General features: G+C 47.2%; 8 protein-coding genes and 1 non-coding gene across 22 annotated transcripts; 4 read left to right on the top strand and 5 right to left on the bottom strand.

Annotated features, from left to right (window-relative positions):
• Positions 1-24594: 24594 nt before the first annotated feature.
• On the bottom strand, positions 24595-32027 carry CD70 (CD70 molecule). The gene is made up of 3 exons (XM_010966946.3): positions 30741-32027; positions 29808-29841; positions 24595-27575 (listed from the first exon to the last, which is right to left on the bottom strand). The coding sequence occupies exons 1-3, from the start codon at positions 30915-30917 to the stop codon at positions 27196-27198; spliced, it is 591 nt and encodes a 196-aa protein (XP_010965248.3). The 5' UTR covers positions 30918-32027; the 3' UTR covers positions 24595-27195.
• Positions 32028-68636: 36609 nt separating this feature from the next.
• TNFSF14 (TNF superfamily member 14) lies at positions 68637-72690 on the bottom strand. 3 transcript variants are annotated; one of them, XM_045504163.2, is made up of 4 exons: positions 72331-72690; positions 70998-71034; positions 70704-70892; positions 68637-70106 (listed from the first exon to the last, which is right to left on the bottom strand). In XM_045504163.2, the coding sequence occupies exons 1-4, from the start codon at positions 72547-72549 to the stop codon at positions 69679-69681; spliced, it is 873 nt and encodes a 290-aa protein (XP_045360119.2). In that variant the 5' UTR covers positions 72550-72690; the 3' UTR covers positions 68637-69678. The 3 variants fall into 3 exon arrangements, with proteins under 3 accessions (XP_045360119.2, XP_010965249.2, XP_045360118.2); XM_010966947.3 differs by having other exon boundaries at positions 70704-70745; XM_045504162.2 differs by having other exon boundaries at positions 70704-71034.
• A 4927-nt stretch (positions 72691-77617) lies between these two features.
• C3 (complement C3) lies at positions 77618-107959 on the bottom strand. Its single transcript, XM_010966781.3, has 41 exons — positions 107802-107959; positions 107033-107225; positions 106198-106357; positions 106031-106101; positions 104203-104297; positions 104017-104099; positions 103842-103932; positions 103563-103665; positions 103310-103448; positions 102929-103044; positions 102679-102825; positions 102122-102331; positions 101784-101990; positions 100488-100646; positions 100026-100155; positions 99689-99760; positions 99293-99490; positions 95919-96027; positions 95561-95646; positions 92416-92558; positions 92110-92322; positions 89745-89811; positions 89562-89648; positions 88635-88838; positions 88108-88183; positions 87671-87830; positions 86587-86685; positions 85193-85349; positions 84368-84531; positions 83273-83431; positions 83065-83124; positions 82866-82956; positions 82713-82764; positions 81118-81205; positions 80909-80998; positions 79087-79192; positions 78729-78818; positions 78500-78583; positions 78113-78196; positions 77884-78019; positions 77618-77802 (listed from the first exon to the last, which is right to left on the bottom strand). Exons 1-41 carry the CDS (start codon positions 107873-107875, stop codon positions 77661-77663), a joined length of 4995 nt encoding a protein of 1664 aa, XP_010965083.2. The 5' UTR covers positions 107876-107959; the 3' UTR covers positions 77618-77660.
• Positions 107960-113078: 5119 nt separating this feature from the next.
• On the bottom strand, positions 113079-119799 carry GPR108 (G protein-coupled receptor 108). Its single transcript, XM_074350951.1, has 18 exons — positions 119637-119799; positions 118787-118906; positions 117907-117957; positions 117613-117695; positions 116769-116893; positions 116603-116664; positions 116443-116511; positions 116242-116346; positions 115901-116034; positions 115735-115810; positions 115161-115234; positions 114963-115080; positions 114745-114875; positions 114615-114658; positions 114296-114345; positions 114000-114083; positions 113782-113906; positions 113079-113567 (listed from the first exon to the last, which is right to left on the bottom strand). Exons 1-18 carry the CDS (start codon positions 119754-119756, stop codon positions 113495-113497), a joined length of 1644 nt encoding a protein of 547 aa, XP_074207052.1. The 5' UTR covers positions 119757-119799; the 3' UTR covers positions 113079-113494.
• A 2068-nt stretch (positions 119800-121867) lies between these two features.
• TRIP10 (thyroid hormone receptor interactor 10) lies at positions 121868-130492 on the top strand. Of its 4 annotated transcripts, XM_074350948.1 has the most exons (15): positions 121868-122021; positions 123194-123309; positions 123394-123450; positions 124312-124459; positions 124535-124597; positions 124816-124920; positions 125007-125135; positions 125699-125845; positions 125958-126152; positions 127201-127368; positions 127631-127740; positions 129274-129406; positions 129628-129776; positions 129860-129981; positions 130082-130492. In XM_074350948.1, the coding sequence occupies exons 1-15, from the start codon at positions 121998-122000 to the stop codon at positions 130228-130230; spliced, it is 1815 nt and encodes a 604-aa protein (XP_074207049.1). In that variant the 5' UTR covers positions 121868-121997; the 3' UTR covers positions 130231-130492. The 4 variants fall into 4 exon arrangements, with proteins under 4 accessions (XP_074207049.1, XP_074207050.1, XP_074207051.1 ...); XM_074350949.1 differs by lacking the exon at positions 123394-123450; XM_074350950.1 differs by lacking the exon at positions 125699-125845.
• A 392-nt stretch (positions 130493-130884) lies between these two features.
• On the bottom strand, positions 130885-141587 carry SH2D3A (SH2 domain containing 3A). 5 transcript variants are annotated; one of them, XM_074350944.1, is made up of 10 exons: positions 141288-141306; positions 138007-138082; positions 136331-136680; positions 135885-135958; positions 133779-134266; positions 133532-133647; positions 133178-133352; positions 132973-133084; positions 132243-132428; positions 130885-131381 (listed from the first exon to the last, which is right to left on the bottom strand). In XM_074350944.1, exons 2-10 carry the CDS (start codon positions 138073-138075, stop codon positions 131221-131223), a joined length of 1731 nt encoding a protein of 576 aa, XP_074207045.1. In that variant the 5' UTR covers positions 138076-138082; positions 141288-141306; the 3' UTR covers positions 130885-131220. The 5 variants fall into 5 exon arrangements, 3 of the variants coding, with proteins under 3 accessions (XP_074207045.1, XP_074207048.1, XP_074207046.1); XR_012501663.1 differs by having other exon boundaries at positions 131243-131381; positions 132243-132516; positions 141288-141354; XR_012501664.1 differs by having other exon boundaries at positions 131243-131381; positions 132243-132474; positions 141288-141354.
• Positions 141588-143972: 2385 nt separating this feature from the next.
• On the top strand, positions 143973-191694 carry VAV1 (vav guanine nucleotide exchange factor 1). Its single transcript, XM_074350943.1, has 27 exons — positions 143973-144263; positions 168017-168133; positions 168616-168674; positions 168793-168861; positions 168984-169092; positions 169179-169274; positions 170222-170290; positions 170462-170565; positions 171144-171243; positions 171924-172019; positions 172247-172315; positions 172614-172700; positions 172806-172891; positions 173234-173366; positions 173670-173779; positions 174484-174585; positions 174827-174924; positions 175011-175033; positions 175200-175245; positions 177320-177456; positions 177800-177865; positions 180237-180268; positions 184409-184525; positions 186153-186240; positions 188159-188273; positions 189684-189835; positions 191393-191694. Exons 1-27 carry the CDS (start codon positions 144060-144062, stop codon positions 191444-191446), a joined length of 2538 nt encoding a protein of 845 aa, XP_074207044.1. The 5' UTR covers positions 143973-144059; the 3' UTR covers positions 191447-191694.
• A 3507-nt stretch (positions 191695-195201) lies between these two features.
• Positions 195202-195274, top strand: TRNAD-AUC (transfer RNA aspartic acid (anticodon AUC)). Its single transcript has one exon. It is a non-coding gene; the product is annotated as a tRNA-Asp (tRNA).
• A 9797-nt stretch (positions 195275-205071) lies between these two features.
• On the top strand, positions 205072-243550 carry ADGRE1 (adhesion G protein-coupled receptor E1). 5 transcript variants are annotated; one of them, XM_010966785.3, is made up of 20 exons: positions 205072-205220; positions 206298-206360; positions 211220-211366; positions 213166-213321; positions 214105-214251; positions 218972-219112; positions 219300-219446; positions 220581-220669; positions 221979-222062; positions 225276-225453; positions 226795-226914; positions 228315-228514; positions 228966-229136; positions 231316-231510; positions 232805-233040; positions 233548-233614; positions 235559-235650; positions 238280-238448; positions 238561-238665; positions 241263-243550. In XM_010966785.3, the coding sequence occupies exons 1-20, from the start codon at positions 205172-205174 to the stop codon at positions 241266-241268; spliced, it is 2562 nt and encodes an 853-aa protein (XP_010965087.1). In that variant the 5' UTR covers positions 205072-205171; the 3' UTR covers positions 241269-243550. The 5 variants fall into 5 exon arrangements, with proteins under 5 accessions (XP_010965087.1, XP_010965091.1, XP_010965090.1 ...); XM_074350942.1 differs by lacking the exon at positions 205072-205220 and adding an exon at positions 205347-205535; XM_010966789.3 differs by lacking the exon at positions 214105-214251.
• The last annotated feature ends 431 nt before the right edge of the window (positions 243551-243981 follow it).

The raw sequence follows: 243981 nt of genomic DNA, 5'->3' as shown, positions 1-243981 counted from the left end.
TATTCATCTAGTGTAATGGAAACTTCTTACCTGTTGAACAACAGCTCCACATTTCCCCCTCCCGCTAGCCTCTGGCAACCATCGCTGTACCTTCTGTTTCTAGGACTTTGACTTTTTAGATACCTCATCGAAGTGGGCTCGTGCAAGCTTTCTCTCTCTGTGTCTGGCTTATTTCACTGAGCATCGTGTCTTTCAGGTTCATCCGTGTTGTTGCAGATGGCAAAGGTTCCTTCCTTTTTAAGGCTGAATAATATTCCACTGTATGGATGGACTACAGTTTCTTTATCCATCTGTCGATGGACATTTAGGTTGTTTCCATATCTTGGCTATTATGAATAATGCTACAATGAACATGAGAGTGCAAATCTCTCTTTGGGATTCTGATTTCAGTTCTGTTGGCTATGTCCCCAGAAGTGGGATTGCGGGATCATACAGAATATGCATTTTAGTGTCATAGAGAGCTGAGTTCAAGCCCTGGTTCTGGCAGTGCTTGCTAAGCTGTGAATCCTTGGGCAGACGCCTTCACCTCTCTGGGCCTAGTATCTTCAATTGTCAAACTGGAAAAAGTTTTGTATTTCATGGGCGCTTGGGAGTGTTAAGTCAGCTGATGGGTTTAATAGCAAAGTGCCTGGAATTTACTTTAATATGTGGAAGCTGTTGTTATTATTACACCATTCAGGTCACAGAGAGATGGCATCTAAGGTTCATGGTAAATCGGGTTAGGTGAAGTGAGTTCCTGGTAGGGAGAGCAGCATGTATCAAGGGCCAGATGTAGGAGTGTGGCTAGATAGTGTGAGATAGGGCTGAGGGGTTCAGACCATGCAAGCTCGTGAATGACAGCCCAAAGCTTTATCCCAAGGACAAGGGAGTATCAAGAAGACAGAGGTCAGATGAGCTTGTTAGAACTAGATCCCTCTGGCAGGGGTGCAGAGTTGGATGGGAGACAGAGAAGGGAGGCCCATGGAATCACCTGGTGAGAGATAGTGGAGGGTTGGGATGGAGTGTTGGCTTTGACAATGGAGAAACAGTGAATGCATATGGGAGAGAGATGATAGGAGGGTTAGGAGTTGGCGAGACTCTGAACATCGGTGAGATGGAGGAGATGGAGGCGCCAAGACTTTTGGCCCATGCAACTGGATAGATGGTGGAGGCCTTTATGGATTTGGGGACCTGGATGACAACAGGTCACTCTGAGATATGGAATTTCCACATGCCTTTGAAGTGACCGAGTGAGAATGTTAAGTCAATTCTCATAAGTGGCTATGCTAACTCTTTGGCTGGGATGGAAATTCGAGAGTTGTTTGTATATTTCCATACTGGGCATTTTGGACAAAGATGAGATCCCTTAGAAAAACAGGTTAAGAAGTAGCAGGAAAGAAGGTCTTAGACCAAGAGCTGAGGAACCCCAATAAACAATGGTTCCGTGGGAGGCCAGGTTGCACGAAAGCCTGAAAAAGAGCAGCCAGACAGGAAAGAGGAAACTCAAGATTCCAAGGAATCTGTTTCAAGAAGGAAGTAGTCAATGGTGTTGGCCAGTGCTGACAGTCAGTTAAGATGAGAACCGAAAATATCTACCAGATTTTGAATCATCAGAATCATGAGTGGCTTTTATAAGGGTTATATTCAGGAGTATGAATTGATCTCAGTACATCAGAGTGACTTGAGAAGTTAGTAACAAGTATAAAATCTGAGATCACCTCTATAGATATTTTCTTTAAAAAAGTTAGTATTTCGAAATCATTCCAAATTTAGAGAAACATGTTACACAAATAACAAAAGTACAAAGAATGCCTCCATATCCTTTACCCAGATTCACCAAATTGTTAACATTTTGCCCCATTCACTTTATCATCTGCTCTGTCTCCTTTCTTCCCCTGTCATACTGTGACTATAAGTTGGAAGTATTCATTTGAGTCAGATGCGGTCAAATTTATTAAGAAATAAAACCAGAGGACATCACATACTCAGAGGTTGGGGCAGTTCTAGGAAATTCCTAAAGGTAGCATGAGTGAATTCAAGAAGTGGGAGGAAGTTTGGGGGCATTTGTCAAGGTGATTACACAGAAAGAAACATGGGGGCTAGCTGGCTCAGCTTTACCCTCTCTCTGGCCCACGTACTAAGCAGATCCAATGATGTAATTTGCCTTTTGGCTAATTCGTTGGATAAAATATGCACAAGTTACTAGCATTCCCTCTTCAGAGTCAAGTTACAGCAAATCGAACAGGCAGGGGAACAGGAATTTTCAAACAAAAAATGAGCAGACAAGTAAAAACCACCAGGTATGTGACTGAAATCACATGCCGTGGAAGAGACATTCCAAACTCCACAAAAGCAGAAAAAAATGAACACCTGAAGAAATGAAGCTAATAGAACAAATAAAAGACTACAGCATAAATTAAAATCACTTCCCTAGAAAAATTTTATTTCAGATTAAATGATATTTACATTCTCCAATAATAAAGTCTGTAAAGATACTCCTTCAAAGTTGAATCAAACTTTCAGAGAGATGAAAGTTTAGACATTAAATACTATTGCTCATTAAGGTTCAAAGACATTAAAGTGCAAAGGAGGTGAGTTACCAGAGTGAGATTAGAGAACACTTTTTCATTCACTCATTTATTTGTTCAACAAATATTTACTGGAAGTTTTGTTTTTTTTTCTTTTTAACATACCAGCAATTTTTCTAGGTGCTGGGGATTCAGAAGAAAGAAGAGAGACTTGATTTCTGCTCTCAGGCAGCTTATATTCTAGGTCAGGAGTCAGCAAAAACTATTAACTGCTTTTGTAAGTGAAGTGTTATTGAAACATGGCCACGATCAATTTTTATGTATTACCGATAGCTGTTGTCATGCTGCAGTGGCAGAGTTGAGTAGCTATGACAGAGAGTGCATGGCTCTTGAAGCCTAACATAGCTGGTACCTGGACCTTCACAGAAAACGTCGCTGATCTCTGTTCTAGATAACCCCAAATAGAATAATTTTACATTGTATGAATACTGTATTAGTCAGAGTTCTCTAGAGAAACAGAACCAATAGGATACGTATATACATACAAAGATTTATTTTAAGGAATTGGCTTATACAATTGTGGGATCTTGCAAATCTGACATCTTTAGGGCAAGTTAGCAGCCTGGAGACCCAGGGAAGAGTGGATGTTGCAGTCTCAGATCTAAAGGCAGTCTGGAGGCAGAATCACTTCATCCTTTGGGGGACATCAGTCTTTTTCTCTTAAGGCCTTCAACTGATTGAACAAGACACACCCACATTATGGCGGGCAATCTGCTTTATTCAAAGTCTACTGATTTAAATATTAATTGCTCCTAAAAATACTTTACAACAACATTTAGGTTGATGTTTGGCCAAATATCTGGTACTGTGGCCTAGTCAAGTTGATACATAAAATTAACCATCACAAATGTTATGAAAGAAACATACAGGGAGATGTCTTAGAGAATGAAGGAGGTCTACTTTCAAATGGTGGCCAGGGCTATTTTCTTTTAGAAGGCAACTGATGAGCTAGTATTGAAGTGATGACAAAAATCCAGCCGTGGGAGTACCTGGGAGGAAAACATTCCAGGTAGAAGGGACGAAAGCCCTGAGGTGGGAACAAGCCAAGTGTGTCTGAGGTCCAGAAAAACCAGTGTGGTTGGAGGGGAGTAGTGAGGTGGACAGTGGTACGGAATGATGTTAGCAACATTATGAGGGCCTCGTGTGTAGATTCAGGAATTTGAACATTTTTCTACTTTCAGTATAAAGCCAGTGGAGGGTTTTAAGCTAGGATTGTGGTGGAAAAGTTGGGAACAGGAACATGATTGGGAGGCTGGTGGAGACCCCTAGGGGGAAGACCTTGTTGGCTTGGGTGGTAGTTGTGGAACTAGATAGAAGTGGAGAAATGCGGGCTGTAGTAACTGGGATTCGGTGCTTTTTCAATGACCTTAAGCATGTTTCTTTTACCACTAGGGGAAAAAAAACCAGCTCTTCACTTCAGTACATAAAATCCTGCAGTTTCTTCCGTCACCTCCCTGACCTCATCTTCTCCCACTAGGCCCCTCACTCTGTTCCAGCCACAAGTGGCCTCCTAGCTCTTCCTGTACATGCCAGGTATAGTCCTATCTCAGGGTCTTTGCTCTGGCTGTTCTTTCTGCCTGGAAATCTCCTCTCCCAGATCTTCCCACATAGGTTCCTTTTCACCATTCAGTGCTCATCTCCAAAGCCATCTCCTTACTTGATACCTTATTTAAAACAGCCGCCTCCCATCAGTTCACTATTACTGGTCCTCTTTTATTTTCTTTGTAGCGTATCCCAGGTATTCAATGTTGAACACAAATCTCCCTATCTTAGTGGCACAAAACAACAACCATTTTCTTATGCTCATGGATTCAGTGGGTCATAAGTCAGGGCCGGGTTGAGTGGGAATGACTTATTTTCCTCTCCACAATGCCAAAGGCCCAGCTGGGAAGATTCAGACAGCTGGAGGTGGAGGTGACTTGAATAACTGGGAGCTGGAATCATCCGGAAGCTTATTTACTCACAGGTGTTTCACCTAAGCTGGATGGTGTGAAAGAGAAACTCAGCTGGGACTATCCAGTGATGTGCCTCCCCCTATCTTTTCTATGTTGCTTGGGCTTCCCACAGCATGGCAGGCTCACATGGCACCTGGGTCCCAAGGGCAGGACGCGGAGGCTTCCAGGACAGTTCAACACTATTCCTGAGGTCACCCGCTATTGGGCTAATCTTCCCGAGGGCCCATCTTGATCCAAGGAGATAGAGAAATTGACTCTGGAGGGGCAAGTTCCAATTGCAGGAAGGCTCACTGGGGTGGGAGATGTGACAGCAATCATCTTTGGAACACACCACCTGCCATACTACCTCGAGGGCTTGTTAGGAGGATTTAATGATATGATGATCTTAAGTAACTAGTGACAACTTCTTGTCCTAGAAGGGGTAGAGCCTAGTGTTTAGGATGAGATTCAGACCAGAGAGACCCACCTTTGACTTGCCAGATAGTAAGCTCCATGAGGGCAAGAGTTTCTGTTCACTGGAGTCCTTACTGATAAATCCCAGGCATCAAGAACAGCGCCTGCTACAGGGAGGTGGTCTGTAAATATGGGTGAGTAAGAAGAAAGCACACAAACTTGGGCATTTCAAGGCATCACACTAGGGAAAACAAATGACAAGCTCTCAGCACCCAGCCTAGCTTTGCAGGATTGAGAGAAGACATACAATCTTAAGAATTCCCCACAAGAGGAACAAGAAGTGTGGAGTGGATGTATCCATAGAAAAGGTCTAAGAAAGCTCAAAATCCCCATCTGGGCTCACTAGTGAAGGTGTATCTCTCCTGAAGCCAGTCAGAACTGATTGCTTCTTCACAAGACTGAAAGACTTCAAGGAATAAGAAGAATCAAGGCAACTAGACATCACTAAAGGAACAAAATAATTTTTCAGTAACTGATCCAAAGAAACGGAGAGCTACAGATTACCTGACAAATAATTCAAAATAATTGTTTTAAGAAAGCTCAGTGAGGTAGAAGAGCACACAGATAAAGAACTCAGTGGAATCAGGAGAATAGTACATAAACAAAAGGAGAAGTTCAACAGAGATAAAACTCATTAAAAAGAACCAAACAGAAATTCTGGAGCTGGAGAATATAATGAGTGAAATGAACAATGCAACAGAAAGCATCAACAACAGACTTGATCAAGCAAAAGAAAGAATCGTGACCTTGAAGACAGATCATTTGAAATTATCCAGTCAAAGGAGAAAAAGGGGAAAAAAAAGGAATAAAAAAGAGTGAAGAAAGCCTACATGAAGTACATCAAGCAAAACAATTTATGCATCCTGGCAGTCCCAGAAGGAGGAGAGAGGGAAAATGGGGCACAAAGGTTATTTTAAGAAATAAGGGCTGAAAACTCTCCAAATCTGGAGACAGATATGGATATCCAGGTACCTGAAGCTCAAGGATTCCCAAACAGATTCAATACAAAGAGGTCTTTATGAGACATATAATCAAACTCTTAAAAACCAAAGACAAAGAGAGAATTTTAAAAGGAGCAAGAGAAAAGGAGCTAATCACATACAAGGGAACCCCCCATAAGGCTATCAGCAGATTTTTCAGTAGAAACGTTGCAGGCCAGGAGACTATGGGATGATAAAGTCAAAGTACTGAAAGAAAAGATTTGCCAACTGGCAATGCTTCACCTGGCAGAACTGTCTTTCAGTAACGAAGGAGAGATAAAGACTTTCCCAGACAAGCAAAAGCTGAGAGTTCATCACAACTATACCTGCCTTCCAAGAAATGCTAAAAGGAGTTCTTCAAGCTGAAGTGAAAGGGTACTGATTAGTAACACGAAAGCACAAAAGTATAAAATGCACTGGTAAAGTATACAGTCAAAATTAGAACACAGGCATCCTCTGCTTTTTGAAAGTTCACTTTATGCCACTTGACTTTTCTGAAAGACCTACATGAGATCTGCTTTCTCTAACTGAAGGAAATTCAAAGAGGATTTCTGCTTTTACAAAAAAGGCAAAAAGTGAACATAGCATTCAGTGCTTGTTTTGCAGAGAGCCCTTACAGGGGCAGTGCACACTGAGTTGTGAGAATAGCACCACCACGGTCCTTCCCCGGGAACTACACTCAGTAACTCAGCATCAAGCCACCATAGCTTTGAACTATTTCCATGAGCATCTGAGCTTTATCTTGATTTATTTTGTGTATCTGTTAGCAAGATGTGTCCTAAGATAACTACTTCATTTCACACCATTTTGGCTTAGGGAAGATTTCATAGGAATGCTCTACTCTCAGACAGTGGGGGAAACCTGTATTCTAATCCTGTAATTATTGTATATAAATCACTTAACTTTAGTACAAAACTTAAAAGACAAAAGTATTAAAAATAACTAAAGCAATAATAATTTGTTAATGGATTATACAACATAAAAAGATACATATTTGACATCAAAACATAAATATGATGAGGGGGCAGTAAAAGGGTAGATTTTTTATGTGATTCAAGTTAAGTTGTAATCAGCTTAAAACAGACTGTTAGAACTATAAGATGTTTTATATAAGCCTCATGATAACCACAAAGGAAAATCAATAGTAGGCACACAAAAGATAAAGAGAAAAGGATCAAAGCATACCACTATGGAAAAATCATCAAATCTCACAGGAAGATGGTAAGACAGGAAGAGAGGAACAAAGGAACTATAAAACATGCAGAAACAATAACGTGACATTAGTAAATCCTTACCTATCAATAATTAAATGTAACTGGATTAAATTCTCCAGTCAAAAGACGTAGAGATAAAGTAAACAAGACTCAGTTATATGCTGCCTACAAGAGACATGCTTCAGCTTTGACACACAGTGATTCAAAGTGAAGGGATGGAAAAAGATATTCCATGCAAATGGAAACCAAAAGAGAGCAGGAGACAGCAGTCATGCTTATACCAGACAAAACAGATCTTAAGTCAAAAAACTGTAACAAGAGTCAAGAAGGTTATTGTATAATGATAAAGGAGTCAATTCATCAAGAAGTTATAACAATTATATGTACATATGCACCCAACATTGGAGCACCTAAATATATCATGCAAATATTAAAAAATCTGAAGGGAGAAATAGATGCAATACAAGGGGACTTTAAAATCCTACTTTCCATAATGGGTAGATTATCTAAACAGAAAATCAACAGGGAAACCCTGAACTTGAACTGTACTTTAGAACAAATGGACCTAAGAGACAGATTTGGGACATCTCATTTAGCAGCATAGACTACACATTCTTCTCACTTGCACATGGAACAATCTCCAGGGTAGATCATATGTTAGGTCACAAAACAAGTCTTAATAAAGTTAAGCAGACTGAAATCATATCAAGTAACTTTTTCAACCACAGTGATATGAAACTAGAAATCAATAACAAGAGGAAAACTGGAAAAGTTGCAAATATATAGACATTAATCAACACACTCCTTATCAATCAACAAATCAGAGAAGAAATAAAAAATAAGGCAACAAATACATAGAGCCAAATAAAAATGGAAATACACATACCAGACCTATGGCACCAACGCAGCTTTAAAAGGCAAGTTAATAGCAATAAATGCCTACATTAATAAACAAGAAAGATCTCAAATAAACAACCTAACTTTACATCTCAAGGAACTAGAAAAAGAGCAAACTAAGCCCAAAGTTAGCAGATGAGAGGAAATAACAAAGATAAGAGCAGAAATCAATGAAATAGGGACTAAGAAGACAATAAAAGATGAATACAACCAAGAGCTAGTTTCTTTCAAAAGATAAACAAAATGGACAAACGTTTACCTTGAATAAGAACAAAAGAGAGAGGACTCAAATAAGATCAGAAATGAAAGAGAAGGCATTACACCTGACACACAGAAATACAAAGGGTCATAAGAGATTACTGTAAACAACTGTGTGCTAACTAATTGGAAAACTTAGAAGAAACGGATAAATTCCTAGAAATACACAACCTACTGAGATTGAATTATGAAGAAATAGAAAATCTGAACGAAACAATTATTGGTAAGGAAATTTAATTAGTAATCCGAAGTCTCCCAACAAACAGAAGTCCAGGACCAGATGGTTTCACTGGTGAATTCTTCCATACATTCAAAGAAAAATTAACATCAATTCTTCTCTAACTCTTCCAACATAGCAAAGAGAAAGGAATGCTCCTTAATTCATTTCATGAGGCCAGTAGTACCCTGATACCAAAGCCAGACAACTCTCCAAGAAAGGAAATTCCAGAACCATATCCCTATGAATATACAAGCCAAATCCTCCATAAAACAATAGCAAAATGAATTCAACAACATATTAAAAGAATCACACACCATGATCAAGTGGGGTTTGTCCCTGGGATGCAAAGAAGTTTCAACATATAGCATTTATTTATTATTTCTCTCTCTTTGAACTCCCCATTCTGTTTCTCATAGCTTTGACTTCCAATCTGTTGGAAGAAAAATATTTTAACTGCTAGCAACTTGAGCAGATTGGCTAGAGCCTGTGAGATAAATTATGTTAATTACAAAACCCAGATCACAGGGTTTTGAAAATTAAGGTATAATTTACATAATTATAAGTACAGCTCAATGAGTATTGACAGATGCTTTTACCTGTGTAGCCCACATTCCTTTTGCTATTGAACTGGTCGTGGAGACCAGCACCAGGTCCTAGCCTAAACTCCTTTTCAGTCCTTGTGTGAATTTTTCTGGTTGTTGCCATGGCAATCATCAACTGTCATGGTCTGGTGGGTGTGCCATTTAGCAGCTAATGTACTACAATGAGCATGTAATGAAGCTCAAGGTCCACTGGAGGTCAAATCATGGGCTGGTTCTAACCAGTTCTTGTTTATTTCTTTGCACCTGCCTCCTGAAACTTATATAAGAGCAATTGTTTTCCATTTGAGGGAGGAGCAGGGGTATAATTCTCTGGCATTAGCCTTGGTAACACTTATACAATTTAGATCATTTGCATCACTCCAGAAATTCCATTACGTGTCCCTCCCAAGTCAATATCCCCAGTTATAACCAAGGTTCTGGCATCTATTACAATCCATAAACATTGCCTTTTCTTGAACTTCTGATATATAGAAGTATATAGTGTGTATTCTTTTCTGTCTGGCTTCTGTCACTCAAAATAGTGTTTCTGAGGTTCATTCATGAGAATATATTCATGTTCTGTATAGCAGTAGTTCATCTTTTTGTTTTTCATCGTTGAATAACATTTCATTGCATGAATGAAGCAGTTTGTTTATCCATTCTCAAGGTGATGGACATTTAGGGTATTTCCTATTTTTGCATATTATGAAGAAAGCTGTTACAAAAATTGTCGTGCAAGTGTCTTAACATATGTTCATTTCTTTCAGGGAAATACCTAGAAGTGGAATTATCAGCTATAAGGTTAGGACAAATGAATTTTAGGAGAAAAAATAGAAACAGAAACTTGAAACACATTTGCATGTCAGTTAAAAGAAAGTGGCACGCATATGCTACCACTTTTATGCAACCACATGATGATTTGTGACATCCCTTCTCATTAAAAAACAGTTTAATTCTGGTAAAATACACATAATAGTCACTGTCTTAACCATTTTGAAGTGTACAGCTCAGTGGTATTAAGTTTATTCATCTTGTTGTACAACAATTACCGTCACCCATCTCCAGAACTCTTTTCACCTCGTATCTTCCCATTTTACATTCACGTTTCCTCTTTCCCCTGAGTAGCTTGAACTTCCTGGGGTGACTCAGAAATCATGATAATCTAAAAATTACTTGCAACAACTGTTTTCCTTTTTGAGTATTTTTCTGCAACTCTCTTTTTTCCTTTTGAATATTTCTCCACAACTTTCTCTCTCTGACAACAAATTTTGCTCATTTGTTTCTTTTTCTCTTATTACCTCCAGCCCACCCTCTGATTCAGATCTTCTGCTAAAAATTGAACACGTGTTATAATTGTTTCAGGCTTAAGAGACACAGCCATGAAGAAGTTTCTATGCCTGGCTGTCTATGAGAACAATCTGGAGAGCTTTAAACAATTTAGAGACTTGGGGCCATTTGAGATGAACTGAGTTGGAATTTCTGGGTGTGAGGTCCAGAAACATGTGTTTTAATGACTTGCTGAATGTGGTAGGCAGAATTTTAAGACCATCTCTCATGACCCTGGCCTTTGTATAATTCCCTCTCTCGTGAATATGATGGGATATCACTCTCATGATATGTTACGTGGTAAAGGAGATTTTGCAGATTTTACTTAGCTGATTTGGAGTTAATCAAGAGGAGGTTGCCTGAGGAGGCATGAACTAATCACACAAGCTCTTTAAATCTGGATCAAGAAGTCAGAGATAGAGAAAGTCAGAAGTCAGAGAGATACAGTGAATGAGGATTCAACCTATCCTGGCTGATTTTGAAGAAAAAGGGGGTTATGTGGAAAAAACAAGAAGAGAACATCTTCAAGCTGACAGTGACACCTGGCCAACAATGAGCAAGAAGGGACTTCATTTCTAAAACCTCAAGGAACTTAATTGTGGCAACAGCAGGAGTGGAGTTGGACATGATTCCCAGTCAAGCCTCCGGATAAGAAAACAGCTTACATAAGAATCCAGCTGAACTTTGTTCATGAGCTAATAAAGATTGTTTTATACCACTAAGTTTGTGGCAATTTGTTACATAGCAATAGCTGACTAATACGCTTGGTTATTTCTGTGTGGTCAGCTTGTTGATTTGGATTGCTAGCCCTGTTTGCAAAGAAATTTCAGAACCATGGACAGTAGGATGTGTGTCAGGAAAGAGCTGATTGGCTGGATTAATCATCTTCTAGCAGGATGCGACTCGATTGGGCAGTCTTGGATGTGAGCCTTGATCCCTGGTCCAATCAGGTTTTGTGAAGGCTTGCAGATTTGACTTCTTTTTGCCAGCTATAAAAACACATCTCAGGGGTCCTACAAGGTCCAGAGTGAGCTAGTCTCTGCCTAGTTCTTCAGAAGAATCTTGTACCACCCTCTTTCTCATCTGCTTAAGCCTCTTTTTGGCTTCTTCCTGCTTCTTAGCTACAGTCCACTGCTGTTCCTGCAGTCAGGAACACCCTTCCTTTCTCCCCTTGAACCTCTCCTCTCTCCTCCTAGCCAACTCCAACTCCTGTTCATTCTTAGTGTTTACCTTCAGGGACTGTTTCCTTAATGTCAGGACCCAAATTAAGCAAGATCTCCCTGTTGTGTAATTTTGTAGCTTCTGGAACTCATGCTTTTGTAAATCTTATTACAGCTGTCTTTTAAAACTTTGCTTAATTTGTTTGCTGCCCACCCGGAGACTGGTTAGCAGTTCACCAAAAGTGTTCCCTTTTTTTCTTGGGCACACATAGCTCTTAGATTAAGTTTTCCAGCTCTTTGCTAAAGATTGGTTGAGTTTTAGCTAATGGACTGTTGGAGAAATTTCTGTGTTCCACTTCCATGCCTGGCCCATAAATAAAACTTCCACAAATGATCCTTTGACAACCTTCCTCTTTCGTGGATGAGCAGGTTGGTTTTCAGCCCTTGGGAGGGACTGGAAGGGGATGAAGGATAGGAGGTTACTGCAGGCTGGGCATTTATTCCCCTTAACTTCCTCTCTGCCAGGTCACCTTATGTTAAGAAAATTTTATGTAAAATTTAGCAAAAAGCAGGTGGATGGACAAATGCCCTTTCAGCATCTTTGCTTAACATATGTGTTAGTTAGGTTCTCTAGGAAGTGGATACTGAGACTGAGTCAGAAGCATAAGATCATTATTGAGAGAATGTATGTAAGTGGGAAGGAAGCAGGCTTGGGCAGAAAAAACTTCAGAGCAGATGTGACCAAGTTCCAGCCTAGCCAATGTGGAAATCGGAAGTGAGGATGACTCACTAAGGAATCCTGCATGGGTTAGAAGCCCTAGTGCCCTTGATGTGGCCATTTTGGCTGCTGGGTTGCAGAGGAAGCGAGAACTGGGAAGATCCTGAAGGCGTTGACAGCTGGAAGCTCTCAGGGAGATGCATTTATTCCAACTGAATGGAAGATTCTTTCTTTAGAGAGATCTCAGTGATACGTGACAACAGACTTATTCAACTTTGATTTGATCATCTAGAAAAACGCATCTTTTAAAAAAGTCATGGATTGAGCTTTAATTCAATCAGCAGTAAAATTCATCCTTTTTAGATGTACTTTTTTTTTTCAAAAAAATTAGACTTTATTTCTTAGAGCAATTTTAGATTCACAGCAAAACTGAGCAGAAAGTAGAGAGTTTCCATATATTTCCAGCCCCTGAACAGGCACAGCCTCCCACGCTAATGACATCCCCCACAACTGGACTCCAGTGTTGTACAAATGATGTATAATGACACATATGCCCTGTTACAGCATCATGCAGAATAGTTTCATTTCCCTAAAAATCCTCTGTACTTGACCTACGCATTCTTTCCTCTCCCACTGTATTCATTATATGCAAATATATAGTTGTGTAACTTCTACCACTGTCAACGTAAGCAACCTCTTGGTTCTAGACCCTTAGGCTTCTGCATTTCCAATGCCTTTGTCCTGCTTTGCTCAATATGTTGGCTCCTTTCTTAGATTAAGGGAAGGGATGCAGAAACAAAGGAGGAGCAGTCAAGAAATAATAGTGCAGAGTCCTAGGTCCTCCTCAAGGGATATACACAACAATATCTTTGAGTTCTTCTGCAGGAACTAAGGCTCCCACCCAGGCGGAAGATGATCACTTCAGGCTGAGCACAAGATTCCTGGAACACCATCCTGTTACCTCACCACAGACCAATCAGAAGAAAGTCTGCACACCGTGGAAGGAAACAGAGACTCTGACCCCCTCCCCAAATGATAACTATGATTAACTTCCCTTTTCTTCCTTTAAAAAAACTTTCATGACTGAGCAGAATCTTTAGAGTTGGTTCTTGGACATGAGTCTGCCTTCTCCCCAGGTTACCAGTCTCTTGAATAAAGTGACATTTCCTTTCCAACCAACACTTGTCTCTCGAATATTGGCTTTTGAGTGGCAAGCAGTTGAACCTGAGTTCAGCAGCATTAAGATACGGGATATTTCCACTAGCCCACCAAATTCCTTCATGTCTTTGTCTTAAGCCCCTCCTCCCACCCCTGCCCCTGCCCTAGCTACTGTCAGCCACTCGTCTGATTTCTGTCCTTTTGACTTTGCCTTTTTCATAAGCTCATTTAAGTAGTAAATGCAGCTGTGTTTGAATTAGCTGCTTCCTACTTTATTAGACTCCAGCCATTTTAAAGTTCCATGTGAACTTACAGATACTTTCCAGGGCAAAGACAAAGGTTACAGGATGGACTGCCTTTTTTGACCATCTAGGACATTATTAACCAGTTTCTTTTTTTGCGGGGTGGGGTTAGAGTTTGATTGGGATATAACTCACATGAACATCCAATTAAGATGTACAACTCAGTGTCTTTCAACATATCCACTGAGTGCTGCAACCATCACCACAATCAATTTTCCAACTTATCAGTCACTTCTCTGTAAAAAACCTGTGCCCTTTAGCTGTCATTTCCCCATTTTCTCTTCCTCCTAGTCTCTGGTAACCACAAATCTATTTTTTTGTCCATATACACTTACCTGTTTTGGATATTTCATAGTAATAGATTCATGCAATATGTAGTCTTTTGTGTCTGGCTTCTCTCACTGAGCATCTTGTGTTCAAGGTTCATCCATGTTGTAGCAAGTGTAGCACAATAAGATACACCATTTGAAGATGCTTGAAAGCCCCTTATCGATTCACTGCTGTGAGTTGGCAATGTTGAATTTTATCTGAAGGTTAAGAAATCCCCTTACCTTCTGTGCTACGGAAAACTGCCTGCTTCAAGGACCACCCCTCCTCATATGACTTCGATAAGACTCACAGATACCCACTTCCTGCTTATTTGTAACAAGGCATGTGTGGACCCTTCAAATCCCCATTCTTTGCCTCATACGTGATTGGCTGAATCAGAAGTCCCCACTGATAAACTGGAAAAAGCTGCTCTTTAACCAACCTTTGGTTAAGCTCCTTTTCTTCCTCCAGGCCCCTGAACTTTGGCCCCAACCTCACCTGAGGCAGCAGACAGCATCTCCTGAGGACAGGATGACCTCTGATCTGCCATCTCATTATACCAACTTTTCACTCCTCCAGTTCTAGAAATCTCTGTTCTTTCTAGTGTGTCTGTAAAAGAAAATCTTTTGGACTAACTCTTGAGACGCTTGAAGACTTTATGGTCAGACTGTTTTTCTACTGTGATAATCCCCCTGCCCTATTTCCATATCTTCCCCTTCCCCCTTGCAAAAATCCTTCTGAATATAATCTCTCCGTACTGAATCTGGATTTATTTTTTTATTTGACAGAGTAATGGTCTGTGTGCCTAGCCAGGCATATGTGGTGTAGGGGAGGAAAAACCTTTCTATCCCCTTTGGGATATTACTTCTAATAGTTGTAATTACATACATACATTAGAAATCTTTCCTCTTGGAAGCCTCAATTTCTGGTGAAAACTAGGAAGCCAGCAGTTATGAACTGTGACATACCAACATTCTATAGACTGACAAGTTGGTGAATATACTATAGCTGATTTCCAGAAGCACATGCTTCTTTCTGAGTGAAATTTTTCAGTGTAGCACAGGCATAAGTTTACAAAAAGACCTACAAAATCTTTAGTTCAAATAGGAAGCCCAGCACAGGGAATTGTATTCAATATCTTGTAGTAACTTTTGGTGAAAAAGAATATGAAAACAAATATATGTGTGTTCCTATATGACTGAAGTGTTGTTCTATACACCAGAAATTGACACAACATTGTAAACTGACTGTACTTCAATAAAAATATATATAAAAAAACACATAGGAAGCCCAAAGCAGGTAAACTTACACTTAATTAATTTATTTTCTTCTTATTTTTTTAATGGAGGTACTGAGGATTGAACTCAGGACCTTGTACATGCTAAGCATGCACTCTACCACTTAGCTGTACCCTCCCTAAACTTAGACTGAGAGTTGGCAATTAATTTTTCATTATCTTATCTTATTTGGAAAATGATCCAGATATTCAAATGTTGCCAGCCATTAGGTTCTTGTCTCCTGGCAGAAAGAATTCAGAGATGAGACAAGGAGGTCAAGAAAGTAAAGTAAGGATTTATTAATGGATGGAGAGTACGCTCTTAAGGGGAGAGCGGGCAGACTCAGGTGAGCAGTTGTACTGAGTTTCTTTGGCAAGTTGGTTACACAGGGTGTAAAAACGAATGGGTGGAATATTCATTGGGGAGAGAAGGGTTTGGGGTTGGTTTTATTCCCTGATTTTCATTCAAGCTCTGTCTTCCTGAGGGGAGGAGAGATTTTTGTCCTTATTTAGCCTGGATGGGAAGTGTCATGGTGTCAGCGCATGATGGGTACTTCTAATCTGCAAGGCTAATTTTATTGTAATGAAGGCATAATGAGCAAAAGGCTACATTTGGACACTTTTCCCACCTTCCTTTGCCTGCCTCCAGGACACTTGTCACCCCAAAATGTGTGGTCTTTTATCAGGCCAGAGGTCCCTGACGCTGTCTGCCTGCCCAAAGGCCCCCACTGTTCACAGAGTGTACGGTTTCCTGGCATTTGGCCTGTGTTCCCCTTTCTCTGCTCATTTCCAGCTACCTGCCTGGTCCAACACAATGAATATCTATTGCCTGACTTGATTTACCAAAAAAGATTTTGGAACCTGTTTTAAAGTAGACGTATTTTATAAAACATCATCAATGTTGAAAAGTTCATTTGTAAATTTTATCTCACATTTATGTAATTTGCTTGTTCTAAACAGCTATGTTTAGACTTGTCGACTGAAATAAATGCACAGCCTAAAAGTTGAGAGTTGTGTTTTATTTGGCAGACATTTCTGAGGACTTGAACCCCCTTCGAGCCTGGGATGACAGCCCCCCAGATCGCTCTGAGGGACCGCTCTGAAGAGGTAGGGGAGGAGCTAGGATATACAGGAGTTTTACAACAAAGACCAGGTAGTTTGAACATTAAAAGATTACTTGTTAACTAAAGAAAACCAGACATCTCAAGTTAAAGAATTTAGTGCTTTTCTATGGATGGGAGGGAGCGAACATTTGGGCTCACGGAATTCATTCTTTTGACAAGCATCTAGCTAGCTAAGGCCAGCATCCTGTCCTTTCTTTTTCTGAGTCCCCTCAGGGTGCACCACTGTGAGTGGCTGCAGCCTTGCTGCAGGCTTGTCTTTACTCGGAGGTGGCGACAGCCGCTGATGACTTGGTGGCTTCCGCATTCTTTGTTTACTGATATGGTTTGCAGTAGTTTTAGTTCACAGATTACACACAAAAATTTCATGAACTGTTAGATAAAGTCAGCCATCATCTTAAGTTATTTTTCTTGCTCACCAATTTTGTAAGGCAAACATCCAACACTGTATGGACTGGGCTGCCCCAGGGCCTTATAAACGCCTGCATGCATGTGAGGAGAGAGTGCAAGTTTCCTGTCTGGGTTTTAGTCTGTATTTGAAGCTGAGAGTCCAGATGGCACTTCAGTCTAAACAAAGCACAGGCATGTCTGAGCTTGTCTCCAGAGCTAGGCAGGCCCAACCTCTCTGGGCCAATTTGCATAACGATAATGAACTGTCCTTACAATACAGCGTTAATTGAGTGGGAGGCAAGGGGCAGGCAACTGTCTTGTGATAGTTGTGGTTAAGGGTCGGGAGAAGAGAGGAGTCTGTCCCAGGCATGCCAGCACGGAATTTTTTGCCTTCTCTGGGTCTTGTGTGACCCCCCAAGGGGAACAAATGGAATAGGAGGAAGAATTGATAAATCCATTTTACTAAGACTGAAACAGCCCTGCTGCCCTTTCTTAAAATACTGCATTGGGGGAAATCCCAATGTCCAATAGCTTTAAGCCTCACAGATTTAATTCTTCCAGGGCTGGACTTTGATGTGCTCACAGCCAAAGTGACAGTGCACCCCAAAGGTGCACCCCATATGTGGGTCAACCCCCGGATTCAGAGATGTGCAGAGCGTGAGGACTCTCTGGGGTCTTGCATCATACCAAGGGATGTGGTTGCCTCAACTGGGGAAATCTGAGTTATTTTTCTTCAGATGAGTTCCTTTGGTTCCCAGGTTTGGGGGGAAGTGCAGTTTATGTATGTATGCCAGCATGGTCTTTGAGTCAGTATACGGCAAATTTAAAAGAGATATCCGTTTTCTTCTTCAGCTTAATGTACCTTCAGGCTTTTATCACGGTCAAGAGAATGTGCAGAGATTATTAAAATCATGAAACACGGAGTCAGAGAATTTGGGTTCAAATGTGACACTGTCAGTTACTAGCTGGTGACTGTGGACAAGTTTTTAAACTTCTCTGAGCCTGTTTCCTTGTCTATAAAATGGGAAAAGAATGGCCTGAGAATAACTGAGCTGTTGTAAGGAGTGGGTTAAGAGGTGTGGAGCCAAACTGCCTGAGTTTGAATCCCAGCTCTGCCTCTTCTTAGCTGTGTAACTTCTGGCAAGTTACTTAACTTCTCTGTGCCACTTTTTGTTATCTGCAAAACGGCAGTGAAAATGCAAGTACATACCTCACTGGATTGCTGTAAGGATTAAAGAGGGTCGTGTACACAAAATGGCAAGCGCTGGCATAATGCTGTGTAAGTTTTGCTGTTATTATCATAACGTTCTTACACAGTAGTACTTGGGTAAATATTTGAGCCAGACGGAAGGGTGGGATGAAAAGGCAGGGTCTGAGAGAGAAAGGGAACTGGGGCAATGGTATCAGTTCAGGAAGAAGGGTGGGTGGTGGGGTGGTTTGTTCACGGGGTAGATTTCAGAAGCTGAGTTTCATGAGTGTTTCAGGCTGGGGACCGCGGCCCTCAGGGTCCTAGGTGCTGCGTCTCTCTCTTCTGCCCTTATTCCTAAAGCTCCATTCCTCTTGTGTGGGTTTGTCAGCTTAAAGGGAGATGCTAAACATAAGGGTCGTGAGTTTAAGGTTTATTCAAGGGTTTTACTGAAGACTATAGCCCAGGGACAGCTACTCAGTTAGCTCTGAGGCAGATGCTCTGAAGAGGCAGGGGAGAAGCCAGTTTACATGTGATTTTTGGCTAGGGAATACTAGTATACATCTTGGTAAAAGATTATTGCTAGTCACAAAAAACAAATGTCTCAAGTTAATGATTTTAGAGCTTTTCTATGTATAGGAAGATGCAAGAATCTGGGATCGCTAAAATTCTTCCTGAGATTTACCTCTAACTATCTAAGGGGTCTGCTTGTCCAAAGCACAGAGTGCCTCACCCTGTTTTCCATCCTGAATTGCCCTCAGGGTATGCGGTTTGTCAGCCAAGGCTGTGGGTTAACAGCTTAATCCTTGTAGAAACGGGTGGTAAGCAAACTCCTTATTCTTTGTTTACATACTTCTCCGCTTTAGTATCTTTCACTTCCTTCTGTCCCCTCTTTTATTTTTGTGACAGCTTTATTGAGCTGTAATTCACATACAAAACCAGAAAATCCACCCATTTAAAGTGTATGATTCAGTGTCTTTTAGTACATTCCCAGAATTGTGTATCTAGCACCATAATGTATTTTAGAACACATTCATCATCTCCAAAAGAAACCCTCTACCCATTTGCAGTTAATCCCCAGTTCCCCCGCCCTTGGCCCTAGACGAGTAACCACTATGATAGTAACTTTTATGTGTTAACTTGACTGGACCACAGGATCCACTGGATAGTTGGCCAAACATTATTGTGGGTGTGTCTGTGAGGGTGATTCTGGATGGTGTTGACATTTGAATCAGTAGACTGAGTAAAGCATATTGCCTTCCCTAGTACTGGTGGGCCTCATCCAATCAGTTGAAGGACAAAGTAGAACAAAAGGGCTAAGTAAGAGGACATGCCTCCTGCCTGACCGGCTTTGTGTTGGGATATTGGGTTTTTTTTCCCCCTGCTTTTATGTGCAAACTGAAATATTGGCTCATTCTATCTTCATACTCAACCTGAAACATCTCCTCCTCCCATTGGCTGGAGCCTTTGGGACTTTGGACTGAACAACACCGTCAGCTCTCCTGGGCCTTCAGCTTGCCAGCTGCCCATCTTGGGATCTGTTTAGCTCCATGATCGTGTAAGCCACTTTCTTATAATAAATCTCTTTCTATAGATCTTTGTGCATCCTGTTTTTTTTTTTTTACTGCACATATTTTTAAAAACTTACGTATTTGTACCATTCTTTGTTTCTGAGAACGTTCAGAGCCCTAGTCTTTTAAACTTACATAGCTACCAAAGGAACAAAGCCAACCACAAAGTAAGAATCAATTCAAAAAGACATACACCCTCCACTATTAACAGCAACATTATTTATAATTGCCAAGATACCGAAGCACTTCAATAGATGCACTTCAATAGATGAACGGATAAAGAAGATGCAGTGTACACATGCAACGGAACACAACTCACCCATAAGAAAGGATACTTTGCCATTTGTGGCCCTGCATTCACTTTTTTTCCCCTTTCACTTCAAAAACCAGAACTTTACAACCAGCATAAACATTTCCATTGCACCAAAAACAACAAAAGACCTAGAAATAAACTTAACCAAGGAGGCTACCCATACTCTGAAAACTATAAAACTTTGATGAAGGAAACTGAAGATGATACAAAGATGTGCATCCTATTGATTATCTGGAAAACCTCAGTACAACCACTGAGCCCCGTCCTGTCTCTGTGGATTTGCCTGTTAGGGACACTTCACATAAATGGAATTGTGTATCTGCCTTGTTTCACTCAGCATCACAGTTTCAAGACTCCTTAGTGCTGTAACATGTATCCGTACTCCATCCGTCCCACTGCTTGAGGCTATTCCATGGTATCGATGTATCACATTCTGTTTATCATCCATTGGCAGACACTTGGGTTGCTTCCATTTCGGGCTATTGAGAAGAGTATTGTGACGGACCTCTGGGCCCTGGCGTTTGTGTGGATGTAGGTTTTCGTTTCTCTTGGGTGGATACCTAGGAGGTGGAGTTGCTGGGTCACGTGGTTACTCTGCATTTAACTTTTGAGGCACAGCCGGACTGTTTCCCACAGACGCTACATCACTTTAGAATCCCACCAGCGATGTAGGAGGGTTCCTATATCAGTCAGGGTGCTGTCATGAAGCTCAGGATCCTGACAGTGACCTTTTGCTATCAAGTAGGGTGGCACAACTCATTTCTGGAACTGGATAATGGTCCTTTTGCTTAATATATTTTATATATATTTATTATTATATTGAATGGAGATACTGGGCATGGAACCCGGACCTCCTGCATGCTAAGCATGTGATCTAGCGATGAGCTGTATCCTTTCCCCAGTCCTTCTCTTTAAAAAAACCTCTTCATGGGTTCTGATATACACTCTTTGGTATGATTGTTGAGAAATGTGATGTTCCCTGGGCATCCATAAAGGCAGAACTTGGTGGTCTGTGTGATAAAGTCAGTAGAATTTTGAGAGCAGGGAGTCAGGTCTATGAAGAGAGAGGTGATGGGGGAGAGATCCAGGGGTTCGTGAGGAAATGGAACCCCAGCCACGACGGCAAAGAGGAGGGCACATATGAGTTCCTCGTGGCTGCTGTGAAAAATGACCACCAACTTTGTGCCTTAACACAACACAAGTTTATATTCCTATAGTTCTGAAGGTCCCAGTCTGAAATGGGTCTCAATGGGCTAAAACCAAGGAGTGTCTGGCACCAGGCTCCTTCTGGAGTTGCCAAGTTGAGAATCTATTTCCTTGCTGTTTCCAGCTTCAAGAAGCCACCACATTCCTTGGCTCATGGCTCCTTCCTCCATCTTCAAAGCCAGCAGCTCCCATCTCCCTCTGACTCCAACCTCTGCTTCTGTCACCCCCTACCTCCCTCTTATAAGAACTTGTGGTGACACTGGGCCCACCTGGACCATCTGGGCTCACTTCCCCATCTCAAGGCTTCCATGGTGGCTGCAAAGTCCCTTTTACTATATAAGGTAACATTTTCACAGGTTCCAGGGATAACCTCTGGGTTACCCCCAACTCAAATGCCACTTTCTTTTTTCTCTCTTTTTGTTTTTGTGTCTTTCAAACAACTCAGAGTAGAGTAGGGGTGGGGAGGGAACAGCTGCTTAAAAAGTCTATCGAGACACCACATGGCAAGTGGATTGTCCACTTCATGTTGGCAGGCGGCATGAAGATGCAGGATGTGCAACGTGGCTTTGTGGGGGATGCCTGACAGACCTGGGTTTCAATCCTGATGCCACCAGAGTGATGTGGTCTTAGGGAAATTGTGTAACCTCTCTGAATCTCAGTGAGTTAGCCTGAATCATTCCAACTTGTCAATACTTGACCTGTTTGCCACTTCATGTAGCTCGACCTCAAATTGTGCCGTTGGCAGAATGGCCAGCCTCAGTTTGCCGTCTCCTCTGGTTTGCCCTGGCGTTTGGCAATTTTCAGTTTGCAAAACTGCAATTTTCAACTTGCTATTCTGCATACCTCCACCAACAACCCACTTCATAGGTTTTTCTGTCATGTTTGTATAAAACAAAATCTGTAGTTGAGGGGAGGGTATAGCTCAGGGGTACGGTGTGTGTTTAGCACACACCAGGTCCTGGGTTCAATCCCCAGGACCTCCATATAAATAGGTAAATAAGTAAATGAAAACCTAATTACCTCCCACCCTCCAAAAAAATTAAAATGAGATTTGTTGAGTGGCCAACTGCTATGGGTTTAATTGCATCCCCCTCAAATTCACATGTGGAAGTTCTAACCCCCAGGATCTCAGAATGTGGTGATATTTGGAAGTGGGTTTGTTGCAGATGTAATTAGCTGAGATCATACAAGATGTAGGTGGATCCCTAATCTGATATGACTGTTTCCAGGAAAAAAGGGGGGGAAATTTGCACGCAGACACAGACGAGAATGCTATGTAAAGACGAAAGCAGATATCAGGGTGGGGGGCTTCTGCAAGCCAGGGACACTGAAAATTGCCAACAAACCACCAGAAGCTGGGAGAGGAACACGGAACTGACTCTCTCTCACAGCCCTCAAGAGGTGCCAGCCCTACTGATACCTTGATCTTGGACTTCTGGCCTTTAGGATTGGGAGACAATGAATTTCTGGTTTCTGAGTCACCCAGTTCATTGTTCCTTCGTTGCAGCAGCCCTAGCTGGCTGATAAACCAGCACGCAGAAAGCTCTCTACACAGAGCAGCCATTGTTTCAGTTGTTAGCAGATGGCTCTGCTGAGATATCTTTAAAATTATAATAAAACCCACATAATACAAAATTGACTGTTTTAACCCATTTGGGCATGCAAATGGGTTAAGTACATTCATGCTGTTGTGCAAACATCACCACCGTCCATCTCCAGGCATTTTTAATCTTCCCAAACTGAGACTATCTCCATTAAACACACACTCCTTTCCCAGCCCCTGGCACCTACCATCCTGCTTTCTGTCTCTGTGGATTTAACTCCTCCAGAGATTCTCATGAGTGGAATCATACAGTATCTGTCCTTCTGTGACTGGCTTCTTGCACTTCAGCATCATGTCCTCAAAGTCCATCCATACTGCAGCATGTTGTCAGAATTCCTTCCCTTTTTAAGCTTGAATAATATTCCATTTTATATGTGTCTCTGTACCCCATTTTGTTTACCTATTCACCAGTTAGTGGACGGTTGGGTTTCTTTCACCTCTTGGCTGTTGTGAGTAGTGCTGCCGTGAACGTGGTTGCACAAATCTCTCTCTGAGTTCCTGTTTTCAATACTTTTGAGTCTCTACCCACAAGTGGATAGCTGCATCTTATAATAGTTCTGTCTTTAATTTTTTTTGAGGGACCTCCATACTGTTCTCCATAGTGGCTGTACCAAATTATATTCCCACTAACAGTGCCCAGTGATTCCTTCTGCATCATGTCCTTGTCAATACTTGCTATCTCTTGTCCTTTTTTTTTTTTTTTTTAATTGAAGTCCAGTCAGTTACAATGTGTCAATTTCTGGTGTGCAGCACAGAGTCCCAGTCATGCATATACATACATATATTCATTTTCATATTCTTTTTCATTAAAGGTTATCACAAGATATTTAACATAGTTCCCTGTGCTATACAGAAGAAACTTTTTAAAAAATCTATTTTTATATACAGTGGCCAACATTTGTAAATCTCAAACTCCCAAATTTATCCCTTCCCACTCCCTTTCCCCGGTAACAGTAAGATTGTTTACCATGTCTGCGAGTCTGTTTCTGTTTTGTTCTCTTGTCTTTTTGATGACAGCCATTCTAACAAGTGTGAGGGACTATTTCACTGTGTTTTTTTCCCTCCAGTTTTATTGAGATGTATTTGATATACAGCATGTTAGAAGCTTAAGATGTAAGTGTAATTTGACTCACATCATGAAATGATGATCACAATAAATTTGTGAACATCCATCATCTTATTATAGGAACAAAAATCGATTTCTCTTTCTGCTCACCTCTGCACTCCCAGGGGACTCCTTTCTCATTCTGGTTTTAACTTGAGTCATTGGTAACGCTTCTCTTCCCCAGAATCCTCCCCATCTCCCCACCAGAGGCCAGAGAAATGACTGTTGTGGTGCTTGAGGAGTCTGCACATAGTCCCCAAACTGTGGTAGGGGCAGGAGCAGGGAGGGGGGCTCAAAGAACTAAGGATAGAGTGAGGGGAAGGGGTGAAGAGAAGAGGAAAAAAGCAGGAAAGCGAAAGAAGTGAAAGAATGAATAAAGGAGGGGAAGGAGACCATACGTAAGAATGAGATCAGCCATCACCCAGAGGATGGAAATTAAAACAGACTATGAAGTCAATAAAACCAGAGAGAAAGAAAGAAATTTAGACTTTTAAGTGATGGGCCTGCCCCATCCTCACCTTAGGGATTTGATGTTGTTTTAAAGCATGTTATAAAGGACCAGATATAATTTCCCCTGTATGTTTCTCCCCTTCCTGCCCCCTTCCCCCCACTTCCCTTCCCAATCATTCTTATTTTATGATCTTTATTGGTGATCCATTTCCACGGGCAAATCGTCTTTAGGAAACTGGTTCCATCAAAACCCAAAGGAAAACCAAAGTGGCAGTTTTAATAATTCAAGAGGATTAAATCTTGACTCATAACAGTCAAGATAAGGTCTGAGGATCAGATGTCCCTTGGTTAGACGGTTTCCATGATGATGGGAGGAGAGCAGAGAACTGACTGATACCTCCATTAAGTAACAAGATCTCTGTCCCTGCTGAGGAGGAGAAGTTCCTCTAATATCTTAGAGGACTTAGTGATCAGGAAAGTGGTGGGCATGATCTAGTGGCTTCTGGTTAGTTTCTGGTGTCCATAGCAGAGGAAATAAACAAGTGATTGTTTTGAAGGAAAGAGGAAGGAAGAAAACAAATATGTATATGGGAGGGAAGAGGTTTGGAGAAGTTTGGTAATATGTGAGAAGCCAGAGCTCTTAAGCTCAAGTCATTTTCACGTTACTTACTTAATTAATTAAAAATTTTTGGAGGGAGTTGGGGGGGGGGTGCCGTGATAGTGCCAGGATAGAGCTGAGGTCTCAGGGCGTGAGCTTCAAGCCAGGTTAAATTGAGAACGATTTTGAGCAGTGTGGACTTTGAGAGAGTGTTGGGTCAGGAAATCCATAAGCCATTAAAGAAGAAACAGGTATGTCCGAGGATGTACAAATAGAAAGAATGTCTGCACAGCAAGAAAAAAAATCTTAGGCAACGTCAAAAAGTGAAAGATAACCTGAGAAGATACTTGCAATGCAAGTTATAGATAAAAGGCTAACATACAGAAGCATACAGGAATTTTCCTTAACATACAGAAACCTTCGACCAAACAGTAAACTAAAGCTTGCTGGCTCAAATTTGCAAAAACTGGGCAAACATGTGTGCACTGCAAAACTATTTGGTGGTTTCTCAAAAAGTTAAACAGGATTACCAAAGGACCTGCAAATTCCATTCCTAGGTATATATTTTCATAGGAATTGACAACAGGATTCAAATAGATACATGTACACTGACGTTCATAGTGCAATTCACAGCAGCCAAAAGGTAGAGACAAACCAAACGTCTATCAACAGATGATGGATAAGCAAAATGAGGTCCATCCAGGCAATGGAATATTATTTGGCCAGAAAAAGTATGACAGTCCGATACACACTGCAATGGGGATGACCCTTGAAAACATTTATGCTAAATAAAAGAAGCCAGACACAGAAGAATAAAATGGTATGATTCCATTCCCATAAATATAGAAGAGGTAAATCTGTAAAGATAGCATGCAGATCAGTGGTTGCCAGGGACTGGAGTGGTGGGGGAGGACAGAGAGTAACTGTTAGTAGGAATGAGGTTTCCTCTTGGGTGATGGAAATGTTCTGGAACTAGATAAAAGTGGTGGTTGCACAGCAATTTTTTTTTTTTTTATTTTTGAATTTTAAAAATTGAAGTATAGTTGACTTACAATGTATTAATTTCTGGGGTACAGTAAAGTAATTCAGCTATTTACACATGTATAGACATATTCTTTTTCATATTCTTTTCCATTATGGCTTATTACAAGATGTTGAGTATAGTTATGCAAATGTACTAATAAATGCCATTGAATCGTCCCCTTTAAAAGGGTTAATTGTATGTTATGTGAATTGCACCTGAATTAAAAAAAGACACACATTATATAAAACAAATAAACAACAAGAACTTACTGTACAGCACAGGGAACTATACTCAATTTCTTGTAATAACATAATGGAAATGAATCTGAAAAGAAAAAAAAGTGAATCTGAAAAGAAAAAAATATATATGTCCAACTGAATCTCTTTGCTGAAACTAACATTGTAAGTCAACTACACTTCAATGAAAAATTAAAAAAATAAAAATAAAAATTTAAAAAGAGTGTATACACACGATTTTACAGAAAATACAAATGATTCAAGTAACTCTGAAGTCCATGGGGAGAAAAACAGGTTCCTCTTTTACTAGAAATAAAACAAATGAAAGGCTTCATTTTACATAGCATGAAGCAGCATGCTCACACACACCAGATTAAAAACCTAAATTAGTTCAACACCTGTGAAGGCCAATTTGTTAAACACGTATCAAAATTAGAAACACACCCTTTGGACCCAGACATTTCACTTCTGGGAATTTATTCTACAGATAGAGGCGTGAAATGACCTATGTACGTACAAGAATAAGAAATGGTATCAGACTTGGGTAAGCTCACTGGTGGAGCGCCTGTTCAGCATGCGCTAAGTCCTGGGTTCAATCCCCAGTACTTCCACCAAAAAAAAAAGAAAGAAAGAAAGAAAGAAAGAAAGAAAGAAAGAAAGAAAGAAAGAAAGAAAGAAAGAAAGAAAGAAAGAAAGAAAGAAAGAAAGAAAGAAAGAAAGAAAGAAAGAAAGAAAGAAAGAAAGAAAGAAAGACAAAAAAGGTCAATAGAAATTCTAAAAATAACACTGGAACTAGTAAACAGATTCACTAAAATAAAAACAAATTCACTAAAGTAAAGCAATAAATTCTACATAAAAAAAAAATCTCTTAACAGAGATTAAGAAAACAATCGCCTTTGCAATTGTATCAAAAAAAAATAAAATAAAATACAATAAAATACAATACAATAAAATAAAATACTATGGAAGAAAAGAAAAAAGACTAAAATCACTCCCAGCAAAGCTGGGTCAGGAATGGTCAGGGGTGTACCCACTGGACCCCAAAGAAGGTCTCATCAGCGTTCCCGGAGGGCAGCAGGGGCAGAGTCAGGTTGGTGCAGAGGACGTCCCCGCGGGCCAAGGGCGTCAAGCGCTGGGACGCAACGGAGCAACTGCGGTCGAAGTGGAGACGCAGCAGGCTGATGCTGTGGGCGGCGGGGGAGCAGATGCCCACTGTCAGGGTGGCGCTGTGCGGCCTGGCCGTCGAGGAGCAGTTGGTCAGCGTCACCTGGATGTGCAGCCTGTAGATTCCGCTGCGCTGCACACGCAGCTGCCCGTTGTCCAGTTCCGGCCCGTGCACGAAGGAGCGACCCAGGGCCGGGCCCCCCTGCCAGCGCAGCCTCGGGTCCTCCCGGGATCCTGGAGGCGGGGTTGGGGGGGGCAGTGGGGGGGAGGGGTGGAAGGATGGAGGTTTAGGGAAACTGAGTGCTGCCGGGGGAATGCCCCAAACTCCTATGTTGAAATCTAACCCCCTTAAATTATGAAGAAAAACTACCAAAATTATGAAGCCAAAGGGAAGACTGCGACCAAATGACTGACACGTTCTTGAATATTCGGGTTGAATATTCTGGGAATGTGTCAGCTTAATAAATATTTAACTGAGATTTTTCCATCCCACCCCACTCCACCGCCAAAAAGTAAAGCATTTCAAGTGTTCCTATATATAAAAAAGGAAACATATTTGGGAGTTTTAATTAGGTTGATATTAGACATCACTTGGTGCAACCTATATTGCAATACTAAATTCTTGCTTCTACTGAAGCAGTGGGTTCCTTCATTCAGGTATTCTGTTATTCCTTTTGGTACAATTTTAAAGTTTAGTTCATTTGGTTTACACATTCCTTAGATATTAATATATATTATTGATAAAATAATGTATATTATTGACAAAAAATTTTTTTCTTATTATTGTTTTAAAAAAACTAAACTCTAAGGGGCTGGTGTTGGAAGATGGGGCTGTGGGAAGTGATTAGATCACGAAGGTGAAGTTCATATCCACTGATGAATATGAATGGATAAAGAAGATGTGGTATATATATATATGTATATATATAATATATATAATGTATACAAATAATACATTATATATTATTTTTTATGGCTGAATATTATTCAGCCACAAAAAAGTAAAGAGTGAAATTCTGCCATTTGCAAGAACATAGATGGACCTGGAGGGCATTATGCAACGTGAAATAAGTCAGACAAAGACAAATGCCGGACGACCTCACTCATAGGTGGAATCTAAAACAAAATAAAACAAAGCAAAACCCAGACTCACAGATACAGATAAGGAGGACAGTTCAGTTGCTGGAGGTGGGGGATGGAGGGTGGGGGAAGTGGGTGAAGATGGTTGAAAAAGGTACAACCTTAATCAAAGAAGTTAGATGAAGCTGGGGATGTCTAACTGGAGTTCACGCTGCTGTGCTGTATATTTGAAAGTTGCTAGGAGAGATCTTAAGAATTCTCAGCAGCAGCAAAAACAAAACATCCTAACTGTACGGAGATGGGTGTTAAGGAGACATGGTGGTGATAGGTTTATAATATATGCAAATATCAAATCGCTATGTTGTACATCCACAACTAATACAGTGTTACATGTCAATTATATCTCAATACAAAAAAAAAAAAAAAAAAAAGAGCGAGCAAGAGAGAGAGAGAGAGATCTCAGAGAGCACTCTCCTTTCCACCATGTGAAGATACAACAAGAAGATGGCCGTCTCTGAACCAGGAGGAAGGCTCTCACCAGACACCGGAACTACCGATGCCTCGACCTTGACCTTCCCAGCCTCCAGGACCATGAGAAATGACTGTCTTGTTTATAAGCTACCTGGTCTGTGTTATTCTGCTATAACAGCCTGAACAGAAATTGCCCAAGAGGAAAAAAAAAAAGAGGACGAGTGGTTTCCTCCATTATAAAATGGCACGAACACACACCCAGATCTCTGGGGATGAGTGTGGGAGACCCAGAGAGGAAGACAGAGGGTTAGAGAGGGGCCGGGAGGGGCTGCCAAAGAGCGTTCTCTCTCACATTCCTTTACCTCTTTGCTCTAACACCCCCTCATCAGGGGCACCTTCCTCGAAGGCCCCATTTTCAAGGGCAAACCGAACCCGGCGTGCCCGGTGCCCCTCCCTTACTTATCAGGCCTCTCACATGCGCTACGTGTGTGTTTTGCTCTACTTGGCAGGCTACACGTTTTACTTGATCATTTAGTTATTATCCGATCCCCTTGGTAGAAGGGAAATACTGAGAGGGCAGGGATTCCAGACTCTTCTGTTAGCTATGGTGGCACCTGGAACGGTGGCCGCCTCACAGTAGCTGCCCGTTTCACGTTTATGGTATGAAGGGAGGCATGTGAGCGATTGCCGTGGGCGCTGGTTTGGTTGGTTTGGTCGCTCCTCTGGGAGAAAAATACAACGCTGAAGAAGGTGGCCTCACGCAGAAACAGACCGCCCCATCTCCCTGTCTTTCTCTCTTTCCTTCATCCTTTCTCTTTCAATTTCTCTTTCTCTTTCCCTCTCTCTCTCTGCCCCACCCACTTTCCTTCTCTCTCCTTTTCTCTTTCTCGAATACAGACGTGCACTTGGTGTTACCTGTGTGATTTAGCTGGAGCTCAGCTAAGTCCCACTGGAAGAAAAACAAAGAGAAAAGAGGGCTAGAATATAAGCACCAGAGGTCTTGACTGTCCCCCACCAACCCCCCAACACACAAACACACACACACACACACACACACACACACTCTCTCTCTCTCTCTCTCTCTCTCTCTCTCAAGTTCTCTTTTCTCTGCCCACCCTCCTATCCAGATCCCACCCGGCTGACTGTGACCTTTAAGAACTCAAAAGAGGAAGTAGGTTTGAACTAGCAGCGAACTTAAAGAAAAGACCTCCAAAGGAACGTCTTAGCACCCAGGACAGAACGCGAGCGCTGTGGACAACCTTCCCCTCTCCCCTGGAAACCCCCCAACGCAGCCCCCAAAGTCAGGTCCTGGGGTGGGTGTCCAGGCTTCCTCTGGTCCTCGTTTGCCCCAGAACCGCCCCCCTCCCTGGTTCGTGAAGCCCCCAGCAGCCTCTGAGTCAGCCTGCCGGGGGAACACCGAAGACGAGTCACTTTTCTTGCCCATATCGGATGCATCTCTCTCAGATACACCCCGCACCGCGGGATCTCCACCTGGGATTCACCTCTGGGGCAGAACTGACTCTCCAGACCCCGCGGGGCAGCCTCCTGCCTTAGCTCCCTGTTCTGGGCTCTCTCCTGTCCCATTCCTCCAGATCTTTCTCCCTGGCTGAGTTTTATCCGTTTCACTCTGATTATTTTTTTGGTTTTGGTTTTTGCTTTTCGGTTATTAGGTTGTTTGCGCTCTAGCTCACCACCCCTCTGCTCCGAGCCGATTCTCTTTCCTGTGGCTCAGCTCCCCTCTGCACCCCCTACCCCCAGGCCAGGCCCCCCCCCCCAGGAGGTCCCCAGGCTCCTGAGCGAGCAGGTGGCAGGTGTTCGTGGCTTTCCTGTCCTCCCTTCTCGACTTACCACAGCTGAATCTAGCTGCTGCTGCCCGGCGAAGCGCAGGCAGTGGAAGAAGGAGTACATCACCGTGCCAGTGAGTAGCAGCAGCAAGGCGACGCGCAGGACGGGCGTCCAGGGCCAGCCGGGCACCTGGCAGCGTGAGCGCTCCTCAGCTAGCATGGTCCTCCACGCCGGCCGCATCGGTTGTGCTGCAGGGCAGAGGGCGGGCACAGGGCAGCCAGCAAGGGGGAAGGAAGCCAGCCCTCACACAGCTACGGGGCCCTCTCTGCCTGCCTGAACCTGCCAGGGACCGACTGCGCCCCACCCTGGGAATGCCCGTCAGAGGGACTTGATTTGTTCTATGGTGCGGGGAAGTCCCCTCCAGCTTCTGCTGGTCCCCAGCCGACAGGAGAACAGGGTCAGGGTGCCCTCCAGTTTTTTGATTTGGCTATTCTCCCACTTTCCTGGAAGTAATTCATTTATTCAACAAACTTGCATTGAGCATTTACTATGAACCAGATGATGTGCTGGGCTCCAGAGGTACAGCCAGAACCCAGGGATGGAGGAGGGCTCCCCAAATATCTGTGTGTTCCCCTGCATCTTCCCAGCCTCCCTGGCTTGTGGTGGGACCAGCCCTGGGGGTCACGTGATTGATCTGCCCAACAGGAGAACAGACGCAGAAGAAGGGTCGCTTCCCTGGACTGATCTTGTAAACACACCCCACTGCCTCTCTGTCCTTCCCCTCGTGCTCTTGGAGGACATCTGTCCTTGATGACTGTAGTGGTTTGAATTTGTCACTCTCAAATTCATGTCTGCCCAGAATCTCAGTGCAGGACCTCGTGTAGCAATAGGGTCTTTGCAGATGTCATTAGGTCACACTGGACAAGATGGACCCTAAACCCCATGGTGACTTTATCGGAAAAGGAGAGACACGTGGAGCCGGGGCAGACATTGGAGCGATACGGCGACCCCCAAAGAACCCCAAGGATGGTCGGCAAACACCAGAAGCCAGGAAGAGGCCACAGAGGATTGTCCCTTAAAGCCCTTGGTGGGAGCAAAGTCCTTCGGACACCTTGATTTCAGACCCTTGGCCTCCAGAACTCTGCGCAAGTAAGTTTCTGTTGTTTTAAGCCAACTCGCTTATGGCAGTCCCTTCTGGGAGCCTCAGGAAACTAGCAGCCATGGACCAATAACTACAAGATGGAGAAGGACTACCTGGGCTCCATGGGGCTGGGACAGTTCTAGTTGGTATCAGTGAATCAGACCACTCGCCGTGGCACCATGGGCACCGGCTGCATCCGACACGGGCACATGGCTGTGTTCCTAGAGGCTCTGCCTGTAGACACTGATGTTTGAAACTTTTATTCCAGAGTGAGGAGTCGTAGTAACGTGACCTGCGAGGGCGGGGGGTGGGTGGGAAGCTGGGGACAGGAGAAGGAGAGGGACATGGAATAGATTTCAGAGCTGGAGCCTCCAGTCTCCATTGCTATAGGAGGGCAAGTGGAGGAAGGAGAGGAGTCCAAGGTGTCAGGAACCTTGGGAGTCAGATGCTCAGCATAAACTCCCCAACTAAAAAGGGAGTTCCCTTTCTGAAAGCCCTAGGATTCCAGGTCTGGGGGTTCAGCTAGTAGCATCCTTAAAGGGACCTCAAGCTCTCTTGGCACAGGGGCGTGATCCTAGGAATTGTCCCCAGCCTTCCTTCTTACTATGTGAAACCCTCGCTGTGTTCTAAAGTCCAGCTCCTCCAGTAACTCCATCTCCAGGACTGTCCAGTCCCCATCCTGTGGTGGTCCCCACTCTGAACCTTTGATGGTTTTTTGCAGCCCTTTATATATATATATATTATATATATATTTATTGAAGTATAGTCAGTTTACAGTGTTGTGTCAGTTTCTGGTGTACAGTGTAATGCTTCAATCATATGTGAGCATACATATGTTTGTTTTCATATATTGTAGCCCTTCTAATGTCCCTCTCCCACCTCCATCTAGCTAAAAGCCATTCATAGTAAAAAAAAAAAAAAAAAAAAAAAATTGCTCCAGAAAACGGTTAAGTATGCGGAATCCGGAGTCTCTCAGCACACCTGGATTCCACTCTTCAGACGGTCTTGTTAGCCTTTGGGAAACTCATACCCTCATCAGCTTTGAGTTTAATGTTTCCATCTATACAGTGGGCTGGGATGAGGTTTAAAGGAGAGACACACACAAGGCCCTTAGCATCGTGCGAGCATATGGCAAGTGCTCAATAAGGGCTGGCTCTCAGTTTTGTCATTCCCCCCCCTCCCCCCCCGCAAATGCTCATTAGAAGAGTGGACAAAGGGCACAGCTGACAATTCACAAAGAAAGAAGCTCAGGTGTCTTTTGAATACAGAAAAAAGGACGTCACAATAAAATGCACACAGTATCTCTTGTGGACAGAAAAGGTTAAAAGATGGCTAAACTGAAAGTAAATCCCAGTTGGATCCCAGAATTAAGGGTTAAAAAAAAAGGCCACGAAAGTGCTGAAAGTATGGTAAATTCATAAGAATTCATCTTGGTGCAGTGAAGACTTTTTAAGTAAGTTTTAAAAAAATGCTAATGTAAGTCAGACAGAGAAAGACAAAAATCACAGGGAATCACTTACATGTGGAATCTAAAAACATTGACACAGATTCTGTTTACAAACCAAAGACAGACCCATGGACACAGAAAACAAACTATGGTTACCCAACGGGAAAGGGCAGGGAGGGATAAATTAGGGGCTGAGGATTAACAGATACATGTTACTATATATATAAAATAGATAAACAAGGGCCTACTGTACAGCACAGGGGACTGTATTCAATTTCTTGTAATAGTATATGAAGGAAAAGAATCTGAAAGGAAAAAACATGTATGTATGTATAAGTAAAAGTGAATCACTTTGCTGTACACCTGAAACTAACATTGTGAATCAACTACACTTCAAAACAAAAATGCTAAGAAACTCTCCATTAAAAATCCCATTCAGGTTAGAGGTCACACACACACACACACACACACACACAAGCAGCAAGACAGAGGGGAAAAAAAGATAAGTTTGCAAGGCCGAAGGTAGACAAAACTGTTTTCCTTAAGCTGTAAAAAACTTAGAAGTTAAGCCGTTAAGAAGTGACTAACGCTCTCAAGAAAAGGAAATGGCCAAGAGCAGCCAGATTATAAAAATAAATACGATCCCACGTGAAACAGTCTTGAAATTCTCTCTGTTCCTAATAAGTGACTTAAAAATTAAAAGCACGTGGAATACATCTTTCCTTCAGCGCCTATCATAATTTGGCAAACGATCAGAGCATTCGATGAATTGGAGGATTCACCCAAGTGTGTGGGTGAGACACACCCCTGATACCCGGATGCTGGGATTTGAACCGGTTACAGCCTTTTGGGAGGACGGTTTGGCAAATCGATCAAGGCACCAAAAAGCACCTCCCATTACTGACTCTCAGGCCCGGCGATGTCACTTCAAGGATTCACTGCACAAGCGCACTCGCGCATGCCACAAGCGCCGGTGTACACACCTAAATTCAATACGTCACGTGTGAAAGCAACCCAGAGACCCACTCATTATCCAGGGCTTCGTCCCACGCTAAGAACGTGGCAGGTGTCACGTGTCTGAAGCTTCCCTAGAGCCCCAGGAAGTACACCACGCCGTGATCCCGTTTTCCGCCGGAGCAGGCTCAGGCAGGGAGCCCGGCGGCTGAATCCACGTGGCGAAGAGCTGAAGGCAGGTGCACCTGGGTCCCCGCGCACACTTGCGCCTCTTGCCTGGGTTTTCCCACTGCTCTGGACTACCGGCCTGGGGACTCTGGGAGGCTCCATCGATCAATAGCTCTCTGGGCTGTGCAGTTCTGCTTGGGGGCGGTGTGGGGTGTTTGAGGAAGTTCTCAAACCAGAGTTTCACACGAGAAGCGGCAGGGAGGGGAGCTGAAGAGCTCCTTGGCGCTTGGCAGCTACATCTCCACCTTCCTCACTACTTCTGAGAAGTCAGAGGAGTCCGAGCACAGTCCAGGGGAGGGAATGGAGGGCAGAGGCTCCGGGGTGTGTGGGGGGCGATCTGCATGTAGGAATTAAGATCGCGTTTCTCTTCCAGCAAGCCTCAAGCCCATCAGGTTGAGGTTTTTTTTTTTTTTTTTTTTTTTTTTTTGCACTCTTTTTTATTGAAGTATATCAGTTACTATGTTGTGCCAGTTTCCGGTGTCCAGCACAATAGTTCGGTCATATGTATACATGCGTATGTTCCCTTTCGTATTCTTTTTTGTTATAGGTTCCTACAAGGTGTTGAGTATAGTTCCCTGTGCTGTACAGCATAAAATTGTTGTTTATCTACCTTATATATAGTAGTTGGTATCTGTAAATCTGCAGCTCCCACACCAGGTTGATTTTTAACTGCCTTCTCCTTTTCCCAGAGGGCACTTGGAAACTCCCACCTCCCACCTGTGCCCCTGAGAACCCAGGGCAGCTTGAAGGTGCCAACTCAGATATCTTCTTTGTCCAAGCTGGCTGCCCATCTGCTATCCCTTTGCTGTGAATGTCCTCAAGTTGCCACAGGGCTCTGCCCCTTGGTGTCCTTGCTAGCAACCTAAGCAGGAAGGAAGCAGACTGAAGTCTCTCAGCTTATAGCTCCCTCTTACCTACGTATCAGGCCTCCCAATTCTGAGATTTCAGCTGGGAGAGACGGCTTCAGGACACATCTCTCTTAGCACCTGTTTCCCTGTCCCGTTCTCCATCCTGCGAGCCACAAAGACTGGGCGGGTTAGGATTGTCTGACTCAGAGGCTAAAAGCTCAGATTGTTAAGCCAGCTAGCCTAGCAGAGTGAGGTGAGTGAGGCAGGCACTCAGGTGCAAAATTTACCAGGGCACCCCCAAACCCAGTGATCAAGATAAATAATATTCTAGTGTAATATTTTTTAAAATAAAAAATGCAAAATTATACATTAATAAAATGTCAAATTTTTTGTTTTTTATCTTTTTTACAATTTTTTCTTGTGATTAGAACTTTTAAGATCTATTCTCAGCAACTTTCAAATAGACAATACAGTATTATTAGCTGTATTCACCAAGCTGTACATTATACCCCCATGTCTTATTTATTTTATAAATGGACATTTGTACTTTTTGACTACCTTAACTGAAAAAGTTTAAAATAAAGATTGCATCTGAGCCTGCATTAACATGACTCACCTTACTTTTCTTACCTTAGTTCTGAACCTGGAGCCTAAATTTGAATTTTGGCTTCATCACTTATTAGCTCTATGACCTTGGGCAAGTTACTTAACCTCTCTGTGCCTCATTTCCTTGGAGGTAACAATGCTGTCTATCTCACAGACTTGCTATAAAGATTAAAGGAGTTAATATTCATGGTAAGGACTTAGCACAAGGCTAGCTGTAGTAAAGAACTAGTGGCAGCTATTCTATTACTACTATTGTTATAATTATCATCATCATCATAATCTCAGGTCTATATCTGACATATAGTAACCTTGAGCATAAGTCTTTCATAATTGAATGTCAACACATAGAGTTTAAAGAATTTATAAAATCCTTTTTTTCCCTATTGCCAAACAGCTTTCCAGACTATTGCCTTGATAGAAGCTAAAAAATCTGATTTCATCATCAAAGTTAATATTTCCTCCTTCCCCTGAAGCTTGTGTGATGGTCAGTGTAGGCTAGGTTATGTTGTAATAACAAACAGCCCTTAGATGTCTTTACACAATTAAAGTTTATTTTCTGCTCATGCTCTGTGCAGGTCAGTAAGGGGTTCAGATCTGTACATGTTAGGCTGAAATGTTGCAATGTCATTACCATTCACTTTCCACTGGCCAGACCATGTCATGCTTCTCTGCCTAATTTCAGAGGTTCCAGGGAAACCTTTGCATTTCAGATGGGCACATGGCTGCTTAGAAGGAAGACTACATTTCCCAGGCTCCCTTGCACCTAGAGCAATCATGTGACTAAGTTCTGGCCAATGAGGTGTGAGTGGAATTGATTAGTGCAAACTACTGGGTCATGCCTTTGAAGGGAAGGGCAGTACCTTCCTTTCACTTTTCTCCTTCTTGCTGCCTGGAATGCAGCCACAGAGGGGTGACTTCTTGATCTACACAGGCAGGGGCATCATTCTTAACATGTCAGAGGAACAGGAGAGAAAGAATTTGGGATTCTGAAGACTTTGCAGAGAAGAGTTAACATACTAGCTTAGAGTTTCATGTAGCAGAAAATGGATTCTTGTTGCTTGCTTGTATATTATTCTTAAGGAATAGTCTAGAACTGTTGACTCAGCCCTGATAGCTTCTGCATTTATGTGACTGCTGCACAACAAACCACCATAAAAATTACTGGCTTTAGGAGGGAGGGCATAGCTCAAGTGGTAGAGCGCATGCTTAGCGTGCACAAGGCCCTGGGTTCAATGCCCAGCAGCTACTCTATTGGAAATAGAGTCTTTGCAGTTATAATCAGAATTAAAATATAAGATGAGGTCATTAGAATGGGCTCTCAGTCCAGTCAGGATGGTGTTCTCATAAGAAGAGAAGAGAAACAGATTGTGATATTGTGATTCATAAAAAAAAATATATATTTGGTCTTCATCCCCATTCCTGGCACAGAGCTCCTAAAAACCCTTGGAATTTCCTACCCGAGGATTGCATTGTAGGTGTCTTTATGTTGATGACATGACTTTTGGAAAGCCCCAAGGGAAGGTGACTGGTTGCCAGGGTTCCAACCACACAATTAAAGGGGCAGAACTTTCAGCCCCATCCCCTCATCTTCTTGGAGGGGAGAGGGACTGGAGGTTGAATCAGTCACCAATGGCCAGTGATTTAATCCCTCATGCCCAGGTAATGCAGCCCCCATAAAACCCAAAAGGTAGGGGTTCAAAGAGTTTGTAGGTTGGTGAACACATGGAGACTTGGGGAGAGTGGTGCTTGTAGAGGCAGAGAAGCTCACTGCTCTTTCCATATACCTTGCCCTGTGCATCCCTTTTTTCTGGCTGTTTCTGAGTCATATCCCTTCATAATAAACCGGTAATCTAGTAAGTGAAGTGTTTCTCTGAGTTCTGTGAGCCACTCTAGCAAATTAATCAAAACCAAGGAGGGGGTTGTTGGAACCTCTGATCCACCAGCAGACAGATCAGAAGCACAGGTGACAACTTGGACTTAAGATTGGCACCTGAAGTTGGGAGGTGCTAGTGGGACTGAGCCCTTAACCTGCAGGATCTGGTACTATTTCCAGGTAGACAGAGTCAGAATTGAGTTGAATTGTAGGACACCCAGCTGGTGCCTGAGGACCCCCACACGCCTGCTGTCAGAAGTGTTACAGGATGTGACAGTAGTGTCAGAGTAAAGGAGAAACACAGGAGGATGACTGAGTTTGCCCAACACACACACACACACACACACACACACACACACACACACACACACACACACACACAAAGTCAGAGATTGGAGGGGCGCATCTAACAGGGAAAAGAGAGCCAAGAATGGCCACCAGAAGCTAGAAGAAATGAGAAAACATCGTCTTCTACGGTCTATGCAGGGAGCCTAGCCCTGCCAACAAATTGATCTTGGACTTCTGGCTTCTAGAACTGTGAGAGGACAAATCTCTGCTGTTTCAGGCCACCTAATTTGTGGCTTAAAACAGGAAGCTTGCAGGCATTAGGGGATGGCAATGACTCTGACCACCTATCTCAATGATTAACTGAGGTTACTCTGTTTCCCTTTAAAACTGTCACAGTTGAACAGTAGGTTTGGAGATTTTTTTTTTTTTTTTTTTTGGTGGGGGATGGCCTGGGAAACGTCAATACTGTGAACCAGCTGAAGAGGCATATTACAGGCCCATCAGTATGCAGCTATAAATGTGTGAATTTCCATAACCGCTGGGCGGGTACAATGACATACTTAGTCTTTCCATAATCAGTAGAATTTCACGCTACTCGTCTCAAACTGAAAAGTTTCAAATGAGAAAGGAATCGTTACTATTTTACTCCGTTGGTGTAAATTCACGACCCATCTTTGGATCTTTAGTATCGATCGAACACCCCTTTGTTTTTCTGAATGAACACTGAGCCTCCCCTCCTCCCCTGAAAATGTACATTTCAATCTTTTTCAAATGTAATCACCATTTGAAGTTGATGTGTGTGTGTAAGTTCTCCTCTCCCTATGGGTGAAGTAAATCTAGAAAAGAATATTGAGGGAGTACTGAGCCTCTAGTTTTGGTTGTTAAGATACTGAGGTGTGGGGATGTTAGCAGAGAATGAGACTCTTAAATTAGGAAGCCCACCAAAATGATGCAGGGAAAACAGATGTGGGGTTTGAGGAGGGCCATGTCCCAGGCTTCGGTTGAGCCCCTGGGACGTGCCCCGCCAAGTGTGGGTTCTTGGCTTGTTACGGAAACGACAGGCCAGTCAAGAAACAAGGACCACTCGGAGGGTTGGAGCACTCAGATGTATTACGCCGGCGGGCTCAGAGGGGCTTCTGCTCCGAAGCTCTGAGCACCTCCAAGACGTGCGCATGAGGTTTTATAGGGTGAAGTACAAGCTTGGGTATTAGGCCAATAGGCATGGAACAGCTTTAGCAGCATTATCATCACAGAAGTGGAGGCGGGGAGGCAGCAAACCAACATTCCAAAGCCAGATATGTATCTTTGAAAATCCAGCTGGCTAGCAAAAAAACATAAACAGCAAACCAACACTAATTAACTTAGATTTACAAGTTAGTCCAGCAGAACTCAGATCAGTATTCCAATACTTAGACTTGTGAGTTATCTTGTTAGCCCAGCCCAGCCTCTGCTTCACATTCCTAGACTTGTGAGTTATCTTGTTAGACCAGCCCGGTTTTTCCTTCACAGACTTCGTGCAGGAAAGAATTCAAGAGCGAGCCACCGTTGAGTAAAGGTAGTTTATTTAGAGAGGTGCATCGAAAGGCAAGAGAAAGGCCATGAGGTGTGGGGGCTGGGTGCTCAGATTAGAGTAAAAGTAAGTACACACTCCACAGACAGAGAGCAGGCCGTCTCTGAAAGGGGACAGAAGGCGGGTGTTGCCAGATTTTACGGGCTCAGTGGCTTCATATGCTAATAAGTGGAAGGGCCAGGCTAACTAACCTTGGGAAGGGGCTGGGATTCCCAGGAAGTTGGCCACCTCCCACTCTTTGACCTTTTGTGGCCAGACTTGGGACAGTCATGGCACCTGTGGACGTGTTATTTACCATACTAATATATTGCAATGGGAGAATAATGAAGTTCAAGATCCGCTAGACGTCAAGTCTCCCACCATCCTGAGCCTCGAGGCCTCCTGGGGGTTGAATCTTCCACCATTTTGATGTTAATTGCTGTAGCATTCCTTGAATGGCTGTGCCCTGCCCTCTTCCTGTCTCATTCCCCCCTCAGAGATTTTACTCCCATATCTAATGGGGTTGCAGAAGGGCGATGGCCCGTCTTCTGAAACTGCCTATCAGGGAGTGAAAATCTCTGATTGTCTAATCTAGGGGCCCCAGGGGCAGGACAGCCTTTTGCTTTTGAGGGTTTCTTTGAGTGCTGAGGGTATGGACTAGAATCTTTGCACAGCCATCATCGGATGTGGGGCTGCTGGAACCCACTGTTTTCACTGACTTCTGATGAATTTTCTTAAAGATGAAGCCCCTTTGTAACAACAGTTTGATGGTCTGTAACTGCTAGAGCAGGCAGATAGCTAGATATGAGCAGATAAAGGGGGACACAGACCAGATGGCAGGAATTGGGCAGAAAGGAGGGGCACAAGCCAAATGCAGGAAACCGCACATCATGCAAGCACCAGGGGTCCCTGGGCAGAGAAAGAAAAGCAGGAACCTTTGGGCTCATAAGGAATCACAATTTTTGGGGTGATGAGTGGCCTGGAGGCCAACAAAGAAAGGTGAGAAAAGGCAGGAATTTCCAGTGTCTGAATGTAACCTTTTGCTCATTATGCCCCTATTTGAATAAAATTAGCCTTGCAGATCAGAAGTACCCAGCATGCACCGACGCCACGACACTTTCGATCCAGACTAAATAAGGACAAAAATCCCTCCTCCCTTTGGGAAGGTGGAGTTGGGGTGAAAGTCAAGGAATATGGCCCCAAGCCCTTCCCACCCCAATGAATATTCTGCCCATTCACTTTTATACCCTATGTTAGCAACTTGCCGAAGACACTCAGGGCAGCCGCTCCCCTGAGCCTGCCCGCTCCCCCCTGAGAGTGGACTACCCATCCTTTAATAAATCCTCACTTTACTTTTTTAAACCACTATGCCTTTTCTCTGACTTCTTTCTGGAACGAGACAAGAATCTGGAACACTGGTTGCATCCACCAGCAACATAACGACAAAAAACTTAAAAGGCATGGTTACACATCTGTAATTGATAAAGAGACTTATTTGTAATTACTAGAATCATGACTGATTATATTTAACTTAACATATTAAATAATCCTAGTTAACTTAATGTCTAAGATGTCTCAGGTTTTTTTTTTTTTTTAAGCATCTCAAAGCTGGCTGGAGCTACAAAGAACTTTTAGAATTTGTTAAATATTTAAAATCCTGATTATGCATGAAATTAAAAAAATTTTTTTTAACGAAACTCTTTTACTGAAAGCATGCATACTTGCCCACTGCATACGGAAATACTTGTTTTAGGAGCTTTAATTACATATTATAATTTTAACCCTTAAAAAGCTTAATTCCCTGGCAAAAACCAAGACGCAAGCAACTGAACTGGCTGTCATGTCACTGCTTCCCGATTGGAAACATGTTTTAGTTTTTTTCACCAAAGCAAAGGTAGATAAACCTGGACCTGCCCAGCGATTTGTGTTTTAATATTTTATACATAACACAGATAGTGACATTTTTAACTTAGTTTCAAGTTTTAAGTACCAAAATTTGAGGAGACAGTTTTAGATAGATATTTCAAAAATGAAACTATAGTTTACCCAAAATCTCTTATTTTGTTACTTTTTTGAAAGGTTTTCTTTTACATTGAGTTCCTTTTCTTGTTGACAAATTTGTAGCAGATATAATAGTCTTACTTGATCTCTAGTAAGCCTTACACAACAAAGTATTATACTTAACATTGATGTTTCTAAAGACATGTTTTTATTAATTAAACAAACAAGCTTAAGCTAGCTTCAATACCAACACCAGTGCTGAAGCCTTTTTATATTACATGAATCTGAAATTTATTTTGGCCAGTTTTCTCTATGTTTGAGTATTTATATAAGCACTTAATTTTCTCAATCCAATTAAAGAGCTCTTTTACCATTTAATTTTGGCAACACCATACACCTATGACATACAAGCCAGACACCTTATAGTTTTTATTTTAAAATTTTAGTCATGAATCAGATAGAACAAAGTAAAACCCACTGGCTACAAAAAAGGTTGGATTTCAACTGGGTTTTTGGCAGACAGAACAAATCAAAGTTGGCCATCTAGAAGGCTAAGCCTTTTTACTAATATCTATGAGAAAGAGACAAAAGTTTTACTTGCTCTTAGCAAATTAAGTTCCAAATTATTTATCCCCTACCCCTTTTTTTGAGATTTGTATTTTAAAAAGCTAGTGAGGTCAGAGTTCCTGAAGAAGACAAGGTGGAATATTTGTATCTCAAAGGCAGAGGAAGGCAAGTTTCTCCTACAAAGATTTTGCTTCTTTAAGGCCAGAAAAAAAACAAAAAATAAAAAACTCTTAAAAAATTACTTGTCTCAAGATAAATCCGTAGAGGAGGTTTTGGGAGCGGCAGAAGGGTCAGTGGGTTTTGCATCATTTTTGGAGCCACGCCCCTAGTCCTGTAAAGGCTAGATTTATAAAACAAAGGAAGTTTTGTTTTTCTCATTTAGCTTAAGGGAGGCTTCCCCCCCCCCACATTTTTTATCAGGCTCCGAATATCAGCTACAGTCAGCTTAGTCCAAACACTGGCCTCCCATTTGGCCATCAATTTCCTAACATTTTTGAGGAGCCTTCCTGGGTTTGAGAAGTTTTCTCATTAAGGCTCTTGGTTCGGCCTTTGATCTGAAGAGACTTGCCTGCAGCCACGCGTGGTCCCATTTCTAAAGATAACCTGACAATAGTAGCTGTCATGGACTCAGTTTCCCGGACAGCAGGGTTCACTCAAGAAACAATACGGGGTGGAAGGGAGACCTCTTCTGGCTTAGCCTTGAGGTGGGCCCCCAAGGCCAAGAGCAGGCGTTTCTCTTGGTGGGTGCCTTCTTCATGAGGGTCTCCAGGTTGCATTGCTGCGTGGAATTTAGGGGATGGGGCACTCAGGCATGAGCACAAACTGATGTGCAAAGGTAAAAATTTCTAGCAGGCAGCTAAGATGGGGGCTGTAAGTCGCTTGGTTTGGGGCTTTCCGTCGATCCCCGTTACTTCGCAGGATGGGGAGGACAAGGGTCCAGGGAAACCAGCCCGCACAGAGCAGGCGGCTCCCGCGTCTAGTAAGAAGACAGCTTTCCACCTGCCACATCAAGGGTTCCCCGAGTCTCCTCCGGAAAAACGACCCGGTGTCCTGTGGGAGCCAGGGAGGGTCCCGGGCCCCGTTAGTCTTCAGTCATCTGAGCCATCACAGATTTGGGAGTCCCGCTTCCAGTGGCCTTTTTGTTTGGACGTGGGGCAGGATCCCAATGGGGCATTCGTTTTTCCAGTGGCCCTCCTGGCTGCACTTAAAACAGGTCCCTTTTTGGTGAGACAGTGGCTTTGATCCAGGCATCCTGGATCCTGTCCTCGCCGTGGGTCTTTGCGGAGGGTAATCCTGAGGTGGTGCAGGGATTAAGGCTGCCGCTAAGAACTGTGCCTTTCGCTGTTGTCCCTGAATCCTTTCTGGCTCTTCAGCCCTCTCTCTATTGTTAAATACTTTAAACGCCAGATCCATGAGCTGACTCATGGGGGTCTGGGGTCCCCGGCTGCCCAGAAGGGGCCTTAGGGGTAGATGATTGGGAAGACTGTCCCCTCTCAGAGTCGAGGGAGGTAAAATTCCTGGCTGTGGCCCTCGGGGAGGTGGACCCATAAAGAGTCACCTAAAATATGGAGCTCCTGTTGGGGGAGACCCTTTGAAGGGCATGCAAGCCAGGCACACCTGGCAGGAGTTCCCTACAGCTGGGTTTTGGGATGGGGTCGGGAACACTTGGACATATGGGACTCCCCACCCCCCGTCTACCTCCTCTCTTACAAAACAGGTCTGGCTGTGAGATGGTATTGTAATTTAATGATCCGTTATTCGGTCAGACCTCTTGGTCCCCTAGTTTGTGTAGGGGCCATGCAATATTGCAAAGGAAAATTAACTCCTTTTCCCTCAAACTATCCTGTTTAAACTTTCCCCAGTTTATTAATCTGCATCCCAGTGGGGAGTCCTTTGGGTACCTGTGGGTGTCCCCGTCTTGGTTAGGATGTCCTGTCCATGAGCCTGAGGTGGCTCCTTTGGACTAGTTAAGGAAAGGAGCAAGGGCCAGCGGGAGAAAATGTGACTAGAGCCCCAGGGTCTAACTCTTTTAGAGGGAAGGAGGGGACCTAGGTCCCAAGTCAACTAAGCGATTACTTTTTGTGAAAGAAAGAATTGTGTCGAAAGGTGGAAATCTAGAATGAAAAGGGAATGTTACAGCCACAGTGCTTCCTAGACCAGAGATCCCTTAGCCCACTAAAGGGGTTCCTACCTGCAACTCCCACTCAGGGTTATAAGGAAACCGCGACCCCAGGAGGGGGGCAAAAATCTGCGACCCGTGAAGGGAGTGCCTGCCTGAGACTCCCATTCAGGGATACTAAAACCTGTGACCCCACCGAGGGGTGCTTAGACCTGCGACCCCACCAAGGGGTGCGAAAACCTGCGATCCCACCAAAGGGTGCGAAAACCTGCGACCTCACGGAGGGGTGCCAAAAACTGCGATCAGGAAGGGGAGTGCCTGCCCAGACTCCTGCCTGTGGATACAATGAGGCCGTGTGCCCCGAGGGCACTCAGGGAGGGCTGGGATGCAAAATTTTAAAGGGGAACCCCCCGAGTCCCCTAATTTGTGCCCCCTTTTTCAGTTCTGGCATCCTGGAACCAGACCAAGACCGTGCAGAGAAGAGGAGTTGGGCTCAAGGAACCACGGAGGGGAATCTCACCCGGTCAGGCTGCCATTTACTCTCCATGTGGGCTTAGTCTGGATGTCCAAATGGTCTCCTGGGTGGGTCTTCTTGAGTCCAAAGAGACAGAGCAATAGAGGAAAGAATGAGAAAAAATCAAGGGGCGAACAGCCTTGGGCTCAGTGGGCTCCTTCATGGCTTGAGGGCTGGTCTCTGCCAGATCGTGCAGGCAGCGTCCGGTGCCACCTAAGGGCTACTTGAATCTGCACAGGGTGGGGGAAATCCCCTGCCACCCTCTGAAGAGAGGGGAGCTGTAGCCCAGTAGACGGATTGAGATTGTGCCCTTTGAGCCCCGTTTCTTTATGTAAATGCCACATTGACAGCCAAAGACACGACTCAGGAAAAACGGATGTGGGGCGTGGGGAGGGCTGTGTCCCAGGCTTCAGTTGAGCCCCTGGGACATGCCCCACCAAGTGTGGGTCCTTGGCTTCGTGCAGGAAAGAATTCAAGAGCGAGCCACAGTTGAGTAAAGGTAGATTTATTTAGAGAGATGCATCAAAGGGCAAGAGAAAGGCCACAAGGTGTGGGGTTGGGTGCTCAGATTACAGTAAAAGTAGGTACATGCTCCATAGACAGAGTGCGGGCCGTCTTTGAAGGGGGAGAGGGAGAGAGAGAGCGTGGCCAAGAGGCGCCGCGATGCCAGTTTTTATGGGCTCAGTGGCTTCATATGCTAATAAGTGGAAGGACCAGTCTAATTAGCCTGGGGAAGGGGCTGGGATTCCCAGGAAGTTGGCCATTTCCCACTCTTTGACCTTTTATTGCTAGTTGGGACTGCCATGGAGCCTGTGGGCATGTTATTTACCATGGAAATATATTACAATGGGCGTATAATGAAGCTCAAGTTCTACTAGACATCAAATTTCCCATCATCTTGAGCCTCGAGGCCTCCTGGGGGTTGAATCTTCCACCATTTTGATGTTAATTGCTGTAGCATTCCTTGAATGGCTGTGCTCTGCCCTCTTCCTGTCTCAAAAGTGTGGGTCCTTGCCACTGACTGTGAAAGAATTTGCATGGGAGAGGCAGGGGGAGGGGGAGGGGGAGGGGATGAAGCAAACAGCCCCTTGCTCAGAAAGGGAAAAGGAAAGCAAGCACTTGAGCGGAGAGCCGTCAGCCATGATGGTCAGCGAGGCAGATCCGTTCCAGGGTGAGTCTTGTGGATTTTTATGAGAAGCTTCTGCCATCATGTCCTCTTTCCGGGTGTGATGAAACCTGTCAGTCCTTGTATGGGCTTTTCTGGTTATTGTCATGGCAACCGTCAACTGTCCTGGCGCTAGCGGGGGTGTCATTAGGGGCTAACGCATTACAGTGAGTGTATAAGGAGGCTCAAGGTCCACCGGAAGTCAAATCCTCCACCATATTGGGCTCCATTGGTTCTAACCAGTTCTTGTTTCTTCTCATTGCAACTGCCTCCTGAGACTTAGATGAGATTAATTGGTTTTTGGTCGAGGGAGGGGCAGGGGTATGATCCTGGGGGCGACAGCCTTGGTAACAAAAAGGAAAGTTGCTTTTAATCAGAATGCCTACAGTCTTGTGGACCTAGCATCTCCCGCACTCCCCTGAAAAAAAAAATCTTCAAACATACTGTTCAACAATGAAAGTTTTGAAGGGAAACGGGGAGTAATCTCAGTTAATCATTGAGATAGGTGGTCAGAGTCGTCGCCATCGCCCATTGCCTGCAAGCTTGTCTTAATCAACTGCTTAAGCCTGTTCTTCTGTGACTCAGGGAGGCCTGGAGACTTCAGCTTTTCTATAAATAACAGGCAGGGGTTGGGGGAGCCCACAAGGTCGTGCTCAGTGTCAGGGAGGCAGCCTCCTCCTTTCTTCCTATGGCTCTTTTAAATGGCACATTCTGGTTTCAAACTTCTGAGCCTGTTTCAAAGTTTTAAGTCTTTTTTTTCTTCTTCTTTCCCATAAGAGCACTTAGAAAATCTGGACAACATATGTAAAAGGGGAAGATGTAGAACCAGGATGCGGAGTGAAGTTCAGAGGTCTGCCACTGCTTTCCCTGCAGGGGCAATCAACAAGCTGCAAAGAACGACTCGGAGCCAAGGAACCAAGCAGAGTTTTCAACATATGCAGTGAGCTGGAGGGTCCCAGGGGAACACTCGAGACATTTGGTAGAGTGAGTAAAAACTGAAAATAGACTGGTTCCCACAGAGACTCATGTTTAAGGTCAGATCAATCTCTGAGTAAATTAGAGAGATCTGAGGGGGCTAGTGGCTCCAGCCCAGCGGCTGAGAAGAAAGAAAAGATGATCCTTTCTGGAGACGGACAATCAAATCTCCCAGGGCCTCACATTTTCTCTAATTTTTTTTTTATATGCAGTGTTTGGTGTTCAGTCAGATTCCAAGAAGGCAAAACAGCGACTGAAAAGCACAAGCCAGTCGGTAGCATCCAAGCAGTCGGAATGCGCTGGGGAGAGCTGAGCTGCCAGGTGTCGAAGGAGCCCATTAACATGGCTCAAAACGAAAGTTACCATCAAGTTCTGAATTACGTAATGTGATATAAAAACAGGTCAAGAAGCAGCCAACACTGACCTCCCCCGTTCTAATTTCCCCAGTGACCGTAAGATGGTTGAGAGTCATCTGGAATAGCACAGATGTGGGGGTCATCTCACAGCTGGGGAACCCTAAACAAAAGGTTTGTCCCTTTTATGGGCCCAGGATCTGGGGGAGGGAGAAGGGAAGGAACAGAAGTGGCGAAGTACAATTATTGAGCCAGAGCGGAGAAGTGTCTTCAAGATTTCCCCCACTCCCTGATACATGGATGACTCTCCATCCTTACCAGGAGTCATTGTCAAGCCTCGTTACAAGGAGGTCACCAATGAAGGTCCCTGGACTAGGAGTGCAGCCATGCATAAGAACGTGGCGATCCAAGAGTCTCTTGACTGCAACGCCCTTCAAAGCCTGCGATGCATTGGCTGTGCACCAGAGTCACTTCTACCCCCATACTTTTGTTCAGCTACGTTTCTTTGAAATCTGCCCACACTGGTGTGGGCAGTTCTGATTCCTCCTTCTGCTTGCTGTGTAGGTGTAGATCCCTTCACGTTCTTGTTGCTTTGGTTTCCTTCCAAGTTTCATGCGAACCAAGGATAACCGAATCACTGCATCTTGACTAGAGGCATGTGAACTCCCTGAATAGCTAGTCTGATAAAGAATCTTTGCATGCGAACAATCATTGGCTGCTTCCAAAACCAGTGTCCCAATGTAAGGAGGTGCCCAAAAGTATGTGAATTATATATCAATAAAACCATTAAGAAAGAGAGGGAGAAATCATTGCCAAATCCAATGCCAATATTTTCCTTTCTGTTTTCTTCTAAGAGTTTTGTAGTTTTAACTCTTAAGTTTAGGTCTGTGATCCTTTTTGAGTTAATTTTTGGATATGCTGTAAGTTAAGGGTCCAAATTCATTCTTTTGCACGTGGATACTCAGTTTCTTCAGTGCTGTTGGTTGAAATGGCTGTCCTTTCTCCATTGAATAGCACCTTTGCCTAAAATGATTGATCATGTATGTGGGGGTTCATTTCTTGGTCTATAGGTCTATTCTTCTGCCAGTACCACACTGCTTTACTTCCTGTAGCTTTGTGGTAAGTTTGGAAATCAGAACTTGTGACTCCTCCAACTTTGTTCTTTTTCAAGATAGTTTTGGCAACTTGGGGTCCCTTGAGATTCCATATGAACTCCAAGTTTCTATGTCTGCAAAAATCGCCACTGGGATTGTGATAGGCATTGCATTGAATACATAGATCTTTGGGTAGTATTGTCACCTTATCAATTTAAAATCTTCCACCCATGAACATGGGATGTCTTTCCATTTATTTAGGTTGTCTTTAATTTCTTTCAGCAGTGTTCTGTAATTTTCAGTTTTCTTCTCCTTGATTAGATTTATTCCTAAATATTTAATTCCTTTTTTTTATACTACTGTAAATGGAATTGATTTTTAAATTTCCTTTTTGGAGTGTACATTGCTAATGTGTAGAAATACAACCGATTTTTACATGTTGGCTTTATATCCTGCAATTTTGCTGAATTGATATATTAGCTCTAACATTTTGGGGGGTGGATTTTTAAGGTGTTTCTAAATATAAAATCATGTGTCCTGTAAATGGAGATAGTTTTACTTCCTTTTCAATTTGGATGGCTTTTACTTCATTTTCTTGCTTTATGGCTGTTGAATAGAATTGGCAAAGTAGGCATCCTTGTCTTATTCCTGATCTTACAGGAAAAGCTTTCAGTCTTTCATTAAGTATGATATTAGCTGTGAGTTTTTCATATATAGCCTTTATTATGTTAAGAATGTTCTCTTGTATTCCTTGTTTATTGAGTATTTTTGTCATGAAAGGGTGTTGGATATCGTCAAAAGATTTTTCTGCATCAATTGGGATTATAATATGTTTATTTCCCTTTATTTTATTAATGTGGTGTGTTACACTGGTTGATATCTGTATGTTGCACCATCCTTCCATTCTGGAAATAAATCCCTCTTGGTCATAGCGTATAATCCTTTTAATATACTGCTAAATTTGGTTTGCTTGTATTTTGTTTCAGATTTTTGCATCTCTATTCCATAATAGATATTGGTCTGTAGTTTTCTTTTCTTAGGGTGCTGTTGTCTGCTTTTGGTGGCAAGGTAAGGCTGTCTTCAGAATGAGTTAGGAAGTGTTTCCTCTTATTCAATTCTTTTGTGGAAGAGTTTGGGAGAGATTGGTGTTAATTCTTCATTAGATGTTTGGTAGAATTCATCATTGAAACCATTTTGTCCTTGGCTTTTCTTTGTTGGGAAGATTTATTAGTGGTTAAATCACCTTACTCACTATAGGTCTATTCAGATTTCTATTTCATCTTGAGTCAGTTTTGGTAGATTATGTATTTCTAAGCATCTGTCCATTTCATCTAGGTTATCTAACTTGTTGGCATAAAACTCTTCATAGTATTCGCTCATAATCTTTTTTATTTTTGTAAAATCAATAGTAGTATCCCCAAATAGTTTCTTATTTTGGTAACTTGAGTTCTCTTCTTGCTATACTGAGTTTACCAATATATAATGCTCTTCTCTGTGTCTTGCAATTTTTTGATTTAAAGTCTATTTTGTTTGAAGATAATATAGCCCCCCTAGTTCTCCTTTGGTACTATTTGGATAAAGTATCTTTTTCATTCCTTTTACTTTCAACCTCTGTGTGTTTTTGTAGCTAAAGCGAGTCTCTTGTAGACAGAAGGTCCATGTTTTTTATCCAATATCCCAACCTCTGCCTTTTAGGATAGTTTGATCTATTTACTTTAAAAAAAGTGGTTGTATAGTCAGTTTACAATGTTGTGTCAATTTCTGGTGGATAGCATAGTGTTTCAGTCATACACATACGTACATATATTCATTTTCATAATAGGTTACTACAAGATATTGACTATATAGAGAAGAAACTTGTTGCTTATCTATTTTATGCACTGTAGTAGTATCTGCAAATCCCAGACTTCCAATTTATCCCTTCCCACCCCCTTTCCCCCAGTAACTGTAAGTTTGTTTTCTTTGTCTGTGAGTCTGTTTCTGTTTTGTAAATAAGTTCATTTGTGACTTTTTAAAAAATCCATTTACTTTTAAAGCAATTATTGATACAGAAAAATTTCCTTCTGCAATTTGGCTATTTGTTTTCTGTAGGTTTATATGTTTTATTCCTTGAGTTCTTCATTACTGTCTATTTCATTGACTTTTTGTAGTGTATCATTTTGATTGCCCTTTCCCTCTTTCTTTCTTTCCTTTTCTTAAAAAAAAAAACTATCTTAGTTGTTATCCTGGGAGTTAAAATTAATATCTAAACATAAAAACCTAGTTCTGATGATACTAACTTGTTTTCAATAGTATACAAATATGTTGCTCCTCTACATCTCTGTCATCCCCCTTTCTATTGTATTGTGACAAGCTGCATTTATACACATTGTATTCCGTCTACTGTAGATTTATGATTATTATTTTGTGTATTTGTCTTTTAAATAAAATAGCAAAAAGGAGGAGTTGCAAACCAAAATTATAACACTGGCTTTTACATTTACCTACGTAGTTGCCCTTACTGGTGATTACTTCTTATGGCTTCCAGTTCCTGTCTAGTGTCCTTTCCTTCAGCCTGAAGAACTTCTTATAGCATTTCTCTTAGGGCAGGTCTTCTGGTAGTGAATTCTCTCAGCTGCTGATTATCTGGAAATATCTTAATTTCTCCTTCCTCTCTGAAGGCTAGTTTTGCTGGGTAAAGAATTCTTAGTTGGAAGATTTTTTTTCTTTCAGCTGTTAATCTTTTTGAGGCTGCCTTGTACATGATAAATTGCTTCTCTCTTGCTGTTTTCAAAAGTCTGTCTTTGTTTTTAAGCAATTTGACTATAATGTGTCTCAGTGCGGCTCTCTTTGAATCTTTCTTGCTTGGAGTTTGTTGAACTTCTTGGTACTGTGTATTCATGTATTTAATCAGATTTGGGACATTTTTGGCCATTATTTCCCCCAATTGTTTTTAAAGCTCCCTTCTCTCTTCTTGTGGGACTATGTGCATGATGTGTATGTTGCTATGCTTTATGCTTAGACCTGCTAATTTCAGTTGCCTTGTCTTCGAGATTGCTGCTCCTTTCTTCCACCTGTCCAAATCTGTTGTTGAGCCCTTCTGCTAAAATGTTCATTTCAATTTGTACTTTTCAGTTTCAGTTTTTCTTGGTTCATTTTTGTAATTTCTATCATTTTATTGATATTCTTATTTTGTTTATATATCATTTTCCTGATTTCCTTTAGTTCTCTGTTTTCCTTTAGCTCACTAAGGATGTCTGAGACAGTTGATTTCTTGTCTCTGACCAGTAACTCCAGTGTGTGGGCTTCCATACGGAGACTTCTATTAATATGTTTTCTTCCTGTGAATAAACCATAGTTTCCTTCTTCTTTGTTTAATTTGATTGCCTATAAAATTTGAAATTAAAAAATACATTACTTAATTACCCCCAAAATAAATCACAGTGGAAATCTGTCATTATTTTAACTGAATGATACTGGAATTGTAATATATCAGCAAATCTGTGTATAGATTCTTTTAGTTTTCTACATACACAATAATGTAATATGCAGATAATGACTTTTATTTCTTTCTTTTCAATCCTTTTGCTTTATTCTTTTGCCTTATTGTACTGGCTAGGACCTTCAGTGCAATATTGATAAGAATTAATGATAGCAATCCCAGAAGGGAGGGCATAGCTCACTGGTACAATGCATACTTACCATGCATGAGGCCCTGGCTTCAATCCCCAGTACCTCCACTAAAGTAAAATAAATAATAAACTTAATTTAATATATAAATTTATATATCAAATTCTCTGGGTATAAAGTCAAAACACAAAAATCAAGAGTGCTTCTATGTATCAACAACAATTCTAGAAAAAGACATTTGCAAAGTATGCTGTTTGCAATAGCATCAAAAAACATCAACTATCTGTGATTAAATCTCATGAAAGCAATGCAAGAATTCTACATGGAATAAACATAAATACAAATAAATATAAAAAAATTATTGAGAAGATTAAATAAAGTCTTAATAAATAGAAGGATATACTATGGTCATGGATCAGAAGACTTAAAATTGTGAAAACATTAATTCTTCTTCAACATCTATTGATCTACATCTATAGATTCAGTGTAATCCCAATCAATAACTTAGTAGGGTGTGCATGTGTGTGTGTGTGTGTGTGTGTTTGTGCATGTGTGTATGTTGGTGGGAATACAAAACGTTGCAGCTCCTGTGGAGAACAGCATAGAAGTTCTTCAAAAAGCTAAAATAGAACTACTTTATCATCCGGAATCCTACTTCTGAATATAAACTTAAAATAGTTGAAGTCAGGATCTCAAAGAGAGAGCCTGCATTTCTATCTTCATTGAAGCATTATTTACAATAGCAAAGATATGGAAAAAACTTAAGTGTCCATCGATGAGTGAATGAATAAAGGAAATGTGACATTTACCTACAAGGGAATATTGTTCAGCATGAAAGAAGAAGCAGATTCTTCCATTTGCTATAACATGGATGAACTTAGAGGTCACCATGCTACTTGAAATAAGCCAGACACAAAAGGGCATATATGATATGATTCCACTTATAGGAGGGGTTTAGTAGTCAAATTTATAGAGACAGGACATGGAAGGATGGGTGCCAGGAGCTGGAGGAGGGGGATGGGCAGCTATTGTTTAATAAATAGAGAGTTTCAGTTACACAAGATGAATAATTCCTAAGATATGCCATACAGAATAATGCGTATAGTTAAAAATACTGTAATGTATACTTAAACAATTTTTCAGTGGGTAGAGCTTATGTTAAATGTTCTTATCACAAGAAAATAAGAAGGAGGAAACTTTTAGAGGTGGTGGCTACGTTTATAACATTGGGGGATGGTTTTAAGGGTGTTCACTGATCTTCAAACTCACGCAGATGTATACATTAAATATATACAGCTTTTTGCATGTCAATCATATCTCAATTAAAAAATAAGTGTAGACTGTTTAGACAACTTTTGAAAAAGTGAATTTACAATCCTTTGTTACTGTTTGCTTCTTTGTAATACTTGAGTTGGTTTTTGTTCATTTTGATTAGTAAGTTTTATTTTTGAAACAGTATAAAAAGTAATTACTTTTTGGTTATACAGATGTCTTTATGTGAGATTATGCATGATTTTGCATTTTTTACACATTAAAAAATATTTTACCAAAAATCTCACTTTGCTGTGTGGAGAATGTCCTGTAGGGGGCGAGAGTGGATACAGCAGACCATCTCTGAGGCTCGTAGGGATGAAAAAGACTGAATAGCATGAGACTTTGATAGATTACATTTACAAATTAAAATGTCTAAGGAAATGTCCAAAAGAACAGGAATAGAATGTATAATTTCTGAGCTGAGTGGAAGAAAAACCACAATGAGAAAAATCCAAAACAAGGGAAGGAAGGAGAGAAAAAGAAATATAGAGAAGGAGGGATAATCAGAAAGCATGTAATAAATCCAAGTATATTATTAATTGAATTTAATTATTAACTGAAATTAATTATTAATTGAAATTAATGTAGTTGTTCTAAATCTACACTATTTGGCACAGTAGACACAAGACATATCTCACAACTGAGCACTTGAAATGTGGATGGTCTGAATTGACATGTGCTGTTCGTGTGAAATGCACCCCAGAACCTGGAGACTTAGAATAAAAAGAATGAAAAATATTTTGGGTGGAAGGTATAGCTCAGTGGTAGAGCTTAACATGCACAAGGTCCTGGGTTCAATTCCCAGTACCTCCATTAAAAATAAATAAACCTAATTACCTCTCCTCTAAACAAAATGAAACAAAACAAAAAGACTGAAAAATATCTTATTAATAATTTTATATTGATTCTGTTTTGAAATGATAGCATTTTGGATATATTTTTTGCCCTTTTTTTTAAAAAACATTTTTTGTTGAGTTATAGTCATTTTACAATGTTGTGTCAAATTCCAGTGTAGAGCACAATTTTTCAGTTATACACGAACATACATATATTCATTGTCACATTTTTTTTCACTGTGAGCTACCATGAGATCTTGTATATATTTCCCTGTGCTATGCAGTATAACATCCTTATATTTAACATTTTGAAATCCCAGTCTGTCCTTTCTCACCTGCCAACCCCCTTGTCAACCACAAGTTTATATTCTGTCTATGAATCTGTTTCTGTTTTGTATTTATGTTCTTTTTTTTTTAGATTCCACATATGAGCAATTTCATATGGTATTTTTCTTTCTCTTTCTGGCTTACTTCACTTAGAATGACAATCTCCAGGAAAATCCATGTTGCTGCAAATGGTGTTATGTTGTCGGTTTTTATGGCTGAATAATATTCCATTGTATAGATATACCACATCTTCTTTATCCAGTCATCTGTTGATGGACATTTAGGCTGTTTCCATGTTTTGGCTATTGTAAATAGTGCTGCTATGAACATTGGGGTGCAGGTGTCTTTTTGAAGTAGAGTTCCTTCTGGATATATGCCCAGGAGCTGGATTCCTGGGTCATATGGTAAATCTATTCCTAGTCTTTTGAGGAATCTCCATACTGTTTTCCACAGTGGCTGCACCAAACTGCATTCCCACCAGCAGTGTAGGAGAGCTCGCTTTTCTCCACAGCCTCTCCAGCATTTGTCATTTGTGGACTTTTGAATGATGGCCATTCTGACTGGTGTGAGGTGATACCTCATTGTAGTTTTGATTTGCATTTCTCTGATACTTAGTGATATTGAGCATTTTTTCATGTGCCTATTGATCATTTGTATGTCTTCCTTGGAGAATTGCTTGTTTAGGTCTTCTGCCCATTTTTGGATGGGTTTTTTTTTTTTTTCTTATTAAGTCATATGAGTTGCTTATATATTCTGGAGAACAAACCTCTGTCGGTTTCATTTGCAGACATTTTCTCCCATTCCGTAGGTTGTTGCTTTGTTTTACTTATGGTTTCCTTTCCTGTGCAGAAGCTTGTAAATGTCATTAGGTCCCATTTGGTTATTCTTGCTTTTATTTCTATTGCTTGGGTAGACTGCCCTTGGAGAGCATTTTTGAGATGTATGTCAGATAATGTTTTGCCTATATTTTCTTCTAGGAGGTTTATTGTATCTTATCTTATGTTTAAGTCTTTGATACATTTTGAGTTTATTTTTGTGTATGGTGTAAGGGAGTGTTCTAGCTTCATTGATTTACATGCTGCTGTCCAGTTTTCCTAACACCATTTGCTGAAGAGACTGTCTTTATTCCATTGTAAATTCTTGCCTCCTTTGTCAAAGATTAGTTGATCAAAAGTATGTGGGTTCATTTCTGGGCTCTCTATTCTGTTCCATTGGTCTATATGTCTGTTTTTGTACCAATACCATGCTGTTTTGATTACCGTGGCTCTATAGAATTGTCTGAAGTCTGGGAGAGTTATTCCTCCAGCCTCTTTCTTTTTCTTCAGTAATGTTTTGGCAACTCTAGGTCTTTTGTGGTTCCATATAAATTTTATTATGGTTTGTTCTAGTTCTGTGAAATATGTCCTGGGTAATTTGATAGGGATTGCGTTAAAATCTGTAGATTGCCTTGGGCAGTATGATCATTTTAACAATATTGATTCTTCCAATCCAGGAGCATGGGATATCTTTCCATTTTTTTAAGTCTTCTTTAATTTCCTTAATTAGTGTTTTATAGTTTTCCGTGTATAAGTCTTTCACCTTCTTGGTTAGATTTATTCCTAGGTACTTTATTACTTTGGGTGTTATTTAAAGGGGATTGTTTCTTTACTTTCTTTTTCTGTTGATTCATCATCAGTGTAAAGAAATGTAACTGATTTTTGAATGTTAATCTTGTAACCTGCTACCTTGCTGAATTCTTTGATATTTCTAGTAGTTTTTATGTGGATGGATATGTTTGTAAATGAAATATCTTATTAAAATAAATGTCACCATTTTGTTCATCTTTTGATCATGGCCATAAGTAAATTTTGAATTTCAGAAATAGCAGTGTTTACATTGCTATTGGACATGTTAGTTTAATACTCGAATTAGATTCAGCTTCAAGATAGTGGAATAGAAAGACATGGAGCTCACCCTGTCCCATGAATACATCAAAAATACATCTACATCTGGAACAATTTTTACAGAATACCCACTGAACTTTGGCAGAAGATCTTATACAATTGGAAACACAAGGAAAATCTTCATGAAAACAGATAAACAACAAGGTCTTACTGTATAACACAGGGAACTATATTCAAAATCTTGTAATAGCTTATAATGAAAAAGAATATGAAAAGAATATATATATGCATATAATTATATATATGTGATATGAAATGGAATATAGATAAATATATATATACATGTAACTGAATCACTATGCTATATACTAGAAATTAACACAACATTGTAAACCTACTGTACTTCAATACAAATAATAAAAATAAAATAAAAAATAAAAAAAGCAAAGCGTATTTTAAAAAATAATACTTGAATTAGAAGACAAATATTGTCATGCTGGATAAGAAAAATTAAAATCCAGTAACACATTGTTTGCTTTTCAACTTAAAAGACACAACAAGTTGCCAGTTAAAAAATGTAAATAGCCAGAAAGAAAGTTGATTTAACCCTGTTATTACTGGACAGCATAGACTTTAATGTAGGAAGCCTAACTAGAGATAGCTAAGTCCCTGTCATGAAAATATAACAATTCTAAATGTGTATGTGCTTAATAACACAGTCTCATAATAAATAAAGCAAGAATTGTCAGAACGACTCAAACATGTAGATGATATGAGTTGAGATCTGCTATTGATATAAGATGCTCTGCAGATTTTGAAGACTTGAAATAGGGGATGGGGAAGGATCTAAAATATCTTATGCTGGATAAGTACACCACCAAAGTGGGAGATTATTAAGGCACCACTCTTAGCGGTTGATAGCTCATGCAGGCAATAAATAAGGATACAGATTTGAACCATACAATGAACAAGCTTGATGTCATTCATGCACAGAGTCACTGAAAAATACACACGAAATGTTTGGGGAGCTGGTTGAAATGTAATATGGTGCAGCCCCAACAGAAAACTGTATGGTGATTCCTCAAAAAATTGAAAAGACCAAGGTTTAGTCCTTTGAAAAGAAGAAAAAAGATAAACTTTGGGTGACACTGATCAGGAAAAACAAAGAAAACATGCAGGTTAGAAATATTATCAGTGAGAAAGAGGATATAATTAAAGAGGCTGCAGAGGTGGAAGAGGCACTAAGAAGATGTGAAGAATGGTTTTATTCACCAATATGGTATCTCTTCACCCATCATTGTGAAAGTGTAGGTAAAATATCCACATTTCTAGAAAAATGTAACTGGAAAAACCCCAATCAAGAAGAAATACATGGCATATATCCAGAGAAAACTCTAATTTGAAAAGATACATGCACCTCAATGTTCATAGCAGCCCTATTTACAATAGTCAAGCTACAGAAGCAACATAAATGTTCATTGACAGATGACTGGATAAAGAAGATGTGGTATATATATATACAACAGAATACTACTCAGCCATAAAAGAGAATGAAATAATGCCATTTGCAGCAACATGGCTGGACCTAGAGATTATCATACTAAGTGACATGTCAGACAAAGACAAATGTTAAATGATATGACTTATATGTGGAATCTGAAAAAGTGACACAAATGAACTGATTTACAAAACAGAAACAGTCTCACAGACATAGAAAACAAACTAATGGTTACCAAAGGGGAAAGGGATAGGAGGGATAAATTAGGAATTTGGGACTAGCAGATACAAACTGCTATATACAAAGTAGACAACCAATAAGGTCCTACTGTATAGCATGGGGAACTATATTCAATATCTGGTAATAACCTGTAATAGGAAAGAATCTAAAAAGAATAGACTTATGTATATATGTATAACTGAATCATTTGGCTGTACACCTGAAACTAGCATTGCATTGTAAATCAACTATACTTCAACAAAAAAGAAGTCCATAAAAAAGGAGAAATACAAAGTCTGATGAATTCAAAACTCATTAAAACAATTGAAAAATAACTTTAAAACTTTCCTATATACACACCTATACACAAATCTTTTCCACAAATAAGGCACCAGATCCAGAGCTTTTACACATGAGTTTGACTAAATATCTGTCTAGCTAATAATTGTAATCATATACAAGAATTTGGAAAAAAAATATATACAGTTTCTTTTTTAAAAAATTTAAGTATAGTTGATTTACAGTGTTGTGTTAGTTTCTGCTGTACAGCACAGTGATTCATTTATACATATATATGTTCATGTTCAGATTCTTTTCTTTATAGGCTCTTATAAGATATTGAATATAGTCCCCCAAGCTATACAGTAGGACCTTGTTGGTTATCTAGTTCCTATATAGTAGTTTGTATCTGCTAGTCCCAATTCCTAATTTATCCCTCCTACCCCTTTCCCCTTTGGTAACCATAAGTTTGTTTTCTATGTCTGTGAGTCTGTTTCTGTTTTGTAAATAAGTTCATTTATATCATTTTTTTTAGATTCCACATATAAGCAGTATAATATGACATCTGTCTATCTCTGACTCACTTCACTTAGCATGATAATCTCTAGGTACATCCATGTTGCTACAAATAGCATTAATTCATTCTTTTTTATGGCTGAGTAATATTCCACTGTATATGTATACTACATCTTCTTTATCCAGTCATCTGTTGATGAATATTTAGGTTTCTTCCATGTCTTGGTTATTGTAAATAGTGCTGCTATGAACATTGGGGTGCATGTATCTTTTTGAATTAGACTTTACTCCATTATATACCCAAGAGTAGAATTGTTGGATCTTATGATAACTCTTATTTTTAGTTTTTAAAGGAATCTCCGTACTGTTTTCCATAGTGGCTGCATCAGATTACATTCCTACCAACAGTGTAGGAGAGTTCCCTTTTCTCCACACTCTCTCCAGCATTTATTGTTTCTGGACTTTTCAATGATTGCTACTCTAACTGGTGTGAGGTGATACCTCATTGTAGTTTTTTTAAAGTTTTTTTTTAAGTTGAAACATAATCAATTTACAATGTTGTGTTAATTTCTGGTATACAGCATAGTAATTCATTTATACACACATATATATTCCTTTTCATATTCTTTTTCATTATAGGTCATTACAAGGTATTGAATATAGTTTCCTGTGCTGTACAGTAGGACCTTGTTGTTTATCTATTTTATATATAGTAGTTAGTATTTATAAATCCTGAACTCCTGATTTATCCCTCCCCACCCCCTTCCCCTCAGGTAACCACAAGTTTATTTTCTATGTTTGTGAGTCTGTCTCTGTTTTGTATATATGTTTCTTCTTCTCCTTCTTCTTCTTCCCATCCCCTTCCCCTTCTTCTTCTCCTGATTCCACATATAAATGATACCATGTGGTATTTGTGTTTCACTTTCTGGCTTACTTCACTTAGTATGACGATCTCCAGGTCCATCCATGTTGCTGCAAATGGCATGATTTCATTCTTTTTTATGGCTGAGTAGTATTCCATTATATATATACACCTCATCTTCTTTATCCATTCATCTGTTGATGGACATTTAGGTTGCTTCCCTGTCTTGGCTGTTGTAAATAGTGCTGCTATGAACGTTGGGGTGCATGTATCTTTTTCTTTTTTGTGTGTGTCATTTTATTTTATTTTTTCCTCTTTTTTATTCTTATTTTTTATTGAAGTGTAGTCAATTTACAATGTTAGTTTCAGGTGCACAGCAAAGTGGTTCATTTATGCACATACATACATGTATATATTTCCAGTTTCTTTCCCATTATGGCTCATTGTAAGAAACTGAATATAGTTCCCTGTGCTATACGGCAGGACTCTTTATTTATCTGTTTTATATACAGTATATGTAGTTTTGATTTGCATTTCTCACAGCCAATTTCTTTCATGAGGCCAGTTTTGCCTTCACACCAAACCCTGATAGGGTTAAGATGAGTCAGAAAAACCACAGACCATCTCTCTTTTGAAACAGATGCAAAAATCCTCCATAAAATATCAGTGCATTGAATCCAGTAATGCATTAGAAATATATCACCATCAAGCCAGATTTTTTCCAGGAATAAAAGGTTGGATTAACACTAGAATGTTGGTGAACATGATTCATCACATTGTCAGTCTGAAGGGGAAAAAGTCATATGATAATGTGAGAGATGCAGAGAAAATAGTTAATAAAATTCAACATTTATTCATGATTAAAACAAATCTCTTAGCAAATTAGGGCTAGAAGGGGACTTCCTTAATCTGATAAGGTAGCCACCTAAAAAACCCTGCAGCAGGCTCTTCGTTTCATTGATGGTGGAACATTAAAAGCGACCACTTGACGATCGGAAACAAGACGAGGATGTCCATTTTAGGGACTTTTTTCAATCTTCTTGTGATGACCACAAATATCTATTGCATTGTGTATGCCAGCAACAGATGTTAGAAAATATAAAATTAAAAAAAAAAAAAGAGATGACATGTACTATGGCACCAACAAATGTAAAGCATTTAGAAATAAATCAGAAAATGACGCAAAGTATTAATGGAGAAAATCATGAAACATTATTCAGAAGTGTTAAAGAAGGCTTTTGATACAAGGAGAGTTTCTGCGTTCATTGACTGGATAACTCCATGTTATAAAGACATCTCCAATTTGATCTGCAGGTTCAATGCAGTTCTATTAAAAATCTCAGCTGGGTTTTTCACGGAACTTGACAAGCAGAGTAAAGGATCATATATAACCAAGATAATCCTGACGATGAAGAAGAAGAAGGACCCTGTCCTCCCTTCCAGACAGCAGGACTTACTATATTCATTATATTAATGAGGGCAGTGTGGTACTGGTCCAGGTCCAGGCGCATCTGCCAACAGCACAGAGTTCATCATCTGCCTGGCTTCCTCTTGGGAAATGAAAGATGCTCTCAGAGGACTTGCTTTTACCATCAGGATGACGGGCCCACGACAACTTGTTGCTTCCTCTAGGCTGCATGTAAATCTGGAATACATATTAGCCCTGTTTTGTTTTACTTCTCAGTTGCACAGATTTTCATCCAAGATTGGGGTACATCCTACAATGGATGCCTACATGATGTGAGTGTTTATTTATTTGATGCTGAAATAGGCTGTTACTAAGTTTAGAATTTGATTTGGAATATATGTGTGTATCCATCCATCCATTGTCCATTCTTTTTTTTTGTACATCCATCCATCCACTTGACCATCCACTTACCATCCATCCATCCATCCACCCACCCGTCCACACTGTCACTCATTTACCCACTCATTGATCCATCCCCCTGTCCATTTATCTGTCCGTCCAAATACCTCTCTATTTATTCACCTATTTGTCTCTCTGCCCTTCTGCCTATCTATCAGGATGGTTATAGAAGAGGGCTTGCAAGGTCTATTAGTTACCTACCGATGCGTAACAAGGCACCCAAAACTTAGCGGCGTAAAGTAACGTGTTTTATCTGCTTGTGATTCTGTGAGTTGGCCCCACAGGGCTTGGTGGGCCTGGTTAGATCAGCTCTCCGGACAAGGGCAGTTCATCTGGGGTGATGGAACTGTAAAGGCTTTACTCTCACATCATTCGTTCTCCAGGGCCACTCCGTCCACCCGTCCTTCTCACTGGACAGCTGTACTTCCTCTCATGGCCACCGGGGGCTCCGAGAAGGCAAATGTGGAAACTGCTTGGCCTCGGGCGGCCCAGATTCTACACTTCCTCAGTGTCACTTCCATGTAAATTCTACTCATCAAAGTAAGTCACAATCAATTTATTCAGCCAGTATTGTTTGAGATCCTGTCGTGTGTAGGCACTGCTCCGGTAATAAGAGATGGACAAAAGAGACACATTCCCTGCCCACACGGAGCTCGCCTTCTGGTTCCTACGCTTTCTGTAGAGACTCCATATACACTCACACTGAAGCAGGTCGTAGGTCTCCATCCTTCGTGGGTGACTTTTCTCCCCACCCATAATCAGTAGCGTTTTTCTAGACCCCCTTGATCAGATCGGACTACTTTTCCAGGTTTCTGGTTCTGGGCAGGGACCCCAGTTCCCTTTCCTGGGCATCCCACAGACACATTGCTGTCCCTGGGGGCTACCAGACCCCCATTTCTTTGCACTCTAGAGTCTACTTTTGGGACCCCTCCCCTCCATTGCAGCAACAGCTCACCATTGTCACTCTAGTTTTAATCTCTCTCTTCCAAAAAAGCATCTAAGGATTTTTTTCTTTCTTCCTTTCAAGATCATCTACAGGTTATATTTTACTTTATTCAGCATGTCTCTGAGTTTTGAGTAGGAGCAGGGCCTGTCTCTGTCAGCTTTCTCTCTCGAAAGATTGGGTTTCCACGAAAACAGAATCTGCAAGGGAGATTTGCATGCTGGAGGTTAATTGCAAAATGCTGTCAGGTTCAGCACCTGTGAGGGGGTGAGGGCAGCGAGGCCAGGCAGAGGGAGGAGCTGGTTGCGATGCAGTCACACCAGGGGCTTCAGTGGGCGTCACAGGGAGATCTGAAGCTGGGACGGCTCTTTAGAATTATCGCTTCACAGCCCCCAAATGTTGGCCAAACTCTAAAGCTCTTCATTACTTCATGCTTTTGGAGATGGAGGCCAGGAGGAGACTCCTGGGTTATTCCTGCTTACCACCATCTCCCTAGCGAAGGATGGGAGGGATAAATAATAATAACATCGACAACAGTGGCCAAGATTGTTTTAATAGGAAAGACTCATTTTAAAAAAATTATCAAATACCTGATAAAAGCAACACAAAACAGAGGACATTATTTTGGTAAGACACAAGGTCTTTGCTCTCTAGGCAGATTGTTTTAAAGGTAAAGAAAACCTTTTACAGTCTCTTACCAGGAGCAGACCAGTAGTCCAATCAAACTTTGTCCTTTTAGCAGGTGAAAGAAAATACTCAGTTTTACGTAAGTACAGTATTGATAGTAAAGTTTGTTTTTAAAACTCTTATACAAATTAATTAAATCTGATCCAGCTTGATCATGTAAAGTTACATTTCATAAAGCCACACAGACCCGCGGAAGTGCCAGCTGAGGGGGAAGGGAGTTTAGAATGGATAGTGGGGGAGAGGGGTTGCTGAGCACCAGCTGAGGTGGCTAGATTTTTACTTCCATTTTTACTCCCATTTTCTGGTTGGAATAGAGATCAGCCAGACTCCTGCAGTAGCTCTTCCCAACTGCAGCGTGAGCCTCTTTATGAAGCACGCGGATGCGGGTGGGCTGAGAGGCAGACGGTCAGGGGTGCCGCGGGGCACCCCTCTGACCCCCGCTGGCTGACCTTGCTGGTGCTCCTTTAACTAATCACAGCTGACCCTTGAACAACATGGGTTTGAACTCCACAAGTCTGTGTATACGTGGATTTTTTTCAATAAATAGAGTACCTGTATTTTCATGTTACAAATCTTTACATTAACTAAGTAGAGGGGAAAGTTTGTGTTTGAGTAGAGATCACAACGCCTGGAATCAAGAGAACTAGGGTTTGAGTCCTGATTCTGTCCATCCCTGAGTGCATTTCAGCTTCCTGCCCTTGGGTGAGTCATTCGTCAATCCCTTTGTTTTTGAGGCAGAGGTAGGAGTACGTGGATTTTTGACTGGACAGGGGTCAGCTTCCCTAAGCTTTGCGTTGTTCAGGGGTCCACTGTATGGCCAACTTAAAGGCTTAAAACAAGACAAATCTATTATCTTACAGTCTTGGAGGTCAGAATCCAAAATCAGTTTTACTGGGCTAAATTCACGGTGTCAGCTGGGCTGCATTCTTTCTGGAAGTTCTAGGCACCAATCTGTTTCCTTGCCTTTTCCAACTTCTCGAGGTCACCAGCATGCCTTGGCTTGTGGCACCCTTTCCAGTAATCACATTACTCCCACCTCTGCTTCTATTGTGACATCTTCTTCTCTGCCTCTACCTCCTTCATTTGTAAGCCTCCCACCTCCAGTGCCTCTCGCCACCCTCCCAGCTGAGAACAAGGTTACCCAGGGCTGGTGAGAGGGGGAGAGCCGGTGTAAGAATCTGCCTGGGCTGCCTTGGCCAAGGACCACAGACAGGGTGACTTAAACAGAAATGTATTCCCTCACAGCGCTGGAGACTACAAGTCCAAGATCAAAGTGTCGGCAGGGCTGGTTCCTCTGGGAGCCTCTCCCCTTGGCTTGCAGACAGCTGTCTCTCCCTGTGTCCTCACATGGTCTCCCCTCTGTGTGTGTTTGGGTCTGACCTCTTCTTCTAAGGCCGGCAGTCACATCGGGTTAGGGCCAACTCTAATCGCCTTAATCTTCCTCTGTAAAGGTGCTATCTCCCAATGTAGTCACATCCTGGCGCACTGAGGGTTAGTGCTTTATATTTTGATATAAATTTTGGGAGGGACACAATTCAGCACCCATATTCTTGTGCACTGCTTTTTTGGAAAAAAAGAACGCTGGAAACATGGAAACTTCCCCAGAAGCGATCTAGGGGGGCCGAACACTAGAAGAGCCTTGAGTCTTGTTCTTCATTGCAGAGAGACTGCAGGTCCTCCGAAAGGAAATGACTCAAAGATGTCTCTGGGCAGTTGAAGCCACAGACAACCTCAAAGAATTTCCTGTGCCCAAACCTGGCTAAAAATCGGCCTCACGAGCAAGGCTCGGGAATAGCAGAGAACGCACCACTCTTAGGTCACAAGCACAAAAGTGGCGGGCTGGTGGATCCGCAGTGGGCTGGGCGCACCTGTGGGTGAATCAACACGAAACAGATGGATCCTTTCCTCACCCTTAATGCCTTGGCATTTCCTAAGCTCCCTCGAATTTTGACGGTCTTGGGAAAGGAGCATGTGGGGAAGGATGTCTCCCAACGGGCTGATATCAAGGTCTCAGCATCCTGGTACAAAGGCATCTTTGCATCAGTGAAACTGCATTATGAGTTAAAAGGAAGGTGAGTTATTTTCATTCCTGGTAAGTGGAGATTCACGTTTGCTGCACACATGTCTCAGTTTGGGCTCCCTCAGAGGCAGAGCCTGAGAAAAGGATGTGGGGACAGACCCTTTCTCCAGAAGGAACACAGCCCTGCCAACACCTTGATTTTAGTCCTACAAGTCTCATTTCTGACTTCTGACTTCTAGAACCATAAGATGATACAACTAGTATTGTTTTAAGCAGCAATAGGAGACTAAAACAAATATGAATTCTTGTTCTTCTTGAAATTCATGGTCATCTCAGGCTGTCACATATTTTCTCACCTTTGATGGAGAAGTGGCAACCTCTCTATGCCTAATTTCTCCATTATAACAGTACCCCCTACAGGGTCACTGTGAGAATTAAATGAGTTACTGCGAATTAATGCACTTAGCACAGTGCCTGGCATGCAGTGAGGACCTTGGAAGTGTGACCTGTAATTAATGGTCATTGTTACTTTAAGAAAAACAACAATACAGACATGATGATGAAAGGCAACTGACACTGAGACCACGAGGGGTGGTGGACACTGGGGTGAGCTGGTGCGTGCACGCCCCACCCAAAGGAGGAAGCCCCTTCCCGATCTGGGTGGTTGCCACAGCCTCCAACTTTGCAAGAAAATCCACAAATATGGATTTGTCCACGTGCAAAGTTTTGTAATGTTTAAATATTGGCTACAAATTCCCATTTTAAAAACACACGCAGTGACTAGATGCGGTCTCTGGATGTAAGGCCACCTTGCTGTAACGACTGAAAGTGCACGTGATTACAACTACGCTCGCAGAAAGAACGCCCGCGGATTCATCTAAGGACTCAAGAGCTCACTGTGGGCCAAACTCTGGGAAAATGATCAAAGGCTCAAATCGTTTCATTTCACAAGAACCAGGGTAGGGTAGAAGCCACTGTTCATCCTGTTTTACACATAAGGAAACCCAGGGAAGCCAAGGACAGATCTCAAGATCCCCCCGCTGGGACACGGCGGCGGCGCAGGGGTTTGAACCCGGGTGCTGCGGCTCCAGTGCGAGCCCCGTTCTGCTTCTCGGCGCGGACGCGTCCCGGCGTTTGAACGCAGCCGTCTGCAGCGGGGAGGGCCACGGTGTCACCACAGGAAATTAAGAAACAATTTAATCACCATCATTTTTCCTTCTATTACCCCTGCATCTTGGCAAGAGAGGAAGAGAAGGGGGAGAGTTTCCTGCCCGGCGCGGGGGGGAGGGTGAGGAGAGCCGGCTCTGAGTCTCGAAAGAGTTGACCTGGGGGGAGGGGAGGGGGAAATCTGAAAAGACAGCTGAGCGCGGGAGGCGAAAGCGGAAATCAAGTAGATAGACTTCTAAGAAGTTGTAAACTAGGTCAGTGGCCGGGCTGGGGACCAGGGCCCTTGCCGCGCCAGCCTCCGCCTGCCGGGCTCTCTGCCGCCTTCCTCGTGTCCCTGCGCCGTCTTTCCCTCCCTCCCTCTCTTTCCGTCTCCCTCCGACCCTTCTGCATCTCTGCCCACCTCAAGGCTGGGAGGCCCCTCCTGGGAAGGGTCTTCCGACACTGAAACTTAGCGAGAGGTTCCATCCCCTGGCAGATATTAGTGGCTGCTGGTGGCTTTGATAAATTCTCCACACCTTGGTCTGCTCATCAAAGCCACGGAAACAGAAAGACCATGATGAGAATAGAGGAAACTCCAGCGTGGGCTGGGGCGGGCGTGGGGGTCTGTCTCACCTCCCGCCAGCCCAGCCGAGGCAGAGAGGCATGAAACCGCGTGCCCTCAGTGGGGGCGGAGGGGAGGTGCCACCCCTGCCTCAGCCTCCACATCTGGAATATGGGGGCAACAACAGCTCCTGCCCCTGGATGGAGCTGAGGACGTGACTCACACGAGATGCCTGGCATAGGGAAAGTGCCTGGCAAGTGCTCTTCTTAATATTTCTAAATGGCTTAAGGCACTCACACACAGAAGGGGCTCTCACTGTATGCCAGCACCATATCAAATGGTGCCTCATCAGGTTTCCTCATCTGATTTAATCTTTACAATAAACCCAGGAGGTGAGGACTGTGGCCACCTCCCACTTATAGATGAGGAAACTGAGGCACTTGCTCCAGGGCACACAGCCAGGAAGTGGCAGAGTAGAATTGGAACCCAGGGCCATCTGATTGCCAAGCCATTTCCCTTCACCCCAGTACCAGGCAACAATGTCAACAATAACAATAATAATTTATCCACCTCTGGAGTCTGAGCCTTCATCCCAGGTTCCAGGGAAGTCTTACTTCGTGGGTTCATGCTCATTTGCATAAACCATCTGGTTTGTATGCTTATCATCAGCTGCCCCTCCCCACACTCCTTCATGCTCTGAGTTACTCCAAGCTGGGTAGCTTGCCGGTCTGTGCTGGATGACTGCTGCAAGTGTTCTTGAAAGTACGTGGCCTCTATTTCCTCAGAAATTGTGGATTTGAGGGGAAGGCAGACCTGCATGAGCTCTCTGGCTTCCCCCCTAAGCTTCCTGTATGGAGCTGGGCCAGCTGGCTTTGGTTTCTCATCTGTAAAGTGACCTCTGCTGGTCATTCCATCTATCCCTGTTGCCTCTATGAGCCACCCTTCCCCTGAGAACCCCGTGGCCAAGGGGCCCAGGGACACAGACCAAGTCTGGTCCTCACCCCAGGATGTGTTCATCTTGGCTGGGAGGAACTTCAGGCTGTGTGTATGTGTGTGTGTGTTTGTCATTGTGATGCTGTGTGTGTGTGTAATGGGACTGACCATGCTGTAGCAGGGGGAAGACTGATTCTTTTCTTTTTTTTAAACTTTTTTAAAGAGTGGAGGTACTGGGGATGGAACCCAGGACCTCATGCATGCTAAGCATTCGCTGTACCACTGAGCTATGACTCTCCCCCACCCAAAGTCTGGTGTGACAAGCATTGCATCCATGTGTCACATGGTGTGGCTGTGTGGGCCGTGTGGGTGACTAAGGTTGTGATGATGATTTGTGTGTGGTTGTGTCATAATTGGTTGTAACGCGGTGTTTGTGCCAGAGGGTTTGCGACGCTGTCTGTGACTTGTGTGAGGTTGTGTGAGAATGTGATGCTTTGTGTGTATGTGTCTGTGGTTGTGAAGGAGTGACTGAGCTCGTGGAGATGTGATTCTCCGTGATGCTGGAGCTGTGATGAAGGTTTCTTTCTTTTTTTTTTTTTTTCCAAGCAATCATTGTTTTATCATAATAGCCAAAAACTGGACACAGATCTGAATGTCCTTCAGTGAGTGAATGTTTAAACAAACTGTGGTATGTGTGCACTAGGAAAGACTGTTCAGCAATTAATAGGAAATAAAGTATTTTAAAAAGACAGCTTTACTAAGATATAAATTCACATATGTGATGGAGGTGGTTTCTTTCTTTTTCTTTGTTTCTCTTTCTTTTCTCTCTCTCTTCCTTCCTCCCTCCCTCCTTTCTCTCTCTCTCTCTTTCTTTCTTTCTATATTTCTGTCTTTCTTTCTTTCCTCCCTCACCTTCCCTCCCTCCTTCCTTCCTTTTTTCTCTTTTTCTTTCTGCAGACATTTTCCAAGTGCCTGATGCCAGGATCTGGCTTGGGTGCCGAAATAGCCACGGTGTCCTGGAGGAATCTGAGCGCTTCGCAGTGCCAGCACACAGCCAGCCGGGTGACGATTTACACAGTAGCCAGAAACCAGCCTCCGTGGGACTGTTTGCCTCCTGGATACAGGCAAACACTACAGAACGTCTCCACTCTCGCAAGAGCCAGTCGCATCACCCCATCAGCCAGCACATCGCGGTGACTGTGTCTCTGAGTGGACCTTCGTGGCCAGGTGGAGACGCGGCCACAGCGCGTGGCTGGGGCTGGGGTATGTGACTGTGACCGTGGGCGGGGCGGGGCGGGGCGGGGCTCCCCACGTGGGTGAGTCTTGATGATAAATCTCCCTCCCGGCACCACCCCGCCCACACTGAGAGAGTGGGGAGGATGCTGTTTCCTGCCCACTGCCAAGTCCCTGGGCCCCCAAGTCCCGCTGTCCTCTGAGTCGGAAGTATAAATACCCACCCCTCACCCCTTCTTCCTGAATATCAGGCAGATGAGCTTCACCCCTGCCTGGGGGCCAGCAGTCCCCTAAGTCTCCGGGTCGGGGTCTGCAGTGCTGAGCATGGTGGGGTCTGCAGTTTCCTTTGGTTCTCCGGACGTGCCGGCTGGGTCTTTAACTTCTTAGGTGGCCGGGTTCTTGCCCCCGGTGGTCCCCACTGAGCGCTGCACCTGCTGAGTTTGGGGTTCCCATGGGCACGCTGCAAAATCTCCGCTTGTTGGGTTGCCGGTCTCCCGAGGCACCCTCTGAGGTCTCCCCCGTTCCAGTCACCACCGCGCCTTCCTTCACACCATGAACGCCCCGAAATAGGAGCGCGTGCCGTCGCGGAGCCGGACCAGGCGCTCGTCCGGCAGGCGCACCACCACCTCCTCGCCGGCGTCCAGGTGGACCACTCCGCCCAGGAAGCTGCTGTCCCACCAGACCCGGGAGCTGCTGACCCGCCCGCAGGGGGACCGCCGGCTGACCAGCAGCTCCAGCTCCTCGGGGTAGCGCGCCGTGCGCTTGTAGAGGCCGTGGGTGATGGGCAGGCCGCCGGTCAGGCCCTGCGGGCAGCCCACGCCGCCCAGCTGCACCTTGGAGTAGATGTAATAGTAGCCCGTCTGGGCGATCACCAGGGCGCCGTCCCTGTAGGTGAGGCCCCTCAAGAAGGCCAGACCCAGCTCCGTCTCCCACAGCAGCGGGCCCCCGCTGCCCGTCAGGCTGGAGTTGGCCCCTGCGGAGGGGGACGAAGGCTTGCTGTGTGACCCTGAGCCCGCCGCCACGCCTCTCTGAGACCCATTCCCTCTGTGCTAGGCTGTGTGAGAGCTTTAGACGGACGACCTCACTGTAGCCTCACTTTACAGGTGGGGAGACTGGCAAAATAACTTGCTGATCATGCATCTTATTTTGTTTTTCCTCCCCTTCCAGCAGTCGGGGAAACTGAGGCATGGAGCAATTAAATGACTTGCCCAGAGCGTCAAAACAGGGGCAGAACTGAGGGGTTGAGGCAGAACACGTTCTGGTTTGGCAGCCTCATAACCTCTATGTGCCTCAGTCTCCCTTTCTGTAAAATGGAGAGAACAGTCCCCGCTAAGGATCTAATGAATTAATAACGTATAAAGCACATCACCGTGCGCGACAGGGCAGCGCAGTATAAGGGTTTATTCAATAAATAAAATTAGAAATTAATGGACCTAGGGGGTGCCTGTGTGCTGAGCAACTCTGCATAATCACTGAGTGAAAGAAGGGGTCCTCTGACATGGGGTGTCTGTCTCATGTCCCCAAAACATGCTGACCCCCGCCCCGTGGCAGGGCTCGGGACCCCCCTCACCTGTGAGGTGTGCTGCGGGGTTGGCTTGCTGGGTCCTCCGCTCTGGGGAGAGAGGGTCGGAGGTCAGAGGCGAAGGCAGTGGTGGGGGCAAGGGCCAGCACCCAGAGAGGTCAGCAAGTCCATCTCCCGGTGTCAGCCCTGCCCTTTCCGGAGCGCCCCAAACTTCTGCTTCTCCGCCATCTGTGGGGCCTGGGCCGGTTGTGCAAATCACATTGGGCAATGGGCTGAGGGTGTGGGGGCGGCAGTGTGGGAACCAGCCCGACCCCTTCCCCAGGCACCAGGACCCTGACCCACCTTGCACCAGCTGCTCCCAGGATCCCGCACGTCTGTCCTAAAAATGCAGAGCAGCCCCTGGTGAGGACCTGCGGGCCCCGTGCCCTGGCATCACTCAGACTGGTGGCCGAGAGACACACGCAGGCCGTGGGCACAGACACCACCCTCAGACGTATCCAAGGCCATGTGCACACTGCCCCCTCACCCTGGTTCCTGCCCCACAGCAGACTCATAACCACCCAGTGCCTCAGCTTTCCCCTCCATAAATGGACATGAATAGTGCCTGCTTAGGATTCAGCAAATCTACACGGGAAAAGCATATTACACTGCCTGGCGCGTAGCAAGCACTATGTAAGGGTTTACTAAATCAGTGATATCAGAGACACTCGAACACCCTAATGGCTGGATGCTTGGATGTAAATGCTAACACGTGGGTATGGACACATGACTCAGGGCACAGACCCAGATGCTTACGTGACACACTGACAAGACACACGTGGATGCAGACATGTGGATACACAGTTTGGGGATCCACGTGGGTCCATGCACACAGAGACCCAGACACAAGGACATGCCAACAGTTAACACACGGGCTGTAGCTGGGCAAGGAGGTGGACACGCAGGTACACATATGCAGACTGCAGCAGGGGTCCGCGTGGGCCTGTGGCCATCACATCCAGCCTGGAAGAGGAGGAGAACAGACCTGGAAACAAAAAAGGCCAAGACCACGTGGGCATGGTGTGGGCCAAACAGTCCCACAGGTGTGGCAGACAGACAGAGACGTCCGCAGCCAACAGGGAACTGACACAGATTCTCACAGTAGGTAATGGCGATCAGGGTGTGGCTGATAATAATCTGCAAAGTCAGAATGTGGGTTCTGGGGGTTCCAGACAGCACAACTGTATTAGAAACATTCAGCTTCCTAAGAGACTAGATTTTATTTGTTCCCATCACTCGAGGAAATAACGATGTGACACCAGAGAGGTGTTAGCTAACGCTACGCTGGCAACCCTACTGCAATATAAATGTATCAGATCAACACGTTGTACACCTTAAGCTCACACAACGTTCTATGTCAATTATATCTCAATAATTAAAAACAGAATGTTGGTCCCCACTGGTTGAACGCTTGCCGTGATCCAGCCGGGCACCACCTGGGCTACATCATATTTTGTTCCCTACAGTGTCACTCGTTATCACACCCATTTCACAGATGAGGAACCTGAGGGTCAGAGAGGTGAATTAATTTGCCCTGGGCTGCTCTTAGTCTGTCATCCATTCTGCACATACACACACAGAGACGCACTGTGACACAGGAGACCCACGGGCTTTGAGCACCCCCAGCGCCACTTACCTGCAGAGGGATGATCACCGCCTCCAGGCGCCAGTGCAGCTGCAGGAGGAACCAGCCCTGCACCGCCAGGCCGGCCGCCAGCAGCAGCAGCAGGAGGCCCAGGCCCAGCCGGGCAGCACTGCAGGGCTGCTTTCGGCGGCTGCGCCCCAGCCTCGTGAACGGGATGTCTGTCTGTCCATCCACCACGAACACCGAGGGCCGCACGGCTGTCTCCTCCATGCCTGAGTGGACGAGGCCCCACGACGCCCCGGGCTGGGCTGGCACGCCTGGCTCCTGCGGGGCCCGGAGGAAACCACAATTGCCCCACCCTCCCGGGCTTTGCACGCTGCAGACAGGCGCCCCTGGGTCCCCGGGCTGCCTTTAGAGCTGGGGCTCAGCCCCTCCCCTTTCCCCACTCGCTCTCCTCTTCTTCCTGTCCGCCCACCCTCGGCCCGGCCCGGCCCATCTTACTCTCACTCATCTGATCTCTCACACTTTCCAGAGGCTTCTGAAGATGTGACTCACGTGAGGATGGGAGAGGGAAGGGCCCAGCTTTCCTTTTTGGCCTCGTCGTTCACCAGATTGCCAAATATTTATTGAGCACCTCCTGTGTGCCAGGCACTGTTCTAGGTTTGGGGGTGCAGCCATGAGCAAGAGAGACAGAAGTCTCGATCTTGTGGCTCCCTGATTCTAGTGGGCTGAGAAAGACAATGAGCCTAATAAATGAGAAAACACTATACAGTGTTGGAGATGGTGATAAAAGCAGTGCAAAACACTAGAGTGGCTTGTGTGTGTGCTGTTTATATATATAGTGTGGGCATGCAGGTGTGCACAGGTGCCAGCATGCATGTATGTGTGCAGGTGCACACACAGTGTGGGCATGCAGGTGTCTGCACGTGTGTACATGTGCTTGCATGGCTGTATGCACATGTGTGTGCATGCATGCAAGTTTTCATCAGAACTCACAGTCGAACGGTGGAGCCACTGTCCACTCAGTTAACTAAACCCAAGGCCTGGGAATCATCCTGGACCCCTCCCTTCGTCCTGTCACTACATCTCACCCCCAGCAAGCCCTGTCGGTTCAACCTCCAAAACAGACCTGAATCCAGCCACCTGTTTCCATCCGCACACTGGTTAAGTCCTATGGACTGAACGATTGTGTCCTCTCTCCCCCTAAATTGGTATGTTGATGCCCTAACCCCCAGTGTGATGGGCTTTGATGGTGGAGACTTTGGGAGGTGCTAGGGCAGAAGGGTGGGGCCCTCCTGAATTGCATTAGTGCCCTTATAAGATGAGACATGAGGGATATGCTCTCACTCCCTCTCTGCCGTGGGAGGACACAGAGAAGGAGGCCATGTACAAGCCAGGAAGAGGGCTCTCAGTGGAACCCAACCCCACAGGCACCCTGATCTCAAATTTCTAGCCTCTAGACCTGCAAGAAATAAATGTCTGTTGTTCAAGCCACTCAGTCTAGGGTATCTAAGACACTGAGGCATCCATCATTTTTTGCCTGGACTGTTACAGTAGCTTCCCACCCGGACCTCCTGCTATACCACTTGTCATCTTATAATTCATTCTCTATCCTTGAATTAGGGTGACCTTGCTCATTTATTTCCGATTTTATTTTATTGGGGTAAATTCACATAACATAAAACAAACCATTTGGAAGAAGCAACTCAGTGTCATTTAGCACATTTACAATGTTGTGCAACTCTTATTTCGTTCCCAAGAATTTCAGTGCCTCAAAAGTTAACCTGATAACCATTAAGCAGTCATTTCCCATCCCCAATTCTCCCCCAAAACCTGGCAACCGCTAGTCTGCTTTCCTACTCTATGCATTTACCTGTTTCAGACACTCAAAAAAAAAAAAAAAAAAAAAAAGGAAATACACCGTATGTGGTCTTTTGTGTCTCGCTCCTTTCACCAGATATAATGCTTGCAAGGTCCATTTACATTGTAGCATGTGTCAGTGCTTCACTCCTTTTTAAGGCTGAGTAATACTCCAGTATATGGATGAACCACATTTTACTTATCCATTCAACCATTAATGGACATTTAAGTCATTTCTGCCTTTTGGCTCCTGTGAAAATCACTGCTATGAGGAAGTGTGTGCGTGTATTTGTCTGAGTACCAGGTCTCGATTCTTTTGGGAATACACGTAAGATTGGAATTGCTGACATCAGCTTTTTAAACACCTAAGTCAGTTCTCATCTCTTCCCTGTTTAAAATCTTCCAATGGCTTCCCATTGAGCTTACAGGGGTTAGCAAATTACAGCTTGTGGGTCAAATCCAGCCAAGCTCCTGTTCTGTCCAGGCATAGAAGCTGCTCTTGGGAGCTGGCACTTTAGTGTGCTCTGGAGTCCCAGATGGGGCATCCCCCCCGCCCCCTCTTCCTGAGTTTGCTCCCAATACCAGCCTCCCTGGCCAGCGGCCGAAGCTCGCTGCCGCCCATGCCTTGTGCTGGTCTCATTGGCTTCCACTGACATGTTGGAGTGTCCTCTGTTGACAACCGTTGGGCACCGAATGGATGCATCTCATTCTGGGGGTTTGTGACGCAGTCTGTTGCCTCACCTCTGGACAGCAAATCCAGATGAGACAGGTGGGCCTTGGGAAGGAGAGGTTGGCTGGGATCTGGGTATCACTGGAGCAGAGAGAAAAACTGGCCTCAGTGGTCACCCCTCACCTTCTCCACTTGCCTGGACCTCCAAGCAGTGGGTCCACCACCCTTCATCTAGAGAGTATCTCCAGCAGCCAGGTACAAATCCTGGCCACCATCTTGGATGGCCCATCCCAAGCAAACAGGGCATGTGGCAGGATGGAAACTTCCTCTTGTTTCATAAGTACCTTCGTAATATCCTCTATTTTATCTCTTGGTCCTCAAAGGCTAAAATATTTAGTATATGGGCCTTTATAGGAAAAGGGCTATCTCTTGAGCTAAGAATAGACAGTAAGTGGTTTTCACCGTCTTGAAGTCCTTGCAGTCTGGTTACTCTGTCCAAGGCACCCGGGCCTTTTGCATTGCTCTTCCCTCTGTGTGGAGCAGTCTTTTCCAGATCCTCATGGCTGGCCCCACCTTGTCATTTATTTCTTGACTCTTCACAGAAGCCTTCCTTGACCACTTGTATTATGCAAGGTTTGTCAGAGAAACAGAACTGATAGTATATCTCTGTCTCTAATCTCTGTCTCTAATTGCTATCTATCTATTATCTATCCATCTACTATTTACCTATCTATTTTTATAGAGAAAGAGAGAGAGAGAGAGGTTTAAGGAAATAATTCATGAGATTTTGCTGCTTGGCAAATCTGAAATCTGTAGGACAAGCCAGCAGGTTGGAGATTCAGTTAAGAGTTGATGTTGTGGTCTTGAGTCTGAAGATGAGAAACTCAGGTAGAATTTCTATGCCACCATCTGGAATTTTTTCCTCCTCAGGAAACCTATATTTTCTATTCAGCCCTTCAACTGATTGCATAAGGCCCACACACATTATCAAGGGTAATCTGCTTTTAAAGTCAACTGACTGTACGTGTGAATCACATCCTAAAAAATACCTTCATAGCAACATTTAGGCTGGTGTTTGACCGAGCAGCTGGTCACCACAGCCTAGCCAAAGTGACACGTGAAATGAACCATCCCTCAAGCTAAATGACCACTGGTGGCTTCCCCATGTCACTCTGTTCTCGTTTCCTTTTTGGACGCCCCCACTGTATGAAATCAACTCTATGCTGTCTTTAGAATGTAAGTTTCATAAGACCCTGTCTGTGCTGTTCACAGCCTGGAACCACAGGTGCTCAAACAACACCACGCCGTGCGTTAAAGAAATGAAGAAAGTGAATTCCAGGGCAGAAGAAAGGGGACATGAACAAGAAAAGAAGTGAGAAATCAGTCACAAAGGAGGACGGGGCCCAGCAGATGTCAGCTGGGACACCACGTGGGTGATGAGGATCTCCGAGTCTCCCTTTGACAGGGGTCTCTGGCAGTAGGGGGCTGGAGGGAGAGGTGGGCTGTGAACCGATTTCCCTCATATTCCTGGAGTTGGGAGGTTGAGGATTCCAGGACCTCGGGTCTTAGGGGAAGGGGTCTATGCTGGGATGACTTCCAGGTCCAGGGTTTTTTCTGTAATAACCTGACCCAGAGGCCTAGCCTGGATCTCACCCTCAACGGTCCTCAAGAACCACACGAGGAGTTAGAATAGGCATTTGGGGGTCCCTTGGCAGCCAGGGGTCTCAGTTGCTTGTGGCTGGCACCCCACCATTTGTTTCTGGTGAGTCTGTGACCAGAACAGCCCCCGCACTCCTTCCTCAACTGCTGATTCGCCTCTTCTCCCGGCTTGGTGGCTCCCTCAGGGCTCCAGCCAGAGCTGTCGCCCTGCGTGCCCCTTACTGCCCCCTCCTGGCACAGCCGCCTCACACACTCCTACCGGTCTGTTCAGGCCCATCTAGAAACTGGTGACCGGGAGGGTAGGGTGAACAACGTAGAGGACAGCAGATGGAATGCAGCGGAGACAGGAAATGGAGTGAGAGAGCTGTGAGTGAAGGCAAGTGGGGCGCAGATGAGAACAGGTGAGGATGGCAGGCAAGGATGCAGGTGAGCATGGAGGTGGGGAGGCAGAGGGAGACCGCAGGGCTATGATGCTGGCGGGGATGCAGGTCAAGACGCAGGGGGAGGTGCAGGTGGGAAGGCAGGCAGCTACGTAGGTAAGGATGCTGGTAAGAACATAGGAAGAGATCCAGAGAAGGATGTAGGTAAAGATGCAGGTCCTCACCCAGATGAGTATGCAGAGAAAATACAGGTGAGGACGCCAGCGGAAAGACAGGTGAGATTATAGGGAAGAACGTTGGTAAAGATACAGGTAAGTTTATAAAGATATAGGTAGGGGAAGAGGGTGAAGATGCAAAAAATGCAGGTGGATACAGCTGAGCGTGTAGGGGAGAGAGCAGGTAAAGACCCGGATGAGAATATTGGTAAGTGTTCAGGTGAGGACGCAACAGGAGGTAGGTAAGCAAGGGGGTGAGAGCTCAGGTGGAGGGGCAGTGAGCTGCTGGTGAGGATCAAGGTGAGAATTCAGGTGAGGATGGAGCTGAGGTGCGGTGAGATGCGGAGGAAGGTGCAGGCGCGTGTCCAGCTAGGTGCCGACGGCAGGCCCCGTGCTTTAGGCGAGGAAGCCCCGGAGCTCGCAGGTGGCCCGCAGGAGGGATAGGGTGGGACGCAGGCAAGGTCTCAGTAGGATGCAGCAGGGCTGCACATGCAGCCGCTGGGGGTCGCAGCTGCCCTTTTCCCCTCTCAAAGACGTCCAGGCTTTGGGAGATGTGAAATATAACTGAGCTTTATTGGGTGGACAATGGCGGTGGAGTCAGTTGGGGCAGCCGAAGACGACCATGTTCTCAGTGAAGTTGGCCAGGTCCTGGCACAGTTTCTGGTTCTCCTCATCCTGGCATTCGTCATCCTCAGGCCACAGCTCCACCCAGGTGTCCTTCCCAATGATGTAGCTGATGCTGGGGGAAGGGAAACAGGTCAGGAGGCGGAGGGGAGGGAGGGAGGCGGCGGCCACGTGGAGGTACAGGGCGAGCACTCACTTGGGTTTCTCTCCCCACAGGTCGGAGGAGACGCCCCACACGAGGTACTGCTTCCCCTCCTGCAGTCTGAGGGCTTCTCTGCACTTGATGTGGCTGATGAACTTGCGCCTCTGTTTCTCCTTCACCTCATCCGAGCCTGGAGGGGAGGGAGAGGGAAGCCGAGCTGGGGGGAGGGAGGGGCAGGGGGGAGGGGGAGGCAGAGAGACAGGAGACAGGGCACAGGGCTGACCTGATTTGATGATCTGATCAATGACCATGGTGTACTCGTCAAAGTCATCGGACAGCTCCTTCTGGAGAAGCGTGGTCTTGTACACTGTCGGGGGAAAGGAGGACAGTGAGGGTGGTCTGTGGGGCACCCCCACCTGCAGGCGCCCCTGGGCATACGGCTCCTCCAAGCAGGTCCTTGCAGGGGTCACAGTCCGGCACGCTGCAGCCTCTGCCACGGCCCCCAGGAGCGGACACCGTCACAGACGGTCGCAGATCCCCCACCTCACCCAGAGTCACGCTCACAGCCAAGCACACGGTTACAGCCGCCCGCGACGACAGTCAGATGCCTGACACCTGCCGTCACGCGGCCTCACGCACACCGCCACAGCCCGCGCCCCGCCCCACGCACCGTAGTCCACCCCCGGCTCGCAGGCCTTGTCCAGCCGCTCCTCCAGGGTGATCTCCTCCTCCACGTGGTGCATGAAGCAGTTCTCTGCGGGGTGGGGCGACATGGTCTAAGTCCTGCACTCCTTGGTCGGGGCCCACCGCCCATGGGTGTGGCCAGCCCCGGGCACATCCCGCCATAAGAGTAGGCGGTCCAGTGGGCGTGGCCACCCTCCTGACTCCTATGCACCCACCCTCTGCGCAGCGGCACATTTCTTTGTGGCAGAGTTTGCTCAGCATCCCATCCTCCTTCTCCGGGTGGTAGAACCGGGTGCAGGTCTCATCTGCGGGCAGAGGGGATGGGGCGGGATCAGAGGGCTGGGGCTTCCACCCCAGAGAGCACACCTGGGGCCTCAGAGTCCCAGCTCCAGTCCCATGCACCCATCGTGCCGATGTCAGGTCTCCAACCCTGGGGCCCCCAGACCCCTCACTCACAGACCCCTGGGGCCCCAGACCCCTCACTCACAGACCTCTGGGACCTTGGGACCCCCAGACTCCTAACTCCCAGGCCCCTGGGACCCTGAGACCCCAGGCTGTAGGATGGCGGCTCACCCAGGTTGTAGTAGGAGTACACCTTGACCGACCCAGGCTGTATAAGCCCCACGTTGAAGTACTGGTGAACTTTGAAGGATAGACAGTCCTCCTGGGTGTGTGAGATCTGGGAAGAAGGAGGAGGTTGGTCAGGGGGTGACATGGAGGAAGTCCAGCACGGGGTTCTGGGGGTGGAGCAGTGGTGGGGAAATTGAGGGATCAGGATGAATACTGGTGGGGAAGATAGAGAAGATGGGTGGGGGCAGGAATCTTCGCCAAAAGATGAACGAGTAATTCAACAAATCCATGTTTTTTTTCTTCAAGGCTCACAGCTAGATCATTCTTCTCCGCCTCTTTGACTTCCACGTGGCCGAGTGATTGAGTTTTGGCCAATGATTGCTATCGATGGCCTTAAAAACATCCCACTGTTAACAGGATTGCACTGGATATTTGAAAGCTGCTGAAAGGGTAAATCTTAGAAGTTCTCACCACACACACACACACACACAAGTTATAACTATGTGAGGTGATGGATATGTTAACTGCCTTAGTGTGGTAATTACTTCTCAACATATACACATACCAAATCATTACATTGTACAGCTTGAACATGCACAATGTCGTATGTCAATTAAATCTCAATAAACCTGGAAAAAATAAAGAGAAAGGAAGGAAAGAAGAACGAAAGAAAGAAGAAAACAGATATGTGTGTGTGTGTGTCTATATATATATAGACACACACACATACATATGTGACAGATGCATACATTTGGAGGAAAATACTAACAATTAGTCAATTTGGGTATATGGTATATGGAACTTCTTTATGCTGCTCTGAAATTTGTAAGGTTGAAATTACATAAAAATATAAAAGTACAAAAATTAAAATGTAAAAAGACATTAAAAAAAAAAACCCTTCCCATGCACAATCATCTCTTCTAGAGAGAATGGATCCAGCAGAGGACTCCAAAATCCCAGGACTGTAGAACCACAAGATGGAAGGTCCTTGAATCCCTGAGCAACCACACTGAGAAGGGTCCCTCCTTATCTCTCATGCCATCTGGACTTTAGCAGGGTGAAAAATACAAGTCTCTGGTGTTGAGACCCCCATAATCTTAGGGGTTTTATCACAGTAGCTGGTGTTCCTTATGCTGACTAATGTGGAGTGAGGGTCCCAGGGGGCACCGGGAGTTAGCAGGGAAGATATGAGGATAGCAGAATGGGAAGGAATAAGCAGGAAAGAGGAGGAAGCCCAAATCACATGAGAGATAATGAGAGCCGGATGGAGAGAAAATAAGAGAAGAGAGAAATGCTAGGGGGTGGGGAGCAAAAGAAGTCCTTTCTCTTCACTGAGCACTTTTTTCTTCTTTTCTTTAAACAAAGTGTTTTTTTTTCCCCAATGGTTGTTTAAGACCCTGATGAGAAGTAGTTGGAGGGAGCAAGTGAAAAATGAGGTTGGAACATCAGTGGTCAGAAGGCATAGAAGGTGGGTTGACCACCTTGTTGACCTGGGTTGACCACCCTGTTGACCTGGGTTGACCACCCTATTGACCTGGGTTTACCATCCTGTTGACCTGGGTTGACCACCTTGTTGACCTGGGTTGACTGCCCTATTGACCTGGGTTGACCACCTTGTTGACCTGGGTTGACCACCCTGTTGACCTGGGTTGACCACCCTGTTGACCTGGGTTGACCATCTTGGTTTACACATCCCTTCTTCCAACACCCAGCAGCACAGACCCTGTCTCCCCTAGCCTGGGGCTGGCCTGACCCAGAGACAAAGGCCAGTGGAGAAGGAAAGGCCAGAGCCAGGTAGGGGCCAAGATCCCAATGAAAGCCTTACCTTGTCCAGGTAGATGATGAGGGTGTTCTTATTGGAGAAGGCTTTGTCCATCTCATACTTAGAGATGTATCTGTCGACGCCAGAGCTCAGCTGGGGAAGGATGGGACTTGTGAAAACCCTTCCTGGGTCCCTTTACCCCCGCTCCAGCCTCTTCCAGACCCTGGGCTCCTTCTCACGGATCCTAGCCCCCAAGCCCAAGACCTTCGTACCAGGTTGAGGTCATCAGTATCAGGAGAGAAGCCAGTCATCATGGCTATGTCCAGAATTGACATGGTGGCGTCCTGGTCTCCCAGGTACCTGGACAGGGCAGGGGAAAAGATGCTGGGCCTCAGAGTGGGGTCAGTGCCTGGACGATGGTGTCATATCAGGGACTGAGGCTTCTAGTTCCCACGTAGCATCAGAGAGGGATGCTAGATTTTAGGAAACATTCCCCCAAGGGCAATAAAGAAAGGGAAGCATCGTGGTCAAGAGGACTAATGGCTCAGGTTCTGGAGCACAACTGCCTGGCTTCAAATCCCAGCTCTCTGTAACATCTGATGAGTTTCTTGACCTCTCCATGCCTCAGTTCTCCCAGAAAATGAAGATAAGAATACAGGTAGGTCTCACTTTGTGTGATTCTGTTACCACAGCCTAGTACAATGGTGCCAGTCCCACAGCACCATGGTTCAGACTTCAGTGCCGCGGTATATTAATCGTAACTGCCTAAGGTACCAGTCTGGTCACCAGCTCTTCACTCCACCAATCACTATGGAGACAACAGATTTGCATCACAGCCAATGACCAATCACATCACTCCTTTCAAAGCCTGTCAGTGCCGGCTGCCTGAGCCCCGGCTGTTCAGCTCACACGCAGACAGCGAAGTGTGTCCTTGTGCTGCTCCTTTACTTCGCAGTGAAAAACCCACGTGAAATTTTACAAAAATGGGTAATTGACAGAGGGAATTGGCCAACAAAAATGAAAGCAAAGCCATGAAATGAAGAGTGATAACACTGGAGGCAAAATTTGAATAGGATACAAATGGCATTAGAGAAAAAACAGCAGAGCACGGGAATGCTGACCCTGCCGCCATTTGCAAGACTAGTGACATGGCCAGAGGAACTTAGTGAGGCAAACTCAGCGACGTAAATGAGGAAAGCGGCTGTGACCAAAAGAATGTAGGTGTCCCAGAGGAAGTGACACTGGCAAAGAGCGTCACACTAAAGGGACACTTGGCTATCTCATGTCGCTGAAAGCTCGAAGGATGAAATGTTGGAAGTTAGCCCAAACTTAGAGGGGAACATGACAACTCACTAGGGCATGGAAAGATGTTTGCTTTACATCATAAATTACACAAAGAGAATAAAGGAGACGCTGTCCCAACGACAGTGCTTTGGATAAAGGTTTTCCGAAGGGGAAAAAGAAAACCAATTGTTTTCTCAATATTCTAATGTTTTGAATTATGGTGTACTTAACAGATACCCATCTTATTATACTTTCATTTCTCTGTACTTTTATAACTGGCAGGATGATAGTTTGTGATGTTGTGATTAAAGATTTTGAAGGTCATGGAACAATAGGGATTTCACGCATGATTAAGATCAGTTTGCAGACTTGGCTCACGCGGTCACGGTCACTGCTAGTCTCACACTGCTATGCGAAGCGAGGACTGCCTGAGCTGTCCGCCTCCTTGTGGCTGCTTAGCACAGGCCCAGCTGGCAAGACACTCTCAGGAAGCACTAAGTACGACAGTTATTATTTGTAAGAAGTCTTGCTAGAGACAGAGGGATGGCCAAGATGAACCCCAGGGAATAACCCCGTCTCTTACCTGGCACAGATGCTAAGGACCATGGAGCTCTGGGCATCCTGAGGCTTCTTAACTACAAACACAGAAGACAAGGAGGATAGGAGGAGGGTCCCTGGGCTCTGATCCGGGAGTGGGAGGGGAGACAGTGACAGATAGGGTCTGAATTCCTTTTACCTGGTTCAGGGGCTGGTGTTAAGGAAACAGTGAGGTCAAATTTTTTGCAGCTGACTTTGCCTTTGACTTTGGCGTGGTACACAGTCACCACCTGGCAAGATGGGAGGGGAGACAAGGTTTCAACCCACTTGACCTGGGAAGCAGAGGGCGAGCCTAGAGAGGATGGTGGGTCAAGTAGGTGTGGGTCCCCGTTCCTTACCGACAAGGTGCCTTGTCCTTTCCCTTTGGCTGTTAATGTGAAATCCTCATTTTGCTTGGTCTGCAGGGAGCAGGGAGAGAGAAGAGAGGGTGCTGGGAATGCAGCCTTCCGCTGGCTGCAGTGGTCATGCACCCTCCCTCCTGTCTTCCGCCAAACCCTGGCTGGCATGGAGGATGAAAGGCGTGAGGGTTTGGCCAGGTGGCTATACCTCTTCTGACCGCAGGAGGCTAGCAGATTCCCAGACGATGCGATGCTTGACCAGAGAGCTGCGGCTGGGCAGGTGGATGGACACGTCCAGATTCAGTTCTTTGTGATCAGGGACATCCTTCTGGTACTGGGCCAAGGCTTGGAACACCATGAAAGTGGCCTATTACCCAGGACAGAGAAAGGGGGTGAATCTGGGTGACAGAGAGAGCAGTTAGAACCCACTGAGGGATGAAGAGACTCAGATCAGAACCGGGGCGCCGAGGCTGTGACCTGGAGCCCGCCAGAGGGTGAGAATAACACTGGGGTTGTTGGATACTGAGGACATTATGTAGAGCTCTCTGAAGGAGAGAGGGTCAGAGCAGAGCTTGCAGACACTGAGAACATGCTTAGAATCCACCAGAAAGTGCAGGCGTAAGACAGAAAGTCTAGCCACACTGAGAATGTGGTGCAGCTCCATCCAGAGGAGCGAGTCTAACACAAGAGTTTGGTGGCACTGAGAATGTGTCTAGAACCCACTCATGGAAAAAGAATAAAGTTGGAGTCTGGGAACACTGAGCATCTGATTAAGAACCCAAAGGTGACACTGAGGATGTGGTTGAGAGCTCACCAGGAAGAAAGGAGATTAAACTGGAGCCTGTGGTTGCTGGAGTTTGCGGTTAGAGAACCCATGGTCTAGAGCCCATCAGAGAGAGACAGAGGCTCGGGTGATGCCCTAGAATAACTGAGAACCTGGTCTAGAACTCATAGTAAGGCATGGCAACAGTGGGAGCCTCATGGAACTGAGAACATGGTCCAGAACCACCGCCCCCGGGGGGAGAGAGAGGCTCACATCTAAACCTGAGCCTTGAGAACATGATCTAGACACCAGGACGGAAAGGGTGGCTCAGAGCACAGTTTGGAGCATCCAGAATGTAGTCTAGAATCCATAGATGGGTTTGCAACTTAAAAAAAAAAGATTCCTCAGTTTTTCCCAATCATCCTGGCTCATGGGAGAGAACTGCCTCTCTTGGTCACAGTGTCTTCTCCAGAAGGCGAACGGGAAGCCAGAGGCAGTTGGGACGCAGGTGCCTGGGGTGGGGGTGGGGGGGGCACTTGCCTGGGTGGAGCCGTAACCACCGCCGTAGTATCTCTGCTCGTTGAGCCAGCGCACCACAGGGGGCACAGTGTCAAAGTCTTTGAGCACAAGCAGAGCCAAGAGGGCATAGGATGTGGCTTCCACATTGTAGAGCTTCTGGCCAGGCTCCTCCCAGCGGGTCCTTTCTGCAAGGAGAACCCCCGCCCCCAAGGCTTACTGCTTTGTCCAGCCTGGAAATAGCTCAGAGAAAGCTCAGAAAAATGACTCACACTAGACCTCTTGGTGTTCAGGTGTCCTGGCCCACATTCAAGGCCCTCGATCTGCTGGCTTCTGCTTCATTCTCTTCCCTCATCAACTTTCCCTCCTCCATTTGAATTCTGAATTGCAGCCCCACTGATCTGCAGGAAATCCCCTAAGCTTGCCATGCTCATTCTTACCTCTGAGCCTTTGCATATTCTGTTCCCTCTACTCGGAGCACCTTTTCTCCATCTACTTCTGGTTAATTCTTACCCACCCTGCATAATCCAGCTTCAGTGGCACCCCAAAACTGAATGAGGCCCTTCTTCCTCCTGTCTCTCAAGGCATCCTGGGCTTTTCCCATGCCAGCACTATGATGCTTCACTGTCAAAGCAAGTACTTAATGCACAACGTGCAACCCTGTCAAATGAACTATGCACCAAACCTTCTTACGTGGCTTACAATGAAGACTTTTCACACGGTAGAGCCGTCCACCCCAGCTCAAGTTGGAGCTGCCCAGTGCCACTGAGGGCCACACATCCCAGCTCTAGAGGGACCCTCGAACCCCAAACATGCATCACTGTTTACCCCTTTGGGAGTGCTCCTCACCTGTGGCTGTGTTCAGGAATTTGTTGAGGAGGGCACCTTCCAGCTTGTCCAGCTGAGCCAGGGCATAGCCAGTGATGGCCACGGTATACGGTCTTCTCACGTCTAGGTAGTGGTCTGCGAGAAAGTCCCCTGCCTTGTTGATGCTGCGCCCCAGGCTCTGTGAGAGAGAGCATTGGGTCCTTGGGTCAGGTGGGCACTGATGCCACAGAGAACCAGTGAGGGTCACAGAAGCCAGGATGGGAACCAGGCTGGTTTCTGTCTCTGTCTCGGGCCAGCCCATTTTTGAGAGTTTCCTACTGTAGCCGCCTTGTTGCTGAGCGCCTGCTGTGGTCACTTTCATCTTCGCGCCTGATAAATTCTTGGATCTCTAAAATAAATGCCCCATCTATTTTTGCATCATCTAGGTCACATGTGTGACAACTAGGACAACTCAGAGAGTCCTAAAAAATACAACGATTATTATACCCATTTTACAGATGCATACACTGAAGCCAGCAAGGGGAAATGCCCGTGATCGGGATTTGAAGTCAGATCTATCTGACCCCACAGTCCTAGCGCTGTCTCTTTTCTACCATAATTTCTCTTAAATCTTCAAGACTGGAGCCAGGAAGGCCTGGGTACCTCCTGGGCGTAAAGGGTAACAGCCTCCTCCCCTCCATCTCTTTTCTGGGGCCCCGATGAGGGAGGAACAACTGGCTGAAGGTCAGACCCTGAGGTTCCCCAGCAGGGAAACTAAAAGTCAAAGAACCCACTCTCAACACCCAGGGCAAAGCAGGTGGAGCAATTACAGGCTCTCAGGGGCCCATCTTTCTAAGCTTCTCTGCTTCAGAACCAAAACCAGAAGAAAAGGGGACAGCGATGAGCCAAGATTTTTAATCCTTTCCCTTTTGGGGTCATGGACCCCTTTTAAAACCTCCCGAAAGATCCGCCAGACTAAGAAAATAGTCCTGAGGGATTTTTATCTCTGTGCCTTGAGTTGTCTTCAGTATATTTAGGATATAAACGTGTCAGTTGTGTAGGAGTGCTGTGGCAAGCAAGCTGGAGGGGCTTCTGCTGAAATTGGCTACAACGCTCTGAAAACGGTAAAGCAGGCAGAAAGGGTCCAATCTTTGATCTCTTTGTGTCTCAGTTTTCTCTTCTGTAAACTAGGAATAATAAGAGTAGGCTATCTCTTGGGCTGTTACAAGGATTACAGGCTGTAAAAATGGGATGTTCTTAGATGAGCATCTTAGTTAATGGCTCGATGAATGTTGAGTATTATTATGGCTGCTGTGGTGGTTGTATCGCACTGGGAAGACTGGAAATGACCCAAAAGCAGCACCTCACCTTCCAAAGTGGCTGTGTCCTGGAGAGGGGAGGGGAGAGGAGGGAGGGAGTGGGCAGGGGACACTTACATTGACCTGTCCCTCACAAATGTCTTTAGCCTCCTGCAGCGCAATGACAACAAAAGCCGTGAGGGACATATCTTTCTCCTCTGGATTCTTGAAGCCACCCTGGGGGAGAAGGAAGCAGGAAGCAAGAATAGCGTCACCAGTGTGTCCCCACATGCCAATCAACCCACTTGTATGATCAGTGGGTCAAGACAGGGCTGGGTCTCTCCCCAGTGTCTCCCCAGCAGGGCCATGCTCTTTAGTATTCATTCATTCATTTATTCATTTATTCATTCATTCATTCTGCAACTATTGCTGGGGTGAATGAAAACCAGACATGGGCCTCAGCCCTCATGGAGCTCCTTGTCTAGTTGGGGAGACAGACATGAACCAACCAACTCATCCATAGATACATAATTATAAACTGATGAGTGCTGTGCAGGAGAAGTGGATGTGGCAGTGAGACAGCGGGAGTGTGACTCAGTCAAGGAAGTCGGGAAAAGTGCCCCTGAGGGATAAGATGGAACCACAATATGAACAGTGAGTAGGAGTCAATGCTCACAGGAACAGTATGTGCAAAGGCCCTGTGGCTGGTTAGAGCAAGGCTCCTAGCAGTGCAGATGGAGCTTGGAGAGAAGGGGTTAGCTGTGAGGCTGGGAAGCCTGAAAGGTTCCAATTCCTAAGGCAGCAATTCTCCAACTTAAGCACATCTGGTGGTGGTGGGGGGGGGGGCCGGGGGGTTGTTAAAACTCCGATTCTTAGGTGTTGCCCCTAAAGTTTTGATTTAGTGCACCTGGAGTCCAGCCTGAGAACGTGTATTGCTAACAAGTGTGCAGATGGTGCTGATGCTGCTGGCCTGGGACCACACTTTGAGGACCACAGCTCCAGGGAGTTCTGTGTTTATTTTTAGAGACAGGAGGGAGTCAGGGGGCTTTCATTTTGCACCAGATCCTGCGGGTCTAGTGTTTTTGCAGCGGAAGGGTGACACTCTGAGCTCCCTTATATCTCTTTCCCAGCGTGCAGTGAATTGGGCGGTGGGTGGATGGTGGAGTCTTTTTCAGTCCAGGTGCCCCTCTCCCCCAGCCTGCCCTGAATCCCTGCCTCTTACAATCATTTCTTGGTGTATCACAGGCCCATCCTCCTGGAAGACTCCATCAGGCTTCTGCTTCTCCAAGATCAGCCATTTGACAGCCCCGCAGAGGACCTGAGAGTCGATGGCGATGAGGTTGGCTGCCAGCGCAAAGACCTTGACCACAAAGGCTGTCAGCCTGGGGGTGGACACAGAGCATGAGCCAATTGGCTCTGGGATCCAGAGACTACCATCCCAGATAACCAATGAGCAGAGAGGGGCGGGCCTGTCCTCATCAGCCTAGCTTCCCTTCCCAAAGCTCAGGACCCAGCGTTGCATAAGGGTCACTCAGCTGGCTGGTGCCTTGAATGCGAGTGAAGGGGTCCCGTCTCACAGGGCTGTGAGGGTGAAGCCCGCCTAGGGCGCTCCAGGCTGGGATCCAGGGAGGAGCAAGGCTGAGGTTGGGCAAGACTCACCAGGTGCTGGCTGGCCGGGCTATGAAGGCCGCATATGCCATGTTGGGTTTTTTGAAGGCCAGCTGCTGGGTGTACCCTGCAGGGAAGGGAGAAATGTCACCAGAGGCTGAGCGGACGGGGTGGCTGGTGTGCGTATGTGAGGAAGGGGCTTAGAAAGGGGATAAGGATGCTGTGAGGGGTGGGACAGGGGTCCACAGAGGCAAGGGGGGCTCTGGGCAGGATGGGGTGTCTGCAGGGGAGAGGAGCTTAAAGGCGGAAGGGACTCAGAGAAGGTGGGAGGAGCAGAGAGAGGAAGGGTAAGGAGTTCTCAGAGAAGAGGGGATTCAGAGACAGGAGGGTGCTCAAAGGGGGGTCTCAGGGGCAAGCAGCCCCCAGTGGGGGAGGGAGCTCAGAGAAGGGCCTCAGAGAGGAGAGAGGGGGCAGTCTCAGAAGGGGGCGGGGCCTCCAGAGGGGCGGGGCCCCAGAGGGGCGGGGTCTCAGGGAGGAGCGGGCTCCGAGGGGCGGGGATGGGGGCCTGGGGCACACACCCTTCTTGATGAGCTCTAAGGCCTCCTGCCGCTTCTCCAGGCCGAACTTCTCCCACTGCTCGGTGTGGTCCAGGTAGTGCACAGCGATGACCGTGGGCGTCATGCCGATCATGTTCTGCTCCCCACAGCCCGACGGGGTCACGATGAGGTGCTTCAGCCGCTCCCCGTCAATGGCGTCTTCTGCCATCTGGGCCACTGGGGTCCCTGCAGCCGGGCAGGAGGATGACACTCAAGTCCGGGGCCAGCCAGGGCCAAAGGGGTCAGGGACAGCTGGGGGCGCGTGAATGACGGAGGAGCTGCACGCCTGGGTGGCTGGAGGGGGCTCTGCGTTTTTAGGGGGTGAAGGTGGCCTTGCGCTTCATGGGGAAACACAGGACCCTGGGTCTTCTTGTTACACCAGTAGTAAACTAATTCCAGTAACAACAGCCATGAATACTGATGTCGGTGCTTAATGCTATTTGCCAGGCTTTGTTCTAAGAGAACACCACATAGTACCTCATTTAACCCTCCAACAACCCTCAGACATTGGCACTATTACTCGCCCCCATCACAGATGAGGAAACCAAGGGTCTCCTCCCCAAACCTTACACCTCTCAGGTTGCGAGCTGCCTTTTCAGCTCCTTCTTGCGTCCCTTCTTGCCCCAGTCATTCTCCTTCCGGGGCAATTAGTTCCAGAATTTCTGCTCTTAAACTATATTGTTTCTCATTTAAACACCTTTATCAGCAAAGGCTATTTGCTGTACTAAATACTGCCTGGAACCTTCTATAAGTCAGATCAAGGTGGGGGTTGTTTTGGCTGAAGAGGACGAGGGAGGCACAGTGGTTATATTTCCCCCAGAGTTAGATGGAACTGGGGTCCCTTCTCACGGATCATGCCCCTCCCGCCCCGTTCTGGGTCCCATGGGGCTGGGGCCAGGGGCATCTCACCTTGCAGGAGGATCCTGGTCTCCGATTCCGTGTCTGGGACTTGGTCACTGAGGTCTGCAGCTTTGATCTCCTCTCGCTGGACTCCATCTGCCAGGCAAATAGGAGACACCGATGGCACCAGCCCCCTCCCACCCACCCTGCGCCACCACCCAGGCCTCGCCCCCTCTCCTGCAGCTGACTCACTTTGGCCCTTTTCTTCTGGATTCAGTGTGCGGACAGCCACAGTTTTGTTCACTCTCCTTCCTTCTGGCTGGACAGCGTTGAGGGGCAGGGGGAGTCATGTGAATGAAAGGACAGAGAGCCGGTCAGCAGGGCACTGTTCTGGGAATCACTGTGGCATATGTGTGATGCCGTCCACCTGGTCTTAGCTGTGTGACTGGAAGTCAGTTACTCACCCTGTCTGTGCCTCAGCATCCTTCCTGATAGGGAGGTAATGTAAACATCTACCTTATAACCATTGTTGTGCAAATGAATAATAAAATTATAAGTTAATAATGAAATAACAAGACCTTCAGAAATTTTCTTATGTGCCTAGGACCTTTCTTTACTGGGGTTAGTTCATTTAATCTTCACAATAACCCAATGGGGTGGGTACTACGATTAACACTCCCATTTTAAAGATGGAGGAACTGGGGAACAGAGAAGTGAAGCAACTTGCCCGAGGTCACACAGCTAGTAGGACAGAACTAGGGTTTGAATCTGGTAGTCTGGCTCCAGAGTCTGTTTTTAACCCAGTGACCTTCAATGGATTAAATAAGAGAAAAATAAAAATTTTAAAATAAAACAAATGATTTAACTTAAAAGTAAAACAAAAGTATAAAATAAGTAAATAAGAATAGGTAATAAAGAAAAACTAAATGAAAGAATGTGCGTAAGTACTCAACACTGCCTGGCACATAGTAAATGCTCAATTAAAATAGGGGTTATTTTAATTAGGATCAAAGCCCAACTCAAGTGGGGAGGGTATAGCTCAGTCGTAGAGTATGTGCTTAGTGTTCGCAAGATTCTGGGTTCCATCCCCAGTACCTCCATTAAAAATTAAATAAAATAAATAAATAAACCTAATTACTACCCCCAACCAAAACAATCAAACAAAACCAAAAAAAAAAAAAAACCCCGAAAACACAAAAAACCCAACTCGAGCTCTCATGTGTTTACAAATAAACCTCCGTAGTGGACAGTGTCTGTGTTTGCCTTCTTAAAATCCAGTCGCCTTTCACCTGGTAGTAATTCCCAGATTTTCCTTTGCAGACTGAGTTTCCCCCAATGGTGCGTTGGCAAATGTGTAACATCCAGCTTTCAAGGAAGATAAGCTCCTGAGCCGCAGTGCTGTCAGTTGCCTTGGTGTAAATATCCCCGCCATGCTGGATTTCAAGCCAAGAGCGGCAGCGAGGACGGAATTTGGAGGTGGCGGGCATGCGGGTTCCTGGGAGCTGGGCAATGCAGCCTCCAGCACACTGCTGGTTTTCTTTCCGCCAGTGCCCAAGCTCAGCCATACTGAAACCCAATGCAGGAGAAAAATGTGTGCCCCTAAATATATACTTTTTTGTAATTCTTTAATGGTTAATTTTTGTTCCAGAACATTAAGGTAGTTGAAAAACATATGAGTTTGCTTCCATTAAAGCCAGAAAAGAAAAATTATAATAAATTTCGGTTTGGGTATAAATGAAAGATTTCAATGTAAAATCACTGTCAGTTCTAATACATTTGGTTTTCAATATTTCCATGATTTTTCAACTACTGTAACATTTTGGGAGAAAATTAACTATTAAAAAATGCACACAGACCCATCTACAGGGCAACTCATTTTTCTTTTGCTTCAGGCTCCAGTGTGGCTTGGACTGACACTGGCAGGTCCTGTCTCTAAAATTTTGATATTTTGTTCATTGTGGTGGTTTTGGCATTAATTTTGATTTCTTAAAATACTGTCTTAAAATATTTTATCTTGTTTGCGATCTCACATTTTGCTTTAAAATATTAATAAAAGATGATGAAATAGTCTTGTTTTTATGGATGATTTTATCTCTGATTATATTGGAAAATGTTCAATAGAAACAGAACTGTTAATGTATATTTCGAGGGTAAGACTCGTAGGTAAAAACAGAAAAGTTTCCCATGTTCCTGCATTGTATATTATTGCTTTATAACATTTGTTCTGTGAAATGTTTTCCCAAGATCTTTAAAGTCAAAAGAAAACTCCTACTGAAATGTATTGCAAAATGTCATATTTGAGATAAAAAACAAGGTCCTACTATATAGCACAGGGAACTAAAAAAAGTCATACTTGACATTAAAATATATTTTAATGAAAAAGTATTATTGATCTTTGTTACTGAGCTTTTGGGTGCCTCCTAAAATTCCATGCCCAAGGAGAAAGCTTCACTTGTCTCACCCAAATCCCAGACCTGCTTCCAAATTTCTAGGACCCTCAAATTTCCTAAGGTGTGTGCTGTGTTCTCAGCCTGGGTCTCCAACCTGGGCTGATAGCACAGGGAGAACAGGGGCCTTCCCCGAAGGACAAGGGGCAGCAGGTACCCTGAGGACTCACCACGACCTTCAGAGTCTTCTTGACACCATCACTGATGAAGCGGTTGTACACGGCGGCCTTGACCTCCACCTCCTGGAGGCCGATCTTCAGGGGCACAATGACATAAGGCACGGCCACCGAGGATTTGGCTGGGATGACTAGAGTCTGCTGGTGGCGCTTCTTGGCGGTGGCCAGGCTGCAGAAGGCTGGATTGTAGAGCAATTCCACCCTCACCTGCCGGGCAGAGAGAGTATCAGGTGAGGGGAATGTGCCACGGCTCCTCCCCTGCAAGCCCCTCTTCATGCCTCTGTTGCACCAGGGACCCACCTTGAGATCTTCGGCCTCCCGGTAGTTGTAGAGGACTGCCCGGATCTCCACCTGCTCGTTGCGCACGACAGAGTAGGGCAGGCGCAGGTCGATGAAGAAATCCTGCATCACTGTAACCTCATAGGGCTCAGCCACGCAGATCCCTGCCCGGGTGGAAACAGAACACGGAGTATGAGGGGTAGAGCGTGGGCAGAGAGGACTGGATCCAAGTTCAGGTCCAGGTTCCTGTCCCTGCCAATGTCTCGGTGCTTATCCCTGACCACGGGAGGCATCCCAAGCCCAGCCTGTCTTTGCAGAAGCCTGTAGACGAAACATCATTAATGGTGATAACTTACAGATGGTGGTGGTGGCAGGATGCTGCCACGATTTAGTGATTCCTATTTTCTTTGTAATTTTACTCATAGATAGATGCACAGGAGGAAAGAAGGCGAGCATGACTGAAGGGTCTGTATCTGCGCCCTCCAAAATGGTAGCCCCAAGTGGTCACTGGGCACTTGAAATGTGGCTAGCTCGAGTGAGAACTGGATTCCTGCTTTTAGTTCATTTTATTAACTCAGATTGAAACTTTAAAAATTGTGAATATACTAAAAACCACTGAATTGTACACCTCAAAGGGTGGCTTGCATGATATGTGAATTATATCTCAATTTAAAAAAGGATGCTTGATTCAGTGATTAGGAAACTTCTTAAAGTACGTTTAGAACAACTTGGTGGGCCAGTCTACCTTCTCAACTGTAAATTTTATGAGTCCTAAAATACAGATCAAAAGTGAAAATCTAGCATCCTAGATGAACAACAGTGTCCTAGTGTAGCACAGAGAGCTATACTTAATTGAAGAAAAAAAAGCTAGCATCCTAATTGAGACGTGCTGTAAGTATAAAATATGTGGCAGATTTTGAAGGCTTAGTACAAATAAAAACAAAATATGTCATTCAAAATTTTGAGACACTGATAGGTTATCCTTAAATATGAATAGATTTATTATTGTAACATTGTTATGTGGTAGTGGTTTTGCAAAATTTTATAAAATTGAAATAATATTTTGGATATATTTGGATTAAATGAAATGGGTTATTAAAATCGACGTCATCTACTCCTTTGTTATGGGGCTATCAGAAAATTTTAAATGACATACACAGATGGCATTATATTTCCAATCAACAGCACTGATCTACTTGTAAAAATTAATAAAAGAAAATCTCAAATAAAACTGGCTTAGGGAAGGCCTGTAGAGGGAGTGCTGATGCCCTACCACCTGTCAATTACCTGCGAACAGGAAGCTGTCAATTACAGATCTTAACAGGAAGAGGCATCAGTTACAGACCCCAACCAGAGGAGATGCACCTTGCACTCCCCATCAGGAAATGCAACTGATTTAGGAGGAAGGAAATTTTTCTTTCTGCCCAGCAACAAGCCCAGCCAATGGAAACACTGCAGCTCAACCAATGAGAAACTATCTCACCCGAACTGCTGCTTTCCTCCAATGAGGAGATTTTTCTCTTGCTGTTGACTTGTTTGTCCCACCTTTCTTTCTATAAAAACCTTCCATTTTTTACAGTTTCTCTTTCTGGTTTTTTTTTTTTTTTTAAGCAGCATTGGACTATCACATTCATAATAATGTTGCACTAAGAAATCTATTAAGATTTGATCATTTTTCTTTCTTATTCTTCAATGGCAAAAAAATAATCAGAGACTTGAACAAAATCCTTATTTCTCATCACCCTCGGGGTGTCTGCTGTGGTCACTGGTACTATCAAAAACAAGACAAGCAAAGAAGCAGATTTTGAGAATCTTGAAGCCAGGAAAGTAAAATTATAATAAAGTATAATTTATGATAAATTATAACTAAACAAAATTATAGTATATTAAATTCTGGGTTTGGTGTAAATAAAACACACTTAATGTGAGTTTTAATACACCTACCTTTTAATGTTTCAGTATTTTTTCAACTACCTTAATGCTCTGGGAAGAAAAATTAATCTTTGAAAACAGGCATGTGGGACACACATTTTTCCTCTTGCCTCAAATGCCAATATGGCTTGGCACGGCGCTGGTGTCTATTTAAAATTTGGTTATTTTAGCAGATACAAGCTATTATATACAGAAGAGATAAACAACAAAGTCCTACTATATAGTACAGGGAACTATATTCAATACCTTGTAAAAACCTGTAATGAAAAACAATAAATATATGTATAGCTGAATCACTATGCTGTACACCCAAAATGAACACATTGTAAATCAACTATACCTCAATAAAAAATAAATAAAATAAAACAAAATTTGGATATTTTGTAAATCACAAATTTCTCTTGCATTCATTTTAATTTAAAAAACTAATGCATGAAAATATGAATTATCTTGATGACTGAGTCTTTTGGCACCTACTTAATTTTGCACTCAAAGTCAGTGCCTCGCTCTCTTTACTCACCCCCAGCCCTGCTGCAAACCATCCGTCTTTGGCTACGGCTCCTTCTCCTCAGGGTTTCACACCCAGCCCTTGGTGGGGGCAGTGGTGGTGGAGGGAGATGGGGGGGCAATGTGGGTAGGGACATACACACCTTTTTTGTCATGTTTCACAATCTAACCACCTATGTTTCAATCACTCCTTTCATCCCGCTTCCTCTTTTTTTTTCTTCATTGCTTTCCCCACTATCATGGCGACATCACCCCCTGAAAAGTTTTTGTTGTTGCCAATTTTTCTGTATGATGCTTGGACGATGGGTATATGTCATTATACATTTGTTCAGACCCACAACATGTACAACACCCAGGAGTGAAGCCTAAGGCCAGCTATGAACTTGCAGTGATAACAATGTATCCATGTAGGTTCATCGATTGTAACAAATGCACTCTGTGGGTGCAGGATGTTGATAGCGAGGGAGGCTGTGTGTGTGGTGGGGAAGGGGGTATATGGGAAATCTCTGCACCTTCCTCTCAATTCTGCTCTGAAATGAAAACTGCACTACAAATAAAATCTGTTTACAAAGAGCACCGTGTTAATCACATTCTAGACTCTAATGCCTCTCCACGGGGAAGAGTGGGAGCCACCAAGAAATAGAGGGTCTGTTGGGATGGAATGAGTAAATGCCCAAGGGGTCTGGGGTCCCGGCCTCCTGAGGATGGGGTTGCCATCTTCTCTTACCTTTCTTGTCTGATAGGCTCACAGCCAGAATCTCCCAAGTGGTGATGGAGTCTTTTAAAAACACGTACATGAGCTTCGTGGAGATTCTGGATGGGGGAGGAGGGGGAGCGGGGCATTAGGAGAAGACATCTAGCAGGGTGGAGGGGGAGAGCTGTCATGGAGGGGTCCTAAAAGAAGGGTTGGAAGGGGCTGGGATGGGCACGTGTAGGTAGCCCAACTCTCGATTTACTGGGCTGGGTTGTGGGGTTCCACCGTGATTCCAGAAGAGGAGGGATGGAAGTGCATGCAAACTAAAGGCCCACCCTGGGGTGATGACAGGAGCTGAGGGTGGGGTGGAGCAGGGGCATCCCAGCCTTACCCATTTTTCTCCTGTTCTTTAAGCTCCTCAATGGTCCACAGCCAGCTCTCGGGGAACTGGCTTCGGGAAATGATGTCCTCCTCTGGGATTATTTCATCTTCCAGGTCACCTGCAAGGGGGCGGGGGGACAGTCCCAGTTTAGAACAGACCCACGTTCCCCGCTATTCCCTTTTAGAGGTTTATCTCTGCAATCCCCTGGAAGGATTCCTAGCAGCAGCACGCCCGTGGCCACAGCAGCGCTTTGGGGGATCCCAGGTCTGTTTGCCCCTGAGGTGTGTGTGTGTGGGGGGTTCTTTCCTCCATAAAAAATATTAACAATCCTATTTTACAGCTGTGTTGGTATAAAGGTGAAAATAATCCAGGCTGTATTATATTCATGTTTCCCTTCTCTGATTTTTCAAGGGAGTGAAAGCAATTTGCATGAGCCTCTGAAACATCGCGGTCTCCAAGCACTGCGCCCACTGAGCCTGATGGTTGAGTACACCCTGAAAGCAATGGGGTGAGTTCAGAGATGCCACAGACTTGATGGAAATTGCGAAGAGGTGGTGGCCTTTACAAGCCACCTTGACACTGTCAGCAAGTACGTGAAGTTGGGTTGGAGTAGGGTCCAACCCTGGCTGGATTTCCCTGAAAAAATGATGAACAGATTATAATTTGACTCTGGGTCTGCCTAACAACAAAGCAGATGGAATTCCACAGTTGCCCAAATCCACACATATTCTGGAATAATCCATCAAAGTGCCTTTGGGGTACTAACTTTTAATCAGCTCTCTGTCTCACTTCCTGTTGGCTAAAGAAATGACACAATGCTAAAAAAAAAAAAAAAAAAAAAAAACTATGTGTCAACCATTTCCCCAGTAAATCAGAAGTTTTGTCTAAATTTCCTCTTTGCAAAATAAAGTCTTGGGCGCCTGGAGCAGAGAGCAGCACGTGTAGTTATAATTTGCCAAAAGACTGAGGGTAGACTGTTTTGCTCACACGTGTTGGGAATCTTGAGTCTTTGGGCGGCTGGAGGGATTGCTAGCTTTCTAGCTAAAGGAATTTAGAAAGATTTGACCACATTGGCAATGGCTGCCTTTGAGATGTGGTTGTAAGCAAAGAAAAAAAAAAGAAAGAAAACAAAAGAAAAGAAAAAAAAATACAGTTGTGTACAAAAATCATGTGTTACCATATAAAGAGTCCATACCTGTTTTCTTAAAGGTTAAGTGAATGTTGATTTTGGGGAAAATCTCTCTTGACTTAAATTTTGCTATGATTGGATAGTTACAAAGTTAAAGAAAAACAAAACTAGAAAGCAATAAAGAGGAAATTTACAATGGAGAAATCTGGCAGACACTGCCTTAATCAAGTGATCAGGGTTTTCACAACACCACTAATGGATCAAATCAGTACCACGTGGCTCCTGAGACAAAGGACAGAGAAGGACATGGTATCTCTTCAGTGATGGTCCTGCCAAAAGCTCAAAACTTGAATAGGATCATGAAGAAGCATCAGGCAGACCCAGAGAGTGGGACAATCTACAAAATATCTGGCCTGTGTACTTCAGAGACGTCGAGGGTGTGAAAGTCACAGAAAGAACAGCTGATAGGGGTCGGAAAGATCCAAAGGATGCTGAAGGGACCCAACCAGAAATGCAGCATGAGAGTCCGGACAGGGTCCCTTTTCCTATAAAGCGCCAGAAACAAAAAGAAAACCCAGCAAAACCAAGAAAAAACAAACAAACAAAAACCTGGTGAAGTTTGAATGGTGTTGGAGGACTTGGTGGTGATGAATCAGTGTTAGTGTCCTAATTCTGATGGCTGCACTGAGGTTTTGTGGGAGAATACAGGCGTGCTTCGGTTGAGCTTTGCAGATACTGCGATTTTTTTTTTTTCAATCAAAGTTTTATGTCAACCCTGCATTGTAAGATGATGGTTAACACTTTTTTTTTTTTTTTAGCAATAAAGTATTTTAGAATAAGGTATGTACATTTTTAAGACATCACACAATTGCACACTTAACAGACTATAGCATAGTGTAAATATGACTTTTCTATGCAGTGGGAAACCAAAAAGTTCATATGACTCACAGTGTTGCCATGGTCTGAACAGAACCCACAATATCTCTGAGGTCTCCCTGTATCTTTGTTTCTAGAAAATCCCCACCAAACTATCTAGGGGTGTTGGGGCAAATGGTTCAGGAGGAAAAAAGTTTTTTAGATTTCATTTCCAGTTTTTCTGTAAAGTTTAAGACTATTTAAAGAAAAAAAAAATGAGGATTTTTTTTTGCTTTGCTCTGCCAGCCTGCCACTGAGGAAGTGTCCCCGTCTTCTGTGGCTTTTAAGCAAGAGTATTTTCATCACTTTTTATCTTGTAATTGATAATGTAATTTCCATCAGTTTCAAGTGTCAAGTCACTGACACTTGACTCTGCCCTTGGAACCCAATTTGATCCACGCAAGTCCCAATCCCCTGTGAAAATGACAGGACACACGAAAGAAACGTTCCAATGGCTTATAGAACCATCCCCAGAGACATGACAGCTCACCATAAAAATCATTAAAAAGAGAAATTTGGACGGGTTAAAATGGACTGGGGTTTTGCCAAGGTGATCCTCGCAAAAGATACCGAGCTGCCTGGGGTGCAACATCCAAATGTTGTTTCAACAAAGCCCCTCCTGTGAGAAGTCTTTCCCTAATTAGGACGGATTAAAAGATGCTTCAGAAAAGGAGGGATCAGGCCACCCAGGGCTTCTCTGCCTTTCAGAAGATGACAGTGAGGGCCCTTGTCAGTTTTATAAGTGGAGGCGTAGTTATAAGTTGCAATCATATGGAGACAATTTTGGTTTTGCTTTAGTTGGGCTTCTGATAAGAGAAATTTCTCTTGGCTTTGCTTCAAACTTAACTTGGTCTGAGATGGAAAGTTTCAAGTGTGTGAATGTTTCTGGAACACAATGAATGAATGAATGAGTGAGTGAATCTTGTTGGTAGGCAGAAGTTGGACACCTCTCTTTGGAAGGCAACATGAATTTGTTTCTTTGGTAAAGGCATGCTTAGGAACACATGCCAGTCTTGCCACTGGCAACTTGTGCGGCCTGCCCCGTCATCTGGAATGTCACCCCCCTCAGACCACGGATGTCCTGGGCGCTGGCGTTGTCAAACTTCAGAGTGATGGGAATGGGCCAGGGTGATCCTCCCAGGCAGGCAAGGAATCTTCTTCCCCATTAGACTAATTCCTTCTCCTTCCCTCAGACCTGAACCACCTCGCTCTCTATCTGAGGGCTTTCTTACCCCTCCGACAGGGGCTTCATCCTCCCTGCTTCCCCCTCAGACAGGCCCTCCTTCCCCCTTGGGCAGGCACCTCGGCCGGGGGCCGCCTCCTCCCGGGTGAGACTTACTCCGGGCCAGCCCCAGGGGCTGGTCGCGCCTGAGCTTCTGCCGCAGCTGGGTGATGTACTCGCAGCAGTCCAGGAAGGCCTTCACGCAGGCGGCGCCTTGCAGGATGAACTGGGCCCGGCGCCGGCACGGGAACCTCATGGGGTTGTCCCGCATGCCGTCTACACAGCACTTGCGCAGCTCCCTGGGGTACTGACCCGCTGTGGGAGGACAGAGCCCCCCCCCGCCGCCCCCCGCATGCCCTCAGTCCTGGCCTCGAAGCAGGAGGAACTCAGGACAGACCCCAGGGAGAGCTTCCCCACCGCCAGGATCTCCTCCCCCCCGCCTTTGGCTGGGGTCCCATCTGGGCGGGTTCTGGGGTGTGGGGAGGTGGGCAAAGGCCCGCGGAGGGTGCCCACCTTTGTCCGCCCTCTTCTCCATGAGCTGCACGGAACGGCGGCGGCGGGTGGCCGGTTTCGGGCACTCAAGATCTGAGAAGGGGGACCAGGAACGAGATGGGTTAGGCACCTCCTCTGTGTCCTTGGTTTCCTCACTGTAGCCCGTGAGGTTGGAGTGTTATTGCTCCCACTTGACAGATGGAGAAACTGAGGCTCAGAAAGAAGTGATTTGCTAGATGGTGGTGGAGGCAGGACTTGAATATTCCCGATCCCAGACCCCTGCTCTTAACCTGCTATCAGCATCCAGTAGGTGGAGGCCCACCCCGCTCCCCGAACCTACCACTGGCTGCATCCTCACCTGCCCTTTCAGGGGTCTGGAGGCCTTTGTCGGTTTTGAGGGCCAGCCCTGCATCTGTGAAGACGCCAGCATAGTCCTTTCCACTGCCTGGCGTGCAGCCAATGTCTGCCTTCTCCACTGTGTCCCAGATCTGTGCAGTGGAACGGGGAGTCCGGTCTCAGGGTGGGGTGAGGCCAGGCCAGCAGTGCCTCCACCAGCGTGCCAACACATCCATCCAACCCCACCTCCATCGTCATCCTGGTCCCCAGGCCGTCCACGGTGGACCATCCGGAGGTGGACCCAGAGCTATGTCCATTCACATCACCATCCCCAGCTTGGACCCTTGTCCACATTCTCATCGTCAACTCAACTTCAACCCATCCCAGTGTCTACATCCACTCCGACTTCTACGTTCAACTCTTGCTTAAACCCATTTGCTCTCCCCAGCCCCATTCCCACCTCAACCCAATGCCATCTCCGTACCTTCCTCTGGGTCAGTTTGTTCTTCTTATTCAGCACGAACACACCCTTGTCCACGGCCACCAGCCCCACTCGGGCCCCCCGGTTGCCCTCTATCTTGAGGGTCATCTGTTGTCCAGGTCGATGCTGCTTCTCCTCCTTATCACCACCTTTCACCACCAGCTGCGGGGAGGTCGGAAGGGTGGGAGGGAGAAGTCAGCCCCGCGAGGAGGCCCCGCCCTCGGGCAGCAGAGGACAGAGGAGGCCCCGGACTGGACAGGGAGGGGAGATGCAGGCAGAACCCGCATCAGGCAGAGAGTCAAGAAAAGAGAGAAAACCAGGAGCAAAAAAGATACTGCGTATAAAGATTCCAGTTACAAAATAAATGAGTCGCGGGGATGCGGTGCACAACGTGGGGAACACAGGCAACAGCTGCCCAGTACCTGCATGCATGGTGACACGTGGTGACACGTGGTGACTGACTTACCCTGGTGAACACTTAGACGTGAGGGATTTTGTTTTGTTTTCTAACGTCTTTTTAGGGGGGAGTTAATTAGGTTTATTGATCTATCTTTAGAGGAGGCACTGGGGGTTGAACCCAGGACGTCACGCACGCTAGGCATGCGCTCTGCCACTTGAGCTACACCCTGCCCCTGGTGAACATTTTGAAACATATGGAAATACTAGTCGCCATGTTGTGTATCAGAGGCTAACATAGTGCTGTGGGTCGATTATACTTCCAAACAGGCTCATAGAAACAGAGATCAGATTTGTGGTTACCAGAGATTTGGAGGGGGGGGGGGACTGAAGGAAGGTGGTCCAAAGGCACAGACTTCCGGCTGTAAGGTACGTAAGCACCAGGGATGCGTGTACAACATAACAAGCATAGTTAACACTGCTGCGTGTTAGATATGAAAGTCCCTTGAGTAAATCCTCTGTTCTCACTGCAAAGAAAAATTTTTTTTCTAATTCTTTAATTTTGTATCTCTTTAAGATTAGGGTTGTTCACTAGACTTGTGGTGATCATTTCATGATGTATGCAAGTCAAATCATTATGCTGTATACCTTAAACGTACACACAGCACTGCATGTCCGTTACACCTCCATAAAACCGGAAGGGAAAAAAAGAGCCGCTGAGACTGAAAAGAGAGGGAAGAAAGAACAAGATGGAAAAGGAGGAGGAGGTGGGCACCCTGCAAACAGGGGAGAGGAATGGAGCCAGAAAGTTCTAGAGAGGCAGAGCCAGAGACGCAAGACGGGGAAAGCGATGGCCAGGCGGAGAGTCCCCACATGGGCACAGAGAGATGCAGGGGAGCTTACCGTGCCCACACACGTGTCCTTGACATCCACCCACACGGAATCGGCCACCACCTCCCTCTGGCCACTGGTGGTGATCAGCGTGTAATAGGCCACCAGGCGGAAGGAAGGGATGAAGTCCTCAGTGATGGTCAGGGGCATTACCACCAGGTCCTGGCCAGGCTCTCGCACTTGGCGCCCCACCTTCAACAACTTCCCCTTGTTCATTATCTGAAAGGACAGGTCGGCATAAGGGTCGGGAAGGTGAGAGGAAAGATGGAGGGGATCCAGGATGGGGGAAGGCTCCTGGAGGTGGCGCCAAAGTGAGGAAGAGGGACTCGGGGTTCCAGGAAGCCACAGACCAGGTAGGTGTAATAGCGGATTTTGGCTTGCTCTTTGGGGTCCGTTCGCAGGTGGAAGTTGACATTGAGTGTCTCTCCCGGCTTTAGCTCCACACGGGGCACAGAGAGGTGCAGGTAGTTGTTGGAGTTGCCCTGGGTGCTGTAGGGAAGGGCCTGCATGGTCCTGGTCGCCTGTCGCGCCTCTGGGATACCCTCCTTCTTAGTGCGTACCTGGGCAGGGAAAGATGGATGCATGCTGGCCCCCCAAGTCCACATCCCTGGGAACTGGGAATATGGTGTTTAACGTGGCAAGAGGGACTTAGCAGATGGGGTTAGGTTAAGGATCCCGAGGGGATGCGGAGGAGACAGGATGACCCAGGTGAGTCCAGGGCCGTCACAAGGTCCTTAGAGGACATCTGAGTGGAGGGAGGGCCCGGCTGTGTGGAGGACAGCCCTTCGGTGCAAATGCACACATCCCTCTCTGGATGGCAAATCCCTTTATACAAATAAAAGGAGCCCTCTACAATATAAAGCCCCCCGTCCCCCGGCGTGGGGCCCCGAGGCTGGCCCAGACGCACGGTGATGGTCAGGGGCTGCCGGCTGTTCTGTGTGTTGATGCTCAGTTTGGCGACACCGTCATCCTGGGTCAAGGACTGCACGTTGGAGCCCTGGGTCACCACTGGGATGTGGCGGGCCGGGGAGCCGTCGGGGTTTGTCACGAACACCTGCGGGTGCAGGGGCAGGTGGAGGGGGTTCAGGTGGACCCAGAGGCGGGGTGGGGCTCAGGAGCGGCTCGGGGGAGGGGCGCAGCCCCGCCCTGGGTCTCACCATGAGGTCAAAGGGCATGGCGGGCTTGAAGAACTTGGGTGTCTTGGTGAAGTGGATCTGGTAGGGGGAGGTCACGATGGGGATCCCGGTGCGCTCCGCCTCCACCATGTCACTGCCTGAGGGGGCCCAGCCGTGAGGGCAGGCTCCTGGGCCACCACTCAGGACCAGGCTTCCCCGCTCAGATTGGACCGCGCCTGCACACTGGATCTCTCTCCTCAGACTGGGTCTCCCCCATAAGTCGGATCCCGCTTTCATTCTAAATGTCCTCCCTCAGATTGAGGCTCCCCCCTCAGACTGGGTTTTGTGCCCCAGACTGGACCTCCCCTGTCAGACTGGACCCCCTCTTCAAGCTGGGCCCCCTCCCTCAGTCCGGGGCCTCACCCGAGTGCAGGATGACCGTGACGGACACGTATATGGACTTCCCCACCAGGATGTTGGCAACGGCGTCGGCTCGGGGGGCCTGTACCCCGTCCAGCAAGACCTTTTGACTCAGTGTGGCCTCCCCAGTACCATCCTCGATCTGGGGGAGAAAACGAGGGCTCAGAGAGGAGGAGGGCTCAGATGGGGGTGCTCCATGGGGGAGAGGAAGGGTGTTCAGGGTGGAGGAGACTCAGTGGGGTCCTCTGGTAGGTACCAAAATACGGGTAAGGGACTTGGCCAATGAAATCCTCTGTTCACCATCCTGGATCCCAAAGATGACGAAAGCTGTTCCATCCACATTCTTCCCATACAAGAACCTGTGAGGTGGGGAGAGTCTCAGATTCTCCCCTGCTGAAAAGATGAGACTTTCCCCCAAACTTCCATCGGCAGTGGCTGAGCCCCGCACTTCCCCTGGTCCTCACCAACTTCTCACCTGGTCCCGCACCTGTCCCCATCACCTTGCCTCTCCCTTGGTCCTCCCCCAGCCCCTCACCTGGCAGTGATGGTGACCTCCAGGCCGTTTGGGTCATCGATGTAGTAGAATTTCTCTGCTGGTTCCACTTGGACTTCAAAACTGGGCAGGACTGGCGGGACAGATGGTGTCAGTGCAGGGTCAGTGTGGGGTTAGCGTTACGCTCCCCCCCCCCAAGGCTCCTCCCTCCTCTTACCGTATTCCTTCACTTCAAACTCAGCTGAGAAGATCTGCTGCGGGGAATTTTCATAGTGGGCTTGGATCTTCCACTGTCCCATGCTGTGGGGAAGATGGACTAGTGATCTGGCCACACCCAGCAGCCCCTCACCTCTTCTCCTGGGGTAGGGGAAGCCTGAACCCCCGCCTGAGGGGCCTGACATACGTGACCAGCTCTGGGATGTTCCAGGACAAAGGCAAGATGCCAAACTGGTTCTGGGAAGACAGGGAGTCACGCTTGATGAGAACGCCATCGGGGGTCTGTGGGGAGACAGGAAGGAATATGGCTCTTCAGAGACTAGACTTCACCCTTCGGCTCTCCCCTCCCTCTCTGGGTCTGGACGCTCTCTATGAGTCATGCCCACCAGGGAAATGGTTAAGAATGTGCCCCTGAGCCAGTCAGGTAGGGTTCAGATCCCCACTGCGCCACTGACAAGCTGTGTGACCTTGGGCAAGTTACTCAACCTCTCTGTGTGCAATGTGCACATTTAGAAAAAGGAGATACATACTACTCCTCCGTCATTGGCTTGGGACACATCAATACGGGCAAGAACTCATGATCAGTGTCTCTCAGATTACTAATAATAACTAGCATTAATTGAGACTTTTTTGCAGGACCCTGTGCTGAGCATTGGATTTCTATATGCCACTGCCTGCCATCACCTTTCTGAACTACAAGCATAGCCACCTTGTGCGGCTCGACCTGATACACAGATGACTTCGTTCGTTGCCAACAGTTCAACATCAGGAGACATCACACAGAAATCTGATTTTCTGGCTTCTCTTGGAAATTGAGGTAACTGTGGCTAACGTGCTGCTGTTGGCACAAGGTGACATCTGGTGGGAGCTGGGCAGCGCTGAGGAGGTGTGTGTTCTCTGTTCCGCACAGACCCCATCAGCCTGGTAAGCCAGCCTTCAGAACCTGGCCCCTCTTAGGTTTGTGTGATGTTACTAAATACAAAGATCGCATGAGGAGGACATGCCCTTTCTCTCTCTCCCTTCCTCCTACACTTGCTTTTCCCTCCCAATTGCGCCCTGGTTTTTTCTCCCCATTCCTCCCTCCCTCCCTTCTTCCACTGAGTTTTTATTAACCCTACAACCTGCACTGTGCAAACAGATAATCTCTTTCTGTATGGTACTTGGATTCAGTAGAAGTTGGGGGAAGGTGCAATGAACAAATGAAGAAATCCAATTTACAGGATGCCAAAAGGAGATGCCAGGAAGGGAGAAAAGAGAGTGGAGTGTGTGTGTGTGTGTGTGGCGGGGCAGTTTGCACTTTTACAGGGAGCTCAGAGAGAGCCTCACTGTAAAATTGGGAGCTTTGCGACATTTGAGCAAAGGCTTAAAGGAGGTGAAGGAGCAAGCTGTGTGGTTATTTGGAGGAAGGGGGTTTTCTAGGTAGGGGGAAGAGTCCGTGCAAAGGTCCTGGGGCAGGACTCTGCCTGAGTTGTTGCAGGAACAGGGTGGCTGGAGCAGAGTTGGGTGGGGGAGGAGGTGAGAATAGGGAGGGGACAGGGTGGGGGCAGGTCGTGAGAGGCCCTGTGGGCCATGAGGAGGAAGTGTGCTTTTACCCCCAGGAAAGTGGGAACCCTGGAGGGCTGTGGGCAGAGAAGGGGCGGGACCTGACTCAGGTGCTCACAGGCGCCCTCTGGCTGCAGTAGGTGGAACAGACTACATTGACTTAGTATCTGTCATTGTCCCAATTTCAGATGAAACTGAGGCTGGGAAACATGAAGTGGCCTGTCCAGAGTCACACAGTGACCAGGGGTGGACCTGGAGTCAGAATCCAGAGGCTCAAGCATCGCTCCACGCGGTATCCTTGGGTCCCCGTCCCTCTCTGGGCCTCTCTCTGCTTGTGCCTCTACGTATTTCTTTGCCTTTGGGTATCTGCTGCCTGTGCCTTTGTCCGTGTTTCTTTCACTGTCTCTCCCCATCTCTTTGTCTCTCCCAGAGTCTCTGCCCCGGGTAGGTCTGGGGTCCCTGTTGGCTGGTACCTCAATGCTGACGATAACCGTCTGGCCCACCGGCAGCAGCTTGTGGTCAAGCGTGAAGATCCGATAGAGGACTATGAGGTGGTGGGAGAGAAAGGGAGAGCTGGGTGAGCCCTGTCCCTCCTCCTGGCCCTACCCCCGGCCCTCTCCAGCCGCCCCCAGCCCCTTACCCGTGGATCCCGGCGTGTAGATGGTCTTGTCCGTCTGGATGAAGAGGTACCCGCTCTGAAGGCTGATCAGTACCACCTTCTCCACCAAGACGTTCCCGAAGGCTGCCTGGACAGTCACGAACTTGTTCCCCACCTCTGGTTTTAACTCTTTGGCCTGGATCTGGGCACAAACCAGGGGATCAGGAGGGGTCTGCTCCAGGGCCTCTTGCCCACCGTCCAGCCTCTTGGCCTTCGGGCGGGGTCCACACCTGCCCCTCTTCACAACAGAGCCCGCCCATCACTTCTGGTCTCCTTAGTTTGCCCAGATTTAGGGAGAGAAGGGGTACTCAGAGAGGGGGCAAGGGCAAGAGAGGGGGTAGGGGGTCAGGGAGAAGGATGGGAAGGGGAAATCAGACGGGAAGGGGAAATCAGACGGCGAGGGTGCTCAGAGGACGGAGGGCTCAGAAAGGGAAGAGGGCTCAGAAAGGGGAGGGGCTCTGAAGGAAGAGCGGGCTTAAAGGGGGAGGGACTTGAGAGGAGGGGCCCAGAAATGGGGGGCCTCAGAGATGGCCGGCCTCGGAGGGGGTGCTGAAGGAGAAAAGGGGGCTCCGAAGGTGGAGGCAGCTCAGAGAAGGCACTGGTTGAGAGAGCGGGTGGGGGCTCAGAAAAGTGGGGGCTCAGAAAGGGGAGGAGGAGACTCAGAGAGGGGAGGGGCTCAGAATGGGGAGGATACTCAGACAGAAGGGGCGGGGCTCAGGCAGAGTGGATGCGGCTCAGGGAGAGGAGGGGCTCAGCAGGGGGAGGACTCTAAGAGGGGGCGGGGCGTCAGCAGGGCCGGGCTCCCCTGCACGCCCACCTTGATGTTTACGTGGCCCAGATAGCTGTTGGCTCTGTTCAGCACGGTGTTCTCGCTGGACAGCACTTGCTTCTTGGCTGGGAAGTCATGGACCGTGACTGTGACCTGAATATCCCCTTGCACATCATGGGCTTCCAGCACCACCATCTCCTCGCTCTCCAGACGCAGGATGTTGGGGGTGATCATGGAGTACCTGCCGGAGCGGAGCACCGAGCGTGGAGCTATCACCCCAGGACCGTGAGAGTCCAGCCCTCAGCCGAGGTCAGCGCTCTGGAGGTTCTGGAGGCGCTCCAGTGACCCGCCAACAGCTGGGGGTCCTCGAAGCCCATCAAGTCTTGAACCCCAAATCAGAACCACCAGCTCCTCCAAGACTCTCGACTTCCAAACCCAAATCGAACCCACGTACTCTGGAAGCCCTAACTCCTACATCGTTAAACAACCCAAGTTTCTAAACACCCAAACCCTGGAACACTCCAAATCCTAATCTAAACTTTTGGCACCTCAGATCTATAAACGCAACCAAGTTCACCCCCTCAGCCACGTAAATGCACACCAAATGTCCAAACTCTACAAAGACTGAAAGCTCCTACATCCTGAAACTGCAAACTCCCAGATCATCTGAAATCCAAATCTCTGAGACTTGAAATCACCCCATCCACAGAATCGCTGAACACCACATGTCCCCTAAACCGGCAGGGACCTGTCCCCGCAAATGCCCACTCCCATCTCAGAAGCAGCCTTGTTTGGGGTCTGGGCTGTGACTACTCACATGGGGTCCCCCAGGGCCAGGGGGAGGCTGGCCAGCAGCAGCAGGAACAGGCTGGAACCTGAGTAGCGCCGCATGGTGCAGGGGCAGTGGAGGGACAGAGGGGCAAAGGGGCAGAGGGACTGAGGGAGAGGACGGGGAGGAGTGAGTTGGGGCTGCTGGAGGCTGCCTTTTATCTGGCTCCCCCCTTTTCCCCTCCTCAGCCCAGCCCTCCTCTCCCTGCAGCCTCCCCCCTCCCTGGGGCTGCCCCAGATTTCTCAATACGTTTCCTAAATTTTTCAATCTGCAGGGCCAGCAGGGGCCTGGGGTAAGTAACCCAAGGGCATGTCCTCCTGCAACAGGAGAAACACAGCAGCCTCCTGCCCTGGCCTTTTTCAGGGTCAAGGCCAGCTGGCGAATAGGGACCTTTCCCTGTGACACTCATTTTATAGCAGAGGAAAACCGAGGGCAGAGACACCCCCCCAGCCCCACCCAACCCCAAATATCTGGGCCTGGTCTTCAGTCCACTTTTGGCCATGCATTTATTAACCAAATCCTTCCTGTGAGTCCATCTTTATGCTGGTAGCTAGAGTCCCACTTCTAGAACCTTCCATGCTGGAGTTGAGGGTGGGGGACGGAGTCCAGCACTGACACTCGTAGCCCCATGGGGTGGCTTCCTCAGTGGAGAAGAACTCTGTTTCTTAGAGGGTCAGGGAAGGCTTCTTGGAGGAGAGAACATTTTAGCTGGACTTTGAAGTATGTGTAGGAGTTCACTATCCAGTTGAGAAGGTTTTCTAGGGCAAGGAGAGCCTGGAGCTCCCTTCATATATTCTTGTCAAGGGGCCCGAGTGACTATGAGGGTTTATCAAAATCATAATTGAGGACGGTCTCATTGCTAGTTTTTGTCTTACATCAATATCGTCTTAGGATAGTGTTATGAAACTTTAGTTTTTTGTGTATGAGTAGGTAATAAAGTTATATGGCTCAACGTCTTAAAGGTAAAAGTAAATACACAGGGAAGAGGTAATCCTTCTCCAGCTCCTATTCTTGTGCATTTACAAGTGTTTGCAAATTAAAAAAAAACCAAGTGCCAGCAAGCTCCACACACTGCCCTGCCTCCTCTCCCCGGGTCACACCTTGCTTGTTCATAAACAAGATACCTTAGAGATTGTTTCCTATCAGTGCACAACTTCCTTGTTCTTACCGGCGACTGTTTCACTGCCTTGTGTGAAAATAACCAGCCACCTACTGATGGACAGACAGACTTCCATTGTTCCAAACCATGCTCCCTCCACGGGGTAATCTTGAACTTGTATTATTTTCCAGTTCTCACTATTATGAGGTGGTAAACTTTGGGCAAGTTACTGATAGCCATCTGAGCCTCAGTTTCCTCCTGTAAAGGGGGGTTTTATCATAGCAGCAGCTTCAAAGAGTTCTTACTGCAAGGAGAAGAGATAACCTGGGATCAAAGTCTGTGCGCAACAGTAATCTTGCTAGATATGTCTCAGTTCCCCTCCAACAGTATAGTGATTTGCATGCTTGCTGGCCCTGCGCAAAATTGCCAATTTCCTCACAGCCTCCCCTCGAGGGCATGTTGGTAAAACCTTTGGATTTTTGCCTCAGTGTCATTTTAATTTAATTCCCAGGAGGCTGAACATCTGGGGCAGGAATATGTGAAGTCCAGGTGAAGGAGGGGATGGTGTGTGGATAGGCAAACCCAGATCCCTGAGGGGCTGGTTTCCAAAGCTCCTTTAAGGGGTTAATGGCGAACTCACTCTGATTTCCTGTAAACCATGCTCTTTTCCTGGCTATACACCATGGCCCGGTCAGGGGGAAGGCCAGCGGGGAGGCGTGGAGAAACAGAACAAACCTGGCTTATGTCTGCTTTGATTGCGACATCCTTTCCTTGGAAGAGGAGGAGGCGGGAGAGGCAAACACCTGCTTACCCTCCAGAATGGGGGTGCCACTTCTGAAACCTGCTACAATCCCCTCATCCCCCAGTGCTTTGTTTTCCTCCTCTGCCCCCCATCAGAAAACCCCCCACTCCTTTTCTTGGTTTCATTATAGCCTTAAGCATTCGGGCTCTGTGGTTTGAGAAGGAATTCCAGCTTACTTCCATTTCCCTGGGAGGCTGGGCTCCTTCCTTGGAACCTCAGTTAGTCCATCTGAACAATGGGACTGATGATAGTTTCTGCTGTTTTGAAAATTAAATGAACTCAGATGCCTCGGAGCCCTGGGCTTGGAGGGAAGGCTCCTGCCCGTGGTGGTGGAGGTCTGGGAAGGGTCCTGGCCCTGACTTCCAGGAAGTGACCAGAGGGATGGAGCGAGGTCTCCTGGGAGGCAAGGCGGTGAGAGTCAGAATCCTTCCCGGCTTTTCCCTGGGGAATGCACGTTTGCACCCAGAAGTCTGGGAGGAGGATGGTGGCCCCTCACCACAAGCCTAGCAGGGGAGGGAGAGAGGAGGCCTTCCTGGCTTGGAGTGGGGGAAAGCGAGGCTGCCTGGGCTGGTCCTATTTAGGGAACCAGGGAAATCTGGAACATTCTTATACCAACCAAGTTATTTGTTGTTTATCTGAAATTCAAATTTAACTGGAAAGCCTGTATTTTTCTGGCAGCCCTAGCTGGGGTGCAGAGAGAATAAAGGGAAAACAATGGGCATGATTTCTGGAGGGGGAGCCCAGGCACCCCCCACCCCCCACGCACCTGCCTGGGTGCGGTTATCTCTTGGCGGCACCCCATACCCACCCTTCCCTCACACAGGTGCGGCCAGGCCTGGGAGCAGCAGGGACCCCCCTTCCCTGCCCCCGCTCCTGGATGTGGTCCTTGCTACACTGCTTTCTGGGAATTTCTCTCCAGGACTCACAGCCAGGCCTCCCCTCCACACCCCCCTCCCCCAGCAGCCTGGGCTTCTCCTTCTCCCCCAACCCATTACTCATTAACTCGTAGTTAACCTTGACCTGGTTGAGCCAGTCCGCCTGCCCTCTGGCTCCTCCCCCTACCCCCCTCATGCTTACCCAGCTGAGGCCCCCTGGGCACCAGGGACCCTCACCCTGGAAGACTCAGGGGCCAGAGATTTTGACTCCAGCTCTGCCTCCTCCCAGCCTTGACGCCTAATCTGTAAATTAGACATTCAGAGCCACAGAACCTCCCTCTGGGTCTTGGGGTTACGGTGCCTACAAGCCGAGGGCTCAGCCCGGTGCCCGGCACATGGCCAGCCCACGACGTGCTTTAGCTGGTTTTTAATTTTTGCTGACACCTGCTTCTCCTCTCTCTTGCCATGTTTCAGTGGCAGTCCCACTGGGTCTCCGAGCCAGGGTTCCCATGTCCTCCATCTTCCTCGTCCTCCGCGACCAGCCCCTGACCCTTAGACCGTCTCTCAGCCAATCCCTTCTCCCTGCCCTTGTGGTCCCTGGCCTTTCTGGCGTAGGCTCATCTCCTCCAGTTCATCTAGTCCATAGCAATGGGAGACTTTTCCCTAAAACACACCTTTGCGTTCCTTTTACAGAATTAAGATGTATAATACAGGCATAGGTGCTCGTGACCGTGAACCGTGAGGCTCAGCGGCAGCGTCAATTTCTCGCATCTTGTTTATTCCAAATGCCTTAGGTGCTATCACTGTCCCCATTTTACAAAGAAACTTGGGGCTTTGGCCACTTGCCCAAGATCCTCTAGCTGGTAAGAACTGGAATTTAAACCCTGGCAGCTGGGCTCTGGCGTTCACGTTCCTAAACTGTATGAGCTTCTGACCGCTGCTGTAACAAACGATTACAACCCTGGGAGCTTAAAACAATACATTTTTAGAATCTTACAGTTCTAGAGGGCAGGAGTTTGAAATTAAGGTGTGAGCAGGGCTGTTTCCTATGGAGGCTCTCGGAAAGAATCTGTTTCTGGCCTTTTCCAGCTTCTAGGGGCTGCCTGCATCCCTTGGCTTGTGGTCCCTTCCTGCATCTTCAAAGCACAAAATTCTAGCCTGTTTCCAGCATCACATCTCATTCTCTGATCCTGACCCCACTGCATCCCTAAAATGATCCTTGTGATGACAATGTGTCCACCAGAGAAACCCAGAATTATCCCTCATTCTGAGATCCTTCATTTAATCATACCTGCAAAGTGGCTCTTGTCATGTAAGGGAACATAATCATGGGTTCTGGGGGTCAGGATGGGGACACGCTGGAGGAGTCATGAGTCTGCCTCTCCCAGCATTCATGTGGAGTAAAACATCCACCCTGTGTGGCCATATCTCTCCATGCTTTAAACTCTTCCTTGGCTCTGTGAGACCCAGCATCCAGTCCAAGTGTGTCTGCCTATCTTCAGGCTGCCGCCGGCTGCCCTTGTCCCTCCACTGGCCCCAGCCAGACCTGCAGCACAACTCGCAAGCTATTCTGGGCATTGCCTTGCTGCATAACTTCCTCAGTCTGCAATGCCTTCCCACTTCCTTCTTTGTCTGGCTGGGCTATATGTTCATCTGGGCCCCAGTTATACATGTTTCCGCTTGCAGGAAACCTTGACCTCAGCCCTGGTTCCCTTCCCCTGTCCCATGACTGTGCCCCGCCCCCCACACACACCAAGGAATAGCGCTCAGAGCTCCAAAAGAGGTCTAGTGTTTGAATTAAAGGATGAAGCATGGCGGGGGAAGAAATGCATCCTGGGAGCCTGACTGCAGGTGTGTGCAGCTGCATCTCTAACCTGCCGTGATCCCTGAAGCTTCAGGGAAATCCAGGAAAGGCCAGGCTGTGTGGGAGGGCACTGTGCTGAGCCACTGACTCCCACTACCACCCGTGACACTCAACTCTACAGGGTCCCCATTTTACATGCCAGGAAACAGAGAGATTAAGCCGCTTCACAGGGTCACACACCAAATAGGGAGCAAGGTCAAGAGGCTTGGTGGCCGGGAGCCTAGGTGCAGAGGGGCGGTGCACACGGTGGTAAAGGACAGCTCTGGAACCAGACTGCTGGCCATTTGAGTCCTGAGCCTTCCAACAATTTGCTCGCTGTGTCACCTTGGGCAAATTACACAGACTCTCTGTGCTGCCTAAGATTTTGAATCAGTTAAAGACTATGGAGGCCTTAGAATAGGGTGTGGCATATAGCAATCACTTGGCTTCCTGTGGGCCTTTCAACCCCTCCAGCCTTTGCACGTGTCGTCCCCTCCTCTGCATCCTTTCCTCACTTCTCTGTTCACCTCTGATTCCCCAGGCCGGGCCAGGGCCCTGTGATGAAAACGTCCGGCGACACGAGTGCTGGGACTGGGCGGTCTGGGTCGCGGCGCCGCCCGCAGCACCCAGCACGGGACCCAACATGCAGCAGTCACTCCATTAACATTTATTGACTGCAAAGCAGTGGGTGCTGAGCCCTCTCCCGCCCCCCTCACCCCGCCCCCAGCACGCGTCTCCAAACTTCAAACACAGCCTCTCCGTTAGCGCTCACGCCTCAGAGAGGCAAGAACCCGGGGCAGGAAAACAGACTGGTCATCATTGTACAGCTGCAAGTAGGGGGTGGTCCCGGGTGGGGACAGGGCTGCTCAGCACTTGAGGCGGTGGGAGGCTGTCTGTCTTCTTCGGGACAGGCTCCAGGAACTCGGGTCTCGGGGAGCTGGGCGCCGTACGAGCACTGGCCCCCTCCTCCTCCTCCCAGCCGCGCTCTGGGAGATGCTACAGTGAGGAACGTGTGAGGAGAGGACGAAGGAGGACGAAGGACTGTCCGAGGTGGGGACATCATCATAACAGTTCTCGCCCGCTGGCCGTTTTGTTGACCTTGGACAGGCCTTCCCGGAACCCAGAATCTGTCATTCTGGAGGCAGACAGCAAGGGAGTGAGCCAGGAGCTGAGGGGTACCAGGCTCCGTCCACCCACCCCATAGCCTCCTGGCCCAGCCCCAGGCCTCCGCCCTGCCCACCCAGGCCCCCCACACCCACCCCGAAGCCTCTGGGGCCCCGCCCCGTGCCCAGCTGCCCAAGCCCCGCCCCTAGCCCTCACCCTCCCCCGCCCCCAGCGCCAGGACTCACATTTGCTCCATCTGCACGTCCTCCTCGTCCTCCTGGGGCAGCTGCAGGTACGGGTTATCCCTTGCGGGCTGGAACTTGCAGCCCGTGAGCACGAAGAAGGCGAGAGTGGAGCCCTCCACCAAGAGCTGGGGGCCGGCGGAGGGCAGAGCGGGAGCATCAGGCACGTGCCTCCAGCCTCCACCTCCGCTGTCTGTCTGTCCAGCCCTCCCGGTGCTCACCTGGTACAGCCACTGCCACTGGAAGGGCACGGCCACCCGCAGCAGGATGGCGATGATCCGCGTGAAGTAGATGTAACAGATGACCTGCAGGGACACGGGTGGGCACAGGGGCCGGGGGCCCACCGGGGTGGTGAGACCACCAGGACTACTGGGGATACCTGGGGATGGGTCCTGGGGATTATGGGCAGAGGCGCAGGGCTCAGAGGGACTGCAGATGGAGGGGTTAGGGTGGATGTGCCAATGGGCTGGTTGCCCTCCCTCCAAAGCTCCCTCCCAGTGGGGAACAGGGTTCCTACCATGACGTAGTAATGCCGGAACAGCTTCAGCTTGGCCAGATTCACTGCCACTGAGGGGTGGGCAGAGAGAGCGGCGGTCAAGGGGAGGAGGCTGGGGACAGTTGAAATGGACAGGGGTAGAAGAGGGCTGGGACAGGGAGGACCTTGTGGGGAGGGAGGGTCTCTGGGGCATGGCATGGAGAGGGACGTCCAGGGGATGGTAGAGAGACAGGAGGAGGCAGGCAGCGGATGGAAGGGGCATCCTGGGCTCAGCAGGAGGGTCCGGGAGCTGGATGAGGGCTGCGGGCACAGCAGTCCTCCTGGGGGAGAAGCGCCTCACCCTTCCCGTCAGTGCCAGATGCGTCCTGGAGGTGCCGGATGGACCTGGGCCGGGGTAGGGGACACAGGGAGTGGTCAGCACTGCCTCCGCCCAGGCCGGCAGGGGAGGGGGTCCATCGAGGGAGCCTCACCAGACCACGGGGAAGAGGATGGTGCCGCAGCAGATGAGATCCACCAGGAAGAGGATCTCCCTCCAGACCCTATAGTCGCTGGCGCCCTCCTCTCGGGACTCCATGACGATGTAGGCCACGTTGGCCAGGACCTGCGGGGGCAGGGGGGTGCACAGGTGGGTATGCCTGGCGTGGGCATGCCCTCACCCCTCTCCCACCCCTGGGGCCTCCGTCCACACCTGCAGTGGGATCACAATCCCGAAGATCTTCTTCTCCTTGTCAGACAGGACGTACTTGACGAAGGCCCAGCCGGAGCCGATCAAGGCGATGGTGATGAAGAGGAGGGCGCCCTTCAGCCTGGGGCAGGAGGTGTGGTGAGACTGCAGAGCCCGGCCCTCCCCTGCCCGCCACCCAGCCCCGCAGAGGGGGGCACTCACAGATGCGTGATGTAGTGCATGACAGCGAGGCCTTCGATGGGGTGGCCCTGACTGTTGATGAAGTAGTAGTTGATCTGGAGGTGGATGGACAGATGGACAGTCAGATAGATGAAAGGAGGGGGCGGGAGGGGGTGGTTACAACTGGGTGGATGGCAGGGACGTCGGATGGGTGGCCAGGAAGTTGACTGAACTGACGGTTATGATCGGGGTGGCAGGCGGGCTCAGAAACGGACAGTCACCGTCCGAACGATGGTCAGACAGGTGACTGGACAGAGGGATGGACAATCACACTTGGGGCAATGGAGGGAAGGTCAGATGGATGGACAGTGAGACCATCAGCCAAGTGGACAGTCACAGCTGGGCCAACGGTCAGACTGAAAGGTGGGCCATCACGGCTAGACAAAAGGACCGGAGGGACAGCTGGCCACCATGATAAAAATGGATAGACACGTGGATGGCCAATTAGAGCGCCCAGCCCAGGGTCTGCAGAGGTCTGGGGAATGGCCTGTAGAGATGTTTCCTGGCCCTGGAGACCCCAGCCCAGCCCCTCCTGCTCCCGGCCCAGGGCTCTCACACTGTGGAAGAGGAGGGAGATGCTCTTGGTGAAAGCCAGGGCCGCCATGAGCCAGTGGATCTTGAAGACATTGTACCTGGTGACGAGTTGGGGACAGAGGGAGTGGTAGGGCATCGGTTAGGGTGTGATGAGGGAGGTGGGGGACCCCCAGGGGCAGGGGCATTACGTGTTCTTGCAGAGGACGGACACCCAGAAGATGCCGGCAGCCAGGAAGCAGGCGGACATGATCATGTAGAGCTTGAAGAGGGGGATTTCCGCAGCCGACAGGAAGCCCTCGGGGTTCTTCTCCCGGATCATTACCTGCGTGGGGCGGGCAGTGGTGGTGGGGGGAGGGTTGCACACTAGCTCTGGGCTTGCAGGGCCACGAGTGTGAGTCACCAGCTCTCCCTCTCTCTCGCCGGCCGACTCCCCATTTCTCAGCCTCAGTCTTCCTGTCTTCCAAATGGGCATGGTGTACCTGGCCCGGCATCAGTGCTCCGTGAACCCGCTGCCCGCCCCTGCTCTCACCGTGATGTCGAACGGCTGCTCCCGTCCGGGCACGGAGTTGTAGCAGTTGTGGAAGTTGAGGTTGTACTGGCCTTCCTCGGCCCTGGAGCCGATCACCACGTGGAACTGGGGAGGGGGTGCGGACAGAGGGGAGAGGAGGCTTCAGCTTGGGAGTCTCCACTCCGGGGAGGGGTGGAGCTGCAGGCACTCACAGACACTCACACTGAAGTTGTAGGAGTTATTGAGATGGCCCAGGCCCAACACCAGCTCCTGGTCTTTCCTACTGACGCCCTGGGGGGCGGAGGGGGACAGAACATCTCCATCACCATCAGCTGCTCCCAGGGGGCCGGCTTTCCTCCCTCCCGCCCTGGCTTCCCCAAACCTGTTGGTCTCCTTGTGACATTGTGGGTTTCAACTTGGCCTTGTTGGGGGCAGTGGTGGTCCCTGTGGGGGACAGGTGGATGAGTTTAGAGGACAGACGGCAGACGGATTGGGGGGCGGAGCATGGAGCGGCCACGCCCCCCCCCCGCCCCGTTAACCGGACTCACCGCTGTCCACCTTGGGGGTGATCGCGTGCTCTGACTTCGGGAGCCCCAGTTCGGAGGGCTCTTGGGGGAGGAGCCCAGGAGAGATGAAGAGCTTCTTCTGCTCCCCATACTTTCGCACCTGGACCCTGGGGGAGGAGGCCGGGAGCCTGAAGGCTGGGGTGAGGCAACACCAGCTGTGCCGAGGGACTCAGTGGCTCCTCTGGGTCTCCTCTCTGGGGGCCAGCGTTGGGCCCAATCGGTGGTCACCAAGTTTCAGCATTTGGCCACCACCCATCAGATGGCTGCCGCATCCCTATGCTGACCACACCAGCGATTATTTGTTGTTTCCTGTGATTTTGAGTCACTCATTCTACTGAAGTCCATTGTTTAAAAAGAAAATGCTGTATTTACAAAAATGCCAATTATACAGAGAGGCATCAGGGTATCACTGGACCCTGGTGTCAGGCTGTTTGGCTTCAAATCCCAGCTTTTGGGCCTCAGTTTTTTCATTAGAATGGGGATAACAATGGTACAAGGAATCAATGAGTTAACACCTGTAAAGCTCGCAGGACACTGCCTGGTGCATAGGGAGCAGGCAACAAGTATGAATGACTCTTCTTAATTCTCACAACACCCCTCTGGGGCGGACTTCTGCCCTGAGACGCCAATACTCCCCGGACACCCCTCCCTTCTCTCTGTCCCATAATCACAAGGCTTGAAGGCAAAATTAAAAAGCCGGTGGCTTTCTTCCCAAGGGAGTCAAGATTCTCTCTGGCTGGCTTCATTCCTGAACAGCTCATGTGGGTATTACAACCAGGGAAACACAAATGATGGATCTTTAGGGGATCCACCCCCCCCAACTCACTGCAGATCCTTGGTGTTGATGAGGAAGAGAACCAGGGAGTTGCTACTGTTCTTCCAGAGAGGACAGTCGTGGGAGTCCTGGCTCTGGAGAGTGGGCAGCAGGGAGGCTTGGTTACCCACTCCCACTGGCCCAGCCTCACCCTGCCTCCCTCCCCATCCACTGGGACAAGGGTCTCTTCCTGCTCCCTCCTCTGGGAAAGAACAGGGGCCTCTGGTTTCCAGAGGACAGACAGCCCTCCCCTCCCACTGCCCCAGTCTCTCCTCCTTCCCTCCCCACCAGACTCCCTCCACTCACTGAGTAGGAGCGAATGCTGCCAGATCGAACGCGGGTCAGACTGAACCCCACCTGGCAGGTGGAAAGAAGAGGGGACAATGAGAGGGACGCTAGCAGGGGCCTCCAAGCCACCTTTCAGTGGCAATAGATCCATAACCTCAACTTTCCTGGATACCTACTACATTCAAATCGGGTACTCACTGACTGACTTTTCCAACAACCCCTCAGCACCCCCAACCCTCTTCCTTTAACTGCTAACCATCCGTGCCTCTCGACTGGGATGTCACTTCCCCAGGGAGACCCTTGCTGGTCCTCTGGACCTGGCCCACCCTGATCCCCCCATCCCATTTAAAATGCTGATGTGAAAAATAAATTAAATAGAATGTTCACGGCTTCCTGCTTTGGGCTCTGAAATCCAGCACACTTGGATCTACACCCCGGTTCTGGGACTCTGAGCAATTCACATACCTCAGAGTCTGTGTAAACACCTGTAAAATTGGGTTTACAGGTGTAACATTTTCACAGCATCCCTGAGAGGTGCCTGTGATGGATCAGACCCATGGAAATTGATCTGCATGGTACCTGGTACATGGTACCCAGGGGCTGTTCAGTAAATACTACCTACTCATTTTAACTTTAGGAACTGGGGCTGTCTTGTTCACTGGTATGCTCCCTTCCCCGCCCCCAGCTCAGTGCCTAGCACATACTGCATAGATTTTATTATTCCCATGTTACAGATGAGGAAACAGAGGGCTCAGAGAGGCCAAGGGATTTGCCCAAGATCACATGGGTGAGAGGCAGAGCTAGAATGTGAATCCAGAACCAGATGCGGCAATGAGGGGGGTAGTTCAGGAACTTGTGCACCTCTCCCTCTTCCAGCAAACTCCTCAAAGCTCCTCACCAGCGGGGCTTTCTCTTCTGTCTCCGGGAGGCCCAGCCGCAGGAGGCTCAGGTCCACCTCCAGGGAGCCGTTGGTGTAGAAGCCGAAACTGTTCAGCTGAATGTCTGCTCGCTTCTCCCCCTGCCGGAGGAGGAGGCAGAGGCAGTTCAGACTTCCCACCAGCCCAGCCCCCGGGCTCTGGTATAAGGTTCCCCCAAGGGCCTTGGTCCCCTCCTGGTATCCCTATATTTAGGACAGGTCCAAAGGGTGACAGAAGAGGCAGAGAAGGCCACCCCGGAGGCTGTGACCCCAGACCAATCCCAGGCAGGGACAGGGTGGCTCTGGATTCTCTGGCCACTGTTCGGAGAGTCCAGGAAGAGAAAACCTGGGACACCTGTAAGTCCCCTCACTGAGTGAGCACCACTTGGAGAGCAGAGTTAGGCATCGTGGTACGCCTGGCCCTCATCTCCGGGAAAATTTTTAGATTACAACTGAACCCCCAAGACCCCAGTGAGTACCTAGAGGACCCCATTCTAGAACCCCGAGGGACTTTCCTGGGCGGCGTCAAGGGTCCCTAACGCCCCCAAAGCGATCCCAAGAATTTACAGGGCTCGGAGTCTCGGGTCGCAGGAGATGAAGCCCCACCCTCGGTGGGCGGGGCACGACCCTAGCGTGGCTGGCCAGGCCACTCCAACAGGAGGACTGAGGGGGATTCCTCGGACGAGACCACTCCGGGCTTGGAAGCGGGGTCCCCGGATCGCTCCATTCCGCGTAAGGAGCGGGGGAGGGAGGACGAGACCACTCCAAGCCAGGGGCTTCTCCGGGGCAAAGCTGCGCACCCCACCCCAGACCGCCTCGCGGCGGGACTCACTGTCAGCGTTAGCCGGTGGATGCGCCCAGAGCAGCCGCCCAACAGCAGCAGCAGAAGTAGCCGGTGTCCCCACTCCGCGGGGCTGCGGAGGGCGAGCCCCCTCCTCTCGCTCACTGCCATCTCTGGAGCCACCTCCTCCCCTGACACCGCCTCTGGCGCCTCCGGGCCCGCCTACCGGTGAGCCAATCGCTGCACGGTGGGGGCCGACCTAATAGCGTTTTCGGCCCGCTCAACCAGTCAGCGCTCTTTTCCTCGCAAGCCCTCCCTATACGACACCAAATGGACAACAGCGGCTCCGAATGGGAGTGAGGATTTCGCTTAATCCCGCCTCCACCGTCACCAATCATTAGAAAGATTGTCCCGGATATAATCTGATAAACAGTCCATCCAACCAATTGTGGTAGATCTAATATCCGGTCCCCGGAGGGGAATTCCTCCACCCACTCGTAACTGACAGACTGGTTCAGAACTACAGTACCCGGAATGCAGTGGGAGCCGATAGCTCAATAGGGCATTTAATAAACTACATTTCCCAGTATCCCTAAGGACGGACTTCCTCTTTCTTACCCTGGGGATGTGGCTCCCAGCCAAAGCTCAGGGTTTTGGTAAACACACGCATTTGCTAAAGCCTGTCCTGTTCTCCTAATCTTCCTGATCCACTGAGAGGCCAAAACCTGCCCCCAAGCTAAACCTTAACCCTAGGATGACCTGTGATCTCAGGCTGAATCCCCAGCCTTAGATGAATCCTATTCTGGAGTGAGGCGCAGGAGGCCCACCCCCAGATCCCAGGCTGGTCTTGACTCAGGCTGAACCCCGGCCCAAGACTGAGCTCCCTACCTGCAGCTGAACCCCGACCTGAGCCTGAAACCCAGACTCCCCCGTCTCCTTCTACCCTTAACCTATACTGACCCTTAATCTCTGGCTGAGCTCCCACTGGGACTGAGTCCTGACCTCAGATTAGGACTGGACCCTGGACCTTAGTTTGAGTCCCAGGCCTTCAACTGGGTGGCTGACCCCTCTGCTAAGCCTCCGATCTCAGTCAAACCCCATCCTAACTGTGATCCCCTCCTGGGATAAATCCCAATTTCAGTTAGATCTGAGACCCTACCCCCAGGCTGAACTACCGAATCCCAGACCCCGGGCTGAGCTCCTGACTATTCTGATCCTTCAACCTCTGGAGCACAAGTCTACTCTGCAATTTGAGGTGTTCTAACTCAGAAGCCACCAGCAGGTGGGGCCAGGTCCCCGCAGAGCCATCGGTCCCAGTGTGGGCTCCTGGAGCTATCTTCCTGGGCTCCCCGGTCTTTGTACTGGGAGACCGGAGCCTCGGTGCCTAACTTGTCCCCATGGGGCCCGGAACCCCCAGCCCCAGCAGGGCAACTGTCACCTCAGTAGCCAAAGAGAAGAACCAAAGGCGGGAGAAGATGAAGGCAGTTGCTGCCGGGATCTCTCCCCTTTCATCCCAGTGCCTCAAAGGGATTAACAAGGTGTGAACAGACTTTTATGAGGGAGGTGACAGACTTTCAAAACACCAGGGCTCGAGTGTGGGAGGAGGGGCGGGGGTCGTTGGGGTCGGAGTCGGAATCCCAGGGTCGGTGCAGACAATTAAACCTGATTTGGCCTTAATGGATGCAACTGGAAAATGGGCAGGTGCAAGCACGAACTGGACGGAAGCCGGGGAAAGGCCTGGGCCCGGCGCCCCAAGGACGGCCTGTCCTCAGTTTCCCAGAGCAGACTTTAGGGAGGGAAGCAGGATGCGGTGGGGGCACTAATGGACCCAGCCTTGGCGGAGGCGCGTCCTGGGCAGGATCGAAGTCCTCCCATCCGCCCTGTGGCCGGAGGGACCAGACCATTAGTGGGACGACCGTAGACGTCTGGAGCCGGGCCGGCCCGCAAGAGCCGGGTGACCTCAGGTTCTCCCTGCGACGGGGTGGGGGAAGGACCTCTTGAGTTGGGATTTTATTGTCTTGGCACTTTAAGGAATAGTTGATAGGAAAGAGGAAAGGAAAAACAGTCCGGGGAGGAGCAGGGGTGGGGAGGACAAGAGGGTTTCAGGGGATTTGGAAAATGGGTGGGGGTCCTTTAAGGAGTCTGTCCAGCGGCGTCGGGTGGCGACGTTTCTTTAAGAGGGGGCGGGGCGTCCGTTGAGCCCCGCCTCTTTGGGGGCCCCACCTTCAGGGGGCTGTGCAGTGACTCCGCGCGGGCGGGGGCGTGGCAGAGTCTATGGGGCGTGACTGAGACTGGAGTGGGCGGGGCCTGAGCGGGGCGGGGCCCGGCTCACCGCCCTGGGCTGAGTCTCCCCTCGGAGGGCGGCGGGCGGCGGGGACCGGGTGCGGCGACGTCTGCATCGGCGGGAGCAGCATGGATTGGGGCACCGAACTGTGGGTGAGTCCGATTGGCCTGGCTCCAAGTTTTTCTCTTCCTGGAGTCTAGACCCCCACTTTGCCCCTGCAGTACCCTAGCGGGGGCTCTTCTCTTTCTCTTCCACCGATCCCCGGAATCCCCGCTCTCCGCCCCCATTCGGAGTTTCCCAGGGCGTTTCGGGACGCCTGGGAGCGGAGGGGGACCTTGCAGGAGTGGAGTAGGGAAACTGAGGTAAGGGGTTCAGAGTGAGGAGGGCAGAAGAAGCCCTGGGATCAGGCCGGGGCGGCCGGGAGAGGTCACCTATTTTGAGCACCCTGGTCTGGGCCGGCGGCTTATCTTACGGCCCCTGGGTCCCTGCCCGCCGTCCGCCTGTCCGGCTGGGGCGGGGGAGGGGACCCTCTGGCTACTTTCAAACCCACGTGGGACCTGGAAGTCCTGACCTCCCTTTCGTCGCCTCTAATCAACAATTAGGGGCTTGGGGACGCTGTAGGGGGGAGGGGGCTGCGGGGCTCGGCCTCAGCCCCCTCCCGCCATCCGCCCCAGGCCCTGGGAGGGGCCGCCACCAGGCCGCCTTTAACCTCTGCTGTGGAAGCCCCAGGAATTCACCTATCCAAACCGGGACCTCTAATTCCTCCTCTTTCTGGGGGGCGGTGACACTCCTGGGTTCCTGGGTGCCCCGGGGTAACTAGATCGCCCCCCACCCCAACTCTGGGATTTCTTTTGGAGGTGCAGTGGAGTCAATGAGCGGATCTGAATGCCCCCTCAGGGGATCCAGGGAAGCATGGCGACCGGGGGAACCTGGTGCCTGCCCTCTGGCCATTCTGGGGCCCCCCAAGCTTCGGGGAACCCTGCCCCTCTGGCCCTGACTCACGCCGGGCCGGCCGGATTTTCCAGAATCTGGGGGGGATTAGGGGAGCTGAGGCAGGGGGTGTGGCCTTGCCCCATTCCACACCCCTCTTGGCCGTCGGGAGAGGGGACCCTGTAGTCCGGCTGGGGCCCCGCCCCTGTTCCCTGGTCCTTCCCGGGAAGGGGAGGGGGTTCCCGCCGGTTTCCTGCCTCCCCCCGCGCCGCTCCGGGGCGGGGCCGGGAAGCCACTCCTTCTTGGAGCTCGGAGCCTTGAGGCTCCCCTGCGCCTGGTCGGCGGGCTGTGGGGTCGCAGGATCTTGACCCTAGTCCTCTCAATCCCCCGCTAGGATCAGTTTGAGGTGCTTGAGCGGCACACGCAATGGGGACTGGACCTGTTGGACAGATACGTGAAGTTCGTGAAAGAGCGGACCGAGGTGGAGCAGGCTTATGCAAAGCAGTTGCGGTGAGACCCTAGGGTGGGCGCGCCCTTGGGTTAGGGGGAGCGGTTGGAGGGCTGGGGGCTCAGCCTTCCTGCCTCTCTCTGTAGGAGCTTGGTGAAAAAATATCTGCCCAAGAGACCTACCAAAGATGACCCTGAATCCAAGTAAGAATGAAGGGGCTGCAGGGCTAAATTTGGGAGGGTAGAGGGTGTTGGACCCACTTCCTCTCCCTCAAGCTGGACCACCCAAACCCAAACCGGTCCCCCACCTCTCACCTCAAGTCCACCTAGAGATCTGAGCTTGGATGCAGGAACCGTATTACTTGGGTTGGAGCTTTAAATCCACTACTTTCTAGCCCGACTGCTTTATCCAGTTTACTCAAGCTCTCCGCCTCCATTTTCCTCCCCTATTAAATGGGAGAGGCTCCAGCAGTTACTCAATGAGTGACCCTGGGCAAGTGACGGAGTTTTTGTGCCTCTGTTTTCCTCACCTGTGAATCAGGAATGATGATGATGATGACGGCCTTGTAGGGGCTCATGCGAAGCATAAGATGTGTTACAACAATGCCCAGCCCATTTCACTTTATTCTAGGTCCCCGGTTCCAGCATTCAAAAAGCTCTAGAAATTAAGTTTTTCTGGTAACTTGTTTGGAGGCCCGAACTGACTTAATGTTAATTAATTACAGTTACAGTCTTGCTTTTTTATCCTACTGAGCGTGAATGTCAATACTTCCCACTGCAAAAATACTTAGAGTGTTTGGTTACAAAATGCTGCCGCTGACACCACTAGGGTGATGCATAAAAGATGGTATAAGCATCTTATTCGCTTTTTAAAACCCCCAAAATTCTGAGTTCTGTGTCTCACTCAAAGGTTGGCAATAAGGATTGTGGACCAGAATGTATCATTGCTTCTGGGGTCAATGTCTTGGGGCTTACCCTTTCTCAAATGGAGGTGGGTCCTGGGGCATCTGGCTCCAGGGACCCTGACCCTCAGCCCGTGCCTCCTCCACTCCCCCCACCCCAAAGGTTCAGCCAACAACAGTCCTTCGTGCAGATTCTCCAGGAGGTGAATGATTTTGCTGGTCAGCGGGAGCTGGTGGCTGAGAACCTCAGTGTCCGTGTGTGTCTCGAGCTGGCCAAGTACTCACAGGAGATGAAGCAGGAGAGAAAGATGGTGGGTGATCCCCTCCCTGGGACTTCCCGAGGGCCCCTGCAACTGGGGTGAACCTTATCTGTCCTCTTTCCACAGCACTTCCAAGAAGGCCGTCGGGCCCAGCAGCAGCTGGAAGGTGGCTTCAAACAGCTGGAGAATGTGAGTTTGTGGGTGTGGAGAAGGGTGGCTCTGGTCCTGAGGAGCGGGCTGAGGGTTGCTGATCCACTGAGATACCCTCTTTGTCTGGCCCAGACCCCTCCTCCTCTGTGGGTTTCCAACCTGCCTGTTGCCCCCACCCCCACTTGCTGGGTGATGTCCCGCCAGTCCCTGAAACCTTGGTTGGCGGCTCCTTCATGCTGGTTCTGTCCCCAACACAGAGTAAGCGGAAGTTTGAGCGGGACTGCCGGGAGGCCGAGAAGGCAGCCCAGACCGCCGAGCGGCTGGACCAGGATATCAACGCCACCAAGGCTGATGTGGAGAAGGTGCTGGTGTGGTCTGAGACAGGCTTGGGGGTCAGGGTTGGGCAGGGCCAAGACCTGGCAGTGACCCCCGCCTCCATATTCCTCAGGCCAAGCAGCAAGCCCACCTTCGGAGTCACATGGCAGAAGAAAGCAAAAATGAGTACGCAGCCCAACTGCAGCGGTTCAACCGAGACCAGGCTCACTTCTACTTTTCCCAGATGCCCCAGATATTTGATGTGAGTGCTTCAAACCTCCAGCCTGACGACACACAGTTAACGAACTCCTACACATTTGTTAAAAACCCCAGCTATAATGCCCTAATCTCTGAATTGAAAGGAAATTAGAAACAAATAATCACGGTGAGCTCTACTTTTACTCAAGCTGTTCTTTTTGCCAGAGGGGTCTTTCTTTTCTTTTGAAACTCCTGTCCTCTCTTTCAGACCTCAGCTCTAACAACCCCTCTTCAAAGGTCTTGAATTTCCCCACTTCTGTTTCAGCTTCTGTCCCAAGCCTGGGACTGGCAGTATCTGTGCGGGGTCTGCTTTTTCTTCCAATCCCTGACTCCATTTTCACCTCCTTTAAGAAGCCTCCCTGGGCAAGAAGGGGAGGTCCTCAAAGTCCCCCCTGAAATGGCCCTGTATGACATTGACCCAGAAATCTCTGTGTTTTCCCCGCCAGCCTGGGCTTGGGGCTGGGGCTGGGGGCCAGAGTGGCTCTCCATCATGCTTGTGGAGTGAATCACTCTGCCACCGCACCCCCACCAGCACCCCTGAGAACTCCCCCGCCCCTGTCCCTATAGAAGCTTCAGGACATGGATGAGCGCCGGGCCACCCACCTGGGGGCTGGGTACGGGCTCCTGTCAGAGGCTGAGCTGCAGGTGGTGCCCATCATTGCCAAGTGTTTGGAGGGCATGAAGGTAGCTGCAGACGCTGTGGATGCCAAGAATGTAGGTGCCTGGTCCCGGGCAAGTGGACCGCTTGGTGGGCAGAAGGAGGAGGAGCCGGAAGGCTGGACACCCAGTCTTGCCCCTGACTGCCCTCTCCCACCCACTCCCACAGGACTCCCAGGTCCTCATTGAACTGCACAAATCTGGCTTCGCCCGCCCTGGCGACGTGGAATTTGAAGACTTCAGCCAGCCCATGAACCGAGCGCCCTCAGATAGCAGCCTGGGCACCCCCTCAGATGGGCGGCCCGAGCTCCGAGGCCCGGGCCGCAGCCGTGCTAAGCGCTGGCCCTTCGGCAAGAAGAACAAGGTGGGAGCCGGGGCCCTTGGGGTGGAGGGGATGAACGTGAGTGGGGACAGCAGGGGCCCCCACTGAGTCAGCCCCAGCTGCCGGAACGCTGAGTCCCGGGCAGGAATTTTCCTCTTGGCTGCTGGCCCAGGCTGGAGGGAAGGAAGGCGGCCGGGCGATTGGCCTGGGAGTCCCCCGAGGCTGAGGGGTGGGTGGCGAGGAGGGGGGCCTGTGGCGTCTGTCTGCTGCTTCTCAGGATGCTGGGCGAAGGCCTGCCTGTGGGATTTGGGGCTGGGTGAGGGCTTGGGTCACCAGTCCCAGGGCCTGCCCTGAGTCTCTCCAATCCTCCGATGGGTCTCTGGGCCCCCCAACCTCAGGCTGTTTTTTCCTGGGATTTTTGGCTTTCAACGTCAGTCACATACCTGAACACCCCTGGCTTATACCTTTGAACTACTCTCCTCCCCACTTTGTTTATACCTTTGACTCCTGTTTTATACTTTTGATCCCTTGTGACATATACTTTGATACCTCTTTTCAGTTTATAGATGAAATCCCCCAGCTTAAACCCCAGCTGTGACCCTTCTGGTATTTCATGCCTTTGACTCTTCTCTGAGCTTGTCCTTGACCTTGATGGCCCCATATTTGTCTGAGACCTTGACTCCTGCATGCCTCTCCCTCCACCTTCTAGACTGTGAGCCCAGAAAGCCAGGGGGGAGCAGAAACATGGGCCTCCCTGCGCCCCCAAGCCCCCTGTTCTAAGTACCAGGTATAGGATGCAAGGGACGTGGGAGATCCGTGGGGAGGGAGGGGTCTGGACTTCTGGCTCACAATCTAATGCACTCCTGCCACCACCCAGATTTTTGTGTTGCTCTTTGCATGTATTTTCTGTGTGTGATTGTGCATCTTGAGTTGTGGTTTTCTTACTTTTTTTTTTTTTTTTTGTCTTTTCTCCATTTGGTTTTTTTGTCCTTTTTCTTTATTGCGTCCACCATTCGTCCGTTCATCCGTCCTTGTTCACTACATCTTCCCCCACTTCCTGACCTGTGCCCTTCCTGGCCCCCGCCGGTAGCCACGCCCCCCACCCCTCTCCCCCCTGGGGGGCCCCCTGCCATCAGCATTACCTAATGGACCCCCGTCCCCCCGCTCCGGCCTCGACCCCTTGGCCATACTGAGTGAGATCAGTAAGTCGGTCAAACCCCGGCTAGCATCCTTCCGCAGCCTTCGAGGCAGCCGTGGGGTAAGTGAGGCCTCTGGGGGGGAGGAGGGGGCGGCCCCAGCCCGCCCAGCCGCCGGGTGGCGGGACCCTGGGCTCGCTTCCTGCCGCTGGCTGGGCCCCCTCCTCCCATTGCCCCACCTGGACCTGCTTTGCTCTGTGCATGGCCTTGCCCCCCAAGAACCTTGGGTGGGAAGGAAGGTGGACTTGGAGTGTCTTAGGAGTGTCTTAGAGCCTGGAAGCTCAGACTCTGTGATCCCAAACTCAGTCCTCTTCCACCTTGCAGACAGTGGTGACTGAGGATTTCAGCCACTTGCCCCCAGAGCAGCAGAGAAAGCGGCTTCAGCAGCAGCTGGAAGAACGGAACCGTGAACTACAGAAGGAAGTCGACCAGAGGTAAGGAGAGGTGGTGGGCAGGTCAGGAACAAAGCAAAAATTACAAATGAATTATGTTGAAATGGTCCTCGAAGATCTCCCCAGTAAGCCCCAGGCCGTGATGGATTTATAGGTGATTCCTACCCCACTTAGGAGAAATAGTTATGTCCCATCTTACACAAGTCATTCCAGCAAACAGAAAAAAGAGTGAGAGCTGCTAGCCTGTTTAGGAGGCAGGTGGAATCTTGATTCCAAAATTGAGCTAGCAAGACTTCAAGAAAGTCAAATGATGGGTTTACTTTCCTTTACTTATGATCTTAGATGCAAAATCCTAGCCAAGCAAGTCCAATGGTGTATTAAAAAATAATATATCACGTGGGTACTAGTGATTGCACAACACAAATTAGTTTAATGCCATGGAACTGTACACTTAAAAATAGCTCAAATGGGAAATTTTATATTATGTATATTTTACCATAAGAAAAAAATAAGAATAAAAGACCAAAACAAACAAACCAAAAAAAACATGATAAGTCGGAGGTTATCGCTGTCATGCAAAGATGGTTCAATATCTAAAAATCTACCAGTCTGATTCAGTATGTTAATCAGCTCAAAGGGGGAAAAAAAAGCATATGGTTATTCATTTAATAACTCAAAACACTAACAATAAAAAAAAAAAAAACCCTGCCAGATTAAAAAAAAGACAATCTTTTACTCACTCTTTCCAAGCAACAAGATTCTCTTCCCAGTCCTCTTACATAATAAGAATGACGGTTGCCACTTGCAGACAGGCAGCCAAATTATATCTTGCCATTTTCACAGAACCTCTTGTACAAAACAGCTTTTATGGATGTAAAGTTCTATTCAGAACTCTAGAGTTCCTGAGTTTTCATGGGGTGTGAGTTATGGATGAGTGCTCTAGAGTTGAGACAGACTGGCTTTGAATTCTAGCTGTTTCCAGACCTCCGTTTTCTCATCTGTACTATGCATGAGGTGTTAGGACTGGAAAGAAACTGAACCCAGGTTTGACGTACTCCAAAGGTCTGTGCTTGTAGCTGTTCCTATCTGTCTATGTAGACACGGAGAAGATCCGGCCTAGGGACGAGTGGCAATAACGCCTAGCATCTACAGAAGGTTATTGTGTGCCAGGCACTATTCCAAACATCTTTCTTGCATCATTAGGATTCCTGTTTTCCTAAGAACTTTTGAGCAGAGGTAGGATCACGATTGACCTGTTAGTACGGTGTCTCTAATGCCTAGAATGGGTTCTTGGCACACAGTAGTCACTCAAGATACATCTGAATAACTAAAGGCACTGTTCTAATCTTTACAACAGCTCCCACGAGATATACAGATATATTCTCATTTTTTAAGGCAAGCATCCTGAGACAAAGTTTCAGTAACTTAACTCAAACTCACACAACTCAGAAATGGCCCACAGTGGGATTGGAAGCCAGGCTAGAAAGCCCTGGCTGAGCTCCTGGGAGCCAAGCCCATGTGTTTTGGCTTGTTAAATCACATGGGATTCTTTCTCCTCTGTCTGCTTTGTCCTAGGGAAGCCCTGAAGAAAATGAAGGATGTATATGAGAAGACACCCCAGATGGGGGACCCAGCCAGCTTGGAACCCCGGATCACAGAAACCCTGAACAACATTGAACGACTGAAGTTGGAAGTGCAGAAGTATGAGGTCAGGGAAGACCCTGGGGAGGGGTGGGGGCCAGCGGGCCTGGCTGAGTCACTTCCCCGGGGGGGGGGTAGGGGGGACAGGGAGGTGTTGTGGGGGGACTCCAGCTGTTTCTCATCACAGCCTTGGGTGTGCATGGGTGATCTCAGGAAACCTCCCGGGCCCAGAGCGGGCTGACCCTGGAGCCCTGCCCTGGAACTGACCGTGTGGTCCCCTCCTCTCAGACTTGGCTGGCGGAAGCTGAGAGCCGGGTCCTAAGCAACCGGGGGGACACTCTGGGCCGGCATGCTCGGCCTCCAGACCCCCCAGCCAGCGCCCCCCCAGACAGCAGCAGCAGCAGCAGCAACAGCGGATCACAGCGTAACAAGGAGAGGTGAGCAGGGAGGCGAGTCTGAGTCTGCCCAGGGGCCGGGGCGGAGGAGGGCTGTCCTCATCTGTTTTGCCCTCTCCAACCAGCTCTGAAGAACCCCCCTCAGAGGAGGGTCAGGATGCTCCCATCTACACAGAGTTCGATGAGGATTTTGAGGAGGAACCTGCATCCCCCATAGGTCACTGTGTGGCCATCTACCACTTTGAAGGTAAGGACAGCCCACGTGGCACATCAGTGGCTTGGGGGGCCGTCTTTATGGCTAGATTCGCCTAAAGCAGACCTGAGCCCACCACCACCCCATGTCACAGGGTCCAGCGAGGGTACCATCTCCATGGCGGAGGGCGAAGACCTTAGTCTCATGGAAGAGGACAAAGGCGATGGCTGGACCCGGGTCAGGCGGAAACAGGGAGATGAAGGTTACGTGCCCACCTCCTACCTCCGTGTCACGCTCAACTGAACCCTGCCAGAGGCGGGAAGAGGAGGGCTGTTGGCTGCTGCTTCTGGGCCGTGGGGGGCCCCAGGACCTACGCACTTTATTTCTGCCCCCGTGGCTTCGGCTGAGACCTGTGTAACCTGCTGCCCCCCCCACCCCACTCCTCACCCCGGATGGACCCCGCTGTGCCTTCCACCATCGATGTACATACTCATGTTTCAAATCTTTTCTTCCTGCCTCTTGGCTGGGGCCATTTTGTTTTATATAAAAAAATTATGGAAAGCTCCTGCTGTCTGAGCCTTAATGGGAGATCCGGATATTGGGACTGGATGATCAAACACCACCCTCCTTCTGGGTCACACAGGGGAGGAAGGGGAGGTGAACTTGGGTACACCTTGTACCAACCTTACCTCTTCTCTGATGCCAAAAGGGAGGCGGGTGCCCGATGACATCCCTTTGGTGTTCATCACAGCTTACCGGGAACAGGAAGCACCTTTTGAATACCTACTGTGTGCCAGGCATGCTCCACCCATGATCTCATTCAAGCATGGAGCTTTCATCCCCATGACAACCCCTGGAAAGTACAGTCTCACTTTTTATGTTGAAGGCAGGCACAGAGAGGTCAAGCAATCTGCTGGAAGTCACACAGCTTTTAAAATGTATTTGAACTCCAGTCTCTTATAGATCTTCAAGTTCTCTTTAATATTAAAAGCCACATGTTCACCATTTGGTGGGGGGGGGGGATTGCAGGCATAGGGGCTGGGAGAGGGCGTCCAGAATCTCTAGACGTCAGGGGTCTTCCAGCGTTGGGGAGGAGACGTCTGTCCCTGAGGATCCATGTGCATTTTTAGGGCATGGTAGGTTCTTGCAAACCAGGTCCCCTCCCTTCTGTGAGGCAGGATGTATGTCCCCGCTGCATCTGGCCTTGTGAGGAATCTGGGGTGGCTTCGTTGGTCCCTGTTGGGGATCCCCAGAAGCCTGGGTATCCTAGCGTGAAGAAGGGGGTCTGTGCTTTCAATGCTCAGGCTCCAGGCGCTGCGACAGGACACTGAGAACGCGCTGGAACTTCTCCAGACGTGTGGCCCGCGGTGCCTCAGCCCCTCGGCTCCCCCAGAGCAGCCTCCGCAAGAAACTGGTTGTCAGGGCCTCTCTCAGCTCCGGGTTGGGCCGGAATCCTGGAGGAGGGGCCAGGTAGGCTAGGGGCGGGGCCCAGGCCCCTGCCTTGCCCCTTAGGGACTTTGACCCTGCGGGAGCCAGGAGGGACTCTGCCCCAGGTTCTCTGGATAACTGGGCAGGGTTAGCAAGGAGGGGGCCCCAGGGTCTCTGTAGGAGTAGGGGTCCGGGTGCAGGTGGCTGAGGGGCTCCGTGAAAGCGGGCTCTCCTGGGGTGCATGGGGCAGTCTGCTCCAGGTGAAGATCTGGGGGCCCCGCTTTAGGGGTCGTGCCTTTAGATGGAGCCACGGGTGTGTCTGTGTGTGTGTAATGTGGGGTCTGCGCTGCCCTGCGTGGCAAGTTGGCAGGGAGGTGGGGCCACGTTGGAAGGAGAGGAGTGCTAAGGTCACAGACAAAGGCAGGAATGACCCAGGTGGGGGCCTCTGGAGGCTGGGCTGCCCCAGGACCAAGGAGGGAGGTGTGGCTCCGACCCCAGTGGGGTCTCTGTTCTACCAGGTTGAAGGACCGAGTCATTTTGGAGGGAGCTGGTCATTAATTGAGATCCTCTGGGGGCAGAGCCTTCCCAGAGGTGGGAGAGTGCTAGTGGGGCCCCGTGGGCGTGGCTCTGGGGGGCTGGACCGCACTTTCGGGGCGGAGGGCACTCTTACTGTCAGCACCACAGATTGCAGGGTCCTTGAGGTGAGAACCCCCGAGATGGGGTGAGAACCCCCCGGGGTGGGGCCTCCCAGTTCAGGAAGGTCTCTGGGAGGCATGATGGGAGGCTCTAGTCCCTAGCCTGGAGGGGTTTGGGGGCACCCGGTTAGAGCACGCAGGTTGTTTCTAAAGTCGGCATCTCTGGCAGCCAGGTGCAGAGAGGGCGCTCACCTCGCAGGCGCCGGGCCGCTGTCTCGCGAAATCTGGGCGCGTCCTGGGCCATCTGACGCGCCCCGTGCAGGGTGCGCAGCAGCCGCTCGCAGCTCTCATCCAAGGGCCCCGGGAGTTCCTCGCCCTCCAGCACGCGCACCGCGGGTGCCACGTGCGGCAGCGTCACCTCGCCCGGGTCGCAGGGTCCTGTTGGGGGAAGGGTCTGGGCTGGGCTTAGGGCAGAGGGCGGGTCCTAGGGAGAAGACGGTGCGACAAACATTGGGCCGAGAGCACACTAGGACAGAAGCAACGGGTGGGGTTTGGGTCAAATAGAGGCTTGAGCCCAGCCCAGGACGGGAAGGGGGGTAAGGGAGGGGCCTAGGGAAGGGGCGGAGCCCAGGACAGAGTGAGGGCGGGACCTGGGGATTGAGTCCTGGACCCAGTCCCGTACAGAGGGCGAGGGCTAGGGCGAGGAAGGCGGAGCCTTGCTTAAGGGGCGGGGCCTAGGGCCGAAACATCTGGCGGAACGTAGGGCCAAGGTGGAGCCTAGAACAGAAGCAAGGGGAGGGGTTTGGCCAGAGACCCAGAGGCCAGAGCCTAGCACAGAGCTGGGTCTGAGTCAGGGCCCCGGCCTAGGGCAAGGGGCGGAGCCTAGGGGAGAAGCAGGGGCGAGGACCCAAGTCCCCGGCAGGGCCTAAGACTGGACTAGGGTTCTGATGAGAGTTACCACTCATCTAAAGATGCCACTCACCGGCTCCCTCATCCAGCGCCCGCAACAGCGGTTTCAGCTCCTGCTCGAAGGCCAGCGCAGCCTCGGTGTGGCTCCTTCGGAGCTGGCGCCACGTGCGTTCCAATCGCGACACCTGGAGGAAGGAACAGACCTGAGAACGCTTCCTCTCCACTCTTCCCCATCACTCAGACTCTGGCTCCTCCTTGTTCTAGGGCTTCCCACGCACCTGGGGCAGGAGCAAGGCGCCCATGACAGCGGCCAGTCCGGGCAGGTCCCCCGCTGCCCCTGGCCGCAGCGCCAGGGCCAGTTCCACCAGGCCTTTTAGGGCGGCCGCGCGTTCCTCCAGAGGCCCTGCGCAGCCCAGCACAGCCAGCGCCCCCGCCAACATCAGCGCCTCGTGCCTGTAGAGGCGGAGGGCAAAGGTCTGGGGGCAGTGGAGAGGTTTGCAAGGTGGGGTGAGACGGGACAGTGGGTGGCATTGCCCATGCCCCTCCTCCCTGGGTGGGGGGCGTGAATGGTGGTGGTGGTGGTGGTGGTGGGAGGTTTGGGGATCCTAGGGGATCCCAGGTGGCTGGCTCACCTCTCCAGCAGTTCCAACCTCAAACGATGCCCATGGGGAAGTGTGAGCAGCTCCAGGCCGGAGGCGACCCCCATGGCACGCCGCTGAGCCCTGGTCACTCCCAGGAGGCCTGTCGCCTGGCCATGAGGGGCAGGGGTAAGAGTAGGGAAGGAAAGTGAGCAGGGTGAGTATGTGGGTGTGAGATGGAGTTGGGCCTGGCCCTGGCTTCAGACAGTGCCTGGCAGAGAGAACCCGGTAAGTAACCCACCTGGCAGTCCACCAATAGCAAGTGGAGGGCGGTACTCTCAGAATGGTGCTCCAGGAACAGGCCTCGGAGAGTACGCAGGACCTCAGGTTCCAGAGGCCGATTCTGGGGGCCCAGCAGGCAGGAGGGCTTGTCAAGGGGGCTCAAAGAAACCTCAGCCTGTGGTCTTGCAAAACATCCGTTCTCCTCCTCTTCCTCATCCTCCTCAGCCTCCCACCATGGCACCTCTGGCTCTGGGCAGCTGTGGCCAGGGGCTGTTCCCTGGACCTTGGGCACTCGGGGCACCAGCTCACAGTATGTAGGGGGGCGTCCAGAGGCATCAGGCAGCATCAGTGAGGGTGTTCGAGGTGGCTTGGTTGGTCCCTTGGCGTGAAGCTGCCCATCGGAGGCCCTGAGGCTGTCAGGAATGGACCCCATGGAAACCGGGGTCTTTAGTAACACGGGGTCACTACCTGTCCGGGGTAGGGCAGATGCGGGCACGGTGGAGGCTCCTGAGGGGTCATACAAGAGGAGGTGAGAGAGGTACACATAGAAGACAGCTGGGTAGAAGGGGGGTGCTTCAAGGGCAACCACCACTCATTCAGCCAGTAACCAGTTATCCCAACCCATCTTGGTGTGGCTTTGAACTTGAATAACTTCATCAACATAAATGCTATGCACTTATCAACGGTTTAAAAATTAGCTTTCTCTGATATGTCTGGAGTTATGTGAATTCTGAATAGTACATTTTATTTATTTTATTATTTATTTTCCTGTGTGTGTGGGGGGGTAATTAAATTTCTTTGTTTAGTTGGTTATTTTAATGGAGGTACTGGGGATTGAACCAGGACCTTGTGCATGCTAAGCATGTACTCTAAGCACTGAGCTATACTCTCAAATTTTAAATTTGAATTCTTTGTTTTTGCTCCTCCGATGGAAGATGGGAAGTATTGACCATACACAATTAAAATAAAAAATAAATCATTCAAAATTCATAAAACTATGTAAGCATCAAAGAAATGGAATTTATCATAAACTTTTGAATGATGACTTTTGTTAAGGTCATGACATATTCACTTCTGAGGTTATTGGAATTTAAAGCTGCACCCAGACTTGGGGTGAGACTCTGTATTTATGACGCATTTAAGTTTACCCTGTTATAGGGGTTTAAAACCTTCCCATGATTCCCAGTTCACCCTGAATAAGAGCCACAAGTCCTCACATTAGCGCCCAAAGCCCTCACCATCTGAGCCTCATCTCTCTGACTTCCCTCTCATTCCCACTGCTGCTGCTACACTCATCTCCTTTTGCTTCAATGAACAGTTCAAACTCTGGTCCTGGCCCCAGGACCTTTGCACTGGCTGTTCCTTCCACATGGGCCACTCTAACTCCCACTTTTCTAATTGTTCCCTCCCTCACCTCCTTCAAATCTTTCTCCGTGGGGCTTTTCCTAACTACCACTTAAAATTGTAATACTCACTCCCATCCCCACACTCCTTACTCTGTTCTGCTTTTAATTTTACCCCTGAACTTACATAATTGACTTATTTTTGTTGTTCATGGTCCTTCCTTTAAGAGGAGGATGTTGGCTCCACTCAAGCAGGAATCTGCCTTTCTTGTTCATTGATGTATCTCAGTACTGAGTACAGTGCCTGGCACACAATGAGGACTCGTGTTGAATTGGGGAGGTTGGGCAGGGCAGATAAAGCAGTCAGGGAATGAGGGGACCCTTCATTTATGTAGATGGTCAAGGTCAGCTGCTTTGAGGAACTCACATTAGATGAGTTGGGAATGGGTTTTCCAATGGTGAGAAGAGCAAGTGCAAAGGCCCTGAGGCAGCAACAAATTTGGAAAGTTCCAGCAACTGAAAGGAAGACTGTGTGACGAGTGAAGAGGGGAAGTAAGAGGAGTTTTTAGAGCAGTCAGCCGTGGTCAGCACAGAGGATCTTGGAATAATCATAAACCCACATTTTTAAGCATCTCCAAAGTTCTTGTGTGTTTTTAATCACCATGAGAATATTGAAGCATCATCATCCCTTTTTTCAAAAAAGCTAAGTCACCTGCCCAAGGTCGCTTGGGTAGTGCATGGCAGAGCAATCTGAGCTATGTGCTGTCCTGATAGACCCTTACCTGGTCCAGGGTGGTCTTCTGTCCGTCCCACCTGCTCCAAACCTGCAGGCTGACTGTCACTCCACTTCCTAGCCCTGGGGGGATAGAGATGGGGGGTGTGTAGTCCTACTCCAAGCAGAGCAGCCCCCACCAATGCCCAGAAAACCCTACATCCAGTCACTCAGGACCAGTGGATCCCAACCAGGGTATGTGATCCCCCCCAGGGGACACTTGACAACATCAGGAGACATTTTTGGTCATTATAACTGGGAGGTGGGGTAAAGAGGATGCTGCTGGCATCTAGTGGGTGGAGGCCAGGGATGCTGCTCAACATCCTACAATGCACAGAACAGCCCTTCACAGCCGAGAGTAATCTGGCCTCAGATGTCAATAGCGCATAATGCCGAAGGGGAGCACCCTGGGGTGTTTGGTGTCGTCCGGGAGATAGGGAGCCTATGACTGAGTACCTGAGCAGCTCTGTCCGAGCTGGGCTATCTGGAAGGGTGTCCTCACTAAAACTGCGTCGAATAGGTCCTTGCCATGTCACCGGCCTGGAGGCCACAGCCCCCGTGAGCTGGGACAGTGGACGCTGGCCGGTCACATAGCTGTGAACCAGGGCAGGCAGGCTTGGGAAACGCTCATCCTCCAGCTGAAAGAGGGCTCTGGGCCGGCCTGGCCGGGGACGCAGGGCCACACGGAGCACTTCGAAGTGTAGGACTGAGCCCCGCCAGCGGCAGGAGATCACGGGGTGGCCCCCACGGGACCCAGACGCACGAACTAAGAAGTCACCATCTTGCTGGAGAAGGGCCTCAGCCTTCTGGGGGTAGGAGGTAAGGGGCAGGGGTTTGAAGCATGAGCCCGTATCAGCAGTTAATGGTGACTCCCCATCACCACCCACCCACCCAAGAAAAGCCAACCCAGACACTGAGTAGCTTTGTGGCAAACCATTTCCCCTTTTCTCATGGGCATGCCTCTGGACTACATCTCCCAGGCTCTCTTGCAGTTAGGGTCATCATGCGACAAGATCTGGCTATGGTATGAGAAGTGCTCTGGGGGATGTCCAGACCTGGCTCGTAAAACCCTCCTGCACAATCCTACAGGCTCTATCCCCTATAGGTCTACTGATGTCCCCAGAGCCCTGGAGGATGGCGGAGCCACAAAATGGAAAGGGCTTGGGTCTGACACACTTTGGAGCTTTCCATCCCCACTCCTCAACAACCTTGGACTGTGACATGAACTAGCCCTTAAATGGTGAACAAGTTTGGCCGGTAACATCTTGAGAATGTTTGTTGCAGCCACTAGTTGACACTGACTAATGAGACTTCCAACCTGAGGACGTGCACTGGGCTTGTGATGCAAACGTGGCTTCAAGGAAAGCTATTAGCTGGATCCTTCCAAACAGACTGTGACCTAGAAGTCCGCCTTTATAAAAAGGCTCCAGCAATCTTCTGCCAGCAATGGTGGCTGGTGTGAAAATAGGGGCTGAGGGCCACAGCCTTTATAATATGCCAGACACTGTTTTAGGTGTAAAACATATCAACTCACTTCATCCTTTACCAAGGTTAAGAGGTAGGGCCCATTATGCCCATTTTACAGATGGGCAAACCGAGGTCCAGAGACTTCAAATACCTTGCCCTAGTTCATACCCAATGTAAGTCATAGGGCTAGGGTTTGAACCCAGGATGTCTGGCACTAAAGTGTGGGATTTTAACCTCTAAGCTACACTGCTTCTCACGATTTGATTGGATGCTCAGGGTCCTGGGACTCCTGAAGGTGATACCTCAGTTGGATTTGAGGGTGAGGAGCCTTGGGTTGAGAGGCAGATGGGGCCCTGGTGGTCACAGGTGCCTGGGATCCAGAGAGAGAGAGGGACTGAGCCACGGGGTGGTTTGAGGGGTCATTAGGACCCTTTTTAATCTCTATCCCCATCCTCAACAGCATCCCAAAGGAAGTGATTGCTTAAATATAAGAAGTGACATGCCACACATGTGAAGCTTCAAGATAGTCCCCAGCCCCCCAGCTCCCTCTTCCCATAGACTTGGACTGTAAGTCCCTTATCTGGGACCCAGGAGTCCCCAGTAAGTCGAAGGTGGGAGAGACTCCCCATCAGATGGTCCTGAGGCCCTGCAGGGGGCAGCGGTACCTGGCGGGACAGGGGTCCGTGGTACCAGGGTTGGGCAGCAACGTCCTCTCCATCCTGTGGCACCTGCATGGAGCACCTGGGGGCAGAGGGTGCAAGGACTGTGCTCTGTACTTCCAGAGGGCCTCAGTCTTCCTCATCTGAAAAATGGGAATAATTACTCTTGCTTCCTGAGTGGCTGGGTCAGCCCCCACCATGTTCCTCATAGTTTTTGGTTTGTTTTGTTTTCTTTGCTTGTTTTTGAATGTATGATATCAGTTATTTTTTATTTTTATTTTAAAAAATTTATTGAACTTTAGTCAGTTTACAATGTGGTGTCAATGTTTGGTGTACAACATAATGTTTCAGTCATACATGTACAAAAATATATTCATTTTCATATTCTTTTTCATTATTGATTACTGTAAGATATTGAGTATAGTTCCCTGTGCGCTACAGTAGAAACTCATTGTTTATCTATTTTATATACAATAGTTACTATCTGCAAATCTCGAACTCCCAATTTATCCTTTCCCAATACCTTTCCCCCTGGTAACCAAGAGTTTGTTTTCTATGTCTGTGAGTCTGTGTCTGTTTTGTAAATAAGTTCATTTGTGTCTTTTTTTTTTTTTTTATAAGATTCCACAAATGAGTGACATGATATGGTATTTGCTATTTTTCTTTCTCTTTCTGGCTTACTTCACTTAGAATTACAAACTCCCCTAAACTCCCCTTGTAGTTTTGAAGACAGTAACCGGCACCCTACCAAACCTTAAAATGCAACTCTCTTTGTATATGTATATATACAAATATTTATTTTATTTTATTTATTTTTCACAAATATATATTTTTTAATTAAAGAAATTACTCATAGTCAGAATTTATATATACATATATATATATATATCAGATTAAAATCAGGCTATGAGTAACTTTAATTTAGAATAGGCTGTGATTTCACAGAAACACTTATACATTCACTGGGATTCTTGCAAAAGCTGAAGACCTGCACATTGCTTTCAGTGTGATGCAATTTTTTGGGGGGGGGGAGAGTAATTAGGTTCATTTATTTATTTATTTTTAGAGGAGGCACTGGGGATTGTACACAGGACCTTGTGCATGCTAGGCATGCGCTCTACCACTTGAGCTATATCCCCTCCTTTATTTTTATTTTTAATGGAGTACTGGGGATTGAATCCAGGACCTCATGCATGCTAAGCATGTGCTCTACCACTGAGCTATACCCTCCCTCTGTCAATGTAATGCAATTTGCATGCGGATGATGTATTGCTATGTTTCGGAGAAATTTAATTATTGAATCCACTCAAACCAATATTTATGGGGCTCCCACTGTGTGCCAGGCACCATTCTAGGCACTAAGACCTCGTAGTGAGCAAAACAGACTGGGATCCCTGCCCTTAGGGATGTTCTAGTCGGGGAGACAGTGACTGAGAAAATAAATTAGTAGGTGAGGGAGGATAGGATAGGTCAGAGAGACCTAAGCAGACAAATGGCACCAGGGATGGGATTAGGAAGATCTGAGTGGTGGAGTTAAGATTTTCCATAGGGTGACAATGGGAAGGTCTCAGTCAGTAAAGATTTGGAGGATTTTGAGAAAGCAAGCCAGGTAGTTCTTGGGGTGAAAGGAATTTCTGGCTGGAGGGGGAAGGGTGGGATTTAATTGACTAAAATCTACAGTGTCTTAGCAATCTATGGGCACACTCAAGTATTCTTAGGTGGTATGCAAATCTAACCCATGTGTGGCTTCCAAAGTAAAGCCATTTTTTAAGGGCATTCAAAGGTCACATTTTTGTAGGTGTTGGCAAACAGTGAGTAGGCATTTGTAGATCTTTATGTTATGGAGCTGCTACATTTTGTTGTGAATATTATGGTCAAATTTAGGTCTCAGACACTTTAGGACTCCCTTGATCGCCATGCAGTTCTCAGGCACTGGGTGCCTCAAGCGTCTGGCGGGGAAATCTGCCCTGGATTCAAGGGACGCAGGGGTCTGCTGGCCTCCTCCACTCCCAGGCTCTTCTGGACCTGGCTGGTTCTGTAGGGAAATCGCACCAGGATTCCTACAACCTGAGTCAGCTGGCTCAGGCCCTGAAAGGGGCAGGAAGTTTCAGGCTGGCCCCAGGTTGCTGCAGGGGCGGGGAGCGGAGCAGAGTGCTGGCTCCAGGCGCCACATACCTGAACGCCAGGTGTGTCTCCTAGATGCCCGTGCACTTCCTGTTTGTCAGCTGAGCCATGTCTGGCCTCTGTCTAAAGAGTCCCCCAACTCCAGCGTCCTCTGTCTTACGGGCCCCCGGGTGGCTGTGGAGGTGGGTCACTGACAAGGCTCTGGTTAGTTCCAGGGGGAAGGCAGGGAGCTCGGAATGGGCACAGGTCACCCATGACCCATCTAAGTCATCCTCCTGCTTTGCGTCCTTTGCAATCATTTCTGGACATCTGAGCAGGGGAGAGAGGAAGGTGGCAGAGTCAGGAGAGGGGGGTGGGTGAGAAGCCAGCTTGGGGGAAGGAGGGAGGGGATTATTTATGCTCTATCGATGGGGTGCCACCTGCACACAGACACATGGACACAGATGGATACGAGGACTCAAACGTGAGCCAACGCTGACTGGTTGTGCGCCAGGCCCTGTTCTAGACCCTGGAGAAACAGTGATGAATGAGACCAAGGCCTGGCTGGTGGGCGAGACACACAGCACAAGCACACAGTGAATGAAGAAGATAATGTCTAAGGGTAAACAATGAAGGTGATAAAACAGGGAGATGTGATAAAGGCAAGACAATTATGCAAAGATTTGGAGAAAGCAGTCCAGGTTGTGGGGTACAGCGAGTGCAAAGGTCTGGGGCTGGCTTTTCACAGTTTACATCATCAGGGAGGCCGAAGTGGCTGGCTCCTGCGAGCAAGGAGCTAAGTGGAGAGCAAGGAGGTCGGCGGGGGTGAGACCAGGCAGAAACTGGTGGATCCCGAATTTTCATCTGAGTGGGCTGGAAGGGCAGCTCCGGAAGGGTTTTAAGTGAGGGAGGGGCACGATCTGGTTTAAAAAGAGCGCTCAGGCAAAAGTGGAAGCAAGCTTTCCGTGTTGCACAGGAAACACGCTTAGAGGTGCAAGTACGCCCAGGTACACGGACACGCGTAATGCATAGCGACCCAATCAGGCGACCCCTTCTACGTTCGCGGACGCGCATGGACAGACACTCAGATCCTCCCCGGGATCTGGTGGCCGCACCTGGGAAAGAGAGAACTCCCTACCTCAATGAACTCTTGGTCCTGAATCCGTCTGGGGTCCCTCACTCACCTAGGCCGGGACCCGCGGAGTTCCCAAGAACCTGGGGCGGGGCGGAAGCCAGAGGCTCTGCGGCTCGCGACCCCTCCCTCCCCGCCCCAGCCAAGTCCAGCGTTTCCCCGCCGCGCCCAGAGGGAACCGAGCCCCATCACCTGGCCCCGCCCCTTCAAGCCCTGCCCCGTCAGGCCTCACCTCTTCTCCAGCTATAACCTCCCGGGCTCGGGGCTCGCCGCCTTGTTCGCGCTTAGTACGGTTAGCACGGGTCTTTGGGCTAACCACGCCCCCTTCAGGTAAAACTCGCTTCTCCATAGACCACGCCCCCTTGGGAACCCCGTTCCTGCTTAGTGGGTTCCGCCCCCTTAGAACCCTGCCCCACCCTCCTCCGACTGACCACGCCCACACATCTCCCCGCCCCTCTTTCAGTCCTGCCGCTTAGAACCGGGTCCCTAGATTCATTCTCATTAGGGTCTCGGGCTGGCCCTAAGCACCCATAGCCTCTTGGGACGGGAGAAAAGATGTTTCTCTCCTAGCCTATCAGTGTTCCCGGCAGGGGCAGGGCGGTCCCTACCGGCTCTCTTCCCCTGCCGGGAGTGGTGGCGGGCTGTGACGTGATGGGGTGAGCTTCCTCCAGACCGCCCCCCTGGGTTTCCGGGAAGGAACCCCATGGGGGTGTCGGGTTTTGTGGAGAGAGATGCGGGAAAACACGACAGCCTCTCCCAGTAACTGAACTTTGGAGTTGAGCTAGGACGTCGTGGGGGTGGTAAACTTTCAGGTAGTTTCCTAGGTAAGGGGAAGGAGGAGAGGGGGCTTCCATCGTGTTGCCTGGAGACAAGCATGAGACAGGTGGTGGTCGGGGCTGGCGGTGGGATCTGGAACCAGAAAGAGGACGCTCAAGCCAAGTTTATTGACGGGGCTCATAACAACAACAGAGTCGAAAGCAGTAGCTGTAACTATCATTCATTAAGCTCTTACTGTATGCCAGGACTATTCTGCTTGCTTGACCTGCCTCCACACGTACCATTTTTACGTAGACCTTGCAGTGAGATGGGTACTATTTTCATCACCTCCACTTTCTAGGGGCAGAATCTGAGGCACGGGGAAGCTAAGCCTTTCCCCCACGTTAGCAGGCTTGTCAGTGGTCAAGGCGGGATTCAAGCCAGGAGGCCTGGAGAGCTATCCTGTCTTCCTGGCTTTCATCCTTGCAGTCCCACGATCTCTGATCCCTACAATTAATTCTAAACGGTGAAGTTTACTGTCACCTATTTTACGATGAGGAAATTGACTCACAGGGAGCCACGAATGCTTGGGGATGAAAATTTTGGTGCCTGTGGGATCGTAAATATGGGAATTTCCAGCCTGGGAATTTCCCTCCTGTCAACGTGGAAGAGACTTCAAGTTCAGGAGTCTGACAGGTGTGTTTTCCTTGACCCACTCCGGCCTGGTTTTGGTAGAGTAGTGGGTATGACCAGTGAAGGGGTCTAGCGCCCCCAAGTGGCTACAATAATTAAAGAAGAAAATCCAAGGCAGGGGTGCCTTCTGAGGTGGAGGGGGTAGGGAAGACTGTGGGTGGAAGTGGGGAGAGAGAGACCTCCTAGACCAGATGATTTCAGGTAATGATAAGGGCTACGAAGAGAGTAAACATTTGCTAAATTAAAATGACACGATTGAAGTCTATAAGGAAAGAGATGATGGTGGCCAGGGACATGGGGATAAATGAATAGATTTGGGATAAGTGTCAGAGGTAGAGCCAATAGAGCTTTCAACTAGTCATTCATTCGCTCATTCATTCATTGATGCAACAAATATTTACGAAGCATGCATATGTGCCAGGTGCTGAGGGTGGAGTCCAACAAAAGAGACACAAATTTCTAAATACACAATAAGGAAATCAGTATAATAAAATAGATTTGTCAGACAGTGATCAGGGCTAGATGTGGGGAAGTTGGGTAGGGTGTGATGGAGTAGGGGAAAAGGCTGTGATTTGAAATGGAAAGTTTTGGGAAGACTTCAGGAGAGCAAAGTCGCAGGAGGTGAGGGAGCTAGCCGAGCGAAGTCGCCTCAGGCGGAGGGAGATAATGTGCAAAGGCCCTGTGGCAGGATTCTAGGGCAGGATTCTGGGGTGACCTGGTGGGCTGGAGAAACACTGAGGGAACCCGTGTGGCCGGAGCAGAGTGAACGAGTGGGAGAGTGGAGGAGGTAAGGGCAGGGATGAGGGCATAACGTACAGAGCCTTGCGGGCTGCAGGGAGGACTTTGACCCCAGTGAGGGGGGCTTTGGAACAAGATGACTTAGGCGTTCACGAGTGCGCTCTGATGGGGGAGTCCAGACTGCGGGGGCTGAGAACAGGAGCGCGGGGACCGACAGCGGAAGGAGACCTACTAGGTCAGGCTAGCAAGGATGCGGGGCGGACTAGGGTGGAGGCAGAGGAGGGAGGGGTGGGAAGAAGGCGGATTTTGGGTCTTTTTCGGAGGCGGTACTGCTCTGGGGTTGGATGTAGAGGAAGGCAGCAGGTCTCAGTCTGGTTACACTGACCTCACTCCTGGGTGCCCAGGTGTTCAGTTTTGGGGGAAAGAGAGGCGTGGTCCTGCTTGAAAGGGGCTGGGCGGGGCTGGGCTGCAGGTGCTCCCCCGCCCCCATCCGCCCCCACCCCACGGCTCCTCCTCCTCCACCCCCTCTCAGGGCGACAGTTACAGGCAAAGAAGAGGAAGTGGTAGCTAGCTAGCACAGGCGGGCGGGCGGAGGAGGCGGCGAGGGTGCGCGGCCCGGCCCGGGAAGGCAGCGGCCATGGAGCTGTGGCGCCAGTGCACCCACTGGCTGATCCAGTGCCGGGTCCTGCCGCCCAGCCACCGCGTGACCTGGGATGGGGCCCAGGTGTGCGAGCTGGCTCAAGCCCTCCGGGATGGCGTCCTGCTCTGCCAGCTGCTCAACAACCTCCTTCCCCACGCCATCAACCTGCGAGAAGTCAACCTGCGTCCCCAGATGTCCCAGGTGAGCCCGCCACAGGCTGGCCGGCCCGAGGGTGGGAGGGGAGAGGCAGACCCCCCCGCCGCCACTCCAAGGTTGGCACCAGGGGGCTGATGCACCGGCGCCTCCAGGCCGGCAGCGTAGAGCGGAATCTGCTCCTGACTCTGGGTCTGACACCAGGTACCGGGAAGCGGCGGCGGTGACACTCAGCGATTCTGGGGTGGCCCACCCGAGGTTAATGGCAACGGGCCAATAGGCTCCCCGTTAGCCACGCTTAGGCTGAGAACGGCAGACTTGAGGCTGACGCTCCCAAACCCCAGGCTGACTCCTCTGGAGACCGAGCCCCCAGACGGGGCTGTGGGGGTTCCTGAGGGGCGCTGGTAACCCCTTGGGTGGCTGGTAGGATACCTGAGGCTTTTGACTCCTTTGACATCTCCCCCCTCCTCCAAGATTCTGGCCCTGGGGGAGGGGCCTCCTCCGACTCCTTCCCCCACATGCATCTCCTCCTCCCGGGGCCTGGGCCCCTTCCTTCCCCTCACATCTTCCCCTTGGCTTCCTGCCTGGGCCTGGGGCAGCATGGGGCGACTGCGGGGCGGGCTGTGGGCTCCGGGCTCCGGGCTCTGTAGCTCCATCCATCCCAGGGGCCATCTCGAGGCAGGACATGACCCTGAGCCTCAAGAGAGGGTCTTGGGATTTTGGATCCTAAAAATAGCTGCTTTTTCTCTGTAGGGATTTCTGCAAGGGCCTGAGGTTCCAGGGGGAGGTGGATTTGACTGCCGCCGCCCCCAGCTCAGGAAATATATTCAAATTCCTATTTGAATGCGGTTGGGTGGGGGTGGTAAACTGACTGGGTCTCTCCGGGTAGCACCTTCTCTGGTTCCCTATGGCCTCCGGAGTGCTGGGTGGAAGCGATGTCGGCTGATGGCTGGCAGTTAGGGGCGCCTCGCCTGCCCTGGAGGTCCGAAGGCACACTGGCCATCTAGCCCGCAGGCTCTACCCCTGGACGAAAGCCTTGTCTGGAAGAGCCGCGGGCTAGTGGGGCATTGCCTTCTCCCTGGTCTGAGGTGCCACGTGCGAATGGGGGGAGGGGAAGTAGCTGCTCAGGGAGGGGTCCCTGAGGGTGTCTCTTGGGGACAGGGCCATGCATAAGAGAGGTGCGTGGCCCATCCTCCCCTAGCTCAGGCAGGCTTCCTGAGAGAATGAGGGAACCCCAGAGGCCCCCTCCCCCCATGGCCAGCTGCTCTGGCCACAGGCCATCCCAAATTCGCCTACATTTTTTTCCTCCTTCTGGCGTCCAGCTTATAAGGAAGTAGCCATCAGACCCTTCAGGTGTCAGACCTGCAAGCAGTCAAGATTCTGTGAGGCTTCAATAGCAGCTAATGGGAAGGTGGATAGACTTAAGGATGAACTTCCATCCCTGCTGGCATCTTCCCTACAGCTGGCTCTCTGATGAAGCGCAAGGGGACCTGGCATTAATCTCTAGGAGGACTGCTGCAGGGATTAATGTGTCTTGATTTTCTGTGCTGGGCAATGCTGAGGACCCTGGCCTGCGTCTGACGCTCAAGATGCTCCCAGACTCGAGGAGACAGATATCCCCCAGCCCCGTGTTGTCAGGCCTGGGGCAGAGGGAGAAACCCCTGGGCGGGGGCCTGGAGCAAAGGCAAGACCTTGCCTGGGGGAGTCAGGCTTTATGACAGAGGGGACATTTACGCTGGGTTTTGATGAGTGAGTAGGAGTTTTCTTGTTGCTCTGGCTTCCGGCACCTAGCTGTATCAGGTCCCGCACTAGGCAGGCGTGATCTTCCTCGTCTGGGAGCTCTGGATCTTTTGCCCTGTGCATTTTGTCTCCCTTCAAAGCTCAGCCCTGTGCCCCTTCACAGTGGGGCCGTGTGTGGAAAGCTAAAAGGTGGTCACACTGAGCCAGAGGGAGGGTCCACAAGAACAGCTTCTATAGGTTTGAAAGTCCCTATTTGTAAATAGATTTAAGCCTGGACCATGAACCGCTGGGGATGTGGAAGGGTGGGGAAAGAGAAGGGAGGGTGCTCCCATTGGGGGAATGGCATAAATAAGGGTGTGGAGGCTGGACTTGGGGTGCTTCCCAGTTTCTCTCATTTCCTCTTCGGAGTTGCTCTGCTTTTGCTCAGTTATTTCCTGGGTTGAGGGTGGGAAGAGAATGTTCATTCATTCATTCATTCATTCATCAACAGTTACAATGTATGCCCGGCCTCTTCTTGGTGCCAAAACAGCGAGAACAAGACACATACAAACCCCTGTGTTAAGGAGGCTGCATTCTAGTGGGAGACACGGACAGTGGGCAAATAAGGAAACATAAATTGTCAGAGATGGTACGTGTTCTGGAGAAAGGGGCTTGGGAGTACGAGGTTGCACTCTTGCACCAGAGGCCTGGTGACATTTGAGAGGAGACTCCGGCAAACTGAGGGAATGAACCATGTGAATCTGAGGAAACTGCGCTCCTGGCAGGGGCACTGCCAGTGCCAAGGCCCTGGGAGGAGAACTGGTCAGTTCCCACGTAGTCTGCACCGTGCTGCAGGGGCCTGGCTGGCGGCAATGGGTCACGGGCGAGGTTAGATTGCAGTGAATCTCCAAGCTGGTCAGGCCCTCTGAGATCTGAGACCCAGAGAGACGATGGTATCACCAGAGGTGGCCGCGGTGATGACCAGACACCATCATTCTCTCCTCCACTCTCTCTGGGAGCCCAAATTCTGAGTTGCAGAGATGAAACTTGAAGGCCAAGGGAGTGGAGAGGAAGAAACGAATGTGACAGTCATTGTGGGAAAGATCACCAGGACGGGCGAGCCGATTAGACTTGGGTTGGGAGCGGTCACTGGGGCCAAGAGGATGTCAGGGTCCCCAGCCCATAAAGGCTGGTGCCACTGGCAGAGGTGGGGAAGGGAGAGGGTGGGAGAGTCAGAACAGGATGGGCCATGGCTTGGAGGAGCCAGACCTGGGTTCAAATCCTAGCAGCTCCACTTCCTGGCTTCACCTCTCTGAGCCTGTTTCCCCATCAGTGAAGGGTGGATAAAAATGGCATCTCTCTGGGGAGGACCATTGTAATATTTCAGCACTGCTCAGTGCAGTGTTGACACCCGATAAACCCTTGCTGAAAAGTCTTTTTAGGAAAGATGTGGGATTGTGCGAGGTTTGGCAGCTCAGCACAGCCTGTAGGATTTGGGTTTAGGACAGTGGTTCTCAGCTGGGGTGGTTTTGCTCCCCAGGGGACACTTGGCGATGTCTGGAGATAGTCTGTGTTGTCACATCTGGGAGCTGCTACTGGCATCTAGCGGATAGAGGCCAGGGATGCTGTTCAATATCCTACAATTTCACACACAACTGAGAATTAGCCTGCCCAATGTCAACAGGGCTGAGGTTGAAGAGCCCCATGCTAGGGCACAGACAGCCTGGTAGAAGCTTTAAAATATTTAACTCTTTGGTTAAATGATACACGTGGATCATTCAAAAATTAAAACATAAAAAAGTGCATAGGGTAAAATGTAACTTTTAGCCCTCACCCTCAGATACCCCGTCTTACCCTCCCCCGTAGTAACTACCCATTTTTTTTTTTTAAGTTGACTGTATATATTTATGCAAATAGGAATTTAGGTTCTTGCTAACTACACTCTGCCCTTACCAGGAAAGACGGCACGTACCACCCACTGCTTTATACCCTCACTTTAATAACTGTCTTGGGCATCTTTTGAAATCAATACATAGAGATTGCTTGCATTCTTTGGAAAAAAATGACTGCATGATATTTCAGATTGTCCATTGATTTAACAAACTATTTACATTGTGCCCACTGGGTGCGAGGCATTCGTCTAAACTGGGGGCTGGCAACCTACAGCGGGAGGGCCGAATCTGGACCATAGCACATTTTATAAATAAAGTTTTATTGGCACACAGCCACACCCATTCATTTATGCTTTGTCTCTGGCTGATTTCCCATGACAACAGTACAGCTAATTGCCGCAGGGAGTGTTTGGCTGGTGAAGCTGAAGATGCTTACTATCCAGACCTTTGTAGGAAAAGTTCCCCCCACCCCCGGTCCAAAGGCTTTCCACAGACTAACTCGTGCCATCCTCAGAACAGCCTACGATGTAGGTAGTACCATCAGCACCGTATTGCACATGGGGAAACTGAGACGCAGGGAAGTTAAGTCACTTGCCCCAGGGCACCTAACTTGAAAGTGACAGAGTTGAATTTGAACCAGGCAGCTTGGTCCCAGGATCTCTATTCCTTTTTTTTTTTTTTTTTTTTTTAATGGTTTGCACTTTGCACTTCTTATTTATTCACTTTACTTAGAGGGGAAGTAATTAGGCTTATTTATTTATTTATTTTTAGAAGAGATACTGGGGATGGAACCCAGGACCTTGCGTATGCTAAGCATGCGCTCTACTGCTTAAGCTACACTCTCCCCTCTTATTCTTGTTATTTATTTATTTATTTTTGTGTGGGTGGGGGGCAATTAGGTTTGTTTGTTTGTTTGTTTATTTCTTTATTTGATTGGGGCACTGGGGGTTGGACCCAGGACCTGGTGCATGCTGAGCATGACCCTACCACTGAGCTCTGCCCTCACTCCACTCCAGGATCCCTGCTCTTAACAGCTGCTCTGAGCTCTATTCCATCACATGGCTGGGCAAACACTTATTTTACCATTACCCCCACTGATGGGCACTTAGTCTGCGCCAGGCTTTTGTTCTGACAAACTTACTGCAATCAATAACCTTGTCCGTGAACCTTTTTGCAGCTCCTTCATTGTGTGACCTTGGCCATGTTCCTTAACCTCTCTGTGCTTCTGTTTCTTCACCTGTAAAATGGAGATAATAAATCTCCATCTGAAATGAAAGCATTGTGGTGAAGGATAAATGAGTTACTATCAAGAACCTAGGAAAGTGCCTAGCTACATGTAAGTGTTATCACTGTGGCCGTACACATGAGCAAGGATACCCACGTGATAAATTCTCTGAAGGGTTTGCTGGCTCAAAGCGGGTGAGTCTGTGTTTTTGGTAAGTCTTGTCAAATTGTTCTTTGTATGGGATTGTTCCCAGATGACTTGTTCCAATTACACTACCATTAGCAATGTCTGAGAGTGCTTTTTTCACTCCATTGCCTCGCCGGCAGACAGTTCTGTTGTTAAGCTTTTGGATTTATGCCAAATTGATGGGTGATAAAAAGACCTCATTATGGCTCAGTTTATATTTCTTTTATTCTGAGTGAGGTGGAGCCTCTTTTCTTATGTTGAAGAGCTATTTATATTTTCCCCCTGCAAAATAATAATTGTTCATATCCTTTGCCCATTATTTTTTTCCTTCTGGCACTGTGGGCCTTTTTTTTCTTATTGATTTTTAGGAACTCTTTATATATTAGACTGCTTTGAGTTTCAAGTCAGATACTTACTAGCACTGTGATCTTGGAGAGGAAAAAAATTACTTAACCCATCTGAGCCCTGGTTATCTTATCTCTAAAATGTAGATATCACAGCACCTTTATCTCAGGGTTGTATGAGGGTTCAATGTGATAAGCTGAGTTAAATTCCTATCATGGTGATTGGCAGATTGAGGTATGATTGATGTACAACAAAAGCTAAATTAATGGGAGTCATTCTTTTTGTTCATTTGATTTCAGTGGGTCTGAGCTGCCTGTAGGGTGTGGTATAGGTCAGGATGCGTCATGTTAGCTGCTGTAACAAACTACATTGCTTCAGTGACTTTCAAGAGTTTGCTCCTTGCTTATATCACATCCAGTTTGGGTCAGCTGAGGGATTAAGGGGGAAGCCCTCCTTACAAAGTCCCCACAGGACCTGGGCTCCTTCCATCCCATAGCACCACCCTCCCCGACGTCCTTGGAGTCCTGTATTCAGCCAGAGGGCGAGGAGGGAGTTGTGAGGGGTGAAACCCTGGGAGGTTTTCATGGCCCAGGCCCAGACATGGCATTATCACCTCTGTTCTGTTGCCCAAAACTCCATCACATGGTTCTATCCAACTGCAAGACAGGCTGGGAATGTAGTTTAGCTGGGCGCCAGAGAGGACAAGGAAATGGGTTGGGTGGATATAGAGAAGGCAGGGCCAAAGGACCCCAGGATAATGCCTCGCTGGCTTCAGAGATGCAGGTCTGGAGGGAGCTGGCTTGGAGGAAACTTCAGGGGGATGAGGAATGAGGAGGACCTGGACCAAAGCCATGGGGGCAGGATTCAGCTGGGGGCAGGGGGACCTGGGTATAAGCAGAGCTCAGCCAAGTGGGTTGAATTGGGTTGGGTTGGGTGGAAGACTTAATCTCAACATATCCATTAGGGCTGATGGGGACGGAAGCCCAGAGGGTCAACATTTGGCACTGTGTCTTCTTTTCCATGACTTTCTGTTCTGTTCACTGTCACAGAGGATGCTGGAAACCCATGTCCCTCACCTTGCGCCCGGCCGTCCCAGGCTACCCTTGGAGCAAAAGACCAAAATCTTCATCATGACCCAGAAGAGCCTATGTATCTGGCCTCTGCTCACCCCTCGGCCCTCATCTCCTCCCTCTCTCCCCCTCCCTCACGCAACTCCAGCCACATGGGCCTCCTCACTGTTCCTAAACCCACCAGGTGCAATCCAACCCCAGGGCCTTTGCCTGTGATGTTCTTTCTTCTCAGATCCCTCTTCCCTGCCTATCTACACTTTGGCTATTCTCTTATCTTCTTCAGACTTCCTATCAGAGAGATTTCCCCTGGTTTCCATATGTAAAATCGCACCTCCCGCCCCCACTCCGCACACGCACACCTTCCGTTCTCTGCCTTGTTTCACAGTTTTTACTTAGTTACTAATTGTCTCCTCCCTCAACTGGAATATTAGGGCAATGCTTTTTGTCTATTTGGTTCACAACTGTGTCCTCGGTGCCTAGAACAGCACCCGTCACACAGTAGGGGCTCAGTAAATATTCAAATAGTCACTTCACTCATGCGGTCATTTAATAAGGGGTCAGCACACTAGAACTGGGGGCTGACTGCCTCTTTTTGTAAACAAATGTAACTGGCACATGGGTTGCTGACACGCTGCCCACGGCTGCTTTCTCTCCGTGAGCAGTCACGACAGAGACCCCGTGACCTGCGAAGTCAAAGAAACGTACTGTCTGCCTCCTTACAGCGCTTGCTGGCTCATCTCTGATTCAGTCCGTATTTGCCGAGCGCTCTTTCGTTATGGGCAGGTGGTAGCTGGTGAGCCGAGGTCGAGGTGGAGTGCCTGAGATCACCTGTCTCTACCTGTTCCTAGTCATGTGACTTCAAGCAAGTGTTTAGGCTTCTCCCTTTTGGTTTTCTCATTGGTAAAATGGGGCAAATGATGGTCATAATAGCAACAGTAACAATAATGATGATTCTACCACCACCTCGCAGACACTTCTTTGTGCTAGTTCCACGCACTTGGTGATGGAGAACCCGCAGTGAATGAGCCAGAGACCTTCCTGCAGCTCATGGAAATAGATGAGGAAATGGGCAGTTACAGCGCAGAGTAACACATGTGTCTCCTTTGCTAACACTAATGGTGCCAGGAAGTGGGCAGGATCGGAGGGTGTGTTGGGTGGGCATTGTTGGGCTTCTGAAGATCTCACCACATTGCAGAGATGGGCCACGCCTCTTTGATTTCAGGGATGATGTTCTGAGGCCTGGGCTTTAAGAGGAGCATGGGAGTCAGGTCCCTTGGGGAACAGTGGAAGAAATAAAGGATGTTCAGTTGGAGAAGTTTAAGATTTGAGGAAATTCTGAGCTTAGTCTGCAGAAGTTTCAAGCAAGAATCTTAGATCTTGTGACAGAAACCCAACCGAAACCAGCTTGGTCAGAAATAGTATTTATTACCGCACATAACTGAAAGATGTAGGAGAAAATGCCTTCAGGTCCAGCTGTATCCAGGAGTTCAGACAATATCTCAGAGGCCCTCCCCTCCTATCCCTGCCTTCTATCTCTTAACTCCACTTTCGTTGGAATGTTTTCCTCCATTCTCAGTCATTCTTTACCATTATGGAGGCAGACAAGAGGTCCTAGATGCTCCCAATTTTTGTTCCCACAATTCTGTGTCCAGTGGGAAATGGGAGGGTTAATTACATGGCCTCTAAATTTAAAATCTGTCTTTTATTGGACGTGAGTTTTTTTAGTGGGGAGGTGGGGAAGCATAGCTAATCCTGAACCAACTGCTGTGGTGGGGAGGATACTTGGCCTCCCAGGCCAGGTCTCGTGCCATTTCTGGAGTTGGGGGTGGAGTCGCCTCTACCCAAAGGAACCAGACTGGGGGGAGGTGCTGTTTCAGGGGAAACTGAGGGACTGCTACTGGAAGAAGAGGAATAGATTCAGGAGGCAATCATTGTCCTATGGGCATTAAGTACTAAGTTTAGTCCTGAGTTTCTCAGCATCAGCACTGCTGAAATGTGAGGTTTCATTCTCTGTCCTGAGGGCTTTCCTGTGCCTTGTAGGATGTTGGGCAGCAGCCCTGGCCTCTACCTACTCGATACCAGCAGCATCCCTCCCCCCGGAACAGTGACAATGAAATGTCCCCAGCCACTGCCACATGTCCCCTGGAGGGCAGAAGTGCCGCGAGAGAACCGCTGTTCTGAAGGGAGTGAGCCTCCTATCTCCGGGGGATGGGGAGGAACCTAAAGAGAAATGAACAATTTCCGGCTGGGATGAAGAAATTAAGAGCATCTTCAAGTCAGACTATTCCTTTATTTTGTTATCAGCAATGGGCGCTGTGCTGAGGCTGGGGTTATGGGGAGGAACATCGCAGATATGGGTTCTGCTCTCCTGGGCACATGGCCTCGTGGGAGGGAAGGCTGCCTGTGTTCTGTTTCCTGTGGCTGCTGTCACACAGTCTCAAAAACTGGTGGCTTGCAACAACGGATATATTGTTTCACAGTTCTGGAGTCAGGGTTGAAACCGAGGTGTTGGCAGTGTCTTTCTCCATCTCCAGGCTGCAGGGGAGAATCTGTCCTGGCCTCTGCCAGCTTCTGCTGGCTCCATGCATTCCTTGGCTTGAGCCTGCCTCACTCCTGCCTCGGCCTCCATCGTCACTTGGCTGTGTCCTCTGTGTCTGTCTCTGTGTGTGTGTCTCACAGTCCAGAATGATCTCCTTATCTTGACATCTTTAGTGATGTCTTTCAAAGTCCTTTTTTCCCCCCAAATAATGTCATATTCACTGGTGCCAGAGATCTGATGCGGACATATCTTTTCAGGGACTGCCATTCAACCTGCTACAGACAGGAAACAGGCAAAGCAATAAAACATTGTAGGAAATGCTGCAGACAGAATAAACCAAGGGTCAGGATGGAGAAGAACAAATGGGACAGGCTTCTGCAGGGTGTTCAAGGAAAGCTGAGAGATGAAAGATGAGGAACCAGCTCTGGGAAGCATGGGGCAGGGAGAGCAAAGGCTGTGCAAAGGCCCTGTGGCAGCAGGATGGGACTGAAGCATCCACTGGTCAGTGGTGAGGGAGTGAAGGGAGAGTGGAGGGAAATGAGGCTTGAGAGGAAGGTACTTCCTTAGCGTGGCTGTGGGTATGTGTGTGGAACTTAAATGGGATGGGGAGTCCTTGGAAGGTTTTAAGCTGCTCCGTGGGGACCAGACTCTAAGGGCAATAGAGGTGGCAGCAAGGGGACCTGGGAAGAGGAGGCTGATGAAGGTGTCCCAGGGAAGAGTGATGGTGGCTCAGACTAGGGGCTGAGGGCAATAGATCCAGCTCACATTCTGCTGGTTGGGCTGATCAGCCTTGCTGACAGATTGGATGAGGGGGAGGGCTGGGAGTGAATGAAAGGAGGCCAGACAATGTCTAAGTATTTAGCTTAAGGACCTGCGTGAGGGGGGCTATCATTTGCTGAGGTGGGAAGGCTGGGGGAGGAACAGGTTTTGGGGGGTTCCGATTGGCCATGTGATATTAGAGATGGAAGAAAGCCCAGCATGGTGGTCAGCACAGCGGTTCTTAACTGGGGGTGGGGGGAGCAGCTCTGTTCTCCCAGGGGACATTTGGCAATACCTGGAGACGTTTGTCATTGTCACAACTGCAGGGGGTGGTGTGCTCCTGGCATCAAGTGCGTAGAGCCCAGGGCTGCTGCTGAGTGTCCTCTCATGCCCAGGATAGCTGCCCAACTATCAGTAGTGCTGAGGCTGAGAAAGGGAACTACATTTCCCAAGTGCCCTTGCAACCTGGCCTCCAGGTAGTTTCAGCCAATGGGAGGTGCAAGAAGCAGACCAGCCGCTGGAGGAAGAGAGAAGCCAGGGTATTTCTCCCTCTCTTGCTCTGCCTCTCCAGTGGCAGATACACCTCCTCGGTGGTCTCGGCTCCCTGAAAACAGCTCTTGCCCAAAGTTCCCCCTGTTTGAGGACAGTGGACTCCAGTTGCCTGGGGGTCTGGGGGCCAGTCATGACCGTGGGATCTTGGATGAGTTGCTAAACCTATCCGTGACTCAATTTCCCCTCTTTCAAATGGAGATAAGGATAGTGCCTACCTTATAGGGCTGTGACAGAATTAAATGAGTTAACAGCCATAACGTTGCGAAGTGCTGCGGACAGTAGCTGTGAGTGATGGGTAAATACCTCCGTGGGCGTGGATGAAATCATTCTGGGAGGGAAGAGAGAAGAAAAGGAGTCTGAGGGTTGGGCCCTAGGGTGCAACAGCTTAGAGAGATTAAGGAGAGGAAAAAGAAACAGCAAAGATTTCAGAAGGAAATCCAGTGACCTGGGAGGAAAGCCAGAAGGGCGTAATGCCAAGAGGCCCAAAGAGGAAAGTGCATCCACATCCAGGTCTTGATACTTTGAAAAGAGCAGTGTTAGTGACACAGGTGGGAACTGATTCAGAGAGCATAATGAATAACAACAGAAAGAGGGCCCATTTATTGAGCACTTCCTACCTGCAAGAGCTGTTCTAAATACTTACTTATGAACTCATTTGATTTTCTCAGCAAATCCATGGAGTAGGTACCTTCGTGTTTTGGTGATCTGTTAACCGTGAAGCAAACTGGCCCCGACTCAGCGATGCAAGATGACCACTGCGTTGTCCTCCTCACAGGTTCTGTGAGTTTGGAATTCAGGCAGGCCACGGTGATGACGGTTTGCCAGCTCCGTGATGAGAAACCTGGAATGTCTGGGGGCTGGAATCACCTGGAGGATTCTTTACTCGCCTGTGGGGTGCCTGGACTGGGATGATTTGAGGCTACTGCCTGGAGCACCAGCCGGGAACCTCTCCATGTGGCTTGGGCTCCCTCCCAACATGGTTACTGGCTTTTGGAGAAGGAGTGTGGAGAGAGAGAAAGAGAGAGCAAGTGTTTCTCAAGAGACCAAAGCGGAAGATGGAGGGTTTTTTCTGACCTACTTAGAAATCATACGGTGCCACCTGACTGCATTCTCAGGGACAAGCAAGTCCCTAAGACCAGCCTAGATTCAAGGGGAGGGGAATCAAACTCAAGGGGTGTAACAAGTCACACTGCAGAAGGGCATCCTGAATAGATAATATTTTTATAGCCATCTTTGGAAAGCCCAACCTATTACCTGATATTATCCTAATTTCACAGATGAGGAAAAAGAAACATGGAAAGTTTAGTAACCCAGTGAATAATGCCTAGTTGAATAAGGAGCTATCCTGGGATTTGAACCCAAGTGGCCAGTCCACAAAACCTATAGGGATATTGCCTCTTTGGGGTAGGCAGGGCATATGAGCTTTTCAAGTGGTTATGAAGATAGTCTTGGATTTAAATTTTTGGTTCCCCTGGTCAGGGTTCAGCCCAGAAAATAGAAATCATCTTAGGTCTTTCAAACAGAGAGAATTTAATTCAGGGAATTGGTTAGCGGATGATGGAGTTGCTGAGAAGACAGCTGGGTGACACTAAGGCTACCCAGAGATTAGCCACTAGGCTGGAGAAACAATAGGAGGAGGTGGTGTGACCAGGGCCCAGGGACCAGAACCATTTAAAGGGAGCTAGATCTCTGGGCAAGCGCTGACTTCTGGGAGCTAAGAACACAGAGCAGTTATATTTGCTGGCGGAGAGGCCGAGCAGAAGAGGGAGAAGTACCCTGGCTTCTCTCTTCCTCCCGCCCTCTGATCTCCTGCCTGGGCCTCTCATTGGCTGAAACTACCCGGAAGCCAGGGTGCAAAGGCACCTGGGAAATGTAGTTCCCTTCGATACAGAGCAAAGCAAAAGGAGAGGCAGGGAGAAGACCTGAGAGCAAGCAGGCTAATAACCCTCACAGACTTGGAGCAAGTGACTGCCTCTTTGAACTCAGTGTATCATCTCAGTTAAAGAGAGCTGCTGTGACTGCTGTTTGCCTGAGAATTGATGATATGCAATGGTTTTATTTCCCGTGGCAGGGTCCTCCTCAGCTTTAATCGCTCTGCTGGCTTTACCGTTCAGATCAAACCCAGATCTTCTCTTTCTTAGGACCCTCCTTGCCACAGGCCACAGCACACAGCTAATCGTCCTTCCTCCAGACAGCCCGTCAGAGATCTTCTGCCTGTGATTACATCCCTGGCTTCCTCCAAGTCGCCTCTAGTCCAGGCAGAAAACCCTCAGCCCCTTCATAGCTCCTCAAAGAGCAGCTTCCCGACCTCTGCCTTGGGATGGCTGTCTTGGGATGCTTGTCTGCCTGGGGCACCCAGATTGACGCCCAGATAGGTGCAGCATCTGAGCACCCCAAGGCATGTGGGGCTGTTGCCTTCAGTCTGATCTGTGATTGAGCAGAAGACTAGGGGGAGTTGGAAGAAATGCTTTAAAAGGCATCAGCCCTTTGTGCTTCCCTCTCAGGGGCTCGGGGAGATACGACAAATTGGTGGGATGCTCTTGTGAGTGCGCTTGCCCCATGTCGTTCACACAGCCCCCGTTTTGGCAGTTCAGCATCTGATACCATCTTTGGTTCACTCCCTGCCACTCCCCCTTTCTCACTCTGCGCTAGCTACACTGACCTCCAGCTTCTTCCGCCAAAGCACCGCAGTGTCCAGCTTCAAGACCTTTGTTTTGCACTGGCTGTTCCCTCTGCCTGGAATGCTTTTCCTTCAGACACCCACCTAGATCATTCCTTCCTTCAAGACTTTACTCAAATGAGCCTTTCCTGACCCTTTCATTTAGTATTGCACTCCCCTGGCACCCCCCATCCCCTAATCTTAATTTTCTTCCTTAATATTTACCACCTTCTAACAAGCTATATTCACATAACACATTTGTTGAATGTCTCTTTCTGTCAGAATGTCAGTTTCACTTGGGTAAAGATGTGAATCTCTTGTTCACGGCTGTATTCACAGCACTTAGACCAGTACCTACAGCATAACAGATGCTCAATAAATATTTTCTGAATCAATGAAGGGATGGCTGAATGACTGGAACCCCCTTGCATGCTGTTCCCTTCACCTGAAGCAACCCCCTCCCCGGCCCCAACACTCTAAAGTTAAAGATTTGTTTGGACAGAAAAATCATATACTTGTCTCTCACTTATTTTGTTTTATCAAAGGTAGGGATGAAAATGCAACAGGATAGTACATTTTGCATTATTGATGAATGGTGGCTTAAAATATTCCTTTTTTCCCATTTTCTCACTCCCTAAAATCTCCCCTAAACCTCCTAGTTTTAGGGGAAAGACACAGCAGGAATCTGGTCTCCCTCTGGCTTTTCAAAAGTTATATTAGCGTACAAGAAATGACATATTTAAAATATACAATTTGATAAATTTGGAATATGTGACCTGTGAAACCAGCCCCACAATCAAGAGAGTGAACAGACATGTCACCTCTAAATTTTCTCCTGCCCTTTTGTAATCCCTCCCTCCTAACCCCTATCTGCCACCCCCAAACAATACCTGATCTGCCTTTGGTCCCTATAGATTGATTTGCATCTGTTACTGAGCCAGATTCGTACTGCTTTCTGCATGACAGGCCAGTAAATCGAGAGAGGAATTGCTGGGGCAAGGAGTAGTGACTGTTTGGAAAGCCAGCAGACTGAGAAGATGGTGGACCAGCATCCCAAAGAGCCATCTTCCCCTGAGTTAGAATTTAGGCTTCATTTACACTAAAACGGGGAGGAGGTGTGTTTGGTTGTTGCAGACTTCTTGGTGCCAGAATCCTTTGTTCTTGCATCTGTCCACGTAAGTCAGGTCATGATGTCCCCGTTATCCTCCAACAAGACAAAAGTTATTCTCTATTCTGTAACTTTTTATCTGTATATGAATGGGAAAGTGTTATACCTTCAAAGGTCAGAGCCTTGTGAAGGGGCTATTTGTGTGTTTCAGGCTATAGGCAACTTGTGTCAAACGCTTAGGTAAAAGAAACAGACCCAATATGGAGTCAGCTTTGTTCCTCCCTACTAGGTACCTTCTAGAGTTTTATAGAAATGGAAAATGGGGTCTTATGATATGTAGCCTTTGAGGCTGGTTCTTTTACTCAGCATAATTTTTTGTGATTCATTGAACTGTTGCATGTCTTAGTTTTTTTTTTTTAAACAGACATCCTGTTGTTTTTATTTATTTATTTAATGCAGATACTGGGGATTGAACCCAGGACCTCGTGCATGCCAAGCATGTGCTCTACCATTGAGCTGAGTTCTTTATTCCTTATTATGGCTGAGTAGTATTCCATCACACAGATATACTGCAGTTTGCTTATCCATTCTCCTGTCCTTTTGATGTTTGAGTTGCCTCCACTTTTTGGTTGTCACAGATAAAGCTGCTCTGAACATTCACATGGACACTTACCTTTATTTCCCTTGAGTGAACGCCTGAGCATGGAATAGGTCATATGGAAGGAGCATGCCTAACTTTTTAAGCAACTGCCAAAGCGTTTTCCCAAAGTGGTTGCGCCATTTGACAGCCCCACTGGCTGCGTGTGAGGGTTTCCCGGAATCCTTCTCTTTGTTCCTCTTTGTCTCTTAGTCTTGGCTTTACCAGACACATCACCTCCTTAACCAGATCCCACAGGGAGCTGGTTTTTCACGTAGTCAGTCACCACAGTTATAATCAATCAGTTATTCGTGTGACTCTGCTTAGTGTCTGCCTCCTCCCTGGACTGTAAGCTCTGTGGGGACAGGGATATGTCTGTCTTGGTCACTGTCAGGTCCCAGGGTGTGGCACACAGTAGGCACTCAATACATGCTTGCTGTTGAATGTACGATCCTGCCTGGTGGGCCAGGGGCTAGAGTGATTAGGTTGGTATGTTTTAGTCCCACTGTGATGATGAGGAAATAGAGACACCAGGAGGTGCAATGACCCATACAAGATCCCTCAGCTTGCAGTGGCTGGGCTGGAAGTCAGACCCTGTCTGATCCCCTCGACTGGTGGTGAGCCTGGCAGTGAGATGCTGAGTGCATGCTGGGTGGGAGGTGAGGGGAGAGGATAGAGATGGGCTGGCCCAGGGAGGGCTTTGAAGTCCAGGAAGAGGAGTTTATACTCTGCACCTCTGCTTGCGAGCTTCAAAAAGGGTGCACAGCATGCACACCCTCTCTGGCCTACAAGATGAAGTCTTGCAACGCCAAGATTAAGGGGCTGCAAGGGCTGAATGCAGAGGGCCCCCTCTTTCTGTGTCTCCCCAGCAGGCACTGGTAACAGGTATTTCCTGTTTCCGGCCAGCTCCCTGGGGCTGAGGTGGGGGTGGGGGAGCTGATTGATGCAGCTCAGTTCTGGGTTCCTTCTCCTGCTCCCACCCCCCCCCCACACCATCCCCCTCTTTCCGCCACCAAAAAGAGCTTCTGTCCCTGCACGCTGGTTCCCTGAAAGAGGGTGGCAAACTAACCAACCTTTCCAGCTCTCTCTTTGTCTTAGGCAGGGGCTGTGATGATGGGGGACCTGCAGGCAAAAGGGAAGTGTCTGGGTGCTGATTTGCATATGGGCAAGGTGCCAGCCCAACTCTGGTGAAAGGAGGAGGGGAGCTGAGGGGTTGCCTCCCTCCCCCAATAGGGAGGAAATATTCTCACATGCCCCTCCGATATTGTTCAAAAGGCCTCTAGTCCTTTACCGTCGCCCACACTTCAGGCTGCCAGGAAGTCCTTCTAGTGGTCTAACCCCAGTCACTACTGCTGTTGGAGGGAGCCCCTTTCTTTAGCCGGCCCTGCTCCACCCGGAGGGCTGATGAGTCATACCTCCTGTCCCCTTTTGAGGTGTCACATGACTAGGGGGAAGCAGTCTTAAGGCTCAGCTGATCTCCCTGAGGTCAGCAGGGAACTTCCTCCCTCAGGCCAGATGGGGCCATCTGTTCTGTTGCCCCTGGTGACCTGCAAGCCCTGTCTGGAGTCAGCCTATGATCCCGCAAAGGCTGCTGGGTTGGAGAGTGGTACATGTGGTTCCTGTCACGTGCTCAGTTCCCCATTATGCCTCCCGCAATGTGGCACCATGAGGCAGCCTGGCATGGTTTGAAGAGGTAGTGGGGTGCAGAGGTTAGGAGCAAGGCCTCTGGGTCCAGAGCTGGTATCTGGCTCCCCATTCCTACCTGGGTAGCCTCAGAAGGGGCTAGCTCCTTTCTGAACTTCAGTTGTCCCATCTGTCAAATGGGGATTCATTCATAAGCTCAAAACTTATACAGTGCTACTTCCGCTGCATTCTCTTGGCCAAAGCAAGCCACAAGCCCAGCCCAGACACAGAAGGTGGGGAAACAGACTGCAATTCTAGATGGTAGGAGTTGAAAAATATTTGTAATCACCACAAGGGGCATTCAGGCAGAGGGGATAACATGGACAAGGCGTAGAGGCAAGAAAACGTAAAATATGTTGCATTTAGGGTATGGCAACCATTTTTACCTGATTGGGGCTGAGGGAGGGGAGGTAGAGTGAGACAGTTCTTGCAGAATTATCTCGCAGGCCATGGTGAGGCTGGACTTCATCCTGAGGTTGTTGGGGAACCACGGCAAGGTTTCAAAGGGAGGGTGACATGGTCAGATCTACTGTGTGGCGGTGGGCTGGGAGGGGTGAAACATGAGCCAGGGAGACCACCGAGGGGGCTGTTACAGTCACAAAGGTGACAGATGGTGGTGGCTGCTCTAGGATTTGAGTGGGAATGGTGAGAAGGGCTGGAAGTTGAGACATAGTTTGGATGGTGCATCCAAAGGACCCCCTGATTGCTGGAAGTGAAGGATTAACTGAACGCAAAACACTTAGATGCATTGCTGGTTTGGGGAAAACAATCCATAAACTTAATCTAACTTGATTATGAAGCCTGGGGTGTGTGAGAATCATCCTGGCTTCCTAAGGAGAGTCACTGGATAGCGATGGAGGAGAGGAGGCTGGTGCGGGAGTGAGTTCAAAGTGGCCACGACATCGGCCTTGAACCTGTCCAATTTGAAGTGCCCACTGGTGAATGAAGGAATCTGTTTCCCTGGTTGTAAATGAAGAAGTTGATGGTATTGAAAATGCAGTGTTTCCAGCTGTTGTTCTGAAAACCCGACCCTGGAGCAGGGAAGGGGTCCAGACTCTCCTCCAGTTACCCCCATGTTGTTTATTTATTCAATAAACACTCATTGGGCACTACTGCATGTCACCACATGTCCAGGCTCCAGAGGTGACCCAGACCTGGGCCCTGCTTTCTCCTGGTGGAGGGGACACAGCAGGTCACAGACCTAGCGGTCAGCCCTGGGGCTGGGGAGAGACATTATCCTGGGGTGGGAGAGTGAGACTGAGGACTCCACTTGGGCAAAAAAAATTAAGGGAGGCTTCCTAGAGGTTTTGGGGATGGGACTTGAAGAATGAGTAGGAGTTTACTGGACTGATGTGAGAGGAACTTTTAGCCTGGATTCCAGCCCATGGAAATTTGTTTATTTCCATGTGTATAATTTGTGGAACAATTGGCAAAGAGAGCTAGAGTAGGCAGTCATGGGGCCTCTGAGGATCAGACAGATGGCAGTTGGCTCTGGTCCTTAAGGCTATTGCATTAGGATAACATTAGCTGCTGTAACAGATAAGCCTTTTCGGTGACTTAACACAACAGAAATTTATTTCTTGTTCACATAAGAGTCCGATGTTCCTCCTGGTACCAGGTGGGAGTTTATTCTTCATGGGATGATTCAGGGACTATTTCCATTTGCGGCTTTGCCATCCCTTAGAGTCTCATCATCATTTCTGTCCAGCTTGCAGGTAACAGGGAGAAGGCAATTCCACTTCTTAAGTACGCTGCCCCCCAAATGATGCACAAGGCAAATACTCACATCTCACTGGCTAGTAGAACTAGTCATATGGCCACACCCACTTGCAAGGGATGGAAAATATAGTCCTTGGCTGGGCAGCCACATTTCCAGCACCAATTCCATATTCTGGAAGAGAAAGCATGCATTCTGCTGGATGGCCAGTGGCCTCTGTCACAGGTAGGCAGCAGGAATAGAACTAAGGCCTGGGAGTTGGTAAGAGATACCCAGTTTGCTTTGTGACTTTGAATAGGTCCTTCTTCTCCCTCTCTGGGTTTTTTTCCTCTCTCTGGGGGATGAACATTGGAGACTGGTTGACATCTGATGTCTTTTCCAGGTCTGAAAATTGATGAATCAGTGAATGCTCTTGGGCTTTCTGGCTGGAACTAAGATAAAGATAGTGATGATGACGTCCGTGATAGTGATGGTGATGGTGGTGGTGATGGTGATATTGGTGATTATGATGGTAATAGGGCTGATGATGTTGATGGTGATGAAGATGTTGATGGCGATGAAGTTGTTGATGGTGATGATGATGAAGATAGTGATGATGGTGGTGTTAAAGATGATTATGATGGTAATACTGATGGTGATGACGATGAAGAAGAAGATGATGACGGTGGCGATAATGGTGACTATGAAGGTGATATCGATGATGGTGATGGTGGTGGTGATAATAATAATGATGTGCTAATCATGATGGCAATGATGGTGATAACCATGGGTATGATTATGGTGATAATGGTGATGTGAATGGTAGTGAGGATGACAGTGATCATTTCCAGATATTGAGGGCTCACACCATGCCAAGCCCTTTCCATGCATTATTCTATTGACTTAAAACAACATGACACAGTAGACATTATGATGGTCCATTTTGTAGGTGAGGAAATAAGTTCAGAGAGGAGAGGTGACTTGCCCAAAGACACACAGCAAGTAGGGAGGTCTTCCCATAACCTTCTGGATTAGGAGCACTTTGGGGTTTATTCTCCATCCTGTTCCCTACCTTACCAGCATCCCCCTCCTGGCTCCAGGGGTTGAAGATAGTAGGTTCGAGAGAAAGCTCTGGAGTTTAGTGATGTTCACACTAAAGATGTTCAATAAAAAATCATTTTGGGATTTTAACTGAAATTACGTTGAATGTATCACTCAATTTTGGAGATGGCGGACATTTTAAAAACTCTGAGTCTCTATAATGAGTATATATTTCACTCTATTTACTTAGATCTTCTTTCATATCTTTCCATAAAATTTATAATTTACTCCATAAAAGGTTTGTACTTCTTTTGTTAGAAACATTAGATATTAATCAGCTTTTTTGTTTGTTTTACATTTTTTAAGCTACAGGAAATGCTATCCTTTTAAAATCAAAGTCCAATTTACATACAGGGTCATGCTCAGTTCTTCAATTTACCATTCAGTCAGCTCTAGCAAATGTATACACTTGTGCTACGCACCACACCCTCACCAAGACAGAATTTTCCATGACTTGTGGCCTTTCTGAGTCAATCTCCATCACCCTCCCCACCCCAGAAACAACCACTGATTTGATTTCTATCACCATAGGTTAGTTTTGCTTATTCTAAAATCTCCCAAATTTAATCTTAAAAAAAAAACAAAAAACCGCACACACATTTTTCTGATTGATTGTTGCTGATCTACTGACACACAGTAAACTTTGTACGTTGGTTTTGTTTTCAGTAACAGTACTATTTTATTACTTCCAGTTATCTATTTGTGTATTCTTTTGGGTTTTCTATGTTGACAATCATATCATCTGCAAAAGTGACCATGGTATTTCTTTCATTTCTTTCTTTCCTTTTATTTCTTGGTCTTGTCTTGCAATGCAGGCTAGGGTCTTCAGTACAGTAGTAACAGGGAAGGACAGCAGGCACCCTTGTCTTTGTTCTGATTTCAAAGAAAATCTTTGCAACATTTCACTTTAGAGGATAATGTTTTGCTTTTTCCTTAAAACAAGGTTTAAGGTTTTTTGAAAATCCACTTAGGTTACCGAAGTTCCTTTCCATTTCTGCTTTGTCAAGGATTCTTTTTTCCCCTCTCTTTTTCTTTTGATCACCAGTGGATATTGAATTGCTACTGTGTCTTTTATGCTTCTCTAACTGTTGCTAATCTCTTTTTGACAGAGAGAACAGGCCTTGGGCAGGCAACAGGATCTAACTTGAATGCAACAACACTGTTCACATCATATTTATTTTACATTGGCTGCCATTTACTTAGCACTTGATCCTAGTTTCCTTTGATAGTAGGATGTCAAGTTCTCTTCTTAAATACTGAAATATTTATTTATGTTAGAGTGAACTGAAAGTCCCTGATCCACATAGAATAACCCAGGTAGGCTGTGGACGTGGCAATACTTGAAAAGAAGATACAGTCTGAAGATGGCAGTGAGATACATGGATATGATGAACACTGGCTATTGAATTGATTCACAAATGTAGCTGCCGGAGTCCGCATTCCAGCTGTCTCTCCCTGCCTCGGTTTCTTTATCTGTAAAATGATGATAATAGTAATAACCTTGCAAGATTTTTGTAGGGATTCCGTATACATATATGGAGAGAGAGAGGGGGGGGGAGAGAGAGAGAGAGAGGGAGAGAGAGAAACCCATAGAAGTAGTGAGTAGAAAGATGGTTACCAGAGGCTGGGAGTGGTGGTGGGAAGATGGGGAGATGTCGGTTAAAGGGTACAGACTTGCAGCTACGTAAGATGAGTCAGTCTGGAGGTCTAGGATACAGGCATGACGGTGGTACTTAGTGGTACTGTACTGAACACTCTAAAGATGCTGAGAGTAGATTTCATCACACACAGAAACATGACAACTACGGGAAGGATTGATATGTTAATAAGCTCCTACTGTAGTAATCCTTTCACCATGAGTAAGTATATCAAATCGGCCTGTCGTAACCCTAAATATATATACTTTTTCTTTAAAAATATGTACATTAAAAACATATATATATATACGATAGCCAAGACATGGAAACAACCTAAATGTCCATTGACAGGTGACTGGATAAAGGAAATGTTATATGTATGTGAACATTAGCCATAAAAAGATTGAAATAATACCATTTGCAGCAACATGGATGGACCTAGAGATGATCATATTAAGTGAAATAAATCAGACAGAGAAAGACAAATATCATCTGATATTACTTATACGTGGAATCTAAAAAAAAGATGCAAATCTTATTCATAAACCAAAAATAGACTCACAGACACACAAAACAAACTATGATTACCAAAGGGGAAAGGGCAGGGGAGGGATAAATTAGGAGTTTGGGATTAACAGATACACACTACTGTATATAAAATAGATAAACAATGAGGTCCTACTGCATAGCACAGGGAACTACATTCAATTTCTTGTAATAATGCTGGCTTTCACTGCGTAAGAGGCAATTAAGTGAAGCTACAGCCAAGAAAGTCAGCTTTAGATTCACAACATCCTGGCTTTAAATTTCAACTCCTCCATGGACTTACTCTTTTTTTTTAAATTGAAATATAGATGATTTACAATGTTGTGTTAGTTTCTGGTGTACAACAAAGTGATTCAGTTATACACACACACATACACATCTGTATATTCTTTTTCAGGTTCTTTTCCATTATAGATTATTACAAGATATTGACTATAGTTCCCTGTGCTCTACAGTAGGTCCTTGTTGCTTGCCTATTTTATATACAATAGTTTGTTTCTGCTAATCCCAAACTCCTAATTTATCCCTCCTCCACCCTTTTCCCTCTGGTGGCCGTAAGTTTGTTTTCTATGCCACAGACTTCACCCTTGCTGCTAATAATCTTGGGCAACTTTCCTTTCCTCTCTGAGCCTGCGTCTTCATAGGTAAAATGGACATTAAAAACTCACAGGGTTATCAAGAGAACGGAATAAGTCTGAATGCCCAACCACGTGTAGGAGGCATCCCCTAAATGCAAATATTGCAATCTGTAGAGTCACAGAGTAGGCGTGAGCAATTACCTGGGCGTCGCCTGGAGAGCTTGTTAAACATGCGGGTTTCCGGGCCCTCGCTGCCATCCATCCATTCAACACGTATCTATGGAGGCTCTGTTCCAGATGCTGGGTATCCACTAAGAAGTGAAGCGATGGCCCTGCCCTCCTGAAACTGACATTCTAAGGGCTGGAGATGGGCCGTAAAGAAAAGAAGTGAAGTGCAGGTGGAGGGGATGGAAAATGCCAAAGGAGGAGGGTGGCGTTGAAAATAGGGAGGTCAGAGAGGCCTCACGGAGAAGGTGACATTTGAGCAAAGACCTGAAGAAGGTGGCCAGGAGCCTTGTGCACACTGGGGTGAGTGAGTTTGCCTGGGCTGCCCTGACAAAGCGCCACACACCTGGGGGGCTTAAACAACAGGCATGTGTTCTCATGTAGGTGTGGAGGCTGGAAGTCTGAGTTGCAGGCGTCAGCAGGGGTTTTCTTCTGAGGCCTCTCTCCTTGGCTTGCAGACGGCCAGCTTCTCCCCGTGTCCCCACGTGGTCTTCGCTCTGTGTGTGTCTGTGTCCTAATCTCTTCTTATAAAGACACCAGTCAGACTGGATGAAAGCTCACCTTTAGGATCTCATTTCAACTTACTTACCTCTTTTAAAGGCCCCATCTCCAAACACACTCATCTCCTGAGGTCCTGGGGTTTAGGATGTCAACACATGTATTTTGGGGGTGACACAATTCAGATCATAACACAGGAAGATGCATTCCCAGTGGAGGGGACAACGTTGTTTGGCTACACCTCATTTTGTGTATCCAGTATCAGTTGATACACATAGATGAATGCATAGAGACAGAAGTCAGACTAGTGGTTGCCAAGGAGAGGAGAGGGGGGTTTCCAAGTGACCACTTAATGGGTGCAGGGCTTCCTCTTGGATCTAGATGGGGTGATGGTGCAAAACATTGTGAATGTATTAAATGCTGCTGAAGGGTATATTCTAAGATGATTAATGGTAAAATTTTAAGATTGTGGAACTGTACATATTTATCATTATATATAAACAAAATAATATAAATATAAATTCCTATGAAAATATATGAATAATACATAAATAAAATAGTATTTGTCATGTTAACTATTTGTAAGTGTACTGTTCCAGTGGCGTTGAATACATTCACAGTGTTGTGTCACCATTACAACTATATCCAAAGCTTGTTCATCATCTCCAACAGAAATTCTGTCCCCATTAAACACTACCTCCCTATTCCCTTCCCCCAGCCCCTGGTATCCACCATCCTACTTTCTGTCTCTATGGATTTGCCTATTCTAGGGACCTCATGTAAGTGGAATCACACAATATTCTTCCTTCTGTGTCTGGCTTATTTCACTTAGCATAATGTTTCCAAGGTTTATCCATGTTGTGGCATAAATAAAAACTTCATTCCTTTTGAATGGCTGAGTCATTTCCATTATACGTATATACCACATTTTGTTATTGGTTAATGGTTAACTTTGTATCTTATAAATATTTCCTCATTAAAAAAAATTCTTGGGTAGATCTCGCTTCAGGTACAGCTTGATCTTCCTTGAGGAGGGTGCTGTGCCTTCTTTTTCCTCTTCTGTGCCAGTCCCCAAGTCAGACAGCCAAGGGTCAGCTTCTCCCCTGTCCCATTGTATTTCCTCCATCCTCATTTCTCTCTCCACAGTTCCTGTGCCTTAAGAATATCCGTACCTTCTTGTCTACTTGCTATGAGAAGTTTGGCCTCAAACGAAGTGAGCTCTTTGAGGCCTTTGACCTCTTCGATGTGCAGGATTTTGGGAAGGTGAGCTGAGACTGAGCTGCCTATGAGCAGACACCTAGCGCCCAAAGATTGGATTTCAATTCATTTCCATGAATGTCTACACCGGGCAAGCCAAGGGCTGACAGGGAAGGGCAGATGGGCCAGACCAAACAGGTGCAAAGAGCCTGGCTTAGGACACGTGGAACTGAGTTTGAGTTCCTGCTCCACCACTTGCTGTGTGACCTCAGATATGTGGCTGTGCCTCTCTGAGCCCTAGGTCCCTTGTCTGTAACATGGAAATAAGATCATCCCATCCTCTCTGAGTGGTTATGAGGATTAAATAGAACAAAGGAGTCAAGTGGTGGGAACAGTGACATGCTGACGTGGGGGGGATGGGAAGTGGGACTATCCCAACTTAAGCCCCCAAGGGACATGGAGTCCAACTTCAAGGTCAGGTGCTTGGAGGCTGTGTTCTGGAGTTGGGGTGGCAAGGGGTTTGCTGAGCAGCCACCGCCTTTTCACAGGTCATCTACACCCTGTCCGCTCTGTCCTGGACCACAATTGCCCAGAACAAAGGGATCATGTGAGTAGCCACCTGAGCTGACAGCTTCGGACCCATTCAGTCCCAGTCCTCCTCCTTGAAGCCCCCTCCCGACCTGGCCCCCCAGGACCTCTGGCTCATACCGTCCTGACTCCCCCAGGCCCTTCCCTACTGAGGAGGAGAGTGTGGGTGATGAAGACATCTACAGTGGCCTGTCCGACCAGATCGAGTGAGTGTCTGGGACCACGACCCTGCCCTGGGGGTCTGAGGGGACACGACCCTGCCCCAGGGGATCTGAGGGGCCCCTGGTCTCGGGGTCCCCCTGGCCCCGCCTGACTCCGCGTCCCGCAGCGACACAGTGGAGGAGGATGAGGACCTGTACGACTGCGTGGAGAACGAGGAGGCCGAGGGCGACGAGATCTATGAGGATCTCATGCGCACGGAGCCGGTGCCCATGCAGGTGTGTGGGGGCGCAGGGCCGGGCCCGGGCAGGGGCGGGGCGCAGCCCGGGGCCCCCCAACACCGGCTTCCCCTTCCCTCTCTCAGCCCAAGATGACAGAGTACGACAAGCGGTGCTGCTGTCTGCGGGAGATCCAGCAGACGGAGGAGAAGTACACGGACACGCTGGGCTCCATTCAGCAGGTGCGGCGCGCCGACTCGGCCGCTGCCAGGCGCATGCGCGGGAGCCGGGCGGGCGGGTGCGCGCCCGCGGAGAGGCGGCGGGTGTCCCAGACGAGCCTGGGGCTTTGGGCTTCTTTGCCCCCGGTTTCCTCTCTCTATCTCCCTTTCTCTCTGCCTCCATCCTCGCTTCTACCCTGTCTTGCATCCTCGTCTCTGTCCGTTTGCTCCATTACTGTCTCTGACTTTCCGGTTCCTCTTCCCTTTGGCCGTCTCCTTTCCGCCAGCGCTGCTGGGAGTGCGTCAGTATCCCGTGCAAGTGCCCCATTTAACAGCCGCAATTTAGTGCTTTTTGAAAGATTCACAAGCGGGTGCAACCATCACCACTGTTTAATTTTAGACCATTTTCATCATTCCCCCCCCCCCCAAAGAAAGCCTGTGCCCCTCAGACGTCACCTCAAAAGCCCTGGCGCTCCCCCAGCCCCTGGCAACCACTGCTGTCCCTTCTGTCTTTATGGGTTTGCTTATTCTGGACGTTTCACGTAAATGGACTCATACACACTGTACTCTCTTGTGTCTGGCTTCTCACGGAGCGTCACGTTTTCAAGGTTCATCCACGTTGTAGCGAGCGTCTGTGCTTTGTTCCTTTTCATGGCCGGACCACATGTTGTTATCCATTCATCCATTGATGGACTTTTGGGTTGTTTCCAGTTTTTGGCTCTTATGAGTAATTCTGCTACGAACAGTCCTGCACAGGTTTCCATGTGGACTTTCTCCACCTCTCTTTTCTTTCCTTTACTGTCCATCTTTGTTTCCTTGCCTCTGTCCTCTTTCTGCACATCTCTCTTTCTCTCTCTCTGTTTCTGTTTGTCTCTTTCCATCTCTCTTCTCCTCCTTGTGTCTCTGGGACTGCACCGAAGGGAGGAGTCTCACCCTCCTTCATCCTTTCCTCTCCCCACCCCCTCCCACAGTACTTTTTGAAGCCCTTGCAACGGTTCCTTAAACCTCAAGACATCGAGATCATCTTCATCAACATTGAGGTGAGCCGGCCCATCCCCAGCCCTCCTGGGCTTCTGTCCAGTGGAGATGGTCTGCCGCCTCACTAGTCCCTGGAGTGTAGGGGTTGGGAGATGAATGGCACAGGGTGGGTGGATGCCCGGCACCCCAAGCACCAGGCTCTGGCCCCATCCCTCACCCCTCCCTCCAAGTAGGACCTGCTTCGTGTGCACACCCACTTCCTAAAGGAGATGAAGGAAGCCCTGGCCAGCCCCAGTGTACCCAACCTCTACCAGGTCTTCATCAAATACAAGGAGAGGTGAGACCCAGCTGACCAGCCCAGACCTCCGGAGGTCATCCTGCCCTGCCCAGACTGGGCATTTGGGAGGCTTTGTCCCCAGAGACTGCTGGACAGAGAGGACTTTTCCTTCTTTGCTCATAGGCAAGGGACTGCCCATCTCTGGTTAAATTCCCAGCTCTTTCTCGTGGGAGCTGTGTGGCATTGGAAAGTCACTCAACCTCTCTGTGCTTCTGTGTTGACATCTGTAAAATCAGTGTGATGCAGGAACATACCTCCTAGGGTGTGATGAAGATTGAATAAATTGAATGCATTAGGTGCTTATTACAGGGCCCGGTACACAGTTGGTGCTCAATAAATGCTTACTAAGTAAATGAACATCAAGCAAAGACTATACACTGGGTGCTGTGCTGAGAGCTTTTTATGCATTATCTTATTTCATGCTATGATACCCCATGTGGGAGGTGCCCATTTTACAGACAGGGAGACTGAGGCTCAGTGGCACCCAGCCAGGAAGAAGTGGGGCTGGGACTGCCACCCAGATTGGCCTGACCTTGGTGCTGGCCACTATTACCTGGCCACCTGTCCTCTTCCCGCAGGTTCCTCATCTACGGCCGCTACTGCAGCCAGGTGGAGTCGGCCAGCAAGCACCTGGACCACGTGGCCACAGCCCGGGAGGATGTGCAGATGAAGCTGGAGGTGGGTGTGTGCCAGGCTACGTCTTGGGTCAGGGGTGGGGGGCTCCCACTCCTTCCCAGGCTCCGGGGGCAGTTGAGAAGAGACTGAGCTGGAGATGGTGTCACTTTCCATTGCAGCCCAGCCAGGGGTCTGCCTGCTGCAGGTATGGGGAGGCAGGGACTGACCAGCCAAGAGGGGAGCAATGGAGCAGAGGAGATGGACCAGAGTGCTGAGCTCTGATCCCAGCTGAACCCTGACCCTAGGCTGAGGTTCCGACCCTGTCCTGAACTCTGGCTCCAAACTGAACCCCAGCCCTGGCTGTGCCCCAAGTCTGGGCTGAATGCCAACTTCACATGGAGCCCCGATCCCAGCCAAGCCCCGATCCTGGACTGAACCCCAGCCTGAACCCATATGTCTGGCAGAAGCACAGACAGGACAGGGAGGATGAGCCTCTGTTGCACCGTCCATGGTCTCCACGGTGGGGACCCTCTACCTGTCTATCTCCCCTTCTCCAGCCCCACTCAGCTGAGGAATCCTGGGACTTTACTCCAGGCAGCCTTCCAACTGGCTCTTAAATCATCCCTAGCTCTGAGACATTCTTCCTTCCTTATTTCCTGGGGGGAGACCTGATGCTTCAGGTTCTAGAAGAATCCCCATCTGCCTTTACCTCTTCTTGCTCACCCCTTTCTCCGATCCCCCAGGAATGTTCTCAGCGGGCGAACAATGGGAGGTTCACCTTACGAGACCTGCTGATGGTGCCCATGCAGCGGGTACTCAAATACCACCTCCTTCTCCAGGTACACAATGCGGGGTGGTCCAGGCATGGGCTTGGCATGTCTACCTCCCTGCAGGGGCTTCTGGGGACTGGGCTCTGGGACTCTTTGCGAGGAGTCCCTGGGGCCATGCCCCAGCTTGTGGGGATGGCAGAAGGAGGAAGAAGGAGTTGGTGGGCCAGGCTTGTTCAGAAGTCCCCCCAGGAGGGGAGGGCAGGCCTGGGGGATGTGCATTTCTGTGGGTCCTGCAGGAGCTGGTGAAACACACGCAGGATACAGTGGAGAAGGAGAACTTGCGACTGGCCCTGGATGCCATGAGGGTGAGTGGTCACACACAGGGATCATGGTGACACACAGGAACATACACGTTCGAGTCTGTGAGTCCCACCCAGGCACGGTCACATCCACTGGGAACCCCCCGCCACCACCACCTCCGCAGGTGACACCCCTGTATGCCCAGTGAGCGATTCGAAGTACCCCCCTTGGGGACAGTGACATACTGTGGACACCCTCTTTAAGCCTCCTGCCGGCCCCTAGTGGGGCTGACCTCCTGTCCCCAGCTAGACAGGGGATTGGACCACGTTGGGGGACCCAGGCTCACTCCCGTCCCACCCCCAGGATCTGGCGCAGTGCGTGAACGAGGTCAAGCGGGACAACGAGACGCTGCGGCAGATCACCAACTTCCAGCTGTCCATCGAGAACCTGGTGAGGGCGCGGGGTGGGGCGGGCCAGGGGTGTGGCCGCGGGGCGGGGGGGGGGGTTAGTCTCCTCCTTGGCAGCCCCTTGCCAGACACCCTGCCTGTTGTGCAGGACCAGTCTCTGGCCCACTACGGCCGGCCCAAGATCGATGGCGAGCTCAAGATCACTTCGGTGGAGCGGCGCTCCAAGATGGACAGGTGGGCGGAGCCAACACGGATCTGGGACGGAGCCTGGCAGGGGCGGGGCTAGATTTCCAGATAGACAGGTGGGTGGGGCCACCCGGCCCAGAGGGTGGAGCCTAGGTGGAAAGGCAGGGCAGAGGCAGCCTGGATGTGTGGCTGGACCCAGAACAACAGCTGACAGGACAGGTGGCACAGATCATATGAGTGAGGTCAAGATGGACAGATAACCAAGCTGACCACCGAGGAGGAAAAGGACAAGTATCCTCGAGGGACGGCAGGGCGGGGCCGGGAAGGTGGAGGGGATCAGGCAGGGAGCTGGCGGGGACTTTGGAAAGAGCCTGACCCAGCTGCTTCCAGGTACGCCTTCCTGCTCGACAAAGCTCTACTCATCTGTAAGCGCCGAGGGGACTCCTACGACCTCAAGGACTTTGTGAACCTTCACAGCTTCCAGGTTCGAGATGACTCCTCTGGAGAGCGGGACAACAAAAAGGTAAGTTTCTGAGGCCATAACTGGGGGACCTCCATGCTGGGAAGCCTCAGTGCAGCCTGAGCTCTCCGCTTGGCTCTTAGGATGCCCGTGTGTGTGCTTGCGTGTGTGTGATTTTAGATTTGTGGGTGTGTATTTGCTTTTCCTGGGCAGCACTTTTCACGGCGACATGTGCGGGGCTCTCCTGGGAGCAGGCAGCCTGCTGTTGGCTTGACCCTCCTCTCCCCACAGTGGAAGGGTCAGTGGGCATGTGGCCCGTCCCTTTGCAGGGCGGGCACCTTCATTCTGAACCCTGCTTCCCTGCAGTGGACTCACATGTTTCTCCTGATCGAAGACCAAGGTGCCCAGGGCTATGAGCTGTTCTTCAAGACACGAGAACTGAAGAAGAAATGGATGGAGCAGTTTGAGATGGCCATGTGAGACCTCTGTCCCCACCTCCATCTTTCTATCCTCAGAGGATTCGTATCACGTAGATGCAGGGGCTGGGAGGCAATTCTGTGCCCTGGTCTCACCCCTGCCTTGACATACTGTGGGACCACTCTGAACCTCAGTTTTCTCGTCTGGGAAATGGGAGGGACAGGCCTTTAAGACTATCTGCATCCCCAGAATGCCAAGGCTTTGTAAGAGCCAGCCATCATTCTGGAAATCCTTCCTCCTCATTGTTCTCTTCCTCCTCCTTTTTCTCGAGATGAAATTCATCTAACCAAAAACTTAGCCATTTTGAAGCGTTCAGTTCAATGGCATTTGTACATTTACAATGTTGTGCAACCACCATCTCTATCTAGTTCTGGAACATTTTCATCCCCCTGAAAGGAGACCCCTGCACCTATGAGGCAGTCACTCTCCCTTCCCCACCTCCCTGCCCTTGGCAACTGCTAATCTGCTTTCTGTCTTTACTATGTTCAAGGCAGCGCTAGTCACAAGAGCCGACAATGTGGCAGCAACCCAAATGTCCATCGGTGGGTGGATGGAGAAATACAACAGGGCAGACCCATGCAGTTGAACAGTATTCAGCCGTAAAAAGGACTGAAGTCTTGCTTCATCCGCATTACAGCGGGTATTGGTACTTTGTTCCTTTTATGGCCAAACACTGTTCCGTTGCTTGGACTTCTCTCTCCAGCTCCAACATCTACCCCGAGAATGCCACAGCCAATGGACACGACTTCCAGATGTTCTCCTTTGAGGAGACCACGTCCTGCAAGGCTTGTCAGATGCTGCTGAGGTGAGGTGCCTCGGAGGATGGACCTGGGTCCCGGGCTGGGTGGGCTCCTGCTCTGTAGTCGGGGCCCCTGCGTGCCATCCCTATGAGCTGGGAGGTGGGAGGCTGCCCTCTGATTTTCAGCTTCTCCATCTCTCTCCTGCTCTAAAGAGAGCCCAGAGGGGCCCCTCACATTATTGGCAAAGCGATTGGCTGTGTCCGTTCAACGTCACCGAATCTCCTTTGTCTCCTCCCTGCATCCTAGAGGCACCTTCTATCAGGGATACCGCTGTCAGCGGTGCCGGGCGCCTGCGCACAAGGAGTGTCTGGGGAGGGTCCCTCCGTGTGGCCGACATGGGCAAGGTACCAGGGACTGAGGGTGGGAGGCGGGCTTGCTTCTGCGCGGGCGATTTTCCACTCTAACTAGTATTTCCTGTATCCTCCGATAGATTTTACAGGAAATATGAAGAAGGTAAGACCCTCCCTCGCCCCCCATGTGTGCGTGGAAAATCATGGCGGGTGGAGGTGGTAAGGAAGGGAGGACCCGGGAGACCCAGGCAGTGGGCGCGCTCCTCCTCTGGGTGCTCAGATGAGGGCTGATGAGCCGCCCTGCTTGTTTTCTTGGTCTCTCCCTCCAGGATAAGCTACATCGTCGTGCTCAGGACAAAAAGAGGAATGAGTTGGGTGAGTCAGCAGGGGGCGCTGTGCGGGGCGGAAAGAAATCTGGTCTTCGCCTCAGTGACGCTGGCCCAGGGACCGATCTCAACAATTCTTAGTGACCACGTAGTGTCCCGCTTATAAAGCATTTGTTCCAGTCCTAGAAACCCGAAAGGAATTTGTAAATAACTGTCTGAAATTCTTTATTTGCTTTGCTCAAGTGCTCCCATTCACGTTGATTATTCACTGCACTCCCCACCCCACCCCCGTTTTTTTTTTTTCTTGCTTACAAATTCCTTCTGTAGTCTCAGCTGGCTGGGCACACCTCTGCGAGCTGTCCTCATCCCCTCTCCTGTTGATTCTGTATCACCGAAACTTACCACAATAGGGTGGTCCATCCGGAGGGCGGTGAGTGGGAGACGCAGTCTGGCCGAGACAGAATTCCTTTTGGCGGGGCGGGGGCGGGGGCTGCTGCGACCTGGGTTCGTCTACGTGTTGATGGAGTCTGTGGGATCACAGCAGCGGTGGGTGGTTTTTATCAGTGCCTCCTATATATATGCTGTCTGGGGCACATGGTGACTGAACAAGGGCTGCTTCTCCTCCCAAAGCGCTCAGGCTGGTAGCAGGAAACAGACTTTGGCTAAGTCGTTACAGTTGGGGTCGGCAAAGTAGAGGGTTTTCCGGAGCATGAAACTTGGGGACCAGATGAATCTGAGTCTTCAGGGAGGGCTTCTCAGAGGAGGAGGCATTAGAGTGGACACTTGAGGGATGAGAAGGAGTTACACAGGTGGAGAAGGCACGAGTGTTCCAGGCAGAGGGAACAGCTCATGCGAAGGCTAGGAAGCAAGAGGGCAAGGCATTATTAAAGAAGTGAGAACCTGGCGTGGCCAGGAGACATAAACTCTTTGCTTATAGTCATACAGAATCAGTGCAAAGACTCAGTTTCGTATCTATCCATCTGTCTATCCATCTATCCCCCTATCTGTCTGCCTATCTACGTTGACTTATAGATGGGTGTCTATAGATATCTGTAGGTAGGTATGGATACACCAGCTTTATCCGCAATAGTCAAAAGTTAGAAGCAACTCAAGCATCCTCAATAGCAGGAATATATATATATGATATATATTATTTACATACATAATATCATAATATATGTATAAAATCAGCTGTACACAAAAGTGTATATATTGGCTTTATTTGTCAAAATCCAGAAACAACCCGAATGTCTTCAGTAGGATGAAATACAAATGCGAGTGTGTATATGTGTATATGCCCACTATGTATTTACTTCATATCCAATATATACCTGCTCACATGTCCATTATTTATAGATATATATGCTTTTGATTCAGATGGAAAATACATACCAAAATGTATATGAAATGAGTAAATCTTTTTAAAATTGAAGTAGAGTTGATGTATGAATATTATGTAAGTTACAGGGGTACAATATAATGATTCACAACTTTTAAAGGTCACACTTGTTTGTAGCTATTATAAAAAATGGAATAAATCTTAAGTGTATGGCTCAATAAATTTCTACCCACGTAACCACCACTCAGATCGATGGACAGAACATTTCCATCATCCCGGCAAGTTTTACTGGATGGACCTGCTGGTCATATTCATGGCTAGTCAGCCCTTCTTCCCAGCAGGAACCACTAGCTGAACTCCATCATCATTGATCTGTTTTACTTGTCTTTGAACTTCATACAAATGACATTCTACAGAGCAGTATGGTTGCTTGAAGCAGTACTTTGTTCTTTTTCCGGCAGTATTGTATTCCATGGTATGGTTATTGCCCGCTGTGTTTGTCCATCTTATGGAGGACATTCAGTTTGTTGCCAATTTTGAGGGCTCTTGTGTATTCCTGCCTGTGACTCTCTGTGGACCTGTGCTGTCATTTCTCTTGGTGATCTATATGGGAATGGAATTAGCTTTCGCGGTTCCTGCAGAGAGTTTTCCCAAGTGGATTCCCACCCTCGCCACCCCTTCGTATAGTCTTTTTAATTTTCGCCATCCTGCTGCGGGGTGAGACTCGGGTTGGAAAGCCCTCTATTGCCAACCACAGTGTCCTGTCTCCTTCCCTTCCCTCCAGGTCTGCCCAAGATGGAGGTGTTCCAGGAGTACTATGGGCTGCCTCCGCCCCCGGGAGCCATTGGACCTTTCCTACGGCTCAACCCTGGAGACATCGTGGAGCTCACCAAGGCTGAGGCTGATCAGAACTGGTGGGAGGTACAGGCTGGGGCCATGGGAGTGATGGAGAAAGACCCGAGTGTGGGGTCAGGGTGTAAGTGACCTTGGGAAGTGGGATCATGGCCCCCTGGACTCTGGCCGTGGAAGGCCACTCTGGGAGGGTGACATTGATGGGGCTTTCTGTGGGTGGCCTGGTCCTCATGAGCTGGTGGTCTTCCCAGGAAGTTGACACTTGCTGGCACCTCTCTGGGTCATCCTGGCTACAGAGAGATAGATCAACAAGCAGAGTGGCCGTTGGGTGAAAGATGGGCAGACACACATACACACACACATCACAGATGCCTGTAACCTCTCTGTCCATCTTTCCCTCCCATCTTTTTAGGGCAGGAATACGTCGACCAACGATGTTGGCTGGTTTCCCTGTAACAGAGTCAAGCCCTACGTGCATGTGAGTGCTTCAGGTCGGATGGAGCGAGGGCAAGGGGGTGTCCAGAGAGGGTCCATAAGGGTGGACAGCACTGGGGAGAAACTCACCTGTGTACTTACCTGTGTGTCTGTGTAGCCACTGATCAATCGTCTGTATATCTAACTAGGTAGCTCTGTATTATCTATCTATCTCCAGAAATGTTCCTGGATTTTTATTTTAAAATTGTCTCAGCCTTGGCCAGTGTGAGCCCCTACAGGCTGGCTTTTCTGCCCTTTTGATGTGTCCGCATTGTTCTCCGAGCCCTTCCTTACTTTCCAGCACGATACCAGACTTATCTAGTGCTTTTTCTGCCGCAGTCTTGGAATCAACCATTTTCCCAAGAAGTCTAGGTCTTTCCAGTGTGGGACATTGGCACTCGAGCACTGGGCACCTCTCCAATTTCTGCCTCCTTATGTAACTACCTCTTTAAAGCTGCACTCATCTCTGCCTCCTTTTCTCCCACTACAATGAAGGCGCTGAGAAAAGATAGGGGGAAAAAAAAGGCAATTCTCCTTTCTATTTGAGGCTTCGCACCCTCCCGGCACCACCCATCTGACAAAGTAACTACTATTATTCATTTCTTATATGTCTCTCTCGAGTTTATTAAGGCAGATGCAAGTAGAGATATGGGTTCTCATTTGCCCCATAGTTTATTCAGAAGGTTCAATATTCACTATTTTGCAGCTGGTCCCCTTCCCCAATATATGTTGGGATTTACATATCCCTGTACATAGAACATTTAATTATTTCCCCCCCCTTTAAAAAACAGAGGTAAAATTTGCATAACATAAAATGCACAATTTTAACATGTATGATTCAGAGGTACCTTAGTACGTTTTACAATGATTCCACTGATATGAAATATCTAAAGTAGGTACATCCACAGGGACAGAAAACAAATTGATGGCATCCAGGTGCCGGAAGTGAAGGGCACAGAGAATAACTGCTTAATGGGTAATGGGTACGTGTTTCCTTTTGGGGTGATGTTTTGGAACTAGTTCGAGGTGATGGTTCCTCATTCCTCTCATTATTTTGTAAAATTATGGTAAAATATCTGTAACATAAAATTTACCATTTTTTAAGTGTACAGTTGAGTGTTACTGAGTACCTCTACCTTGTTGTGCAACCATCACCACCACCCACCTCCAGGACTCTTCATCTTGTAGAAGTGACATTCTGTACCTGTGAAACACTGACTCCCCATTCCCACAATTCGCCAGGCCCTGGTGGCTACCATTCAGCTGCCTGTCTCTATGAGTCTGACTCCTCTAGGGACCTCACATAAGTGGGGTGAGACCGCCTTCGCCCCTCTGTGTCTGGCTTATTTCACTGAGTATCGTGTCCTCAGTGTTCACTCAAGTTGGAGCGTGTGTCCGAAATTCCTTCTTTGTTAAGGCTGAATGAGCTGTCCACTGTGTGTGTTTCCTACGCTTTGTTTATCTGTTTATCTGTTGATGGACGTTTGACTTGCTTCCACCTTTTGTCTATGTGGTTAGAGCTGTTTGAACACTGAAGTATAAATATCTCCCTGAGTCCCTTTTTTTCTCTCCAATTCATCTGGGTCTATTTCCAGGAGAAGAACTGTTGGATTATTTGATAATTCTATTTTTATTTTTCTGAGGAGCTGTCATCTGTTCTCCGAAGTGGCTGTACCATTTTACATGCCTGCCAGTGATGTAGGAGTGCCAGTAATGAAATTCTTATTAGAGTTTCAGTTTCTCTATATTCTTACCAACAGCTGTTCTTGTCTGTCTGTCTGTTTGTTTGACAACGTTTTTTTTTTAAACAGTAGCCATCCTGATGGGTGCAAAGTGATGGAAATGAGCACTTTTACATTTATTTGGATCAGGGATTGGCAAACTTTTTCTGTAAATAGACAGATCGTAAATAGTTTCAGCTTCAGGGGATCAGAGACTCCCTTTTGTGGCTACTCAGCTCTGCTGCAGCAAAGCGAAAACAGACACAAGTGACCTGTAAATGGGCGGGCATGGCCACGTTCCAACAAAACGGAGCTTACAGACCTGACGTGTGAATTTCATGTCACCTCCTCCTGCCAGGAAGTATACTTCTTGTGATTTTTTGCAACCACTTAAAAATGTAAAAAGCATTCTTAGCTTGAGCGTCATGCTAAAGCAGGCTGTCAGGGCAACCCCTGGCTCACTTGGTACTGGGTCAGTCTCTCTCCCTGGATTCTGGGACTGTATTTGTAGTGAAGAGCGCAGTGCCGGGCATGTAATAGGCACCCAATAAATGACAATGGAATGAATGAATGAATGAATGAATGAATGAAGTGCCCTGACGCCTGCTGCCTCCCTGAGCCCTTTCCGCTGAGTCTCGGTGTCTGTGTCCCCAGGGTCCCCCTCAGGACCTGTCCGTTCATCTCTGGTGAGTAGAACCACCTTTATTATTTTCAGCTTGGGGTGCTCTGGAGTGAATGGCTGGGCTGGGCACTGGGATGGGGTGGGGGCTACAAACTCATCAGTTATTCATTCTTCAAACCCTGGGCATTGACTGCTGGGTCCAGCCCTATGTCGGGACCTGTGGAGCAGACAAAAGAGGGTCCCTAACTGTGGGAGATTATGGTCTCACTGGAAGGAAAATGATGGTGATGATGAAAATGGGAGCTCCCGCTCCCCACCCTCCTACTTTTTGGAGCACCTACTGCATATAGAGCAGTGGGGGGTGGAGGTTTACAGTGCTGCTTCTGAGCCCACTGACCTGGGTTCAAATCCTGACTCCAACATGTCCCAGCTGTGTGACCTTGAGCCAGTAACTCAACTTCTCTGTGCTTCAGCTTTCATCTCTGGAAAAAGATTCCTGACAATGTCTACCTCGTAGGGCTGTTAAGAGGCTCCCACGAGCCACTCCCTTGTGAAGTGCTTCGTTCTTCGGCACAAGCAGCACTTTATTATCCGTTATTGTCAGCATTAGCTGTTATGACCGCATTTCATCAATTCTAAAATGCACACTTTCCCCCTCCACATTTTATCATCTCTGGCATCTGACACTTAGTGGAGTTTCAACCTTCTGCCTAATTTTATGGGTAATGATTTTTATTTCGTAATGGCCCATGAAAGAACGGTGCATTTTATGACCGTTGGCATCTTAGACTTGACGTCATATGGTGGTGTCTTTATGATGTGTGTCAGCACTTTAAGGAGAACACGCAGTTCTCATAATAACACTTTGAAGTTGGTGCTATTCTTACTCCCTTTCAGAAAAGGAGGAAACTGAGGCTCAGAGAGAGGAAGAGATTTGTTCAGTGTCAAAAAGTGAGGAAGTGATGGAGGTGGGATTCGAACCTAAGTCTCCCTGACTCCATAGCCTGACCTTCCTGCCCCTTGAAAATTAGAGAAACGCAATGGCCAGAAGAGCACTCCTGTGTCCCGAGTGCATGAGGCGCTTCAACTGCGTTATTGCCGTTTGTCAGAAGTGTCTCTCTGCGGCGGGCAGTTTTATTTCCTCTTTTCAGTGGAGGAAATTGGGACTCAGAGTAGCAAAATCGGTTCCTAAGGTCACAGAGCAACTCAGTGGCAGAGCCAGGATGTAAACCGTGGTCTCTTGAGGCTGCGCCCACTCTGCGCCGCCCAGGTAGATGTGGTCCCCAGGGCCCGAACTGGGGTGAGGAGAGGGAGACACTGACTTTGGGTGCAGAATTTAAGGGGCACCCAAAACTCAGGCATCGAGATCCCTAACATTTTAATGCAACATTTTTTAAAAAATCAAAAGAAAGGCAAAAAAAATCCATGATAAACAAAATACCAAAATTGTCAATAAAGACAGGGTGTGACAGGGCTGGGAGCAGGGAAAGGTGAATTGTGAACCAGGCACCTGCAGAGTCAGATCTTTATTTTTTTTCTTTTTTCTTTTCTTTTTAAATTTTTAAATTTTTAAAAATATTTTATTTATAGAGTCAGATCTCTAAGATTTTGACATTTTGATCATCATGGATTTTTTAAAAAGATTTAATATTTAACCTTGTTAATAGCTTTAGTTAAAAGAAAATGTATTTCCAGACATCAAGAATTTGAAAACTACAAATTAAAATAGTATTGAATTCACACACGAGTAGATAAATTGACCAGTTTTTTTTAATACCATATTTTTCTTCATAGATTTTTTTGAGTTAATTTTTTAAATTGAGGTGAAATTCATATAACATAAAATTAATCATTTAACGTGGCATTTATGTTAATATTTACATATAAAGTACATATTCACGTTTGTATATTGTATAATTATATATTATATAAGTTAATACATATTCTGTTATATATTTATATTTTAGCATATATCAGATTCACATTTATATATTATCTATATTATATCTATAATTAACATATTATTTGTTACCTATTTACACATACTCATATTTACATTTATATGTTCTCTATATTATATAGTACACAATTAACATATATTATTTGTTGTGTATTTGCTTTTATAGCATAAACATATTCATATATCATAAATAATTCATATTTATATATCATAAATGTATTATCTATAGTGTATATTATTTATTTCCTATATGGCATAAGTTATATATATGGTTTAAATTATGTATGTATAATTTAATATATAAAAGTTTCCCTACAGTTACTGTTCTACATTTATTATTTTTAAATATATGACATATTTACTACTTAAATATGAATTCATGGCATTCTGGTCATTTTTTTTAACAGTCCTCTGGGGGAACCCTGTTTATTACTCCAGCAGTTTTGAGTTTGTAGTTTTTGAATTTTTTTGCAGTTTCATGATCAGTTCTTCACTTCCTGATTTTTGTAGATGACATGAAGTTCTCTATGTGGAATAAATAATAATAGAAGTAGTTTTTACCGATAAAAATGTGGAAAAAGAAATACATATAGAATCTACAGATATGATTTACATTTATGGTATAAATATATCCATGTTTACATCTGAAGTCAGGGGCACTTCGTACATCACAGTGACGTGAAACCACCTCTTTCAAGCTCCAAAACATTTCCGTCACCCCAGAAAGAAACCCTGTCTCCATGAACAGTCACCCCCAGCCCCTGACAGCCGGGACCCCGCTGTCTGTGTCTGGGGACTGGCCTGTTCTGGACGTCTCACATCCATGGACTCACACACTGTGTGTCCTTCTGTGTCTGCTTCTCCCCCTGAGCATCACGTTTTCCGCGTTCTTCCTCGTAGCGACTGTCAGAGCTTCACTCCTTTTAACAGCTGCTTTTGCGGTCGTTTTGATTTTTAAAAATATTGCATTAAAATACTACTTCTTTTATTTCTTATCATTTGTCTTAATGACGATTTCAGCTTCCCTTTTACATTTTGAACCCAAAGCTAGTGTCTCACTCTCTTCACCCTGTTTCTGTCCTGGTGACCACAGAGATGGGCAGACCGTGGACACGGAAACTCAAAAAATGCCTGTCCAGGAATTCCAAATTCCAGAGTAAAGGAGAAAAAAGCCAACAGCTGTTTTTCCGTAGTCAGACTCTCAACAGTTCTAAAACCAAGTGTGTGGGTTCTTCTTTTCCCCCACACCAGGTGATTCTCCAGTCACCAGCTGAGTGGCCTACAATTCAACTCCATTCTGACCCTATTTGTCTGGAGTCAGCGTCAGATCCCACAGGCTAAGGGCTCAGTCCCAGAAGACTGTCTCCCACTTCAGAGGCCAGCCCTGAGCTGGGGCCTTCATCTTTTCTAACCCACTGACTATAAATGGGGTAGGAGGGTTCCCACAACCCTCTCCTTGGGTTCCATCGTTTGCTAACAAATTCACAGAACTCAGAGAAAGAGTTTACTTACTAGATTACCAATTTGTTATAAAAGGACACGACTCAGGGGCAGCCAGGTGGAAGAGGTGTACAGGGCACTGTGTGGGGAAGGGGGTGGAGCTTCCACGCCCTCTCTGGGCATTCCCCTCCGGGTACCTCCCTATGTTCATCAGCCTGGAAGCTCTCCATAACCATCTGGGAGAGGCATCATCACACAGGCAAAACTGATCAGATCACTGGCTATTAGTGATTGACTCAACCTCCAGCCCCTCTTCCTTCCCTAGATGTGGGGTGGGGCTGAATGTTCCAACCCTCTAATCACAGGGTTGGTTCCTCTGGCCACCAGCTCCCATCCTGAGGCTACTGAGGATCCCCTAGCCCCCAGTCATCTCATTAGCATACAAAAGATGCCACTTTGGAGATTCCAAAGATTTTAGGAGTTATATGCCAAGAAAAGTTGGGGGGCGCACAGAGATCAAATATGTATTACTTATTACGTCTCGTGGAGACACAGTCACACCCAAAGAACTGAATTCTCTCCTGTAATCCATGTGCCAAGCCTTGGGTGTGAATCACAGAAGTCTGATTCTACTGCCCACTTCGGGACTCTGGCCACTGCCTCCCCCAGGGTTTACCTTGGTATCTAAGGGCTGCTGGGCCTAGACTGTCATTAACTCTAAAATCACAGGGATTGGGGAAAAAGCAGCCCCAATATGGCAACACGGGGGCTGTGGGAACCTCTCTCCTTGGTGTGTCTTGACAGGTACGCAGGCCCCATGGAGCGTGCTGGGGCGGAAAGCATCCTTACCAACCGCTCGGATGGGACGTTCTTGGTGCGGCAGAGGGTGAAGGACGCTGCAGAATTTGCCATCAGCATTAAGTAATTCCTCCTTCCCTGACCAGTTTTCCCTTGTGACCTGGGCACTGCAGGTGCTTAGGAAGAAGGGAATGTTCAGTCATGAGAGCCACCTTTTACTAAGGTCCTGCAGTGTCCTCAGTGCTTTTTTAAAATCTTTCTTACTTCTTTTAATTGACTCACAGGAAAGAGACATGCTTCCTAGGGAGGCTCTAAGGAGCATTTAGCACACCCTAGGAAGAGGCATGGAATCTAAATCCAAGTCTTGCAGACCCTGGCTCTCCTGCCTCTCAGTTTCTTGGGTGCAGCTTCTTGCCCATGGTGACGTGTTTCCTTGTTGGTTTTGTAACTTTGTCTTGTGATCTTAAGTGGAGCTCTTTCTTTGGGTATCTTTGCTGCCTGGGTCTCCAGAGATTTTGCATTCGCTCCTGTTGGGACTCACCAACAAGTTAATTTCTTTTTCAGGTTAACAAATTTTAGGTTAATTCCTTGGTTTCCCAGACTACACAGGTGGTTTAAGTTTAAACCTTAGACCTATGTGCGGGCAAGACTGAGATTATGAATTCTCAAGGGTGACTTTTCTGTTTTGGGTCTGAGAGAAGCAAGCTTTCACACGGTCCCTGCTGCGCTGACGGCCGGAGCTTCTCCAGACCTGCTCTTTGGCAAAGGATGTAGCTATTTGACAGTCGGGGCTTATGGGGTGTTGGGCCGGTCTCAGTGCCAACTCTCCACCCTACAGGGACCCAGTAACTCATCGCATGTTTCTATGTGACCATCAAGACATTTGCCCCTCGGTTTCCCAGATCGGCAAAGCCTGCAGGGCAGCAATCCATGCTTACCAACGAGTTTTTAGTTTCATCCTCATTTTTGACAGCTGGGGTTTTCCCATGCTTTTTTGAGAACTCAGCATTTTTTTTTTTTCTTGGCATTTCTAGGGTTTTTTTGGAGCAGACTTTTTTGGTTACCTAGTTCTTGGTTGGCAGGATCAGTTTTGCTGCTTCACGTCTCTTGTGTGCCCTTACTAGTCTGTGGGCCGCCATGCTGGGGGGGATGGCCTCTTCCCCCACATCCTTTATTTATTTATTCATTAAAAAAATTTTTTTTAGATTTATATATTTTTATTTTTTATATTTTAGTATATTATTTAATTATTTTATTTCGGTTGGGGAGAAGTAATTAGGTTTATTTAGTTCTAGAGGAAGTACTGGGGATTGAACCAAGAGCCTCCTGCATGCCGAGCATGCGCTCTGCCCCTTGAGCTGCACCCTCCCCCTCCCATATCCTCTAGAGTCAGCTGGTCCTCCGCGTTCCTCCAAGTGGAAATGTTGTCCTATCTGTTCTAGAACAGTGCTTTCTTTACAAGGTCTTTTTGACTTCTCAACGACCCTGGGAGTCAAGAGAAGATTGCTATTACACAGAGGAGGACATTAAGGCTGAGAGCAGCCAAGGCCCCGAGGGAGGGACCCTGTTGGGGCGGCCAGAGGCAGGCTCAGACTCTGGGCTCCAGTGGTCGCCCCCTCCCTGAAGTAGCCACAATTGCTTCTTCCACGGTTGAGGGTGGGCAGTCTGGGGCTGAGGCTTGACAGGAGATGGGCCTGAGTTCCCAGGCTCAGGGTCCAACGACCATCTTACTCCTTTCTCCTCCTTCCAGGTATAATGTTGAGGTCAAGCATATTAAAATCATGACAGCAGAAGGTCTGTACAGGATTACAGAGAAGAAGGCTTTCCGGGGTCTTACGGTAAGGGCCATCTGCTCCTAACCCCAGACTTCCAGAATCTAGACGGGACCCTCCCTGAAGCTTCATCTTGGGACCCCGTTTTCCCACATTCAGAACAGCCCCTCCAAGAGCACTATGGAGCAATCGTCTTTAAACTCTTTTTCCTAACAGCCATCAATGAGAATAATAATAATAAAAATAATAGTAGTTGAGCCTTTGCAAGCACGTACTGAGCGCCAGGTGAATTATAAATGGGATGCCAGTTAATTCCCTCAACTCACTCTCTGAGTTCCCATTTCACAGGTGGGAGAAGCTGAGACTTAGTTCTTCTCCAGTAACGCAGAATTGCAGAGACCCCATTTTTGTCAGACGTCAAGGCTTAACTCTGCCTAATCTGCTCAATGGCCATTTCATGGAAAATTCAAATGCCTTTCAAGTGTTTTTGCTTCTATTTGGTGCCCTGTAATTTTGAGTTATCTGTTAGACATCTTAAGCCCGTTGGTCTAAGGTCCATGGATCTTACCCATGGTCTGTGGATCCTGGAGACAGTCTGAGTCCTCTGAAAGAAAATCCAGAATTTTGTGCATATCAGCATATCTTGTGGTGGAAGATGTCTCAGACCCTCAAATGGGTCCTTGACTCCGCAAAAGGTTAGGGACTGTTATTTCGTTCCACAAATGTTTTTCTCCCACAAAATTTATTCTGAAAAATTCCCTTCCCCCATTTTTAATTTCTGAAAAGTGACTGAATATTTACTGGATTAGCGTCATGAATGTCTGTGAACCTTTCACCTGGATCTGCTAATTGCTAACATCCTGCCTCTTTTGCTTTCATTCTTCCCCCCTCCATCCCGCCACGCTTATTCCACACAATTTAGGAGTAATTTGCAGGCATCAGGATCCTCCCTATAAATACTTTGGCATGAGTATCCAAAGGGCCAAGACAGTCTCTTGCCTCATCGAGGTGTCATTACCACAGTCAGGAAGTTGAACATTGATACAAAGTTGTTATCTAATATTCAGCCTGTTTCCCAGGCTTCCTGATTGCCCCAATGTTGTCTTTTGTAGCAATTTTTCCCCCCAGGATTTAATCAGAGGGCTCACATATTGCATTCATCTCCTTAGTGTCTCTTTTAATGTGCGACAGTGCCCCAGTCTTTTGTTTATTCCTTCGGCCTTTCATGATATTGGAGCCTTTGAAGTCTAGGACATCCATAAGATGTTTTGTTTTGCTGAATCACCCTTAATTTTAACTTGCCTGACAGCTTCCTTGCCATGAGAATCAGCTTGAGAATTTATGGAAGAAAGTCATGAATGCAACCCAACTGGGACTTGAATTCAGACCAGTCTTATTAGAGAAGGCAGCTCTATGTTACTGCACTCTGCTCCCCACCCCTCCACACTGTGGGTCCTAATTCCAGATCTGCCCCTTTCCAGCCGTGGGACCCTGGATGAGGCTTCTCTGTGATGCAGTTTTTCCATTTATAAAGTAGGGGAATCATCAACGTATTCATCTCCCGTGATTATTAGGAGATTTTGATGATGTGTGGCTGCATGCTGGCCAGCATACAGTAGGTGCTTAATAAACAGTATTTATTATTATTGCACATTATTTGTAAAAATAAGGCTTCTTGACACCCACAGAAGGGTTGGTTTTGGTGAGCTGGTCATCAGGCAAGTCGATTACTTGGTAAATTTTTCATGAAGTGAACTGGCTATTAGGAGAACTGGCTTGAGATGGTGTGATTTCTTCCCCATAAAATGATCTTGGCTGACTGGGAAGGGAGTGAGCACCCCATCACGGGGAGCATTCAAGGAGTCTATTGCCAGGAAGGCTGGAAGCGGGGCCTGGCTTCAGTGAGGAGTTCACGTGGCTCCTTACAGCTCTGCCCTCTTCCTGGGCTGGCCGTGAGAGAGCACCTGTCCCACTGTCCTTCCAGGAGCTGGTGGAGTTCTACCAACAGAACTCCCTGAAGGACTGCTTCAAGTCACTGGACACCACCCTGCAGTTCCCTTTCAAGGAGCCTGAGAGGAGAGCCATTAGCAAGCCACCAGGTAGGAGGCCTCCAGCTGGGGGTCTGCAGTGCCAGCTCCTTCTCATCGTGGAGGGAAAGTCTGGGGGGTGCTGTGGGGTTTCGTGCAGTGGGCATGAAGTCCTATCTGTAAAACAGTGTGAACACCATCCTGCTTCCTGTCTGTCCCTTTGCTCAGGAGAGGTTTGCATATGCATTTGGATGGAAGGAGGGGCAGGAGTAACTTTCATATTTGGGAAGATAGCCTCACTGCACCTTTTAAGCCTTTATTTTTGTATCAACAGCAGACATTAATTAGTATCTATAACCTTCTCCTCTCAAAAGGCAAGACCTTTAGTGCATCTTACTTCCCTTTTCCTTTGGATTTCTCACTCACCTGGTTTGTTGAAATTATCTGGAATGTTGAATACAGTGTGCTATGAATTAAAACAATCACAACTTATATTTTAGGAATCCTTTCTTAACCATTGCATTTCACTTTGCAAATACAGTATCAAGAATTATTTTGACTCCATTTATATTTCTTGTTTTCCATGTTTTTTTCTTTATTTTAAAATTCTTTATTCTGATTCAAGTTTCATTTTGCTGGAGTGCATTCTGGAGTATGTTTTTCAGAAAAGTTCCATGGTGGGTGGACTTTTGGAATTCTTGCATGTCCAAAAAATTTTTAGAGAGGGATCTAAAATTTGATTATTGTTAAAATGTTATAATTTTGGAAAAGCAACACTAACATGACATCAGGACTCAGATTAAAATTGCTCCTTTTCTCATCATCCAATTAAATAAATATTTCTGTCTGCAAGTTACTTATTAGTCCTGGTGAATATATGAATGTTCCATCTTAGCATATTTGCAGAAATACTACAAATTAATTTAATTTTATTTTTTAATACTATGATTTATTTTATTTATTTATTATTTTTTTAATGGAGGTATGGGAGATTGAACCCAGGACCTCGTGCATGCTAAGCGTGTGCTCTACCACTTACAAATCAATTTTATATTCTACAATATCATTTCACATTGTACTTTGAAAAGTTTTCTGTGTCTTTTCTCCCTTGCTTCTTTTTCTCCCATTCTGTTTTTTTTTCCAACCCTTGGTCCTCCTTAAGATCCTTAATTTTAATAGCCTGGAATGAAAATTTCCCCATATTTCTTCTTTCCTTTTATTATAAATATATACAAATCATTTAAGAAATCATAGATGGTATTATGTTCTAAATCTGGATGCTGTTGGGCTGGAAGGATGATTCTGGGAGTGCAACCGTGTCCCCTCAGAACCCAGGGCACTCAGCCAGCCCTCGGCAGGAAGAAGCACTGAGAGACCCTTCATCCTGGCGTGTCCTCCTGGGAGTATTGCTCTCCCACTGCCCCCGACAGTGGGTGGGTGTCTGCCTCCGACCCCTTTCCCACACTGCTCTCCCCTGCACAGCGGGAAGCACCAAGTACTTCGGCACAGCCAAAGCCCGCTATGACTTCTGCGCCCGGGACCGATCGGAGCTGTCCCTCAAGGAGGGCGACATCATCAAGATCCTTAACAAGAAGGGGCAGCAGGGCTGGTGGCGAGGGGAGATCTACGGCCGGGTGAGTTGGGGCAGAGCTTGGCAGCCCCAGGGAAAGGGTGTGAGGTGGCCTGGCTGTGGTGAAGCTGTACTGGAATGGTGGGGTGGAGACGATGGGCGGTGGCTCACGGGGAGGGTGTCCCCGGTTGGAAGGGAGAAAGGGACAGAGATTTCGTTCATTTGTGCAATTTGCATTTATTTGGTGAGCACTTTCTCTGTGCTGGGCTTTCTGCTGGACGCCCAGGAGACAAAAAGGAGCCCAGCGTAGTTGCTGCCCTTGTGAAACTCCTGGCTTAGTGAGAAGCATAGAGCTGTAACCACGCAGTTACAACAGCGAGTGGTTGAGACTGAGATGGGGAATCCTAAGGCATCATGGGAGCCCCAGGGGAACTCCTGACCCACCCTGGGAGCCGGACCAGAGGGCTTCTGAGAGGCCAAGCTGGTTGCTGGGGGAGGAGTTACATGAACCAGGTAAAAAGGTCACAGAGCGGGATGTGAGGAAGTATGCCAGGCAGAGGGGCCAGCATGTGCAAAGGCCCTGGGGTGAGAGACTGACGGGCGGGTTTGAGGAGCACGAAGGGAAGGATTCGCCTGTCTTGTTCTCTGCAGTATCACCAGTGCCTGGAACAGTGACTGTCACATAGCAGATGCTCAGTACTTACTGACTGCATGCAGAGGCAGGCCGGAGACAAACACTTTTGCCTTTTGAGTTCTTTTCTCTGCCTGAATTTGGGCTTTCAGTAGGGAGTTCAAGTTTCTTCAAAAAGTTTGTTTCTGCCTGGTTCTTAATTTTGTCTCACAAAGGCAGAGTCTTCTTTATTTCATCTGTGGATGAACTCCTAGTCTCGGGAATACTGCCTTGCTTGTAGTGGTTTCTCAAAAGTATTTGTTGAATGAAGGTAAGGGCAGTGGTTAGGAGCTTACATTCTACCAGAGGGAAACATATATGAAAAATGACCTGGAAAATGGCTTAGATGAAGTTTTCAGAACCATGGAGGGTAAATCCAGTGAGTAGTGGAGAACAGTTAGGGTTTGAGGGAGCCTTTTAGAGTGTTGAGGAAGGTCTGGGCTGTAAAGAATTTATCCATCTATCATTCTATCCATCCATCCATCCATCATTCCATTCATCCATTCATTCATCTTTTCAACAAATATTTATTATCTACTGTGTTCCAGGAACTATTCTAGGCTCTTGGATTCAGTGATGAATAAGACAACAGAAATTCCTGCCCTGTCATAGTGAAGGGAGGTGGAAGAGACAACAAGCCCATAAATAAGTAACATATATAATCAATTAGATAGTGCAATTGTTATGGAAAAGCAGGAAATGGGGATAAGCGGTGGTGCGGTGGGAGCTGTAATTTTAAATAGGATGTTTAGGTGATAAGGTGACACGTAAGTAGAAGACTGTAGGAGGTGGAGGTGTTCAGCTGAGGCTATATCTGAGGGAGATACTTTCTGGGGTAGAAAGTATAGCAGGTGCAAAGGCCCTGTGGTAGAAAGGAGTCTGCCTGGTGTTTCAGGGAACAATGGGAGAACCTGCAGAAGCTGCCCTGACTACTTCCTTGTCTCTTTCCAGGTTGGCTGGTTCCCCTCCAACTATGTGGAAGAGGATTATTCCGAATACTGCTGAGCTTTGGCATATTGGCAGAGAGATGAGAATCTCCAGGCTCTGAGCCCAGGATGAACGGGCAGTAGGGCCAGGGGCTGTGACAGATCCTGGGGGGCTGAGTGTCTCGGATGGACTGCGGAGGGCCAGCATCCAGCTGGCAGGGCTCCTGGGTGGATGCCCTGTCATGGTTAATTTATATCACACTGATTTCCTCTTGGGTCCCCTTGAGAAGGTGGGGCTCAAGGTAACCGAATAAAATGGTGAATGGATGTACTGGTGTCGTTCAGAAAGACCTGGAAGAGGAAAGATGGGAAAGGGCACTGGGACGCAGACAAAAGCCCCCTCGCCAGTTCCTGCCACCAGCTCTCACACCTTTCTCTGCCACTCAAAGAAGGAAATGGGACCCTGTGTAACAGGAAAGAATTTTACACTCACAGATTCTGGATCAGGAAAATATAACTCTCATTTGTTTTTTTATGTGATAGAATGTAATTACCGTTTGGAGCCCCTCCAGTTCTGCTAAGCGGTAGAAACTTTATCGCAGTTGAGTCTGGGTCTCCTGAGTCAATTCTCTCCAAGATCATGTTTAAATCCCAGAGGCTTTGGCACTGGAATGCTGGAGAGACTGGTACTGGGTGGCTATCGTCCATCACACTGCCCCTGCTGAGATGTCACTGCTTCTCCTTCATCTTTGGCGCCTCTGTATCTTCCACACCCCTTTTGGCACATGTGAGGCCAGGCACCTGGCAGTTTCCCTGTAACTGTTGACTAGAATGACTGTACATCCTGTTTGCCCCAGGACGATCCTGGCTATTGCCCTGGTGTGGTTATTAATCACGATCCTCTTCATTCTCCAGAGCGTCCTGGTTTGGATGATAAATTACGTGGTCACTGTCTCAGGTCGAGCTGCTGTAGGAGCAGAGCCTGAGACAAGGATTTGGGGGTGCAAAGTCTATCTGGGTGGTGATCCAAGGAAGCAGCTGGGAGAGAGTGGAGAAGAGAGACAGAACGGGGGAAGATGTCGCAGGGAGCATCGATGAGCAGGTGAAAGCTGTGGGCAGTGGGGACCCCTTCTTACTGGGGACCCCGGCAGTCAGTGCAGAGCAAGTTTTGGAGTTGAGGGGCGAGGGAGCTGGGGTATTTATTCACCAGCTTCCACCGGTAATTGCTTGGGAGCTACTTGCATGTTGGCACTACGTGCTCTGGTAGCCCGAGAACCACAGTCGTATTTGGAGCCACTGACCTGTGTGGACCTTGCCAGTGCTGGGGAGCTATGCCTGCTCCGAGGATGCTGTCACATGCGAGATGTGGGGGGAGCTCTGTAGAGCCTATGTCTTGGGGTCCGGGGGCTCTGGGGAACCTTTTTCCCTCTCTCATACCCCCCTGAAGCCACATAGACGGGGACTAGGCCAGTGGGGTACAGAGATGCATCGCTGGATTCATCTCTGAGTTGAACTATCTTCTTTCCCACCCAGCCCTTCCCGTCTGCTTTGGGGAACCGGGATCAAGTTTGTTGCAGGAAAAGTTGACTCAGCCTGATGAATGCTCTTCCACATAGAGAGCCAGGCTTTCTTCCTACCTCACAGAATTTATGATTTTTTTCAATTGTGGCAAAATACACATAACATAAAAATTGACCATCCTAACCAGTTTCACGTGTCCGGTTAGGTGGCGGAATGTATATTCACACTGTTGTGAGACCAGTCTCCAGAAATTTTCATCTTGCAGAAGGAAGTTCTCCTCATTGAGCTGTCCTCCCAAATGTACGTGTCGAAAGCCTCGCCCCTGGAGACCTCAGAATGTGAGTGAGTCTGGAGCAAGGGTCTTTAAAGAGGTAACTAAGTTAAATGAAGTCATCAGGGAGGGCCCTAATCCAACGTGACTGGTGTCCTTATAAAATCGAGACACAGACATTCACGGACCATGTGAGGACACAGGGGGAAGGTGGCATCTACTTAAACTAAGGAACGAAGTCTCAGCAGAAACCAGCCCTACTGATGCCTTGCTCTCTAACTTCTGGCCTCCAGAACCGTGAAACCATAAGTGTCTGCTGTTTAAGTGACTTTATTACAGCAGCCCAAGCAAACTAGCACCGCAGCTTTGTGCCATGTGAACAGGCAGAGACGTGCCTGCCAAGTCCACACACTCTAACTGGGGACTTGACCTGTCCCCTCGGTGATCATAATTTGGGAGTGATGTTTCAGAATGAGGGAAGCAAGGATGAGAGACAGATCTAACCTGGTCTTGGGTTGGGAGGGTGGTCAAGGAGGGCTTCCTGGAGGAGGACACATCTAAGGTGGTACCTGAACAATGAGCTGGAGTTATTTAAGAAAAGTGGCGGGGCGGGGTGGGTTTAGGGGAAAGTGAGTTCCGGAAACTGCAAGTGGTTCACGTTGCTTAGAGGGGGAGGGAGGGAGAGTGGGGGGTTGAAAAAATGTTGGACGTGCCTTCTTATGTGTCCCCCAGGAAGACACCTTCTGGAGGAGGCCGCCTCTCCCAGGCTGGTGGAGATGACGAGGGACCTCAGGTGTGCCCTGGCGTGGCTTGCCTGATGGTTGGAGAGCTGGATTCGAGGGAACAGCTGTCACTCAAATACACTGGCACAGAGAGGTTCAGGGGGACACACAGCAGCTCCAGGAGGCCCTAACTCGGAAGTTCTTTGGTGCTGGCTGGCAGTCACATCCGGCAGCCTGGGGGCACATGGGCGCTCGTGCGTGCGCGCTCGCTCGCACACACATGCACACACACACACACACACACACACACACACACTGTATTAGCTTGCTCAGGCTGCTGAAACAAAGCACCACAAACTAAGTGGCTTAAATAAAGAACAGAAACTTATCACCTGACAGTTCTGGAGGCCGGAAGTCCAGGATCAAGCTGTCATTGGTGGGGCCACGCTCCCTCTGAAGACGCCAGAGAAGAATCCGTTCCAGGCATTTCTCACACCTCCTGGGAGTTTCTTGGCTTGCCGGCTTGTGGTAGCAAAACGCCAGTGTTCACCCAGCATCCTCCCTGTGTCCAAATTTCTCCCTCTTATAAGGACCCCCGTGCTGCTGGATGAAGGGCTCACCCTACTCCAGCATCACCCAAGACCCAGTTTCCAAATAAGGTCACATTCTGAGGTCCTGGGGATTTTGGACTCCAACATGTGATCTCGGGGAGGGTGCAGTTTAACCCACAACACATGTAATGCATACGAAAGCCGTTATGCAGATCCCCCTGCACAAGTGGCCAAGCAGATGTGCAGACGACCACGAAGAAACACAGCCCCCCAAATACACAGACGGTCAAATACAGCAGGTAGAGACTGACAAGCAGACAAGCAGATGGACAGACAGACGGGCCGACACAGAGTATACAGCAAGCAGGCAGCTCTAGAGATGCATAGACCCAGAGACACTTCCCCCATCACAACAGGCAAAAGACCCCAGACCCAAACACTCTCCTTTCCAAACACCAGAACAGACGGAACTAAGAACAGAAACACACAGACAGATGCAAAAATACTGACATCCTCTTCAACAGGTAATTCACACATACGCTTGTAAAGCTGATTTATATAGACACGGAGACATAGATGGACTCAGCCAGGCACAGAAACACACCCCAAACACCCACCTCTGTGCACAGCAGATGGTCCCCGACAGACAGGCAGACACCCTCACATACACTCACTCATACGCCCCACTCGGGACCTTGCTAACTCATCCACAGGTGAAATCTGTGAATAGACCAAACCCGGTCAGCTTGGGGCACGGAAGCGGGGGCAGGGAGGGACTAGCTCAGTGGTAGAGTGTGTGCTTATCATGCACGAGGTCCTGGGTTCAATCCCCAGTACCTCCATTAAAATAAGTAAATAGGTAAACTTAACCTCCCCCCTCAAAAAGCTAAGAGAATTTAAGGTTCAAACCCAGTCAGGCATATATCCATTGAATCAAACAGGACACTTATAAACATCACAAAGATACACACACAGACAAACGCGCGCGCGCGCACACACACAGACACACACACACACACACACACACACACACACACACACACACACACACACACACACACACACACACACACACACGAGCATAAGGCAGATAGCTGCAAAGTCAAGTCAAGCTTGCCCTCTGGTGGACAGTAGCAGTAGTGCCCCAACCTCTTGATTAACCTGGGTCCCTGCTTGGGGAAGGGAGCAGAGAGAGCAGAGGAAGGGGTGTGGTGTACGTAGGGGTGTGTGTGCGCGCGCGCGCGCGTGCATGTGCACAAGCCTGTCTATACGAGCCCGTGGGCACCAGAAAGAACTCCTGGTGTTTTTGGCTCTGCAGCTGGTCAGCATCCTCACACCGCCCCGTGGTACCCCCCCTACTCACACACCCCAAAGCCCAGGGAAGGACCTACCTGGAGAGACCCATTGAGGTCTCATTCCAGAGTCCTGCTGGGTCAGACAGTCGCAGCCTCATGTGGCCAGGATGGAGCAAGAGGGAGAAACACAGAGTTGGAGGAGCCTAGAAGGATGAGAGATTTCCTGCAAGGTGAGGTTGGATCTGGGTCTTTGAAAGATAAGCATGTGTTTATACTGTTGAGACGGCAAAGGAACATACTGTAGGTGGAGTGGGCTCTACCTAGAGACTTTGGCTGTAATCCGAAGGCTTGTCCTAACTCTTTAATCCCTTCCAGGGCTCAGGTTTGGTTTTTGAGTTCGTACCCTGTATTTCCAGAAGAGAAATGGAGCCATCCAAATAAATGACTCTCTAATGATGGAATGCCAATGGAGTCAGGCACAGGGCAGATTTTCTTTCTTTTGAAAACCAGTTTAATTAGGTATGATTAACATATAAAAATATGCATTGAGTATATGCATTGCAATGAGTTTGGGGGTACATATCCACCTGTGAACCCATCACCACCATCAAGGCCTTAAGTATACCACCACCTGATGTCTACTCCTGCGGTGGATTGCCATGCTGGGACTTCGTCACATTTCAGGGGGGCTACTGATGCCACGATAACCCTGCACTCAGAGACCCAGCATGCTCTGTTTCCCTGGAGTTTGAGACAGGGCGGGGGAGGCTCAGGTCCCATGAAATCTTTCCCCACTGCGACCCTAGTGCACCAATTTGAAGCTGTGTGCTGCCCTCTAGTGGTCCTTGCTGATTTGGACCACGTTTTGTGTATCCATTCATCTGTCCGTGGAATTTTGGGTTGTTTCCACCTCTTGGCTACTGAGAACAGTGCTTCTGCGAATGGTTTTTTTTACAATTTTAAATGCTTGAAGAAAATTAAGGAAGAATACTATTTCATGACATGTGACAAGTATATGAGATTTGAGTTTCAGAGTCCACAGATAAAATTTTCTTGGCACGTGGTTACATTCATTCCTGTACCTTCTACGACTGCTCTCACGCTGCTGTGACACAGTTAAAGCAGGGACCCAATGGCTTCCAAAGTGGGAAATATTTACTGTCTGGACCCTTACAGAAAAAGCTACTGACCTTGAGCTAAGAGATCACAAATGCTGGTTTTTCGGCATCTCATTTGCCAGCCCTGTTTTGATGATATAATAAAGCCCTTTTATTGCTTTTTATGTTCTTCCACATTTGGGGGCTGCAGTCTAACTGAGAGAGAGCTACACCGTAATAGCCTATGAAGATACTTCAGTACTTGGAGTGTGTGTATGTCGTGTATTGTATTAGTGATGCTAATTGACTTATGTGTGCTGTGTACTTGATACTCTGAGTGCTTTTTTTAAGCTTTTTTTTGGAGGGGAGCTGTAATTAGGTTAATTTATTAATTAAAATTTTTTTCTAATGGAGGTATTGGAGACTGAACCCAGGACCTTATGCATTCTAAGCACACACAGTCTACCACTGGGCCACACCCTTCTTGTTTTCTTCTAGGTGATTTTGAGAAGTTGCTTCATTCAGTCTTCATGATAACTATTTGAAGTAGACATATGTTTTAGTAGATGAGAAACTGAGGGTCAGAGAGGCTCTCTCACTTTAAGGTTACACGTTACGTGGTTGGAGCTGGAATGTAAGTGTGATAGGCTGAGCGGTGTCCCCTCCTCCCCACTCATATGCTGAAATCCTCACCCTCAGGACCTCAGAATGTGACTGTATTTGGGGATGGGGGTCTTTACAGAGCTGCTTAAGTGAAATGAGGTCATTAGTGTGGGCCCTGATCCAGGAGGACTGTGTTCCTGTAAGAGGAGATTAGGACTCAGATATATAGGGGAGACCAAGTGAGGGCGCGGGAGAAGACAGCCGTCTGCAAGCCGAGGGAAGAGTCCTCAGAGGGAACAAGCCCTGCGGACACCTTGATGGTGGACTTCCAGCCTCCAGAACGTGAGGAAATAAATACCTACTGGTTAAGTTCCCCAGACTGCGGAAGTTTGTCATGGGGGCTTTAGCAAACGAATAGAGCTGAACTGATTCTATCTACCAGAAAACAGTCACTTCTTGAAGCTCACAGAACACACTGTCCCTCGTTCAGGCTGTCTCCTTCTGAGGTCTCTCTCCTTCCAGAATCTTCCTCCCTCTCAGAGGCTCAGACCTGGAGACCCACATTCTTTCTTCTTACATCCTTGGGGATCTACTTCCCCCCAATTCTGGCCCCTAGTTGCCTGAGCTTTGGGGAGCGAGTATGATGAATTATTTTTTTCTCCAAAATTCTGCACTGCCCTATCCTCTTTTGGTTCTGTCCAAATGAGGTTTGTTTACAGTTTGTCTAGCTGTTTCTTCTGTCTCTGGTGAGATGGAATTATTTTAACTTTTTGTGGGGGCGGGGGACGAGGTTTCATTTCATTTTCTTTAATGAGGATACTGGAAATTGAACCCAGGACCTCGTGCATGCTAAGCACGCACTCTACCACTGAGATACACACTTCCCCAATGATAACTATAAAAACATTTGGGGAACTGAGTTTCTGCTGAAATTTTGCTGAGAGAGAGAGAGAGTGTGTGGACAGCAATGCTTGCAAACACCGGTGACCCACTGGAAGAGGGAAGGAAATGTGAATTATTACATATGCACACATTAGCCCACTTATGTAGGTTCAAGGGTGTGACCGAGCTCCGAACATTGATGGGGAAGAATTTCCAAGAAACATTTCTTATCAGTCAAAGTGCGGTTAGGAAAAATGAACTGTACTAGATTTTATTGTTTCATTTGAATTTTAAAAGAAGTATGGATTTTGATAGTTTCTATGCTTTCTAAGGTCGAATGTATTTATCAGCGTGAAATGAGATCAGCTCTCCATTTAAACAAATGTTAACATGAAAGAGGCCACACTTCCCTGGAGAAACCCGAAACGCATGTCTTTTCGTCCCTGTAAATAGCATGAAATAATTTGTTCCCTTTATATAATGTGCACAATAAAATAATTTGGCAGAATTGTGGGTATTCTTTATTTTGAAGGCAGTCTTATCAGCTTTATCAAGGGAGTGATTTATGTAGGACAAACTGCTTCCTTTCACAGTGTAAAATCTGATGAGTTTTGACAACCTCTGCCACAGTCAAGATACAGAACATTTCCATCATCTCCCTAGATTTTCTTGAGCCCTTTTATAATCCCTTCCCCTCTGCACTCCTGGCCCTAGGCAACCCTGGAAGCTTGTATCTGATTTCCTCTGGATTTCAACCCTTTCTCCCTCTGGGGTTTGTTGTTTTTTTTATGAGTTAGATATTTTATTAAAATTAATTACCTGTTTTTTTCACTTTTAAAATATGGTTTCTGGAATTTTTTTAAATTCTTATATTTTATTGAAGTGTATTCAATTTACAATGTTAATTCCAGGCATACAGTAAAGCCGTTCAGTTATATATACACATAAATATATTTTTCTTCAGTTTCTTTTCTATTACGGCTCATTAGAAGAAACTGAATATAGTTCCCTGTGCTATGCAGTAAGTCCTTGTTGTTTATTTTATATATAGCAGTGTGTATCTGTTAATCCCAAGCTACTGATCTATCCCTTCCCTGCCTTTCCCCACCCTGGTAACCAGTTTGTTTTCTATGTCCTTGAGTTTATTTCTGGCTTGTAAATAAAATTTGTATTTTTTTTTAAGATTCCACATACAAGAGACATCATATGATATTTGTCTTTCTCTGACTTCCTTCACTTAATATGATCATTGGTAGGTCCATCCATGTTGCTGCAAATGGCATTATTCCATTCCATTTTATGGCTGAGTAGTATTCCATTGTGTATATATACACCACAACTTCTTTATTCAGTTATCTGTTGATGGACATTTAGGTTGTTTCCATGCCTTGGCTATTGTCAATCATGCTGCTGTGAACACTGGGGTGCATGTATCTTTTTGAATTATAATTTTCTCTGGGTATATGCCCAGGAGTGGGATTGCTGGATCATATGGTAACTCTATTTTTAATTTTTTAAGGAACCTCCATCCTGTCCTCCATAGAGGTTGCACCAAACTACATTCCCACCAACAGTGTAATCCCTTTTCTCTTTGTTGATTTGCTTTGTACTTTTGCATGGTAATAAAGCAGAGCCATGAGGATGACTATATACCGGGTTCTGTGAGCCATCCCAGGGAATCATTGAACCGGGCTGTGGTTCTGGGGCACCATCGAAAAACCACCTCTACTTACCAGGGGTCTTAGGTGCCCTGGGTAACTGAATCCTTCTGAAAAAGCGGGGGCTCTGCCTCCATCAGCTGCTTCCCTCCCAGGACTCTTATTCCTTTCATCCCGCAGGAGGGCAGCTACTGCTCACTGTCCACCCACTCAAATCTCTGATTTTCTCCCTGGGGGAAGAGCAGGGTCAGGAGATTTCCCGGTTCCTCTTTCTTTCTTCTTCCTCATTTGAGTCTTCATTTTCTGGGATACAGCAGCCAACGAAATTCCTTCCCTGCCCCAAGGATGTTCCCAGTCTTTGGAGGGAAACAGACATTCAAACAAACATAGATCATACTGAGTGCCAGGATTTGGGGAACACAGAGGAGATCCCTAACACTGAAGTAGAGGTCAGGGAGGGCTTCCTGGAGAAGGTGGTATTTCCACGGGAAGACTTCCTGGGTGGGGGGTGATATTTATACTAAAAGGCTTCATGGGAGGAGGTGATATTTACATGGAAGGCTTCCTGGAGGAGGTGATATTTACATGGGAAGATGCATAGGATATGGGGTGAGGGACCCATGTCAACCTGGGGCTAAAAGACAGCTTACTGTTTAATGGCTTGGAGGGATTCTTAAGTTCCCCCTGGAAGCACATTCTGCCACGAGGATTCTTGTTCATGGGGTTCACTGAGGGAGGGTGTTTAGCAGAGGACGAGTCAGGGGAGCAGCATAGGTTGGAGGAAACTGTTGAGCAAGGAGGTGGTCTCAGCTGGAGTCCAGCCTCCACCTGATCCCATAGGGATCCCCAGAACCCGAGTAACACCACTGAATTGATCTCGCCTTGGACTGAGGGCTGGCTTTTGACCTCTGTGACCGTCGGTTATTGGCTGTGGGCTCTGCAGGCTTTGAACTGAAGAGCAGTTCTCCAGAGAAGGGGAAGCTGTAAGCTGTTAGCCAACAACACTCACACAGCTGGGGAATGAGTGCTCTAGCTGCCCAAGGGTGGCTGGACATGCCATCAACAGTGTCCACCAAAGGAGACTTCCGTTAATTTAGGATGACTGCAGCTTTGGGGGAACCAATGAAGCCAGAGGGGGACCAGTGTAATAGGACTAGGCAGGGTCTTGAGTGCCCTCTTGAGTCTGGACTTCATTCTGAAGGTAATAAGGAAGGTTTAGAGTACAGGGGGAACATGATCAAGTTTGGTAGGGCTGCCTTGAAGTCACCCATCCCCCTTAAGACGCCTGCGTTAAGGCTGAGGATAAGTGATGTCTCCAAGGCAGATTTCTTCAGTCTTGAGTGTCCCTCAATTTCCTCTTTGCCGGGAAAGTGATTAGGGGTTAAGCTTCTGCAAGCCACGTGGCTAGAATTGTGCGTTTCCTTCCCTTTCTTCTCCCCTTACCCCTGCCCTCGTCCCTGGAAGCTCTCTGCCGTCCAAATTTTGTAGTCATCTCTTTTGGGTTTGAAGGTGGCTGGTGTTTTGTGTCCTCAGTCACTCACCAGGACCCCAGACCACCTCCATAGTAGGTAAAATAATGAGGCTCCCCCAGACCCCCACCAGGTTGTCCACATCCTAGTTGCCGGAGGCTGTGAATACATGACCTTACCCGGCAAAAGGGACTTCACGAGTGTGATGGAGTTAAAAGGATCTGGAGACAGGAAGACTGTTCTGTATTGTCTGTGTAGATCTAGTGTAATCACAAGGTCCTTTTAAGAGGGGAAAGGGAGAGAAGAGAGAAAGGGAGGGGGAGGGAGGGGTGAGATTGAGGACAGAAAGAATGAGAGAAATCTATCTATCTATCTATCTATCTATCTATCTATCTATCTATCTATCTATCTACCTACCTACCTACCTACCTACCTACCTATTTATCTATCTATCCATGGAGTGAGTGTGTGTATGAGAGAGAGAGGGAAAGAGAGAGAGAGAGATTTGGAGATATTGTGCTACTGGCTTTAAAGATGGAGGAAGGGGCTTGGAGCCAAGGGATGAGGACAGCCTTCAGAAGCTCAGAAAAACAGGGAATGGACTCCCTGCTAGAGCCTCCAGAAGGAACACAGCCCCACTGGCATCTTGATTTCAACCCTTGTAAGACTCATTTGAGACTCTGACCTTCAGACCTTTAATGGGATAAATTTGTGTTGTTTCAAAACACTAAGTTTGTGGTGATTTGTTTTGGCAGCAGTGGGAAACTCATCTACCACCTCATCCCTGTGTGGAATGTGAGCTTGGTCAGAAAACCCTCTGACTCTGAAGCCCACCCTCCAAATTCCTCCTTCTGCCTCAGACTCTGCACCCCCATGTCCAGAAAGTCCTCCCATTCTCTTGTTCCTGCTTCATGAATTCCTCTTCATCTCCACCGGAACCATGCCATCACTCTTCTCCCTATGTCCCCACTCATGACCACATCCTGTCTTAACACCCATGCTACACAACACAAGTGTAAATACCTATGTGACCATTACTCCCTTGCTGAAATCCCTTCTGTTGCCCTATGGAGAAGGTCTAGTCTAAGCTCTTTTACCCAAGTTAGGAGGTCCTACATGAAATGAACTTGCTGACGTCTCCAGTCCAGTCATTGCTGGCACTACGTCTCCGATGAGCAGCTGTGTCCATTTAGCACAGTGGGATAATGATGTTGACCATAATAACTGATGTCATTGAGCATTCTTTTTGCCAGGCAGAATCTTAGGGTTTTATCACATTAAACCTCTAACCCTATGATATTATCATATTCTTTTTTTTTGCAAATGGGGAAAATTGTTTCTAAGTGTATGGTTACCTCTTGCTGTGTAACAAATTATTCCTCCCAAGACTTCACAGCTTAAAACAACAAACTTTTATTTTTCTATGGTTTCTGAGGGCTGGGAATCTGGACGCGGCTTAGTTGGGTGGAACTGGATCAGGGTGTCTCATGAGGTCACAGTCGAATTGTTGGCTGTAATCTCATTTCCTCCTCACATGGGCTTCTCCTTCCTGCTGCTCAAGCATCCTCACAACATAACTGGCTCCCCCACAGTGAATGACCCTGGAAAGAAAGACCCAGGGTGTCTCAGATGCCACATAATGTCAAATCTTCCTTTTTGTTTTTCTTAGAAACAAGTCACTAAATCTAGCTCATACTCAAAGAGAGGAAAATTAGGCTATCGAAGAATCTGTGGACATATATTAAGACCACTGCATTGGTCTGCTGCCTCTAGGGGCCACACTCCTGATGCACTGAACAAAGGTTGTAGAAGACAGTGTAGGCCCTGGCAGTCCCTCCCCACTGGCAGCACCACCCCACATCACTGCCTCCCCTTCGCAGTGCTCTTTTGGCATAGAGGCCATTGTTACCTTCATTTTCCAGATGAAGAAACTGAGGCCCTGAGAGGCAAGTCACCTCCCAAGGTAACCTTAGGGATACCTTGCAGAGTAAGGATTTGACCCCAACTCCTATTACTGTAAATAGCCAAGCCCTGGAGCTTTTCCTTTGTGCCAGGCTTCGTTCTAAGCATGTCACATCAGCCCCATGAAAGAGATCCTACTGTCATGGGGCCCATTTTACAGATGGGAGTGTTGAGGCATAGAGAACTTGAGAACTTGCCCAGGACCACACATGACTAGCAAGTGGTGGAGATGGGATTTGAACCCCTGGCGATCTGGTGCCTGAGTCTGTGTTTATCATCCAGTGCTTCCCCCAGACATAACACAGCTCTGTTTATCGTTCTTCTTGGCAGACTTTGCTGTGTTTTCATGCTGGCTCCTAACTGCAGCCTCACCAGCTAGGGTCTCTGGATGCACAGGTGGAACCATTAATGAATCTTCTTCAGTGACCGTAACTCCAAGGTGGATGTTTTACCTTGCATGGAACAAAAAGCAGAATACAGAAACAAGTGCGGCTCTTCATCCCAAGAACTCGGGCTGGCCTTTGCACCTCACTTTTAGCTTCTAGGGGATGCCTTTGGTACCTGCCCACAGCTGTGACCCTCAACCCCTCACGGCACACTAGACCGACATTTGCCAGCCGTTGTGTTTTGTTATCAACAGGATTACTATCTGGAGTTCATTCTACCTGCTTGGAAGCCGAGCCTGAGGTGTCTTGGGTTGGCACAAGCCTCGTCAGTGACTGACAGTAGCTGGTGGATAAATACCTGAGCTCCCTCAGCCCTGAGTTTGGTTAACTCTAAAGTGTGTGCTCTTCCAAAAGTGCCTAACCAGGTTAAGTTTCAGTTTTGTATTGGGTAACTTGCTTGATAACACATTTACTGTGGGGGTCTCTCTCCTTCCCACTCTCACTTCCTCCAACCCTGGCTGGAGTTTCTTTGGGTCATTTCCCTGATGAACTACCTTACTAGAATCCTTGTCTCAGCATCTGCATCTGGGAGACCCTAACTAAGACATTCCTAGACCACCATATTTGTGAGATGGAGCATGCTCGTGTGTGTGTGTGTGTGTGTGTGTGTGTGTGTGTGATGCGTTGGGGGTGAGTGCTGGAAATGAGGGGGTGTCACTGTCCAGTGATGAGATATAGTGGAGAGCTGAAGGTAAGTAAAATAATGAGAGCTCTAGATCTTGGAGGCAAAGGGTCCTGGATTCAAATCTCAAGTCCAGGCAATCTTGGACAAGTCACATGTCCTCTGCAAGCCTCAGTTTCCTTTTTTTATTGTATTTAAAAAAAAACATAATGGGTGGGGGTAGGAATCCTTACTTAATTGACATAATTAAATTAAATTTTATTGGAAACATGTCTAGCTTGGTGCCTGGTACTTGAAGGCTACGGTGGTTATTTTTATGGGACAGGCTGGGAAGGCACCCATGAGTTTGGGGCTCGCTTCATTGGGGATGGGTAGCAGAAACCCCTCTATTACTGGGTGGAGTGGAATAAGGTGATGAAAGACGGGAGATAGATGTTGGTGGGGAAAGAAAAAAGTGAGCAGGAAGGCAGAAGAGAGGGAGGTAGGAACACCCACACAGGGATCCACCAGCCAGAACAACTTCTCTTCACTGCGTAGAAAGGGGAAAGTGAGGGGTTTACCACACTGCCTTTCTGAGCGGTGGCCACTCAGCAAAAAGCCGTGGTGCTCTGGCTGGGTTGTGCAATTCTGGGTCTGTCCTTCCCCTCTCTGCACACCCTCTGTTATTGAAAACCCTGGGAACAGAGAGAAGGTTCTCCACTCTGAATGACAGAACACAGCGTGATGCGGGGCTTCAGGTTCCTCCTCTTTTGGGGTGAGTGTGAGGCCGAGTGGGGGATCTGGGAGAAACCTGCACCGGAAACAGATTGTAGGGGAAAAGGAGGGCCTCAGACTGTCCAGCTAGGAGATCATAATTCTATGCTGGACACTGCAAACGCTTTCATGGGGGAACCTTTGACAAAAATCATTCAGTTCAGGGACTTTACCTGTCAAGGCAGAATTTCATTATAGTCATTGGTTTGATGTGGGTTTCCCGAGCACCTACTATGTGACGGCGCTGTTGTAGGTACTGAGGATAGAGTGGTGAACAAACAGACGTGGTTCCTGCCCTTGCGATGCTGGCTTACTGGTAAGATGAGGCAGGCAGAAAGGAAGCCGCTAGTGTAACAGCCTCTGCCCACTTAGCACCGTCCTAAGTTCCTCAAACAGAGAATGTATTCAGTCTTCACTAAATCCCTCTGATGCTGGGTCATTAGCAGCTCATTTTACAAAGGAAAAAATGAGGTGAAAGGCATTAAGGACCACTTAGCTAGCAAGGAGGAGAGCCCGGGGTTAAGCCCAGGCAATCGCAGCTTTATCTACAAAGCAGAAACAGACTCACAGACACAGAGAAAAACTTACGGCTACCAGGGGTTAAAGGTGGTGGGGGGGAGGGATAAACTTGGATTTTGAAAATTGCACCTCTTGGGGGAGTGATGGAAAGTTAGCCACCTTGATTGTGGTGGTGGTTTCGTGGGTGTAGGCACCTATCAGAATTCATCAGATTGTACACCTGAAATATGTGTAGTTTACTGTACAGGAATCGTGCCACAATAAAGGTGTTTAGAAAAATAAATAAGTGTATTTTTGAGAATTAGCTGGAATTCTTTCTATTTGAAAAGAAAATGAAGATAATACGAACAAAACGAGAAAGAAAAAAAAAGCTTAGAGCAGGAAAGCAGGAAAGGTTGCTGTGAAGACTGTATAAAGTACCTTAGGTTTGTCACTCAGTTGGGGTTTTGTAGGCTCATCAAAGCTGATCCTTTGAGGCCACACCAGGCATAATTGTTCAGGTTGAGTCCAAGGAGCTTCCTGATGGGTTATGGTGTTTTTTCCTTTTCTTTCTTCATAGGGTATTGTGGCGTGTGCAGCTGGGGAATGTCCACGTTATCCCCACTGGAATCCGTGACATGGGGTAAGTTGGACAAAGAGAATTCACATGCCCAGCGTGGTGGGGAGGAGACCCTTCTCTCCTAGGAGGCTGAGCCGCAGCTGGACGCTTGCTAGGAGCTAGTCGGTGGCCGAGCAAGGGATAACATCCAGGTCTCCTGGCTCCCACCCAGGCTCTTTCCTTTGTGCCTTAAACTGGCTGTGTGACCTTAGGCAAGTCGCACAACCTCTCTGATCTTCAGTTTCCTCAGCTGTGAAATACAGGTAACATGAGATCTATCTCACTGGGGTGTTGTGAAGCTTAAAAATCAAAAGAGGCCATTTTGTAAACTATCTAGTATGCATGATAAGATAAATGCCGGTGAGGTGGGAATGGGGTTGGAATGACTCAAACTACAGCTCAGTGTGAGAAAAGTTGTATTTTTTAGTGTTTTGTTAAGTATTCTCACCTTTCACATAAGCTCCTGCTGGACCCAGGAGGAGAAACCTTGTCGGTTCTCAGCGTTCTCAGTGCCTCAGTTTCCGGGCTCAGTCTCGCTTGGGAAACTGTCTACATTGAGTAAAGAGTTGCTCTTTCAAACTGTCTACTCTTGTCGCTCCCAAGATGGCGTGTGGGTGTTGGCACAGGGGCAGCTTGCAAGTTGGGATCTCGGGGCTGTGGAGTGTGGACTCAATGAGGTGTTTTGTCCTGGTGGGGCCATGGTCCCATCTCATTTGTCCAGCAATCCTCTTGGAAGCTTTTTATCTCCCAGGGTCCATGTAGGAGCTCCTGGTTTCCATGTTCAGGCTACAGCAAACCGGACAGGTTTTCTTGGGTCACCTGCTATCTATCTCCTTCTGCTGGTTCTAACCCTTGGCTCACGCATCATGTTGGATGCAGCAATAGCAGGAAGCAAGATTCTGTTGGAAGAGGTTGGCCCCTAGCCTTGACATTCCTTAAAGTATCCATTTCTATCTGGAAGTTTCTGAGGTGACCCATCTCATCTGACATTTAACCCTGGGGCGAGGTGGCAGAAGATGAGGAAGTCCTCCTCCTTCTAACTCTCCATCAGCTCCCTGCAGCTTTCTTCCTTCCTATATTACAGGCATTTCCCTTACAGCTCGCCCCGAGTCTGCTCTACACCACAGCTCAATGCAAACTCTATCTTCCACTCCTTCAATCCTGGCAGCTGAAAAAAAAATTTTTTATTGAGATATAATCGAGATACAACATTGTGCAAACTTAAGATGTACACTGTGTTGATTGGATACACATGTTTTGCAAAATGATTACCACCATAGCATTAGCTAATATCTTCATCATATCATATAATTACTGTTTTTTTTTTTGTGTGGTGAGAACTTTTAAGATCTACTCTCTTAGCAAATTTCAAGTATATCATACAGTATTGTTAGTTATACTCACGATGCTGTATGTTAGACCCCCAAAACTGATTCGTCTTATTTTAAAATTTTTATTGTTATTTATTTTTGTTGTTGTTGTTGTTAATGGAGGTTCTGGGGATTGAACCCAAGACCTTGTGCGTGCTAAGCCTGCACCCTACCACTGAGCTCTACCCCCAACCCCTGATTCATTTATACAGCTTTGCTTTCAAGACTATTCTCTTGCTGGGAATGCAACATCCAGTTTGGTAATTAAAACCTGAACAATACTGTTTTGCTCTCATTGTGTGTCTGCTGCTAAGACTTCTTTTTTTTTTGTTTGTTTGACAACACAACATGATTATATTTCAATACACAACCAAAATATAAAACACTATTGTAAACTGATGGTAAAAAACATGGTTGCTAAGACATCTTAATTTTTCCAGAGTGAGAGGAAATCTTTTGGCAGAATGGGCTTGGGGAGGGGGCTCACATCCATATAAGTGGAAAACAGAAGTCACATCAATGTATTTCCAAAGAAATATATGTGTTTTAAATCAAGTCATCCTTGATTTAAAAAAAAACTATCATTATTATCACATTTTTTCTGCTGTAAGCTACCACAAGATCTTGTATATATTTCCCTGTGCTACACAGTATAGTCTTTATGTATTCTACATATGCCTGTCAGTATCTACAAAGTTTGAACTCCCAGTCTATCTCTTCCCATCCTCCACCCCCTTGGCAACCACAAGTTTGTATTCTATGTCTATGAGTCTGTTACTGGTTTGTATTTATGTTCTTTTTTTTTTTTTTTTTTTTAGATTCCACATATGAGCGATCTCATGTGGTATTTTTCTTTCTCTTTCTGGCTTACTTCACTTAGAATGACAATCTCCAGGAGCATCCATGTTGCTGCAAATGGCGTTATGCTGTCGTTTTTATGGCTGAATAGTATTCCAATATATATATATATATACCACAACTTCTTTATCCAGTCATCTGTTGATGGGCATTAAGTTACTTCCATGTCTTGGCTATTGTAAATAGTGCTGCAATGAACATTGGGGTGCATGTATCTTTTCAAATTATAGTTTTCTCCAGGTATATGCTCAGGAGTGAGATTGCTGGATCATAGAGTAAGTTTATGTTTAGTTTTTAAAGGAATCCCCATACTGTTTTCCACAATGGCTGTACCAAACTACAGTCCCGCCCTTTTCTCCACACTCTCTCCAGCATTTATTGATTGTAGGCTTTTTCCCCCCAATCTGCAACCTCAATTCCCCCATCCCTGTAATGTAACATATTCACTGGTGCCAGGGGTTAGGACGTGCTCATCTTTGGTGCAGGGTAGGGGGCATTGTTCTGCCAACCATAGGAATGATAGTACTGGATGAATCTCTTCCCAGCTATGGCTTTGCCCTCTTTCAGCTCATAGTAGGGTGAAGATGATCACTGAAAAGTTAATCACTCAAATAATTGATCAATTATAATTGTGATAAGTTTCATAAAGAAGGGACACAGGGAGCTATGGGGGAGTCAGGGAAGTCTTCTTAGAGGAAGTGACATTTAAGTAAGACCTGAAGAACAAGTAGGAGCTGGTCAAGCAAAGCAGCGGCAAAGGGAACAGCATGTGCAAAGGCCCTGTGGTGGGAAGGCTAGAAATGGAGTGAAGGGAGACACAAGATGAGGCATAAGGATGTGGTTAGGTCTGGTCGCTGGGGGCTTTGTGGGTCATGTTGGATTTTAATTCTAAGTGCATCAGAGAGTATCATAGGCAGTGGTGGAGGGTAGATGATCACATTTGCATTCAGAGATGATTGCAGGGGACAATGGGGGATGTAGGCATGTGGGATCTAGAAGAAGATCTGTACCAAGCATTGGTGTGGAGATGGAGAGAAGTGGGTAGATATCAAACAATAATTGGGGGAGATCATCAGGCCTTGGGGACCAACTGGATGTGAGGGTGAGAGCTAAACAGGTAAATGGAGGTACAGAGAGGTGAGATCACATGCCCCAGGGCTGGACTGGATAGGATGTAGTTTTAACTGTTTCTGTAGAAACCGAATACTAACATCTGAGAAGTGTATTTCTTAGAAGTTTATTTCTCTCCCTCTGATAAATCTCCAACTCATAGATGAGATGAGTTGACAGGGCAACCCTGCCTAAGAGATCATCCTGGCTCCCAGGTGTCTTCTGACACATTACCTCTCCATCCTTTGGAGTTTTAACAAGTCATCACTCCCGTGGTTAAAGGATAGACCCCCTCACTCTATCCTGTTCCAGTCCAGGTGAAAGGGGAAAGAGGAAAGGGGAGGTGGGGAACATGCTCTTCCTTTGTACAAAAGGTGCTCAAGTCCCTTCTGCTTATTTCTGTTGGCCAGAATTTAGCCACATGTTCCCAGCTAGCTGCAAGAGAAGCTCAGACTACAGTCTAACAGGATGGTCATGCTATTAAAAAGAAGAGGGGGAGATGTGTCTGCGGGGGTAGCCATCAATCTCTGCTTTGAGTTTTACTGTTGGTAAAACAGGGCTAACCCAGGTCACTCTTGCTCCAAAGGCTGCAGTTTGGACTCTCATAGTCTTCTGTCTAGAGCTCTGATGCTAATGGCATGGTCCAAGGACCAGTGTCCTCAACATCATTCAGGGGCTTGTTAAAATTGCAGGATCCCTCCCCAGACCTTCTGAATCAGCATCTGATTTCCCATGATCTCCTGGGGGTTCCTGGTGAAGCAGATGCTCCTGGTCTGTGGATCCCGCCTGGAATAGCAAGTGTTCAGGACAGTGATCCTCACACTTTCATATGCGCAAAAGGCACCTGAGATGTTGGTAAAACACAGGTTCTGATTTAGTAGACCTGGGGTGGGGCCTGAGACTTTGCATTTCCATCAAACACCCAGGCGATGCTGACGCTACCGGCCCATGGACCACACCTGGAGCAGCAAGGGTCTGGGGTCTACAGCGTTTTTCACTGAGCATGCATAGTCACTGCGTCAGTTTCCCAGGGCTGCTGAAATAAATGACCACAAACCAGGCGGCTTACAACAACAGAAAGGTGTTCTCTCACAGTTCTGGAGGCCAGAAGTCTGAGATCAAGGTGCTTTCTCTGAAGGTTCTAGGGGAGAATCTGTTCCAAGGTCTCCAAGTGTCTCTCCGGTGTTGCCTGTAATCCTTGGCTGTAGAAGCATAGAAGCAGCCCTCCCATCTCTGCCTCCGTCTGCACGGGGTGATCTCCCTGTCTCTGCGCCTCTTCTCTTCTTGTAAAGACATCAGTCATATCAGATTAAGGGGCCATCCTACTCCAGCATAAACGCATCTTAACTTACATCTTAATTGCATCCACAAAGGCCCTATTTCCAAATTAGGTCACAGTCTCAGGGATCAGGAGTTAGGATGTCAGCATGTCTTTTGAGGGGGACACAATTCAACCCACAGCAGTCACCTTCCTCTTCTCACGCTGGCTTCCCTTGCAGCCCCGCTCAGTGCTCTAACCCCACATCTTTCTTCTACGCCGCCTAGATCCGAATGGGTGCAGAGATACCACCGTGTGCCCAGCGTACGCAACCTGCACCACCACTTCAGATAGTTACTACTGCTCTTGCAAAAACGGCTTCCTGGCCAGCAATGGACAGAAGCAGTTCAGGGGCCCAGGAGTGGAATGCAAAGGTGAGTTCCTGCCTCCTCCACAACGCTCCCCTCCCCCACACCGCTCCCCCTCCCCCACGCCGCATTGGGTAGGAAAATCAGGTGGAAGCTGGCTAAGCTGCAGATACAGGTACTTTTTCTTTTTTCTTCCTTCCTTCCTCCCTTGTCTGTCTTGTCTCTCTTTCTTAATTTCTTTCTAGTATAAAATGATCCCTGGTCTGTAAAAATTCCAATGCTAGAGATTAGCAATAGAATAAAAATAAAATTATGCTATTTGTCAATATCCAGAAATAACCACCAAATTTTTTTTTTCTGGTCGCCTCTCCATGCAAATAATAAGAATTTTCTACTGTTTCTGGAGTGTCAGGGCCCCAGGGAAGGGCTTTATGTGCATTTTCACATAAAACGGAGTGTAGACATTGTGACGGTCTCCACTAAACGGATGAGGAGATGGAGCCTTGGAGAGCCTTTATGATACAGAAATGAATGGAGGTGGCTGTGTTCCAATAAAACTTTATGTATACAAACAGGCAGTAGGCCGGATTTGACTCAAGGGCTGTAGTTTGCTGAGTTCTGAATAACATAATTTATTTATATTATTACAGTTCCCAGGCTGCCCCAAACTTTTTTTTTTTTTAATCTTTTTTTTTTTAATCTTTGGATTACACTTGATGGGCTATTCAGTAAACACAGTAGTGTTGTTGGCCACTGGCTTTAAAACATAGGGTGGGGTGGAAACAACATTCTCCATCTAGAAAATGATGGATACTCCAGCACAGATTTTGTCCTTTCTGTGTCCTTGACCCCTAGTATAGTGCCTAACACATTGTGAGTATTGAAGATATTTATCAGATGAAAGAACGTGCCACCTTGTGCTTTATGTCAACTCCAGATTCAATTACTCTGTACCTGACGGACACTTAGGTCTTTCTGATGTTTTGTTACTTCAAACAAAGGTGGAATGAACATTCCTGTGATCTTATCTTGATGTATAGTGGCCGATGGATCCAGATTTCTCTCTAACAGAGGAGTAGTTTGCTGGGAGGGCATTACAGCAGAGTTGCCTTGAAGTTGTATTTGCATGGCAAGTGTTTCTTTAGGGTGACTTGCAGAGTAGGGCTGAAGGATATTTGGGAAGGACCTCCCCGTGGTACCCTGACTGCACAATTTTATGGGTGCTTTGATGAGCAAATTCCTAGAGGATGGTTTGCAAAGTGTTCTGATTGTCCGCTGCTGGGTAACAGCAAACTTAGTGCATTAAAACGCAAGCAATTGTTTATTTTTGCTCATGAATGAATCTACTTTTGGGGCTGAGTTTGGTAAGGAAAACTTTTTTCCACATAGCGTCAGTTGAGTTGGCCCAACCAGGGACTAGAGGACCCACTTTGAAGGGGGCTTACTGATGTGGCTGGTAAGCAGGTGCTGGCTGCTGGCCGGCTGTCCCACCAAGGCCGTGGGCTGGAGGTCTCAGTTCTTCTGTATGTGAACTGCTTTTTCATGGCTGGTTGAGCTTCCTCACATTATGGCAACCGAGTCAAGCATGAACATCTCAAGAGAACAAGGTGGAAGTGTAAGATATTTTTGTGACTTAACAAGGTATTTTTATGACCTAGTGTCGCCACCACCATAGTCACAAAGACGCTCAGATTCCAGGGGAGGAAATATAGACACCCCTGCTTGATGGAAGGAGTACCAATTGAAGGGTATTGAACGAAGGGCATATGGAATGGTAGTCATTGTTTCAACCATCTTTGGGAAGTACAACCTGCTACACAAGATGAGGCAAATTTGTAACTCTGTAACTCTCTTTTTCTGTTCAGACATAGATGAATGTTCTCAAAGCCCCTCACCATGTGGTCCTAACTCAGTCTGCAAAAACCTGCGAGGGAGGTACAAGTGTAGCTGTTTGCCTGGTTTCTCTTCTCCCACCGGAAATAACTGGTCCCCAGAAAAGCCTGGTCATTTCGCCTGCACAGGTAACGCTCTCGGGGTCTCGGCACGGGGCTCTGTTGGACAGCTCCCGCTGGGTTGGGTGCATGTATTTCTAACCTTAGACACTCAGGCTTTTACCTGCTCACTCTCCTCTGCTGCTCGTCAGACAGTAACAAATGCCTCTACAGCTGGGTCTGCCCAGAGCGTTCTAAGTGTACTAGCTCTTTTGGAAGCCACAGTTGCAGTTGACAAGTTGGACTCATCTCTAACAACTCCATCTGTGAAGGTATAGCGGACCTGGTCTTCTTTATTTACCTACTCGATTTGTTAAGAATTACCTCATTTGATGATCCTATGTGATAGGGATTATGATCCTTGTTTCAGGAATGGTAAAATTGAGGCTCAGAGAGACAAAGTCACTTGCCCGAGGGTACACAGCTATTAAGTAGAAGAACCTGGCTTTGAACTCCTGTTGAGAGTCTACTATGAGTTAAGAAGTGGGTCCTGCAGTATGAAGAGTAACAGGGGGCTCTCTCCCTAGAGTGATTCCCCTCTCCCAGGTGGGGATATTAGCAATGTCTGGAGACACTGGTGTTGAGGTTGTTTGTGTGCTGCTGTCAACTGGTGGGCAGAGACCAGAGATCCTGCTAAAAATCCTATCCTACAGAATTTATCGCTGTGGCCAAGCCTAACTGCAAAGGAGGTTAGGAAGAAGGGGAAACATGGGTGCTGGGGGCATCAGTACTGGTGCCATGGGCAAGAATGGGTGGTCTCCTGTCCTCACTGCATCCTCTGCCTTGACCCGGGGTTCCATTTACTCTCACCAGATATGAATGAATGTGCCAGTCCCAGAACTTGCCCAGTGCATGCGACTTGCCACAACAGTTTAGGGAGCTATTCTTGTGTTTGCAACCAAGGATTTGGATCCAGCAATGGAAAAATGAGTTTTCAGGGCCCAGGAGAGACATGTGAAGGTAGGTGCAGAGGTCTGTTGGGCAATCAAGTCCTATCTGCTTGCAAAGACAGCAGTGGTGGGGGAGGAGTTGAGGAGGGTCTCAGCCGAGTTCAAAGCCCTCATCTGCAAAGCTGAGGCCAGTGATCATTCAGTCATGCACTCATTCAACATACACTTCTTGAGTACCAGGCACTATTCTATGGATGGAGGATACAGCAGTGAGTAACACAGACAAAATATTTGTTCTCCTGGAGCTTATTATCTAGTGTTGGTGGAGACAGATAACGAACAAAATAACTGCAGGAACATACTGTGTGTCAGGGACAGTTAAGACAGATGAAGGCAAAGAAGGCAGGAAAGGCGGGTAGGGAGTGCTGGGGGTGCGGTTCCCCTCGTAAGAGAGTGGCAGGGAAAGGCCGTGCTCAGAAGCTGGTATTTGAGAGAAGATCTGAAGGGAGTGAGATATTGGGTATCTGGGGACCGACGTTCCAGGAGCGGGGAACAGCAGGCACAAGGGCCTGGAGGCAGGATCCCAGGCATGGCACTGAGCTCTTCCGTATGTAGCTCATGAGTTCTCCCAAAAGCTTGATGCTACCAGTGATATTTTGTTATACCCATTTTACAGATGGGGAAACTGAGCCTCCACTGCGGTGGAGTCACCTCTCCCAAGGTCAGATAGGAAACAGGACAGTCAGGATTGAACCGTGCCTAGTGTGACTTCCGACCCCAGGCTCCCAACCACCACCATGCTCTTCTGCCTCTGAATGGGGCTGAAGCCCCCGGTAACTCAGGGTGGACTTGTGCAGGGCAGATATCAATGTAATCATCAAATTCTCAGACTCTGAGACTTCAGATAGTATGGAAATCTGTCCTCTAAAAGTTCCAGAGACAAGTGGAACCTGTATTTAAATCCTGGTTGTGCCTTTCATAAGCTATGTGACTGCACAATTTTTTCCCATTTTTGACTTGGCACAGTTTTGAAGCCTCACTTTCCTTCTCTGAAAAATTGAAAACATTAGTTTGCACCTCAAAGGGCTACAGTGAGCATTTGTTGAGTGGATACATGTAAAGGGTCTTCCTCATCGCCCGCCATAAAAAAAGTGCAACCTGTTTGCAGTTAAGTATTTTAAAATTTAGTTAAGAAATACTTACGTGGCTCTTGTCACATCCCAGGTTCTGTTCTGAGTGTTTACAGGTACTGTGTCATCTTACTTAATCCTCTCAACAGCCCTGTGAGGGGGGTTCTATTATTATTTCCGTTTCCCAGATGAGGAAGTGGGGACTCACAGAGATGAATTCTCTTGTCCAGTGTATTATTCAGCTCAGGCTGCTGTAACAAAGCACCATAGCCTGGGTGGCTTAAAACAACAGAAATTTATTATCTCACAGTCCTGGGGGCTGGGAGTCTGAGTCAGGGTGCCAGCACGGCAGGGTTCTGGAAGGAGCTGACTTCCTGGCTCGCAGACAGCTGCCTTCTTGCTGTGTCCTCACACGGCAGAGAGAGCTCCTGTGTTTCTTCCCCTTCTTGTAAGGACACTCATCTCATCATAAGGGCCCCACCCTCACGACCTCATCTAAACCTAAAGATCTTCCAAAGATTCTGCATCCAAACGCCATCCCATTGTGCGGTAGAGCTTCAGCATGTGACCCTAGGGGGAGGTACTTCCCTTCACGGCACCCGGCAACACACAGCTCACAAGGTGGCAGAGCCGGGCTTTGAGCTCATGACGCCCATGCTGTCCACCCCTCCGGTCTGATACAGCGATTCCTTGGAGAGGAATTGAGATTCATCAATGTAAGTGGGGAGCAATGAGCTTGAGGCTGAGGGAACCCAAGGAATCTGGACCATGAATTACGAAGGACTTAGAAGCAAAAGATGAGCTCAGCTGGGAACAGACCCTCAGGGTCTCATATGTTCTAATGAGGAGTGTGCACTTAATCCTGGGCCATGAGGAGCCTCATCAGGAAGTTGGCATAAACATGCCCCTGGATGCTTCCTTTTCCTAGTGATGAAATGTGTTTAAGAAGGAAACCCATTGGCTTTAGTCAGTGCTGGGGCTCTGAATGGCTGCTGTAGCCTCGCATCCTTCATCCTTTTGATTTTCTGCTTCGATGTGGATGAATTTTCCAGGAACTCAACTCTCTGTGGCCCCAGTGCTGTCTGCACTAACATCCTGGGAACATACAGTTGCTCCTGCTTGCCTGGGTTCTTTGCACCTGTGTTTTGGAGCCCTCAGAAACCTGCGGCTTTCAAATGTACAAGTAATTCTTCCAGCCGTTTTGGGGACTTCTCAGTGGATGTCAAACTACCCTGAAACAAAGTGGTTTACAACAATCATTGGTTCTTGCCCTTGAGTCTGTGGGTTGACCACCTGGTTTCTCTGGGGCACTGGGATGGTGGGCGGGTCCAAAAACGGCCTTGCTTACATGGCTGTCGTTGGCACTTGTCTCTGGCCCCTCAGTTTTCTTTATGGACTTTTCCTCATGGCTGCTTGGGCTTCTCAGAGTATGGTAGCGGGTTTTTAAGAAGCACAAGCTCAAAGAGGAAGAAAACAGAAACTGCCAGTCCTCAGAAGGCCTGGGCTTGGAAGTCCCTGAAGATTTTTTCTATCACACTGTGTTGATCAAGGGTCAGCCTAGATCCGGAGGCAGGGGGTGTAAACCCCCCAGCTCACTGGGGGGATACCATGCATGTAGAAAGCGGAAGGATCGATGGGTCCATCTTTAGAGTATCTTCTGTATTGCAGAACACAATTAATATTCTTGAACCCCCAGAGGAAATGCATGCTTCTTCCCATTTAAAACATTATATTTCTTCTTATCTGTTGCTTTGCACAAGCTGCTGACATTGTTAGTAGCAAAACAATGGAGGGGCCAAGCTGAAAGGGCGCCTTAGAGAGATTACTCCGTCTCTGAGGGCTCCTGGGAGCCAGTTCAGAATCCCCATCGTGGGCAAGAAAGCAGGGCTAAGGACTTCCACCTCTCCTTCAGTCAAATGCTTCACCCACACAGGTTTTACCCATACAGACTTCCTTGACCAAAAATGTTTTGGAAGCTATGCACCTAGTCCAGATCCAAGTGCAGAAAATGAATTCCATCTTTTCTCTCTGACAAGAGCTCACCCAGTCGATGCTTCACTGGTTGTGGATGTGGGGAGCTTACTGTTAGATGAAGTCCACTCCTTGGTTAGAGGTGTTTTCTGTGATACTAAGAGAAAACCACTTCCCCATATCTTCCAGCTATGATCATTCTTGTGTCCTTTGAAGCCTCCAAATTAGTCTGCATTCATATCACAAAGACTTCTCATCCCAGCTCTCCATGGTAATGGCCAGTGCAATATACCATATACCTGCGTAGGCTGCTAGAGCGGGTGTTGCCTATTTATTCTTCGTGTTTTGTGAGTTGACATAGAAATTTGAAAAATTGTGTACTTACCTCCCTCTAATCATTTTTCCCCTAGGACGTTGTATTTCATATATCCTCTATAAGCTCAGAAACCCTCAGAGGGAGAGGTAACTATGTTGCCACAGTGACCTGACATCACGCTGTATTGTTAGAGCAGGGTTTCTCAGCTTCAGCACTAGTGACTTTTTTTTTAAATTGAAGTATGGTTGATTTACAATGTTGTGTTAGTTTCTGGTGTACAGTATAGTGATTCAGTTACACACACACACATATATATGTGTGAATATATATATATATATTATTTTCATTATAGGTTATTACAAGATATTGATTGTAGTTTCCTGTGCTATACATTAGAACCTTGCTGTTTATGTATTTTATATATAGTAGTTTGTATCTGCTAATCCCCAAATCCTAATTTTTACCTTCCGCCAACACCTTCCCCTTTGGTAACCAGCTTGTTTTCTGTCTGTGAGTCTCTTTCTGCTTAGTAAATAAGTTCATTTGTATCATTTTTTTAGATTCCACATATAAATGGTATCATATGATATCTGTCTTTCTCTGCCTGACTTACTCCGGTTAGTATGATAAACTCTAGGTCCATCCATGTTGCTGCAAGTGGCATTTCATTCTTTTTTATGGCTGAGTAGTATTCCATTGGCTATATATACCATATCTGCTCTATCTAATTATCTGTCGATGGACATTTAGGTTGCATCCATGTCTTGACTATCATGAATTGGCACTATTGACTTTTGGGGCTGGTTAGCTTTATTGTGGGGATGCGGAGCTGTCCTGTACATTATAGGATCTTTGACAGCATTTTTGGGCTATACCCATTGGATCCCAGGGACCATCAAAAATATCTCCAGACATTGCCCAAGATCCTCTGTGGGGCAATTCTCCCTCAGTTGAAAATCACTAGCTAAACATAATAGAAATTTCTTACTCTCATAATAATTCAATATGGGTATACTTGGCCAAAGGGCAGCTTTCCTCCACAAGGTATGTAGAGATCCAGTCTCCTTGTATCTTTTGGTTCTTCTGTCCCTTAGGACATTGGAATTCCTGGTTCCAGCCAGCAGTGGGGAAAGAGGGAGAAGGCACACCCACTTCTTAGCCACCTTGGCTCAGAAGTGACATATGTCACCCTCCCTCACATCCCATAAGTGAAAGCTAGTCACATGGTCCCACCTGGATGCAGAGGATTCTGGGAAATGTAGTCCCTGGTTGGGTTGCCATGTTTTAGTGACAACTCTATGCTTTGGAAGGGGAAGCATGACTTTTGTTGGATTGGTGGCCCACTCTGCCCCGTGCCTAATTCTGCTCCGCAGATATTGATGAGTGCCGTGATAGGTGCCTTTTCAATGCAACGTGCACCAATACCCCAGGGAGCTACTACTGTACCTGCAACCCTGGCTTTGCAGCAAACAATGGAAAGCTCAATTTCATAGGCCAAGAAGCAGACTGTACAGGTGAGCAGAGGATTTGCTGGACATCCCTGGGGAGAAGGGTCTACATGTTCCTCTGGATTGTTTGATATTCTTGAATTCTTTGCAGGTATTGATAAGTGCTTCCAAGATCCATCACCAAGTGTCCCAAATTCTGTCTGCACCAATGCCCTGGGCTCCTATTTGTTTGACATTCTTGAGTTCTTTTCAGATATTGATGAGTGCCTCCAGGATCCATCACCATGTGGCCCAAATGCTGACTGCACCAATACCCTGGGCTCCTACAGCTGTAGCTGTGCTGCGGGCTTTCATCCCAATCCACAAGGCTCCTGGAAACACGGCAACTTCAGCTGCAAAAGTAATAATCTCCTTGCATGTCTTGGCAATGGAATCTGGGTCTTGCTTTGGGTGTAGAATCTTCACTTTACCCAGCCTCTGGATCTTCCTCTTCCTTTCCCCTCATCCAATATTCTCTTTTCCCCCCTATTCACTTATTCATTAATTCACTCATTTGATAGATCATTTTTGGAGCATCAGTTAATTAATTAATCAAACAGTCCTCCACACTAGGTACTAAAGGTTTAATTGTGGATGTGATGAACATGATAGTTACCGTCGTGTAGCTTATAGTCCAAGGAAGGAGGCAGAGAGCACATGCATAATTATTTAATAACCACAATGAGTATGACAATAGAAAAATCGCAGTGCACTTTGGAGTGACTAATAGGATATTTAATATGCTCTGGGGAAGGACAGTTAAGCCAAAGCTTGAAGAGTAAGGATTATCCAAATGAAGAGTGGAGATCAGTGTTCCAGATTATAGCATGTGCAAAGGCCCTGAGGCTAATGCAGAGTGAGGGCATGGAGGAAGGGCATTAGCTGCATCTGAGGAGTGGGGCAGAGGTCAGATTCTGCAGGACCTTGTGTGCTGGATAAAGAATTTTTGAGTCTTTTTGCTGGGAAATAAGAAAGTTTAAAATTTTTTAAATTATGGATTTTTTGACACATTAAACACATAGGTAACTTATATGAAGTTGGTGAAGTATAATAATGAGTATATCTGAGGCTCTTGCCAACATTAGAACTAGAATATCATCAATGCCATTGATTTTCTGCAAGCTTCTTTTCTATCTCGTATCCCTGACTCCTCCCCAGAGGGAAACACTTGGAATGTTGTGTTTGCAATCCCTCTACTTAAAATATTTTCCCCCTAAACTGTCCTTGCTTGGTTTAGTTTGCTTTGAAGCTTTATAAAAATGGTATTATACTACCATTTTTATACATATAGTCTTTTCTGATTTTCTCTTTTCACTCAATACCATGCTTTTCAGAGTTGCTGGTTTTATAATGTGTAGCTGTAGTTTGTTCTTTTCCACTGTTTTGTAATATGACAATGGATGGATTTCGAGCAGAGGGTGATGAAATCAGACTTGCCTTTAATCACATCTTGCTGTGGTTAAATTTGGTGTAGTTACTTTTGTCTTCTCCATAGGGGCTCCCTTCAAGTGTAGAGAAGATGTGATACCCAACAATGAGTGGGTCCAGCTATGCCAAGTGGGAGCAGCGGTGGAGGCTGAATTCGTAAGTATTTTTCAAGGTTCCTAGCTCTTGAGGTTTTCCCAGAAGGCACTTAGGTAGGATGTTGTTTTGCAGCTTTAACAGAGACAAAAATAACAGTATCCTATACCAGATAGAAGTTCATTTCTCTCTTTGTAACAGTCTGAGTGTAGGCTGATGAGAGCTGTTATGATGGCTCCAGAATACTCTGCCATCATCAACACAAGACTCCCTTGCTATGGTCCAAGATGGCTGCTCCAGCTTCTGCCATCAAGCCTGCATTCCAGCTGGTAGGCAGGGGCAAAGGGGGAAGTGAAAGGCACAGTACTTTCCTTTTAGAGTTTGACCCACTATCATGTCTGCTTATACCTAACTTCAAGGAAGGCTGAAAAAGAAGGATATTTTCCTATCTAAAGCTTGGGGATTCATTTACTAAAACAGGAAAAGATGTTGCAGTCTCACTATTAGTGAAGCTTTATGTGCTGCATCTGTGTGATATGGAATGGGTGATACACAGCCTCCAGGTCAGGAAAAGATGAATCTGGATGTCTTGATCCTCTAATGAAGTCATTCTCTTGAGTAAAGACTCCATTAGCATCTTCAGGAATTGATGTCACTATTTTAAATCTGAGCTTGTAAATTAGCTTTGGAATTCCCATGCACTTTGGACTGCTTTTAAAAAATTGTGAAATACACATAAAAATTCACCATTTAAACCATTTTGAAGTGTATGATTCGGTGGCATTTAGTACACTCACAGTGGCCTGCAACCACAGCTTTGATTTCCAAAATGTTTTCATCCCCAAAGAAACACCCCCAAGAGAAACCCTGTGCCCATTAGCAGTTACTCTTCATTCCCTTCTGGCCTTAGCCCTTGGTAAATGGTAATCTACTATTATCTCCATAGACTGACCTATTCCGGATATTTCATATAAATGGAATCACACACTATGTGTTCTTTTGTGTCTGGTTCTCTTGTTGAGCCTCATGTTTTCAAGGTCCATCCAAGTTGTAGCGAGTGTCAGTGCTTCCCTCCTTTTTATGGCTGAACAATATTCCACTTGGACCACTGGTCTTTTCACACATTCCCCCATCTTTTTTACCCAACTAAATAGTTCTGCTATTTGTTTATATTTCCATTTCTTATTCATGGAAGAAAATGGTGCTGTGGTTCCAATTCTGGTCAAAGGGTGAGTTTTCATTTTCCTGAGAGTTCTAGAGACTTGTGACAGCTCAGGAACTCGGGACCACCCTGAATGGTGGGCTTGATGGACCAGTTTGTACATTTTATGCTTGATCAACGCTCACAAATGCTCTTCTCTCTGGGATACAGATTTCCTTTTGTTCACTAATGAATGCCACCTTCAATGTTCTGGATGATGTCTGTAAAAAGGAAACCACCGTTGTTTCTCTGAAGGTAATGATAAAGTCTTTGTAATCTTTGTTGAGTTTCAAACATCTTGGGGGTACAACTTGGATGCAGGAAGTCCTCTTTATAATTAATGAGTGTGAGTTAACATTTAACCTATTCCGATTGTAAGGTTTGAAAAATTAACATGCGGTAAAACTGTCCTTTTCTGTACAGTTTGGCGAGTTTTATTACCCAAATAGATTTGTGTAACTACCACCAAAATCAGATAAAGACCAGTTCCATTCCCCCATCTTCCCCCAGCTCCCTCAGGCTTCATCTTTATAGTCAGATACTCCCTCCACCACTGGCTCCTGTAAATCTCTGATCTGTTCTCTGTCGTCATGGCTTTGTCTTTTTGAGAATGTTATATAAATGGAATCACAGTATGTGGCCTTTTGAGGCTGGCTTCTTTCACTGAGCACAATGCCTTTGAGATTTCATCAAAATTATGTTTACCAACAGTCCTATTGCATTTTTGCTCTTTTTTGAGTAACCATTGGTGACGATTAATGCATTCACAATGTTGTGCAACCATCACCACTGTCCTGTTCCAGATCATGTTCATCACCCCAAAAGGAAACTCCCTACCCGTAAATAGCTGTTTCTCATCCCTCCCCCCTCAGCTTCCTGCAACCACTGTTCTAATTTCTATCTCTGTAGATTTGCTATTCTGGGCATTTTATGTAAATGGAATTGTGCAGTATGTGGTCTTCTGCATCCAGCTTCTTTCACTGAATGTCATGTTTCCAAGCTTCACCCACACTGTGGCGTGTGCTAGTGTTCCAGTCCTTTTCGTGGCTGAGTAGTATTCCACTTTATGGATGCCCCACCGTTAATTTATCCATTCATCTTTGAAGGATATTTGGGTTGTTTGCGCTTGACCAAGATCTCTTCATTCTCCCATCCCCACCCCAACTTTTGGCGATTGCCAATAGAGCTGCTATAAACATTTATGTACAATATGTATGTATGTGTGTGTGAACCTGAATTCTCATTTCTCAAGGGTAAATACCTAGGACTAGGATCACTAGGTCATTACAATTGCATATTTTAGGGTGAGGGGGGGTATAGCTCAAGTGGTAGAGTGAGTGCCTAGCATACATGAGGTCTTGGGTTCAATCCCCAGTACTTCCACTTAATAAATAAATAAATAAATAAATAACCTAATTACCCCTGCAACAACAACAACAAAAATTTTAAAAAAGATAAAATTAAAAGAGAATAACATTTTGCTTGTATTTTGATTAATTTTAAGTTGATTTATTAGTATAACATGTTTATTCATGAAATGTATACATTCATAGGGTTTTCAGACTAAATTTCTATAAATAATAACAAATTTATTTAAATTTTGACAAATTTATTTAAATTCCCTCAAACGTTTTCTACCATTTACAAATATTCTCATTTCCCTCTAAATTTCAAATACCTAATAGGCACGATTTAAAACCTAAAAGGCAAGGTCGCTATGCCCTTAAGGGATTCATAAATCGAATCAATCAAATGTATGAATATAATAATTCAGAGTTTTTAAAATGTTCTATACAGTATATATACAACCACCTTCTCTTAAACTGTTTGTATCGAAATCACAGGTCTAATTGCTTTTTGCAATGAGATCATGAGGTTAACTGGTTCACTTCTCTAATGTGTCAAATTGTTCCAACCCTTTAAACAACAGGTTTATAAATTATTCCAAAGATTACAGAACCTTCTAAAATTAATGCAGAAGTGTTACCACTATGGAGTTTTAGCTTGCCTATGCTCTTTTCTTTCCTGAGGATATAAAATAACCTTCCCAGCTAAGGAGAATAGATTTAACACATCAAAGAGGGTTTTAATGGGATTTCAACACCATAAAATTCAGGGCCGCTTTTTTCCAGGGTGATTCTAGCTGAGAGTTTTCCGCTGTGTTGGTGGGAAGGGACCCCAAAATTATGCCGTTCAGTTGGGACGTGGTTACAGAACTCAGCATCCTGTTTTTCCTGGACAAACCTTTCTCAAGTTTCACCCTGACTCAGTTCTTCTTGAAATTCTTTTCATCTTCTTATGATCAAATTTGGATAGATAGAAATGTACCTCTGCCAAATTTCAGTTAATTTCCTTCACCAGTGGGCTGGATTCAAACCAGGTCCTCAGAAATAACCAATGTTAACATTTCAATGTGTGTCTTTCCACATCTTTTTACTTTGTGAATGCATGTATAACACACACACACAGACATTGAACCCATTTATTGAGTACCCACTGTAAGGGCTTTAGAGCAGTGATTTAGGATTCCCCTCTGAAGCCAGACTTCCAAGTTTCAAATCTTGGTTCCGCCATCTACCAGATATGTATCCTTGTTTCCCCAACCAAACTGGAAATAATAGCCTCTATTTCATAGGTATCTTCATAAAGTTAAATAAGTTAATATATATGACACTTCATACTTGGCTCACTAGAGGAATTAATTACATTTATCTTAAAATCTCAATTAGTGCCAGAAACATAAATACCATAAATATAAAATTTTAAATGAAAGTGCTTATTCTTTAAAATTCAATATCTTGTAATAACTTTAATGCAAAAGAATATGAAAATGAATATATGTACATATATGCATGACTGGGGATATTATGCGTACACCAGAAATTGACACAATGTAACTGAATATATTTCAATTAAAAAAAAAACCTAAATGAGGCAGCATATACACGATATTCTGTAATTTGCTTTACTTGACAATAGCTCATGGACATGCCGGCTTGTTGATACATACAGATACTCTACATCAGTCTTTTATTAACAGCTGCATGCTACCCCATGATTTGATTTTATCATAATGTATTTAACCAACCTGTTGGACATTTGGGCTTTCTGAATTCTTGCTATCACCAGCCACACTGAAGTGAATATTGTTAGACAAGACTCTTGCACAATTTTTAAGCATTTCTGGGAGGATTGATTCCTGGAAGGGAAATTGCTGAGTCAAAAGGGTACGTGCAATTTGTGCTGTGACAAGTGCTGACTCTCTGCCCGCCTGTCATAAAGGTTATAAAGGTTATACCAATTTTCATTCCCGGTGGGGCTTCTTCAATCAGGAGAAGGCAGCTAAGTGAATGTCCTTTTGATTCCTTGTTTTCCTAAACTGTCAATCCATTCTCTTGATGAGAGAGAGGGGACAACTGCTGTTTCATTGATGGGAGAGAGAGAGGGCAAGCACATCTTTCCTTGCAGAGTACCGCTGAGAGCTTCGCCTCTGTGATTGAACAAACATCCACATGGTCCAACTTCACTAAAGAGAAGACATCCATCCTGGCCACAGTCCTGCTGGAGAGCGTGGAGAGCACCACACTGGCAGCTCTTCTGAAACCCTCGGAGAACAGCAGTCAAAGTATTCAGACGGAATACTTGGGTAGGATATTTACTTCATGACAAGGTCACACTTGGGCACTGCCTTAGAGGGGTGACTTTGGCAGTGTGAGTCTCCATATACCATTTCCCCAACTGTTTCTAACCACTGAAATCACAGCAAAGCAAGTCTAATCATCTTAACAACACCTTCCTTTTATCAAGTGCCTGGCATTGTGTTAAGTGTGTATTACTGAAAAAAAAAAAGTGTATTACCAGGCACTGCTTGCAGTGTGTCATTAGTTCATTCAACAAATATGTGTTGACTGCCTGCGATGTGCCAGGTGTTCAGGTATGATCGCTATTTTCCAAGTTCAGATATTCCCAGCTCCCTCTTCCCCTGCAGGACTGTACTTTCTGGCTTGGGTTTAGGTGGGGGTCGTGACTAGTTCAGGCCAATTCGTTGTGACTGCAGTTGTTGCTGGCGTGAGACCATGAAGGGCTTTCTTCCCTCTGCCCTAGGGACTGGCCGTGCTTCAGATCAGTTTGTCCATCTGCCTGGGTCTCAGGGTAAAGCTAACACAGAACACAGCCCCAAGTCAGTGCATTAATGGGAAATAATTGTTATTTTTAATCCACTAAAACTTGGGGATGTTTGTCACTGCTGCTTGCCTGACCCTCTGCTTACTGGCACAGGTATGGCTTCACTGCCCTGAACATGCTTGATGGGGACTGCTTGCGAGTACTGGGGGCTATGCCTGCTTCACGGCAGCACCCAGCTCCTGGTACTGCTTCCAGTATCAGTCACATAACCCTAGGAAGTTCCGTCCTAACAGGTGCCCAGGAGGCCAGGGTGGAAAAAAAACATTTGGTGGACTGCCACCAGGAGTGAACAAAACTGGCCCCATGCGTCTTACAGTTTAGTAAGCTGAGTCAGGCAATAGACAAACAAATGGCTGGTTTACCCGGCAGAGCGTGCGCGCTTGGGAAAAATCCAGCAGGGCGCTGGATTAGGAGGAGGCTGGCCCCTTGTCCGCTGCGCTGTGCTTGCTCCAGACCTTTCTGATTTCCTTTGGCTTTTGGAAAACTTGTCTAAATGTGGAGTAGCCCGAGGGTCATAACTCCGCTGCCCTGCATCGCTGCTGACTTCTCCCCCGCCTTTCCCCCGGGCGCCCCCGAGACGTGAACACTCACTCCTGATGTTCCTGCTGCGTTTCTCGTTTGTTTGCTGCTCCCATCCTCCTGTCCTTCATCCAGGGGCTCAAGACCATTCCCGCGGCGAGCGGCCCTTTCCATTCTTTGCAAGAAAGCTACACTGGGGGTGTGTGCCTTTCCTGGCCAGAGACCACATTCAGGATCCACTTTCTTGGGTGACTCCGGGCAAATTCTCCCTTTCTCCTTTCAGATATTGAGAGCAGAGTTATCAGTGAGGAATGCTCTGAAGAGAGCGAGACCTTTATCTTGAAAGCAAAAGGGGATGAGATGAAGATCTGGTGTTCCACCATCAAAGAATCTGAATCCGCAGGTACAGGGCCACTCCTGACAACAGGGGAGGGCGGCTGTGGTGTGTTCAGTCAGCGGATACGGACTGATGCCCTGCTAGGTGACAAGCCCCGTGCCAGGTGGTGAGGGAGTCAGCAGTGACGGGGCCAGAAGGAGCCCGTGCCCTCTGGGGGTTTCCATCTGTGAGGGGAGTCGGACATTGGACAGATTGTCTCACAACGCTGGGGCGCCAAGACATTCGACTGTCCAGTACGGCAGCCACTGGCCACGCTTTGTCACTGAGCCCTTGAAGTGTGGCCAGGCTGCGAGTCTAACACACATGCCAGATTTCAAAGGCTTGGTACAAAAAAAAAAAAAAAATGAAGGATGTAAAATATTTCATTAATAATTTTTATACTGGCTACATGTTGAAATGATAATATTTTGCAGGTATTGAGTTAATATGTAATTAAAATTACCTGTTTTTTTTCACTGATCTAAAAAGTGGCTACCATACATTACTGTATACAAAACAGGTAAAATCAGGGACCTCTTGTAGAGCACAGGGAACTATATTTAATTTCTTGTAATAACATATACTGGAAAAGAATCTGAAAAAAATATATCTATGTGGATGTATAATTGAATTCCTTGGCTGTATACCTGAAACTAATATTGTAAATCAACTACATTTCAGTAATAAAATTAAACACACACACACACAAATATAATGTGGCTACTAGAAAATTTAAAATTACACCTGTGGCTCATAGTGTATTTCTAGCAGTCAGCACTAATCTGTATCGGGGATTGGCAAGCTTTCCCTGCAGAGGGCGGTTAGTACGTATTTTAGGCATTTTGGACAACACAACCTGTTGCAACTATTCAGCTCTGCTGTCGTAGTGCAAAAGCTTTCACAGGTGACATGTAAATGAATGGGTAAGGTTGTGTTGCAATGAAACTCTTATTGACAAGAAGAGCCAATGGCCAGGTTGGCCTGAAACTCCTGTTTGTCACCTCCTGGTCTACATGCTGTCTTGAGGGCCCAGGGAGCAAGGTGAGGACACATCTCTGGGGACCACCGACATTGAAAGGGGAAGCCCACCAAGGAGATTGAACAAGAATAACCGTAAACGTGGGCAGGAAACTAATTTCCCACTGCAGAGCTGAATTGTTCCTTAAAAATGCAAATTTGAATTTGTTTTTAAATGTAGCCAAGATTTCTCCAGGTAAATAGCACCTCAAGATTTTTTTTTTATGGTTCTGGTGAAGGTCACCCACCTGGAAGTCTGCTGGTGTTTCAATCCTCAGAGAAGGCCAGTGATGGCATAGAGATAAATGGGATATTAAAATGTGGCTGAGTGTGGATGTATTGGGTCTTCTGTAGTAACTACTAAGCAAATGATCTCCTTTTTTCTTCTTTGCATTTGGGGGAAATTGCAGATGTCAACGGGGTGGCCTTTGTCTCCTATGTGGGTATGGAGGCTGTTTTAGATGAGAGTTACTTCCAAAACCCTCAGACTCCCTTCGCCAACTCCCAGGAGAAGCTGAAGATGAATTCTCGTGTCACTGGGGGCATCATAACAGGAGAGAAGAAAGATGGGTTCTCTAAACCTGTCATCTACACCCTGGAGAACACTGAGGTCTGTGAAGAAGTTTCCACTGGGCCCCCAACTAACTATTGGGAACTTCCCATCTTCTAATGGACTTAACTCTCATTTTTGACAGGGACTCATTAAGACATCAAGTGTCCGCAATTTCTAGCAATTTAAGCTGATCCTCAAAAACCCACCACTAGAAGGATTAGTTCTCCTGCTTCTGTGTGGCGCTTTCCCATTCATCAGTGGACAAGGTTTAGGTTAGATTAAGTAATACCGATGCAGGAACATTTACACAGACTTTATTTACACAAGCTATGACTAAGTCAGTGGTAGAGACAGGTCTGGCACCCAAGATGTTTCTTTTCATCACTGCATGTAGAGACAGCAGCATTTTCCCCATTCCTTGTAGGACATACCCTCATCTTCTTGAGGTTGGTCAGATTGAATCCATTCAAGAGGGATTCTCAGGTAACCAAAGCCTTTGAATTTTCAGCGAAAGAAGAATTTTGAGAGACCTTTCTGTGTTTCCTGGAGCACAGATGTGGAGAGAGGTAGATGGACAACTTCTGGCTGTGAGTTGCTGGAAGCTTCTGAGACGCATACCGTCTGCAGCTGTAATCGAATGGTGAATCTGGCCATCATCATGGCTTCTGGGGATCTCACGGTCAGTACTGATGCTCTGGCTTTGACTCCTCAAATCCGATGGCTAATATTGACTAAACATTCACTGGGCGCCTCTCATGGCATTGGGTGTTGTGGGAGGGGGCCATGGCGGACAGACAGGGTGTGTGCCACACCTTTGCTCTGGGAGAATTCACGGTCTGGTTGGGAAGCCATGACACGCATATATTGAAGTGAGGAATGACCCTAAACAAGTGTGGGCACAAGAACAATTACGACCCCATTACTGAACCTACTCTATGCTGGACTTTTTAAGTTAGATGTTTTCAGACCCATTTTACAGCACTGAAGCTCCGTAGCCTGTCTCACCATGAAACTAGTAATCGGTGGAGATGGGGTTTGAACCCAGGATGGTCTGGGTCTAGAGGGCTCTTCCTGCAAAATCGCCCACAGGCATACCTTGCTTCATTGCACTTGGCTTTATTGCACTTCGCATATACTGCGTTTTGTGTGTGTGACAAACTGAAGGTCTGTGGCAGCCCTGTGTGCACCAAGCAGGTCGACCAGCATCATTTTCCCAATAGAATGTGCTCACTTCATGTCTCTGTGTCACATTTTGGTAATTCTTACAATATTTCAAACCCTCCACCAGCAAAAAGATTATGACTCAGTGATGGTAGCATTTTTTTTTAGCAATAAAACATCTTTAAATTAAAGTCTACATTTTTTAGACATATGCTATTACACACTTAGTAGAGTAGGGTGCAGTGTAAACACGCGCTTTACATGCACTGGGAGAGAAACAGTGGTGTGGCTCACTTTACTGCCAATATTCGCTTTATTGCAGCGGTCTGGAATTGAGCCTTAATATCTCCGAGGTATGCATGTCAGTGGTGCAACAGGTTGTACCACAGGAATTAGAGTTACGCAGTGAGAACTGGGGATAGATTGGGGCGAGATGGGACCTGAAATGAGCCCTGGTGAGTGACTAGATTTGGTAGAGAGGAAGGACCTGCTCATCAGTGCTGTGGTGAGCATCCTTGCCTCTCACGCCAGATCTGAGGTTCAGTTCTCTGCCAGGGAGGTCCTGAATGTATTTAGAGGAATGTGAGACTTAGGACTTAAGAGATTTGGATTCAGTGCAAGACTGACTTAGTTTCAAGTCTCATCTCGATCACTTTCTAGCTGTGTTTCCTAGGGCAAGTCACTCAACCTCTCTGAGCTGTGCCCAGGTCTCTCATCTCAAAAATGAGCACAACAGAAAAATAATGATGAACACTAATATTTATAGAGGGCATAATATGCTTCCTGCTCTGCTGTGAGTACTTTCGGTATTTTCTTTGAAGTCTCCTGGAACAGTCCTGTAAGGTAGCTACTGTTAGCAGCTATCCTCTTTTTGACAGATGAGGAAACTGAGGCACACAGCAGTTAAGTGTCTTGCCCAAACTCATACAGCTAGAAACTGGCAGAACCGTAGTCATCCTGAGACCATAGAGAAGAGGTAGTGAGATGGTGCCTGGCATATCTTTAGCACACAGAAAGCACCCAAATAAATTTAAAATTTATGATTAATGATGGCATAGGGGGAGGACTCAACTGGTCATGTCCACTCTCAGAAGCTGGGGCATCTCTGAATGGCTATAATCGGTCCAGTTCAGGAAACAGGAACCACTCTAGGTATTTCAAACAGAAAAGGATTTAATACAGGGAACTAAATGCTCAAAGAATCGTGGAAGGGAAGGAGGAGGCTGCCACTTCGATTTTGGCTTCAAGATCACCTCTCTGCAGCTGTAATCCAGAGGTCAGAAATTACTGCAGACAGGTCACCCCACAACCACATAATTAAAGACTGGACAGTTGGAATGTGGAGTCCAGCCACAGCTCATTCCTGTCTGCAGAAAACTGGTATCTGCTTCCATTCGGCCTTTCAAAACTTTCATGTGTGCATCTCACTGGAAAATCTAAATGACTTGCAGAACCTTAGCCCCAGGAGATTATGGGAAATGTGGTTTGTAGACACCTGTCCTACAGGGAAGGGGCACAGGGCAGGGGTGAGGATGGGCGCTGATGGATGCCAAAGGACGACGGTGACCAATATCTAGTTCACTCTGAGTATCAGATGGAGACAAGATCCCCAAGCCAGGAGCCTGGATAATTCTTTTTTCTGCCTGGGGGAATATTAGTCCCTCTCTGAGGCCAACAGTGTGTCTCTTTCCTGACAGATGGAGTTTGCCTTGTATGTCATCAGCCATGTGGGCCTCATCATCTCCCTGGTGTGTCTCGCCATGGCCATCATCACCTTCCTGCTGTGTCGCACCATCCACAACCAAAACACCTACCTCCACCTGCACCTCTGTGTGTGCCTCTTCTTGGCCAAGCTTCTCTTCCTCACCGGTGCAGACAAGACTGACGGAAAGGTCTCACAGCCCTCAGACTGTGTCCCCATTCAGCCCCATCATCCCCACATCTGCCTCTGCTCATCCCTCCCTAACTCCTCTATGCTTGCTTCCACCTCAGGACCTTTGCACATGCTGTGCCCGCTTTCGTTACTCATTCCCCAGCTTCTCACCTAGTTGACTCCTCTGAGTGATAGGTCTCAGCTGAAAATAATTTTCCTGATCATGTTATGTATTGTGATGGCCCGTCCTATTATTCTTTAAGCCGTTGGTTCTCACCCAGGATGATTCTGCCCCCTTGGGGACACTGGGAATATCTGGAGATATTGTTAGTTGTCCACACTGGGAGAGGACGCTGCTGGCATGTAGTGGGTGGAGGCCTGGGATGCGGCTAAACATTCTGCAGTGCACAGGACAGCATCCCTCCCCAGGACAGAAAAGAATCTGGCAATAGTGTTACAAATAGTGGTGCTGCCGCAGAGAAGTTCTACTGCTTCTCATTCTAATTTGCTTCCTTTCCCAGCACTGATTTGAAACTATGTTGATTCTTTGTTTCACTTGTGTATCTACTTCCCCCAGTAGCCTATGTGCAGGAAAGCAAGAGCATTACCCAATTTGCCCCCAATAACTGCCAGAGACAGTAAACTCAGCGTTTTTCCAAAGGAAGCACTACCAGCATTTGGGGTGGTGCGATCATCCTTCCTGCAGAGCTCCCCCTCTCACTGCGGGATGTTTTTCTCTCCAGGCCCCTTGAACTCTAAATGCTAGTTGTGCGCCCCACTCCCATCATGTGACCAAAAGTGGGCAAACTTCTTCTGTTAAGAGGCCAATATAAATATTTTGGGCTTTACAGATCCTATGTTCTCTGTCAAGACTATTCAGTGCCATTGTTTCACTGCGAAAGCAGTCATAGAGGATGCATACATGGGGGTAGCTGTGTGACAACGAAATATCATTCACAAAACAAGCAGCCAGCTTAAGGCTGTAGTTTGGGGACCCCTCCCCTCCCCCCCCATATCATCAAACATTCCCTAAAGTCGGGCGATCAACTATCCATTTTCCCCCAGGCTCTCCCAGTGTTAGCACTGAAAGTTACACGTCCTGAGAAAGTCCAGTTCCAGGCAAACCAGGACGACTGGTCCCCCTACCAAAGGGATGGAACCACCTGTGGTGAAGAATTCTCTCTAAATATTTGTGGGATGAATGAAGGGACCGTTCTGGGGAGCTCCAATCAAAGCAGCCCCTGCTCTGCCCTCTTACTCTGAGCCCACCGCCTGGCCCCGGGGAGCCTGAAGGTGCGGCCTCTCCCCTGTAGGTGGGCTGCGCCGTCATCGCCGGCTTCCTGCACTACCTTTTCCTTGCGTGCTTCTCCTGGATGCTGGTGGAAGCCGTGATGCTCTTCCTCATGGTCAGGAATCTGAAAGTGGTGAATTACTTCAGCTCTCGAAACATCAAGATGCTGTATCTCTGTGCCTTTGGCTACGGGCTCCCAGGGCTGGTGGTGGCCGTCTCTGCCAGCATGCACCCACGCGGTTACGGGACGTATAATCGGTAAGTGACATCCTTCTATCTCCCCGAAAATTCTCCCCCTCCTTCTGCAGCTCATAGTCTAGAAGGGGAAGATGGACAGTTTACAAATAACTGAACAAGGTAATTTATGATACTGATATTAGATGTTATTATTATTATGTTATTAGATGTTATTATTATTATTATTTTTAAAGCAGCAAGTTCTGCTAGGGAAGGACCAGGGGTAATGGCTTTTCAGAGGAGGTGACATTTGAGCTGAGATTTGAATGACAAAGTGTTTCAGTGGAGGGGGATTATAAAGGTGATGAAGTGAGAAATGAGCTCTACCCAAGGCATTAAGTGAATATTTCAGGAACATTCACCCAGGAAGAAGGTCTGAAAGAGGAAAGCTGAAATCTGGCCCATCATGAAAATGTTCATCTCAGTCTTACCTCCTAATATTCTCTTCCATGAGTGCATTTGACAGGGCGTGAGTAATTTTTGGGTCGGGACTCTGAGACAAGCACTGACTCCTGTTTCTCTCCGTAGCTGCTGGCTGAATACAGACAGAGGGTTCACCTGGAGTTTCCTGGGGCCCGTTTGTACAATTATTGTGGTAAGCCAGTTGCTCGGTGTAGTGTGTTCTGGAGAGGCAGCCGGGAGACCCGAGGGATCAGGAAGTGCCAGTGAGAACTGCAAAGCTCTGGTCACTTATTTCTCTCAAACGTTCTCCTTTTGGACCCTTGATTCCTGAGATTTCCAAGTTAGAGTGTAATTTCTTTGATTTGTGATTTTTTTTTTTTTTTTTACATCAACTGCAAATCCCCTGGGAGGGAACACTTCTTATCTGTACTTCGTGTTTCAGTAAAAATGAGTCTATAAATCTCTTTTGAGTAAAGGTCTTGAATAAAAGAAGAGGCAGGAAGAAACTGAGAACAGTTCGTTGGTGGGTGGTGTTGAAGGGAGGTAAATGTGGGGTGGTGGCCAAAGGACGCCTGGAGATTCTTTTTTCAGCTTTATGAAAGTTTAATTGACAAAAATTGTATATATTTAAGGTGTATAATTTGATATTTTGACATATGTATACATTGTGAAATGATTGCCACAATCAAGGTAATTAACAGATCCATCACCTCACATAGCTGCCATTTTTCTTTCTCTTTTTATTTTCTTTCTTTGTTTCTTTGTTTGATTCTTTTTTGGGAGGTGGTGGTGAGAACTACCCTTTCAGCAAATTTCAAGTAAATAATACAGTGTTGCTAACTGTGGTCACTATCCTGCACATTAGACTCCAGAATTTACTCATCTTGCATAACTGAAACTTTGTTTCCTTGAAACTTAGACCAATGTCTTCCAATTTCCTCCTTCCCCAAGCCCCTGGCAGCTCCATTCTACTCTCTGGAAAGCCTGGGGATGCTGGACACCATCTCCTTGCTTCCTTGCCTCCAATCTAGATTCTCCAGTCCTGCAAGATGAGAATCTTCTGACTCTCACTCATGGTGGCTTGTTTCTTTGTCACTTGTAATTGTTAAATTGCGAGCTCGTATTTGACTGATCTAAATTTTGGGAAGTCTTGAGGTTTTATTCCTTCAGAGGGGTTTTGCTCTTATTTCTTTCAGGTTTGGGGGGGTCCATGTATCACAAAGTGGGTAGCTTAGAACAACAGAATTGACTCACAGTTCTGACGGCTTAAAGTCTGAAGTCAAGGAGTCAGCAAGCCACGCTCTGTCTGAAGGCTCTAGGAAAGTGTCTCTTTCCGTTCTGTCCAGCTTCTGGTAGCCGCAGGCATTTCTTGGCTTGTAGAAGTCTGTCTCCTCCCTGAATCTCTTCGCATTGTCTTCCCTCTGTGCATGTCTGTCTCTGTGTCCAAAATGCCCTGTTTTACAAAGACATCAGCCATATTGGATTAGGGCCCACCCTAAAGGCCTCATTTAAGTTTGATCACCTCTGGAAAGACTGTATCTCCATTAAAGGCTGCATTCCGAGGTGTGAGGGTTAGGGCTTCTACATACCTTTTTGTTGGGAAGGGGAACAGCCCCATGACAAGGAACTAACTGGTCTTGATTCTAACTTCCTAGATGCATCCAATGAAAATAAAGGAAGATCATTCAAGAACAAAGAAAGGCTGTTTATTAGGAGGTTGCTATAGTAGGGGAGTCAGTCTCCATCAGCACTTCTCAGAGACTCAAAAGCAGGCAGAGGAGTAGGAACGCACCATAGAGGGAAAAAGGGACAGCTTCAGGTGTGCCCTGATTGGAGGCTTAAGGTAGGCATGGGATGCTATAGGTAGGCTATCAAAAAGTGGGGCGTCCCATGTGTTTCGTTAGGGGTCCATGATTGCTTTCTCCGTTTGGTCTTGCATCGGAAGCAAGGGCAGAAATTAAGGAAGCTGTCGATTACTAATCAAGTTCTGGTCTTTTTTGGGTCAGTTGCTACACGAGTTAATATTCTGCTTCCTGGAATGGTTACCACAGACTGTGGGTCAGAGTTCTGCTTTTACAGGTGGTCTGGTCATTGTCCATTTCTATATCTTCTTGACTCCTTCTGCTTGACTTTGTAGGTCAATTCCTTCCTCCTGACTTGGACATTGTGGATCCTGAGGCAGAAGCTTTCTAGCGTCAATGCTGAAGTCTCGACACTTAAAGACACCAGGTTTAGTCCCTCCTTCCTTTTCCTCTCCTCTTCTAGTCTCCTTTCCTTCTTTCCTCAAATGTTTATTGAATACCTTTTGTAAGCCTGGTCCTATGTCCAAAACGGAATAGCACAGTGTTAGATCAGGGGCTCTCAAACCTCAGTTCTGCCATTTAAAACTGTGTGACCTTAGGCAAGTTACATAACCTTCCTGAAACTCAGTTTCCTCATCTGTAGAATGGGGATATTAATACCACCTACTTCATGTGGCTTATGAAGCATTTAGCCCAGTTACTAGGAGGAGTGAGTGTTTCATATATTAAAACTATTAATAATTTTTCTAATTCTCCTGATACTCATGTGTACATATTTACAAAGTCAGACTCATACTATCTTATTTTCATAGCCATTTCCCTCTTAATAACATATTTCTGGGAAAACGTTTCCATTTACAGTAGTGTTTTTTTATCTGCAGCTTTGCCAACACTAGGATTTATCATTTTTGTTTTTTGCTGATTTAATAGATGACATTTACAATCTCATTATTTTATTTTCATTTTTTTAATCTTATGGGTATAGAACTTTTCCGTATTCCTGTAGACCATTTGCTTTCTTAACTTCTTCATTCAACTAAGGGTCACTTGAGGAACCGGCTAAACCCACACGGTGTCCAGGTTTTATTGTCAGGAACCTGATGGTGTCCTTTGCTTGATTTCCTATCAGTGTCTAATTCCTCACCTTTCTTGAGTGCTTGTTTCTAAAAGCTATTTTTTAAAAGTTAATCAGAAAGTTAAAATGTGCGATGGTAAGAAAAATTAAGTAGTAAAAAAGTACTATGAAGTCATTCCCTGAGCCCCTGGGTCCCCAGATCCCTCCTGTCCTAAGCAACCATTATCATGCTATTTAAGCTTCCTTCTAGAATATTCCATACTTACAAGTCCGTCTTCTATTACATAAGTGGTAGGATACTGTACCTATTATTCTGCACCTTGGCTTTTTTCCACGTGATATGTAGCTTACTTCATATCAATACTTAAGGTTAAAAACAGCTAACAAAAATATTTATTTTGTGCCGGATCCTGTTCTAAACATCCTTAGGGTCTTCCCATCTCATAATTTAATCTGAAGAACAAGAAGGCCGGTGTGTAGGTGTTGTATTAGTATTGCTGTGTCTGTTTGAGGAAACTGAGGCACAGTGAGCTAAAGTAATTTCCTAGGGCCACAGAGTTCATGAATGGATTAGTTACAATTTATTTATAGGCAGTCTGACCCAGAGCCTGGACCCTTGCCCACTCCAGGACACTGTCACTCTCATCTCATTTAAAAAATGTTTTTAGAGGAGGGCAGAGCTCGGTGGTAGGGTGCCTGCTTAACATGCACAAAGTCCTGGGTTCAATCCCCAGCAACCTCCATTAAAAAAATAAACAATGAACCTAAAATTAAACCCAATTACTTCCCCCCCCCAAATTTTTTTAAAAATAAAAATAAAAAAATGTTTCTATAATCTACTCCCTATCTCTGTAGATTTGCCTATTCTGGACACTTCATGTAAATTGAATCATGCACTATGTGGCCTCTTGTGACTAGTTTTTCTCACTGAGCATCACGTGGTCAAGGTTTATCCATGTTGTAGTGCATGCCAGGGCTTCATTCCTTTTTATGACCAAATAATATTCCACTGTAAGGATGGATCACATTTTGTTTACCTGTTCATCTACTGATGGACATCTGGGTTGTTTTAGTTGGCAGAGAATGGAATGGAGGGTTGCTTAACAGGTACATAGTTTGTTAGGGGGGCTGATGAAAATGTCTTGGAATTGGAAAATGGTGCTATTTGTATATTGTGAACGTGCTAAATGCCACCAAATCACACACTTTAAATGGCTAAGATGGTTAGTCTTATGTTATGTGTCACCTCAATAAAGAGGAAGACTTCGTAGTATTTCATGCGATGGCTTCACCATTCACTTAATGTGTCCCAAATTCTTGGACCAGTAGGTCCTTCTAGCCCTTTTTTTTTTCATTTTTCATTTTTATTAGGTAAAGTTGATATAATTTGACTGCACATATGCAATGTACTGCATGTAAGTACATATATACAATGTACTGCACATATTTAAAAAATTTACATGTATGTACTGTTCATTGTTTCTAAGGACAGTTTAGAGCTTTAGCTTTTTAAACTTACATAGTCATCAAGGAATAAAGCCACCCACAAAGTGGGAATCAACAGAATGCAGTAATCCAATCATAAAGGACCGTCAAATGTGCTCACACATATTTAAAAATCAATCATCTAAGTTAGAAATAATAAATAGTTCATTTGTGTCCATTTTTTTAAGATTCGACATATAAGTGATATCATATGACATTTTTCTTTCTCTTTCTGGCTTACTTCACTTAGAATAACAATCTCCAGGTCCATCCATGTTGCTGAAAATGACATTATTTTATTCTTTTTTATGGCTGAGTGGTATTCCACTGTGTGTGTGTGTGTGTGTGTGTGTGTGTGTGTGTGTGTGTACCACTTCTTTATCCAGCCGTCTGTTGATGGACATTTGGGTTGTTTCCATGTCTTGGCTATTGTAAATAGTGCCGCTATGAACACTGAGGTGCATGAACCTTATCTGCCTCAAATCGTCCCTGCCAGGTTACTGACATTCAAAGCCTTTGCCCAGATTTTTATCTTGGGGTGCTCCTGGGTGCTGGGCATCTTCCAGTTTGGACCCATGGCCAATATCATGGCCTACCTGTTCACCATCATCAACAGCCTGCAGGGAGCCTTCATCTTCCTCATTCATTGTCTGCTCAGCCGCCAGGTACGTAGCTGCTTCCCCCTAGACCCTCTCCTTCCAGGGGACACGCCTCTGCCCACACACTTCCCTGCAGCTAAGAGTGATTCATCTCCCCCTAATGTGCCTCCACCTTCAGGTACGGGAAGAATGCAGGAGATGGGTCACCAGGAAACCCAAACCCAGCTCCCAGTCCATCACCTCAGGGATCTTACTGTCATCCATACCCTCCACTTCCAAAACGGTGAGAGACTGTGTGTTTCACTCAAGTTCTGGTCAGATGGAGTGTCTGCTTCTGAGCAATGCTAGACACCACCATACACTGAGTACCTATCAAGAGCTGACCACATCCCCTGTGTATTAGCTCATTTGATAAAGTACAGGACCTAAGGGTAGGGATTTAAGAGCCAGGCTGCCTGGGTTTAAATCCCAGCTCTACCCCTCAGTAGCTATGCAAACTAAAAAGATAAAATCATGACTCATAAGGATATAAAAAAAGCGTACGTTAAGGATTTTATCCTGCTCATTAATCAGTGAGGGAAACAGCAGATGTTATAATTGGCTCAAAAGAGAACCCAGAGGACAGACATACATATGTCTTACATCATACATATAATGCATGCAGTGTGTATAATGTATGCATAACACATAGCACACATATAACGTATACAATGTACACAATGTTTGTAATGTATACACAACACATAGTACACATATGACGTATACAATCTATACAATGTTCATAATGTATACATAATACACAAGATATACAAATGGTCTTTGTGTTCTCTTTTGAACCAATTATAACAGCTGCCTGGTTCCCACATTGATAATTATGTATAACTACATGTTATATACATATAATTATATGTTATATAAATATATATAAATATATTATATAATTATACATAAATATATGATATTATATAATTATACATATACATGTATTATATATTATATAATTATTAACTATATATAAAATTCATATAGTATATGTAAATTATATACATAATTTCAAGAATATTGAAATGAATGTGCAAGTAGAGGCAAAACTGATTTTTCCATGAAATTGTTTTCCATCCTTGTCAGTTATTTAAAATTTACAGCATTGTAAAATAACTCCACTGTAGGTCAGACTCGAGTAACCTGGAGGGGTATCCTTTGACAATTGCATCATTTTTCCACCGAAGCACACACTTCTCTCTACACAGTGGATCTCATCCAATCTCATGGCTACAAACATCATCTGTTAGCAGTGACCCCCCCAAGTTTTAAATAATGTGCAGTCCAGTCCCCTCTCCCGAATTCTAGACTCATACAACCTACCACATACCAAACATTCCTGCTTAGACATCTAATGGATGTCGCAGACATGACATGTTCCAAAGGGAGCTTCTGACCCCCCACCTTGCATTTCTGTGAGGGTCTTCTATTTTTCTGTTCAAGGCGAAGCCATGACGTTAACCTGCCTCTGCTTTCCTTCTCACCCTCCCCCATCTCTGATCCATTAGCAAATCCTGCTGACTCTTCCTCAAAATGGATCCAGAATCTGGTCGCTTCTCTTTCCCTTCATTCCTTCCACTGTGGTCCACGTCCTATTGTCTCTACCAGGATTATGGAAACAGCCTCATAAAGGGGGTCTTGCCTTTTCCTTGCCACATCTTTGGCCTGTTCTCCCTGCAGCAGCCAGAGGGCGCTCGTGAACACCTGACTCAGATCATATCCCTTCTCTGCCTGCAACACTCTATGGCTCCTACCTTCCTCGGGGTAAAAGCCTGTGTCCTCCTGTGGCCCACAAGGCCTTGTCTGATCTGACTCTCTTTTCCTTCCTGACCTTGTCTTCTATTAGTTGAGCCCTCACTTCACTAGTCCACCCACACTGGCCAGATCAAGATTCTTCAAATGCACCAAATACTCAAGGAACCTTGAATGGGATGCCCACTCCGCCTTGAATGTTGTTGCCCTGACACCCACATGGCCAACTCTCTCACTTCCCTCACCTCCTTCAAATCTTTGTTCCAGTCATTTCTTATTAATGAGATTTCCTCCGACAACTCATTTTGTAGTTTCCTACTCTCCCACCCTGATATTAATGCCTCTTCTGCTTCCTTATCTTCATTCTCTTTTCATAGTGCTTTCCAGTTTCTAACATACTATAACCTTTTTATTTATTTCATTTATGGTCTTCCATCCCCTACCAGAATGTTTTATTTTCTCACTGATGTATTCCAAGCAAAGGTAACTAAGCTCCAGTGGCTTAATTAAATAGGAAATTATTTTTCTTGCAAGAAGAGAAGCCAGAGTTAGGTGTTGCTGGATTGGTTCTATCCCTTAGTGTTGTTCTTAAGGATCTAGGCTCTCCTTAGATTTCCATTCCACTGACAGTATATTGGCTTCTCATCAATTATTTTCATGATTGCAAGGTGGCTGCCATAGCTCCAGACATCAAGACCATATTCAAGGCAAGAAGAAGAGGGTTGGGGCAGAGTGGCAAACTCTCCTTCCAATCCTCTCCCTTTGACAGGAAACAAAACCTTCCCAGAAGCGCCTTAGCGATTTCCCTTTCACCTAATTGGTCAGCACAGCATCACATGACCACTCATAGTGACAAAAGAATTTGACACAGCAAGTGTCTGGCTTTCCAGCTTGGAGAGTGGGAATACCAACGGTGAAAAGGTTGAGGGATAATCCCTGCTAACATTTTGATGTTTATCCTTCTCATTTTTGTTGCCATATTCACCTCCCTCTGTATTTATAAGACCCATGTCCATATAGATATGACCCCTGAACTTGCATTTATAGTAAGCCTGCCACTGATTCAGATTCTGATTTCTCTCACAGGGTTAAAATCCTTTCTTGCTTTCAAATATGCAGTGGAACAACATTTCAGGAAAGCAGGTGCCTGCAGGAACCTACTCGGAAACCTCCTCTTCTCAGCTTACTGTGGAAACGCAGGATCCTGCCAGCGCCACAGCGCTCTGGGCAGCTCGGAGCGCAGATGCGTGGGGCAGCCTTCCCAGGGCTTCACGCCCTGGTGAGAAACAGGAGTTTTTGTTCCAGGTCACCATTCTACTTTCTGTGTTCTGCAGCTCCTTGACTTTGGTGGGTTTTGGGAAGATAATAGAGCGCAGGGCAATAATAGTATTACCAAGGACTTCTGGCTGCCGAAGCTTGCTGATGCCTGGCTCCAAGCAATGCCTCTCCGGCACCTGTTACGTGCTTAACACACAGGGTAGCCCTCAATACGTGACTTGTCTTATGACTGGCTGGCTTACTTTCAACAAAGAACCCTCCAGCTTTTAAAGAAATGGTCAGTAAAATTGTCTTGAGAGCCCCAGGGGGGTAAATAAAGCTCGTGGGCTTAGAGGGCGCTTTGGCAGAAACACTTGAAAGTGTCGTGTCGGTAAGTAGAAGTGGTCGGTGAAGCAGACTTCCAGCGTTTCACAGAAAGCTGAGCCACTTGATGACAATAGCCTTTGGAAAATGTTTTGGTTTCCTGAAACCTTGCAAGGAACCATCTCCTCCCACCCTTCCAGGAACATTCTTATAACTTGGTGACGATTGACACTGCTCACAAAGTTACTGCCATCCCATCTTGCCCCCCCCGTGCCCCCTCCCCAAAACCTTGAGTCCCAGGGAAAGAAAAAGGGAATTAAGAGGTACAAACGACTAGGTGTAAAATAAGTAAGGTTCACGAATGTAATGTTCAGCACAGGGAATATGGTCAATGTTTTATAACAACTTTATATGGAGTATAATTTATGAGAATATCAAATGACTATGCTGTGCCCCTGAAACTAATGTCATATTGAGAATCAACTACACGTCAGTTGAAAGAAAAAGGAGATGAAAATTTAACATGTTGATGTCCTCCCTTCCGTGGCCAGGAGCATTAATACCTCCCTCCCTGCTCAAAGTGGGCTCCGTGAGCCAGGAGCATCGGCGTCACCTTGCCAGAAAAGCAGGATTCCAGGCCCCACCCCAGATCTGCTGGACCAGCGCCTGCGATTTAACCCGACCCGCCGAGGACTTGTGTTCACTCATGAATGTTCTAGCATATTCTAGAATATTCGGTTTGCCATGCTGATAGTCCTGCTTGTCTTTAAAACCAGAAAGGAAACATTGACTTGGAGATTTTACACCTGCCAGTCCTTCTTCCTATGACACCTTTTCTCAAAATCTTACTCAGTACTACCCTCCCTTTGAGTGTCAGCTGAGTCATCACTTCCACCAGGAAGCATTCTTTGAATCTCTCTCTCTCTTTTTTTAAGTTAAAATATAGTTGATTTACAATATTATATTATTCTTTAAACCTCTTGAAGTAGGATTAGCTGTCATGTCTGTGTGTCTACTGAGGCTTTGTTGAGCTGAAGCAAGTAGACCGCCAGATATTTCTCTAGCGAAGATGAGTTTACTCAGAATCAGTGGAGAATTGCAGTTCAGGGTCTGCAGCTGTGGTGAGCCATGTGAGAGTTCTTGAACGGCAAGGGAAAGAGAACAGTTTTGCAGAGGGGAAAAGGAAGTTGGGAGAGCTATAGTGAAAAAAGAGCCCAAGGCTCTTCACTGGCTGCGTCCTTGCCAGGAAAGAAGAGGAGACGTCTTCTTCTTGGGGACTGCTGTCATCACAGGATGTGAGAGCTTCCCTTTCTGGTCTTCTGACTGTATTTACTTGAGGTTTCTGTTTATTAATTTTTTTTTTACATCTTCGTGCTTTTAGCGTGTGTTATAATTTCTCATTTTCTTGGGTGTCTCCAACTTAAACTTTGAGCTCCATCAGTACAGGGAATTGTAATTAGTAGGTTCTCCATAAATACGTTGAATGAATCAGTGAATGAATGATTTCTCTCTATTTTGAAGAGGAGGAATGTGAGGCCCAGAGAGGTTAAGTAATTTTCTCAGCATCACACAGCTGTAGGTGGCTGAGCTGGGTTTTGAGCTCCTGACTGCAGAGTTCCTCTTGCAGACCTTTAGACCCTCTCCTTCTTTTCCTTTGACCCCAGGAATCCTTGGGGATACAGAGAAGAGACTAAATATTTGCTTTGAATCAACTTCCCACTTGGGATTCAGTTAGCTCAGTAATGCTCATGATTGGGACAACTTGATAACAACATTAAACCTGGTTGGCAGAGGCTGGACTTTTGCTCTTTGTGACAGCTACAACTTGGGAGGGGGCTGAGACGTGTTTACAGACAGGAGCGTCGTTTATGAGACTGGGCCGGTCTAAAGTACCCCATACGGAGGTGGCAATTCTAAGGGACATTGAAACAGGAGACCGCGCAGCGCTTACCAGAGCCAGCTGCGATAGATCAGTTGCATCGGTGGCCTCAAGAAGGGTCTCTGTGTCCCCACACCCCTTCCTTGTAACTTCGTCACCCCTTCCTGCTCTGGCTCTGGCTTGGTCTTGAGACTGGCTTTGGCCAATGGGCTTCAGCCACTGTGGCTCCAACGGAGGCTCCTAAAGTGAGTCTGTAATCCTTTTTGTCCTTTTTGTGATTAGTCTTGCTTCCTCTTGCATCCCTGCCCCAACTGTGAGAATATGCCCAGGATAACCTGCTGGAAG

Source organism: Camelus bactrianus, chromosome 22, assembly GCF_048773025.1.
Source record: "Camelus bactrianus isolate YW-2024 breed Bactrian camel chromosome 22, ASM4877302v1, whole genome shotgun sequence".
Lineage (NCBI taxonomy): Eukaryota > Metazoa > Chordata > Mammalia > Artiodactyla > Camelidae > Camelus > Camelus bactrianus.
Note: the sequence above shows the minus strand (reverse complement) of the source record. Positions and strands in the feature narration are given on the sequence as shown.

What these genes read in the sequence shown, in the direction of transcription:
- CD70 (XM_010966946.3), bottom strand. Translation starts at nt 30,917, where the DNA reads ATGCGGCCGGCGTGGAGGACCATGCTAGCTGAGGAGCGCTCACGCTGC. An exon ending in AGCAGCTAGATTCAGCTGTG is followed by an intron (nt 29,842 to 30,740) that starts GTAAGTCGAGAA and finishes TTTTTCTTCCAG; the next exon opens with TGGGACTTAGCTGAGCTCCA. An exon ending in GCTCCAGCTAAATCACACAG is followed by an intron (nt 27,576 to 29,807) that starts GTAACACCAAGT and finishes CCCCGCCTCCAG; the next exon opens with GATCCCGGGAGGACCCGAGG.
- TNFSF14 (XM_045504162.2), bottom strand. Translation starts at nt 72,549, where the DNA reads ATGGAGGAGACAGCCGTGCGGCCCTCGGTGTTCGTGGTGGATGGACAG. An exon ending in CGGTGATCATCCCTCTGCAG is followed by an intron (nt 71,035 to 72,330) that starts GTAAGTGGCGCT and finishes CTGCATTTTTAG; the next exon opens with GACAGACGTGCGGGATCCTG. An exon ending in CCCCGCAGCACACCTCACAG is followed by an intron (nt 70,107 to 70,703) that starts GTGAGGGGGGTC and finishes CCCCCTCCGCAG; the next exon opens with GGGCCAACTCCAGCCTGACG.
- C3 (XM_010966781.3), bottom strand. Translation starts at nt 107,875, where the DNA reads ATGCGGCGCTACTCAGGTTCCAGCCTGTTCCTGCTGCTGCTGGCCAGC. An exon ending in GGAGAAGAGGGCGGACAAAG is followed by an intron (nt 99,491 to 99,688) that starts GTGGGCACCCTC and finishes GTCCTCCCACAG; the next exon opens with CGGGTCAGTACCCCAGGGAG. An exon ending in AATGTGCCGCTGCGCAGAGG is followed by an intron (nt 78,584 to 78,728) that starts GTGGGTGCATAG and finishes CCCACCCCGCAG; the next exon opens with AGAACTGCTTCATGCACCAC.
- GPR108 (XM_074350951.1), bottom strand. Translation starts at nt 119,756, where the DNA reads ATGGCAGTGAGCGAGAGGAGGGGGCTCGCCCTCCGCAGCCCCGCGGAG. An exon ending in CACCCCCAAGGTGGACAGCG is followed by an intron (nt 116,665 to 116,768) that starts GTGAGTCCGGTT and finishes TGTCCCCCACAG; the next exon opens with GGACCACCACTGCCCCCAAC. An exon ending in AGTGGCAGTGGCTGTACCAG is followed by an intron (nt 113,907 to 113,999) that starts GTGAGCACCGGG and finishes GCCGGCCCCCAG; the next exon opens with CTCTTGGTGGAGGGCTCCAC.
- TRIP10 (XM_074350948.1), top strand. Translation starts at nt 121,998, where the DNA reads ATGGATTGGGGCACCGAACTGTGG. An exon ending in TGAAGCAGGAGAGAAAGATG is followed by an intron (nt 124,460 to 124,534) that starts GTGGGTGATCCC and finishes CTCTTTCCACAG; the next exon opens with CACTTCCAAGAAGGCCGTCG. An exon ending in ACGCTGTGGATGCCAAGAAT is followed by an intron (nt 125,846 to 125,957) that starts GTAGGTGCCTGG and finishes CCACTCCCACAG; the next exon opens with GACTCCCAGGTCCTCATTGA.
- SH2D3A (XM_074350944.1), bottom strand. Translation starts at nt 138,075, where the DNA reads ATGCAGGTGCCACAGGATGGAGAGGACGTTGCTGCCCAACCCTGGTAC. An exon ending in TGCTATTGGTGGACTGCCAG is followed by an intron (nt 133,648 to 133,778) that starts GTGGGTTACTTA and finishes CCTCATGGCCAG; the next exon opens with GCGACAGGCCTCCTGGGAGT. An exon ending in GCGCCTTGCTCCTGCCCCAG is followed by an intron (nt 133,085 to 133,177) that starts GTGCGTGGGAAG and finishes TCCTTCCTCCAG; the next exon opens with GTGTCGCGATTGGAACGCAC.
- VAV1 (XM_074350943.1), top strand. Translation starts at nt 144,060, where the DNA reads ATGGAGCTGTGGCGCCAGTGCACCCACTGGCTGATCCAGTGCCGGGTC. An exon ending in AGCTGTCCATCGAGAACCTG is followed by an intron (nt 172,701 to 172,805) that starts GTGAGGGCGCGG and finishes CCTGTTGTGCAG; the next exon opens with GACCAGTCTCTGGCCCACTA. An exon ending in GACCTGTCCGTTCATCTCTG is followed by an intron (nt 180,269 to 184,408) that starts GTGAGTAGAACC and finishes GTGTCTTGACAG; the next exon opens with GTACGCAGGCCCCATGGAGC.
- ADGRE1 (XM_010966785.3), top strand. Translation starts at nt 205,172, where the DNA reads ATGACAGAACACAGCGTGATGCGGGGCTTCAGGTTCCTCCTCTTTTGG. An exon ending in CCCAGGAGTGGAATGCAAAG is followed by an intron (nt 211,367 to 213,165) that starts GTGAGTTCCTGC and finishes TTTTCTGTTCAG; the next exon opens with ACATAGATGAATGTTCTCAA. An exon ending in CCGTTTGTACAATTATTGTG is followed by an intron (nt 233,615 to 235,558) that starts GTAAGCCAGTTG and finishes TTGACTTTGTAG; the next exon opens with GTCAATTCCTTCCTCCTGAC.